The following is a 288,358-nucleotide window of genomic DNA, read 5'->3' as shown; positions in this document are numbered from 1 at the left end:
GTATCGTTGCAAGAAACGCGTTATTTGCGTGGGACGAGTAACGTCGTATATTGCAGCCGAAGCTAACCATTTGACGTTAACAATCGTTCAACTGTGTAACGAGTGGTATTATGTGAACGCCAAGCTTACCAAACCCGGTCAAATGACCGCTTCCAAAATTTAATTTAAGATTGTACATTCGTTGCCATTTCTTTCGTTCGTCTAACTTTACGTAACTTCTTACAGCATCTGATTAATCAATCAATTTCTCAATTTTTGTTAATATAAGGTAATGTGAATATAGCGTCAAAAATAGAAACGGGATAAAACGACGGTAGAATATGTCAAATAATATAAAACGTATATCGAACTTCGGTGATCTAGATCACACGAAGATTCTGGGGGTAAGTGGCGAGCTTCTTTGACTCTGTCCGCAGTCCTCTTGTGAGAAGATTGTTCATCACCCTGTTTGCTATGTGGCTAGATCCTTCTAGAAAACCCTTATTGTCGCTTTCCACGTGCCACGGGACAACGTGAGCTCGAGAATTCACGAGAGTCCTCGAGTCATCGGCCCCGTGCACGCGATCCTCGGCGGCGGAAAATAGAGAGCGTCGGGCTCCTTGTTTCGGGGACCCCGAAACTACAACATCCGCGACTCTTTGTTAAAATCGCGGTAGTCCTTAAGACTGTCACCACTGAAAGCCGCTATCGAGTCAAAATTCTGATAACACGTTTATGATTTAACACCATCGGCGATAGAGTATCCTTGGAAATAGATGGACGGCACACGATGCGTCCACCTTGACACGTGCTACTCCTCTATGGAGAAGTTGAGGTTTTTGACAAACACGATCGTAACTTTAAAAGATCAAAATATTATGTTGTCTGAAAAGTTTTTTTCGTTTTATAAGGAAATAATGGATGCACGATATTTTCTGTTTTATATTATTTTATCGAATTACATATGATCCATTTCGTTCTGTTGAGATAAACACCGCGACATTTCACAGACTTGGTTTCACGTTTGTATAAAGGTGCAGTGTTGTAAAAACACGTTTGCGAAAGAAAGACACTTTTCGGACAACCTAATATTTATTCGATTAAATTACAATATATGAAAGGGAAAGAGACAAAGTATTTGTGTTAACAAATAAAAGAGAAAATGAAAAATGTCTGGTTTGTAAACTCCCGAACTGTAATTGCAAATTTTTACCGATAACGCGCTCAGTAACTGGCAAAGCCTAAATTAAGGATAGAAACGGTTAAAAATCCCATACTTGTACAGGAAACATCTGTGTTACAATTTTAAGAATACGTAGCTTTACCGAAAGATTATTTTATTCGCTGTATATATGTCCGCTGCAATGATCTAGTCTGCTAAAATACAAATTTGTATTAAAATATTATATGTATCAAGTTGTTACTTTCATAGCTTGTTATACCATACTCGTTGGCTAACTCTAACAACTACTTGTCGCTATTTATTCGATAGACGATAAACCAAAGCAGGAGGGAACGGTAGATGAAAGGAAAGACGATTAAAAATGAAATTAACACGTGGTTATTTACGCGAGAAGCATTAGTCATGTCGTCGGTTAAACGCCTAAACACGATATAATCGTGTATCTTACGAATCGTTAAGTAAAACGCACCATCAAACGAGCCTTTATTCCGGCAGATTTAATCGGCAACAACTCTTTTAATTGCAATCACAGCTCTTTTGGAACGATGATGAATCGCGCATATACATACTGCGTGCGTCATTCGTGTAAACACACGCCTCCAAACGAGATCACTCATTTTTCACGAGCGTTGAAAAATTTACGAGGGCACGCGTTCTACCGTGAACCGGAACGAAACACCAGTGTGAAAATACAAGTTGAGTTATAACGCATTCTTCCTTAACAACTTTTAAGTAGAAAATCAGAAGATCGGAACCAAATTTACATAACGAATTTCAAGTTTTGCGCTATACAAATCTTATAACATCGTATCGTAACTTATCGAAAATATCAAAGCTAATATTTAATACGAATCAATAAAATTATCGACAGATACGTGTACGATCTACGTTTATCGAATCAGAGAATATGGAAATCACCGCAGTCGTAGCAAAATTCTACAAACATATGTGTAACACATATATGTACGTCGGGTTATCGTTAGAGTTAGGGGTGTATAACGAATCTTCGCGTGAATTGGTCATCGTGTTGATGTACTAGAGATGATATTTACTGATACAAATGTGATTATTACACAGTGTGACAAGTAACAACGGCGATCGGATGATCGGGATGTCGATGACAATGAATTTAGGTTCGATAACGAATCCACGGTCAACGGAATGACGAATGCCATGTGATACACGATCCTGATGTGACTCAACGTACAAGTAGAACTTATCTGAATGAACTGAATCGCAGTCCAAGTGGAACTGGCCTTATATACTCCTCTCCGTACCTCTCGGGTCAATCTTTGTTTTTAACGAGAGCTATATAATTATTCCATACCTCTGTTAGGTACACGTCCCTGACGTGACCGTGGCTACGTTCAGTGATCCGTTATGTCACTTCCCATCGTCATAAACCTCGGGCACCCATACTCGAGTTAGAACAATACGACTATTTCTCAGTTTTATTATTTAATTGTAGCTATAATAAAAGTCTGGACTAAAGTATCGGGGACCTTCCCAAACGTTCCAAAAGGAAGACTCCGATGTCTTTTCATCTCCGACGTGTATATCGAAGATCTTAAAATATCGAGAAAATTGAATAAATGATATTTACGTTATAAATTTCTAGCGAAAAGAAAACAATTTATCCAGAAATATTTAACGAGAAATAAATTATAAATTTACCGATATATACCGCTTATTGCATACAATTGTTAAATTACCATTATCGACCAACCAAAAACTTTTTCCATTAAACGTTCTATTGTACATAGTGCCAGGTATTTCTTCTCAGTCTCGCCGGTTGTAAATGACTTTTAAGAAGGACAAGACAGGTGCGTGTACCTTCGCACGCCTTAATATATCAACTATACTATAGTATACACTCGGGGTGTCTCACGGATCGGTTATTCCGCATTTGTACACCCACGCGCATCGCGGATGTAACTAATCGCATTCCACGATTAGAAAATCCGGGCGTGTCGTCGACAGCGCGATGCACATGTTCCGATAAACTCTGGTATTTCGCGGGCATGTTCTATGCGTTTCCGCTCTGGCCAGAGGACGGAATACGATCGTAACAAGATGCTACACGTCGAACGCCGGCTCTTTTTCCAAAAATCCGGGTCGTTGTTTTAGTTTCCTGCACGCTATGGCTTGCTGGCGACTGGTGCGCGACGAAATGTAGCGTAACGCGATCGCGAGAGATGTTCTTTAAAGAAACGAATATTCGCTTGTGTCGATAGAAATCCTGCTGACTGCGATGTTAGTTCTTTGCTTCGTCAATTTGTTTGTAGCGTACAAAAATAGATACTATCAAGATATCTGTATGATACGCGGGCAATCGATTAGGAGATGAGAGTTAACATTAATATAATATTAAGACAATTTTCATCTCTTCCTCTTTCCAACGCGTCCAAGCAAAGTTTCATTGTTAAAATGTAAATTTCTTTCCCCTGGCGTTATTATAATAATTTTTGAACGAGGCATTCGAAGGTCTATGCGTATTTCTGTACCATTGCTGCTTCGCTTTTAACGGTAAAATATTTGTACAAAGACCTAGCGCGCGTCATAAATAATTCAAACGCATGGATGAATAATATTCGTAAAGTCGTTCAGAAATACATACGTGAAATCTATCATTTTTCCGATATAAAATGCGGATATAAAGGAAATGCATCGTGTTCGAGAGCGACAAAAATTGTAATATCGTTCTGGAATCTGTACGAGCTACCAGCGTCAACGTTATCGTTTCTCATCGGGAGATAATACGGCAGAGTTGCGTGGAAAATAATAATAACTCGGAATTACGCAGGTATAACGGAACAAGATGAAAACGGTTATACACATATATCGCGTGTTGAATATGCAACATTGTCGCCATGAATTATTCGCCTCTGTTTACTCGTTTATTAATTTATACTCGGTTCAACCACTCACCTCAACGACGAAGTAAAGAGGATCACCAGGAAGGACTTGAACGGCGAGGTAGCGGCTGGCGGACACCAGGGGTTGAAGGCAGGACCGCGCAGCCGTGACACCGCTACCACGCATGCTGCATGCTTCATTTCGTCGCCGCTACGCCCAGCGTCCTCACTGTAATCATATCAGCAAAAAAAGAAAGATAGCTGGTTTCACGTAGTTGCTTGTATTTCAAGCCAGCATCATATAATTTCTAAACGCTTACTTTTAACCCCCGCCGCGGAGCCTGCGACGAGGTATAGCGTACCCTAACGCTTCTGAAATAAAAGTACGTATTATCGCTTTCTTGTTAAATATGTTTACAATTAGCGTTACGATATCTTTCTCCTGCGCTGTGCTTTTGTTTCGGCAAGCGTAAGCTACCGGGGTACTAAATGCAGGATGTATGTCACAATGCTTGTTTTTCGTACGAAGGTCACAGGAGAAAGACACAGGAGATGAACACGTTCTTGTTGATCTTCGAATTTTTATTTATTCTAATTTACTTTCTGATTATCAAACCGAAGGATTTTACATGAGATAGCGTAACTGAAAACGGAAGCAACTTGCTAGATTCGAAGATGCGTCTGTTAAAAATAACTGATAAGTTGAGAACAAGTTTCGTAGAAGTCAAACGTACGATTATTGTTATGAGGAAGTACGCTTTAATATCCTCGATATTTTACTATTACGATGAAAAATATTTTCTATATTTTGAAGTATGAAAGGTATGAAAGAACACGCGTCCAGGCAAGAAATTTGATATTACGCTAACAAATTATACGTACAGTACGTGATATAATTAGCGAGTATCAATGTCGGGATTAAATCGATTAACGAATCCTTCTGAAAGCCCCTGCAAGTTACAAACTTCCGTTTAAATGACATCGTCGTATAAGCAAATGTCACATTTCCGCGCGTCCTTTTTCAAGGTAGCACGAAAACCTCGTATTAACCCTATATTTAGAAAGACATCAAACCGAAATATCATGCAAAAAAACCGATATCAACAAACCGTAAAAAATGAAAAATCGATTAAGTAGCCAGGTAGCGTCACCGATTACCAAACAGATCCTCCGTAACGTTCCTCGAAAATAGAGAAGACGACTACCGGGATTACTTGACGTCAGGCTATTAGAGCAAAGAATCACGTGGCAACGAAGATAACAATGTACGAAAGAGCCGAAGGGATATGCAAATGGAAACGGTAACCGGTCGCACAAATCACAGTGGCATTTCCAGAGATTCCAGCCGGTAGAAACGACAGAAAGAAGAAGAAGAAGAAGAAGAGGAAGAAGAGGAGAAGGAGGAGGAGGAGTAGGATGAAGAAGAAGAAAAAGAAAAGGCAGAGAAAGAAGAGGAAGAGGAAGAAGAAAAAAGAAAAGAGAAAAGACGAAGGAGAAAAAGAAAAAGAGCGAAGCCTCCGCATACGGTGCACAATACGTGTGCTGCATCCCTTTTTGGATGTTGGTCCACGGTAAATCACAAAATCGCTCCCGGCATTACCCTATTTTCATCTCCGTGGAACAAGAGGCAAGTCGCATGGACGGAGAGCCGAGAAACGGATGGTCTCGCTCGCGCCGCTCATAAATCGGCCGGACAATAAGTCGTGCAAAAAAATGCCACGCGGAGTGCATCAGATCTACCGTGGAATTTCAAGCCCTCTGGAACCGATTAATTGTTTCGATTTCCACGGAACCTCTCCTCGAGAGCATTCCATTGCGATTATGTATTTTATATTTTATATATGTATTTTATATTTATATGTGCGAAGCTTAACGAAACGTTATTACATATTTCATTCGTTATTACATTTCCATAACTTTGTATCTTTTTGCTATCGTTGGAATATACGGTTTTGCTTGTTGATAATTCTAGCTGATCGTTACGCGTTTATTTATAAAACAGATGATATGCAAAAAGGCGAGAAATATATGGTATTAATTAAGATTGAAGGACGCATCAATTGCGAGATTGCTAGCAACGCTATGGGAAGTCGGGTGCGGCGTATTATTGTTACACGTTATACTGTTCGACAGAATATACCCTCGTTCGAGTATCAAGTGAAAAAACAAACCGAAGGAATTAATAACAACGAAGTTATCAGACTTCAAAGAAAGAAGGAATAATCTCGCAATAATTTCCTTGCAACGAATATTTAAACATATCCTGCTGGAAGAATCGCAATTCCAATTTCCGCCTTGCAATAGGTTTCTTCGCGAATTCCCCAAAGACTTATCGATCGTCGAACAAGAGGAACAACAGAAAGGAGAATTAGCTTTATAAATAATTTCCGTGTAATCTTCTTACAACGAACGTTCAAAAGCATCCCGACAAAAAGATCGCAATTTAAATTTCCATATTTCAACAGATTCTTCACGATCCCTCTTAAAGACACAATTTGCAACATTGTTCCAGCTACCCTATTATTATATATACTAAGGCCGCGTCTCGGAACGGTTTTTCTTCTCCCCTCCTCGGCTTGGTTATTTCGGAGTCGTCCCATGATTCGACCAAGTCGCCACGGTAATCGACGAAATTGACTAATGGACGATCCGCGAGAGAGCAGAAAGGAGGAGAAACCATCTACCCGCGGAGGGATGATCGATGGGATCCATTACCGAGAGACGCGTGCAATCCGCCCACACCCCGAGGAGCCTCCACGTTCTGTCCCTTTTCCTCGATCCTCTTCCCTTCCCTCCCCCTCCCGCCGTAACCCACCACCCTCTTCTCATGGTCCGTTCTTTTCCTCGTACATACATACATATATGTACTCGTAGCCAGAGTTGTCTATTTCTCTTTCTCAGGTGCCTCTCGGTTTGCAGCACGTTGATGCATTTACTCGCTTACCGGTATAACTGCCGCGCCATTATAAAAGCCGGTCTCTCCTTCTCCCTTTGCCTCTCCCTCTGCCTCTCCCTCTTGCCGCCCTCTCCCTATCCCCGTTCCAAACTCCTTTTTCTCTCTTACCCTTCTCTACCATCCCTCTTTTTCTCTGTCTCGTATCCTTGTTGCTCTCTCGGCCGTTCTTGGACCCCGATAGCCAATGCATTTCGCAGCCGTTCAACCTGCGTCCCTGTTGCATTCTCCTCGCGATCACCGACCCCGTGTACCGACTTCGAAGGAAAATCACGGAGAGTCAATTTTTGCGCGTCAGGCCTACGGATCTCTGGATGCTCGATGCTCGATGCTCGATGCTCGATGCTCGAGAAGAGGCTTCGAGTTGAGGATAGGGGATGAACCGTGTTTGTTGCGAGTCGTGATTCATGGCTGTGGTGAAATGGGTGTGGGGTAATATTCTAACGTCCAAGTGTCGGATCTCGAGAGGAGAAAAGCACGTGTTTTTATAGAATGATTTTTCGCTGTTGCTTGTAGCATGTTTGTACATACATTGATTTTGCTTTAACTTTAAATCGATGTTCAATTTTTATATTTGCAAACTTATAACGTTTTCCATATTTCTACGTGTCGTTTTCTCCACGAGATTATCTACGCGAGAACGTTGGTATGGGGAAACAAGAAGATTCAAACGTGTTTTAGGTAATTTGGACAAGTTGCACTTTTGAAAGGATTAGAGGCAACGAAACAGTTTGTAAGGAAAACCAAGATGGCATGAAATCAAGCATATGATATTAATTCTACGTTTATCTATCTATGCATTTCATATCTCCATACTTTCCGCTGCACTGATCGATATAACGCTTCACTTTCTAAAAATCAACATGATGTTTTTTGTAATACGTTACTAATTACGCAAGCGTCGCGGTGGCCGGACTGAAAAGACTATCCCAACCCCAATACATCGATGATAGTCATTTTTAATCAAGTTATAACAGACATTTCTTACAGTCTACGATGCTTTAAGCTCGTCTAACCCTCGTTTATATGTACTAACACTAACGCGTACGCTGTTACGAAGACAGAATTACAAGCAAAATTCGTCGTAGCGATATCGACAGTTTCTCGCGAATATCTCGGAAAGTATGGTCGATCGACGGTCGCATGTACAGGAAAAAATGATTCAGAATGTCGAGCTGCGCAAATATATTCATATTGGTTTATTATGGTAATTAAAATTCATCCTCCTTTATCCTGAGGACTAACGATAATATACATACACGCGCTAGTAATATGCAAAAAAATGCAAAACAACAACTTAAAGATTGTAAAAATTCTTGCTTCTGAAATAATTATGTTTTTCGTATATGTTTTAAGAACACTTGAACGAATCGATTAATCACGTCACATAAAAGCTAACCTGATATTAAAATTGTTACTATCGGAAATTTGCCGAACTGCCTTCGTATACCGGCAAATGTCGCAAGATACTCGCGTTATAACGAAGCAAACGCGAAGCAAAGAAACAACGGAGGCAAAGGTGGCGACTATCCAAACCATAAGATTCTTCCATACGAAATGACATCCTATAACGAATGCCATACGCGTTACGAGTCTTTTATTACCGCCACGTCAAACGATCTAGGATGTTTTACAAGCGACACCGGCGACCTTTGTGCCGGTACCGATCTCCGGCAATTAACTCGTCGTGAAACATCAGTATGCAGATCTCGATCGCATCGAAGAACGTACTCGAATGGCGGGTGGGTACCTTTTTCCCTGATCGCCAGCGTGACCACTCATGGCGAATTTGAAAACAGGGCTAAGGATCGCACGGATCGGCAGGGATGAAAGTGGAGATCGACGGAGCATGCGCACACGCACAGAGAGACCGATATCCACGACGGGAGCGCCGCGCCGCCGGCGCGGCGACTGGTTTTATCGTTCGGCGAAGTGCGACGTGCATGCACGTAGGAGGCGGTATATAAACAATGTGAACTACATTCCACCGGCATGAGTAACCGTGTTTTGCGCACTCTCGCCACTTCTCGTCCTTTTCAGCGCGTACAAATCTAATTACCTAGCAACCTACCTATTCGAGGGTACAGAGAACAAGCATCGGATATTCTTCTGAATGGTGACGAAGGTAAAGTTGATGGATATTGTTGGAAGATTTCAAAATCTTATCTTCGTTATGATATTAAAAATGATACGACAGTATACAGCGAGGAGATATTACTCTGTTCTAAATGGCGAATTCAGAAATGGCAACGCTGTTAATAGAATTCAGTATTCTCGTTATATCTTATTTAAAGAAGCAGTATCATTTCCTGTTATTATGCGGCGACAGATAAATCCGTTGATAATATTCTTTTAAAGGTGTCACGAGTCGAAGCAGAATACGCGTAAATGTACGCGCTCTCGATGGAATTACATTTAATCTATCGACGTTATTTTTAGAGATCTGAATTGGAAAGTCTGGTAGGAAAAATGACTGGAAATTGGGGTAATTTGGAGCGAACCGTGTTTGCGAATGTATAAATACTGAATTTATATCGCAGCCGGCGCCCGTGAAATGCGCAGAATTTCACGAATTTCCGGTTAGGCGAGTGAGAGTGAATGTGTCAATCCGAACTAAAGTCGTATGCTGATTGCGTCGTAGTCGACTCGAGAGAGTTCTATTCTATAATATAATATAACGACGTATAATTATTTCAAATGGTTTTTGCTGATTCGTGAATGTAATATAAAGCTGAATTTCTTTAAACAAACAAATCTATACACTTTTTACGCCGTTTAGTTACAGACTGATCCTCGATACTTGTCTATTTTGTCTACTTATCTCAAGCCGAACTTTTAAAATATATAAATCTGTGCGCTTCGTGTCTCATTTTGTAACAAACTAATTTTTATGAAAAATATCATTCCACCTACGTATCGTAATTTATATCGACGTTAAAAGTCACGATATTCCTATACTTCTTCTTCTCTGTCTATCTTCTAACGTACGTTTTTAACATATACTCTATTAAATATCGCATTCTTTCAAAATCCGACACGCACACGCAATTTTCAAGCGCGTTCGTAACACATTGAATCTCGATATTTCAGTGATCTCCGAATAACACGTTGCAGGAAATAATCACCAACCAGCAATAACAGTCTCGTATTATCGAGGTGATTAGCCGATCGATCGTTTCCTTCGATTCGTTGCGTTGCTTCTCGGCAGCGTCTTCTAGCGTCTGGCACACTGTTACCCGGCATTTAGCAACGATTCATTACGATCGCATCTCAATACGGCCGTACGTACAATTTTATCCAGACCTAATTGTATACTAATGAAAACATAACATCGTAATTTGCGTTCAAAGCGTCGCTAGTATAAGATTACTTAAGCTACTGTAAACTCTATAACACAGTCTATACCGACGAACGATCGTTCGCAGACAGGTGTTCCTGGTCAATCCGCGTACGTTGTCCGCAAAAAAATGTACGCACGTAGATACATCGTTGTACATTAGCTGACGATATCGTTGCCTGACGTGACCATCGACGAACGACTATCTACGGACAATTATCTGTGTCTCTGTCAGCGTGAACTAGGCTTAATTCATCATCTTCTTTCCATTTCTTTCTTTGTTTTGCGTAGCAATCCTAAATCCATTTCACGCGAGATACATATGTACTTTCTAAACTTTCTTGTACACGGTAGGTTAAGGCTAAGAGTAAGGAACTTTAAATACGCGTAACTTTCGAACCAATGGAACTCTAGATTCAAGACTGTTATATTTCGTCTGTATTCGTCGAGTGATATACGTACGATAGTAATGAGAAAATGGAAAAAAGAAGTTTAAGAAAACAGTGGTGGCCCGAGTCGAAGTTTCACCCAATAATTTACTAATTAATAGTATATTAGAATTGACTAGTTAGGAGGTACAGGTTACAGACTTGTTTGTCACAATCTTACAATCTTACGCCGAATAGGATAATCAGCGTTCAATACGTGCAATTTACATCAACGTTTCATTTGGTTTATTATCAAACTTGTTATTATAATACTTGCGCTAGAATTCATGAATAGATACTAACGACGTGTAATTAGCGACTTGTAAACATGTAAACCTGCCAAATTACAAGTCAACCGATTATCCCATTTCGCGCAAGACTGTAAAATTCTAAAATAGAAATATACGATCCGTGTCAATTTGCAACTTGTCGTTTGCTAACGTTATTTATTAATAGGTAAATCGATAAGTTACGAGTTGTACGTTGTAAATCTCCTTGTAAATCTCAAATAAGGTAATTGGATAATACACAACTTGTAAAATTTTATTTATTTCGTTAGCAAACTCGTTGAAGTTAACGCAACGATGTTTTTCGACGCTGCTTTTTAACTTGTAACTTGCGATTTGCGATTTGTAACGTCTCGCTGATACATAGACAGTGTTAATTTCAACTGTACGAAATGGCTCAATATTTTCTAACGTATCTAGATTCGGATAAATAAAGTTCTACATATCGTACATTGAAATGCACGAGAAACTCGCTCGTCTATATCGAGATGGATCTACTCTAACGAATGATTTAATTTAAAAGCATTTAGCGATATCACTGTTAGCATCTGAAGAACGAGAACCAGTACATCTCTTATGTCATTCGAAACTATATAAGCTAGATAATTACACGTACGTTACGAGAGGAATGTGGCTTTCCCAACTTTTCCTCTTCCTGCTTCTGCACGTTCGTCTTTCGCTGTCTCTGTAAAACGAAGCTATCGAGCAACACAACGAGAGATTAACGCGAAACAGGCAGGAAAACGATCGAAAGTAGTCGTCCACTCGAATATTGATCGTTAATTCAAACTGTGTTGTTTAAGCAGCTTAGAAAGTTGCTCGCGCTCTACTTTAATACTTTGCTACACACGCGCGCGCTTTGCTCATCTTTTCCTAAATTCTTTTTGTCTCATAACGATAACGCATAGGTGGAGGACAAAATAGCGTAAAGGACTTGCCGTGGAGAGCATTAACGAACACATACATGCTGTTAGGATTAGGCCATGGTTACAATGGATTAGCTTAGGTACGGTGTTTTTGATGAACTAACATTCTAATGGATAACGCCAAAACAATGAAGTATACAAGATTCTTATGAGAATAAGTACTTACGTTGCATGCATTTCTTTCTTCACGTGTTTCATTCGTCGAAGCACGCATCCACTGAAACCATAGCCTTACTCATTACCTGTGATGCACCAACAGTATTATTTACAACATTTTCAATATCGTTCATGCTACAATAATGATATATGTAGAGTATGTACCAAATGGATTTATAGGGCATTTAACCGTAAGAGTATCAAAGTGTCGGTATAATCACGTTTAATACGTTTAATACCAGTTCCGTATAAGTCTTTTCCATCTTTTCCTTAAAAAAAGAAGTTGCTATTACTTTAAACGTAAAGAAACATTCGCGTCCGTTCTTGAAGCAACAACGTAGCCAATAATCGTATCCATTGGCAAGAATAATAATTTTCCCACTTTTCGTTAACGAATCGCTTTCACTTAATCGATCTACCTAATGTTACAAATAATTTTATTTTAAAGTAAGATAAATGTTATCTGGCATAGTAGATGAGATACGTAAAATTCAGCCAGCAGTCAATCCGTTAAAAGATGCATCGACTGTATTCGTCCTACGCGCTTCCGTCTTTCTTCCCTCACCATCTCTCTCACTCTCTCTCTCTCTCTCTCACTCTCTCTCTCACTCTCTCTTTATCTCTCTCTTTATCTCTCTCTCGTTCTCCTTCCACCCACGGCTCGATGAATGCATCATGCGTGCATGCAGTTCGCCGCGCATTCCAGTAAAGTCCCTGATCTCCTGCCCTTGCGGTTTAGCATTCTCGTTAAGTCGCGCTGGAATGCTTCTCTTACGTATTTGCGAATAAATCGACGGTTTTATGAATAAATCTCAACGGCAAATTGCAGCGGCTACGGCAACGACGGATGATTAGATCGTAATCGATTCGATCCGTGGAACAACCTGTTCTTAATTGCAAAATAATTTCTACTTAGCGACGGCTTGATACGGAAAATTTATTATTGTCGTGACAGGAATCGCGGCTACGGATTGCCCCGTTCCAACCGCAGGTAGATCCGCGACACTGAAGCCTCTGACGCGACAAAGAATGCACGCGAGAAACGCACACCGTCGACGCGGTCGGCCATGACCAATAAAATACCGTCGTGCGATGAATATCTGCCGAAATAGTCAAGTATTTTGTCACGACTATCGCCAATGATAATGCGATCTATGTGACAGCTGACTCGTACGTTAAAATCAAGCGAGAATTATTCCAGCGGTATCCTAACGATTGGAACGCGAGGAACATTTGATGCATATGCGTATGAGTTACGACTGTACACGTGTGCACAAATGAGTTGTAATGCAGAGTGGTCCGCGTGAACTGTTAGAAACCATTTTCTTCGAAACTATAGCAAACATCGACCAATTCTTTTCTACATTTTAACGGTTTATTTAACAGGGAGATTGATCGCTACGAAGTACGAGGAATTTTTCTGTGACGAGGGATGCAAGAGGGCGGCCCTCGTTCTCTTCAATGCAATGCCGTATTAATTTCCGTTTGTCAGGATAGTCTTTAAAAAACTGAATAACATTTGTTTGAAGCATCTTTCGTTGTTTTGCATAATTGACGAGTGACGACGAATGGAAAATCTAAAGGCAGACTCGAGACAAGGCGCCAGACAGCAATTAAAGCAGACTTAATTTCCAAGACATTCGTAAAAAACATATTACTACAGTGAATTCTGTCTATAATTGTGCGTCCGTGACAGCGTATGCGCTGGTTATAAGATAATACTATTGAGAACGTCTGCCGCTTTTATTCCAAAGAGAATAGGTAAGGAAAATTACGAAGAAATAAAAGAAGAAGAAGAAGAGGAAGAGGAAGACCCATAGGTTACGGCTGAATTTATTTCGACGATAATCGTAAGAGACACCCGCGCTCTCTCGGATAGGATATAGGGAACGCGGAAGTGCGTACGTACGTGCACGTTGAACGCGTAGCTTTGTATAGCTGCGAACGTTCATAAACCGTGGCTCTGCAAGAAGCGCTCGTCGTGCAAACAACGCATCCTATGATAGCACGTAGGAAAGGCTTGTCGCCAGTATTGTAAATACTGTGACAGACCTATATGATATTCGATATCTATGGTCTTTCGCTTAATATTTGCCGTATACTTTATAACTGTAATCTTTATAGCGTAACTATCTATAGCAGCAATTTCTCGCGTGACTTTGCGCAAAGAAAAATTCAATAACGGGATATGTCGGAGAATGTTGAAAAAGAAAAATTCTATCAATTGATTAATAAAGAAATAGAAGTTTAAGGCCGCACACTCTAATAATATAAAGCCACGTCGATAACACAAATTATTAATAATAATACGATAAGATACGATTAGCTTCTGTATAAGTGTGTATACCTATAACTATCTATATTCTTAATTATTTAGCTGTTCTTACATTCAGATTTTTGTTCTCCTATGAATTGTTTATTCCTAACTTCGTTCTACTTACTTTTTATTAAACTGTTAATAACAGATACCGTCGACTAAATTATTTCCTGTTAATAGATTTTCGAGTCGAATTTCACGATGCGCTCGTTTATGTAGCGTAATCCACGTTACACATTGATCACAATACATGATCACCACGTGATCACAATACATGTGGTATCTGCTTGACAATTTTGAAGTTTACGACTGTATCAAACGACAAGGTGAAGTATTTGAAAAATATGCTTTTAATACCTTTCTTAAAGCAGGTATACAGATCATTGGCTGTTTCAACGATAATCACGCAATGCATTTTTATTTATCTTTATTTATGAGGCACTCCTTAAGTAATTACAGTCGAAGAACCGAAACTCTACGATAAAAACCGAATCTTTGCTCTTCGCTTTATCACGCGTATCTCTCTTATCTGCATTTAATCTTGAATACTTCAACCGTTTCTCCCAACAATTTAGTCATCGACGGACTTCGACGATCTTATTAAAAGCCAAGTCTGCACTGATAGGCAATTGTCCGCAAACACGTGTCGCAGCCGATCAGTGGCAGACAAAATTCAAGACCAGAAACAGTTCGCGTATAAAAGCTACGTCCACACTGGCGGATAATTGTCGACAAGCATACGTCATCCGGGGAAAAGCCTCGAATGACACGACGCGGTATTTGCGTATCGAAAGTGAAAATATTTTTTATCAGAGAAAGTGAAAAAAATTTTTTATCGAGAAAGTTTTCTTATTTAGTTATGTGATATTGCGGATATAGTGACACACGTGTACATATACAGTTACCGACGTATGTATATGCTAATTCAAACTTCCATGGATAAATAAGGATACAGTACACAGCGAAACAAGTGAAGGTATGTTTAACGTGTATAGCGAATATTTTCTATAACTGACTGTCTCTATAATGCCATGCGAGTTATAAATTTCGATATTTTTCATCGAACAAGAATAAAAACTTCTGTCAAATGTGTAAATGCATGTACTACGATATACATACATATTATACGAAGCACACATACATAGAATACATGGAACAAGGTACAACCGAGTGATTTTACGATATGTACATGTGATAACAGATAGAAAATGCAGCATGTCTTAATTGTACCACCCTGACACGTCTTGTATAACATATATACATGTATATGTATTTATTATTTCATGAATTATAAAGCGTCACGTTATACCTAAATCTGGTTTCACACAGAGATTCGCGAATCGTGGTAACCGAGGGTGGTGAAGCCACCTCCAGAGAGGGCGAGGAACACGTTTGGGGCTACATCGATGATTGATTGTGATCGCGCAAATACGTAATTTTTCGTAAGTACATGTACATGTTCGTAAGTAAAAGTGAGCAAAAGGATCGGTCAGAGCCACGTCAGCGCTCTAGCAGTTTTGCCAGAAGGTGCTAATGTGGACGCACGTGATGTTTAATGGTCCATCCTATATTCCTATATCCATGATACGTACGTGTAGAGATCGAAAGAAGCCTTGTGGAAGGAATACGAGTCTGATTGGTTGTTTTTGGTAGACTCAGTACAGTCGTGAAGTTAGACGCGAGTAAAACTATATAACATCGGGTGATAATGAGCGACACAGAGCAGCAGTACCTTCTTTGACTGTCGCATCTCATGAGACTTCTTTCCATCTCCGAACTCCGTACATATAATCAGTCTCTATCATACGCGTATCGCGCTGCGCGTATCTTCGTGTGAAACCGACCTATCCGAAAGTAAAACTTGTTTTTATCCGAATATCACAGCGCTATGTGCATATTGTATCAGTGGGTTGTCCGGAAAGTGTCTTTCTTTTACAGACACATCTTTTACAACGATGCATTTTTATATAAACATGAAACCTAATCTGTGGAACGTCGTGATCTTTATTTTGATAGAACAAAGTGGATCATAATGCGATACAATAATATAAAACGGAAAATGTTGTGCATCCTTTATTTCCTTATAAAACGAAAGGAACTTTCCGGACGACCTAATACTTTAGCGTAATAGTGCCACCAAGCAATCCATTTACAACTTATACAGTTTCCATTTCTCAGATTAAGACAAGGAACTGTAAATCTTCTCTCGTAACGACATAAAATTCCTATTACAGAAGGTTAGGAATAAGTTCGTGCAAAGGATACGAACAGCCGATCCTCGCAGACGAAGAAGAATACGAACAAATGATCCCACGGTAATTTCAATGAGCATCAAAATTAAAGTCCAAAGAGGCAGACGGGGATTCAACGAGATTCATCGGTGTCCATCGAGATTCGGTAAGAGTAGAGAAAGAATAATCCTGGTACGACCTGCAGGCAAATCGTCGCTCTAGTTTCAATTTGCTGTATCCCCGCTGCTTTGTAAACTAAGGAAACCGAGTTTCAAATTTACGAGGTCTAACACTGTCGCGTGGAGTTAGAAATTACAAGAACTAAACGTTTGTTGCTCTCTAAGCAGAATTTTCATTACAATGTGTTACAATTAATTACAGTGTTACAATGAATTTCTATTTGTATCGAAAACAGCAGCTAATCTTAGAAACTAAGAGGACGAAATGGCAAGAGGCTGTTGTTGCGATCGTCACGCAAATGACATCGACGTTAAACGTGTCGAAGCCAACGATGATTGAGAAGGCAACGCGTGCCGGCTGAACGATATATCGGATAAACAAACTGCCGACAATTGAGTCGCCTCCAAGCATCACATAGTCTGTTCATCGAATTCAATTTGACGATATCGCAGAACCGAAACATGGCTACCTTGGTAATTGCGGATTACGCGGTGATCGCAATTACGATGATCATTAGTTCAGGAATTGGTGTGTATTACTGGCTCACCGGAGGGAAACAGAAATCGACGGAGGTAAATTTACTTTAGGTATAAATAATTCTTCCGTGTAAAAATTGTTTCAATTCTTGCGTAAATAATATGGGACACGCTTAAGACGAGATACATAGATTTATTTGTATATATGATAGGAGTATTTCATGGCGGACAGATCGATGGGAGTGGCACCAGTCGCAATAGGTTTAATGGTTTCGTATCTATCTGCGGTTAGTTTGTTGGGAGTAAGCTCAGAAAATTACGTGTATGGTACTCAGTACGCTGTGATCAACATTTCTTACGGACTTGCTACTCCCTTCATCGCTTACTTATACATGCCGGTGTTTTTCAAACTTGGCAATGCCAGCGCCTTTGAGGTAAGTTTCCAGAAAAATTCAATTTCAATTTCAATTTAATAACTTTGTAAGACAAGAACCAAGGATCGTTACGTGTGACAATTTTATTTTAATGTTACGTGAATTATTAGTGGTTCGTAGTAGTGAATGGTAGTGAAACTTTTATTGTTTGTAAACAGCACGGATAAGATATAGATAGTTCTAAGTAAAACTAAAAAATAGTACACTAGTGCTACGTTTATTTGAACGCTCAGTTTCTATTATTCCAACTACGATCGAACGTAATTTTGTAAAACGTATAAATAATTATTCTTGCAACGAGTATACCGTTATTCGCGGTCATTCGTTTCTTACGAAAAGTAAATTCTACGCGTCGAAAGAGGAACAGTTGAAAGTATAACACACGAATCCTACGTTGTTCCAAACAATAATCGGAACTGCACAGTTATCCGAACTGTTTTGTCTCCCTGTTCGGATAAACGAGATTGTATTGTATACGATAGAAGCACAGTTATGACAATATTATATATAGAACGACGTATAAGAAATACAGCAGACAGGAATAAAATAAAAAGAAATTTTCCTATGCTTTCAGTATTTGTACAAACGTTTTGGTAAGGCGGCGAGGCTGGCAGGAAGCTTCGCTTTTATGCTTCAGCTGCTTCTGTACAGCGGTGTAGTGCTGTACGCACCCGCACTTGCTCTAGAAGCTACCACAGGTATCTCGACAACTGCGAGCGTAATCGGCATGGGATTAGTCTGCACGTTTTATTCGACGATAGGCGGTATCAAGGCAGTCCTCGTTACTGACATATTTCAAAGTCTCTTGATGCTGATAGCCGTTATCTTGGTGATCGTCACAGCAGCCGTGAATGTCGGAGGTCTCGATCAGATATGGGAGATTGCTCGTCAAGGGTCGCGAATAGAATTCGATAGGTGAATTTTTCAGACGATATTCGTACTAAGAATGCATAGATCGCTAAAAATAACGGCGTGTACAACATCCGATTTTTTTACACTCGTGTGTTACAACATTTGTGTCGTGACGCTTGTATGATATTATATCTATAACTTTATTCTTATTTTGCTGTCTTGCTTCTTTTTATTCTTCGCTCTTTCAAGCATTAGAGTTAAGAAGTAGCGTGTTAAGTTGTACTATTAGAACATAGCGATAGCGTGTTTGTTATAGTTTCTGGCATAGTTCTGATATTTTTTGCGACAGCTAAACAGGCCAATATTCTGCATTCGCGTTTGAAATACAAGCAAATTCCAAATGTGATTGCGTAGACTGGTAAAACTTAAACATTTTCTTCCAAGTTCCGACCCGTGGTTCTTCCGAGACTCTTGTTCCTCGTAACGAATACTATACGTCGCGATAAGCAAACAATTTGGCCTTGAAAATCATGCTCAACGTCAATTTTGCGATTATTTCTTCCAACGGACCTGCACCGATCCAAAGCTATAGAAACACCTCTCAAAGACACGACAAATAATTTTTTCACAAACACCCTGTACATTCTCGTACGTAACTTACAGAACGCTTCCTAATTTTAAGTTCCAATAAGACATAATATAATCTAGTTTTTGTTATAATACGCATGGTTAATAAATAACGACTTAATTTTATAACTAAAACGTCCACTTGCGCTTATCGCGAGTAGGTACTCGTATCGAGTGTCTCGTACGGTGTTACTTATTTGCAGAAGTCGGTACGTATATGGTTCTGGTCGGTTTGCAAAACTCAATTATGATGCAGTCTCATGGAACCTAGAAGTCTGTGCGTGCATCGTTCAACGCGAAAATTACAATTTATCTTCTCATTATTAAATAAATAGGAAGAGCTGCGGCGAATAGCCAACTAAAATCTCAATTTACCAGTGTTCGGTAGATATTACGATATTATTACGCTTTACGTATCGTTTAGAACAGCGAAACAATCAGAGCATGATTCTTTAACCGTGGTTATAATACGAACCGTTATGTTGTATAACACGAGTATAACAGTGCGCTAGCAACTGGTTAAATCGATTTTCTCTTTGGCATTATATATTGTAAATTGCCACGAGCGTGATGCAGTTAACACACTTTCAAATATCATGCCGGGCATGAAACATTTATTTTACGAGGAATCCAGTCGGGTATCGATACTGACAATGGTATGTGCATTCATTCAGCATTTCAATGGACCCAACGGTGCGACACACCTGGTGGAGCTTGACATTTGGAGGTTTCTTCACCTACCTTTCCTTGTACGGCACCAACCAAGTTCAAGTTCAGAGAATGCTAACCATCAAGTGAGTATCTACCCGCTGCTGACTTTCTATACAATGCGTATGTGTCCCACGATACCGCCAATTATACACGTTCATCGGAATTCCATAATTAATTTACCGTAAATCGACGCGACGTCTTCGTTGATACGTTTTTAAACGTTGGAAGACGATAAAGAATTCCATCTCGACGCTTATGGGCTCGTATAACGCTGCGGCTATTTTTCGGCTATTTCAAAATTTGCCGGTATATCGAGAAAAAGAACACGAACAAATTTTTGTCAGCAGCTCTCTAATAAAATAAGTACCGCGTGCGAAAGTTTCCCATTGCAAAGTGAATTATTTTCTCATCTTGTCAATACTTTTTTGTAGTATCATTTTGATAAACAAAATATATTTTCAGCGTGGATAACGGAGGAATAAATTTTCATCATCGATAATGGTTAGCAGTAACAAAAATGTGTTCTCATTGCTTATAGGCGATGATTATTTGTAATCGAAAATAGTTTCCGCTATCGATAACGATTACAGGTAACTAAAATCGCTTATAACGATTGTTCGTAGCTAGGATATTTACAAATTAATATTTTTTAATCGTCTATTTTTCTTGAACAATCCCTTCGAGATTTAGCGAGCATCTACAGTTTTTCGTTTAAACGAAAATTAACCTTCTTGCGCTTGGAATAATACGTAACACGATACGGAGACTACGTGGGAAAAACGTACCAAGTTCAATTTTTACGTTGGTTACTGGTTGAAAAGTAATAGATTTTTATTATTTCAAATAGTTTCATCGTGAGAGTTATTTCAATAAATACATGCAAACGCTAACACAGCTCCTGTGTTAAATTAAAACTCGTTACCTTTTTTCGATATCTATACACATAAATCACAGATTAATTAATTAGATATTACAGATAAATATTTATGATGTAATGAAATATATTATTATAGGCAATATCATTTATAGCATAACTGGAAGAAACTCGAATTAACCTCGTTTAAGATCGATCGGTGAAGTTTGTACGTAATTCAAGAATCTTCAACCTACTGTTCCGCTAATCCATTTCGTAGCAGCAACAAAAACTCGTAAAACGAGCAAATAACGATGCACGATCTTCGAATCGATCGATCTTTCCTCCTTCTTTCGTCCAATCGTAAATTAACGTTCGATAAATCAACGAACCGGTCTACGAACGAAATTTCTATACAACTCGAATATTGCGTATCCCGATCCGAATTCCAATGGCATTGTATTCATCTCGAGGCACATTATCGCGATTCTCTTGTTCGTAGCGTGACGACACGACAGAAAGACGGAGGAATTTTCCTGTAGACTTTATCCGAGCTACGTATCTCGCATGCATACCGTCAGTAGCGATCGTTCGATAAATCGTTCTTCGTCCGGCTACGCTGTTGATTCGGTTTAACGATAATCGTCCATAAAATTATCGCTATGGCCGAATTTTTCGCTTTTAGAAACGTAAAGGACGCGCAAACTGCCATTTGGTGGAGTTGGCCATTGTCTTCGCTGATGTCTTTGGGCCTGTGCTTTGCCGGTTTGGCGATATATACCAAGTATCGTGATTGCGACCCCCTTCAGGCCGGAAGAATCAACTCGTACGATCAATTAATGCCGCTTTACGTGATGGACATGCTCTCCGAGTATCCAGGTGTGCCAGGACTTTTTATAGCCGGCATCTTCAGCGCTGGACTCAGCACCATCTCCGCCACGGTGAATTCCCTAGCCGCCGTTATGCTCGAAGATTTTATCAAACCCGTATATCGTTTTCGGTAAGATTCATAACACCGTGAAACGACCTGAATCTACTATGCCTTCGGTCATAATATACGATAATCTGTATTTAGAGGATGATTCAATGACCCAGAATAAGGTGAAAATCGAGAATGACAAAGTTGCATCGGGGGCTTCGTCTTTTAGAGAACGGAGGTTGTTGCTTCGTCAAGGACAGAAGCAGATAATTGACAGAACTTTATTCTATATTGGGAAATAAGTTAAAAATGTAAAATGACATTTTTTTCGTTCAACAGCACGTCTTCGGGAAAAGCGAATTTGAATATATTTGGTCATGAATAGACCGCATTAATTTATGCGTTTATGCGGAAACTATAAAATCTCCTGTAATCTCTTAACTCATCTCCCCTAATTAACCCATTGCACTCCGAATTTTATTTCAATTTCGTTACCACCATCTCCCAACGCTTTTAAGCGTTTTATCTGAAATTTACTTTAACTAAAAAATAAGAGAATTTAAATAAATAAAGGAAGAAAGAAATTCGCTTAAATACCAGTTTTATTCACACTATTGTTGCATTTTGTAATTTTTAAGTATACGATATGTCTTGAAACAATTTCCAGGTTGCGATCCTGGTTTTCTTTCGCACGTTTCCAGACCAAAGAAAAGACAGGACTGAAAGAATGTCGAGTGAGACTCGACGAAGGAGCTCCTGAGATAAAAACCGATGTCGAGTCACACTCGACATAGGAGTGCAAAGGGTTGATATATCGTTACTTATCTCTTGGTATTCCGATCACTCGTACAAACCCGCGTGTACGTACGTGCGAAATATGTAATCCACTACATCAACATAGAAACAATTAATACTATTTCAGGGGCAAGGAGATTACCGCAACCGGATCGATCATAGTCAGCAAGATTCTGGCTTTTATAGTCGGTATCGCTTGCATAGGATTGGCATTTATGGGTCGATTTCTTGGCGGGCTTCTTCAGGCTGCTTTGACGATTTTCGGCGTGGTCGGTGGTCCCGTGTTCGGCATGTTCACTTTGGGCATGTTCACGCGGTTGGGAAATCAGAAAGGAGCCATCATCGGCCTCCTGACTAGCCTCGTTTTCTCTTTATGGATCGGTTTCGGTCAGCCAAAGCCACCGATTCCAAACAAAGTGAACGTCACCGCCTTAAACTGTAGCTACGCCGATGCATATTACGATCATGAGAAATCGTCGAATTTGCATTTCGAATACCAGTAAGGAATTCGCCTGCTATTCATTGACTACGCATATTTTCAGTCTCCGTTCTACGCACATTTTCTGATACATGCAACTGCCTCTTGGCTTTCATCATTTCAGATATTTTTCAAGGTTTAGCGTAGTGGGAAATAATATTTCGAAAGTCGTATCCCCTAAAAGAAACTTTTTCCCAACTATTTCGTATTTCTATTTATTTATATTTATCTGCATATTAGTATTCGAGATTATAACTGTGTTCGATATTACAAGCTAGTACTTCATTTTGTACTTGCAGTACAGTTTCGTTACAAGTACACATGTTTGTCCTTTGAACTATCTGCTGTCTAGCTATTAACGTTAATTGTATAACGTTAATTGTATTGTTATCGTTACTCACTGATCTCATAAATTTCTTCCTTATTAAATATCTTGGGATGTATATAAAATAATTTTATATAACTTTGTCATTTCAATTTTTCTTATTCAACATTTCATCGATGATACGCTTATAAAAATAATCGGCAGTTGTACAAAAATAGAATTATTTCTCAGAATATTTTGCGAGGGATATTTACCAACGTTACTTGGAGAGAGATAAATTTCCAATATTACGCAAAAGAATAGTATCTATTACAAACACTTTTTCTCAAACAGAAGTCATGCTTCTTACCACAACTTACTTACGCTAAACTACGTCTGCACCTATTACATCAAATCGCCAACGTTTTCCTTAATCGCAAAATTAATACTTATTCCGCGTAGTACAATTTACCATAATTGATTTCTAAGAGGTAATAAATTATACGGCTTTTCTGTTGCAGGCAAGATAACAATGACTCGTATTTCTACCTCTACCGTATTTCCTACATGTGGTACTGTCCACTAGGAAGTTTGATCAGTTTCGTAGTAGGATGGATTTCCAGCTGGATTTTGAATTTAATCCCACGTAAAGAGTCCAAGAATACACAGCCAGAACTTTTCACACCGACCTAGTTATCACGACTATGTAGAGAAGAATCGAGAAATTCGAACGAATTTTATAGCACAGTAGCACCGCGTACGTACGCTGATTCGCGTAACAAGTGACGCAACAGCATCTAAGAACGAACTTGTTTACATACATACATTCATACATACACACACACATAATTTTACGATAACGAATAACCACCATCGTCTTCTAAATATCCTACGATTTCCACTACCGCTCGAGTTACCATTAATCGGTCGCATTATACGATTTTTAAACGGACGATCGCTCCTTACAAGATACTGCCTCGTCATCCTATAATTTCCAACATCGTCATGAACAACGTGTGTCTCTGGTATTTCTGCGACTAAAAATTACACGTCTCCTCGTACAAGAAAACAGAGCTAACTTATCGATCGTTTATTTGCAACGCGCTATGGCTCGCAGAAGCCTCGCGATTGGCCTTCACCTAAAAACAACCGAAACAAAGGCCAAATCCAAAGATACCAAGTGCAACAAGGTATCCGTAACGTCTGTTTTATCTCAACAAAAATCTGATCGATCAAAGGAAAGATCGGTTGAATCGCGGTAGTGGATAACTGAAAGCCTATCGTATCTTGAAAAAAAAATAAAAAAAAATTATAGAACATGTTAGGTAGAATATCTTAACTAACGAAAAGCTAGGTGCCATTCGAAAAAGTATCTAGGAGATCTGTCAGGGAAATAGATCGGACGAGTACTCGGTTTCCTTTCGGAATTCCGATTATCGTCACGAGGCGTCAACCTCTTCTCCTTCTCTGCAATGAGGAGTAGACGTAAACACTACTCGAACCACGGGTGTGCTGAACGTTTACCGAAACGTTCGCAAATCACGATGGAATGCCGTCAGACTAGTGTTCCCGTGCGCGGCACACGGTGACATACAGAACGAAGCAACGACCCGTGCACTGTGCAGCGCTTACGTAAGGAAATAACGCCGTATCGAGAGAGACAGAGGGGAATGGAGGGAAGGGGAGCAAAAGAGAGAAAGAGAGAAGAGAGACCGAATGGACCACCTCGTGCTTCGTTTCGTCTATATACTAAAGTCGCGTATTCAACGTGGTCACGTAGTACGCTTGCAAATGTTTGTGAGCTTTTTGAAATGTTAATGGGCGAGCGTGCGTGACAAACGTTTGTCAACCACTTCTACTAAACAAACGTTAGCAAACAAGGGCTTGTTTACGAGCACCTGTCGCTTACGCATCCGTACCGCCAGTTTTTAACTTCAACCGTACGGAGGTCGCGGTTATCAATGTGCTCTGAAACATAGGATGCACAGAATCGAGAAATCAGAGTGGTGTAAATCAGCTCATTGCCGATTTTCGTAAAATAGCTTTTGGTGCTTGTTGTCATAAAAAATTGATTATACTTCATGTAGTCGAGTATGAAAACGTATCGTGGCAGATAATAAAGCTATAACTTAAAATACATTTACTGTGTAAACGTGGTCTCTTCGTGTCCAGCCCACTTCAAACGTAACACTACAGTTCATGTATTTTATTTTATATTATTTATTACACATATAACACACACATATATATATATGTTCTACTATAATACGAATAATTATATATTAATCATAATGTATTAGGAAATAATGTATTGTACAATATGCAGTGTATAATGTATTTAAACACATTTGAATATTATTGATGAAAAATTGTCGCTGATGATTTTAATTCCAAATTTGAAGGTGTTAATATGAATTTTTGTCAGATTCTTTTAGAGACTGTTATTCGTTGACAAACGTATAAGATATTTACGCTTTCGGATGATCATAGACACAGCACGAGTTAATTATGAAACCAAAGTATGATACTCTGCAAAGTTGAAGCACATGACTAAATTCAAATTGTCAAAATCTTGGCTCACCGCTATAATTTTCAATTCGCCATACGCACGTGCAACGAAAAGATTCGAATTACAGAGAACATGATTCAATACCTCAAACTTTCGAAAGTCTTGTAAAGTAAACATTTTTTCGTTTTTAGTCTTTATCTCGGTAAAGCGTATATAATTTACGAAGTAAAACAGCGTTTTATCCACACATTGCATAAAAAATCAGTGGAATCCTAAAAATATATCGTTGTCAGTCTATAAAAATCTACGTAATCTATATCCTAACCACTTTTGGTAGTTCTAGCGTTATTAAACGCACGCAAACAAAGAACTGGAGTGGGAACATCCATAAATATTAAAACAGACATATGCAAACGATTAAGTCTGTGCGCGGCATACGTCATCGATAAACAACAATCAAAAGATTCGTAAATGTTTGTGAACTGCTTGCGCGATCGCTGGATACGTGGATTAACAATCTTTTTTCGTTTTCAATATACGCGACACTCGACTCGGCTTTCGTTGAATTTTTGAAATGGAGCCTTTATGGCTGCCGCCATCCGCGTTGTGCAACCATCACTGTCTCCTTTCGCCCGAGTAATTGCGTTACGCAATTCGCGCATCTCACAAGCTTCGCTTGTTCGCTAATTTAACGTGGGACAATTCGTGGATTATGTAAGGACAGCGCGAACTGTAAAAACAATTTTTACGTGGAAAAACTTGATAGAGAACTATGGGAAGATCGTTGATTATAAATTAGATCAAACAGCGTTCAAATAAAATATATAATATGTTATCGACAATGAGAATGAGGATGTTTGAATGATATTGATGGAATGGAAAAAGAAAATGTTCAAAATTATTCCATGTGTGATCTCAAGTACGAAAAATCCTTAGGTTTCTCAGATCGAATAAACTAAAAAAAAAAAAAAAAAAAAAAAACAGTTTAAAGCAATCATTCTCAATTTTAATTACGATACATATTTAACGTTTAAATACGCGTTTAGCATATTGATGCCACGAATACGCAACGAATATTAATCGAACCCATGGACGAGGTAACCTGTGTTATTTTATAAGTCTTCGTCTGTGCACTACGACCATCGTCATCCGGTACGCAACAATATTCTCCATGTTCCGCCTATGAATGAACGAACGACTGGTATTTTCTGGTATAAACTTGGAAATTTCCACTAATTGGGCTCGTAGAGAATCCAGTTAGTTTTTCCTCCTTTTGTTCTCTCTAATTCGAACGAACCTCGTGTAATAGACTAGTCCGACAGAGATTAAGGTAGAAACAACGGGAGTTTGAAGACACTACCAAGAAACGAAATTACAGGGGTACGCGTAATGTACCAACACTACCGATATTTATGTCTTAAATTTACTCTGGAAACGGCTAGACGAAGACAATGGCTGGAAAACATGGCGAGTTTCACTAATTTTTATAGATAAGCAATTTTTAGATTCGATACATTTTCGACTAATTCTGAAGTTGAGTATGTGTTTTTGATCTTTTTGAGTATTTAAAAAATATTAATAACGCCAATATTAGTTAATGTTACAGTAACACAATAACTAAGCTATTAGGTCGTCCGAAAAGTTTCTTTCGTTTTATAAGGAAATAATGTACGATATTTTCCGTTTTATATTATTTTATCGAATTAGAGATCACAACGTTCGACAAATTAGGTTTCATGTTTGTATAAATATGCGTCGTTGTGAAAGACGTGTCTGAAAAAGGACACTTTTTGGACAACCTAATGATATTACTTGTTTCTCGAAAAAAAATTGTGTAGATTTATCACCTACGTATATAAAAAAAGGCTTATTTCCTTCTTCGATTACTTCACATCAAAATATATGTTTCCAGCTTTCAAGTATTTTTAAAAAATGCATTATACAGGATGCGATGACAAAGCAGATACGTAGAACAGCACGAGTGCCAAAGTAATTTGAACCTGTTTTTCGCAATTAAATTTATATTACTAGCGAAATTCTACAAATTATGTAAAATCGCAAATTTCTACTATTAATAAATACATTAGTCCGTAATCTACAACCTGTAACTTCCAGTTCATTGATATTAGTAATATTCAGATGCCCACGAAAAATTACAATCGACATATGATAAAAATAGTATCAATTAGAATGTAACAGTCACGCGTGCTAACGATAGCACGAGGCCATTTATTTACCTTTATAACACAATCAGAGTATAATATAAAGTCTCTATTGAATGCAAGTTCGAATAATTATGGGAGATATAAATAATTATGTGGTTATTGCAACGGGCGTACAATAGAATCGGGATACTTTTTTCAGAACTCAGAGGAGCATGTAACGCCACGGATGTGACTTGTCTAATGTTCCCTGTAATTAAACGAAATAATCGAGTCGCGGAGTTGCATCGCCGTCTTGCCGCGTTCTCATTATAATGCCGCGCATTCCTCCGACGAAACGAGTCTTTCCCTCAGCACGTACGCCGTCTACGTGGAATACGGAATGCAAGAATGATGGATTACACGCGAATTCGCGCTCCGTACATATTACGTTCCTCTTCGCGCACTACCGTTTCGTTTTAATTATTATTACTTTTAACCATCGGCGAACTAGTGCGTTTTAATTATTTCAATTTGGTCTTTAACGTGCCGGATACATCGAACAGAAACAAAAGACTGCCGTTATTAAGGAAAAGCAACGACGTGTTACGGGAACAAGAAGAGAATAGATCATCCCTTTGACCAATTTGGAATTAACGATTTCCAGAATAATTAATTTTTATCGTCAAGATATTTCCTTTGGCCTTTCTCATGTCATCTCTGTATCGATAACGCGGCGAGGGTGATTCTACGTGAAAAGACACGTCGAAAATATAAAATACAGTTTTTTCAGTCGAAAGGCGTCTATTTCAGGAAAATCGAGTTTGAAAATTTGTCAGATATACTTGAACTTGACTAATTTCGTTCGTACGCCGTCTTTTTCGCTGTAAAAACAACTAAAACGGTCAGATGTTAATTGCAATGAAGACGCGAGTTACACAGTCGCCTTCTTATTTCCAACCGGCGAGATAAATTTCTTAATTATACCGGCGCTGCGGTATCCTGGTCGTATCGGTGAACACTGGCCGACGCGACGCCAGCAACCACATTGTACAGAAATCCCCCATAGGTATGGGGTAAACGCTGCAGATAGCCACCGGGCATTTTTTCGACCTCGCCGGAGCTGTACATAGTTTCTACGGTACGGCGTACAACCGTTCCGTTTCCTCATACCGTGCATACGTGCCTAACGAGCAACGTGGTATAATGTACATAACACCATTATAATAAACATTATACTCGCTCATTCACACACGCGCGTGCTAAGAAACACACGGGATTTGTGTAAATACGCGCGCGCACGCGCCTTACCAATGTATTCTCTTTTGTGAAAACGTACCGAGTCCAAAGATGCACACCATTCCTTGCGAAATTTACGCTAAACAATATTTTTCGCCCAAGACGAGATAACCTCTAGCGTGCATATATGCGTACACACATACATGCATACATACATATGCATACAGCGTGTTTCGTATAACGTGGTCAACCGACTAGGAGGTGGTCTACGCGTTAAATTTTGCTATTTATATTCAAATAGAGCACCTTGTCAACAGCTTTTATTGTACATTTTCGTATGTAATAATTTCCCCTAACTTTGCCGATTATTTACTCCTATCCAGTCCAGAATTGGCCGAACATACTTGTCAAATTTTCAAGCTCCACTTTGTCGAAAATAAAGCGTCATATGAAAGAGTTTTATTCTATATTTTCGACTTGTTCTTTCACGCAGAAGTACCTTCTAACCGATCGCGCCGCCCGACCGATCGGTATACAGGGCGAGTTAATAAAAATTATCAGTTTTTTATGAATTACATTTTCAGAGATAATGTGATTTTTTTAGATTTATGTTGTAATGTGACTTGTGGAGAGTAACTGCATCTCCCGTTCAGCAAACTCTGTATTTCCACGAAGATCGACTTGTTACCCGCTTTTCGTTTTGTTTAGCATTGCAGATTCTGAGTCGATCTTTATGCCAATACAGAGGTTGATGGGCGTGGTTGAATGCAGTTGCTCTCCACAAACCTTCGTTTCGTTGTAAAATTCAAAGTTAGAAAATCAAAATATGTTCGTCCGATCAGTCTACTCGAATACGACGAATTTAATAATTAACTCGATTTATTACCGATACTTAGAGCCAAATATCGTCAGGAAGATCGATATATACCACTAACGACGATTATTAAACACTTAATCGTGCTTATTACGCGATACGTATTACCTTAACAATGAAGTAACAAAATAAATCAACCCGCTGTAATTGCTACACAGAGCGAGCAGTATTATGGAAAATTCATGAATATGTAGACCAGTGAATAGAATATGGTTCCCATAGTTATCCCTAATGCGAGATTCAATCAATGATAATGATTATAGCAGCGAAACGCTAAAGTTCAACGTGCAACATTGTAGGAAAGAAGAAGATAAACAAGGAAAAAAAAAAGAAGAAATTACTTTCGAACCCGCCTGAGAAACTACACGTCGCGTACGCAATTAACAAACAGGTAAAAAGAGCGCATAACTCATATTTCTGGGTCTTCCTGTGAAAACGATTCTTCATCCTCGAATACCCGAAGAAAACGAAACGAAACGAAACGAAACGACTCGAGGGATTCGTGATTGACTTTCTCAGTTCTTCGTTTTCAGGAGGTATCTGTTAATTGCATAAGTATCAGTTTCTCGACTTTGTACGCACCTGCACTTTGTATACGTGGAATTAACGAGGCATCCAGGATGCATGCACGTCTCGTGCATACAACTATGCGTGCACAGTGCACACAGATTGCGGCTCCTGGCAATTGAAACCTAAACTTTACATCGTACGTACTGGATAAAAACAAAGAAACAAAACGATCGGCCACGCGAAACCAGCCGTTTAACATCGGTAGAACTTGACTGCCATATTCTTGTACCCTTATCTTCTTACAGATACCATCGATCAAGCGGTACGGAACGATCACGCGAAAGCAAGAAATGTCTTCGTCCGTACAATTTTCCCCATCGACGAACCACACCGGTTCGTTGATCTGAATTCGAACGAACGGATATGATTCATACATTTCAATTATTCACCTGGTCGATGCAACATTCACGATAAAGATAAAACCTGTTCGTCTGAAAATAAATGCGCTATCCGTACGTACGGCTATACGTGATGTAACTCTCGTTAAACGCGCGAAGAATCGGATACGTTTTCTCGTCTCTTCATTCGAACGGTATTAACTCGCTCGGTGCTTTGATAAAGATAGACAAGTAAGTATGTATCATTAAAGAATGATTGACGCGTCGTGCCCAACGTCGTCTCGCTTGTCGGATCATTACATAGGCAGCGGACATTTGAAAGAGATGAAGCGATCGTGGATACGACCAGAGAAAAACTAAATACGTGTAACACGCTGATATCCTTTGAAGGTTTACGCCAATCGTTCTACACGCCCGAACATAACTCTTTTATTAACAACGAGATTAAGACGATATCTCTTACTGTATGCCGATGCATTATTTTATTTCCGATATATCGAAGCGGTATATTAGTATCGTTAAGGTCCAATTAAATAAATTCCAATTCGTGTGAAACTCTTTTCCAAAGCGCCACATAAATTAGCTTTTTATAAGAATAAATACGGAACACGATGATGACACACACCACTATGATTCTCAGCTTTCCATATGTTCCTAAATTATTTGATTTTTCCAGATCATCGTGTATAACATTTTATCCAGATAATAATTAATATTTTAATGCCAATGGTAAATAATCTAGCAAAGTGTGTCGCATTTAGTTTTAAGCAAGAAGAGAAGAAGCGAATACTTTTTCTGGAATTTCTATTTAGAAATAGTCAAAAACAGAATATAGACTCTGCTAAATACCGTAATAATTTAAATCAATAAATATATAATATATGATAATTCCCAATTTCTATGTACAGTGCGCCCGAGTGTATTAACACTTTGAGCATCGGTTTCCGCTCAATCTTTGTAAATACATATACCAACCTTTTATATATACAGCTCAAAAAACGATGAGCAAAGATTGCTTTGCTATTATTTTAAACGCAAGAAAATATTCACAATATTCTTCGAAGCAAAACCGTTGCCTACTTATTACCGAGAACCGATTACTTTCACCAATTCGATAACAAATCATCTGAACCGGAGATTCGTGTTTTTCGCATTAAAATAATAATCAATCAATTCGAACGTGGCCGAGAACGTGATTCAGATACGTTTGAAGCCACATTCTTACCCTTGAAATTCTACAAAGCAATCTTACCTAGATTCTCCCGTTCTCCGAATCCTCCGCCTCCGGCTTCACACAGGTGCACCTGCAACAACACAAATAAGCCTTTAAATTATAGTATTCTACCTGAGTGAGAGGCTCGATTCCACGCCAGATACCAAGAATCGAACGTAAAAGCGCGCGAGCGCGTCCATACGCGCGCGCGCGCGTACACGCACACAAAAAGACCAACAAAAATGAAAGAATAAAAAGGATACTCGCATTCAGATAAGATGGACGCAGCAAGATAGTTCGGATCGCTACGAACTGAGACACGTTTACGCGAAGAGGTTGCATGTTGCTTTCCGCAACATTGAATTTCACCGCAATAATATCCCCGACGAAGAAAACGACAATTTTTCGCGCGGTCTGCGGCACACCGGGCCTCCGCGCATGCAAAAAAATATTCCGCAGACTGTCATTAACCGTCGAGAATTATTGAGAATAATGGCAGGCAGTGGCGGTATATACAGGCTACCCTGGGTATATAAAGCAGCCTCCGCAGACACCACACGTGTGTGTAGAAAAATAAATTGCCGTGGTGTATCGACACACCGCGCCGGTGTGCATCAAGACGAACTCCACCATGTGTATGCACAATGCACATGCGCGGTGCACTCGCGCCCGTTTCTCTACTATCCGCAATCCGAAAGGAGCACGAACTCCCAATAAAACCGCTCTACTTCGACAAATCGCCTTAATTTCATCGTCAATAACCCCGAGAAACCCAGCGCCAAGTAAGTGCGCCGATCGCCGTTTCCGTACACCGCGCCGCGCCGCGCCGTGATTCTGTTACGCGGCTGCTGCGCATGCGCCTGTATGCGCGCATACGCGGCTTGCATATACGGGGAAGTACACGCGTGCGGAATGGCATGTCGGTCGTATTGGTGAGAGCCGCGTGAGTGAGTTTAACGAATCTGAGGCAGGCAGGAAGAAAGAGAGAGAAGAGAGCGAGGCGGGCGTCTCGGCCGAGTATTCCAGGTTAATTTTACCAAGCCCTAAGGAGCGCATGCGAAGGACCGGCGAAGGATAACGCTAGCGGGGCTCATCGGTTGGACGCTGCTCGAAGCGAACGAAGGACGCCCGCATTCCACGCCGCAACCTGGTATAATACGAGGAATTGGCCGAACAGAACAGGAGAGGGACAGAGATGCCGAGAACGGGCTTTTTCTGAGTCGAAGAAAGAAGAAGAACGGACTACGAGCGAGATAGAGAGGGAAACGAAAACGAAGAAAGACGAACGAGGGAGACGTAACACAGAAAAAGAGAAGGAAACAGTCAGTGAAGCAACCGAAGGTGGGGTAGTTGCGCGGAGTTGTGTCTGCATCGTTCTTCTCTTTCTCTCCTCTTTTCTCTTTCATCTGCTACTTTCTCTTGGTCATAATCGTCCTTTACCATTCCATTCCTTTATCTCCTCGTCCGTTTCATTCCAGCTTCTCTATCTAATTTTCTACATACTCTGCCTCGCGTTCAGTCGTTAATTTCTTCTTTATCTCTTGTTCTATATTATTCGTCCTTTTCGTTCGTCACCCCACCTCTTCCTTCTGTTCTTCCAATCCTTCTATCTCTTTCTTCGTTTCGTACTCTTCTACTTCTTCTTCTTCTTCTTCTTCTTCTTCCTCTTTTACTGACCACGTTGTATGTTCGTGTACGTAATGTATGTATGTTTGTGGTCGGATGAACCGCGTGCCTCGAGCGGAAGTAAACCACCACGTGCACACGCTGCTATCTGCACAAGAGCATTCTACACAGTCTCAGGCAGCGTTCTTCCTCCGTACGAGAACGCGTAACTGGGATTCCGCGTTTTGCGAGCAGGCAGCTGCAACCTGCAACTGGGCAGCCGCACTGGAGTAGGTTATCACCGTCGTGGCTTTCACCACTTTGCCGGCCACGTCGCGTCGCGTTCTCGCACACCGACAGAGTCACGATGACAAGAGAAACGGAAGGTTAAGCGGGCCCTCCGCTATTTTACTCCTGATTGCCTATGATTTCAGATCAGATAAATGGCGTGGAATTTCGATGCCGGTTGGGGCTTTAACGCGGACACGATCGCCTGCGCCGCAATCCTTATACGACCGCTTTAAACTTTAAACTAGCATATTTTATGAAATATACGCATGTACATACGTGAAAACCTTTCACAAAGTATCGTTATCTGGTACGTAGATTCGCTTCCTGCTACTTGTTTAAGTTAACCCTGCTGTTCTTGCTCCTATAACCCGACATAATTATTTTATTGTAATAGATATTATTAAATTATAAATGGTCCATAAATATTTAATTTTGGATATATGTATATTATTTTTTCTAAATTTTGTGTATTCCACACTTTACGCGAATAAGGTATTCTAAGGTTTGAGAAGAAGCCGTCTGGAAGGATATAAAGAAGAAGCACCGAGGAAAATAGTAAAGGCTAATAAAAGCTTAGATTCTTGTAAAAAAATATTAGATTGTTACGAAAACGGCGATTGAAGTCTGCAAAGGATATACACACCTAACCACCATACCCCTTTTGGTATTAGTATTAGCGAAAAGCTAAAAGATAAGTCGATTTCGATTGCTTCTATTTTCTTTACTCCTTCTTTTTTATATTTCCTTTACCCTGGTGTCTTGCTATACGCGGGAATAAGAAATCCATATCTTCTAATATCAATATCATACATATCGTACGATATGATTATTATGACTATTATTATTAGAAGTATTTTCCTATTGCAATAGTATTTCCATCTATCATAGAATTTTGCTGTCTTTAAAAAATTTTGGAATTCATAACCATATACCAAATATAAATCTACATTTTATTGGAAAAGAAAATTAGTCCTCCATCGAATATGATAAAAACAGAGATTAATTGGAATACATAAATATACGTTATTTATTATAGACAATGGTATCGCGAAATGTTATCGAAACCATTAAGCATCATTTTCGTAAAATTAAATTCATCTCATGTATCACGAAATTTCGTTTAATAACGAGCTTAATAACGAAGATCGAAAAGGATAGATGATCCAGCGTAGAAAGCTGAGGACCTTCGAATAGATATGGAATGGAAAGTAGAGGCGTGTATTTAAGTACGTCGTATTATTCGTAGCTGTCCAGTTAGGCAGAAGAGTCCACTGATGGGATTATAATGCGAATATAATGGCGAGCTTCCGCGCTACGCAACCCTTTCATCTCCCACTCCTGCGGGATACCTTAACCTTCCTTCGAAAACCCTTCTTCGTTGTCTGAAAGCTTAATCGACTATTTCGACGATTTTCTGCAGCTTAAGTCGCTGCTGCCAGACGTACAGAAGGGAGAGGGACATAAAAAAAAAAAAAAAGAAAAAGAAAAAGAGAGAGAAGAGAATGAAAGTGTGATGAGTTCTAGATAGTTGAACTGGTCAAACCTGCTGCCGCTGCTCAAAGGATACTAATGTTGTAATTATAAAATGATTACAAAAATCCCTCGTATACGTCTTTGAACTCTAGAGATTGAGATTTAAAAAATAATTTAAGAGACATGCATATATATCATTAAAAATAAGAAAGTAGTAAAGAGAAATAATATTTGGACTCGTTGTCTGTCGCTTTAAACGTTGTTAAAGATACGAAAAACGTGTTTTTAAAGCATTAATTAAACGCTTCTGGGTTAATTAGAATAAAAAGTTTCGCCACTTTAAACCCGCAAAATGTACGAGGTAAATGGGCGAGAGTGGATTGAGGATAGTCCACTCAAGTAAATCATCAGAATTCGTAATGATATAGTTAAAATTAATAAGAACAGAAAAATTTTAACCAATAAACAACCAAACGATACGGTCGAACTTTTTAATTGGACTCATTCGTATGTCCTTTCTCCGATACCGTCAATCTTTACGAGAAAGAAGAGTACAAACGGAATAGAAAAAGATCAGATCGGTGGGTTAAATGAGCCTCTCAGAAGCTAAATTTAACTGCAATTTCAGTGAATTTCTCAATTTAATTACACAAGTACACGCGTTTAACGTCTCAGACGATAAATAACTTATGTAAATTTCGTAAATTTGTTCACCACAAAGATCAAAAATAACAGCAAATTCGAAGATAAATTAAAGAAGGTAATGTTTGTATCGCCTTGCGATTAATATCACCGCCTTTCTCCACTTTTTAAATTCATGGAATTGATCAGTATGGCTTCCGAGTATAGGAGGTCGCGAGTTTAAATACGACATTCCCGATATAATTTGATCGAATTAAAAGAAACGCGTATCGGTGAATTGCTATTATTGCGTACGCGTTGAAATGTTAAACGCACGAGGATGAAAACTCGTCGATTACGCAATTTCTCTCGTGTTGGAGGCGACGCGACGCGTGACAATCACCTACGGCAACTCTCGACACTTCCTTCTTTTTCCCACTCGACCCTATGACGTAATTCGAAATACGCGTTTATCGATACCTATTTATAATATCTCGAGCCAAAACGTTATGTCGAAGAATTTGAAATCGCAAATTGCAAGTCGAACGAAGAAATACGACCCGATCCACGCGTTTCACCGTCCTGCGAAAGAAAACGAGAACGTTCACGTTTCTCTCCGATTAATTGCCATCCACATCCGCGTATTTAGTAGGCACATGCAGTTTCGCGTCGCTGTATCTGTCATTTAACGTGTACGCCAATTAAATTATTTCGCTACTTATATACCTATTCATCTCGGAAATGTCGGATTCGAATTAAAAATTAATACGAAGCTAGAGACGTCGCGTGCCACGTAGCGTTGCTTCTAATGCGCAGGGAAGACTTATCGCAGGAAGCTGAAGAGTGTCACTCGTCGTATCTTTCGTCTTTATTCTATGGATGAAATATCTTGCGGTGTTATTGAATGAGTGTGAACCGAACGAAGTATTTCGTGTTCGTGCGACGCTTTGGATGAGATATCTCGCCTTTCTTTTCATTAGCAGATGAGATATTTCAGGGTAAAAAAAAGTTGCGGGTAAAAACCAGTTCATAAAGTATCTCATTCGTGAATAAAAAGGGGTTAACGATACTTTTAGGACACGTTATACCTCTAAAAGTATATTTTTTCTGTATTTCTTTCATACGAAAGCATATTCGGTTGTAAATATTGAAGAACAGTAAGGGAGATCTGTTTACACACAGCAGAGAGATAAATACACGAACGTTTGTACCTATCGGTCGTTCAGGAAATTATAACGAACGAGGGGTGCAAGAACTGATCTAATCCTTAAGTTTGATCCTATTCATCGTCGATGTTCGACCGATAATCTATTGGATCATCGTGCCATTTCTTGAGAAATAAGACGATAAGTAAAAACTTGAAATCAATTACATCACTTTAGACAAATAAATTCATTTCTTGGAAGTTGTATTTTAATAAGTTATCGATTAACCGAAGGATAAATATATCTATTTTTGACAAAACTGCTGTCTCATATCTTATTATTAGCGTATTACGTCTTCTTCACAAAACCATAAAAGAATGTATCTCTGGAATATACACATTGACGATACTCTCGATTATTCGTTGACTAATAAATTTATTTTTCAAAAACCACGACTGTAAACCACTAGTCCGATAAGATTCGTCGTTCCCTTCGTACGTGTCAAAGAAAATGCAGCGCCCCGCATTAATAGAGAAAAGCACACAGGATGAACTCATCAAACACACGCGCGCTTGCTTACTCTCTCGCCCGTTTCCCTTTATGTTTCACTCGGTCCATTTACTTTTTCCAGTCGGCCCGTCCGATTTATAATCTTCCTCGTGGTATTTTTTGCGCTTCACCCCGTACGCGATTCAAGGATCAAGGATCAACGCGCACACGCCTTAGACGCGTTCATTCGCTTCGATAGAATAAGTTACGACGTCATGTAACGTTCGACGCGTTCGACGTTTGCACAATGGCACGATAAATCAGCGTCAAACGTACGCTTCATTTTGTCCGTCAATTTGTTGGATACCACAACGACGCACGCTGAACTTTAAGCCGCGTATCCGTTGACAGCGCGAGGAGTTCGCTCGACGTTTTGCGAGGCACGTGACGACTGCTAATGTTTCTGGTCTAATGTACTTCGTGACTTTGTACGTACGTATGTTACATATACGAATATTTTCGCGGCCTGTTTCATCTTTAAATTTGTTAACCACACTTAAAGAACACTGGTATTCTTCTGAGGTAAACAAGAATTGATTATCATATCTTCGTCATACCATATATATATATATATATTACATTTGCTACTTTACTTTACTTTTTTGCATTCTTTTTTTACAGGTAGTAATTATAATCGTAATTGTAAAGAATCGGGATATTTATTCAAGTAAATACGTGACATGACTGTTAACTGTTAATAAAAACGAAAGAACTAGAAAAATAATGTTATAATAAATACCAGATTAATAATCATCTTTTGCATAACGTTAGACAAATAAATTCATTCAAATCAAATTCTCTAGAGATTGATGCAGTTAATTGAGAATTACTCTATATTTTTCGTGATCGTATATATGTATGGACGATAGATAACCCTTAATTACGGACGTTCGTATTTTTATCATCACTGCAGATACGTTGTCTCTTAGGCTATACGTAATTCAATTAACACGTTCAGTGCGAAGTCGATACACGTATCGAGGATAAAAGTCTTCAATGACGACATCGATATACATATGTATCGCCATTATTATTATCTTTTTTAATATTTCTCAATAATCTGACGTGTGTTTTAGGTATTTTTCTTTTTTAAGAAAACCAAGTGAAACGAAGTTGTTTCCATTTTTTTTCAATACGAAACGTAGGAGTCGTAGAAATCCTCCCACGTTGAACGTGTCAAGTCGCGCTTTATTACATAAATTAATTTAATATAACATGTAACTGCGTATCTTACCTAATACCGATCTTCGGTTCAACGGCCACGTGTATTCTCGAAAAATCTAAAAATCGCTCTTTCGGCATTTACTACCCTCCTGTCTTTCACAGTTTAAAAAATACATATTGCGCGCGCTTTTGTCTCTTGTTTAAACCTATTTTCATTCAGACCTATGTGATTAAGTTCAGGTATATACATAACTAAGTCAGCGTCCTCGATACACACGGATTTAGCGGCGGCGTTTCACTCGCGCGAGTCCGCCCCGATCTGCTCGTAACGGCGCGGCGCGACGTTTACTGTCATCGTAGATTGTAGATTCAAGTAGGCCTCCGTGCACAGTGCATACGATTCATCGTGTCACGCGAACCGAATGACCATACTTTCGACGCGTACACAGCCGTTTGTTGCTACCATCCCTCTGGCCGCGATGCACCGTAACGCAGGAAACGCTGATTTATCATCGCGACGTAACAAGCGCGCGTACGTTTCCTTCTTTCTCTATTTGTAAGCAGCAGCAGCGCATCCTACCTGTTCCAGGGCTGTGATAACTCCTCTTTTCATTCAATTCTTTCAGAGACGACTGTCTGAATAAAGGTTTGAAAAATCGTGCTACGCTCGTAACCGATAAAGTGTGCACTGGTTGTGCGACGGGTAGAGACAATTTATCTGATTGTTAGTTATCTTCGAGACGCGTACAGGGTGTCTTGTAAACGGCGATGCAACCGGCGAGGGACAACTCCATGTGAAAAACTAATCAGAGAAACTATAGATAAAGTTACCTAGAACGAGTGATAGGAAGGTAACAGTGAAGAAAACGAGTTTATCTCTATATATTTATAACGTTTACGTTGATTAGAAGATCGACCAAATAGATGATCAAAAGTAAGCTAAAGAATAGAAAAGCAGAGGATAACTAAAAAGAAAATATAAAATCGAAGAATCGAAAGGAACTGGTAACGTACGAGAACGAACTACATCGAGTTTTGTTCAGTGTTCTTGTCGCATGTAAAGATCCAACGAGAGTAAATTTTCTGTTCATTCAGAAATTAACACGGTATTTTGTTTGTTATTCGCAAAGAGGAAATTACACGTTGGCAAGTTCTAATTAACAGAGACGTTCGCATAAATCATTCAAAATTATTATCCGACGTTTAATAACGCGTAAATTGCGAATACAAGAAACTGAACGAGGTCGACATTCCAGCCACTTCAAATAACCAAATTATACTGTTCGCCAAATGACTGTGAGACGAGATTTTTTCTCGTCAAATTTCTTTCTTTCTTTTTTTCTTTTCCTTCTTTAGGAACATTTACGAGTTACGAGTCCTTTCCTAGCGACACGGCTGATCGAGTAGCTTACAGTCGAGAGTGTGTGGCCCCATTCCAACCGATTCCATTCCACTCCATTCCATTCCGTAGTAGACCATTCGATTCGATCGTGCCGCAGGAGTACATAAGACATTATGTAAGAACACTCACACTTACGAGCATAGTGGCAAAGGCGTTTCTTAAAGAATTTCGACGTCCGAAGAATTTCGTGTACCAATCGTACGTCGTTTGCCACGCGATCACCATCGAACCTCATTTATATTCCATCGGCTGTTTCAGTTGTGCATATAACGGTAGGAAAATGCTATTGCAAGGGAATACAAAGCAGACAATTCGCAAAAAACGTGAATCACATTTTGGGAAATTTATATGCCAACTTCGTCTGAAATTAAATAAATTGATACGATTGATTTTATGTATATACATTTCTATGAATTTCAAAATATTTCATATAGAGCGTTTTTGCGAAAGTTAACTATCAGCGCACGATATATATTTATTTACCTATTGTTTCTTTATTTATTTGTTGCTTCTAGCTTTTTACTTCTCGATTGTAGCATGTTATTGAATTCTAGACCATGAGCACCTAGACCATATTTTGTTCACCTTTGACGTAAAAGTTACGTAGGAAACTGAACACATAAATATATTAAATAGACACGATAGAAAAATTGACCATTGTACGTTGGAGAAAAAGCAACTTTCGAATAAAAGGTCCGAAGTCACCGTGTTATCTATCGTGTCGTTCCACTGCAGTAACATTACGTGGAAAAATATTTTGCTTTTCATTTCGAAATGAGTTTGAAAATTTCAATCTCGGCCAACTTTTTACAAAGCAAATACTTCGTTTTGCGATGTCGCGTTACTGGCATGTTTCCATCCTTATATCGTATTATCGTAAAAAATTGTAATAAAGAGTAAGCGAACGAGAAAAGAAGAAAAAGGATGGTATTCAAAAACTGAAGCATGAATTAAAGTGACATAAAACGCGAGATAAAGGTAGATATAATTACTTAAAACAGTTTAAACGCAGCGTTGCGCGAGAGATTTACGCTCGACAAGAAATATATTAACATCTTTCCAAATTTATTGAGCTATACGCTAAAAGAAGGGGCAATGGACGGGTCTCCGTAATGGTACGGATGCACGCGAATGCACAGATTGCTCGTTAAAAACTGTTTAAACGCTGTTTACGGGAAACAGGAATAGGTACTCCATACGAGGACGTTGATATCGGCTTAACGCACGAAAAATTTCAAGTTTCAAAACTTTCTCGTTGACAAATTATCCCCCGATAAAATATATTAGGATGTCCCATAAAATACAAGTAGTACATGTAGTATACATACTTATGCCACGTAGCTTTACATAATCGTCGTAGCCAAGCAAAGGTGAATGGTGCTTGATATGCCGATTAGGACAATATATCTTACAATTGATAGATTGGTTTTGATATATTACATTTTTAAAATGAACGTTTTCTCAACATTTTAACGCGTATCGACAGAAATGATAATAGAATAAACAAACAATATTTGTGACAGTATGTTAATGTTACATGCAATTAGATTCGATCAGATTTCGTGCAGAATTGTTTAACATATAAGAATAGAGCCTAAATATAGTTTAGTAATTATTAAAAAAGATATTACGCTACTTTGTAACTACCACAGTAATTATTCTGTAATCCAATCTTTTCTATACTAAAACAAGCTACTAAAAAGAAACACGGTAGATGCGATAAATCCTAACGTATAATCTAAACCTACATACGTTTTAGTTGATAATTTTTTAACGATCTAATCGTTAATTTGTAAGTAACATCAGAACCAAAATTAAAATCGATCAGATCAAAACGGCCCGTTAATAGACCGAGGCTATTCATTTTATAAATATAAACGTTATATAAATGTTTCACGATATATTCGTAAAAGATATCTGCTAATGTTGGGATATCTTCGTGAACCATTGTATATATAAATATTTATAGCACAGAAAAGGATCAAAAACTGATTCGCTACATTAGAAAGAAAGCATAAATTGATACGTGATTGGTTACGACCAATGTCGTGGACGTTCTTTATATCGTATCCCTTATCGGGCTTGTAATGGAAGACATACAGCTACGTGAATCAAAGATATCGAGGTAAAAAAGAAAGCGTGAAAGCCTGGTTGCTTCATCCATTTTCCACAGAGCATATCTACGCTATGTGTGTACGAGGATCAGACACGTCACCAGGAATTTAGTACAGCGTTGTGTTAACCTCGCGACGCACAAATGGACTCACGTAATCTGCGTCAGCAATGCTGATACTCGGCGAGCCTAATGCACCGCAGGATCGTACGCTTCAAAGCGGATGGGACCATTCATCGTTAAATTCTCCGTATGACATAAAACACGTACAGGGTTCCCGTATCAAACTTACCGGAGAAGAGTATACCTTCTCAGCGTTGAACGTGGTTTTAAGCGTCGCGGAAAAACAAATTTTATCATGGCAATTAACGCAGCCAGATACACTGCAACGCATTCCAAAGATGTAATACTTCAATTACGTGGCTTAATGTACGTCTAATAGCGATATTAACGAACGTGGCGTAAGTGCAACTTAATTACCTGGAATCTACTGACACGTAGACGCGATGATATTTTAAAGCGAGGCTCGAATTGCTTGCTTGAAATTTACGTTTCGTACGGTTAAACGCCTGGAACTTCTTCGTGGACATGACAGAACGATAACCGTATTTCATTGCAGAAGAATCTCGACAAGACAATGACCGAGGGCACAAGCTAACTCAAGCATTCATTGCGTACGTTTCGAATCCGAGTTGGTATTTTCACCATACACATACGTGTGCGCGTGATGCCCAGAAGAAAAAATTTTTTACGATAATTTATATAAGGTACGCGCGTAAATTTCTAAGATATAGAATTTGGTTTCGTATAGAAATTGTTTATTAGCTTCGTATTTATGGCATCGTAGATAATGAAAATCTGATTGTCAGTGAACGTGTTGGTACCATTCCATACTATTTTCGTCGTTCTTTCATAGTGCTCCTGTAATGTCATCTGTTTCATTGGAAAAATAAACTGATGTTGCAAGCTCGGTTTTTAATTCAAAATTAATTATAAATCATTTTTTAATTGAACTTTAGAACAAAAAATGATAATCATAAAAGGAACTCCAGAAAATCTTGACTTGAAAGACTTTCGTTGAATAAAAATTTTGGAACTAGTTCAAATCAAAACGAAATGTTAGGCTAAAGAATATTTTCTTAAATATTACAGAAAAACGGAATATCCGTTAAATTCCAGATATTGAAGTCTTCTCTTCCATTTGTCTTACTTCAACGATACAGCAAACAATGTAACGAACAAACATGTTTTAATCTTATAAACATTTTACTCTTGTCGATTACCATCATCAACGAACATCCCACCTGGCACAAGATATGTTAAATGAGTATTTCCTAGAAAACAATTTGACACGTTCCAAATAAGAACATGCGAAACGATCACTCGAACGTGCAATTAAACGTGACGTCAGTCTACGTTTTAAACGACCACAAAAAAGTCTTGGTGGAATCTGCCCCGCATCCCATTAAGAAAGTTTTTCGTACACGCGTATACCAGGTTTCAGAGAAAAGGCCAAATGCAACTATTTTACGAAGTTCAAATTACGATCTAAGCGAACCCACCGGGGGACTTGGTGTGTTGCACGAATATGTCGATTGGCGTTCCACAGACGTCGACAACAGAAAGAAGAGAGTCGAATTAAATCGCTTGGACCACATCCTGGAATCCGAGATCGTAATTATATGGCGGGACTACCGTCTATTTTTAGGCCAGTCGGCCGCACGTGAGGCGTCGTTAGTTTGATAGTTCCCGGATACAGCAGCCATACGGTTAACGTATAACGACGTTTGTGCCATTCCAGTTTAATAACAGAGATCCTAAAGCACGGGCAGAAAAATGAGCCACACAACAGCGCGATGCGGAGCGGTTGGCAAGAAGCCACAGGCACGCAGGTCAATTCGATCCAAGAGCCGAATTCTTCGAGCCTCGGGGTCGTGTCGCCCTCGTGTTTGCCCTCGGCAAACTACTCGGATATTATGTCCCCTCGGTCAAACGTATTTCTCCGTCCTAGCATCCCTCTTTATCCTACATGTTATTATTCGTCCCTTTTTAGACTTTTAAATTAAGATCAGAACACGCCACCGACAGTTTACACTGCGGTCCGTTGTTACAAGACCGTCTACTATGTTACGACGTTCTATGGATTTCAACTTAATCTTTTCTAATTTATGAAAATTTGTAATAATAAGTAAATTGCAAATGCAATAGTAAGTTATACCTTTATAAGAGAATAGTCTTAAAATTCAACGTGTCAATTAATCCAAATGCTGCAAAAATTCCCCTTTTACTTCATTTTGGGACTAAACAGGTATTTTCTTCTCTCTTGGTAACCTTAAAAATATTATTTGTCGTAATATTGAAATTGAAAGATACTAAAATATTGTTCGTATTAACAATTATGTATACCTTTTATCTCCTACAATTTATACCTAATTATTTATACATCCGTACGTACAAAACTTCTTACAAGGTAAACTTCTCTGTATCTCTGGAAATAGCAGATTCTCTTTACTTCTATGTTATAGTAATTTATATTCAAATATTCCGTTTTGTCATAATATCCTAATATTAGAATTACACCAAAATTAAAGATTTATTTCTCATATTTTGTCCCCTGTGATCTTCGTACACGTATAATAACACTTTTATACGTAAATTAGTCAATGCTAATCAGACTCCAGACTCGAGCTGTTTATAAGGAACACGTTCTTCTAGTCATTTTGTACATTTTCAACTTGTAAGAATTAATAACCTCAAATAAGTTGACAACGAAAATGTCGTTAAGCATGTACACACTATCAATGTATGCTATTATTAACCCCAAAATTTGCCAACGTTAATTAAAAGTAAAAAACGAGGAAAAAGAACGTCGGGTTACAGAAGCTTCGTAAAATGGTTCTGCAAACAAACGGAAGGGTTCCATAAGTGGTAGCGGACGGTAAACGTCCATTACATCTCACGAACAAGTTAATCAACGCCGTCCAACCCGAACTTGTATAAACAAAAAAGTAGATACATTCTTTTAACGCGCAACTTTAAGGAACGCTAATTACAAAGTAATGGCGCCAATAAGCTGAACGCCGCACTGGCACGCTGTTACCACGATAAATGATGAAACAAAAGGCGTAGGAGACGCGGCGCGCTGTGGAAGTTGGGTCCACGCCTAGAAAGCTGGAATGCGTAAAGATAACTAAAGATCGTCACGTCGCGTTGCGTTGATAAAGCACACGCACAGCACAAACTCGTTGCATAAGGCATAAGTCGACGTAATGACCGGGGATGTGGTACACGCTTGTCGCGTAAAGTAAGTAATGTATAAGGGAGTTATGCTCGATTATGCTTCGCTGGGCGTATAAGTGGTGCGCATGCGCGTACATTACCGGAGAAAGGTTGTATGCGTGGGTGTTGTTACTCGTATACACGTGCACGCAGGGCTGCGCAGGCGCAAGCGCGTTAAGTAAACGGCGATAAATTGACAGATATAACCTATCGTGCCGGTGGACGGGGCAAGATAATCACACTTTGAAGCACGTTGCACCGGGCGCCGTATTAATTAGACTATAGACGCTTGCCTCGATGTAAATGCGAACATTAATCGGCCAGGTGATTCAAAAGACATTGGAACGGAGAACGCTCCTTCTCTAGACCCACGTGGACTCTCGGAATCTCGGCGTAACAGTTTCCACACGTTGCCGCACGTCGCGATCCCGATCCCAGTGTAACGTGAAACTCGAACAGGAATGTAATATTCATCGATGCTCGACCATTTTCTGCGTAACGTAATTGATACATTGAAAATGGAACTTCGCATCGGGTGGATTTGAAGAAAGTACATAATAAATAGCAATAGGTCTTCGGTGAGATAAGCTTAGTAACCGAATATCATACATATTATTATTATCTTTATGAAAAGTATAAGGTTCGAAAAATGTAGCGAACTAACGATCGATACCTTAATAAAAGTATAATCGAATAAAATACAGGGGTCGTTATCTTACTTGAATATTAAAGGAAATTAAAGAGAAACATCTGAACTTAGTTAATTATAAAGATACGTTCAATTTCATTTGTTGAATCTAAGCTCTCGATTGATACCGTTGAATCATAAGATGAAATGAGTCATAAAACTTAAGGAAAGATCGCCTTATTTTAATCTGTACTCTATGTCTTATGTAAATCAATAGTATACATTGCGTATTTTAAGTACCTTAAATATCAGAAATAACCAAGTTCAAATTTAACGTGAAGTATCATGATTATCCACACAGTACAAATCATTCTAGGTTTTATAAAATTCTTTCAATTATGAGAAATTCAATGCTTTAAGAACTTGAAGAAATTCGAGTAAAATCTATCTGGAGAAGTTGCTAAAATCTATAAAAAGTTTCTCGAAAAAAAAGCATTGAAAGAAACACGCATACGACGAAGGATTCAAAAGATGGTAATTTTTATATCATCCTTTTAATTAGAAAATTAGCATCTTCAAAAATATTGATTTATTATTATAAATTAATTATTTAAAAAAGATCATTTTTACAGATAGTAAATTATAATAAAGATCGTTAAATATAATCTTTGGAAGATTATATTAGAATTTGAATTTTGTATTTTTAGCACTCTAAAAGTTACGTGTGCCAAAGGTTTAATCATGTTTCTGTGTCCCCTCTTTACCTACTTCCATTTTATCAGGCGATCAATCGGAATTTCAATTAGGAGCTATAAGCACGAATTGAAGAGTGAACACCGTATAATGATATGCCTAGCAAGCATTTTTCCTCCAATTCGTCCAACGGATTGTTTCTTTCTTTGGAACGATAGGTCAGGTCATAGCCATCGCTACGGAAACCACGTTATCTCACAGCCCGTGACGGATGACACAATGGAGTACATTGACACTACGTGCCACGCTATCTGGCAGTATCTCACCTCATGCCTACATTCGTATATATACGAGACAGAGCGATCGTGTGCGCGCAATTCTTGTAAATACGCGCATCGATGTACGATGTACACGCACGCACAACGCTGCGAAGGTGGAGGTACTTTCACCAGGTAGCCAAGTTCCACGATGCACGCCGATAGCCAAGAGCAGCCCACTTTGAGAGCTGCATTCCGAGTGCATACTGCACCCTGTATCCAGGTTCGGATTAATACCGCGAAAGACCCGACGATTCCTGGATCCTGCGAATTTCACTACAGAATCCACCCAAAACATCGAATTTTCTCACGTAGGATTTACAATTACATACATACATATACGTAATATGCGTGTCATATACGTATAGTACCTTACTAAATTGTAACAAGACGATGATGGATTATGAATTATAATTTTAAGCCGTAGTTATTTATTAGAAATTGTTTTGTCATAATTATGTCTGAATCGCGTTGTAATGAAAAACGAGCAGGTATTTATGAATGAGAGAAGATGTGCACGTGTTTACGTTGATTTTCTATGTGGCACGCAATCGAGAAAAGTGTTTCCGCGGTACATTCACATCACATGTCACATTATTATTTTAAAACGTACGTGTCCATGTATAGAACAACACGCTGGTAGGTACCAGAGGTCTGTACTTTCACCGGCTACCCAAGTTTCTCGATACTCACGATACGTTCGAGAGGATGCCACGAATATCACGTATGAATATTTCATGTATTTCACAGCCGGCGTCATCCGAAATCTTTTAATTTCTAGTAACGTCTCTGGCAATCGTTCGATACCCATCCGGTACGATTTAAAAATCGTGTCCGATCTTAATCGCTTATAAAACCCATCAAAATCAAAGAAACCAATATCGCTTTAAAAGACCAATACAGACTCCGAACTAATACATCAACGCTATCAATGTCGATTTTAATTTCTATTTTCGTATATCGTACGCAAGATGAAACAAGAACATTTATCCCAATTTACTTATTCGTGCAAAATGTTCAATAATAATAACGTGTCTTTGATGTACTGCAAGAATAAAAACAGAAAGAAGGATATACTATTATGCTAAAAATACAGTACACTTGCACGCTGCTATTAATCTAATTCCATATAAGAGCTATACGTGTAATAACGTAATAAGATAACAAGAATAAAATATCAGATAAATGAAAGATAAACGATCGGTGAATAGTCCAAGATTATTCCCTTGACATCGTCAAAATTTACGTTGCGAGTGTTGCACCAGCAAAATATTCTAAATACGTATTAACCTTGCACTTAACTATGGACAATCACCCTGAATTCCTCTGGAATGTCGCGAGTTTTTCGCAATAAACGGAGAAAAAACGAAAATGAAAAGGAGTGGACTCTTCGAGAGGCTGACATGGACTTTCGAATGTATATCGTGTGTCACGTCTTCCCGCAAAGTCCAGCAGTTACTGTCACACGCGCCCACGCGATCTCGTGCAAAGGACGATAATAGCGCGTTTAAGTACGTATAAATTCCGTCATATAACTCGCGACTCCGTAGGGCGCTCGAGTGCGCCGTTAATAGTCCCGCCGTGGAAAACGGCGCAAAAAGCAATGAATTTTCAGAAGCAGAAAAGGCACCATACTATTTACAACTTCCACTCCCTCTTCCTTCCTCTCCTTCGTTTCTGTTCTTCGGCCACTACGTGGGTGGACGTCGCGGACGTGGACGGTCTACGTTAGCTGAATTCGAAGACAGGTCCGTGTCGGCCACGAGGGAGCCGATCCGGTATTGCCGGATGGTCGAATTCCATGTAGGGGAACGAAGATATTTTTAAGAAAGCTACAGAGAAAGCAATGCGCGAACGTAAACGGAGCGCCGCACCGCGCCGTGCAAATTTATTCGAACCGTTCTATGCGCGATCGCCTTGTCCTGATAACGCGAGGAATCGCAAAATAGGCAAAAAGTACCACCCTTCTTAGTCGATATTTCCTAACTAGAATTTCTTTCGTTTTTCAAAATATGGGGTGACCCGTAAATATGTATTCAAAAACCACCTGCACGGTCCATGAATATGCAGTTCGAAACACACGATCGTATCTCGTTCGTCAGACGAGGTTGGACGTTAATCGCTTAATTTTAAGATTATTTCAACGCCTTATGAGCCATACCCAGCGAGCAAATATACGGGGCAGATCGTACGAACGAGAGCGCAATTAGATTAGAATGTATCGACTCGTTCTGAAAATCTCGGTGTTTCCAATATTACAGTCAACGCACAAGTACAAAGCATGTACGAGTATGAAGCATCTGGAATTCTAGGACTTTGGTATCCAATATTTGAATAGAACCGAGAATATCGTCTGAAAATGTGCTATTACTCTTTCTTTATGTATGGATTATCAATTGAATTAAGACACCCCTTAATTTAGACATTAATCCTGTTTAACTAGAATTCCATTTGCTTATAAATTAAAATAATTGTGATTGATCAGTTTTTATAGTATTTATTCTATATTTTATATTCGTTACTTTAGCTTTTATATATATTAGCTTTAATGTTTAATTAATTTTTAATTATACGATATTTTAAAACGTTGAACGATTTCTTAAACTTAAGAACGCTACGAGAAATTATTAAAAGGTAAAGCAGGTATTTTAAAGAATTTAAAAATAACGACAGGCTCACCTTACTACAAAATCATGACGGTACAGATATGACTTGATAAAAGTCGATAGTCTCAAAAATCACAAGACTGTCACACCTTTCTTACCACAGTAAATATTATACGTACGTACATCTCGTATAGATATCCCGCAAGGTAAAGAAAATTCTCGATACTCTTTCAATTTTCAAATTCTCAATTCTTGTTCAATCTGATATAATATTCGCGTGAATCACTCTGGGATATGCGCACAATTTTCTTACTCGCCGAAATTTCAAGGTTTCGATATCTCCTCGCATGAGATGTTACTCGTTCTTTTAATTCCTTATCAAACATAATACGGTACGCTACACAGACATTCTATATCTACAAGGTCTAATTAGTTTCAATAGTAGTATAGTTACAGTTCTTGAGAAATTAAGCTTCTTTTCTCCTTCCTTCGTGTTTTTATTCTACAATATTATCATAACCGTAATATAACAAAGGCATAATGGCGTACAAAGTTACATACAGCAAGATAGTAAAGAGATAACATTTTTTACGCAGAAAGAAGAAAAAGAAGGAAGATTTGTTTAAAAAGAAAACACGTTTAACGAAACGTGTTATATTGCACAAATTTGCATATCGCACATACACAAGGTATTTCAGTTTCATACAGAAGATATTTCACTAACCAAACTTTGTTAATGCGTTCATATTTCCAATCTATGTTATAACCAGAAAATATAACTAAGAAAAGCAAAATCTAGATAAAGATCTGCCTTATCTTCTGGCTATTACAACCAATACTTCACTTTAGATGTTTCGTAGACTTACGTACATTGTACGCATTCTGCGGATTTTTATTTTTATGCATTTAAATTTCCCATAAATGCACAAACACTCGTAACGTAGTTGTAACGTTTTTATAAATTTTCAAGCACGTTCTACGTCCTGATAAAATCCTCCTCTTACCGATTCCTATAAAACATTGATATTCGTACTTTATTCTTATATTCGATCCTTCCCATAACTTTTTAATAAACCTTCTTCGTTCCACCTTTATTTACACCCATCAATCGAGCGAATGAAGTTGCAGTACAAAAAACTGGAACACCCTGTATACACGTGAAAGTTCGCCGTAGCTGGTCTACGAGGAGACACACGATACAAGGGGAGCAGTCACGGGGCAACCTGGCTCGTAGACACGGCAATGTTGACCAGCTCGCTCGCAAATCGGGTACAAGGTAAAGGATTCGTACGTGAGTGGCGTTCCAACGGCATCAGGTTTTATCGTGGATCGTACCGCGGCTTCATTATTCGTTTCTGGCACGTACGGGCATTCACACCCGTTCGAGCCACGATCGAGCTTGCCAGCGGGTTTCTTTCCTCCGCGTGGCCGCGGCTCCGTGGAGAGCAGAACGAAGAAACAGAATCCACGACGATTCCGAGGGCCGATCGTACGGTCTTCCCCTATCCACGCTACTCGGATGCATAACGAGTAGTTCTCGCGTTCCTTGCCATTTCTACCGAGAAAGACGCGTATACCTTTAAGAGAGGAGATGCCTTAGGCCTTAGCTTATGTATATGTGTGTTTATGTGTGGAGTGCGCGCGCGTACAACGGACCACTCTGCCTCCAAGCTTCTGCAGGATATTTTTATCGCCATGTCCATTGTTCTGTTTTGTACTGTTTACGGTAAAAGCGATTTATGTCCGCTCATTGATGTACGAATCGATCTGAAATTGTAATCGAAAGGGGCAAGAAGAAGAGAGGGGCTCGCAGTCGTCGATTTTCAAGCGAGGCCTTTCTATTCTCGTTAGGATAGGGTAAACCGCGTTTCCTCGCCAGTACGACATTGTACGATGAAAGTATAGTTATAGGGTTTTGTGACGAGACTTTTCATAGCAAGAATTTTAAGGGCTGAACTTTCAGCACTGTGAGATTTAGTTGAGAATCCAATGCAGCTTGTTTCTAAGAGGATGTCATCGAAATTCAGAAGCGTTCTGTAGTAGATCAAGTTTGCTACAAAAGACTGTAATAAGCATTGCTATACGAGGTAGATAATTGTCTTACCGTTAGAGACAAAAGTGGATGATTTAGATTTCCGAATGATAGTATAAAGGTGTAATGGTGGTGTAATAGTAACGTGAAGGAGTAATTATATTGCATTTTGGTTGTCGGAGCAACGTGTTCTTCGAGAGAATTGTTCTTAAGAAATGTACCCGCATCTTTTCAAGCCGAATTCCTTTCTACGTCAAGTATACTGCTCATGTCCAAACACACGATTTTGCCAAAATCGGACATAAAAGTGACAATAATCTATAGCATATTACAACCGTGTAACTTGAAAGTTATGTACCCATGTATGTAAATAAAGACAATATGGTCTCGTGACATAAAATCGTCTATTAATATTAACTAGACAGCGGATATTTATACAAATTTATATCGTCATTAACATAACTCAATAAATACAACCTAAATATACGTTTTATTGACTGAATACAATATTTATCACCTATTCCTTTCGCATCTATGAACGAATATTCACTGTCGGTTGTAATTATAGAAAAATGAAGACGCGGGATATTTCATTCAAAGTGTCAGATGAACGATATCGTGTCGTAAATTAAGTACGTATCTCGTCTAAAGCGTATAGCGCGAAGTGATTAACAACTTAGGAAACGTAGAATCTATGTAAAGATTTATTTCATCCGCGCTAAATTTTTTCATATTATGCGTATTTTTTTTCCTTTACGTGCTTTTGAAAAAGCACACAGATCCGTAAACAACGTCGATCTAATAATGATTCTGAATCCCTAACTTATAGATCGAGATCGAAGAATTATGATCAATTAAAATCTTCTTCAACTTTGTAAGCAAACGAAATCTTCGTTGTAGAGGATTAAGCTGTTACCAGAAAAAGACGAGTTGCTTGATGAAACTCCGAGATGCGGGAAGACTCTGCCCGACAATTTCTTTATTTAAAAATTCTTCATCTTTTATTTCCTTTCAACATACATTATCTCGTATTTATATTTACAGGGAATAAAGTCAACCTAACTGTAGTTGATCTGTCTTTAGTAATTACAGTTAACGGATTAACAATTTGTTCAACAAAGGTGCGAAGTAGATGCAAACCAAGTTTTCTTCGTCAAAACTAGAAAAAAGGAAGAGAAGGAAATGATGGAAGAAAGTATATTTCTAAAAAGAAGATAGAACAAATTTTTCTTTTATCGGCGATCGACGATAAAAATCACTGTACACGCGCACGTGCTCGCCGTACTCCAACTGCAGTTCACAATAATGTTCGTTCTATTCTATATGGGACCCGGCCCATGCGAATCGGAGACAAGGCGTTCGGAAGGAATTGTTCGGAATAACTTTCGTGCGGTTTGAGGTCCGGCTGCAACGTGACCGTGAAGGTCGGAACACCGCAAGCCCTTCCCATAAATTCCTTTCTATGGCACGTTCTCCCCTAACTTTACCCGGAGAAGAATCGTGCTCCTCGACGGAATATCAATGATGGTTGCACATAAATTGAGAAATGCTTTCGCAATGGGCTCCTGAGAAATAGCCTTATCAAAAAGGGTTGCAAGAAGAAGAGGAGGATGAGATGAAGCAGGGAGAGAAAGGAAACGGTGGAAGAGAAGGTAGTACTTGTAAGTTATTTTACTGGTACGCGCGTGTACGTCCAATTATTTCGCGAGAATTTTCTGCGGAGAGTATTCGCATCGCCACACGAAAGCGCTATTTTTTATTCCGCGCCGTTCGATATTTATGCGAAATGGAAATATGTGCGACGAACGGCGAACGCTATAGCGGATGCCATGCGGGTACTGAAAAATATTGGATTGGGATACTCAAAGGTTCCTCACCGCGTAAAATCATCCTGGCGCGGCGCAGCGCAGCACCAGAACCGTGTAACTTCGAGTGAACTTTATACGATCGAGTACCGCGTATGCGGGATACCGAATTATTATTCGCGATGCAGTTTTGAATTTTAGAAACGTTTTAGAGGTAATACATTTTACTATCCGCTACATATTTGTATACGATATTACATACATTTGCTATTTAAATATCACTGATTGTATTAACATCGGTCGCATTAACTTTCTGTAAGTTTAGAGATTAGAAGATTCTTTTTGATCTGTCTTATGAAATTACCTACCATAAGATCACACATTCAGCCTACGCATTATATCTGGTCTAACGACTAACGACAGTTTCATAACGGGCCCTGTAACAATGTCCAAATCCCCTAACAGTGTCCAATGCCTGTTGGGATTTGGAAAATCGATCGACGAGGCTCTGCTTTTCGGAATGTCACTTGCGTTACGCTGAATTCTACGTCGGTTTAATAAATGTTTCATTTTCATCTGCCAATAGTATACAGGGAACTATATTTGTCTAAATTTCATTTACTCAAATGAAATCATAATTAATGGCCAATTAGTATAATAGGAGTTCACGTTAATTAAGTGGAGTCAATTAAGTCACGTTAATCGATCGGAGTTCAATCGATTGACTCCACTTAATTAACGTGAACTCCTATTATATGAAGGAAAAGTTATAGACAATAGAGAGAATTAACGAACTGTTTGTCTGCGGATGTGGGTTCCGACAAATAGAGTTCTATTGTATCTTCGTAACCACGAAACCACATACCTGTATTTCGAAACGTCGAGAAACCCTTACTCAGAAACCGAATTCACAGAATACATTGTAAATTATTCATACAGATACGAAGATGCAGTGGCTCGCGAGAGTATTTGAACAGTTAGTTATCGTATTAATCAGCTACAATACTTAGTAATAATTCTTTAACATTAATTCTATATATAAAACCTCTGTTCGTGCTGCATACTAATTTTTTACTAGGTATATATTTTAATAATAAATAGCTCGTAACATCTATAGATACGCGTCTCCAAATTAGTCTCAAATACGAATACGATCGATAATCGTAGGTATTTCGTTAATGAAATTTCGAAAAAGTTCCGCCTAACACTCGTAATAAGTTCATAAAAAATTTCTACGATGAGCGTGCAAATCCTTACTTTCATATGTCGCCATATATCTAGTCCCGTATCTGTCTTTAAAGGATGAAAAGAATTATGTTAATTCTGATTTCCACGCGAAACGAGATTCGTGAAGCAATTCCGTGCCCGCGATATTCACACGTAAATAACAAACCGCGAAGAAAAGCCACGGACGTAAATTCGATCGAAGCGTTTACCTTGAACGCCATTTAAATCAACGGAATTTCACAGCATGTTCTACAAGAGAGAAGCTGCTACCAGACTTCGAACAACAATCAACGTGCCCGGGAAGGCAAGAGAGAAAAAGCTGCAGGAGATGCTTCGTAACTTGGCAATAAATTATAAATTGTGATCAGGCAGACGGTACTCATCGATGCATTATGGATCATGAACAGAGATTATACAGGTCGAACACAGCCATCCGTAAATCCTACTCCGTAGATAGAACGTACTACGTGTAACGCTGTTTTACATTTCATCGTGAATCGCGAACGATCGAATTGTTCATCGTTACAAAACCGTACGGGTTGGCAACGTACAAATAAAAATTGTGCACAGACTTACGAAAGTATTTCAACATTTATACGTTGCGTCTCGTAATTACAAGACCATTTAAAAACTTTTAATCTTTACACACTATTTTACACGTTATGTTATACAGGATGAGTCGCCTAATTCCGCCATCTTCAATTTCTTCTGAACAGATTGTTATTTGCTTCGAATGCATATATACATATATACATTTTCATATAGGTCTCAGATTTGAACAATAAAATCAGGATGGTCGTATCTCATTAATAAAATTTCAAGATCTTTTATATAACGCACGTAATATATTCGTAAAAAGTTTTCGTGAACCGTCGTATAATGTTTGTTTTGCTATTTTATTTGAAAGGTTGTTTGTTTGAGTATCTACATACTGGCGAAAGAATGTCATCGCGAACTTAGAGGATCGAAGTATTAATTGTTACAAAAATATCAAGGTACGTAACCCAAAATTATATAATACCCTATCGCGTTATCTGTTCTTTTTCTCGGATATCTACACGTTCGAATTAGAATTTCGGATCGTCGTTACAGATCAAATAACGAGGAATGGATTATGATAGTCTATACATATTTTGTTCTTTTAGCCACATTGCTAACAAAGCTTGTAAATTAACTCTCCATAGCCCGCTGTCAGATAATATTGCGAATGTTTGCCTTGTTTTTCGTCTAATCTAGTGCGAATTCGAAGCAAAAGAGGAATCCATATGCTTATTTACACAAGTCGAGTTTCATCATTCATTTCCAATTCCTCGTCGTTTTATCACATTGTCGAAGAATTAACTAGCATAATCGAAAATCGACTATGCATTATGTAACCGCCTGCATAAGTATTCGTCCGTCTAAATACTGCACATAACCTTCTCAACGCACGATATGTCATTCAATTTTTTGCCGTTGCGTAACATTTGTGGATTTCTAAGAATTTTCCCTTTTTCTATATTGGCAAGGAACAATCACTGTACTTTTGATCACAATTTTACGTACACATGCGTCATGTACGTATGTATATTGATTTAACCGTGTACCTATATGTACGTGAATAAGTATTATTACATCCACTCGTTATATTATGTATATTATTGGGAACATACGAGTCGAATGAAATAACAAATTTACGATAAAATAACTCGGAAATAAAAGCACTGAAAAGTATTCGATTTGTACTAAATATCGGTAAGTACCCTAATATCTACGTATATACTTTGGCCAACAGTGTAACGTATACCGATATCTTGTGTAGGGTTAAGTATGGCGTACGTGATCGCGTTTCCAGCCAGCGAAAGAACGAAAGAACGTATGTATGTATGTATGTATGTATACTATTGTATACGAACGAGCGATCATACAGGTTTTCGTGCGAGCACGATTCGAAACGGTGGAAGCAACGGCGACGGATGCGAAACGATCCGCATTCTCCATTCTTTCTCGTGGTTCGTGTATTACGAGTATACACTAGCACAGCCGTGAGTATGACTCATCGCATCGAGATATAATTACGATAATTGCGGACACCCCGATACGCTCGTGTATATACGTACAGCCATCGCGAATTTCTCGAGAATGGATTTTACACGCGAAGAAGAAGGTTGGCCAGGCCGATTAGCTCGGCCAATATTCTTCTCGGTGATTACGTTTCCACGGAGCTCTCCCTATCCCAAACTACGGCTGTTACGAGAGGACGGAAGCATGTATTATACCAGAATACATCAGCTGTCCCGTGCCGAAAATTCGCAAAAGCCGTTAGCACCGAAATGCTCTTTCGCTCGAATCTAGAGTGTCTCACGCGATCAAACCCGAAAACACCTTCCCGATTCCGATCCCTTCGATACCGGTATTGTTATCAGATATTTGAACGTTTTATCGACCAATAATAGCTCGCGGCCGTGTCTCGTAAATTTTCGATCCAACTTTTTCTGCTTTTCCTTTCTTTTTTCCACTCTTTGCTAAATTACTCCCGTGATCGATACAACGCGTTCACTCATAGGTATATAACATACGATATTACGCAAAAGTGTTATTGTTAGACCAGCCTACTAGTACTATTACTAAAAGGGAATGCTTTCTTTTTAAGGATTAGCGATAGCTTGCGTAAGAAGCATCGATTAATTTGAAATAATCAATATTCTGTATGATTTTCTTTTCCCGACAGCAAGAATTATTTCCAGTCTCCAACATCTTATAAAATAATGTTTCAATAATGTCATTTGGTACTTTAACAAGTATTTTTAGTCTTTCAAATCAGATGAAATTCAGATTTCTTCGATAATCTAAATTTATTACTCCTATAGAGCTATTACAATTAGTACAGACCTCCTCACTAATCTAATCCCTTTGATAATGATAACTCTAAGAAATTCAGGTTTCCTAACTAACCTCTTACATAGTAAAGGAAACCACACCCAGCTAGAACCACGAAAAGATGTCTAAAGTCACTCTACAGTGACTACAGGCAGTATTTACACATACCCTTATTTTTCAACGAAGCGCCTTTCTCCAAGTTTTACAGATCCCTTTCTTAATATCAAATTTTTATAGTCGTATGAAATACTACTAGATGATGCAACATTTAATACATTTGGATCTAATTAACAAATATGTAAAAATGCTGCAATAAATATAATGGTGTGCAAACACATACTTTCCATAGCCATGGCGCCATTTAAAAATGTTTTCTAAAGGCTCGATCAAAGGATAACCTAACATTTTTACACAGCCTTACATATACAGACGCGAAAGCAAAAAGGTCTTCACTACCGGTGTACGATAACATATGGTTGAAACCATAGAAATTCGTTTATTTACGATTTGAATTTATGCTTAATTAGACTTTTGTTTCGTGTCGTGACCCATATGCGAACTAGCATTACCAACCGTTACGTTTAATCGGACAAATCCGAAAAGTACCGAGAGAGAGGCATGTATGGAATAGCTATATAGGCGAAGAAGAGAAAAGGAAGAAAGGAAGGAAGGGAAAAAAGGAGAAATAATAAGTTCTCCGTTTGAAGTTTCAAATTTTATATAGTATATAGAATCCGGACTGTATACTATGTAGTGTGTAATGTGTAGCTACCGACCACCATCTGTCGTCCGACTATAGATACTAATCTTCAGTGGTGAAGAGATAAAGGGCGAAGCTGGAGATGGCGCTTTGTCTTAGCCGCCCCTTGGCATTCCTTCGTTCGAGGCAACTTCAACCCAGGAATTATAATCACCCCACGGTATCCTCCGAATATTTAGACCTTCGTAGACAATTTTTACAGCCGGGAAGAAGATTATACCAGGGAGAAAGAAAGAAAGATATGTACAAAGAGAAAGAGCGAGAGAGAGAGAGGAAGAGAGGGAACAGGAGGAATGAAGCAGAATCGACCTGAACCGTGGAGAAAGAGAGAAGGGAACCAGGAGCACCTGCGCGTTCCGCCTTCGACCACATTCTTTGTGATTTCCTCAAGAAAAATAGCTTGGAATTCTCGGCTACTTTCGGTATGTGTATTTGGCCTGTCCGTAGCCATCCTAAAAACCGTAAAAAAAAGAAAATCTAAATACTAACGGAAGAAAAAAAGAAACATTCGATTTTTCCTTTGAGATTTTCTCGTGTGACGATCACGATTATTCCAGTGGTTTTAAAGAAATTTACGATCTCAATGGACGCACGCTAATTTTTTTTAAGGCAAAGAATTTCTTCTGTGTTTCCCATGGGTAGAATCTAAGAGCGTGGCCATTACTTTCTTTCAGACTCAATAGAATCGGAAGAAGTGAAAATATGTCGGAGGAATCACGGACGCAGTTACTGCACACCGGTTCCAGGAAACATCGTCGGATTGGAACTTTAAGTGGATCTTAGAGAAATGATGGATTCCAGGTTAGTCTGCTCGTAAAATCGAGACGATACTTCCACGAGCCGCCACTTTGGACAGAATCGTTATTGCGGCAGAAAGAACGAGAACAAATAAGAAAGAATGTTGAGGTAGCTTTTTTTTTACCGGATTTCCAAGGATATACAGATTTATCCAACTCGAATATTTACAGTCAATTATTATGTCTGAAGAACTCTGATAATCTTTTTGTTTCTTCAACCGATTGATATACATACATGCGTGTATACATGTGTATGTATATATGAAGAAGTATGCATCATAGGCCATAAACTCGCGGTATAAACGAAGCGAGGGAGATTCTATGACTCAAAATGAAATGGAAATAAAGAACAAAAAAATTGTGTTAAATCTTTAAATTGATCAAATTCATGTATTATCTATTTGATAAATTTTCATCCATTTTGACTTCATTTGTACCACGAATTACAGATTACGACAAATACTACATCATCGACGACTTTCTTTGTTCTTACGATCTGGTCCAGAGGTATCTTTCGACCTCGTCCAAAAAGAGATACTGACAATCACGTACAAAGAGCTATCCTGACATGATCGCAATATTATTCATTACGGTTCTGGGGTATCGTATAGTTCATCTCGCACACAGTGGTATGCCTAAACCGTACGTGACACAGGTAGCGAATTTTTCGTGGACCAAAATTTCTTCTTTTTCAGAAATATTTTGCACAGACTTTGTTGTCTCACTGTGCTTTCATGCCACTTTAATTAGAGAATGAATACTATACATATATCCCACTATATAGTAAATTACACGTGTAAATTATCAATAAAATTTTAAGCACAAACCTAGAAATCTTGGAATGCATACATGCCACTTACAAATAATTTGAATTTCTCTACTATCCCAATTAGAAATTTACGAACATCTTATTCAACTCTCATTATATACGAAATTAAATATGTAAGTTACCAATGAAATTTTAAACACAAGTTTACGAAATTTTGAATTCATATACACCACACAGATTTATTTATAAATAATTTAAATTTCTCGGCTATTATAACGAAATTATAATACTATGTATTAGGTTACAACTTTCAAGGAACAAATGTATATAATAAGATTCCGCTATAGTAGGATAAAACAATAAATAACGATGATAGAAGAAAACACCCCAGTTTCTGCAATTGTTTTATTAATTTGAATCTCTGTTCCCCTTTGCCACAATGCAATCTCTCAATGAAATTTTAAATTAAAATATTCAAACATATGTGAATATGTTAGAAAAGCTTAAATATTCAAGTATAACAACTAAAAGAATGGAATTTATCTCTTCAAGTTATTCGAGGTATTTAAACGGATCGGATTTCCTTCAACATAACAAAAACACCTGAATTCAATAAAATGCGTCTTACCAGGTTAGGATTTCGAGCCCTTGAATACTTGAAATAGTTTGAGCAACTTTGGTATACGAGATGAAAATGAAAAGATGCTTGGACGAACTCTTGAATGTCGGCTAAAGAGATGCCTGGATATTATTTGCTCTGGCACTCTGGCACACAACGGCCTACAGCGTAGCCTCGAAAAGTATTTTGCACAGGCGATATTTACACAGGACAAACACACAACAGGCACAAGGCAACAAAAGACAAGGGGTGCGTAAGATACAAAACTATATAACGTTATATAACAATATATAACGCAGTTTCCACGACACGGATAGTATATATGTCTATATAGTTACATACATACACAGTAAATTATGATATCATGAATACTATACTGCGCATTCCATGACCTGCGGCTTTTACGTTAAACGAAAGAAGAATACATTTCTCTTCTTCCTCACATATCTACCAGTGCGTACGAAATAAACAATGCTGCGACGCAGAATGTAATTCGTTGAAACGTTAATAGCGATTCGATAAACTGATGGCTGTAAAGATTATCGATTGCAAACAGTCTTCTTATCGTAATCTGTGACTGATCAATATATTTGTAAAGTAAGAATCGTGCAATTTATAGAATTTTTAAATTCTACATAGTTTGAAAAAGGTAATAATTGAAATTATATGATTTAATAACATTAAAGGGATATTAAAACTAAATATTGATAGAGTTAATCTGCAACTGATCGATATATTCGTAGATTTAAAAATAATTAAATTACTAAAAAAAAATTAATATAATGCAGATATAGTTTGTAATATGAAGGAATAATCACAGTTTTGTGTCATAAATTAATTCTAAATTCATAAAGACAATCTACGATTAATCAATGTATTTGCAAATTAAGAATCATACAATTTATGGGCTCATTAAATTCTATTTTGCTACGAAATGAGGTCGTATAGTTCAGTAATACGAGTATTAACCTGTCTTTAAGTAATACTTTATATTTCAATACTTTTGCATCTGTACTAATACGTAAAAAAGAAATACTTTGTATAGCCCGATTGAAATAAACAGAATAAAACAAAGAATGTAATTCAATTCAACATAAAACAACAAGGAGTTATACTGTGTATAGATATAATACTGTGTATCTGTACCTATACAATACTATATAGGTTATAAATTATGACAATAAATAAGTAAAGAAGTAAGTATTAATACCAATAGTATTTTTTAAACCGGTACCAGTAATCCTTTACGAGAATGGTTTAGTGACGAATGTTTTATTGCGCTTAAACTACTTTCAAGTATATAAAGCATGGTAATAGTCACGGCACGGCTACCGTTTCCTATGTATTAACATTCAACACGACGAGCCAAAGTTGAAGAGAGCGCCGCGTTGAGGAACCGTTCTGTGCCTGCAATCAGGCTTTTCTCTACTATTACAGTGTGCGCGGCAAGTCCAGAAATCCAACACATTAAGAAGATGAACATTCTCGTCATATATGGTATATACAGTATATATGTGAAACATACAAACTCAAAGTTGCGAAAGCTACCATTCGAATGCGATGTCAATTAAAAGGAAATGAGAAGAGAATAAGAAAAATGATTGATAGTTCTGAAGACATAAAAGAACCGTGATAGATTCTATCAACAAATTTTTATTAGAGTTCAACCATATTCAATGTCAACGTGAATTTTTATTTGTATTTATTGTAAATACAAAAACCACTTTGCACATACTCAGATGAAATAAACATATCCATTCATGAATATACAAGTGCATCGTTAATACAGTAACAAAAAGGCGATCTATTTTTAATTTGCAATGAATGCATACTATGCATAAATTGCGATCTTCATATTTCATGGAAATCATTAAGGAAAGTACGTACGCTGCTTACCTAATTTCCGAAGGTATGCACAAATACGGTTTGCGTTCCGCATTGAGATTGCTTTTTCCAGATATGTATAAATCAGAAGAAGTTAACCTCAACAACACTGGCTACACGCGGTCGAATGCGCGGGTGCCGCAAATCAGAATGTGCGCATGCGCATCCACAGTGGAATGTGCCCTCTCTCCATGGACATCTTCCCATCCTGCAAATAGCGATGGATTCGACACGTTTCCAAGCGCTTCAAATATTATTCAAAATAAAACATTCTCCACAATTTGACAAGTTTAATTCACCACAAGAATTAACAAACATTGTATTTATGACAAATGTTGCAATTAATATATATATATAAATAACTTTCTCATATACAAAAAGAGATAGTCGAGAAATGAGCACTAACAATTTAAGATTTCCCTTTTTTCATCATATAAATATAAATAACGGAAGGAATTATTACAATAAGAATCCAACTCCACTTTCCAATAATTTGGGAAGATCAACGAAAATTAACTCAAAATTAGTCAAAATCAAATCACTTTCCTAAACATGTTATAAATTCATAGTCAACTATAATAATATTCGTAATAATAAACTATTACACTCTTCCTTATTGCTCCAAACCCTTAAATTTTTGAAGATGATTTATTTCAGACGAATATTTCAAATCTTACATTTTTCCAATAAAGGAGTAATCTTACTATCTTTTCCTTTTGTTTGTAACTGCATAAATTAAAATATTCGGTCTGGTATGTTACGGTATAACAAACATAATTTGACAATATTGATTATATGTATGTATTTCACGTTTAATTCACCATCTTAAAAATTGTTATTATTATTATATTATAATCGATTGTGAATTTTTATAACATATGAAATCGCATATTCCAAGGACAAAATGTAATTCCAGTTTTTGACATTCCTGAATTTAAATAATATTGTTAAGCTGATTTACATTTTTGTATCGCTAATTACTCGAAAGTTTGCCTCAGAAACAATTGTGTGGCCATCACTAGTTGCGAGGCACCTTTCCCTTCTCCAGTCTCATCGCATTGTCATCTCATTCCACTCGACGACGTGCCGTCGTACGGTGGTCATCGAAATGTGCACACACGAACTCGCTACATGTATATATTTAAAAGTATATATCCGCTACAGAAAATTCATTACATGTAAATATCACACGTGAGTGAGCTTTTAGTATAAAAAACACTCACCATAAAGTTATTGGTTCAATTGCTACAAACTTGGTCGAATAAATTTGAAAATAATAAAAATTCAGAAAATTCCTAAACTTAACGTCCTATCTAAATTAGATTAATATTTCTGACCGATTATAAAAAATAATAAAAAGGGAAATCAATTTTATTTACATAAATACAAAAGACAACACATAGTATTTGCAAAAGTTGCTACTTGGATATTCTTAATTTCACAGAAAATAATTAATCAATTAGCGAAAAGGTATACATAACAATCACAATCATATACTTTTTATCAAGTAAATATAAAACATACGAAAATTCGTCTCTTACGCATAACTACACATGGAAAGAATTTTTACAGGATGGAAATCTTTCACATCAGGCATTAATAACGAAAACCATACTAAAGTATGATAGATATTGTTAACATAAGATCAATATGTCATTAATGAGTAGACAAGAAACACGCATCGAAACATCGTATATTACCCATGTAAATTCTGTTTTAAATACAACTTTCCCATTCCACTTTCATCGCCCGCGCTTTAAAAAAATGGCGGCCATTATTTAAACATGTTGCCAATTAAAACAAGCGTACAAAAAAACGATTACCGTGATCGAAAACCACAAAACGTTTAATTCCGATCACACGAGCATAAAATTAAAAAATGTGAGAAAGTTACCTCTTCTTTCGTTCCTAATGATTTATGTTAGCAGAAAGAACATCCCGATAGTGCATGTAATCCGGTTAATCCAACGTAACACAAAGAAGCCTGGTTTGGGCGCGCAACAGGTGGACGTAACGAATAAACACTTTTTCCGTAAGGATATTAAAAATGCACAGCACAACACAAATCGCACGTTTGCTGCCGCTTACACGAGATTCAGTGATCTCACGTGAACTGAACTTCGACGCGGATGAAACGAATTCCTCTTTTTCTCTCACACGTTAATCGAACCGCGGAAAAAAACATTCTGACGTTACCACGAACGACATTCTTATTCGTAAAAATTCGTCAATTTTTCTGGTAATTGTAATACGTGTAAGCTTATAGAAATTTAGGACACAGTTCTGTAGAACAAAACTTAAAAAGTTCTATAAAACACCATTACAACATACTGCACCGGCGGCCGGCGACTGACTGACTAGCGGCACACGCCGACTTCCCATAATCGACAAACTAACCTAACACAGATGAATCAACTTGTACCCCACAAAACTCTACGCGAATCGTATGAATTATTTAAAATTTATCAATAATATAGTACACAATGAACTATGTCTTCTCAAGTTATAAAAATTTTATGGAGTTCCATATATAATTCATTACGTAAATTATAATTACGTTGAATTCATTTTACAAATTTTGATAATATTTTGTAATTATAATAAGTATTTTATTATTATAGAATAAATTAAAATATTTAACAGAATTGTGTTTAATAATATTTATATGTGAAAGTATATTTTTCCATTTCGCATATTGCTAGAATGAAGTAAATTTTAAAATGTTGAAATTTGTTTATAACGTCATCTTTTGTGTGGATTATACATATATATTTAATATATTATAATATACTTTTTTATAACAATCAATAATAGATTGTGTGTGTGTTATGTAACCAAGGTTAATTTTGGTGCACAACAATTTACATTACTGAAATAAACTTTCATTTCGATTTGTATTAGAAAATAATAATAGGAATACGTAAAAGAATTATTAAAATGATGCTATATGATTAATTTATTTATCTATTTATATTTAAATAGACAATTAGACCGACATATAAATGTACATTAAATTTCCCGCTAAGCAATATTTTGGTAGATAAGTGCTTCCATCTTACTGTGAGAATTATAAGCAAAAGAGATTTTATAAGCTTAGAAAAGCAACATTTCTGAGCGGACATAGTGGGCGCCATAGTCAGCGGAACTATCTGCAAAGATCACAGTGTGACGTAAACGACGATCTAAACAAGTATCAGCTGTGTAACAGTCATTGTTCGTATCCGTTTTGGCAGGCGTGCAAGAATTCTGTTTTTCTTCGTTTTCTGATCGTCGGTTAGCAGGTCCGACGGGATAAACGGCATACGCATTAATCAAGAAAAGAAGCAGAAAAAAGGGGGGAGGCTACGAGTTTTCCGTGCAACGCAACCGTGGCTGCGTGCGTGCTCCAGCCCCAGCCCCACCAACGATCTTAAGGACAATAATCGTGTGAAAAACGGGGCGGTACGCGCATAAGCCTGGCCTCGAGCAGCGAGTCAGACGACGGTGGACTCGCTCCGCCACCGTGCAAAAGGTCTCGTAGTTCTCTCCCGACTACTCTACGACCAGCGGACGAGCACCACACCGATCCTGAGATGGAAAACTATCGGTAACGCAAACAGGGCCCTAGATCATCGCGAGCGCGTAGTCAACACACGAAGGGGCTTACCCCCTTCGTTATGACGCTCTCACGTGTATCTTCTTCCTTGCAGAATCTCAAGACGTATCGACGTCGGATTCCTTTCATATGTGCTGTCTATCAAGCGGTTTTCTTATTTATTGAAATCCTTTCATCGAATAGTCATAGATTTTTTGTACATAAACATGTACACTTTTGTACACATAGCATTTTAAAGTTCTTATGATAGAAAAAACATTTAAAAACAGTCAAAACAATAAAAGAAGAGACACTTAAGTCAAGATAGAACATTAGTACACATGCTTGTTAATATTGCGGACTACTATTGTCATCACGGGTAACATTTCCGTGTGCATGACAGCATAATGCAACAGCAGACTTCAAACGGTGGCATTTCCTCCGGGCTGCAGCAGAATGGTTCAACAGCTGATTCTGGTGGACCTCATGCAAATGGCAACATGATACCGGAATCGGATAATGACATCAGTGTTAATGGAGAAACAAATCAGAATTTGGGTCCGCCGAAAATAATGGACAAAACCAATCAAGATATTGTCAGACTTATTGGACAACATTTGAAGACAGTCGGACTGAAGTATGTAACTTCTAATTTAGTTTCTGTATATTCCCAAATTGTAGTGATAAAGAATGATTTTGAAAGGTCATTTTATATATATTATGATTAAGTTTCATGAAACTGTTTATGTAATTTATATGCTATTAGTTAAATACGAAGTATTACAATTCAATCTTTATGAATTTGTTCCTTTATTGTAACTGTTCTTGAAAGTTTTCTTTGTTTCTTAAGTTTTCTTTGTATGCATTTATCAGAAGTATTGTATCACAACCTATCTGGACTACGTACTCTGTGGTGGGAGAAAGCTAATTATAGAACCTTGAAATATAGGCAGCAGTATCTGCAAGTTATATTTGCTTTATAATGTGGGCATTAAAAAAGAGACATATACATTATGTATGCATAAGTTGTATTTGTCTATAATAGATTATTACTGCTATTATTATTAGTAGCATCATTACCATTTTACCATGTTATTATGCTTTATTCAGATGGTAGCAATATACTTAAAAAATATAGATGTTTGTAACAAAGAATCATTTAAAACTAAGTAAAAGTAGACTTTTCATAAAGTTAAATAATACTAGCCAATCTTTCACTATATTAAATTGACGATATGAAATATCTTTTTTTAGTCGTACAGCAGATCTTCTCATGCAAGAATCAGGTTGTCGTCTAGATCATCCAGCTGCTGCAAAATTTAGACAACATGTTATGGATGGAGATTGGACAAAGGCAGAGCACGACCTTAGTGAACTTAAAATATTTTTAAATGGAGCAAATCAAAGTCTAGTAGTAAATATCTCCACATTTAGAATATTTTAAATATGATTAAACATATACACACATATTTCATTAATATTATCCATTCATAGGAGATGAAATTCTTGTTACTAGAACAAAAATACTTAGAATACTTAGAAGAAGGATTAGTACTGGAAGCATTGCATGTCTTGCGCAATGAACTTACACCTTTAGGGCATAATACAGGTCGTGTACACCAGTTATCTGCATTTATGATGTGCAGTGGACGTGATGAATTACAGGTATTATACATTTTACTAGTAATATTCTATTCCAGAAATATATATAATAAAATGTGTGTTAAATATTTTATTGCTAATCAATTATGTACTAATGAACTTTCAAAGATTGAATTTTGTATGGATATAGAAATATTCTGAAACTAACCTGTTACTGAAAATTTGATCACTAGCAAATAGACACTTGTTAACAGACACGTGCAGGCTGGGATGGCAAAGGCGCAGTCTCGAGGGCTGCTTTAATGGATAGACTACAGAAATATCTGCCACCCTCCATTATGTTACCACCACGTCGCCTTCATTCTCTTTTGTGTCAAGCTGTGGAAATGCAAAATCAACAATGTACATACCACGTAACACATACTCAGGTAATATTTACTACCTCCTTTTAAATATTTAAAATTTTTTAAATAAAGAGAAAATCTTCCTTTATAGTTTTATGAAGGATATCATTTTATTCGCTTAGGATATATATTTAAATAACATATTGCTGTTTTTGAAAATTAAAAAAGAAGCAAAATATTTTTAAACGTTGTACGCCTTTAAATTTATATAATATTCAACTTTTTTACTGTTAATACAATTATGATTTTATGTCTGTTGTAAATTAGGCAAGTTTAGAAAATGTGTCACTGCTTGTGGATCACAGCTGTAGCAAAGAACAGTTCCCGTGCCATACTCTACAGGTGCTCAATAATCATTGTGATGAAGTGTGGTATTGTAAATTTTCTCCTGATGGTCGTAAACTAGCTACAGGTTCTAAGGATATGACTGTAATTATTTGGGATGTTGATCCAGTAAGTAAATTAGTAAATATAACAAAATAATAAATTTTGATTGAGTGAGTAACGATGTTATATTAAAAATAGGAAACATTGAGAGTAACTCACAGAAAAACATTAGAGGGTCATACTTATGGAGTAGCACTAATTGCTTGGAGTCCTGATAGCAGTCTTTTAATTGCGTGTGGACCTGAAGATTGTCCAGAGCTTTGGCTTTGGAGTATTGACCCACCTGATTATGAACTACGTGCAACAGTAACCCAAAGTACTGATGATTCACTTACAGCTTGTGCTTGGTATCCTGATTCACGTAAATTTGTAGCTGGAGGACTTCGTGGACAGTTCTATCAATTTGTAACATATCAATCAATTTCTAACATATTACATTTCATTAAGCTAGTGAAATAATGCATTAAATATTTGAACACAAAATTGTAGGATATTGAAGGTAATGTCTCAGAATCATGGGAAGGAGTTAGAGTAAAATGTCTGTGGTGTAAAAATGATGGAAAAACGGTTCTTGCTGCTGATTCGCATCATAGGATTCGGGGATATAATTTTGACGAATTATGTGACTTTACAATGTAAAATCATAGTTGCTTTATCATGGATAATGTAATGTAGAAAATAATATAAGGATATTGTATTAACTAAAATATTTAATATTATAGATTACAAGAAGATCATCCTTTGATGTCCTTTAGTGTAGATAAAGCAGATCGACTTGCGCTTCTTAATGTGGCTAATCAGGGTGTACACCTTTGGGATTTACAAGATAGATGTTTAGTAAGACGTTTTCAAGGTGTCACTCAAGGACATTTCACAATCCATAGTTGTTTTGGTGGTGTAAATCAAGATTTTGTTGCATCTGGTAGTGAAGGTAAATTATTTAACAAAAATATTTTATTTATATCATTTCCGAAGTAAAAATTATATAAACATTTCTATAATGATATTAATTTCTATTATTTGTCCTATTATTCTATAACTATTCCTATTATAGATACTAAAGTCTATGTGTGGCATATCAAAAGGGAATTACCTATAGCAATTCTAACAGGACATAGTAGAACAGTAAATTGTGTTTCATGGAATCCAGTATATCACCAAATGATGGCTTCTGTATCAGATGATTGCACAGTGAGAATATGGGGACCTAGGTCATCTTCTCCAGAAAAAGTTGATAGTGACAAGACTGGTAAGTTTATTAAACTTTGTTTTATCAAAGCTATCAATAAAAATATTAATAATCTTTTAAATGAAAATAATTGACTTTGTACTTAAATTTTAGTTCCATTAGAAAGTAACTCCTCAAATGGTAGTGGATGGCATGAAATGGTATCGTAGCGTACTACAGTATATCAGTGTTCCCATGACCTCATGGTGTTCAAAAGACTGTCATATTGATTGTCATACTGACTCTTTCCTGCCCCAGCAGCTATCTCTTTATGCCTCATTACTGTAAGTCTGCGTAAATGACTACTATTGAGAGTAAAAGAGAGATGTGTTAGCATTATGCTAATTCATTAAACAACTAATAATCAGGAGTTATTTGAGAATCAATCTTTTCTTTATTACCAGATTTTATATACAATCTTATGGTTTATCTGTTTGTCAAAATTAAATTTAAATGATTTATCAATATGAATTAATGATGTAAACTTTTGCAAACAAAAACAGCATAATATATGTTGGCTAATATAAGTTATGACAAAATAGAAATTCAACAAATTCCGTCGTAGCATTGATGTAAAGAGAAAAATTAATGTGCATTAATAAGCATAAAGTAAAAAACATTGCAGCAAGATATAAAATTTATAATTTCGTGAGACTATTATCAAAAAAAGAAACCTTGTTTTGACAGAAACTGTGTCAGATTTAATCTTTCTAAAAATAAAAAGCTGTAAATAACAATTTCGTGCTTAATGAATTTCTAATTAATTTTATTAATCATTGATGAGGGTGATGTCATTCTCATTTTTCACTATATATGTAACTGCCATCTTACATTGATATTGTATGTTTCAAATTGTATACAGATATCGTAAATCATCATTAAAAGTGTAGAAGTAATACGAATATTATATGGAGAGAAATTTAATTTCAGTAAATAATTTGATGACTAAGTGAGATAAATTATGAAGTTTATAAACAGTTTGAGCTCTGTTATGAGACGTACAGATTGACGCGAAATGAGTCAGAAATTTAAAAATTCAACGATTTTAGTATAAAAAGAAACAAACTCGATTTATATGTGAAAGTTGAGCATGAATCCTGATATTAGTACCTTTATTCAGTACTGTGATTTTATATTATTAAAATGTACGCACTGAATGTCAAAAATTTATAAATATTATATTTGCCTTAATATTTTCACGCTCATAAAAATTTTAATATAACATTGGTAGAATAACATAGATTTTGAACATTTATTTTAAAACATTAGTTCCTTGATATAAATCAAATATCTGTATATGTCGCATTTCATTTATTACTAGTATTTTGACTTTTATTATTACAAAATAACAATAACTATCTTTTATAACTATAATAATATCTAGAAATTTTAAATCAAAACTAAAGACATATGCTATGAATAATTGTTATTTTGAATATATGTAACATTACAGCATCTTTTAACACTATACTTATTACATTTTTACTTCATACATCAATTTTCGTTTTATTCATAGCAAACTATACAATTTGTCATTCTCCACCTTTTTAGAATGATTTCTTTACTAATAAACAAAAAAGAACATACATAATGTAAATTAAATTCTTTCTTTTTTTTCTAATATGGTAACATTAAATAATATACTATAAAATATAATCACAAATAAAAATCTAAGAATACTAAAAACTTACTTTTCCTCTGTTGGATTTGTTATCAAACAATGAAAACCAAACTGGAGGTCTCACAGTATCAGAAGTTGTAGAGTATGTGTGTACAAATACATTCAGAACAAATAATGTTACAAACACGTTTACATAACAGGAGAAGTTTACATGCAAAGGAAATGTGTCTGTAGTTTATGCCCCTGAAATTGTAGTGAGATAATATGATACCAATCACTATTATCATTTGCATTTACCTGTGGTGCCTTAGCACTTTATAATCTAATTAAAAGTTTCCAGGACTTTTTCATAATTTGCAATCAATAGTTTGCAATATAACAAACAATAAGTGATTAATTTTGCTTATAAGTAAGTCATGAATTCAAATCTAACATACATCTTCATCATAATTCTATCAAAAATATCTTTGTCTTTAATCTTTTCAGTTATTTGTAATACTAATAAAGTGATAATAATTATCTCGTATAATTAAGTATTTTTATATTTATTGACAAATATTTCAATATTACTATTCTAAACAATAAGGAAAGTTATTAGAATTCTTATTTTCTATAAAATTAGTGTACAACAACTTGATATATAAAATATGTCATGTTTGACAAATTAAATATAGCAATTTGCATAAAAACTAAATTATTTAAATTATTTGACTTAAACAAGGGGCAAAAAATTTTCATAGAATCTTGAAAGTTGAAAAAAATATCCTTCTTAGAAGTTTGATTTATTATAGAAAGAATAAAGTGAATAATTCAAGTAAATAGCTACTTTTTGAGCAGTATTATTTTATGTTGGATCATAATATATAATTTTTAAATAGTTTTGGACCAGTTATGTACTGAAATTTTGACAAAATTAAAAAGAACTACAAAAAAATAATACATATTTAAGCATAAACTAATTATATCTTACATAACGATTTGCGTTTTCACAGTGCAATTGGAGTTTATTAGGAAAGCTAATATAATTAAATTATAATATGATTCATCTTATCAAGGAAGTAAAACTTGTTAAAGAATCTTGTTTATGTACATTATTATTATTATTGATTCTATATTTCTTAAACATTTAGATTTTAATTTCTTATCTCATATGTACATAAAATGATAAATATATGGTTTTATGGGGAAAAACTGCCGTTTGTTATCGTAGCAGTGTGTGTTTGTTCTTAAAATGTCTAGTATAAATATGTTATATTAAAAGTGCGTAATATTAGGTACTAATTGTATGATTTGAGGCCAATAATGCGTGAGTTAACTGCTTGTTTTACTTATAATTTATCCGAAAATATTTTAAATAAACTATGAAGAGTCAAATAGATGTGTGAATAAGAATTTGTTTATGCATAGTATGTATAATAACGAATATTTCCTATTTTTCGAATAATGGACATTTCTAATTTTTAAAAACGAATATGTACTTCTTAATCTTTTAAAATATAATCTACATTGTGTAACAAATTGTTTTAGTGAGATATTACTCTATTATTACAGGTTAAAACGAATCGTAATAAATTTAATAATAGGTTAATATCATAATTTCGCATTAATAATACTAAAATTAAACAAAATTTTGATACAGAATTTGTGCTTAACTTTAAATACTTGATATATAGAAAGAATTAAATAAAAAGAAATTACATCATTTCCTGTACAAATTATGAGAAAAGTTATCTTAATAATTATTTTTTTATTGCTATATATATAACAAACACTACTTGCAGATGCACTCTTAAATGATTTTTTAAAATACACATTTCCCATTTACATATATATTTTATCTATGCTTATGTATGAAAAGCTGTATAATAAATATTCTTCTACAATCTTTATATTAGGCTGTTTCCATAGGTACAATGTTCTGCACTTTCTAACTTAACGTGTATACTATTAAATTATATCGCTATTTTATACATGAAATGTTATGTTATGGAAAAAGTTTATTATAATATATTATTCTGCATTAATATTTTCAAATTTATTTGTATATTCATAGTGAAATGTGAAAAACATACTACTATATATATATGTATATATATAGTATTATGCAATATTTAATTTTTAAATACCATATATAGGATGCGACCGAATAACATATATAAGCGAGCATAAGGTGATGCCCAATGGAAAAAGAAGGAGAAAATATAGGATAAGAATTTTTCATACGGTGCTTCATTTTCAAGAACATCAAGTTTGAAAATTTACCAAGTATACTTGAACATGGCTAGTTTTGGATTCGACAGGAGTAAGTAATTGATAGAAGAATAGTATACGTGAAAATAATTTGAAAATGTAGAATGAAACTTTTTCACAAGACACTTTGTTTCTGAGAAAAATAAATTTGAAAATTTATGATATTGGACCGATCCTTTTCTCAACATATTCAATCTCTACCTTCTTGAAAATAAAGTCTTACACGGAAAAATTTTATTGCACTTTTTTACTTACTTTGATATGTAAATTTACCTTCAGCTGATTATTTTAAGTATATTTCAAATATACATACTTGGCATATTTTTAAACTCTGTTTTCACGAAAACTAAGAGTCGAACGAAAAAATTGTGTTCTATATTTTCAACTTATTTTTCACAAGAAATTATCTCATGCCCATTTGTACGTGTTATTTGGCTGCATCCTATATAGTAACAATCTATCAAAAACAAAACATTTTTTAAAGGAGGCCTAAGTAAGGCAGAACAAAATTTTACATACTACCACAACTTCCCTATTACGATTATTTAATTCAAGATATAAGAATTGACAAAATGCTTTTATATTGTACATCATCTTCTGTTAATAGATTTATAATCGATTTTATATCATAACCGATAGATGAACAGATACAAAAAAATAAGTAGAATGTTATAATATTATTATTAGTTATGCAATAAATAAGATGGGTCACTTAAAATAGGAACACTATTTTTGGTAATGCACAAAAATTTTTAAGGGAGGACTTAAAGATATTTTATTTAATATTCGATCTGAAGGGGCAAGTAAATATGAAAATTGTATCTTTGAAGATATCTGTATATTTTAAAACAAGTTCAACTATTCTATAAAAATTACATAACTGCTTAAAATTGTATCTATAAGATAAAAATTTCAATTGTATAGTTTAAAATCGCTGTCCTAAATATATTGTATTAGAAATTTTCCGTTCAAGGGTAGTATAATTGGATTTATATATCATATAATTCCGAAAAGTGATTATTGTATTATTTGTCCCTTCAAATTAAACATTTCCTCCTTTAAATATTTTTCATACCACTAAAAACAATGGAGATATTTTAGATTGCAATCTTACATGTCTCTTGCTGTATATTTGATTATAATAAAATTCTTTAATATGTTAGATAAAATTTATATATAGTTTTACACCTATCACATTATAGAGAACGTAATTTTTATCGTAGATAATATTACTAATATGTTTTTTATTTCATCATTATTAATAATTTAGTACATTATTAAAATAACAGATATTTCGCGTAACTTTAAATTTTCCGCTCTTTATATCGAAAGAATATATCGAACAGTATAACTTCTTTCGAGAGTTGCATAACGAGAGTAAAGAATAAGATTGCTTTACTTACTATCCCTATCGAAATCCTTCGATATCTCGAAAAATATATCTATCGTCCTTTGCCGTATTGATAATTTCCATTTTAGGAAATCGTATTGTTAGCTAGTATGCTTCACAAGCCGCCACGAAGGACTTTTTCTCCATTAAAAATATTTATTGTGTCTGAAAGTATATGTTTCTTTGGAGCGGTAGTATTGTGGCATTCTTTAAGTACATTCCAAGGTATATATGAACTATACGTTACTCTGTATGATTCTTTTATATTTTAGGTTATTTTCATTCAGTTATAGTTTAACATAATTACGTGTAACAATCAAAATGTTAAGAAACATAAGAAAATCATATAAGAAAAACATAAGAAAAACATTACAATCATAATTTAGATTTAATACATTTTATCGAAGTTCCGTTCGTGCTATTGAAAAAAGACAATGTATTATATTAGACAGTTGATCAAATTTTTGTAAGTGCATCTAAACAATTATTGAAATGAATGTTATAAATATTAGGTTGCAGACATTTTGCATTTAAGTATTGTCCAGTGCTGCTAGACGGTTATTACATGCTTGAAAGCAAAGTACGTAACACAAGTACCAAATTGTCGGATCTTGCATTGTGGCAACAGCAACAAAATGAAAGTTAAATTTTACGGAGTTTGTAAAACTTCCACCATTCTTAATAGGTAGTGATGTTTTAAGATATTCTTCACAAATTGATACTCCTAAAAACAAGGTATTTGTATGCTCTGATATAAGCATCATACGTAGAGTATATTTGACAGGTTTGTTTATGATTGGTTATTATTTTATCAACTCTTAAAAAGATATAATCTATGTTATTTTAAAAAAGATAAAATATATTGAGAGAAATTATATAGATAAGTTCTATCATTTAATCTAATATATATTCTTTCAAGATTTGGTAAATAATTTTTATATATTTTTTTATATATTTTATTAACTTAATATTTAATAAACGTCTTCATATGATAATTGCTTCTTTATTAATGTAAGTTAATTACTTATATTTTTTTTGTAATTTTCAGTTTTGATCTACAAGCCTCTAAATATAAAATTCATAGCCCTACTAAAATATACTATTGGTAAAGACAAATTTATTATTGAAAACAGCAAGTATATAATATACAAAGTTGATATAATAATCTAGAAATAAAGACATAATTTAAAAAGGAATAACATTAAAAGTGCAATATGGATTCTCCTACGCTAATAGAAGGTAGTTTACCAGATCGTATCAGTAAAAGAGATCGTGAAAGGAAAAACATTATTGAAAGACGGAGAGAAGAAAGGCAATCATTGGCTGTTGAATCTGAACAAAGTAGTTATTTTAAGGACACATTTTATTCATCATGTAAGAAAATTAAAGAAATGTTAGATGATGCACCCAGTGCTCCCACACCAGCTCTTCCTGGGATATTTGATAAAATAAATAAAGAAATTCAGACACTTAAGAATTACTTATCACAATCAAAGATGTTTTTAAAAGTTTATGATATTAGAAGAGCACAAGAAAATTTACAATTATTAGAAAATGAAGCTTCTGAATTAGAAGTGACATTATTACCTAAAAAGAAATTTGGTTTTAAGAACCGAAGAGTTGTAAAGAAAACATCTGACAAGACACACGATATGACAGATGGTTTAAAGGATTTGAAGATATCAGAAGGAATTGTAAATGGTTCTGCAAAACAGAATCATAAATTATCAAGTAAATATGGAGACAGTGCAGTAATGTTGTTAGGAAAAGTTAATGAACAATTAATTTTGGATGCTGAAAATGTGAATAAAAATGATATTCTACTGTCCGATTTAATTCACTGTACAGTACGAATTTATGGCACACCTAGTACCTTACACATGGTAAATTTAAAAGAGTGTACTGTACTAGTTGGACCAGTAACATCATCTGTATTTGCACACGATTGTAGTGAATGTGTGTTTGCTTTTGCGTGTCAGCAACTTCGACTACATTCTTCAACAGATTGTACTATTTATTTACATGTTACGAGTAGATCAATTATAGAAGATTGTACAAAAATACGTGTAGCACCTTATAACTGGTCTTACGAAGATCAAGCAAATCACTTTAATCTAGCTGGACTTGATCCAAAAATAAATAACTGGAATTGCGTTGATGACTTTAATTGGTTATCAAACGAAAAACATTCACCAAATTGGAGCATTCTAGAGCCTGAATTGCGTGTAAAATGTTGGGATTAATAAATATAAATAAAATAAGTCATAATGTCTAAAACTCAGTTCTCAAAATACCATTTTTTTAATATTATATATAGATACTTATTTTGTTATATAAATTCTTTATGTGCATACTCCGCTTTTTCACAGAAATTATACTGTATGTAAGTGTTTTGTATACTTACAAAATGTTTAATAAACTTGCTGTTTGTGAATTACATATCACGTAACTACTTTTAGTATATCCTAAATTAAAGATGATCTAATGATCTATAAGTCATATATGATTCCTAACATTCCTATGTAATGTACTTTTAAATGTTAGCGTTTAATATTTTGAACATGAAAATATTAATAAAAATTTTATGTCAATAATAAAAATATTTTAATAAAAGTAGAAAAAATTAGCATAGTACTTTTTGCTCAATATCATTGTTTTAATCATTTTTTCACCCGCATAACGATAAAAGATACGTAAAGATAAAATTCTATGTTTCGTTTGTAATTTTATAATTGTATTCGGCCACAGTTCATGGTATAGTATTTAATATGTGTATGTATCTATTATCTGCTATTATATATGTATATAATTTTAAGTTATAATTCCAAAAATTACCGCTAGATGACAGAATTATCAGTTGCAAAGGGGGTTGTTACAGAATTATAGGGTGTGAGACGGCTGTGGTCTTGTGGTTTCTCACGAAAGAAAGTTGCTTAAATAAAGGTGATTAAAAATGTCGAAACTTATTGGAGAGGTTATAGCAATATCTAAAGGTACGTATTTAATGCTTAATTATTATAATTATTTTATTTCGTAAAGTTAATTATAACTTGCTGATAAAAATTGATTGTTATATAACTCAAATATTCTCGTTGTAAAATAAAAGAGAATTAATTGTTTTGCTATTTTAAATTACGATCATACTTCAGTCATTGAAATTCCAGAATAATTTTAAATAAGTCATTAATGGGCACATAATTTGTCAGAAATATTTTTCTTAATGTTTTCAAGGTTATGTAAGATATATATATATTTCCAGTTAGTTTTACTGTCAATCGTTAATAATCTTTTATTAATATAAATAAAATGTATTATAATTATTACTTATAATCATGTATTCATTGCAGTTTTAACAACAAAAACCAAGCCTGCTATTAGGAATCTTGTATATTATGGAAAAGTAGAATTAGTTCCGCCAAAGATATCTGACATTCCTGCCATAAAGAATGGTATCTCCAATATGATCAGTGCTGCTAAAAATAAACGATATCTTGATCTCACAGTGCGTGAAGCTTGGCTAAATACATTAGTTGGAATTGAAATTTTATGTTGGTTCTTCGTAGGAGAATGTATTGGAAAACGACATCTTATAGGATATAACGTATAAAAATGTATTAACATTCATTTGGGGATATAATCTCTGTATAATAGTTATTCAAATAAATATATATATATACACATATAAATTCAATTTTAATTTTATAAATAAACATTAATATTATTTAATTAAAATATTTTCTTATTTCATTGCGTTTCATAAAAGATGTGTCATTTAAAAAAAAAGCAATATTAAACATTATATTATATAATTATTTATTATACTCAAAAATAGGATCATGTTAATATATGTTGTTTTGCATACTGCCATATACATATTGCTCCACTAACGTGAACATTTAATGATCGTATTACACCAACTTGTGGTATTTCTATGCAGGTATCAAACAAAGGTATCAAATTGGCAGGAATCCCATCTTTTTCATTTCTGTAAATGACATTTATTGTTATTCATGTGAATTTATTTACTTTATGATTACTTACCCTAAAACAAGAATTGTCTTTTTCTCAAATTTCATATTTAACAAATTTGTACTATTAGCTGTTTGTTCTACTCCTACCAAAGACCATCCCATATCTTTTTTATTCAATAAATATTTGCATAGATCATATGGTTTTACCTACAATGGCCATGAATTGGTTACAATAAACCTCTTTTGTATGTATTAAAATGTTATACATATAAAATATACCTCTGTAATAGTTATCCAATATTCAGCTGATACACTAAGATTCTGAAATTCCTTATCTTTAATTTGATTCATATTAGCAATAACCAATTCTTTTACATTAAAAATTTCACAAGTACGAGCAAGTCCCCCTAAGTTTGGAGTACGACTAACAAGACATGCTACAACTATAAGACCATCTTCATCTGATATTCTCTTATGAGAAATGGATTCTCTGATTGTTGGAAAAATATCACTATGTGACAAATTGGTAGACATCAGAGGATTAATTTTTTTTTGAATATCATTCAATTCTTCAAATTCCATATTACTGTTTTTTCCAAAAGATTCTATACTGCTTGTTTTTTCTTTAAATTTTAGGAATTTAGTATTCTTTACATGTATGAAGCATATTATTAGAAATTAGTATAATCATAATAGTTTATAAAATACCTGAAGATTTTATTAAAAATGATGATGTTTTAGTATCTGATAATGATGTATCTATGTTATATAGCTGAAGAGAATGACCACTAAATTCTTCAAAATTCAAATTTTTGAACAAATGTGGATTTATCCATTCACTTGCATCCATATCAGTCAATCGAGGTAATTCATAATAAATTGTCTATAAATAGAAAGAAAACATTATTTAAGTATTATATATAAGTATTATATTTAAGTATATATTTTTATTTTTATTTATCTATTTAATAATTTTAAATAGTAATTTTAATATTACTTGTAAGGTATAGTTCAGTATAGGATGAAAAATAGAAAAATAAAAGTCATCCTGTATTTTGTTTGAATTTCTTGCTAATCCATCTTTCAAAGTTGCAATTGCGGCATTATATAATCCTCTATATTGTAATGTTGCATGATCAAAATTCATTTCTTCCAACATTTTGTATAATTTTACAAAGATAATCTATTGTGAACAAAATATTAATATGGTTGTAATTTATTATTAGTTTATAACTTAACATAATACAATTTACCTGACCGTAAAGACGCATACTATATTGTTGTCCTAAACAGCAACGGGTAATATAATTGAGTGCCGTTAAAATAAAATTGCTTTGGGAATCTTTGGGTAGAAGTTTAGAAACATGATAAATGATACACATTATGGAACTAACACATCCTGGACGTGTTTTAATACCCTACACATATTATATTAGTTAGAGAATTCTTATATTAATAAAAAACAATTTCATAAGAGAAACACAAAACTTATTTAAATACCTTTTCAAAAAATTCCCAGATTTTATCATGAAATTCTATATTTTCCACGAAAATTTTTATTAATATCCATTCTTGCATTATTCGAACACTATGTTGATTACTTTCCAGAAGTATTAAATTACAAAGAAATTCTTGCAGTATTACAGTATTATCCTGTAGATGAATCAAATGTTTTTCCTACTATATTTATTACTACAATTTAAAATAAGATGATATGTAATTTACATACAATATTTTGTTACCTTAGTTAAAATTGGCTGTATTATTAATAAAGTTTGCATAATTCGATGCTTTATTTTATGTATGTAAGAATGATTGAAATATCGTTTATTTTTGTACTTTTCCAATTTCTGTAAAATAGTTGGGAGAAATGTTGATCCAAATTCTCTATCTTCATTAATTATCTGATGTAGCAGAATGACAGAAGCTGCTCTAACATTAGCATCATTATTATGATCTCTATTAATGAAGTTAAAATATTAATAAAAAATGAATATATAAAATAATGTTAAAGATCATAAAAGTACCTACATTATTTGTATATGTTGTGGGTAACAGCTATGATAATTTTTTGTAATATATAAATAGACTTGATTTTCTATTTGTTTATCTTTTCGAAGTACATGTCCATGGAGGAGACATGTTAATAGTGCATCTTGTAGATTTTTTAAACAGCACGTGTTTAAAAATTTCATTTCATCTAATAAAAATTTTTTCAGTTTTGGCACATTATTACTTTCTTCCAGTAGTTGATTAAGAAACTAAAAATTAAAGATAATTTTAATATACAAGAAGAGATTCATTTCCTGAAAAATATATTACTATCTTACATTGTCTACAAAATCCTTAATATTGGGTAATACCAAAAAATTATTGTTTATAACAACTCCTATAAGATTTTTTATTGCTAGAAAATAAATCTTGTTCTTTGTACTCAACAAAGTGGTTTTCCAACATGTAGTGAAAATAGATATCAAGTTTAATTTATTTTCTAGATCTCCTATTGCTCCCTTATTAACCATTGTTTTTAATATCAGTGCTACTTCTGGAATAATTTCATTTCCTCCCATTTCATATAAATAGGAAATATTTTTAATCCAGTCAATGTTTTGAGGCCATAATTTTATTTCTACTTTCGTTAAAAATTGATTTACAAGTCTAGCAAGTAATACATAACAATCTGATGCTATCTTCCCTTTCAGTTCTATTTCAGATTCATCATTACTAGGTATGTGAATATCATGGATATTTAATAATGGTTGTAAATAAAATGAAGTGTGGTTTGTACATAAAATATTTTGAGTATAATGTAAGATATATAAAGCATATATGTAATGCATGTTCGTATATTGTTTTATATTTTGAATAATAGTTATACTATCATTTTTAAACTTCTCAACATAATGTAAAATTTCCTGTTTTGTTAAAAGCAAGTTTCCATTGTTAAGAGTTGAAGTAATTGCATTGAGATATCTGTTTAATTCTTCATAATTAAACTTGTATGGTATGCTTTTGCTGCTTTTAAGTAAAAATTTTAATGCATCATTAATATATAAAGTGAACAGTTGTATAATGCTCTTCTGTGTGTCTATGTCACTTAAATTAAGTAAATATGACATAAATTCTATCATATAAAAAATATGTGCAGTATCTGCATAAGGTCTTGTAGCTATCCCTTTCAGTGATGATAGCCAATTATTGAGTACTGCTTCTACAGAACATGATTTCTGTTGTAATATTAAACCTGCATCATGAAACATTGTAACAATAAGAGCAAATTTTGCAGGATTGAATTTTACATGCAAATTTTGACATGGATGTTCTTTACAAATAAATTTAATAAAATTTATTGCATCTACTTTTACTAATACTTCTTTCAACCATGCTATTATAATATTCCATAAAAATGAATTTCTTATGAAAATTTCTTCTAAAGGAAATTCTAACAACATATCCATTACAATTTTCAAATCATTAATTTTTTTTATAGAGAGGGGAATTGTTTTTAGAAGTTCAATTTGAAATGCAATTCTTAATATATAAGACTGCATTTGGTTTTTCTGAATTAAAGATTTAATTATATTTAATTGATCATCTTTCCAATAATTTAATACTTGACTTGAAACTGTCCTTAAAACTTTCATCATATAAAATATTGGTATAGGAGCCCATGTTTCTTCGTTCATTATTTGAAGAACTTTATTTAAAAATTCAACTTGTTCCTTTTTTACATGTATAAATAATGTTACAATATCGTTTAATATTTCTGGTTCTTGTTGATAAGTTTGACATTCATATAAAAATGTATTATTTAGAACATGTATAAATAATTTTACAAACTGATCATCATGTAAAAGAGCAGGTAATTTACAAACATACAATATTCCCTGTTTTACTATAGTATTATTTTCATGCAATAATATTCTTTCAAAACTTAGTTGTAACCAAATGTTGCTAAAGCAGTTATTACATGCAGCATGCTCCTGACTTCCTTTTACCAAAATTGGTAAATGAGTTAATGCAGGTAATATTAGATGATGTTGTTTTTCTTCCAATGCTTCTAATATCAAGAAATAATTTTGTCTAATGTCATTTATTGATATTTCTGTTTTAATAGATTGATTGCATAGGAAAGGAGTAATTGTATACTCTATCGATTTTAAATCACTTTCAGCTATAGTGCTCATAAAACAAGTTATTCGTTTCATTATAAATAATGCTTGTTTACGATACTGCTGTATAGGAGACTTTAAGCTCTTCATTATTAATAACCATAGTTGTTTTGTACAATATAGATCATGATGTATAAGACTATTATCTTTTAAATTTAATGAGAAATATATATCTATTAAAATGCTGAGTGCACTTAATAAATCTTTCAAATCATCTAATTCATTTAAGATACAATTCCATACAGCTGGGAAAATACTTTCAGAATCAAAGGTATTTATTAATTTTGGGAAAATTGAAGCAAATAATTGCCATTCCTTATTTTCTTTCATTTGTAACCATAATATTATATCTTTCAGGTACAAAGAATTAAAACGTTTCAGTAGATTTGATTCCAAGTCATTATATAGAAATTTCTTTAATTGTAACGATTCTAAAAAGCATTCTAGTATTTTCATATACAAAATTTTACTTTCATTACTATTCAAGGTATCAGCATTCGATTTCTGAAAATTTATCAAGTGTTGTTCAATACACTGTACATCACAGTGAAGCGTTAATCGTAAAATTATAATATCGTATAAAATTGGATATTCGATAAAATTCTGTAATTTTTTTTTCTCCAATAAAGTATTTTCTATAATTTTAAAACATAAATCATTTGACACTGCTTTAGAATGTTTCTTTTTTGTATCAAATATAAGTTGATATTCATAACATAATATCATTCGAAATGTATGTAATTGCTTTGCATATAAATTGTCTTTTAGTATTTCGGTATTGTAATATTTGTTTAAACGATGTAGCAATAAGAATGGGTCATCTTTGAATGCAATGTCTAATAATTCCAAGATTGAGAAATCTATTGTTGAAGTACGCATATAGCGTTCATGCAGATCCATTTTGTTGTAATTTTTTATTTTTATATATTTAGACTTATTTACATATTACGTAAATATATATCTCCATAAAAATTTTAATGTATTTTATTTAAATATCTTTAATTCACAAGAATTTGTTACAATACAGTATTTTATTTAACTTGTGCATATCTTTGTATATACCCACTATACAGCTGCTAGCCTACTAGTTAACCAATTATACCTAACCAATAAACGCGCACGTGGTTATTTAGAAATATACATATGTATCAAACGGTAATTTATTTCGTCATAAAAAGTCAATAACAGATTTTTAATAAGTTCTTTATGAATTTATGAGACAAATTGTGTACATCTCAAACTGAAGCAAACACGACAGTGGAGACTTCAACACTTAGCAGTTTCAGGAAATGTTGTATTTTCTGACAACAGGAAGCAACTTCCTGAAAATCATTAGCTTGGTCAAACAAGTGGTCAATAGCCGGCACATAAGTTTGACGAGAATGGCTAAAAGTAAATTTGAATATGTGAAAGAATTTGAGCGTGATGACAGTTGTTTGCCAAATTGTTGGATTGTGGTTAGAATTGATGGAAGAAATTTTTCAAAATTCTGTGAAGCGCATCAATTTACTAAACCGAATGATGTAGCTGCTTTGCAATTAATGAATCGCGCGGCTATTACGGTTATGGAAGATTTTAAAGAAATCATTCTAGGTTTTGGTCAAAGTGATGAATATTCTTTTGTCTTTCGAAAAGACACTGAACTTTACAAACGAAGAGGTACGTACATCTTAAAAAGTAATTTATAACATGATAAATTTAAGATGATAAATAATTAATATGGAAACACAAAAAATATATATGTACATGTATATGTATTGATTTCTATACAATTATTATTATTTACATGTTACATAATATTTGTATTCCATAATGTTTAATAATACAAATATATTGTTTAAAACATTTTTATAATATTTTAGCTTCAAAATTGATGACAAATGTGAATTCTCTTTTTGCATCATCGTATGTTTATCATTGGCCTCGTTTCTTCCAAGGCAAGGAATTATATTATCCACCATCTTTCGATGCCCGTGTTGTATTGTATCCTACAGATAAAAACTTAAGGGATTATTTAGCATGGCGACAGGCTGATGCTCATGTAAACAATTTATATAACACCTGCTTTTGGAATCTTGTATTAAAAGGAAAGCTAACTCCAACTCAGGTAAACTCTTTTATAATACATATATATATATTTATGTACATGTATATAAAAAGAATGATAATTATATATATGTGTAAATAATTATATATACCTTAGTAATTTTGAATCATATTTCTAAAAATTATTGTTTTTATTTATTTATTTTAATTTTTAGGCAGAAGGAAAACTTAGAGGTACATTGGCATCACATAAGAACGAATTACTTTTTCAAGAATTTGGTATAAATTATAATAATGAGCCACCACTTTTTCGAAAGGGTACTACACTTATAAGGAAATTAATACCTGATGGGACAGGTAGATTAAAACCTGCAGTGGTTCCATTGGTAGATGATATTATTGGAGACCGTTTCTGGAAAGAAAACCCGGAAGTACTCGGGTTAAAAAGTTTAGCAACTTATCAACCTCCAAATTTAGTAAATAATGTTAGTTCAAATCCAATCAGAACAACAAAACCACCATCTCCAACCACGAACATGAAACATATTAATAACACTCCACCACCTCCAGTTGCTAACGTGAATTCTATGAAAGAAGAAGTGCACCCAGCAAGAAACCGAGAATCAGATGGAGAAAGAATGCAGTGTGAAAGTGAACGAATTTGTAGAAGATAAGAAGTGTTTTATATTTTTTTTATAATAAATTTGAAAAACATCCTAACGGAAAATAATGGAAGTTTATTTCCAGTAATATTAAGAATATTTTAATCGCGTTTTATCTGAAGTGGTAGTATTATAAAATATTAATTATTAGTGAAAGAATTACAAAGTACAGAATTGATAATTCTGACTACATTTATGATTCCTTTGTAAATTCTTCACTTGAAAATTAAGTTTTATCTTACTACTTTTTTAGAGAAATTATATTTTTATATGATAAATTGCATATTTATGTATATACGTGTACTTTCATATACATATATACACATGTATGTATATATGTATATGTTATAAAAGTGTTTTAGAGAAATGGATACGTATACATATATATTTGACATATATTTTTCGTTAGGATTTCATATTTTAAAACTTATTCACTTTCAGTATCGCATTTTCTAATAGCAAAATATTGTATCAATTAATCTTAAATTATTTATGAAATGAAAGGCTGCTCTAGAGTAAATGTACTAAGATTTTTATAAAAAATCTTGTTCATAAACACAAAAGTAGTTTACTAAACCATTTTGAATTAATTTCAGGTATAAAATTTTATAATTCTGCATGTGTATGTTTGTAAGTTCTATAATAATCAGTTTGAATATTATCGTATGATGGATTAATTTGAATATTATTACATGATCTATTACATTAAATATTGCTTCGTTATTAGGAGAACATGCAAAATATAAGTATTTTAGAAATAAAAGTATTGTAAGTATGTCGTTAGATATTTATGTTGTTCGTCTTTTTCATTGTATGGATATACTGATTTACTTACCTGATTAATTAAATTTTTTAAACATATAATTGATCATACATATAACATGTATATGTATATTGCAAAATTTCTAACTCTTTTGGGTAAAAATGAAGAAAAATGAAAAGCTTCAGTTTATAAGATATTATTATTTGAGTTGAATGTTTTAAACTTATGTGGAATGCATTATATATTATTTTATATTACAATAGAATCAATAATTACAACATCAGAAAATATCAAACATAATATATACTGCTACAATAAAATACACTATGTACACCTATATAATATAAACTCTTACTAAATAATAATTTTATGTATAATAATTTTCAATATCATCTGTTCAATTTGGCTAGAGACATAGTTATATTTGTTTATCTCAGTTATTAATGAAATAATTATATTTTTTCTCAATTTACATTTGCTTTTTTTCCATAATATGAAATACTGTAGAATTATTAGTTATTCGTGGTTAAGAAATAAAAATAAGAAGGAAAATTTATTTTTGTCGTATGATATTGTTGCATAGTTAAATATAAATGATCAACAAAACATCAAGAAACTTATTAAAAAATTGGAATGTAATTATCTATTTTAGCACGATGCTTTTGTGCAACACATTCCGCTATCCATACAATATTACGGCATTCTTGTTCCTTTAATTTAAGATAACTGTAGAATACTCCGAAGTGAAATTGTTGAAGGAAAGCATGAACGTTTAAGCGAACCTGTGGTAATAATATTAAAATTAGAAAAATTTAAAGATATTTTGCTACATTAACTTTTGTGACAATATTAAATTTACCTCATGCTCAAAGAATTTATCTTCTAAAGTTTTATCACCAGGATTGTTACCTGCACCTTCAAACAAAGCACTGTATTCCTGAAAAAAGAATTCAAATGTAAAATTAATACATTTAATTGTATATGAATTCAGAGATATAAATTTCTTAAAAAGTATAAGATCTTATTTTTAAAACATATACATACAACAAAGTATTCTGCTACAGCTTTGACCTGTTCATAATCATCAGCCCTTGCTAGTGCGGCTAATCCATCTGGATTTAATTTTCCACAACGTGGATACAATTTTGCTCTATCATCTTTACCCAATTCAGTTCCAAATGAATTTATGGTTATAATAATTGCTCGCCTATCAGCTTCAAACTGTACAAATAATTCGTATTTAATAAATTATTTCATTGGATTACGTTAATTTACATTCATTATACTGGTCGTAATTTTAAATTTGTAAGTTAGAAATGAGATTTATATCCACAAACACATACAGTGTATGGATTGAAGAAAATAAAAAAGAAAGGAATAGATAAATTGTCATTGATTATATAAAATATTAATTTGAGAAAATTTAATACCGCAAGTATTTCACACATAGTATCTGCAGTTGTCCCACCAATTTCTTTACAAAATTTATAAAATGCTTCCAAATAAGCTTTGTATAATGTATTTCTGATTATTTCTATGTTCATTTCATCCAAATCTTGTTCAGAAATGCAATCCACAAAAAAGGGTGCTAGAATTTCATTGAATATTTAATACAGTAAAAAATAATAAATCAAGATATGATTAAGGAATATAAACTATTTTATGCTTTCAATATATTACATAAAAATTTTAAGACATATTTAAATATATTTCATACCTAAAGGGGTGTCTACCAAAACTGCGTTATAAAGTTCAGCAGGTGTAGCTGCTACATGAATAGCTTCCATTTGTTCGAAACTGCCTAGAGGATGGCATTTAGGGATCAACTCTGAAATTGGTCTTTGATGCAAAGTTCCAGTAATTAGTAAAATAATATTATCGATCATATAACTATAAGTAATGAAATCTAAAAATTGTGACAAAGGTTCTACAGAATGGTTGCGCATATGTTGAAATTCCACAACAAGCTTTTCTCTTAATTTATCATCGATCACACTAACAGAAAGTGGTGATGGCTCATTAGCTAAAAAACTGCCATAATCTGTACCAGCCAAATGTAGTTTTAAATCTGTGGAAGTAAAAATTAATTAATATCGATAGGTATTAGTAATAAATTGAATATCATGTACTTTTTAAGTTTCAGATAATTTTTATTGTTTCTGGAACTGAAATGTAAGTGTTGGGTAAAACTTACCTTCAAGAGTTTCACATTGTACAAGATTAAGATAGTCACTTTGTTGAAGAATTCCACATTTGAAGCCTCGGCAAAGGCCCTCCAAATACCCTCCGTCGATGTTAAACATACAACCCTTCATTTTGGAGGATCGTTTATTACAATTACTCCAATTGAAATACCGATACGTCAAAGTTGAAATCGGACTCGCCCTTTTTCGTGTCGATCATATGACCATCTAGCGAGAAGTTTGTTGCAAGCCATGAAAAAATGGCTAAATTTCTGAATGATATCGACTTCGAGTAGCTATCGAATATTTGATCAAACTGATCCATTTAAATTTGATTTTTTCAAATTTTAGTAACTATTTTCTAATAATGCAAAATAATATACAATAGTTTACAACAGGTCAAAGATTATATTAAAATAATCATTAATCTAATTAAATACAAAAACCTTTCACATTTTTCCTTCGTGTTATTATGTATTATATCCAATTTAAAAAAATACTTTGATTTAATACTATATACTAAGTTATTTTGTAGTGATCCCACAACAATATACAAAAAATGAAAGTGTACACGGGAAAACATATTATAAAACAGTAAATATATTATGGTTTTGAAAGTATGCAAAACTTAATGTACTTAATATATTCAAAAAATTAATTTAAGAAGTAATAAATTGAGTTTAAACTTTTCGATATGAATGTTTAGAGATAGATGTTTAAAATAATTCTTTAAATAAGTTAAATTTTTAAGGGCAATAGTATAAAATTCTATCATTTGAAATATATGTACTTAATAAACTTAGTAAACTCATCTATTCATATATTTATATTTGAGTTATCGAAATCATTTATACATACTACCGAGAAATATATTTACATCATACGTTGAAACCGAGGTGGTATTACTACTTCTTTGCATTGTATAGTGAATGACGCATATTAGTATAGAAGACTGTTTTGATGTAATACGCTTTTTACCTGTGACGTGTTTTATCAATTTAAGTGTTCTTGATATTTTAATAATTATCAATTGATTTGTGGTAGAATATATTACACGAAGTAGTATGTTTGGAAAGAAAGAGAATTCAAAACGGCAAACAAAACCCACTGGCAGTCTTGCACAAGTATATTATCTTGTAATGTTTTTAACCTTACTTTTCGATTGGTTACATTTTTCTAAACATAATATCTTTTAACAGTATGGAATTTTCGATGTGCCAGCAACGTTAGATGATATAGGTAATGACTTTATGAATGACGATGACGATTTAGAAGCTGAATTAATAGCTTTAACATCTGGTGATGACAATGTTGGAAAATCTAAACGTACTGGTAAGTAAATATTGTTTGTACGCTTATTATTAATTATCTGTACGATCGATAACATTTTAAATACAATATTGATATATTTTATCATTCGCATAGCATCTCGTAAACCAGTTCTTAAAGAAAATTTAGATGTAATGGTAACTGAAAGTATGAAAGATATAAATTTTGAAGAAGAGGTATCTGATGGAGAGGATGATCCAGAATTATTGGTATAAATTCTATCATTCGTGTTTTTATTTCTAATAACTGTTTAGTTATATTAAACTCATTTTTAATATTTTATATTATGTCAGAGTGAACTTAAAATGATTACGAATGAGGGAATTTCTGAGTCTATGACTCCAGAGAAAGAAGAAAGTTTAGTAGCTGAAAACACAGAACAGTCTGAAACACAAAATGATAATGAAAGTATGATTAAACTGTTAAAAGAAAGATTACAACTTTATGAGATTGCTGAAAAAAAAGCAAAACGAGAAAATGAATTAAGTCGAGCAAGAAGGTTTAGCAGAGGTATTAAGACACTTACAGAATTATTGAAAAATGCTGAGGCAGGAAAATCTATTAGCGAAAACGATATACCACCGGAATTACCACCACATGCTACAGCTGAAACAACTGAGAAAGTACTAGTAACTAATAAAACAGAATTTACAGGTATTATTTAATGGAAAGCCATATTTATTTTTTTGTTATGATTTACTTTTTATAATCTTGTAATACTATATTTTTTAGAAGAAACTACCACTACAGCTGAGGCTGATACTTATCCTGCAGAAAATAATAATGTTGAAGAGTCTGCTCCAATAAAAAGTATAGATGAAGAAGCATTAAAATTATTGAAAGATAGACAACAACAATATAAAATGGCAGCAATAGCATGGAAAAGAGCTAGTAACATGAAAGAGGCTCTCCAATGTTTAAATATAGCCAAACATTTTGATATAGTTATTGCAGCAGTAAATGCAGGAGAAACAGTTGATTTATCAGATATGCCAGCTTCTCCAAATCTGCCTGGATTAGATACTACTACAGTATCAACTGAAAAGTCAGAAAAAACAGAAAGTGAGACACAGGGGAAACCTTCTGAAAACATTGCCTCAACAGGTAAATTTTGATGTTAATTTAATAATTTACTTTGTGCATATAATATTACGAAAATGATATTAAACACATGAAGTGAATTAAATTTGTTAAAAATAATTATACTTCTAATGTTTTGTTTTATTGGAAAAATAGAAGTGAAACCACCAAGTTCAGAAAATTTAGAGGTTGCTTTAAAAGAACGTCTTGAAGCATGTAAAAAGATGAAAGCAACTGCAGAAGGTGAAGGAAACTCGTCTAAAGCTCGCAGATATGGCCGCATTTGCAAACAATTTGAAGATGCTATTAAATTGCATGCTCGTGGAAAACTCGTTCCCTTTGATGAATTACCTACTATACCTGGTTTTGATCCCCTTACAGTTCCTTCGCAATCTGCACCTGATCCAGCAACAGATAAAAATAGAAAACCTTCAGATTTAATAATGCCAACTAGTACAGAATCTAAACTACCCGAAAATAAAGTTTCTTCAGATCCAAAAGTTCCTGTTCCTCCTGCGAAAGCAGAAATAGGTAGTTGAGAAAATGTTATGATTTATAGAATGATCTACCATTGTTATAATATCTAATTAATATATATTTTAAATGATAGGGAAGAAGCAAAATCAAAAGACATCACGTGCTGAGAAACAGTTAGCTTTATTACAACAACGCCAACATGAATTAAAGCAAGCTGCTCTTAACGCAAAAAAAGAAGGAGATATAGAATTAGCCCGTACTTATCTAAGACAAGCAAAAGCAATGGATCCATTGATCGAAGCTAGTAGAGGAGGCTTACCAGTTGATATGAATTCTATACCATTGTCTCCAGCAGCAAAAACTGAGCTTAATACAGATAGTATAATAGGTTTATTGGATGATAGTTTTACGGTAGTCGATACTGAAGATTGTTCAGAGAAAGTAATTGGAACGGATGAAGAAATTTATGAGAATCTTGAGTCACAATTAATGAAACAAATTAAGGTAAACTGATGATACATGTAAAGTAAATTTATAAATCTAATCGTAAATTATGCAATTTTATTATAGTGGTGTTTATGCACCAGAGATCATTGTAAAGCATTAGGAGATGTATCTGGATATAATAAATGGGAACGTCTAGCACTGAATTATAAACGAGATTTAGATATGCTAACAGTTCGAAAACGTGATGCACTACCATCACCACAACATCATTACGAGATAAAAACTCATACTATAGTTCAGTTAGTATAGTAAAGTTTTCCACTACGTTAGTTAATAGAATTATTACATTGTAATTGTAAATATATTGTTTTACAGGAGTTGCACGGATTTAAGCGATAGTGACATAGAAATTTCAATAATTAGGGGAATAAATTATTCGAAAGATGCAGATACTTATGTCATATTTGAATTCCCTTATCCTTCAGATAGTCCTCCATCAGATAGAACGGCTACTGTTAAAGGAACGTGTAACCCAGAATATGAAGCAGTATTTCCATTAACTGGAATAGATCGTTTATCAAGACCATGTCAACGAACATTCAAAAGACATGCATTAAAATGTCAAGTTTGGGCTAAAGGGTAATGAAAAAAGCGACGAAATCAAATTATTGATTTATTCGTATTTTGACAATATTATAGTTTTATAACGTGTATATATTTTTAAATAATTTATAATAAGTTTCTTTCCGATAACTTATACTATTTTTCCAATTAGAAACATTGGTAAAATAATATAATGTCATCTATTGTTTGTAAATAATATTTTTAAGGATAAAATATAATTATATATTAGATATAATAATATTGAAGATAGTAAATAGATTAGTACGTTGCTTGCAGATGCTCGCTGAATTCCATCCTGTGTTGCATTAACTCAAGGTATGAAAATTTCGTACTTTTGTAAAGCATTCAGCTTCTAAATTATGAACCAGAGATAATGTGCTATTGCTTTATTTGTTTTCTTTTTTCCTCTTATTCTTCTCTTTTTTCAAAAAGCGCATTTATTATAAGATTGAGGCATTATTAAGTAAATATTTCGAAATAAGAGGAATAAAAGTCGATTATAGAAAAAAATGTTTAGTTGTAAATAATTATTGTTGTAAATTGATACACTTGATTTCTATGATGCTTATATTGCACGAGCAGGCTGTAACAACGTAAACTTGTATTTACAGATTTTAGATCCAAATTGTATGAGTCCCAAATATTCAAACGTCCTTTTGCTACTATATGTAATTTGTATTTTTTATTTTGCAGAGGATTTTTTAGAAGCGATAGTCTCTTAGGTACAGTAACAGTGAAATTACAACCCTTGGAAACTCAATGTGTACTTCATGACTCGTTTCCGGTAAATAATAAAGACTATTTGTTAAATACTATTTTCTAATTAAATACATAATTCTTATATTGAAGAAATGCTATATTATCGTAGTTAATGGATGGAAGGAAGCCAACAGGTGGGAAACTTGAATTAAAAATACGTTTGAGAAATCCGATTGTTACAAAACAGATAGAAAAGATTACAGACAAGTGGCTAGTTATTGATCATTGATTAATATCCTGGAATTGCGATTGTAAATTTATTTTGTCAGCGATCGCACCATCGAGGCTTTGGAAATGCAATATGCTGATCAAGATATGATAAAAATATGTATTTTGCTTTATTAATAGCTTTAATCAAATTGATATGAATATGTATATCAACAACAAAAGAAATAATTTGTATAATATAACATAAGTATTCAGCCGTCATAGAAATATAATAAATAATAAATATGTACAGAAGCATAATTTAATATGTAAATATTGAAGCACAGTATGCAAAAATTTGTAAACATCATGTATGTATGTGTGGCTGATAATTATTTTTTTAATCTTAATATATAGAAACAAATGATATATTCCTCTGCTTTGTTTTTTTATGTTAAATTATGATTAGTTACAGATCCTAGCGAATAACTTGAATTATCATTATGAGCAATTTTATAAATATAACTTTGTAATCATTTATTGTTTGAATAAAGAAATTGAAAATTATATCCTAAACATATAAATTACCTCTTAAGATAAGTATAAGATTATTAATAAATATAAAGGCTTACTAACTATATCGTTGAGTTACTAATTTGAAATTAATTTTGAATTGGGATTCAAATATCATAGATTAATTAAAAAGGGACGTGTTTAAATAATTGAGTCCTAAATATAACTGAACTTAATTAGCATGCACGTAAGGGACTATCGGTTGTACATATCGAACAATTTAAACGCGGAGAAGGAACGATTGCGAACTGAAGCTGAATCCACATTTCCAGAGAACAATACAGCAGGTGAACCCCACTAACAAACTATTGTCTGATAATCGTTCAACTCTGTCTCCTCCCAGTTCGTCATTCTACTGTTTCATTCTCATCTACGTGATTCTAATCACCACAAATCCTTGTAATTTATATAATACTTACGAGATATTTATTTGCCATAATATACAAACAAATAATCGATTTAATAAAGTAAACATAAGGCATAAGCTTTAACATAAAAATCATCGTATTTCATAAATAAAGTTATCTTAACATATTTTTGAATGTTATATATATGTATATAAAGTAATTTGAATATTTTTATCGTGATTTGATCTTAAATTAATAGTAAATATATCGATTTTAACGCAGTTATTGACAAATGACGTATATTCGATTGTAAAATATAATTAAGACAAAACATATGACGAATTCGTAAACCTGCAACGAAATAGAAATTACGATATACAATCAAAAAGCACAAAAAAATAGAAAGAAAATTTATCATTTCCCTATGATAATTATAGGAGATTTACGATCAGTTTAGAGATTCTTTTTATACGAGCTTCTATTCATTAAGTATTGTATTTCTTTCCACAATACGATTTAAATCAAATACATATTTCACACTCGACTAGAATTTCTCGGAAAACTGAATAGAAAAAGCCAGTTCTTCGAAACGATCTTTATAACTCATCGGCCTTTTGTGATCCACATACGAAAGGGTCAGAGTGCGGTACAAAAGGATGCGGTCGAAAAGATTGGTACACAAAAGCGATTGACACCCACCGTGTCGAACACTAGTGTGTCTAGTGGTTCCCGAAACAATGTTCGGCCATGTCGTCGCTCAATTTCCATCGGTTAGGCACAAAAGTCTTTCCCGCGGTGCGCGTATCGATCTCTCACTATTGGAAAACAATGGGATTTATTTGCCAATTAGACAATTAGGTCGGCTGAAAGGGCGCAGGGCAACCGAAACTTCGGCGTACCGCGAATCTGGATTACACGGTTCAGTGCAGAGTGTTTGGCGAGTATATACATACCGCGGTTAATGTTGACCTTTCGGCCTCAGCCAGCAGGATTCTGCGTGCAAATTAACGATGTTTGTTCTCAACCCTTTGGCCTGCCTTGATTCACCAATCTCGTTGGCTAGCCCTATCTGATCGTTAGCTACGTTAGTTCTTTGTGCGCGATTTAATTCTAACCTTTGAACGTTCGCAAAATGTTGGAAAATCGATAGATTATAATAAATTTTATTACCGAATTCTGGCTCCTTTTGTGTATACAGAAGTTTGAAGTATTTGTGCTGGAGGTTAGGTTAGTGATCCATATACATTATACATATATTGACCATTGAGAAATATATATCGTTTTATATAATATAAGATAGAAAATATATATATATGTATATGTAACCGGTAAAATAATAAAATGTTATCTTCATATATCATTTCTAATATCAATAGAGAAAATAGTTCATAAATATAGAAATACGAATGCGTAACAATATTAAAATCCTTTGAATGCCACAAAATATAACAGGTTGAGAATTATATTGATTTAAATGGAACATTTAAAAATATTAAATTGGTAAATTTTATAATCTGTAAATGAATTATTCGTAATCTGATACTTAATCGAATTACAATTTTATTCTCAGTCGCAATATATTTTCTTAATTCTAAGAAATATGTGTTTTTTTACAATAATAAAAATAACATATTTCATTTTATGAATAAGAGAGATGGACTGACTTACACCATTATGACTTATAGTTTACCATACGAAGAATTATTACTTATCATTACCACATATTATTTTTATATATTATTACTATTGTTATTATCGTTACTATATTATAAATTTTATTAATTTTAATTTATGTTAATTCTTTGATCATTTTATCATTACCAATAATTATTATTATCGTTATTTCTAAACGCACTTGCGTCCGTATACAAATGAATAACTGTTAGAGAAGACAGTGGTTTTAGTTAGATCACGAAGTCCAGCCACGCCTCCGTGTTCGCTTCGCGCTACACGTGCTCGTCGTCGACGACTCCTTCTTTTTCGAAATCGTTTCTCGTAGATAGAGTCCGGTTACACGGTTTCTGCTTATTCGGCAGATGACCGGACGTGACGTCACTGGAACCATGCGAGTGTTGATTGCAGATGCTAGATGCGACTTGACACCCGGTTTCTTTTGCCTTCCTTCTCCTCGCGAATCCACCTCGCGGGGTACACCGCGGCTTCGCGTTACGTGATGCCTCGGTTTGGTCGTCTTTCGTGTCAAAATCTACGACGCATAACTTTCTATCTATAGGTATACTACTGGCACTAGACTAGCCGGAATATCCTTGTTGCCAACTGAATTTCGAAGAAAATTATTTTATTGGTCTTAGCGCTTTCGCGACTGAAAATATTACATGTTACCATATAAGTCGAAAATTTTTATTTGTCTCTTATTTTCCTTGTGTTAATATAATGTCAACAAATGAAATTCGAAGATCTATTATTCGATAAATCTATTCACGGAATGTTTCGTGTATGTATTAAGTCCAAGTCGAAAATTTAAGGTTAAGGTTCTTTCTATTAATCTGAAAGTTTTTTAATTAAATTGAAGAAATTTGAATATTTGCTATTGCATGTTTTGTCTAAGTTCTTTCTTTAAGTATATACGATCTATTTCCTCTTTTAATAATCACTTACATATATCAATATCGTTATTAAAATATATTTAGTATCTGTTGATACACGGCACAATAGTGACTGGTATATTAACTTATAAAGAATAGTGAAATTTAAGGCTGAAGCATCGATGCTCTTATCTGGTATGAAAAAGTATAGGGAATAATCAAGAAAATATCGGTAGGTATATATTTTCTACAAACGATAAGCGTAAGTTAAGATACAAAAATACATTTTCCAGTAGAAAATGCCTAAATTTTTATTTCAGAGTTATGTTTTTGTAATTTCGTAATTTGCTTTCGTTTTAATGTGACAAACAATAGAAGAAGGGTAATCTTCGGTCGATCCTTTATTCTCGAACGATCGAAATATTGCAAATTTCTGATACGAACTTTGTTCATTTCTATTATATAATATTTTCTTTTACTCGTGGTGCGTCAGAGATTATGGTATGTAATTCATAGTTTTATCACACATGTATGTACTTATTTTATTGTATTATCACGTGTTATCATATATTTTAGAAAAATTATTCATGATTATTAATTTCGCTATAAATTTCATCAACATCCATCTGTTTTAATACATCTATTTTGCATATACCTATACTTACATTTTACATATATTATATAGGTGTATTACTAGACTGCGCATGTGTATGCAAATACACATTTTCACGGACAGAATTAAACAAATGAGATTTAAACGGATTTACTTGCATAACATTCTACGTAGTTGTGCATCTTTAAATTCCTGGTTATCGCTAATATAATTCACCTCTATCGAAAGATTGAACAAAGCAAAGAGCAACTTACTGTGTCGTTGACGCATGTTGCTAACGATTACATACCTTCGACCTTACATACAACCTTCGATTTTAATAAAAACTAAAAAGAGATGTTCTCCTCCGAAAATTTATATGAAAATTCTGAAATCGTTCCATACCAGACCAAACAAAGTTGCATTTAATATTTTTGATTGTAAAAATACCACATGTGGAGATTGATTAGCCACATTTTCGCAATCTTTCCACGCGATGAAGTTCTTTGGCTATCAAGTTCAAAAAAAACGAGGGCTGTTATCGCGATGTACATGTATGTGTACCACGCGGGGCGTAGACGATCACGGGTGGCGAAGAACGAAGGTCGCCGATTTGAAGTCAAGGCGACGAAGATCTCGCCGCATGACACGAACCGAACGATGCAACGCGATCATTGTAATCACATTATTGGCCTCATTTATTTCCCTATACCGATGATAAATGCAATATATTTGCAATTATAGCATATCGCGAGTATATATGTCTATGAGATGCAATCATTCATCGCCGGAGCAGTCGCGGTCGTCGAGTGATTACGCCGACGAGTGGACGAGAGCCGCGCCGCAGAGGTTGAAGATTATTGACGTTCTAACATTCTTTTAATTATTTTGAACCATTTTGAACCAAATGAACGATTGAGTCGCGACTGATTTTTCATCCTCGCGATGACTACGATACGATGCGATAGAAACAACGTTTGATCTTGAATTTTCAATCCGATGCTGTGGTAAATATTTTACAATTAATCTTTCTGTCCTTCTTTGTCCTCCTCTTTCTTGCTCTTTCCCTCTCTTTCTTTTCCTCTTGTAGGTATAATTCGTACGTATAGCGATGTAAAATATAAATACTTTCTTAACTCGATAGCATTAGAATAAAATTATGGGATCGTTCAACGAAAATGAGCAATGAGTTCTATTAACGACGAAGCTGAAGGGAATACGGCAAGAGTCAACAAATTAGGAAGAGTCGATGAAGTGAATCATTGGAGAGAATCGGACGAATCAATGTTTACTTATCTCGAAAGAATCGCGAGCAGATAAAGGGCGTATAAAAAGTGCCAGCAATAGGGGAGATATTGGCTATTAAATTTAATAGCCAGGGAAGAGAAACGATGGTTTTTCTGTTCTCCTCTTCGTCCACTTCCATCCTTAGCTTTGCTAAAACAATAAAAACTTGCCATTAATAACGGCGTGGTGACAAATATGACGGAACTTCCGACGTGGTCCGGAAGTCGCTAAATGTGCCAGCGGTTAGTCTCATTCCCCTCCGCGAACTTTGTTCCCCGCTTCTTCGTTTCAACCGGCTGGACTTCGATAAACGTATTTTATATCAATCCTTGTAAACTATTTAACGAAAGCTCGAAGTCTAAACTCACCTATCCGACGAGTCTTCTCTTCATTCGAAGACAAACTTGGAATTATTCTGAAAGATTATACCTAATCCCTAATCCCAACCATAAATTACTACTGGTATCAATATTAGTTAATATATTCAGACAGTAAATATATTTGCTAACTTACTGTAATAAATCATCTTTTCTAAAATATGTAATTATAGTCTGCATTCTTATTAATAGCCGCGTAAGTGCGTAAGTAAATAAAATTTTAAATAGTAATCTATTTCGCTTGTGTCTAATGTACTGGGTTAGCAATTAAGTGATGTGGATTCTGTAAATACCACATAATGGGAAAATCCACAATCACTTAGTTGCCAACCCAATATTAATCTACTCAGTATAGTAGCAACCCTGTTAATTGTTTTGTATTAAAATTATGGTTATTATATGTAAATATCATGAAAGCTTAACTTATGGAGGTGATGTAAACATCTGGTTCGACCATAGGACGATATACTAATTCCTACGACTGCAAAAAGGTTTTACAAAATTAAAATGTTTGTTTTTGTCAAATTTTACAGAGATAGAGAGATACATTTAGGATCATCGCTATAGTAAATCGCCCCTTAGGTATCGAGCATTTGAGAGATAGTTTGTCAAACAGGTACTCGATCCATGCTAAAATATCCTACGATCAAGAACAATACAATCTTTTGTACAAACATTTAATATATTTTTTTCATCTTCGAACATTCAACCGAATAATAAATTTCTAAATAAATAGCCACTTCTCGTCCATTTACTAAACAATTAGATATGTTTAAAGACAGTTACACGTGTCTAGAGATCCATATGCAAATAAAGCTTCTCTATAAATAGTTGCATGGTAAAAATATTCTATAGATTCGTCGCGATACCCCTCTCTCTTGTCGAAGAGCGACTTATCGTTCGCGGAACGGAACATTATGTTTTTAATCACGGCGACACAAATACCGCGATTCGATTGTTCCCCAGGCCGATACACAGCGATGATCCGAGAATAATTGAGGCACGAACGGCAAACAGATCTGTATCCTAACTACTGGAGGCGGGGGGTATCGCTGCCTTTTCCCCCTTTTCTCCACCTTTTACCAACCCTACACTCTATGACCGTGGCACGATCTTTACTTTATTGTCATCTGTCATCGCGCCGCGAACAAATGAGCGTCTCAACAGTCGGCAGACAAATGACTCCAAGGATTATCCGGCGAACGTTCCTCGTCCTTTTCTCTCTTCGTTTCTCTTTCCATCTTCCTTCCTCCTTCGCCCTTCCCAATTCCAATTCCTTCTCTCTTTTTCATTGTGATTCTCTCTTTTCTATTGTCGCTACTATTCCTTTCTTTTTCTCCGTGCCAGTGTTTCCCAACCAAATTTTTGAGTCACGACCCTCTTTTCTAATAGCCAGATACCTATGTAACCCAGTGATTGTCCTTCCTTTCTAGGTTTTGTGGATAGTGGGTTTTGCGGGGTTACAGCGACTACGTATTCTCTTGGACCATCCTACAAAATCGAACTACAGTAACATTAGCGAAATTTTTCAAGCCACGAGTTGCCAGTCACCGGTACGAATAAATTCTCTTCTCTGACGGTAACAAATTTGAAGACAAAAGAAACGAAATCTTACGAACTACCGGTCGTTCGATCGTTCTACGCGACGTAACATCGAGAAGTTGTAAAAGAGAAGTTTTACAATTTTCCATTCGTCGTTTTAACGATACATACGTATGGACGAATGAAACATTTTTCACCGGGTAAAGAAAACGTCCCGATTAAGAACTGGTCATGGCAAAATCACACACGACTACATATACATCCCCAGCAAAATATTGGCTTGACAACTAAGTGATTGCGGATTTTGTCATTAGGTGGTATTGACAAAATCTGCAATCACTTTGTTGCCAACACAATAGATTCTCCTCGCTGTACTCTCTGCGAGAACCACGTAATTACGCGTATGAATGAACGTAGAAAAGTCGAACAGCGGAGACGAAGACGCTAATATCCAACGACGTAAAGAATACAGTGAAACTCGTCAACGACACCGACGTATATTACAAAATTTAACTGTAACAATGCCATTTTTGTCGTTAATAACCGAGTGTATAAATGTAAGTGGAAAAAATAAATAAGTAAATAATAAATAAATTAACAAGTCGACTGTCGTAATAATCGCGAATATCTGGTTGCTTCCAGCTCCAACTGTTTTATCCTCGAATAACATAGCAACAAGGTTGTTTAACCATCGTTGAAATGGACTTTTCAGTGTCTTTTGTCGAGCTGGGCCACTTGATTCGCGCGACCCACGAAGCTGAAGTTTCTCACAGCGGTCAACGTGTAAAAATAAGTATTTCGGAGGATAACTTTAATTTAACGTTTAAACTACGTTCAAAATCTTTAACTGAAAGTAACCGAAAATAACTTTTTGAGTGTCACTGGTTGGGAATCCGAATTTTATACGTACCTTTCCCGATTCCTTCCTTCCACCCTTCATTTCGTTTCTTTCTCTCATCCTTTTATGCCATACTCTCTTCGTTCTTGTCATTGATCGTCCGTTTTTCTCGCTTCTTTCCTTACGAATGAATCCGAGAATATCCTCGAATATCAACCGATTAGTTTGTTTCGCGATGGCCGAAATATCGTACGAGTCAGTGAGTGATTCTTGGATTCTTGAGGCGGTCGTATCAGCGTGGACCGCAGACTGTAGGTCCTAGACGATCGTAGATGAACGTAGATTTCGTCATTGCGGGTTCTCTGCTACGATTGTCTGTTGGAATTTCACTGGTTGATCGTGGTGATCGAAGTCGACGGCGGATAATTAAGAGTTCGATTAACTCGATTAACGCGGCGATCGGTTTAGTAATTGAATCGTGATCGAACGTTGAGAAATTCTTCGCGTTATTCTTATTCGTTGCTTCTTCGTCTTATTGGTTGTTGTACAATCGTCGTCGAATAAAATTGTAAGAATATAAATGTTGGCTGTGTTCTTAGCTTGTTCGTTAGCGATATTCTTTGGCAGAAAGAAATGTTTATAGAAATAGCTTTCGAATCTAACTGGTTACAGATTCAGTTTCAGTTTTACTTTGGTTAAAATGTATTTTATATTTAAGATGAAATTACATTGATATCGAAAATTCAATTGGGTTTACATTTTATTAACGAGATATAGAAAAGTGTATTTAAATCCGATTGCTACATCAAATCGAGTGTTTATGTTTTATTGGTAAATAAGATCGACCTGAAGTCGATGATGTATATTCAAATTTGTTTTCTGAATGCGACTTGGTAGATTATATACATCGTATAGCTATATTTTGTCATGTAACAGAACGCGGAAAAATATATTCAAACCTGGTGTCCGATCAAAATGTGCCGTTTTCACTGTAAGATTAGTTGTACGGAATACCACTGTTCCATTTGTGGCATAATATTCTTTCAGCCCGTATCGTAGTATTCCAAATAAATTTCTGAAAATTTCGTAGCTTCCTTTGAAAAACAGTTGGTTAACAAAATTTAATAACCAATTTGCTTCTTACTTTCGACCTTTATTTGTATTACACAGTGCAAATACAAACAACAAAGAGAAATAAAAATGAAAATGTCACGATATACGTACACGTGTCGGATACAATTCAATTCTTTCTTTTCCTTGGATAATTGTTTGCCGAAAGGTACCGGTATTCTTTTCAATGGACAATGGAATAGAACCGTAGTTGAGAAAATAATACAATCAGCTTTCACTTTCGCTAATTGTAAGATAAATTACATGTCAAATGTCAGGTCACTTTTATTTCCCCGTGTTATTATCATATCTAATGAAAGTGACTTACCAAGCACTGATCTTGCAAGGCCATTATTTAATATTAGATTCGATAACAGCGTACTACTGTATCTTCGTTATTATAGTCTACACGTATCGTGTGCACATTGTTCGCTTGAACATTTTAAATATTTGAAATTCGTGAACAATTTCGAAAAGCAAATACAACTATCCTATTCGTTTCTTACTCGTTACAAAAAAAGCCTCTTCTCAAATTCAATTCTCACTTTTCTCTCTTGCATTCAACAATTTTCTCGCGAATCCGACACGTTTTCGACACGTTTAGACGTTTTCAAATCAACACTCTGTATATCATTTTTACTACGTGCTAATGTTGCCCTATCCAATTTTGAGTTACTATATACGTACTTATAACCGATAAATTATTCTTCTTAGCATTCTTGTTATCGTCATTAGCGTTAATTCGATTTTAAGGGAAATTTTCGATACAATTAGCTCGGTATAGAGAGTACTGCATCGATCGACGGTCGCGATATCGGGACGATTTCCATCGAAAATTTTCAATTCCCCTCGAATTATCGCATATGTAACGTTTTCTCGCAAGAAAAACCTTTCTATCGACTGTAGGTGGGTTCATTGGTAGGTTGGCTTGCTGGCTGACTGGTTGGTATCGATGTGCAGGCTGGCAAGCCGGCTATGCTGGCTCAGCACTATCCCTCGTTCCTCCTCTTCCCTCCAGTACCAGCCACCTTTACTCTTGCTCCTCTCATGTAGTCTTAGCCACGGCCTCATACTGAAACGCGTTCATAAACTTAAACTCCTTAGAGCCACTCCGCAGCCACGGTTAATTACGTGTAATTTGCATCCGGAAGAATTAGCGTTTTCTCGCTGTTAACTTCTCTTCGATATCGTACAATTACATATACGTCGAACGCGTTAGATTCGACGATCGATTGATTGGTATTTCTGACCGTCGATGTGGATTGGAGATAGGAGAATGCAACTGGAGAGAAGAATTTTGGATAACGTAGGAGAATTATAGAAATGAAAATTTAGGAGAAGGTCGATAAAGTTCTTTGAAATATAGCTAAAATATGTTGGGCCGGGAAAACGATATTTCGTAGAGGGAAGGAAAGAGAAACTCTCGTTCGAATTTAAGTATTTCAATTAGTTGTCGTTCATTTATACGTCTACAATGTAAACGCTTAAATGTTAAACACTTGGGCGAGAAAGGCCGTGGAACTTTATAATTCCTGTTGGCTAATTTCACTTTGCTTTTCCTTCAGTTCTACTTAAATTTCATTCGTGTGTCCATCCAAAGAGTTATTAGATGTGCATATAAAAAATATCGTATCATTGTTGTTGCTTATTACTGTATTATACAGTGTCTTCGTTGTCTTCTATTATTCTACTATTAATTTATCCTCAAATAACACCATCCATCTGTAACATCTATCGGTCCTCAGTTCTTTAATTAAAACGAGAAACTATAGCGAATAATATCGAGATGATTTAGGAAAGAGAAATAGTAAAGAAACATTTAGTTGTTATCGCCAGCTGAAATGTATAAATTATACATTCTTAATTATAAATTGTACATTTTTCATCCATATACAATATATATATATTCAAATTTCTATTACTATTCACCGAAACTTATAGGAAATGTGCACACGGAATATTTTGTATTCAGGGGCGGCGCAAGGCAGGTTCAGCGTGTTCACCGGAATCCGGCCCCGCGGTCTATTTAATTTAATTTAATTGGGCAAAATTACCCAATTAAAAAACACCGATTTTGATTAACTTTTTACAGATACCATTAACAGACGCAAGACATTATTTTAGTAGCGATAATTCAGTTTAAAGGAGAGAGAATAATCATGAAAGTTCAGTGTAACTCCATAAAGTCCTCGTATCCTGGAAGCTACTTTGGATAAAAGAAATCCAGGCGCTTTCAGAGAAATGTACTTCTTAGAGAAATTAAACTACATCAATAGCTTTTTGCAAAAGTCAGGCATGATTACAGATTTTCTACTTTCATTGAATTTTTTGCCCCTTCAAAGCGAATTACGCATACGAAAAAGTATTACTCGGATTTGTTTAAAAAGACTGCTCACAGAAGATATACCGAGCGAAAATTCAAAGTCGATTTTCTCGAAAACAAAGCCTCGAACGAAAAATTTTTATTCTATATTTCGGACTTCTTTTTTCGCGTAGAATCACCCCCTTTCCGCTTACCAGTTACCAACCACCCTGTATAATATGTAAATAAATAATTGCTCGTTGCAAAATTTAAGTGTAGGATTTGAATGTGTATTCAGACGCCGCAGATCACGCCGGCCCTGTTTGTATTAATCGAATAGACCAAAAAATCAAATGATCGGTGCCAATATACCGTGTCTGCCTATTAAAAGTTGGAAGTATCGAAACGCAGTAGTATCGTGTACCTTTTTGGCAAGAGCAGTTCTGGCCTCGTGAATCTTTCGGTCAGGTACTTTTACTATCCGTTTCATCGAGCAAAGAAATTGAATCGAACCTCGAGAGCCAGATATTCCTATCGTTGTTGCCGATTTTTCATCGATCCGCACTTCCGGTTACTTCATTAACCATCGGTTCACCATAGTGGTAAACAAGATCAGAAGACGCGACTTCAAAAGGATGAAGTATAGAACGATAACATAGAAGTCACGATGGATGAAAAAAGGAAAAGAGAAAAATCAGAAAAAAGGGAGATACGAGGAAGTGTGCCGGCACTCTTGCCTCATCGTTCCATTGGGTTATCAATTTAACATCGATCGACGTAGCCTTTCGTTGGAAAAAGACCAATCGGCGATATTATCCTTTCCTTTCTTTAATTCGACGATCTAATTGCCACGTGCCGTTTTTTTGCTTCACAAGCGTCATGAAAAGCCGATACGAGAGCATTTTTCCCAAAATGGATAAATTGGTAGAAAAGTACGGAAGACGACACATCGGATGTTTATATAGAGGGATTTTTTAGGTATTTGTGCGAGGGACTTTGATAACAGAATTTGAATTTTTTCAATAAATTTTTCATAGTTCCCTGTTTCTTCAATCCTGATCGATAAACAGTAAATGTTTAAGCAAATTCATATTTCATGAAACGGAAGAGAGATCGTTCGATCTTCTAAATATTAAAAGACGAACAATTTCGCTTTAAACGATTTCTATACATTGATACCTATTTATAACAATTTATGTATGTTGTGTGCGTTCCGTAAATTTCCCATAAACGCGTACACATCTGCAGTTTACTAATTCTCAGTCTTTAGATCGCAACTGTTCTACCTTGATGGATTAGATTGTCTCAAAAGTTTCTTTCGTCTTATCAGGAAATAATAGATGCACAACATTTTATGTTTTGTATTATTTTATTGAATTATGTATGATCTTTTTTTTCTATCTCTGATTTTTTTTTATGTATGATTTTGTTCTATCGGAAGAAAATGTTGGAAAATGTCGTGCATCTGTTATTTCCTTGCGAAACGAAAGAAACTTTTGCATATCCTGATATATCGTATACAAAATACAAAGAATGCCTACCTATGTCTTTCGTTATAAGAATATAAGGACATAAGAATGGTAATTGTTCTTGGATCGAAGACAATTTGAAATTCGGCGAGCGATATCAGATGCATTGGCGAGTTTGTAGAAACGTTCCACCGTCTCCGATTTCGATGACTTTTCAATATATCTAACGCTTAAGATTTTAAATAACTTTTTCCTGTACACGTGATCATCGGTCTCGCCTAGTTTCCGAGATATCGCTACATTCTATTTCCGCCTATAGTTGTGGAAGCGTACGCGTCACTTTGCGTTAACATTCCATAACCGGAGTTTTGTTTGCTCGTAAGAATCAAAATTATAATTAACCGCAATTTCTCTTTTTCCAGTGGAAAACTTTCTCCTAACGTTTAATTCCGATAAATAGACTGCTTGACATTACCGCGACGATATACGTAACGAATTACAATAACGCACTGGCAAGCGGATGGAGCACCGTTTGAAAAATAGACGTGCAAACGTACGTAGCTTCTAATTCAACACGCTGACACGGAGCACTAGTTTTACATAGCACGATGTTTCCTCGAATTAAAGATTTCGTCTCGTTCAACATCGAAGTCTCGTTTATTGCGCGAGAAGATACGTAGATCGTGAAGAACAGATCGGTTACGTCTGGAGGGAAAAGACAACGAAAGGAAGTTTTGGATATATATCGGTAATTTCGAGTCGTTCCTCCAACCACCGGGAATCCCATGGAAGATGGATAAATGGCCGAGATTGGCATTGAAGTTAAGATCAAAAGACCTATCGTACATCCCACGGTTTCGTTCGAATGGGGTGAAAGAAAAAGAGAGGATGCCAAAGAGAGAAACAGAGAGGGAGAGAGAGAGAGAGAACTTTCATGTTTGGCTTTCGAATGCAATTGCTTGTCGTAAATCTCGGGGTAAAGTTTGTTGCTCGCCAACCGACCAGGACGTTCTACCAGATGCGATAGATCAGTCTCTTGACCTGTCGGTGTAACGCCACGATAACAGGCAAAACGAGCAACTGTCTTGTAGAAACACTAGAAACGTGACTCTGATTTCATATGGTCTTTTTTTTGTTTTGTATCTTTAGATAGAACAAACGACGATTTATTCTTGTAAGAATATTCTTAAACGATCGGCAGACACGCAGCTAATGCTGTTACATAGTCGCAATGTTGGCTGCATAGTTTATAGTTTACGACATGGAATGGGTAAAGGTCAATGATATAACTTGTTGCGCTTTTAGAATGACGTACAAGTTTTGATCGATGACGAGAGAAGCGACAGCTAGCTCTTCCCAAACGATTATCTTGTATCGCGTTATAAAATAATTGTCTTACGTTACATTGTAATTCGTAGAGTAGTCGATTCGCGTTTATTGCACCTGAGTATAATACGTACGATACGCGTAATTAAATATACCTAGCTAGGTAACTAAATATTTACGCTTTATCTAGATTTTAATAAATACGTCTGGATAGGCACACCACGAAGCACGTCGATAGAGAACATCATTTACAGATATCACGGTAGTTCTTCGTTTATTTGGTCCAAACGTGGCCTTAAATAGCGGTCGATACGCGCGTATTTTCAGAGACATTCTAACGCGTTGTTCCATGTTTTGGATAACAAAAATTTTAATACGAAACATTGCGACAGTATAAAAATTGGAAAATTAACAAAAATCGGCTTATCGTGCTCTTCTCGCGTAAACTTCGTATCGATTCGCAACCGCGTCCTAACAATTGGAACAAAACGTAGATCTCTTTCTGTCGCGTCTTCTAAGCGACACAGACTTACGGAATTACCAGAGTCTCTGTTTTCTATTTGTTCGCCACGTGTCGCGTCGGGTTGCGTCGACCGGGCACAGCACCGTATGCCCACTATCGATGGAAAGTTTCGTCCGATTCATTACAGGTACGTGTCGTACGTACATGGCAAGAAATTACGAGCCGCGAGGGTATCGAGTATAGGGCGAACAACGAGGATGAAAAGAAAAAGAAAACGACAGGCAGAGGATATCGAAGTGCAGCGTCGACAAATTCCTGCGCTCAACAAAATGGCCAATCCCATCGTCGTCGTCGTCGTCGTCGTCCTCGCCGTTCTATTCCGGGTCTTTGCGACACTTACCGTCTAGAGTCTAGAGTCTAGACCAACAAAATTCTGTCTGTCTTGTCACCTTGGCCCGCTAGGTTAAAGCACGGATAGACCTTAAAGTTTCCTTCGTTTCCCTCGATGCCTCTTCTTACGTTCCATTTGATTAAAATATTATCGTCATCGACGTATTCCGGGGTTCGTTCGTATTCGTCTTGTTGATCGATGGGCTACTCGCATTCGTTCAAAGAGAAACAAACGTATCTACGACCATTGGTTTAGAAATGGTTGGCGAAACGACCGATGCCACGCGTTAAATGTCGCAAAAATCGTAAACATCTGTCATGTAATTTTTAATGCTCGTACGCGCATTTACATACGTTCAATGCGCTACGAGTATCTAAAATAACACGTGAAAAAATAATAATAAATTCCACAACAAAACAGCGTGATATACACCTACCTTTGTACGGACCAAGTAGAATTTCAAGAAAGTTTCGATTGCAAATTGGCAATCGATGATCGACGACTAACAACCGCTTTCAACGGTAATTGACGTTTCCTTCGCGATCGTTCGTTGGTTACCCACTTGTCAAACGCGACTTTCGACGATCTGTTTCTTTTAGCAGTAATTGGTGAGCAATTGATAAAATTGAAGATCTTCATCGCACATAAAAGATCAAAGGAAAGGGACGAATAACGCAAAAATCAACTAACCATTGATTCGTCAGTTGGGGATGAGTCAGTGCACGGTAGGTTGGTACAGTTACACCTGGTCAAGAGCAGGATTGCAATTCGAAATAAAGTACTCTTGAATTTTCTCGCCCACCGAATATCGATCTTTATTATGTTTAGGTTTTTATCTTTTGGTTTCTTCTCCTTTTTTGCAGTGTCTTCTACCGTCGATTTATTGAATTTGAATTTTACGATTGAAAACCTTGCACGATATCTACGTTGGAATGTCAGGGAAAATATCGTCTGCCATTTTTAACACTTTATACGAGTGAAATATGTCGAGCTTATTCGATGTATGAACGAAGGAACGCGTGGATAAATTGTAAAGTAGAAAATATCTTTTAACACAGAGAAGTGTAAGTACAAGTAGCAATATAATTTGAGCTGGTCCCGAGCAGTGTTACCCTATAACTTTCAGCTGGTTGCTGGAACGAATAAAACAATAGTAGAAAGAAGACTGAAGAAGAAGCATTCTGCAGACCTCATAATAGGACAATAAACGATCTGGAAGATGGAGTCCCGCTGAGAGTAACAATCCACGTGCTATATTTTATCAGATATTTAAGCTATAATATTTTACCAAATGTCCTACTGGACAAATTGTAAAATTTAAACAAATGATAAATAAAAAGAAAACCCTATAACTGAAAACCACGAAGCCATCGTCGCCTGTCTACTGTTTATGGTCTGCCTTTGTCCCAGTCTATTGTCTATACACTGTCGATGGCTTCGGTGCTTGAGAAAATTAAAAAGACCAAATGTAGAGTTTTCTTAAAAGTGGTGATCACTTCAACAATATACATAGTCGAGATATAAACGAAAGAAATATTATTGCAAATATCGCGAAGAGGTCTCTCAAACTTGCCTCTTTATTTCGATAGAAATAAAAGTTCAAACGATTAACCAGCGATCGGACGACGTTATTATCTTCTGGAATATTAATAAAACGTGGATCACGTTGTTAGTATTTCATCCTGTAAAGAATATTCCAGGTATATTGGCTACACAAAATTTGAATATCTACAGGTTTCTAGATATGCGTCAACTTTAACAATTTCTTCAAATCTATCTGCTAAATGCGAAGAAAAAAGTTTGACGCGTAGAACGCGGTATTTATCAATATTTCATCGATCGTTCTAATCCCTTTTGAAAGAAAGTTACACGTAGCAACGAAATTAGGTAGGTATATGAAGATATGCAACGCGTTTATTACACTTTATCGCACGAAACCACTCGTGGTGATACTTATAATTTAACCTTAATTAATTAACTAGTTAATTTCAGAATATTTATATTTACACTGAAATACTATGACATACTATGTATAGACCTATCTATATCGCTTCAATTATACGATTTTTCTAATTACACATACAAAACGATGTACCGTAACACGATAAAAGTGGAGGCCCTGTTATTAAAACTTTGAAAAGTGCATCGTTGCATGCACGACAAATTTGTTTCCAAGTGCTGCGAACGGGTAGAAATGAGAAATAAAGGGGAGAGAGAGAAAAAAAAGAAGAAAGCTGGTAGGGGAGACAGACAGGGAAAAGAGAGGGTGCGGCGAAGGCGCGCGAGAGAACGAAAATTTGATATTCATGAAGCATTTTAAAGTCGTGCCATCCGAGAAATGGGTATAGAATATAGACTGCTAAGCAGGGGTAGACTCGTAGATATTTGTGGAAACCTATTTAGATGCGAATTCGTGATTCGCGGCCGCCGTTCGCATTTTCTCTGCAAACGCTTGGACGTCGAACTTTTCTTTGACGAAAGGAAAAAACGAACGACGCGACGCTAGATGCTGATAAGAATCGCCTATGCGTTTAATTATCTTTTTATTTCATAAACACCCCCGCTTTTTAGTTTCGCGAGATGGTAAAAAATTATAATTATTAGATTGTCCGCAAAGTATCTTTCGTTTCGTAAGGAAATAATACACGCACAGTGTGTTTTCTTTTGTATTAGTTTATCGAATTATGCACGAACATAATAATAGAAATAGAACGAAATGGAGCGTACGTAATTCAATAGAATAATATAAAACAGAAATTGTTGCTCATCTATTATCGGCTTATGAAACGAAAGAAGCTTTTCCGACACCCTTATACTTATTCTAAGAATTAAAAGCCCTAATTCTAATTCTAAATTACGAGTGATAGAGAAGAAATCGATATTGGATCTTAGAGCCTCGTGAAAGAAGATATTAACCCTTAGAGTGCTGAATACTCGGGGCCTACGCGGTCCATACGAACGGCGCGCGGCCAGCGCTGACGATCGCTGTGGACTGAATACTTTTTCGCTAGACTGAACTCTGTTGATTGACTATTCGAAGCGCAAATCGTAATAAGTTATAGTAATTCTTTTGCACGAGATTCAATGATTCAAGAGCGTTATTCTTTAGTATTGATTATTTATTATAAACATTGAAATTTACAATAAACTAGAAAACAATAAACTAGAAAACTAAATTTAGTAAATATAACACAAGTTAATAATTCAGTTGTGCGATTACTAGTCGTATTTTTGCTGAAGGATCGTCACTTACTGTATTATTATCGTTAAAGTGCAACATTTGTAATAATACCATGTATCGATCCCGTGCTATTATTTTGCGGAAAATATTGCTTTTCAACAGTTCGTCCGTAGACCAATATTCTCTCAAAGACAGTTTCAATTCTATCAAATGTCCAAATTGGACAAATTGTGAATGCAAAGTATTAAATAAAAAAAAAGGACAGTTTCTTCGAACGCGGCATTAACATTGAAACGCATTTATATTTATCTCACACGAACGTAATAGTATTACTTCTTCGTAGGTGCTCGGAAAAATTGACAAACGCATATATGCGTCCTTAGTCGACAACGATGGCTTTCGCCAGACGCATATATGCGTCCTTAGTCCACACCGATGGCTTTCGCCAGACGCATATATGCGTCCATAGCACGCTAAGGGTTAATAAGAATGACGACGTATTAGGATAAAAGAAATTTTTGTTATTAACCGTTTTATTAATCGAACAGTAAATTTGTGCAAACAGGTACCTAAACAGTAGGTATATTCGCCAAAGTTGGATGAATGAGAGAAAACGAAGAATCGTGAAAAGTTAGTCCGAATAACAGGTAACTGTATATCTACATAGATAATTAGAATTTTATGATTAATAAAGAGAAAATTGACACTTGATCTTGCGTCAAATGGTAGGTATTTGTATCGTACCGAAACTGTGAAACTCGCTTCGATGTATTACGATATACTATAATAAGCAAGACCATTATCGTAATGATAATAATTACCAATTTATAACGTAATATCTGCGTAAGATAACTTTCGAATACATTTGGTTTATTTAAAAACATTTGCGAGAATATACAATATTGCGAAACGCGTGCAATGTAACGACAAAATGTTTCGAAAATCAATGCGATAAGAAATGTAGTTCATGGAAGCGTAGGTATATGTGTATGTCGATATTGTGGATACAGTGCACCGAAGTGCGTGTTCCGTGACGTTATTTTAGTTTTAAGTACCAAAGTTCAGAAACTTTTCGAAATAAAAATTGAATATTTAAAATGACGTTAATCGTTAAATGAACGAGCATCATACGATGGATGTGATATCACCCACCAATTGTCGTTCGAACGAATAAAATCTAAAATAGGTAGATAGGTGGCACATATGCGGCACAAAATCCAGTAAAATATGACGATCGATACAGAATCACCTCTTCGATCAATATCAAAATTTTCAACAGCAAAAATTTGAATAGACAGGAATTACAACGAGAGAATCTCATAGATATCTATGAATGGTATCTGATCGTTTTTCTATGAATTAATCAGAAAACGTATTTCGCACTGGGTCATTTGAGATAATCGAATACGTGTACGTACCTTTCGATTATCTCAAATGACCCGGTCAACATTCGACGCTTCGATCGTTGAAAAAACGAAGAACGAACATCGTTATCCGATGATAATTATCCTCGCGGAGGTTCGAGTCGGTTGAATAAGGTCACGCATTTAATCTCGCGCCGTTTCCCTGTCGGAAAACCGACACGGATCGAACTGAAACTCGAACGGCGAGATTTTTCCATTCACATCCACATCCACGATCCCTGGCGGAAACCAGTGACTTCCGCGTTCCCTAATTCCAGTCGCGCGACCGTCAGCATATCGCTAAGTAGGTACACCTATATGTATGCAACTCGGAAGAATAATGACACAACTGTGAAAAAGTAATTTTCCAACGGATCGTAAGATCGATTTTAGCTCGTAGTCGAAATTAAATAAGAAGAAGAATATTTGTCGATATCGGAAACGAAGCGATCGTCGGATCTTATGTTTTAGTTACATTTAAATCTTGTTTATCCGCTTGCTACGAGACGTTGCCGAATGTTATCATAATTACGTTTGCGAAATTATAATTAACGAATCATTTTATTTATCACAGGTAACGTTACACCTATCCGACTAGTTTTGAGACGATATTATATTTTTGCAAACGAAACAAGCCACGTTCTGCGCAAATATTTATCCTCCAGGTACCTGTCTATTCATTGTAAAAGGATATTTTCTTCCGAAGGTAACGATAACTGTAAATATTTCCTTATTTACCTAGATTGGATCGTAAATGAATAAACGATCACGAGTATACTTACTTTATATATTTTACTTTTCAATTTTACTATTGTTTCCCTATTAAATCCCTAAAAACCTATTTAAACAGCATTAGCCAATTGGTTAAGCAAAACCTACACAGGCGTCCTTTAAAAGCTAAGAACCTACGAATAATTTCCATCGATAGAATAAAACAATCCGCCTATTTACCAACCTTGTGCTTGACTCGATCGCCATATAGTTGCGATTCTTCAGCCAACGATGTTTCATCGGCGTGCACGATACGTACACACTTGCGTGTTTCAGTTACACGGTTCTCCCGCGGAAAATCGTACTCCGATTTGGAGGATCGTGGCCGCGCGATAACGGGTCACCTCTTATATACCGAGCGGCGCTAAATTGAAATCCCGAGAAAAGAGAGCGGTACGCGGCAAAGCCGTTAGGAGACGGCGTATGTGTGTGTGTGTGTGTGCGCGCGCGCGCGCGCGCCTAAGTACAGGCGAAGGGGTGGGGTTAAGCGGAGCAACGCGTCCGCTGAAAAATTATAATAATCACTTTAGAAATTAATGGTACGTCCGCCGAGGCACGGGAGAGATCCGTGCCGGGAGTGACAAGGTGGTTGGCCGGTGGTGGGGGGTAAGAGAGCGGCGTGCAAATGGCGACTCCAGTTCCGTCGAGCCAATCGTTGCACGCGCATCCCGGAATCGAGTGAACGCTGGCTACGCCCAGCCACGACGTCACCATGTCCTGCGCATAGAGTCACTTCTCTACCACACTCGTCGGAAGAGTATCACTCGCCGCACTCGTATCCAGCGTCGCTTATCACACGCGCCTTCTTTTTCTCTCTTCTACTGGATGCCGGCTCGTGACCTACGCGCACGCGACAAAAATCACGATACAGCGGTGAACGATAAGTCAGCCGTCGAGTTCTTCGTACGGATCCGTGGGCCTTCTACGGATACGTTGCAAACTTGACGAGAATCGAAAAATCGAAGTATCGAAGCTCGAATGGTTGGAGAGATTGACGAGTCGATTCTGCGAGCAGAACTGTTTTTTGGCGGGAACAGTCTGGGAAAAGTGTGCCGTGGGTGATAGTGTTGCCAGTGGATCGACGTTACGCGAGAGACGCGAAGCACCGTAAAAGTCAGGTTCGAGTGAATTTTTCGCAAAACAAAACAATGATCGTGCAACAATGGTGCGACAAAATGGTTCCATGGTTTGCGAACAGTGATTAACCTCTCATTCGTTCAACATCGTATATTCTTATTGACTGGAGATACTTATCTTCCCGCCGGTATTATAAATCTACCGTTCGTCGAGTATTCTATCACATAGATATATAGAAATATAGCGCTGCTGTACGTACATTTTCCATCGGTCTATCTATTTTAAATCGTACGAAACGACGCTAACGTTCGACGAGACTGTCAAGAGTTGTTGAATTTGCTTACTGGTGATTGCCGTCGGATCGAAAGAACGGAATAAATAAGAATAATAAAGTGAATGTTAGGGTGAAATATCGAGGATTTTGTTGAACGTGGTGGGGGGTGTTGTAATTTGCGAGAAGATCGGCAATAGCGTCTTCCGAACCGTTAGGTGGAGTCGTTTGGAAAAGTGGTCACGACGCAACAAACGGTGACGAGTTGTCCAGGGGGTAGTGAAGGCGGCGTCGGTGCAGGTGGCGGTGGCGGTGGCAGCGAGAATACGGTCCCGTATGCGGCTACAACGGGTCCGGTAGAGGAGGTGGAGGCGCAGGAGGTGGAGGTAGAGGTCGACGAGGTTAAGATGGAAGCCGAAGAGCATCTTGCGAGAGAATACGTACAGGAGTTTGTTCTTGATCATCTCGATCCCGCCGACGTCAAACGAGAGGTTAGTTGTTGATTCCTCCCGTTGGAGGTTTACATTCTTTTATATTCGTATTAGCCGTGTTTTATCCTACATCCGTACTTATATACCTATATGTTGCGGCGAAAGCGTCAAATTTAGTAAATAGTGTACACGACTGTGTGGGTTCGTCGGTGTATACGAATTTACACGAAGTTCCAAAGTACGAAGGTATAGACAGGTAGATACAAAGAAATTCGTATCTAGTATTTTTAGTAAGTTTGCTCGTTTACATATATCATGCGAATAATGTAGTAGTGCGTTTCTGTTACTAGTGACAAAACTTAAATTTTGTTGTTTCAAGATAGATATTTACATATTTGTGAAAAGTGACGTGTATGTTTACCTACGCGTAGGGTATATATTTATCAAACTGATACGTATATTCGCTGTAACGTATAGGTATGTATAATGTACACTTAATACGCAGTATCGAATATTTACTATATAGAAAATATTATATGTATACTATGTAAGTATTAGATTTACTGTATGAATATACTTACCTAACTAAATAACGTTTGTATGTTCATACGATAGCTAAATATGCCTAACCTGCCTATGGAATGCACATAATATATAAAATAGCCAAAGTAAAGCGGAACAATTTCCATTTTGGTTACATTCCTTTAATAGGTTTTCGTAAGAATACGAAATTCCCTAAATATCCACAGTCGATATTAAATTACGATTTACATACATACATACATACATACATATATATATATATATATATATATATATATATATATAAAGAGAGAGAGAGTTAGATATTTTAATTTATTTTTCAATATCGTGAATGTTTTCATTTTTATTTGCACCTAATAAGAATTAAATTTAGTAATTAATGAAGTTTGACTCGATAAATGACAGCGTTGTATAGGGATTTTTATAGTTTACGATGTCGCTTGATTCTTTGAATTGAAACACTCGAGAGTATAGTACGAATATATAATATAATATGATATATAATAAAAATATGATCACTGTCTTGATGTTTTGCATTGGAAATATGCTACTTTAAATGGAAAGAGCATAAGTAGGCACTTAGGTACTCGTACATTTTAATAGAGTTTCGCTCAAACGCGAAAGGTGTTCTTGCAACGATATTAAAAATAGCTTCCTGTTACAAAACGAGGTAAAATTCAACAAGTAGGTATTATTATCTATAGTTCATCGACTACATGGTAAAACGAGATTGATCAGTACCTAAACGACGAAAAACTATGATAACTTCTTAATCACGATGCATCGTGTATTAAATATAAGTTACTTCTCGAAACATCGATTTTTTACTCTAAATTAAGCGTACTTGTTACGCGATTTTTTCACGACAGAATTAATTTATCGAATTATACTAACGATCGGAAAATAATTTTCGTTACGGCCGTCTGTCGATGGGCGTTCATTGAAAAAGATTATTCGCAGGTTATATTTTTTTGTTTTTTTTTCTCCCTTCTTTTTTTCTTTTTTAGCGAACACAGAGACGAATTAATTCATACGCGTTGTGATTTAACACACGCTGAAAGTTTCCACTGACGTTGAAATCGTGTGTGTAAATGGAGTCACGTGCGTTGTTCTACGTTACATAAGCTTGAAATTATTACGTTATATATTTATATGAAAAGCGGAAAACGGAACATGTTTCCATATAAACATCGGACGATAAATATTAAACTCTTCGAGCGATTTCTCGAGGTTTTCGGATTTCAATGAAAAATAGATACCCACCGTTATCATGGAAATTATACGTATCGATCGAACGATATATTTTTCTGCGCGAAATAGACGTTAGTCCAAACTTTTCTGTTTTAATTTCTCTGCCCCAAGAATTTCTTGTTTACAAAAATTATGATAATGTATTATTATAGGTAGGTACACGCGTTAAGAGATAGGTATCTATCTACCTGCTTGGAAAAAATATTTCAGGTTTGTATTTTAATTCTAATAATTCGATAAAAGGAATCCGATGGTAGATTATCGAGGAATATTTATTGCTCGAAATTTCGGTTTACGTTCAAGGATCACATGATTTCTAGATACGTTACTCGTTGTTATTTAAACACTTAGGTCAACAAATTAGTGCTTAAACCAATCGCGTCTCTATAAACAACGCTCAAAGTATTACTTATATAATACTCCATATACTTTCGAAACACGTCGATACATTATCAAATAGGCAACTTGCCACCATTTCCAATCTGATTAATTACATCGTGTATCATCTCCATTTCTATTTTCTTCCATACTTGATGCCTGGAATACAGAGTAAAAAAAAAAAAAAAAGAAATAGCCGGAATAACATGGATTATGACGAGAATTAGATATTAAAATTATAAACTAAGCTTATAAACCGATTAAACTTTATTTGTAGAAACTAATTTGTCTTCGTCGAAGTAGCATAATATCAATCAATATTATCAAATGTATTTCAAATGTATACATGTTGATACTCGTGAATATTTTTTCTTGTCTTTGTCGATAAAAAAATTATATCAGGATAAGTAACGTCTATACGAGATAATTAAGTAATATCTTTTATTACACAGTGATGTTTATTTTCCTGTACCAACTAACTTTCCCCTGGAACGATTTGTTTGTATCGACAAGAGTAACCAAGATATTAACGAATGCTAGATAAACGAAATATATAATGTACCTATCTCGTAGATGTAATATAACGTGTGACAGGGTAAGCTAGGAATCAGAAGGATATTTGAGTTGAGCTAAGTAATTCGTCTTGTAATTTGTTAAATTCGATTATCAACATAACGGGAACACCGGAATCTAAGTTTGAAAATAGATTACATAACACTTCATTAGTGGCGTAACGAAGTATACGTTGTGTACTTACATAGTCAGCTCGCTGGTCATAATTTTCATTGAGGATAAAACTCCTACTCATAGGAATGAGAGGTTCGTTCAGCTAACGTTAATAGTTAACGATAATAGTCACTAACAAATGTTGATTCTCAGTTGTAATTATTGTAATTCGGTAGTGTATATATGTGTATATATGTATCACGTACTTTATTTCTAGAAATTATTTGATCGTTTAATCTTATTACGTTTCCTGTAGTATCTCATCGCTGACTCAGATATAATTCCGCAATAGGATCGTTCGAGTCATTTTCTCGTTCCTGATACTTTGTCCTGCAGGACCTCAGGTGTACGATCGTTTGCTCGTTCTTTCGTTACAACACGAAAGACTACGTTAAAGTCTCACATTAGGCTATCCGGAAAGTGTCTTTCTTTTACAGACACGTCTTTTACAACGATGCATCTTTGTACAAACATGAAACCTAATCTAAATTGTTGTGATCTTTATCTTGATAGAACAAAATGGATTATATGTAATTCGATAAAATAATATAAAACGGAAAATGTTGTGCATCCATTATTTCTTTATAAAACGAAAGAAGCTTCTCGGGCGACTTAGTAGCATTGGGTTGGTAACTAAGTTATTGCGAATATTGTCAATACTACCTAATGACAAAATCCCCAATTACTTAGTTGCCAACCCAACAGACCTCACAACGAGTTCGATTGTTCTTCGGAAATTCGAAGGCCGATCGTTTAGAAGGTCGAAGCTTAGACGATAAAGTCATAATACTGTTAGACGAAGTGAAAGAGGGGAAGAAATTAACCAATCGCTATTTGGTTATCCAGGTAAGAATCAGCTCACCAATGATGGTGAACGGTAGTGTGGTGCAATTACCTGGCCAGGCTCTACAAGCGCAAGGTCTAGCTCTGGCACCTCTGACGCCGCCGGCGCACGAGCTTGAACAACCCCATCCACTTTACGGACAGCCGCACATTCAGGTGCAGCACGGCGTCCTGGTGAAGGCACCACCGGGTGCAGCTTCTCATCTGACGACCCTTTCGCATCCTGGAACACCGCCTGATACGCCTCCGGTCTCAGCGTCGCCCCCACCGTTGCAATTGCATCGGGGCGATCGCGATTCCCGCGATAGAAGTCTGTTTCTTCATTTGCAACAACCTAACTCCATCGTACAAGACGATATGCAGGCTGGTGAGGGCTTTTGCAGACAGCCCGGAGTCATGGGTTGGTTGACGCAGTCCCTCAGGCAGGAACCGCTCGACCTCAGGCCTCACTGCCCTCAGGAGCAAACACCGGAACCTCATCACGAGGCTTGGCCCTCTGCACCTATGCACCATCATTTCCAAGACCCGCAACATCTGCAGCGACACACCAAGCATACAGGTGAGTGTAGGAATTTGTTTAGATACTTCTCTCAGGTAGATCTCTGAGACAGATGGATTTCGTTTTTAACGCTTTCGTGTCTTTCTTGAACCATTGTTTATTTATTAGATCGTATTTCTCTACTGTTAGAACGTTTATTAAGATCGAGGGAAGTAAGGAGGAATCGTCGTTGATGCGCGCGTATTCTAGTTTCAGTTTTACGCTAAAGATTTTCTTGAAACATCAAAAGTCCTGTCTTTGGTTGAAACAACAGCGGCATTGATATATTTTAAATTTAAAAAATTAATATCTTATTAATTTTCTCTCATGGTTATTAATAATCAATTTTGGACAGCGTTTCTTTGCTATTAGAAGTAAGATGGATCGTTCAAACGAAAGTTATATCGTTTTATCAAATATGATTATAGTCGTTGTAGCATACAATAGTCGTAAATTAGAATCGCAACTACATGTTACGTTAAAGTATATTTTATGACAATACAAATGTCTGGAACAACAGAGTGATGTTACTTGCTCTGAGCACTCGAAGAATTAGTATTTCTAGAGAAATTAAAAAGCTGATAGTCGCGTCGAAAATTTACTTAAAATTCGTAGATCTATCTTATTGCAACGACTGTAAAATATAGCAATGATGCATTATGTTTATCTCTGTTAGAGCTTCATCTCTACACGAATTATCCTATTCGCTGGCTACGCAAACCTTCTGCTCATATCATAATCCTAACATGCCCTCTTGAAAGTGATTTTTGTATTTTTATTTTCTGACACAAAGCATATGCTAAATACACTTTAGCTTGAAATTTTTGGCTACTGTGAGCTATTGGCGCTACGAATTGGCATTAGATTGAAATCGTTGGTACATCAACGCACCTACTTTTCATTTGTCGTAACATTAAAACAATCAAGTGGCTGTTAAAGGATTAGAAGATCACAAATTGAGCGAGAATTCTCAGTTACATGTAGCTTATATAAGGGTAGGTAATTAACTGCTTTGAATCATGTTTATTGAATTACAAAATAGCGAAAGGTTTATTAGAGGAAGGTGTAAGGATATTCTGAATGTCGCAACTAAATTTAGAATGAAAGATCTGATCAATCCAATCAATAGCCACAATTAGCGTGTAATTTTAGACTAAACATAAAGTCATCGTTCTTGATAGCAATAACAATGATATGATTCTGAGTTTGTTTAAACTTCTTACGAACGCGTTAAAAAATACAACAAATTCTGGCAAAATGGAAAACGTGTACACGAGATCAACTGCAAAGTACAATAATTACGTAAGATCGTGCTTGAAACGCTGGCCATTACGAATTTTAATCATGATCATGCCGTCCTATATCAAATAAAATATATATTGACTTCACAACTAAGTGATTGCCGATTTTGTCATTAGATGGTAATGACAAAATGACCAATTCGTGGTGGAATTGTAGAGGATTGATAAAACGGTAACGAGAACTTGCTGTTGCAAATATATTTGAAATAAATTAAATAAATATAGACAATGTCCAAAGTCGCTCGTACAAACGTATTCGCAAAGACAGTGTATGATCGCTCGCAGATAACTCGTGTAACTCGTATGACTCGTGAAACATTAGGCGGTAATGACAAAATCCGCAATCACTTAATTGTCAGCCCAATATAACGTGTGTACAGGTATCTTTTTGTGTCATAGTTTAATTAAATAGAGATAAATACGTCAAGTTGGATTCGTTATTGGGTAAAATATAAAAAGAAATACGGACGAATTATGTCATATTTAACGATAACTTATAAGGTACGAACCAATTGAAATAAAATGTCAAACGCGACTTGTTCTTTGCGACATGCAGCCAAGAGTTTTAAATCTTTCGCGACGGCAACTTTAACACTAGAACTACCGATAGTTGAGACGAAGCTAGTTCTACCAAAACCAGTGAAAATGACTGGTTTTTAAAAAATACGTAATAATAGAATATTTTTATATTTATTGATTTATTACTTTCTTACACAAGGAATTCCATGTTATGTGGTACATTTTTGGTATTATTAATCCATCTGGGTTCCCTAAACGAGGGTGAACACAATTATAAAATTGTAGAAGCAGTCATTTTGACTGCTGTGATATTTCTAGCGTTAGCATCTAGCGATCTAGCGATCGATCCGGAATTTTCCTGATATCTGGTATCATCATATGGAATGATACGCGGTAAAAATTTGAAAAACGTGTGGCAAGTTGTAGAAAACGAGGAAACTGGTTGATCGAGGTTCGATAAACAGATTGCAGGACCCTTTTACACTTTGACAAGTACCAGTCATCTTGACTGCTATTGGTATAGGTAGCCTTGATACAAAATTATTTTCACTTTGAATACATTGAAAAGAAAATAAAATTCATTATATTATTGTTTTAGTTATCGTTGCGAAAGTTATTACATCATCGTGGAAAAATATATAACGTAAAGTAGGAATTTTAAAATAAAATTGTAAAACCAGTCAATTTGACTGGTATGGTAGTTCTAACGTTAACCATCATTATCGTGATTGCTTTTATTATACAGAACAGAGATGTCAATGTTTGTTTTAAAGTATACGGCAGACAGAGACGATGTTCATTTTACGATCACCTATCTTGAAAGTTTTTCGATTTGACGAAGCTGCGATATAATTTAAAAAATGTCCCGAATGTAACGAAATTCGAATTTTCATCGTGAAAGCGAAACGAGAAAGTAATTCCGTAAAATAGCCGGAAAATTAAGAAATTTCGTTTGTACGTTATTACCTACCGATAGGTTTATACTATCAGCTGTGGAGAAAGGTTTCCTGCTTTTAGTTTTACGTTCGACGTACATTCGATTTTTCTGAACGAAACATATTTCATTTCTGAAAATCGAAGCATCTCCGATTACTAAAATATCCTCCGTTCATACGAATGGCTTCGTTTCCATTTCTCAACCCTTTTAATTCGGGATTTCTCGCTATTTTTGCATCTCGAACTTCGCACGATTGATTCGCGATTAGAATCAACATCTTTTTGGGAAGATTTCTAACACTTTTTACGTACCACATGCACCTTGGCATTGTCATCAGGAATAAGACACGTTGTTTCAGTGGATTTAGCGTTGTTTTTGTTTTCACTGAAACGCAAACAGATCGCAGCGTTAAATAGCATTTATTAAAAAGTACACTATTTAAATAATTAAATGTCAGTACAGTAGACACGTTAAAGAACGATGACATATTTGGATTGAAAGCGACCAAGCTAAAGTTTTGAAACAGTGGAAGTGTTCAAATATGGGAACGATTGAACACAGAGAGTGGCGTTGCAATTTGTTGCAGGTTGTTGCAATTGGATATTTTTGCAGCTTTTTACTTTCCTACTAATTTCACTGGTGCGATCGTATGCGAACAGTCAGCAAGCAATAATTGATTCGAAACGTCGAACCGATATAAATTTAAAATTATAGCGATAAGCGTCACGCGTACATCGTTCCATCGATGTTCTAGCGTGTCACGTTAAATCAGAATATATCTTTAGATGTTCCTTCATTGTGCTGCTTATACGACTATAATCAAAAAGGATCCACTTTCGAACATTTCGTCGAATACGTTGGTCGTTCTTAATCGTCTCGCGCAGATATCTCGCGGTGTAACGTTGCTCAACGTGAAGTCTCCAACTATTGGGTTGGCAATTAAGTGATTGCGGATTTTGTCAATAACATCTAATGACAAAACCCGCAATCATTTAGTTGCCAACCCAATAGATCTCACAACGAGCGTGTCTTTTCACGAGATGTTTCCACGTTTTCGCGAATTCAAGTGTAACGTTTCGGTTCACGACGCGTCTAATTCACGAGCAGCCACCAACGAATCAGCCACGTCACACGCAAAGTATGTTACACGTTTAAAAGCAAATTTTCCGCACGCGAGACGACATTCGGTTCCGAATACTGTAAAATCCACGTGCCACACGTCTCTCGTGCGTTTCGTCCGCGATAAAAAGGGGTTAATAAGGAGGCACGAAATGGTTTGTCCTTTAGAAAGAGGAAAACTGGAAGTCGGCAAATATTGTTGTCGCAGGTGGATACATCACGATGTCGGGCCACATAGAATACTATGGGAGTGCGGGAACAGGCGGCGGGATGCTTCCCGCGGGCGGAAGCGGTATGTCAGGGATGGAAGATAGTATGCAGGGCATACAAATGCAACCGGGAAGACCGATGAGCGTTTGTTCAGTGAGTTCTTGCGCTGCTGGTGGCTCGACTCCACCGCACAGAGGCAATGTCCTTTACCAGAATTGCGGGAGTAACAATCCCCAGGAAGAACTCATGAACGACGAGCTGCTCATGTCGCTTTCCGTACGCGAATTGAACAAACGCCTTCACGGTTGCCCGCGGGAAGAGGTGAGTCAGGTCTTTTACATTTTTAATGACACTTTCGCATAGGTAATGCCTCGCTTTCGTTTCATTCACAATTTTCAGTTCGCCATTCGTTTGCTCCGCGTGTTTGTACCTTTTGCGATTCTTCTTCGTACGGTAGAACTTTGATTATTGTGGGAATACGAATCCAGGATGATTATTTCGTCAGAGAACTCGGTAAATAAGAATAAGAAGCGAAAGAAATTGTCATGTTTTTATTCAAAGATATTCTTTAACAGGTTTTTTCGCGTTAACTGTCTTTCCCTCAAACTTAGCTATTAATAATCATCAGGAAAAAGTTTTCCAGTTATCCAGAGATCGTTTAATCTTGAAAAAGCGCGTCAAACCGTCTGGCAGTCGATCACGCGTGTTGATATTAAATTCTGTAAGACAGTTCGAAATAAATGATCCCCTCTCGTACGGAGACAAAGTTATTCGAGTATCTGAGGAGAACGTGAAATGATCAATTAGAATAATCAGGTTCTACCAGGTACGTATACAGATTTCTTTATCGCGGTGTTAGTACGATTTCTTGTAAACTGTTTGCGCTTGATGGATTATTTAACCGTAACGATTAAGATGAATGGATTTGAAGAGAATTTTTTGGCGAAATCGCGCAATACATAGGATTTTCCTAGTTAGATAATTACGTGTGAAGCGAGCGTGAATTGGTATATTGGTATCTATGTATTATCCATGACTGCAGTAGAACGAACCGTTTGTTGATTAGACGCGCGATTCTGTTCGCTGTTCGCGATGTTAGCGTCCTTTCATTTTTTAACTTCTTTTTATACACGATTGTAAAAATTAGTATTCAGCTGGAGAAGTTTTCTCAAATCATTTCTACAGTAATTTTGATCCACCTTGTACGAGCTGATTTACGTATTATTAGCGATATTTGAATTTTAAAACAGCTTTTATATAGTTATACGATACACTAAATATATTCTCTTTTAGTTATTCGTAGCATACGAAGAATTGAAAATTTCCTTCCGTTCCTTCGATATAGAAACGAAGGTTTCGTTTGGAAAACAAACATTTATACGCAAGTAACACATTGATGATCTAATTAGAATCTATCCTGACGCGCAATAACGATACATTATTTTAATCAACGTATTTCGCGAATTTGTCGTCCGAGGAAAAGACGAGCTAACTCGTCGTTCGTATATTTCAGGCATAGTAAATTATACGACGAAGTAACATTAAATCGTTATATTTCTATTAAAAGCATATTGTCACGTTTACCTTCGCGACGAACGAAACAAAGCAATTCGACTTTATTAATTTTAAATTTCCAATACGTAAAAGCGGTTTCCAAATAAGAAAACTACGTACTCGGATTACGGATGAACTCTAACGTGGGCAATTATGTTTCTTGCAAAAATTTGTTACCTTCTATCGAAAATATCACGAGATCGCTGTGGATCCCTGTTCTTTGGATATTTTTACGTTGAAGGTAAACAAGACGTAAAAGCAAAGCTTCAAGCTTCTTTTTACGCTGTTTGCATGACCAGCGTATTAATTGCTCCCACGTACGGGTTAACTAACGAAATAATACAGAACCATACCAATTCACCTCTTACGACACTCTTTTCCTCGTGATTTTCCATCGAATTAGTTGGTAAAACGGATCTCCCTGTTCTACAAAGGTGGTGCGTTTGAAGCAAAAGCGGCGAACCTTGAAGAATCGTGGTTACGCTCAGAATTGCCGTAGCAAACGTTTGCAACAACGACACGACCTCGAGACGACAAATCGCAATCTGCAGAATGAACTTCAGCGAATGAAGATCGAGTTGGCTCGAATCCAACAAGAACGTGATCTTTTCAAGCAAAGATGGGATATTCTTAGAACGCGACAGGGCCATAATCACAATCATCATCAGCAACAGGCGTCGCAGCAGCAGCAGCAACAACAACAGCAAGCGCAGTCGCAACAGCCACAGCCGCAGCAGCATCAATCAAGTCAACAACAACAGCAACCGCCTCCACAACAGCAACATCAACCAGCGCCTGCGAGTCCAGAAGTTTATCTGTGACATCGACAGCGCCGAGGAGGCGCTTGCTGGACCTGAACAGACATCCGTCGTGCGCTCGTACGAGGTTCTCGATCGGTGAGTAGCGACTATTATTTTTCTTTCTACTCCGAGCAAAGTAAGAGAGCTGTGCGGTTTGTTTGAGTATTCGAGACGGATATTCGAAGGATTAGGATACGAAGCGTAATGCCTCTTCTGTTTTTAAGGTCCTACGAGGACGAGTGACTTTTTCACGCTGCGTTTTTCCTGCCAGCTCTGCGTCTTCGTTGTTTTTAACCGAGAAAACGAAGGAAAACACGCAGCGAGGACGCAGCGTGAAAAAGTCGCTCGTCGGCGCCGCATCTAAAGGGGATTCTCGCTTTAGCGTAGCGTATTATGTTAGGATATTACTTGCGGATATTTATGCAAATTTATATCTTCGTAGAGACGACTAATCCTTAAAGGCAATCGTCGAAGGAAATTCTCTCGCGGATTTTTTATCTTCCAGTTGTAGCGTGCACTTTTCGTTAGTTTAGAGACCAACGAAATCAAACGGATCAAATGTTTTACTCTGATTCAATGTCAAGCAAGGAATAGAAAAATTATCGTTTGCAATAATTACGAGAATATAATCTTACAACAGACCGAAATTTCAGAGAGTTTGAAAAACGAAACGTAGGCAGAATTTTGTTTTACGTAATAAATATCATCGCGATTATTGTACTCTGGTTATATCATAGATTTTTGTATAAATATCGTGTTTATTCTGGGTAGTCTTATACCTTCAATTAAATATCCAATAATTGTATAAAAATCCGCAATTTAGTTTATTATTATTTGTACATTTGAACGACGTACGTATTTTAAAGTAACCCTTTTCAGTATTGTTGTTATATTTTTGTTTCGATAACAATCGTTGTCTTAGAATTATGGTGTTCCAAGGTCTTTTTATTTGAGTTCCCGAAGGATACTTGGACTACAATATTTTTGTTACTCTAACAATAATGATATTTATATTATTACTGTGAATGTTTCAAGTTTTCAATTCAATTTTGTAATTTAAGTCCTCGGAATAACTCATTGAGAATTGTAAATGTAATTCCATAGCATCTACTCGATCGAATGAACTTTTTCTAGTTTTCTGTATGATGTTAGGTATACGCACATGTATATAGTTTACGCCTTAGATAAAGATTTGTTTCTAATTTGATATCTTATACTTTGTTTTTTATTTGTTACCCGTCACAGTTAGTTTTACATCTTCTTTATTTTTAATAGTAATATTGTTCCTTTAGATTCTTAGACGTTCCATCTACGTATTTGTATATTTTATAACAAAACAAAGACAGTCGTTCTCGTATTTTTGTCAAGAACAATGCAAAGCGATCGTTCGAATGGGATTAAAACTGTCCTTTAGATTTTCCATCGGATCAACTTGTAATCTCTGCGTAAATCCTCATATTATAACGAAAATCCTTTCGGCTTTACGTCTCTCCAGAAATATATTCAGAATCTCCATCTTCGTAAACTACACTGCAATGTTTATTTCCTTTCTTTATTCAAATTATTTTCCGCCGCGCAGTATCCACGGAAGAAACGTTCCATTATCCAAGAACGTAAGTTAAAAGCGAGAAGTCTTATGGAATTCGTGATTTCAAAGAGTTTCTTTCTTTTTTCTGCTTCCAATATCCTTCGTTCGATTCGTTTCAAAAAGTGACATTATTTCTGCCTGAAAGAAGGCAATCGAATACCAAAGACAACCGAAGAATAGTTGATGGTTATTTGCAAAGTGATCGACCTTATCGATTTCAATGATCTTGAAATATGCTATCAACCTCTTTTCCCGTACATGTCAACGTTGCTCGATTTTAATTTAATATTTGCGAAAAACCAGTTCAATATACCTTACGATTATTTTGATCAATTTGCTCCCATTTGGCACAGAAGGACCTGCTAACTTATTTTCTATAATCATTCTCGACTCACGTAAGAAAGAAAACTCAGTGAGTTGAATTTGGGTTAGATGATTATCGTTTGCCGGTGTCGATGATGTAGCAACTTAATATCTTAAGTAATAAGAGCGATACATGCCATAGTAAGCCTCGTATTATATTATTCTTATTCAAAACTGGCAACGCTTTAGCCATGATATTGAAAAAAACGGGATTATTCGATCATTAAAATCATCGTACGTCGTGGAAACAGAAACTTTCGCGAATATCTCGGAGAGTAAAGCCGAGCGACGGTAACACGTGCAGGGAGAAGTTGTTGCGAATGTCGAACCTGACAATATATTTCAAGATCATTGGAATCGGCAAGTTGATCCGCTCCGTGACCAAACGATTGCTTTAGAACGAAATAATTGTTTTTAGCTCGGGAAGCGAAATCATAACGATGATCTTTTCCCAAAACTTTGTTCACAGTGACATACCTGTGCGCGTGGGACTGAAAGACAAAGAACCAGACGAACAGCCGGGTATATCCTTCGAGAAACAACGTTTGTTTCCTTCCTCTTTTCAATCGAGTCTTAAGTCTTAGGCACGTTTTTAAGCTCGTCTACGTGTATATAGCATTCAGTTCTCCTTCCTTTTCTTTATATGTATAGCTTTGTTAAGTGACGTGAAAAAATAAAAAAAGAGCCTTGACTGTTAAAACCAACTTTGTAAATCGTGTATGGAGTTAGCAGCGCAACTAAGCTGTCGTTAGACTAAAGGTAATTAGATCTATTCTCATAGGTATATAAATATATTGCTCGCGGTAGGCTGGACGTCTTTACCAAATATTGTACCGAAAAGAAGAAGAAAAAAAAAAAGAAACGGGATAAAGAAAAAAGAAGGAAATATAAGCGAACTTCGTCGAAGCGCGAAAAAGGAGAGAGGCAAGGATGTAGCTTAAGGTCAGAGGTCTAGCGTTCACGAGGCTCATCCTTTTCTTTGTTATTTAATTTCTAGCCAAATCATAATACCATTGATACGTTTGTCACGAATGATCGGTTTGGATAACCTTCGTTACCGCTTATTATCGCATATTATACGTATTTCGTGTTTGTAATATTAATTCTCCATTGGTATCTTTGGATCATAGTTTTTCGCGTTTTCCATATTTTGTTATCGTTGTTCGCATTGGGTTACTTAATTTTAAGTTACTTAGCGAGTATCCACGAGTAGGATATTCTTTATTTTACAAATTCAGTCACCCTATCGTAAAGAAATTTATTACGTTGGAGGAGAGCATGACAGAATCGTTGCCGATATGCGCGATTTCTAGTCTCAATTTTGTTTCATTTTAGAGATTTTCAGGCATAGCTTCCCTTACGAAATAAAATTAAACGTTCGAGAAGCTATTAATCTTCGTCCATCAACTTGTGAAACAGAGAATACAGAATAAGATTAAAGATCGAGAAATTAAGTAACCTGACTAAAAGCGTTCCGGTTATCTATGGTTCAACGGTATCATTTAGGAATTGATACAACATGTAGAGCGTGATACATTCAACATAATTCGTTGCGTTAACTGTTCAAGCTCGATTTTTAAACGTGGCATAGTTTCTTACGAATATCATAGAAAGAATCATAGAGCAACGTTGTTTACGAGTGGAGCCCCTTGCAAGCTCCGATCCTCTTCGTACGTCGTTATAAGAAAAAGGCAGTTGACATTTTTAACACGACCTCCCTATTTTTCTACCTCGGTTTTAAACAGAAGGCGACACGCCACAGCGGTGAGAATCCGTTTCATACGAGAAGCGAGACGGCTCGACCGGTACCAGCTTTTACAATTTGGTGTTGGCGAATCGCTATCCGTTTCCATCGTTCCTTATCGCTCTCTTCGTTTACATTAATTTTTATATCTAAATAGTTACTTGCGTGGAGTATAATAGCGTAATCGAATTTTCGAGATCGAGTTGTGCGTTGCCACGATATCGAGGATCGTGCAGTTTATCAGCAGGACCACGGTCCTGGGAATTTATAATAATAAATAATATAATAAATAATAGTTAATATTTTCGTGCCAATATCCACGAACCTATTTAGAAAATGGCCAAATTTTTTTGGCCCATCTTTGGCCGAGATTGCTTAACCCTCTGACAATCGAAGACTGGGTCAATCTTGTCCCGTGTAGATATTTCACGTTCGTTACCTTCTAATCGTAAGATACATTTAGAAATTATCGTTCTACCGAATTGCGGTAGAACTTCGTTTATAGAAGTAACGTTCAACTTTCGATATCCCAACTTGACAGCTTAGTCTCTGTTATGCGAACTGTGGTCCAGCCACGGTCTTCCGTTACGTTCGAACGTGTATTCTTGTAACGGAGTTTACATGGAGAATAAGTTGTACGTTGCAATGATGGGACATTGGGACGCGTTACAGATACTACTGGTCAGCTGTTTGTTTCTACGTATCAGAATCCTTTCGTACAGTTCAGCCAGGTAACGTTGCAGGCGAAATTCTAGAAGCTACAGAAGAGTTACAGATTTTTCTCGATTAACGGCAGCGAGTTTGATAATAAATGAAATTGTACGCGTAAATGTTATGAATCGCAAGCCAGCTGAACGTTCGCGATAAGAAAGAAGTTTATAAACCCAGGATTGATAGTTTGTCAGCTGGTTAATATCATTTGTTAGCAAATTATCGTGCACGAAAGCCTTTTTTCTCTTCATTATCTAAACTGATAAGAAAGACCGCTAGACGATAGCTAGAGAATTCGTTGTCAGTCCTCTAAACTGTCTTGTTTCCCAACCTGCTCGGATAAACGAAGTTCTAACGATCACCAGTACGAACGATTTTATTTTTCAAGCAAATTTCCTTATTACTATGCTATGGGCTTTTACGAACTTACGTGATACGTAAAGTTGTAAATATACATATAAAAGGTTCAAAGTAAAGCAATTACTTACCATTTTTAGTACGTAGACGAGACGAACATCCATTCAACTTCTGTTTCTCTTTGATCGATTTTTGCTTCAACGGTATAAAATAAAATATCCTGCGCTAATAGCAACAATGATCCAGTCTTTGTTAGACAAGGGTTGATCGACGAGTAAACGGTACTGGAGGAATCATCGTGCATCGTTAAGAACGATTATCTTTTATCTTCATTTACCTTTATCGCGAAAGGAGAACCTTACGCGTTCTCTTTCATCTCGTTTCGACGTTCCGCGGTGCGAAATCCGATTGAAATCGTGTTGCACAGGTCGCTTCGTCTAATTAATAGAATTCGCTTCGATTATATTAGCGTCTACGAGCATGTTCGATCGTGCAGCGCGAATGGGACGAACGTGCGTTTTCAATGGGGTTCGACGCTAAGGAGAACCCAAGGATCTCAAGAAAATGCGTAAGAACGCGTGCCGATACATTTTCGTACCGACACCTACGGGAACAGTGATATAAATTTTAGTAATTATGGCACAAAATGATCTGTATACGGTAGATCTATAAATTATTAGTCGATTTTTAGGTTTGATTTTAGGGGGATCGTTAGACGAGAAGAAGAGGGGCTACGATGTAATGGTTTGCGTTGCACAGCGGCGTAAATTTTGTTGCCACGAATTCCTGGCCGATTACGAACGTACAATTCCTAGTAATCACGCATGATAGCGAATAATTGTCATACGATATATCTGAGAATTGGAATTCTCGAAGAAGCAGCAGCTTTCCTTTCTTTTTCTTTTGACGTGGTCATGCGGTTGCGAAGATGCGAAATTATCAGATTTGATACAAAAATTACGCCACTGTCATATCGAATGACATATGAATATACTATAATATATATTATTGTTTTGTCGTGATTGGATTACGTTAGGTCGTTTCTGTCGACCGAGAATGTTTCCGATTCGACTTAAAAATGTTTTAATTCCCGTTACATCGTCTCATGTGTACATAAAATAATTATTATACTTCTTATTATAAATAAACGTCGATATCGACAGTTTCAGATACGTTTGGCTGTGTTTTTCCTCCTTCGACTTTTTAATTATCATTCTATCCTTTTCCCCAGACACGTTATCCTCTTCGTTTCAATAAAGAAAAAACGAGACAACAGATTTTCATAGTTCGTGCAACTAATGGAGAGGAAATTTTTCCATAGTTTTCTTAACTCTCAAATGCTGTCGTATCACAAGGATTATTTCATTTAATTAGTTTATGCCGTTAAAACAGCTTGATGGTCTTTATCGCGTAAAATACAAAATATAAATTGTGATTGATTATCCTGAACTTAAGTAATTCTTTTTTTTTATTTGTCAATCGAAACTGATCGTTTACGATTCGATCGATTAAACTACCACTCGCCGCTAATTGTTTATCTTGACGTTATTTTAAAAAATAACTTTAACTTTTGTATGTTTGTAACTTTTGAATTTCGACCTGAGAACTACGAATATAAATATTTCTCGCATTAATTTCGCAGAAATACGCATTACGCAAATCATTCCCTGAAATTTCCGAATTTTTATAACTCGCGAAGCTTCCGAACGTTTCCAATTGCCTCACACGAAAGTAGACCGTCTTGCGAATTATTTCGAAATTACGAATTTCGTTATACGAAATAGGACGGTACGTACATGTTAATTCGTAACGATCGAATGTTTTCAGAGACATTAATGATACTAAAAAGTGTGATCAAAGACGCACTGGAAAAGATATATCTGCCCTAAAAAAAAAAAAAAAAAATAACGGTGAGAACAGAAATCTTGTTGAAATGTCCACGTACAGAGGTATAAATTAACGAGAATCAACCGTACGTCGGTTGTTCGAAAAGCGTCAACTTTATTCCACCAAAGTTCCAGTTCTTCCTGCGTTACCAATAACTAGAAAATATCCAATTGTCACGCTTTGTGTCTTTCACCATAGTATAGAACGTACAGTAATTCTGCCGAGGATAATATTTTACGTCGTTTTAGTCGAACATAGTTGCTCGTACTTATATCGATCGACGCAACAGCGAAGAAATAAACGAATGAAATCGCTTAATTAAACTGGACGAGGAAGCAAGCAGAAGGAGAAAGAGGAAAGGCCGACGAAGAAAGACTATGGAACGAAAAGTTCTGGTTAGCGGAGGTCCGCATTTCGCGTGATTCTAGGTGTAACATGCAATGTGCAGGCTCAGCGTTTCATTTGAGAGGCAGGCACGAGCATTGGGTATGGAATCCCCTTCATTCTTTTATGCACCAACAAACCTTCTGCCATCTATCTCTTTCTTTGCCATTCTCATTAACCATACTAGCTTCTTCGAGCAACAAATATTTGCAACACGTGCAACTACCAGTTTCGAATTACGATGAAATCGATGCGACGACAAAGCTGAGAAATATTTTGCTCGAAATAAAACTGTTTCTTTCTCGCTTCTTTTCTTTGTTGTGGTAACTACCTTCCTCTTAAATAAAATCATCGCACGACGCGTATAATCGCTGATGTTTCTGTTGAGAAATTTGTCGATGATCGTTGTCGACGAATCGTTGGACAGTTTCAAGCGCGATAGATAAAGTAACTTGGGTAGATTTATCGTGAAACGGTTGTGAAAATTTTACGGTGAAAAATTATGTTCGTAATGTGGATAATTTTCGTATAATAAATTTGGAATAGAATTGAATAGAGATTTTTTTACTACTAATGTATACACGTAGGTAAAATTAAAAACTTTCAAATGTTTTAGATTTTCTGTGTCATTTCATTTGAGCTATAGAATATCTACATTGCGATAGATAAATCGGCATAGAAAAATCTGATAAAATATTTATTTCAATCTATATATGTAGACTACCATATGCAGATGATTATGCAATTGTGGCAAGTATAGATATGCAAAAATGTACAAACGTAGACAGAAAAATGCGAAAAATATCAAAGGTAAATACAGTTATCTACTTATATGTTACAATGTTTAGGATACAAGTCATACTTTTATTTAATTTTCACTTTCTTATCAATGTTTTTAAACATACGAATTTGCGTAAACATCCACAGCGCTCGTATCGGTCATTTCTTACACATTCACCAGACAAATCCTCTAAATAAAACTGCATTCTATTTTTCCCCAATAGAATGGTAAATTTGTCGTAACGCGTGAAACATTCGCACGATTTTCAAACATCTGTATTCGATCCAGTTGATTGGGAATTACGATCGTGGAGATTTTTCAAATAGATCTACGATGGATATCGGTATCGAGTGTATTTCCTAGTCAAATTATCGTAAAACTTTATTTTCCAACTATAAAGAGGCAAAGTTTCGTTTAACAGTCGTTGTAATTACCAATTTTAACGTCAAACTCACCCCTCAATTTTCTAGCAAAATCAAATATTTCGTTACAACGTTTAGTATTTCGCGTATCTGTTCTTCTGCTGTATTAGCGTATCGTCAAGATATTCGTCGAAAATTTTATGTAAAACGATCGAAATCGAAATGATCGATAATTTAAAGCGGAAAATTCGTTGAAAACGAGGTTTTCTTGCCGGGTTCTGGTCTCGAAAAACGCGAAACATTGGCACGCGTTTTCATGAACGGACGCGGCCCCGTCGTTCTCGCTTCCCTCACTTTATTTGCAACGCCGTTTCTGCTGACACCGCCGCTCGACGATGAATCCATCGAGATGGAACGTCGGTAAACAAAACGTTCACCTCTTTCGGTGAAACCCGCAGCTCCGTGTGGAGCGGAACGATTCATAAGACCGTGCACCGTGTACAGTGTACACACACACACACACACACACACACACACATATTCGAGAAATCACGAGTACAAATGATTCGGTTCTATAAATGTACAAATATAACTTCGGCGTTGAGAAATATGGAAAAGTGTAGAGAAGAATTGGTAATGTATAATTACGTGGTGGATCGTGAGTAGTACGATGGTAAAATTTTTCTACTCGCATCATTTTTTAAATACCTCTGCCTTTTTTCTGTGTTATTAGCTAAGATTTTTTTGAAAACAGAGCTGTTTGCTTTAGATGGAATATTTCGATCGAAATTCGAAGCTGTCTGTTACGATAACGTGCAGAATATTACAGCATAATCAACTAAATATCAACTAAACGAGTTTGATTGGATCGGTAGATCGCTTTAGGAATGAATTAATTAAGGAAGAGATGTTTATACTCGGTAATCGTCGGTAGCGTGTACTTACGATATATTTACAAATATTGAGCGAGGAGAGAGTTAACAAAAAAATTGACATCCACGTACATACACGGTGTGTCTAAAAAATCGCAACAAAATTCCATCGTCGAAAAATTTCTTTCGAATGTAGCTACATTTTTATGACGTCGTATTCGTGGTAGTTTTCAAAGCCAAGTATTTTGTTAAATACGTCTGCTTGTCATCTAATCGTGATTTGTACGATTTTTCCATATCGCGTGCACCAATATGCGGTACGATTTTTAAGCAGATGAATTTTTTATTGTTGTTATATAGTTGGGTTATTCTCCGTAGTAGAAAATATTAAATTACAGGCAATGACGATCGTCGCTCGACAGCACAACTATTTCCCAGCTTCTACAAAACGTACCTTGTCAACTGGAACATACTCTGCTTTCTTACCCGGACTCTAAACTACGCAACAGAGGAAATCTTGTCAAAATCTGTTCAGTAGTTTCTGCATGAGGCGACTACGAACGGACAAACAAACGAACAGACAAAAATTCTAAAAATTAGTTTTTTGCACTCTATAGCTCGTGACTCGCTCCTGGACGACTGTTTTGTTTTCTTTCTTTTTCTCATTCAATGTACAGACACGATCTCTCTACTGTTTTGTTATACGTATAGATATAAATCGTAATAGTATAATACAACCGGTATCGACGTACAAGATTACTAATATGAGAGCCATACGTTCAAAGATGTGAAAAATCAGTCGTGTTTCCAGTGGCTGTCAACCAGGAAGGTGGATAAAGTTCTAACGAGGATTTAACTAACTTGTCCGCAGGGGTCGCTTGACAATGGGCTTGTCTTCGACCCTCGGCGACAGCGACGACCCTCTGAACAGACGTCGCTCGTCACACTGACAGATTGACTGATCGCTACTTTCAGCAACCTTCGTCGTCCTGATATCCCGTCCTAGTTGTTAGCGTTGAAACACTCGTAATAACGCTATAACGCGTTTAACTCACGATCGAGGATAGGATCGCTAGTAAAACTGACGCGATCACGTTTACACGCGTTCAACATCTATAATATCGTATCGTAACGATCTCGTAGAAAATAGAACGGTAATTTCGACCCGAAGAAGTGTTCGAAATTTTGAGTGAGAATTTTGGTGGGCAGAATCAGCAACGTAGGAGGACAGTTTATCAACAGACTTCATACCGTGCGGATGAAATACTTCACTCCCAACAAGATCCTACCACCGCCGTGTTCGTAACATAACTTTACTTTTATACAACAAGTGCAAATACAGTGCTGGATTACTCTAACGCTCGATCTATTAAACCTCCTCCACCTTGAGCATTGTCATTCGAGGTACGCGATATCGACCGATCGGTTTGGTCTGACCGGTTGCTCTTTAGCCGATAATTCGCAACAAGAAGATTCTTCTAATTTTTGTAAGTTTCGTTCAATCGTAGTTCAGCTCGAACATAGTTTAGGTAGCGATACATCTAACGTAGCGTAACCTGTTTAGATTTTACATAGAATTTGCACCGACGCAACACGCGTTGAGGTTCCAAACTTGCGACAACGAGAACGAGCGACCGTGTAATTTCTGCGCTGCCTCTTCCGAACGTCAAATACAACCTTCACTCGCGAACAAAACATCGTTAACGTCCCATAAACCCAGGAAATTTATCCAATGCGGTGTCCAGCGATGGCCGCATTCCCATTCCTATACGACGAACGCGATTCCTGCTGTGGCATTGTTAAAGTAAAGAAAGCTCGCGAAGGAACAACTTGATCGAACGTGTCAGCATCCACGTATACACGTGCATCTAGCATCGTTTTCGAGCAGAGATAAGGAGCCGGAGCGGCTGCGAGGCTCGTTTCACGGCTCGAGTTTCACGAGTTTTATAACTCTTTCGAACGCGTTATAAAGGTTTCGAGCACCCAGCCAGTTGGCAAGCGATAGCTTAAAAAAGTAGTGAACGTCGAACGAGGCGCATAGGTGGGTCCTACGATTGGTTGGGTATCGGATGAAGCGGATGGACAGGCGACGAGAGGGTGAATCGTTGGTACGAAGGACGAGCCGCGGAGAGGGACGAAAAAGGAGGCTGTGGAACGAGTTAGAGGTGAGACGAGCTTTATTGTCGAGTCACGCCGGCATCGTGGCCTATCTCTATCTCCCGTCGTCACCCTTTGCACCGGCCTTCCTCTGTGACACCCCTTACCGCGTGACGTAGACGCGCCACACTCTTCGATGTACGTACGGTTCTTCGTGTACGTAACGTAATGGACGTTTTCCGTACGTGCACCATCTCGTTCACCTACCTTTCGCATCTAGTATGTCAGTAAATTGTAGATAAACAGTGGCAAGCGTGCAGCCTGCTGCCGAAGAGTGACAGGGCCGAGAATGGAGAAGCTTTTAGGAAATCTTCGAACCACTACTGTGGTCTTGGTTGCACGTTTCGTCGTACTTTTTTATTTTCGCCGTATGATCGTGTCACGAGATTCGAACAACGCGTGGCGAAAGATAGCGAGGAATATTTTCGGTTTACGAATATGACAAGTGGAGCGAGTCCTGGCACGAACTATTCTCTTGCTTACGGCCATCGATCGCATTCCTTCGTGCGGTTGATAACGCGGTTACTAGTTATCGCACACGGTACGCGTACTCGTATAACAGTGGCGAGATTTTTGCGCTTTTGTTTCTATATCGCCACGTGGCTTGATGTCGTTCGATTGGTCGTAGAGATACAGTAATGTGGCAAACTATGGAGCAAGTGAGTGAACTAAGGAGTACAAGCAAAAGATTTTTAGTTACGTTCCGTGCTATTGTTTCTTTGATGATCGATACGAAGATAGGATTTTTAGAGACACTCGGATGAGCTCGATCGTGAGAAGAGAAATTGCATGCAGACGCTTTTTTCCAAGAGAAAATCCAGAAATTGTTAGGAAACCAACCAAGTACGTATATCGGTGAGTGAAGCTTTGTCTATGTTCAAGACGATATCCAAGTAAACTTTAGTGGTCGTGTTTAGTATATAAAAGTAACGGTATATGATGACGGTACCTACGTAAAAACAAAAACGTATAAGATAAAGTACTACAAGCATGATAATATTAATCACTGAGGACTACCAAACGGAATCTGTGATACTTGCATCGTCAATTCCTCGAACGTTCTTTTCCCTCTGATAACCTGGCATGCGAGAAAAGTGCTCGAAGAGAAATATATTTGTCTCGTTTTAACGAAAACAAACCAATTTTAGTTCTAGCACTTGCACGCTTAAATACGATATGACCAAAACAGAAACAAAGCAAAGATATTATTAGATCCGAAGGTGAAAACGAGTTGACTCGCGTCCCGGTTAGCAGATTAAAATACGTTTGTAACGCCAGAAATCTTCGCATCCGTCACGTATGGAGCGACGCCGCGCACGGACGTTCAAGATGTCCGAAAGAGGAAGACCAAACCGGATGTTAAAATCTTGGCCGTCAAGCAGGATCAGCAGGGGCAAGGTGAACGAAATGAAAAGGATAAATCAATCGGTTCTTCTCATTTCGTCTAGCAGCTTTAAGCTGGTGACGTCACGTTTACTCTCACCGCGTACAGAAGGTGGAGAAAGGGAAGATTTGGCGACGCCAGCATCTTTCGCTTCTGATGACGGTGTAGGTTCGCGGTGGTTGATGACGCGGCACATAGGTTATATCCGTACCTACATATAGCCGTGTGTATATACGTACACACGAAGGAATAAGCGTTTATAGATGTCGGTGCATGGACACACGACGACCGTCACCACGCGACGGTCACACACGATCCATATTCACCGAATAAACGAATGAACGAAACCTACACTAGAACGCGGAACTAAGGAGATCACGAAAACGGTCACCTTGACCTACTCTCACAGACGGCGAACGGCTGATCGACGATCCATGTGCCAATGCTTATATCGAATTTTTCATCGCTGCTAACCGCTACGCGATTTTAAACAGTCGGTCCACCTGGTTAACAGCTAAATACTTGGAAACGTGTAAATATTGCTGACGATAGTTGGCAAATACCTGATCGACACTCGTTGCTCGATGCTTTCATACGATCTCAGACGATCGCTTTTGTACGATCTTTGGTCATCGACGTTCCGACGTTCTTCGGTTCTCTTCATTCTGAGATCCTGGCTCGTCGACCGGCCTCGTGTATCGTATCTAGCGGAGAGAAGCATAACGATGAAACGAACTAGAAGAACTTCGGTAAGTAACGATCGAGGATCACAGGGGCAAATACGATAAATCACATCCTTTGGTTCTTATAAGGAAACGATTGAGAATTTAATACTCCAAGATAGCGTTTTTCTTTTCGTTAATTCTGGGACTACATATAAATACATACTTTGGTATCCCTTTGAACATTCAAGAAAGAACGACGATCGTCGTATAAGATCAGATATAGCGTTGTTTCTTTACCATTTAAGTTTAGAGATGTAGATACGAACAATTCCTTTGTAATCTCGACTCGTGGATAACTTTCTCTTAAATGAAAAATGGCGAAAGGAAACCACGCACTTGTTGAGATAATCGTATTTTTAAAGTGCAAAGTAAAATTATTCGAATTGTCTGGTTTGCGATAGAAAACGCGTAAAACCTAGCTAACCGGATACTTTTGTGCTGCGTATCTGCGTTCTCTGGAAATGTTCGAAGGGCGAATCAGAGTATAGTAACTTTTTACTGTATTTCCTATCGTATCTCGATGAAATCGCAACGTTTTGTTAATGGAGGTAGTGTAATGACCCTGAAGAATGTCACCCTGACCCAGTCGGACAGTTGGGTCGTCAAACAGAATCGATACTCGCTAATCAGATCAAACCACCCTTCTTCTACCTCCTGGATGACCACATACACAACCGTGAGTCTTACTTGCGAATAGTTTAAACTCCTTTTGTGTTTGGACACGTTGATTCTTTTTAAAAAAAAACGAACCTTCGTTAATCGTATCGTATCACTGCTGTTACTTTCAAGATATTTTTAATATCCGAAATACGAGTATGTACAGGTACTGTAAATTGTGAAACGCGAATAATACATTTATGCAAATACGTACTTCATTGGCATAAAATATACCCCCGGTTTTTTATAGAATTTAAGGGATCTTCGATCAACTTTATCGTACTAAATTGTTCTTGTATTACTCTTAACTCGACGAATCTATTATTTATTAAATTTAGTAAAAATTTATTCACCACGCATAAAGTACACTGCCAGTTCGAGTTTTAACCTTGATGTTTCATAAAATTTGAAAAATCTTTAATTATATATTCATCGTTTAGAAATTAATGAAATTATTTGTCTCTTTACTCTCAGTTTTACAAACTCTAATTTTAACTCCAAGTTTTCATTACAGGCCTGCTTAAAAAAGTCAGAAAAAGTGATCTTTTACCTTTTTTCTTCGCGATTACTAGCCACAGTTTCTTCAAAATTTGTCCTTGTAATTTAATAAACTAATTTTTCCAACTTCCGAAAAAAATTCCAGTCGTTCGTTTCAATGTAACAAAAGTTATCCTCTCTCAAAGAGTGTACGAATATTAATGGGAGCCACTGTATATTAATTCTTTTACCAACCAATGACCGATCGAAAATGAACCGGAAGTAAATCGCAAGACAATCAACGTAATAGACTATTTGTCAATGCGAACCTCCATCGTACATATCGTACGGTTCCGAAAGAATAGAACAAACGACAGATATCGTTCGCTTCTGTCCTTGTCCGATCGATATTCTTTATTCCTCGTGCTTGGTCGTTGCGTGAAACATACGCTGGACCTTACGGCCGTCTTCCGCCCGTAAAGGGGACGAGGGAATGACTAGTTCCTTCCTAGGCGTACACCAACGGTGATTTAGTGAGATCCGATCTGCAAGTGGAGACCAGAGACCGATCAGTTGGACCATAAATATTAGGCGTTTTTTTCCACGCATACAGAGACGCGTGTGCCACGTTTGTTCCTCTTTTTCCTGCCGCAGGAGTAAAAGTAACCATCTGACCACGGGAGTCGAAAGCTTAGCGATCACCGGCTCTACCGTCAGGTCTTTTTTACCTCAGATCTCTTTCAATTCCACAGGACACTGAGAATTTATCCTTTGCACTGCTGATAACCCTTTCGGTGTTTCCTGCCGTCCTTGGTCGACGGTGGTAAAAAATATGACTTGGAAGGTTTCGATGTTATCGGATCGACTCTCGGACGTGCGATCTGTTTGATAGAATTACTCGATACCACGATATCAAACACGATACGTGGAAACATTATACGCTATTTATATTCTTATCTTTGCGCATTACCTATGTGGGAATTTTTCATAAACGAATATCCACAGTCTGGACGTAGTTATAGAACTGCATATATAGATGTGCAGATAAATAGAATATGATAAGAAATATAATCGTATCTCCGCCTTTTGACGCTTTTTCATATTACACCGATATATTTGGAATCATTTTATCGATACATTTCGCGTGCTCCACGTTGCGTTTGTCTATTATATAATTTTTTTTCTTTTTTACATATCACTCTGTACTCTTATACGAAGAATCATATAAAATTTAACATACCAAAGGACATTATTACCATTTGATATCTCTCTTTCGCAGAATTTATTATTTTTACAACTCAACGTTCGTTCAGAGGTAGATATTCGCACCTAAATCGCAAGACTACGTTGTACGATTCGATATCTCGACTTTGGCGTTTCAAGAAAAATCCCGACAGCTTCGTTGAGAAGTACGTATGTATAATAGAGACAGAAAGGAAGCAGCGACTAAACGAAACAGAGTCTAGAAGAGGGCTGTTTAATTTCTCGAAGCTCCAAGCAACCCCCTTTAGCTACTTATCAATTATAGTTATTATAGGACGTTTGGCAAATGAGGAGCAAGGGTGGTGGTAATAGGTGGCCCGTTTCCGAGGCGCTAGCTTAACTACACTTTTATAGCGCTTCTCGACTTTAAACGGATAATTTTTATCCGCTAAGCCTCCGCCGTGGATTCCAACCCCCGACCAACTGCCGTCACGGGGAACGGAGGGGATAACTATACCGCCCTCGATGTCCCGAGCGACCCCTCGTAAAATTAAGTCAAACAGCTACGGGGTGCCGGCACTCGTTTTTCCCCGTTCCTGTTAAGAGGAACACACCGAGGCGGTGCTGGTTGCGGCAACCAGAAAGAAGGGTGAGGCTTCAATTGCTCGGGGTGACGTTGATGACGCCCCGCCAAAAGTCACCCGCTGGAATTCTCAAGAAATTATATATTTTTTGCGATCATAATTTCTAGAAAAAGATAGGAGAAAGGAGAAATTTTTAGGGGCAAATTTTAATAGATCTTTGGTGGAATTTTTTTAGTGGGAGATTCATTTTATTATATTGTCTATTGGCGTTCGTTGTTATTTAATAATAATAGTTATTATTCGCGAAATTGCTCATAGCGGAGTAAATCGTAGGATCTCGTTTTTCAGTTTATGTTGTTCTATTTCATCGAGTAATTATTTCGTTTAACCGATATTATCTTCTTCGTAAGGGGTAGAAAATTATAGATACGTTTGATAGATAGAAAGGCCGAAAAACGTAGAGAACTCCTTTCCTTTAAGAACCCTTTTTTCAAAGACTCGAGTTTATTGAATTCCTACAACCGTAGGATAAATTTTGAATGTAAGTTAGGTAAAAATACTCTGAATTTTCTCTGCTTGAGAGATCCTTTCTTAGGACGATTTCTTAGGACAATTTTACGGATGATCTTTTTTTAAGGAAATTTCATTGCATCGGTTTAAGAGGATATATTCACTTTCGCAAAATTATTATACAATTTCGATGCTATTTATGAAAACATTCTCGCCATAACGTGTAATAAGAATACCGTCTTTCCTTAGAGAAAGCATAAATGCGATATAACGACGTATTATACATTCTATACGTATCATCTCTGTCGCATCATCAAAAAGTAAAAAATTGCTACGAGCAATCTTCTTCGAATAAAGAAATTTCATACACGTATAACTGTTGTTCCTTTGTATATCTACACGCATAATTAAAATTTCCTAGCTCGCTTGATTTTATACGTACGATAGATAGATGACGTACGAAAGAGACAAAGAAAATCCCTTGTTTATCTCGGTTAAAATACGCCTAATAAATAACTGGCGGAGAATAATAGAATTCTAAAAAAGAGTTGGCGAGCATCGATTTTCAACCCTTGAGCCTCGATGAACTTGGAGTCAGAGGAACATCGCTACGATGCAATGCGAACGTTCTTCCCCGTCCGGTCAAATGGAATTACTTTTATCGTCGTGGCAGACGACGATTCGATTCACGGTCGTTCATGCGAGTCACAGAGCTCAGGGAGGATCGGCGCGAGGCCGTTGCGCGCCGCGTTTCGCTAAAGGCAGATTTGATCGTGTTTTCCGGCATTACGCCGTGCAAAACTCCTTCCTTCCTTCTTTGCCTCCGCGCGCATCAATCACCAGTCATCAGCGTGATTGACGAGTGATATCGTTAACGGTTTTAAGACCCCCCTGCGAGATCGTGCGATCCACCAGATGATCTCGTTAAACGTCACCCTTGCACATGCTTCCATCTTCTATTTTTATTTTTCGATCTTACGTCACGTATCTTATTTAGCAATATGATATAACATATTTAGTAATATAAAACGTAACTGTGCTTGGAATAGGCAGTTTAGTAGACGTTAAAAGATACAGGGTGTCTGGTTTTAAGTGAAACGTTTAAATTACTTTTGCCATCGTCGAAGATTGAAGGAACGACTAATGCGAAGAGTTTCGATTTCAACGAGTGTATCTGATAGACTATGTCGTATAGACGAGAAATGTTTATTATGCGAGCGTATCTCTGTGGTAATTATCATACAAGGCGATACATCTGTGCGATGAAGATATACAAATTCATACTCTTTCGCATATCATTTATCTTTTAATTGTTTATCGTAGTATCGGTCTTCGATGATGTTCTGTAATATTCTTCGATGGCCATTTTTCTCCGATTCTATCCACCCTCTCCAACGAGTAATTAATTTCGTTAATCCAACTGTACGAAAGTCATCGATGTTAAAGTTAGAAAAATTCTTCGAACGTAGTTGTCATAGTTTCTTCCTTTCGAAACAATTTACACGCTAGAAAATTCTCTAAGCGTAAAAAGATACGACGAGAGCAAGGTAGCGGTCGTCAGGCAAGAAATAGCAACGATCCTCGAACATACAAGACGCGATATTCGACACGATCGTACACAGACAATCCAAATATCGATGCTGCTCGAAGAAAGAATCGTTTTTATCGAAACGATAAGATTTCGTCCAGAATGCAGACGATGTTCGACGTAACACGTAAACACCACGCCACAGGTGCTAACCTAATTCCTCCATTCTTAAATTTACGATTACGCCGCATCGATCACATCGAGTACATCGTATCGGAACAACCGTCCAAGTAATTCTACGTGGAATGGCTGAATTTCCAAGCGTGGAAGGAGCATATTTTCGCGAAGAGGCGCTCGAACACGTTGCTCGAGGAAACGGGAAGGGTGTTCGTGGGGGTGGTGTCCAGGGGGTAGCGGTTCGCGCGCCGCGCCGTCGCTCTCCATGAGGTTCCCATGGCACGGGGAATACCTATCCAGTTGTAGGGTCGGCCTCGTATTCCTCGTTGCAATCGAGGCGCCTGCCATCGGTGGCTCCGCCTACTCACGATACAACCTTCAACCCTCACACACCCCCAATGGCCAGTTATTATTATCATTGTGCCAGAGCGGCGTGCCCGTTCTACCTTTGCCCTCCTCCACCTCTCCAGAATGTTCGATCTCCTCCACCGTCGAGTCACGTCGAAGTCACTGTATGCGTCCTTTTGTGGAATCGCATCGGCCCCGTAGCAAAACCGTACGTAGTGTAAACACACGAGGGTGCTTCGAGACCGGAGCAGGCTACGTTTTCCGGTTTATCTGGGCAGCATGTGTCGTAGACCACCGTACGAGGGGAACGGCAGGTACTACACGCGTGCTTATGCGCAGGCAAGTTTTATTTTATATATTATATATATCGGAGATGAAAGGACATCGGGGCCTTTCTTTTGGAATGTTTGGGAAAACCCTCAATACCCTAGGCCAGACTTTTAGCTACCCTTAAGTAATAAAACTAAGAAATAGTTGTAATGTTCTAATTCGATTATGGATGCTCAAGGTTTATGACGATGGGGTTAGGCCAACCACGAAGTGACACACGAGTCACCGAACGTAGCCACGGTCACGGCAGGGACGTGTAATAATAGAGGTATGGAATAATTATGCAGCTTCTCACTGAGCCTTATCACACTGTCGCCCCGAGAGCATTGTGAACTCACTCCGCCAGGTGTTAGTGCTATTGACCTTCCGAGATCAGGGTACTCATATCGTCGTGGTCACTGTTATTGCCTACATTACAGACATCCAACTCAACCGGAATACAACTATCTGGCATTTTCCTCAATCTATCATGACTGTATTTGTATGATCGTTTGCCGTCTAATGTTTTTAAAATATACCTATCTCCTTCCAGAATCTCTGCTATTACAAACGGACCCTTAAATTTTGGATCTAACTTAGTTTGGTTTCTTTCCTCGTTTTTGCGTAATACAAAATCACCAAGATTACCTAACTACTGTAGCTTTAATTTTGTCAAATCTATCTTTATCATATTTAGCGCTATTCTCTATATTCTCTATTGCCTGCTATCTTACATCGGAGATATCTAGTCCCCTTTCCTCAATATCGTCGGGTAGCAAAAGACCGGGTGGTCTTACTGTTTTGCCGATTAGTAATTCTAACAGACTCGATTTAGTCACGCGGTTTGTGGTGCAATTCAAGGATAATTGTATTTCCCTAATCGCGTCTTGCCATGACCGCCGGGTCGTTTCTATTTTCGTAAACATGTTCTTCAGCCTGCCCATTATACGCTCTACCTGTCTATTGGCCCTACAAGCACCGGTTGCTATTGAGTGGAGTTTAACAATGTTTACTTTGACAAAAATCTTGAAATTCTTTATCCGTATAACATCTCCCTTAATCCGCTATTATCCGTCAAGGACTGCCGAATGAAAGTACTGCCGACTTTAGCGATTTAATGGTATTACGAGAATCTATCTAACGAGCATGGTGTAGGTATACGTATTTAGTGAAAGCACCGACCAAAACAATAACATATCCTTTCAAATCACTTTTACCGCTTAACTGGTCTGTTACCTCTATGTGAACTGTATGCCAAGGTATGCTGGTCTTAGGTATAGGATGTAGTTCGGTTTGTACCTTACCTTGCCTTAGAAACTGGACAAGCACGACAGTTCTCTGCGAATTTACGAACACATTTCGCCATTCCTTCGTATCATTAATACTCGTACAGCTTTTCGAGTGTTTTATCCCAACCTAAGTGCATAATTGACTGATGCACATGATTAATAACGGACCACCTAAAACCTCTCGGGACACTGGGCAAGCAGAGAGTTCTGCCTTTTCTTCGTCTTCCGATAAAAGGTACCGGATTGTAATTCATACGCATTTCCGATGTCTTCCGCAAGCTCATCGTTTTGCAATTTATCGGCGATTTATGAAATTTGGAGATCGCGACGTCGTTCCGCTAATAGCTAATCTCCTGAGATTTCGGCCGAATTAATTTCATTATCTGCGACTTCGTTAATTATACTGTGACCTATGTCACATGGGATTCCGCTAGAAGAAATCTACGTGGACCATTCGTTTGTCTTCTCGATGCGTAATATCAAAATCGAAAGTTCGTAAGTAAGCCCGCTAACTGTAAAATTCAATTTAAAAAATTTTTTTAAATTCACTTTATTGCTAGATGCCTACGAAGAATTCCAGTCGATAACAACAAGAAATTCTCGTCCATGTAAATAGTATCGGAAATGTTTGTTGTTACGACTGCTATTGTCTCTAGTTCATATGGATGGTACCTAGATTCTGTAGGACAAGTTCTTTTACCATAACATTCTACTACTCTGTCTTTACCTTCAACCTTATGCATTAAAATATCCTCATGTCTATCCGAGCTAGCGTCAGTAGGTAATTCTATAGAATCATTGGAGTCAAATATCGTTAACACTGGCGCGTCAGTCAGGACGGAAATTACCTTTTGCCTTACCTTTTTGTGTTTCTCTATTCAAATCATGTTTTTATTATTTGGCGTTAGTGTATACAAAGGTTTCATTATTTGTGGAGATTTAGAAACAAATTTTCGGAAGTAAGAAGCTAATCCTATAAACTGTCTAAGCTGTGCGAAGGTCGTTGTCTCAGGTAAAGAACTCAAGGCTCGTATCTTACCAGGGTTTGAGCGAACTTCTCCGTTTTAAATTACATATCCAAAATAGAGTACCAATGTCTTTAGAGTGAGCAATAATTAGGATGTCATTCAGTAAACAACAATGTACGAATAGGCGAGGTCGTCTAAGGCATTGAGAATGGCCCTACGAAAACAGACGGTGCCTTTTCCAATACAAATGACGTTTTATATACTCGTATTGTTCGTGGGGGGTAACAAATGTTGTGTATTCCGTAGAATTAAGATGAATAGGGATTTGGTCCCGCTGATCATGTCCAGATTAATAAAGTGTCTCGCTTTTGCATTCTTGCGATCTGATCCGCAATAAGAGGTAGAGGATACCGATCCGCGATTAATTTTTATTTAGCTCTCGAAAATCTACACATAATCTATCTGAGCCGTCTTTCTTCTTCGAGAATAACATAGAGCTCGCAAACGGTGAATTACTAAACCTTATGATTTTTGCTTTAATTAATTCGCTTATTCTCTCACGTACTATTCTGCGCTCTTCCTCGCTAAGTCTATAAGGACTTCTTTGTACTGTGATGTTAGGATCAATTAATCGTATTTCTAACTGATCTGTATTTACGCGAGTACATAGGAAACCCGTAACGAATGAATCTTTGAATTTTCAAGAAGAGAAATTAATCGACTTTTACCATCGCCATGTACCTCAGTGTCAACTTAATTAATATCGATCTCGTTTTCAGCGGTTTTATTACAGACGTTAATTATTTTTACATATATATGTGTCGGAGATGAAAGGACATCGGGGCCTTTGTTTTGGAGTGATTAGGAAAACCTCCAATACCCTAGCCCGGACTTTGATTGTAGCTACCCTTAAGCAATAAAAATAGGAAATAGTTGTAATAGTTGTAAATTTAGGTACATACGTAGGACTGAACAAGTTGTACAGTAAGGACAGAAGATCTTTGGAAAGATAAGAAAAGACTACGTACGTATGTGATACCTATATTGATTGAAACAGAAGGGAAAATCGTGATGAATTCATTTTTTTGTTTTTCGCCTTTTGTTTTTTCTTCGTTGAGTTATGAAAGTTGGAAATAATACGGAGAATGTAATTGGTTTGCGGGCACCCCTTGCATGTTCCCGACTAGCGAGCTTCACCCACCGTTCCGAATCGTCCGAGGGTTAAATGTCCCGGCAATGATTTACAGGAACGAGAAGAGAAAGATAGGAATCTATCCGTAGTGCATTCATCAACGTGATAGACACCAAGTGGTCGTCTCGTGTCCACGCTTGCATAACAGAAGAGCCACACGGGCAGAAACCTGAATTAGCATCCAATAACGCGATAATTAAATGAATTTCAAATTGGTCGAAAGATTCGACGATTGATTCGAATTAAATTAGAAATCAGTATCAAAGATCTCTTGAATTAATTTTGAATAATTCAGTTCGATTTAAATTTCATTATCTTGTTACTAATTTTATTAATCTACTTAGGCTAATTAACAAATATTGAATATCAGACGTCTCAGGAATAACACTGTGTTGAGTTACCTGAGAATTCAGAATAGTACACTAAAACGTTCGAATAATTTGAAGCGAACATTATTAATTCCTAGATCAAGTATTGGGTTGGCAACTAAGTGATTACGGATATTGTCATTAAATGGTATTGACAAAATCCGCAATCATTTAGTTGCCAAACCAATATTACCTAAATGTTACAAATACAGCAAAAATCGGCAAAATCGAATAATATAGTGACAAAATGTTCGCTATTAACACTGTACAAAATTGCAAAGCTTATATAACGTGCAAAGCCTAATACGAAACATATAAATATAAAGTTTAGGTTTGAAACAACACGAGATCGGTTAATCGCGTTGGTTCGTTGAACGAAAATTATTTACTCGTAATGGAAGTGGCAAAACAATTTTTTAAGCAGTCGAGTCAAACAGCACAAGCTGCGGAACATCTGCACGACACACGCAGGGACAATATGGACCGCGGAGCTCTTTAGCATTTTTATGCGAGCTGCTGCTGACAGTTTATTTTATTATATAGCTAGGCGGCTGCCCATCGTCCATCCTCCAGAAGAATTCATAAGTCAAGTCCTACACAACTTCGGCGCGGGTGAACCCATTTGTTCGCGGTACCTTACGACTCACCACTGTCGATACGGATGATCGATTAATCAGCTTTCCGTAGGTGATCGAAAAAGTGTTAATTTTCAGAGGTGAATTTTTAAGCTTCTTCTCTCCTTTTCTTTCAAGCGAAATAAAAACTTGAAATTTAAAATTTGCCATTTGGTCGTAAGTGGTAATGTTAAATTATGGAAAATAGTAAATAGATACGAGATTCGTTTATTAATAGTATAGTAATTAAATGGTTCTATATTAATAAATTAAAATAATTTGCAATAATAGAATAATATTACCATAACTTTATGGTTATGTCACTTTAAAAATATTCTACTCTTCGTGTTACTTTATCGTCCCTTCGTTATTGCCATGCCAGTAGATCATCGTATACCGACAACACAAACTGATTTAAGTAGAAATGGACCATCGAACCGAATACCTGGTTTCTCAAACTATCTGTTTACGTAACATAATATAGTATCGTTTCGTTGGAAGCGTTTTCCAAAAGAAAATCTTAAAAAACTGAATCTAGAACTCAAGCAAGAATCAACGAAAACTCAGGAACGTTAGACGCGTGCCGACAACGATACAGACCCCCATCTTCCGTTGATCGGCAACGGAATTTACGAGTAGGAGATGCCGTCGCGCTCCTTTCTCCGATTCTGCGTAAACTACCCTGCAGAAGCCAGTCGATGCCTCGTGGACTTGCACTCGATTAGCATGACAACGCGTAGTTGGAGAAGCAGTTTGTTGCTTGTCTCCTTCTCCCTCGTGTGCGTCGCGTGATCCGGAGGGATGAATCGAGGGTCAACCACGAGTGAGAAAAAGAAAGGAACAGAGGGGTGGTCGGCTGTCAGGCACTATTTTTTATCTAGTCACGGTCAACTGGCTGATCGGTTCACCCGCCCATTATTAGCGCAACGCACAAACCTCGCTTCGGGGTGGTGGCTGGCCATTGCGAACGCTTGTGTGTTCATATACGACGCTCGTCTACGCGCGTGTACAGGGCGTTGAAGGAAAAGTGGACGATATTTATTAGGTATGATTCTAAACATCGCGACAATTTCTTTGTCACGAAGATGTCGTTCGAGGCTTGTTCTTCAAGCTATAAAGAAGCTGATTTCACGAAAAAAGATAGACCAGAGGTAGCGGCGTGTCGAAGAATCAGCCGAAGAACCTTTCTGTCTAATTCGCCCTGAGAAAACAAATGCCATCGAAACGTCCGTTATATTTAATTTCGTACATTTCTCTCGGAATGAACACACGAAGCACGAACGAGACAGAGAGACAGTTCTGTCAACCGATCTATCGATTTGATGATTTATGTATTAATATATTTGCAAATATATTCGTTCTTGAATGTAAGCTTGAAAAATAAGTCTGTAAAGACATTTCTAGACGCGAACTTTCTCCGCTGCCTCGATGTCTAGAATCGTCCACTCTTTTTTTGTCACCCAGTATGTGTATCTGACCAGCAGAAGGATGGAAAATCAGGATAGAAAACGAGATAGAAAGTACGAGTAAATGGAGAAAGAGGGAAACAGAGAGAGACGGATAGAGAGCGTGTGTATAGAGAAAGCTGGAACCCCATGTCCATCTATGTAAGGTCGGTAGCTTATGGGCCACCTAGCCTCGAAGCAATAGCCGACCGTGTTCCTCGAAGGGTGGACAACCCCTTTGCCCCTTCTCATCCCGGAGGTTTTATCTTTTTAGTATTATTGCGCGATCGCCGCACCGACCACCCCTTCGAAGGACACAGGGAAAAGGAAAGTGGCAGTGGGAAGAAGGTTTCGAGGAGGAAAGAAAAGAAGCGATCGGTGCCGGCTGCGATCTACGAACTGCCGATTCGGACGATGGTTTGAGAATATTCTCTCATTAGCATAGGAACGGCATGTCACTGCGATTCTGTGTCGTTGTACCGTTCGAATCCAGGGGATTCGGTGCGTTCAGAGATTATCGCGCGATTTGCGTTTAACGGAATTATATACTTGCGTTTTGATCGATTAAACGTGGCAGGAAGTCGGTTAGTTCTCGTTGAGTCGCATTGCGAAAGGACAGGAGAATCGTAAAAGCGATTGTAAGAGGTTACTTTTCGTACGACGCAAAATGCAAACGATCTAACACTCGAACGCGTGGAAAATTTAAAATTTCTTTTATCTTCGTTGGATTAAGTTTTTACCACTGTAGCGCCAAGACGCGAGTGACCAGACACGGAGCACGTGATGAACCAAATCTCCTGTCTTTCGTGGAAGAGCGATCTTCAAGTTCAATACATCGTTAACTAATTCTACTTGTCTTTTCGTTCAATTCTTGGATCAAGTACTTGCTTTTGGCATCCTCTCGGAAGCTTAAAAATATTAATAACGCTATACGGACTGAAATCGATTAAGTTAAACTAACATAGCAAACAGATCAATATTATTTGTCCTTTATCAAAGATTATGAATTATCACATAAGTATTTTCCAAAGGCTTGTGTACTTATTTCGTATTAAAGTATCTTTTTTCGTTATCGAGCGATATTAAAGTCAGGGAATTAATAAATATGAATCTATTATACGTATCTCTCGTCTAGTCTTGCAAGTAAATTAGAGAAGCAGAGAACGACGAAAAGCGAATTAGAAAAATGATTACAACGGGCAAAGGATTCATTTTGGGTCGTAGTCGTGTGCATCCTCTTGTATTAAAAGCGAATTAAGAAAAAATAAAACAGTCACTGGCACGCCATTGGATGTGTGCCAGTTTGAGACAAAGAAAAGGACCACCGTCTCCATTTCCCTTTCGGTACGCTACGCTGTCTGATATGCGCTATCTTTATGGCCGTTACATATATGTAACTTATGTACGCGAAGATCCCCCGCACATGAAACCCTGATGCGTGCACGCATGCTTACACACAGCCATCGGATCATTTCGATATTGAATCCCATTGATATATCCTCAACTACGAGCCCGCCCGTTATTATTCCACCTCGTCTAACCACGGTTCCTCGTACATCCACTTTTTCCTATTTCCTTCGTCTCCGATCCTCTCAGGACACATATATAAATGTATATATACACATGTATATATGTAGAGAGGATCGAGGTAGATAATGTCTCTGATTTCGTCCTTTACTGCAAAATACTCGTATCCTTTAACGATCCAACAGACTCGATAGACCAAAATAGTAGTGTCACATGAATGATAATCTTACAGCGCAAAGACCTGGATTCGTAGAATCCTAATATTTCTATAAATTGAAGAACCCCATTCCTCTGTAGAGAGATCAATAACAACGGAAATAGTTGAAGTATATGTCGTACGAAATGGAAGACGTCTAACCGAAGAAAGAACAACACGAGATTCGGTTCGCAAAACAAGATTCTTCTTCAAAACTTATGATATTTCGAGTGAATACTGGCTGGCGGAAGCATGACATTTTCGAAGTTTGGCCAGTCGAATTCCGGAACACGGCGGAGATCATCGAGCGATCGTTTCCTGTCGCAAATGAGTTGGAATTCTTAAAAACTCGAACGTTCCGCAGTCGCCGCGTCCCATGATACGCGCGATATACTGTCCCGATATTTAAATCTATGTTACTTGGGTTCACGCGCCATCGTATCTACGCGCCAATAAATATTCCGCCAATAAATAAATTGAACTGCGCGAGACGTGTCAACGGAACGCGCGCCTTCCTTCTTTCCGTGTCTCTCCTCTAACCACGTTCCATGGAAACGTCACGAGCGTTTCCCTGTCGCGCTTTAATCTCCTTTGCCTTTGCACGTCTCGAAAAGTCATACGGTAGTTGATACGACTACAAGCGGAAGAGGTAGCGGTAGGATAGACCGAAGGAAGGAAAGAGGAAAAAAAGAAAATAGGCTTCGATAGAACGAAAGAAGGAAGAAGATGGAAAGAAAAATAGGCTTCGATAGCTTGAAACGTATCAAGAAGGAAGTTGTTCGGGACAAGAAGGACGCCCGAGGCGTTTTATGGGTGTCGATGATGTCACAGATTCGAGCCATAAAAAGAAATTTAGTGGTCCAGAGCGACCAGTGTATGCTCCGAAGCGATACATTTCAAGCTCTTGCCTTCTTCTCTTCCTTTTCTTCCCTTTTTTTCTTTTTCAACACCCTGCGAATCTCGCGCAAACCGTTAAAGTCTGAAAGTCGGCCCTCGTTCGTCCCTGCTCATTCGGGATAAATTCAGGAATTTACAGCTGGGTAAATAAGGTTAAGTAGGTGCAGATTGAGTCGAGCGTGGAAGCCACACAACGCAGAACGCGGGGCGAAGGGGAGATGGACCGTACGTACCACCTTCGCCTCGTACCACAGAATCGAAGCCCCATCGTGTGGTCGCAACCGCGGCTAGCATTGGATAGTATTGGATAGTATTGGATAGTATTGGATAGTAGCCGCGGGCTACTTCTATTATACCGATAGCGACACTAGGTAGGCTAGGGTCATCTTCAATTGGATCATACTTGACCATACTCGGTACGGCAGGCCAGCTGATCGTTACGTTTCTCGACGTTTTAGCTTGGAATCGTTTCGACCAGCAACGTAACCTTTTGATTCATCCGTGTTTGCTTCGATGTTTAGAAATATATCGGCTTATATAGACGCGTTTTGCGTCGGTGGTGATGTTTGTTAAGCTTGGATCATCTTACAATTGGATCGCGCTTGACACTTCGCCATTCGCGAACATGATCGTTGCATTTTCGCAATCGGAGATATCTTTCGCGAGAAAATACATTTTGAATTATCGTGTAACCACTTGTTTCCAACAGCTTGTATTTGTTTATACGATTTCTATACGATTTCTAATTAGAACTGAGATTATCTTGCACCATCTGAATTGTGTTCGATGTTTAACCAAATCGATCGGTTTTAAACGCAAAGTAATTTTTATTGAAAATATCAATTTACCTTGCTATCGTAATAAGATGTTTACGTTTCCCTTTTACCACTTGTCGCCGTTATGAAACGATAGAACGGATTAGGCTATTGATTAAATTCCGAATTCAATTAAATCTATCGTTACGAACGAAAGCAACAAAGAGAGAGAGAGAGAGAGAGAGGAGAAGCTAACTTAACAGAACTAGGTTAAAAATATCTTACAGGGAACAGTCGATTTTCTGTGATTTATCATTGACGAAGGGAAGGGGTGCTTGCAAGGGTAGCGAATTGTTTAAAATAGACGGTAAAGGGGATTTAAATGGTCCCCAAGCGTGTATCGTGACGCGCTGTCACAGATGGGGGACCTGGCTCTAAAGTGAATCGAATTTTCAACCGTGTAAACTCGCTCGAGTGTTCGAGGGGTAGAAGCCTGCTATGACCACAATCTTGTAACCGTAACTATATTCATATATTAATGAACAGTGACACGAACTACCGACCGAAACATGAATACGTAACATCGATAATATTCATTTTCACTACAACTGAATATATATCCGAGCCGGAAAATTTCTTACGTACGAACTTTCTAAAAATGCTTAACCCTGTCGAGATTGCTAAGAAAGTAAGATGCATAGAAGAAAGATCAATTATTGTACAAATTTACTACTGTACGTTACTTTTACATTATTCTTTTAAATTTTCTATGTTCCAACGATAAATGAATTTATAAATGTAAAATTTCCATTTTCAGATATTCAATATCTGTTGAAAATTGTGGATCTTAATCGCAATAAATTAATCGAAATAAATGTATAGGAATACTTAGATTACACTTAGAATTGATATCAAAATAGTTTCAGATTTATTTAATATGCGATTTACAAGATCTTCGTCGATACACATTTGCACGCGTCTCAGCACTCTCTTTGTCTCGTCATCTTCTATACTACACTACCCACGGAACAGTTCTTAATCGCCGAAATAAATATATAGCAACGCTTTGATTATACTTAGAATTGATATCAAAATAGTTTCAGATTTATTTAATATGAGATTAACAGGATCTTCGTCGATACACATTTGCTCACATCTCAGCACTCTCTTTGTCTCGTCATCTTCTATACTACACTACCCACGGAACAGTTGCATTCATCTGTTTTAAGAGACGCTGTGCACGCACATACTTCTACACACTCATACTCGTATATGTGTGTCACTACTACGCGGATAATCTAGTGTAGCACACAAAATTACACATATCTCGATAATACCAATTTCGCACCTGGATAATACGAAATTTACACGACTCTATGAAAATTGTGCCTGATTAATGTGGCTTCGATTATCACGTTTTACGTGAGATCGGTAGGTACCCTGACACTTACGAACGGGTGTCCACGTTCCTGTAAATTCTACAGACTTGTATCGATCAAAACGACGAACCACCTGTGAGATATTATATTGTAGGATACCGTTACGTACATTACACCGAGAAATTCAATTGCACGCGTGCACGTAGACGAACGTTGTACGCGGTACACGCATGCGAATATGTCAGGCTGCGTAACCAGAGGATGGAAAGCAGCGTAGTCGCGGGGGTTGCGCAGCGTGGAAAAGGAAGAATCAGAGAAACAGCGTGGCCACCCTTAACGAGGCTAATACACTCGTCACTAAGCTACCAGCCTCTACTACCCAGCGTCACGTCCCGTGCGACGTGTTATTAACGTCGCGCTTCCCGAAGCACGATAGCCACGATACAACTGTTGAACGTCACGTTGACGGTCCGCGTTGCGTTTCGCGGCACGGGACCCGTCCTGTCAAACCGTTGCGTTCGTTATAATTTCCTACGTAACCCACCGTGTGTCCTGTAAATTTATCGTCCTTCTGTGAACGCTGGTTACACGCGAAAGAACGAAAAACTTGCAAAGGTGAAAAAAGATACGAACGATAAACTGGTTCTTGAAGTTAAACGTTTAGTCTTGGATAGTCTGTCACTGATAGTCTGTTATACGCACCGCAAAACAGTCTGAGATATCATCGGTGAACGTAATCAGGCGACGATTGTAAGAATTACGAGTAGAAGTAGATCGCGATAAGTACGAAGACGCTTTTTTAAATTTCGCATACGCTGAATGCTTCTCCTTGCTTTCATTTTTTACTTATTTTATAAATTTGTAAATTTGTTTCTTCTTTTATTTGCGTCGTACGCGTGTCTCTTATAACGCGAGATACTAAATAGTTAGATTCGTCCGGCAAATGTAACAAGTAGGTATCTTGTAATACCTACAGCAATATCGATACGTACACTGATTGGCCAAAAAGCGAAAACTTCTATTAACGCATCGCGTGTAAAAATGCAAGCGCTGTATGAATCGAAGCAGATGTTAACGGAACTGCTTGCAAATACGCGGCGCACAACTGATACACACGCGATATCGTTATCCTAGGGCCGAAAGAAGATGTACACGAAGTCGAAAGCGGCATGTAAGAGTTCGCCAATATCCACAGGACATAAATGTTTTACATGCAATAAGGCGTTCGCCACGGCTGGACGAAACTGCCCGCAGTCCAATTTTATTACTTGACCGCAAAGGGGCTTCGCTCGGGGAAAGCAGGCTGGAACGTTGAACGGGAATTCGAGGTGTAAAAAAAGCTTGCTGTATAAGTGCGCGACACGACCAGCTGCAACACGCAAACATCCAGCGAAACTCGTATCACACGTGCGTTTTTCAACAATTGCGCTAAAACGTCGAACCGATGACGACAAATATTAGATAGGTATCGCGTCGACCAAACGTTTTTAAGCAGCAAATTATGCTAACTATGATAAAATTGATCAACGCTTTCGTCATTGATCGAAGACAAGAATCTCCTAGCGCGAACTTCTTACAACGAACCAACGATTCTCATTCTGCTTCGTATTAGCTTCTCTTGATCTTGAAATATTTCAAGATACGTAATTTCCAAGACACGAACGTTCTCAGTCATCGCTCTCATGCTCTTCGAACTGAAAATCACATATACCTATAAATTACGTACGTACATTCGTCAACTATCATTTTTCTTCCTAACTGTTCGACTCTCATCCTGACTTAAGACGGAGAAACGCTTGGTACAAAGTTTTCAACGCTAGGAATATGATTCTGGTGAAGAGTGAATATACATAGAAACGATATAAGTTGGCGACACATGCAAATACGCGTGTGCACGCGCCGGTATGTAGCGCATACGATTTATGACGGTCAATTTATTGAAATGGCCGGCCTGCTCTCATCCCCCGTGTTCTCCCAAAACGTTTCTTGGCCTTCCGCGTCGTATAAGTGGCGGCATTTATTCACGCGTGCGTGTGTATTACGTATACACACACATACACACGCACGTGGAATGTGACTTTCTGCATTCGGTGGCACGAAGCAACGTTTCGCTACGGAACAGAAAAGGGATGGAAGTTACTCGCTGTTGTCTCCCGGTAAATCTTTAATATTCTATTTAATATCGACGGCCCCTGTACGGTTGCCGGCCCACGGACACCACGATCGTATAAATCAAACGACGGATATTGGTCGTTTTTGCTGGCAACGGGGTGAGACTCTACGGCCACGGCCTCTATAATTGTTTTTACGGATTATAAATTTCGCTTTTTACCGGGGACACCTCGCGCGCCGTTCGATTCCATTTCCCTACCTGAGATTCTCTCTGCAATCCTGGGGAAAGCTGGTGCCATCTCGACGATCCCATTCGTCTTTCCGCAGAAAATTTCTCGATTTACTTATTTTCTCCGAGAAGAAACTTTCCACCGGAATAAAGTTTCCACGCGTAAAAGAGGATTCCGTAATAGAATATTTCTCGAGCATTATAGATCGTGCGAATCAACCAGATAAATCTATTTCTGCGGCTAGTTAATATGGATTGTGAAATTGAACGATCCTTTTCATTTACAAATCTGACGTGCCGTAATTGATGGAAGGAATACGAAAAAGTTGTAAAATCAACGAGGGTATTTTAATAATACGAGTACCGTAGCATAACAAACAAATAACTTTGTTACAAGCAGGCTGCCGATGTTTCTACATTTATTAAACATGCGACGATATAGCTATAAAGTACAAGTCTTTATTCGAGTCGCATTTCCCTAGTTATATCCATAGAGATCTGATCTTGCATAAAATACATTTTAGAAAAATCAAATCGAAGAAGAAATTTGTCACGAGTATTTTTCAAACACGTATAAAGATAAATTTCATATAAATGGACAAGACAGGACTCGTGATATATCCTGCTTTATCGTTAGATGTCGTTCGGTATATTAATCAACTTAATTCTATTAATTTACCTACGACTTTGCTACGTCTCACTCGATGGTAACGAGACCGCGTTTATAAAGATATAATTTGCAAAATAATTAAAGAAACGAAGAAAGCGAAATTCGATGAACGTTGCATATGACGAAAGCGGTGCTTTATACGCGTATACGAAGCTTATAGAATTTAATAGAACTTTTTAATCGGCTATCGTTGAATACCAGACGCCCGTATTTATATCAGAGGAAGAGCAGATAATATTTATGAAGTGTTCGTTCGAGAATCACCAACGAACCCCTCGTTCCCTTTCTACCAAGGCATCAACATGATACAGTGCCGTTTAGACGGGAGTTCAGGGGTTAAGAAGAGATTTTGGGGTCGCGTTAATTAATACCGCGCTACCGACACACACCCCCTGTACGCGCAACACTTGGGCACTAACTATGACTTAAGCTGCCATTAATTCACATCAACGTCTTCCTACGGCATGGGGTAGGTGACTTGCATCCTTGTTGCCGAACTGAGATAAGTGGCTAGGCACTTAAAGAATCGATGGTTGGCTGGTTATATTTTTCTTAAAAATTTCAAAGTACTTCAAAGAAAATTCTTCCTCCCAGTGGTTTCCGTTACGACGTACGATACTTTTACAATCGTCGGTATCCTAATCATATTAAGAACAAGTTTCATCCTTTGGAATTTTATGTCGAAATTTTACATTCGCGTTGGATCTTTTATTATTATTAGCTTGCAAGCACAGGAATAGCATGGAATATCTTCTTCTAAGATAGAGGAATAATATCTTCTTCTAAAGGAAGAAAGGTAGGTGATTAATTCGAAATGAATAGTTTCCGAAAGGGAAATTATCAAAGGAAAAATGAAATGGGGAAAATGGAGGTTAAAAATCGAAGAAATCGACGAAAACTTTTTGCAAGCCATTGAAAAATTCTGGCAGTCTACGTATAACGGAAATATGCGACAGGTATAACGAATAAGCAAATAGACTAAGTTTAGATGTGATCGGGTTACGTCGCGTCTTTCTCAACTTCGAGTCTTCGAAAGTTACGTAATTCAAGGGAATTTCGTCCATGAAGAATCTTACGCGCATCGAGTTGTTTTAATTCTAATAAAGTTATCGCGTTGTGAGCTGCGCGCAGAAATTCGAAACTAGGAAATACATATTTAGCAGTGCACGTAACGTGTATCTGCGCGATTCTCAGAAGGAGAGCGACAGAGAGAGCAACAGCGATTTCACAGTAGTCGATGTCTCTGAACGATAACCAACCTACGTTTTCGTCACGCACACGTCTCATGTGACCCGTGGACTTAGAACATAATCCCTGTCAACTCTAAGAAAATAATGATCGCACGATGCGTCTGTGATTTTATAGTACGTATGCGTCTACTCTTACATTGTTCCTATCGCTTCTTGTATCGGGCGAATAAATTACCGGTGTAAAAATAATTTTGTAATTAGATCTGTCGCGATCAACGATAAGGTGTCTTAATTTTCTTACACTCGATTATGCTACCGAAGGGGATAGGTGCGTACATGCGATATATTGGCTTCGTGCTCGCGCTATTTCAATTTTTATAACTACATGCACGTATAGCATCGACAAACACTTGTTGTGTTATTATTAAATATAATAATTATTAATTATTAAAAATAATTACTTAAAATTTCAAATATTATTATATATAAATTATCGTGGCCGATGAGAAGATTCCAGAGAAGATACTTTCGCCCTTAAATCTACTACCGATGTAATCTAATGAAAGAATTTCAAAGACACGAAGCTTGCAAAGCAGGCTGCGCACCTACTATGTGCCATCTAATTTAGAAATCTCAATGCAACGAGCCCGATACAGGCACAAAAATTGCAGTTAAATGTATCACCGCTTGATCGAAGAATCTTAGCAAATGCAACGACCCCAAAAATTGCAATTGATCAACTGCGAACCTACTACGGTCTCGTCTAAAAATCTTCAAAACTGCGATCATCGGAATAAAAAGTTGTAAGCGTAGAAAAATGGAAAAGAGAGGAAAGAATGTGTGGACGATGAACGTTGCCGTGGAAGTAGACCACGCGAGGGACGGTGAGCGATTAGCCGCGTTACCTATCGGCGTATTTCTCTCGATTACACCGAGTCCCTCGAGCCAACGTGAAAGAAGAAAGTCATCGAACAACGTGTTCTTTTACGACCAAATTAACCCCGAAAACAGCCGCCAGATACCGATGAACTCAGATTTTCCCTACAAAAGTGACGATTAATATTCCCACCGTTCGATATTTCCACCTTGCCACGTGTTCTCTTCGAAAACCAGCTTTCAATATTTACGATTGCTCGATCCGATTCAGCGTAATCCAGCCAATAAATCGTGTCCTCGGGGCCCTCGTGCTCTCCTAAATTCATCGAGATGACGATTCGAATAAGAAGGGAAACGATTTTGACACGCTATCCGGTGGTCTTTCCGTTCCGAAAATCCAGTACGTCTGGGTGGATCTTTCCCGTTGGTTAAGCCGATCATTGTCGCGGTAACAAGCCGGCTATTGACAGGTCTCATTCTCGTACAACGGCTACATACTCACGTCACGTACGCGTGTGTACGTCTATACGTATACCCGTGTGTGCCTACACGTATGCACGTGTATGCGAAAATCGAGGACCACGTTTGTATCCCGGCTACACACACGTGGCTCTCGAGCAAGGGGACACACGACGATGAGACAAACCACGGTTTGACCACTGTGCGGTGGTGTTACGGCGCTACTACGGGGGCCACATACTAATGGGGCATTACCTTAACACCCTCTATCCTGACTCTCGTTCAGTTAGTTACTCCTCGGGGATGTGGAAGCAAGGAAGAAAAGAAGGTGCCGCCGAACCTTTCTCTCTCCCCTGCAGCCTGCCCCTTTCTTTTCCTTTTTCCACCGCGTCGTCTTCCTCCTCGACACTTCTCGTTACTACTTCCTTCTTCTCCGTTTCGAACGACGCGGCGCGACCACCCCCAGTCTCTTTCTTTCCTCCTCGTTACTCTTCGGTTTTCACCGCGTATTTTCTCTGTTTTTGATCGATCGTTGGCGAGAACGCGAGTCTCCACGTGAATCGTTATCGGGCCACTTCCACGTCCGTTGGATAACTCGGTCCCCGAAATCGGATCGTTTAACGAAATGTCAATGGGGCCGAACGATCGTCGAAAGAATTTCTTTGGTCGCAAATTTGATACTCCGAATTGAAACTAATTTCCACGGCAGCGTAACCCGCGCTTAGTGGAAGTACAACGGTGAAGGGAGAGTTTTCATAGGGGCTTCGTATCGATTATTTTGCCGAAAGAATAAAATAACGGGAATAGTCTTAATTCCATACGCGCTGCGAAGTAGAATCACACGCGATTCTATTATGCCGTTCTTGATATTGTTAATTGGAATGTCAGCGAGCAACTTACACTTGTCGTACAATTCCTGTGCGCAATTCGGAGGAATCTTAGGAAGAATCTATCAGATATGTTTCGTACTGTACTTTCTTCCGTGTGATACGTTCGTTTTAACGATATAGTGCACGAATGAAAATAATCAGCATCGCAAATAATTATTACACGTTTGAAAGAAACAAGAATATAATATGTCTTCGTAAACGCAAATTATTGGTAAACTACCCCTGGCGTAACCTGGCGTAATTACGTTTTCCTCGGGTAGATAAAGGCGTAGAGATCATAGGAGTTCTCTTTCAATGCGCTAATCGATTCATCTTGATATTCTCCAAAAAGTTATTATTCATGCGGGAAAATCGTTAGTTTAGCAGATATGTTAACTGCTTTCTAAAACCTACCCTATAAAAGACAACAAAAACGAATACAAAAGTCGCACCACATGTTTCTTTTCAGATTTATAATTTTATATAGAGACTCTATCAGGACTCGATTAAATGCATTAAAAGTTATACAATTTCACCTAAGAAAACGTATCTACAAGAAGACCAATTACATCGAACTACGGGTCTATCGAAACCATTCGCTTCTCGCGATCTGAATCATTTTTCCTATAACCGCATAGTTTACCGATAAATTGTCATTCGTACGTTAAAGTCAAACACCCTGTACGTATAATGATACGATAGCTGCGATAAATCTAATAAAAGAAGAAAGAAATTAGAAGAGCGCGAAATCGCGTGTTCTCCTTCGCGCGAAACTCCGTATCGAGAAAGATGGAAAGCTTCTCTTCGAATGTTCCGGGCCAGGTGAATGATACGCCGCGGCCAAAGAATTGCAAATCGTTTCGATCGCGACTCGCCTCGAGTTGTGTCGACACTCCGAGGCCCGATCCGAGATTCGGTCGGAAACAATACGACGCGACGAGCGATTTGTGCTAGCGATAGGTGAGCCCTGGTGGGGAGAGGACTGCATGAATTTCAATCGACATCTTATCTGGTACACGAGCGAGCCTCGAGTACCGGTGGATCGTGATCAAGTGGACCTCCATGGCGAGGACAATACACGCTGCGCCCGACAAGTGACAATACGCTATCAGGGTCGTTCGAAGCGTATTGCTCTTTTGTCCGAGCCACTACACCTGCCATACGTACTTGAACAAGTTCATGGAAAGTGTGAGGACTGACCCGGCCGTGGATTACCAGCGAAGATCGCACAAGGGTTGTTCAAAGCTGTCGTAAGAAGAACGTGGCGTAGGTATTAACGGCGATAAGATATTTCAGACTGTGGAACAAAGTTCCTTGCACGATCTGAAAAATTCTGACGCGATAGATTGCACGGTATGTAGCTGTTTTCCTTATAATTCGTCCCTTGTCGCATTAACCACATCTGCAAGCATTGAAAATTGCAAGATGGTTTTAACACTAGAACTACCACACCAGCCAAATTGACTAGTTTTACGATTTTATTTTAAAACTCCTACTTCGCGTTATATATTTTTTCCGCGATGATGTAATGACTCTCGCAACGATAACTAAAAGAATAATATGATGAATTTCATTTTGTTCTTTATGTATTCAAAGCGAAAATAATTTTGTATCGAGGCTACTTATACCAATAGCAGTTAAAATGACTGGTATTTATCAAAGTGTAAAAAGGTCGTGCAATCTGTTTATCGAACCCCGATTAACCAGTTTCCTCGTTTTGTACAATTTCTCACTGATGATATCAGTTATCAGGAAAGTTCCGGATCGATCGCTAGATCGCTAGATGCTAACACTAGAAATACCACACCAGTCAAAATGACTGATTCTATAATTTTATAAATATGTCAACCCTCGTTTAGGTGTCATGATCCCAGATGGATTAATAATACCAGAAATGTGCTATATAACATGGAATTCCTTCTGTAATCAATAAATATAAAAATATTCTATTATTTCGCATTTTTTAAAGACCAGTCATCTTCACTGGTTTTGGTAGAAATAGCTTCGTGTTAACTATCGGTAGTTCTAGTGTTAATCTTTGACGATGAAGCTAATGGTAATGATGTTTTCGATGGTAACATACGATGGCTACGTACGTACGTACGCATGCACGCGTATGCGTGCAATGTATTTATAGTAATCTCGAATGTTTCATATTTTACGTGCACGGAGAATACGGAATATAAGACACATAGGTCGTAAGGTTGAGTTCGAGTTGCAGGTTTTAGGTGTAAACGTTAAAGGACGAAAGACGTTAAGCTTGGTTTCGACCAAACCGACATCAAACGTAATTCGATGGTTGGGAAAGACCATGAGCGTAAACCAGAGACAAATGTACGTTCCCGGAAGTCCGTTCTAATTCGGAAGGGAGAACTGTGAAGAAATAAGTAAGAAATAACGTGAAACTTATTTCTGTGTTTGTCGAGAGGCAAGTTCATAGCGCATTTACGATACATATGCAACTGTAAGAAATTAACGCTAATAAAAATATTGCAACGATTGTCTCAGACGACATTAACGATAAGAATTCTGTTAGAACGCGAAATACATAGGAAGCGAAGAACTCGTCTTAACCAGAAGTCTGCGTCGTCTCATCAAATTCGAAAACTTGCCGTTCAAAAATATCTTGCCGAACAAATAGTCTAAAAGTAACGCCCGACATTCCCTCGATATTTCCATTAAAACTTTCCACATATATTAAAGCCGTGCGATATAAAGCAAAAAACTGTGACGGAAACTGCGACAAGAAGGAACGAGGAAAACACAGCCTCTTTATCCGGTTTTCTGGGACCGTCAGCTACTCTGTCGAACAGCTTGGCCCTTATGAATTACTCGACTTTCGACCTGATGCGACTGCCAGCATATTAAACCCGACATCTCAAGACCGACGTACAACTTTTAAGGCCTTCTACACGCTCAGACCCGACCCTTTCTCGCGACCACCCTCCTTCCTACAGTTATACGATTTCAGCGAGCCGTAGAGGCAGCAGGGGGTAAATTCGGATAGGACGCGATAGGATTTACTGCTCCAGACATATTTCAGTTTCCGATCCGAGGAATTCGATGAAGATCGCGCGTTTCATGCTACTATGTCCTATTTTTCCGCGTTATCGACGACCCTTTATAGCGGCGCATAACGAGCTTCAGGAAACGCTGGAACGATACCAGTTTGATCGCGATATATCGAATTGGTAACCGAAGGGTTCGACTTCGTGGCTCGTGCATGCCACGAGAGAGGCTACGAGAAGGATGGAAGGATGAAAATTCTGGGGATACGAGGATCTCGATGGTGATCAATTTTCTAATTTAGAGACTTCTGCGTTGAGATACGTATCGTCGAACATCGATAACTGGGAACCGATTGCAGGTACATGAAACGTCCGGAAATTTGTCTTAAGCAATTTGCGCTATACGTTGCGTGTAATGTCTGTATCGTATTTTGAGACGTTATTAGTCGATCGAATATCGAATAAACGCGTTTATTTCGCTGTATCGGCAAAGATGATTTTATCGATCGACGAACGTGTTGACGACGAATAAATTTTACAATGAAAAGTTAAAAGTAAACGCGCCTTAGGTACAGTCGTGTACGTGTATTTATCAAATATCGAGGAATGTAGTCTCTTTCGAGGGAAGAATAACGATCCTTCGAATACTCGCTCTTCTAGAAGATCATCAATGAAAGCAATTATGTAATGTACCTTGGGGAACCGGGTCCCTGCAGAATCGAAGCAAAACGAAAACATGGGAAGATAAACGGCGATCAACAAAAAATCGCCTAACACCATCCGATTAATTGCACCACATGCACGGTATATTCCTGGTAAACCATCGTCTCCATTCGACGATGAAATTTATTTCTCGATGTTTAACGTCGCAAGAAAATATTTAATATTCTATTCATAGAACGTTCTAGGATCGCTTTCTTATCGATTCCTGTCAATTCTTACGCGTTAAACGAAAACCTCTGATACTTGGTCGTAGAATTATAGTTCGCGATTAAAGTTAGGTTCGATACTAGCGGTCTTTTGACGTTGCTTAATTTCTTAATACTCGCGTCTTTCTCTCCCCTTGGTTAGCCGATAAATTTGTCAAGACGAAATTTCCAACGTGAAATGCTCGCCCGTTCAAGCCCATTAAGATGGTCGCAGAATTGCGAACGACGATCTACGTGCCACGAGAAAAAAACAAAAATACAGAGAGAAAGAGGTGAAGAGGAACCGAAAGAAACGAATGGGAGTCGCGGTGGAAGAAGACTAAGTGGCCGAACGAGATCGAATCGGCTGGTAAATTAGACGACGATTGTTCGCTCGTAAGGACCAGCGAAGGCTACTAATCAGGAGCTTGCACTCGCCCCTCTTCAACGAAACGAGGCTGGTCTACTTCGAGGCAACTCCGTTCAAGCGAAGATCTCTTCTTTCCTTTTCTCTCCTTTGCTTTCTTCCCTCGACTCAAGAAGACTCGTGAAAGTCAGAACTGGCGCTAACTCGACTCCACTAACGGGCAATCAGATCGCCTCTGTTGGGACAACAAACTCTGCCACCCCCGCGTCTCCATGTGTCTCCACCCCCTTTTGCTTCGCTTGTATAGCTTATTTATCGAAGAAGTTAGCCAGGGGTTAAACAGCAGTAAATCCCAGTCTACGAGGAATTGGCATCGCGACTTAATTGCCTCGATCCGATCCCACGCTTTGGATGATTGGACAAGGATGATTTGTAACGTCCGTAAATGCTAGTCGCATCTTTCAACTAGGAATCAGATATTAATACTTGGTACGCATTACTATCCGCGAAACCAAGTCAATTTCAATATAAAGATTCAATTGTTCTTCATGTATATTCGTTGTTATATAATCGATTCGATTCGATGATTATTATGATTATATGTACTTGATTTTTTAAGTTGATCTACATATCTATAAGACGTCTAGTTAGATCGTGTAAACTGGTTTCAATTGGTAAAACACATACATATATGTCGGATTCGCATTATGATTAGGGTTGGGATTAAGGGCGTGAAACGAATCTTCGTTATGGTTAGACTTTGTCGTTTTGCAATAGAGAAGATATTGACTAATGCAAACACGATTGTTACAGATATCGACAAGTAACCGTGGTAATTAGATACTCGAGTCGCTAGTGACAATGATTCTAGGTTCGATAACGAATCCACGGTCAACAGGATAACTCTTTATTAAACGTAAAATACTTTAACACACAAACACGTTTGCTGGGACGCTCTGTATATACTGCTCGATGTGTAACTCTCCAAGGCGATCGCACGAATAACAGACTGATGGAAATTTTTTCCTCCTTTACGATTGCGTTCGTTCGTTATATACTGGTCCGAAGCTTCGAGAAGGTTCCAATCGCCGTTGCTAGGCAATTTCTGCTTGGAGTTTGATTATTAATACAACGTGTGTCCCATTATATTGACACCTCCGAGGAAAAATGTCCATCCCGTGATCGCGGCTACGTTCGGCGACCAGTTGTGTCACCTCAAACCCAAACCCACTATCACAAATCTCGAACAAATACAATCGGATTGAATGACAATTGTTTAATTACGGCTATAGTAGAATCTAGATTACAATATTACGGGATTTTCCCACAGTACCAAAGGGGAGGCTCCAGTGTCCTTCCATCCCCGACATATATATACGTAGGAATGTTATTAAATTAGTTTGTAGGTTACAGTATGATAAATACAATATCGTTTGCACTCACACGAAAACGAATACAATATCCCGTTTCGCGTATTTATTTCTCACTACTTTTACGACACGACAACACGACGATCTTCACACGACCACGATAAATTCAACTCTGACAGCATTTTCCACGCTCATTTTTCCCTTAACATACTTTGGTAACGCTCACAACACTCCTTTATAACATTAACATATCTTAACAACGATAATGAATAGTTAACCCTCACGCCACGTCCTTCCCTGATGTCACACTATCCCACAACTTCGGCCATTCTGACAAACACATCTGCCCTCAGATGTGCCCATCATTACTAACTTCGTTTGTACTCCTAATTTCTTGGTATTCCGCACCGACCAACGACCTCAATGGATGACGATTATCCTTCGCTATCTTCAAAATCGTCATCTTTTTCATTATCCTCTTCAAATTCCAATGGTTTAACCCATGGCTTAATATGATCAGCTGCAGAGCTTGTTTTCTGCGGTCCCTCTTGCTCACCCACTTTGATGACTTCGTAACGGTCTTTGCCCTTTACCGATGTTACTTTGCATGGACCCAAAAACTTTGGTAGCAACTTTGCACTTGTTCCGAACTGAGTACGTTTTATTGCTACTAAATCACCAATTTTAAATTTCGTGGCAGCCTTACGACGTTTATTATATGTTCTTTTGTTTTCTTCTTGGATTTTAGCGATATTTTCCTTAGCCTCTAACCTCACCTTCGTGCGATCTTCTTCAAAAATATTCACCAGTTCTTCGTCTATCAGTTTCTTTAATTCTTGATCTCCTTCGAGTCTTATTTGTTCTCCAATTAGTAATTCAAATGGTGTTTTCTTAACACTTCGGTTCGGATATATTATACACTATAATATAATGTAGCATAACGACATATTTCTTTTGATGTATAAAGCAACAATAGAACAGTTTTCAGTCGTCTTGGCAGTAAGTTTGTAGTAAAAATTTGCAGCACTCTGTTTCAATAAAAATATAGCCTCTTTACAGGGTGACTTTCGTGGATAACTGTATGTATGTTTGATGAATTCCACGAAGAATTCGCTAAAACTAGAAAGGTATAACTGTTCTTCCAACTGTATTTCTTTAAATATAACCATATCTACATTAAGGAGATAACGACAGGTAATATCAGAGAATATTTTGAAAAGGTAAGTATCTTCGTATTTTTGCTAAGTTATGCTTAAGTTAAAGAAAAATCGAACGTAACACGCGTGTAAGCGTCACCATATACTCGCTAGTACCCCTAAAAATTTCTAGAGATGTTGCTTTAAGGGAAGAACGATTCCTCATATGCGTATGAATGATCCAACGCAAAATCCAGACGATATTACGTAATTATCTATGTAACAAGAATTAAAGCGAAAGACGATTGACTGAAAAGCAAACGCATGTATACAGTAGCTAGGGCTTAACTGTGTAAGTACCGCAACCAGTTAACAACTAGGTTAATACTTGCTTTATTATGATGCGCGCAAGTCACGTGCTCGGGGGAATCCTCTCGAGACCTGGATAATATCTATTCGTCGGACGTGTACGGGGAATGTCAGCAGCTGTATCCGTGAACAATCAGATCGAGGATATCCTGCATCCCGATTTCCCGTAACCCTATGCAATAGACTCGTCGAGGGAAGAACTAAAGAGACGAGGGTGAATTACGTCGAGGCCTCGACGGTCTCGGTCTTACTGTCCCATTTACACCAGCTTCTTATATCTAGAATTCTTTCCTCATATCCAGAATCAAGGGAAAATAGATTAAAACGAGGTGATTCGATTTCTTCATTATTCGAATCGTTTTAACATAGATGTATGAAGAATTTTGAATAAAAATTGTCCAAAGTTTATGGTATCGTTTATATCATAAGTCGTCTCAGGATAAGTCGTGTACAGTTTTTACTTTAACGCGGCTACGATCTTAAAGAATATAACGAACATTATTGCGAATAAATATTCTGACAAGGAATATTTTTATACGTGGAATGATTGAACGTTTTCAAATGTAGTTTGACTGGAAAATCAAATAGAAGAATATTTATATATCGATTCTCTTCTAGTCTTTCTTCCGACGTAGCTACTATTTAATATCCTAATATACTAGATACCGGTATACTAGACTAGAATTAGTCCGGATAATAATTGTAGATAATATTGTAGCGGCATATGCGTCTTAGAACGTTTCGATACGAAGATTGTTTACAGACTATGGTATACATATATCGTTTATATCATAAGTCGTCTGTACAGTTCTTACTTTAACTATGATCTTAAAGAATATAACGAATATTATTGCCAATAAATACTTTGACAAGGAATATTTTTATACGTGGAATGATTGAACGTTTTCAAATGTAGTTTGACTGGAAAATCAAATAGAAGAATGTTTATATATCGATTCTCTTCTAGTCTTTCTTCCAACGTAGCTACTATTTAATATCCTAATATACTAGATACCGATATATTAGACTAGAATTAGTTCGGATAATAATTGTAGATAATATTGTAGCGGCATATGCGTCTTAAGGACGTTTCGATACGAAGATGCCTCACATAGTTGTTTTGCCACAGAGAATCAACACTGTACGACGCACATAAGGTAATAAACAAACTCTGGACAAAGCAATCGCGCTGCTACGTGCAACCTACAACCGGCGACAAGTTCAAACCTTCCGGTAACCCCCTCGACTAGTATAAATAGACGACCATGTTCTCAGAAGTCAGTCAGTCAGTCGCGCGAATTAATATCAGTATCGAGTCAGTCGGTTGGGCGAATAAATATAGCGAATCAGTCTAGCGAATCAGCATAGCAATTAGTATCAGTACCGCAGTATCGCGTGATCTTATAACGAATATCATCAAGTAACGCTTGCGATTAACTTTGTATTCTACGTTTTAAAATATCTGTAAATATCGTTAATTAAATTAACTCGTCTCGTTATTAATTTCGTCTCACCGTGTCGTTAAGGGGGTGTCCTGAATTAGAATGTTCTAAAATAGCGTCGTTTTGTGATTTTTTTTAGGAGGGAAAGGAAGAAATGAAGTTATTGAATTTTGAGGTATGGTTTTATATATATTTAACGAATACAAAACAATTTTTTTGTAATTAAAAAAAAATTATAACAGATTTCTAAGCCTATTTCATGGGCTGCAGTTTTCGATCGGTGGGAAAGATCCATCTCGTAATTCTTGACTGAAACAAAAAACCAAAAGAAGATTAAATTATTATATATTTTTCTTCTCGATGAACTAAAAAAAAGGCAGAAAATATTTCGCCGGGTTTAAAGAAAAAATGTGTTTTATAAAAAGAAAAAATAAACTTTAAGGTGATATAACAATTATTTAAATAAACTTTCTAAACATTCTAATTCAGGACATCCCCTTAATACGTCAACCAACTTAGATAAAAATAATTATCTTTCGATCTATATTCGCTTACTTTCGAAAAAAGCTATATCTGTAAACTACTCCGATAGCTACTATCTTACATTAACGTTGTCTTTTTCTGGCGAACATTCGAAAAGAATGTCAAATTAGTACGATATTTTATAGAGCAACGTGATATAACGGAACGTGCGGAGAAAAAGTCGAAGGGTCGATCGACTACAACCAAAACCAAAGAGGATCAATGAGCTATACGCGATTCTTTACGGGTCTAATTGAGCGCAGAGATAACGCGACCGATTCCTGCTGGGTAATAACGTTTCCTCCGCTTTCTTTAATGGTCGAACTAATCGCTGCTGGTACCTTAACTATACCTAAAGATATCTCATTCGTAAATCTACGTAGCACTTTAAGTAAATTTCCTAACACACGTACCTACAAAGCAACATTTAACTAATCATCTTGATAGATAAAGAGATTAGAACGTTGAATCAAAAATTTATATGTACGAACGACGTATGAACAAAATATCGCAACATTGAACAGGTATATGATTGATTGATTGATTGATTGCTAAGTTACAATTAGGTTGATTCTAAATGCAAGCAAATCCAAAATCTTTACAGCTCGAGTACTAAGAGTGCAATGTATTCATCCCAACAGAGATTTAGAACACCTCGACATTAAATCCCTTATTTTTATCAAACAATCGATAAGAAATCACGATCGAACGAATACCGAACAAACGCAAATCTGAGATCCTCGTATGAACAAAATATTTAGACGAAAAGTAGAACGAATCGTTCGAAGATTACAAAGATATACGTTACAATTGATCGATCTATACCAAACCACGATTAAATTAGTAAATACAGCATAGATTCAAAGTTGAAACCTTTACAACTTTAAAACGCAACATATTTATCCAAAGAAGAATCGCATTGCTTGGATATCGAAACCATTTTTACGATTATACCGCGGACATTTATACGCTTACGGGAATTCTAAAGATAGAAAAATACACAGAATGCGATGTAAAAATACGTAAAAGTATATAAAATACCCAAACTCTACTACTTTCTTACCGAAATATTTACCGTAACCGTGTTCGATCGCGTTTACAACAATACGAATTTTCATAAACATCCGCAATCTCCTTACGATCGAACCATCGGTAATCAAATCGTATGATTCGCGTGAAAAGCGCAGTTAAAGGAAGTCCATGAAGATGCCAGAACAGCAACGGCAAAAGTACGATCTCAGTGACTCATACGCACTCGATTTTATGTGACATATCCGATCGGTATTGCTAACCATCATTGGGTTTTTTCCACGAAGCACCACGGGGATAGTATGTAAAAAGACCATCAACGATTCGGCAGTGGTAGCATCCTGACGTTCTCCTGAGAGAGTCGTTACCGTCATCGTTCTCTTCGTCGTTCCCCTTTTACATACATATACGTACGCGTATACGTAGAAAGATTGGTACGGTGCAGTTGTCCTTCATCGATGCACCGACCTGTACCGATCGTACCGATTCGAATTTCCGAAGACGTACACGCCGGCAGTAACGGTAACTACCAGCGCGCGATTTACGATGCTCCAGGACTATAAACAACGGGTAAACGCCAGGTTATTACGTCACGATGCGTGGTACGAGGAGAGGAACGCTCGGGTTAGGTGGAATTGCCGTATCCGAGAGGTGTGTCCGTTCACCTTCTCAGGGTGGACACGTCCCCCTTGATATTTCTCCGTATAGCGTACGAGGTCGACGATGACAGACTTTCTTGCGAATTTCTCTCTTACGGATAAGTAATCCTATATTCTAACCAGTCGTTTCTACACGGATACGCGAATCACTAGCGGAGTAATCGGAAATGGTGAATTATTGGGTCGTCCGAAAAGTCTCTTTCGTTTCGTAAGGTGATAATAGACGAGCAATAATATTTCTGTTTTATATCGTTTTATTGAATCAGGTATGATCCATTTCGTTATATTTCTACTATTACGTTCGTGCATAATTCAATAAACTAATATAAAACAAAAAACATTGTGGGTGTATCGTTTCCTTATAAAAGGAAAGAAACTTTTCAGACAAGCTGATAAAAGCGAGGCTAATTCCTTGTTGCGCAGCAGCTCGTTAAATTTGCCTTCGGGATGAAAATATACTTGTCATAAATGAGAAAGACGAGAAATAAAGATCAGTGAATCTCGCGGAACTTCTTTACTTTCAAGTAGTATAAACAGAAATGTTGCGACCTAATTTTCGCTACTACGTCGAGTCTTTGGTAATATCCGACGCGAAACCTTCGATCCCGTTACGTTACGTTGCAAACAAATTTCGTATCGGATCGATACAAATTGTTCGCGGTTTCGGATACCAAAACTACCATTCGTAGCAATATAAGTCTGATACCGATTCTTCTTTAACTTTCGAAGGAAGCGCACCAAACAAGACACCGTTCATTGCCATCATTTGTAGGCACCGTACAAATGTATGGAAGGGTGTGCACAGGAGCAAGGCAACAGGACCTGAGAGGACACGTAAAGCTCGATCGCTCCAGATATATAAGTATTCCCGAAGGCGAGTGGCAATTTGTCCCGGTCATTTGGCGAGTCCACGGGGACTCCCTGACTGTAATCCAATCACTAGCCACACTCTACCTCTCTCTTCCCCTCCTTCCCTTTATCTTTCTTTATTTTTCTCCCTTTCTCTCTTTCACTCCGCATGTTCCTTCGTCCCCTGCAGTAGAAATCCTCTTTCTATCCAGCCTATATCCATCTTTGTTTCCGCTCTCCTACCATAGAACGACTCGTCAATCGTCATTGAGTCTCTGGCAATCCTGACTGCGTGACGACTGCATCGACTCCTCTGTACACGGATTCGGTCCCCAGAACAGCGATGCTTACGAGTCCACGCAACTTTACCTCGATAGAGGAGATGAGATTACTGCAAAGTTGGTAATTAGACGTGAAATCAAGTTGACGACAATTCGATGGACTTTCGGTTTACCGTTGGGCTTAACAGGGTCTTGCGAGAGGTAAGAAAGGACGTTACGTATCGTAAAATAGCCTGTTTAAATTTAATCACATTGAATAAGATATTCAAGAAAATATTATTAATTATCGAATGAAGTGGATCGAGTATCGTAAACAAAATTTGTTTAGTACGAAGGGGAACGTTTTATTTTATAAGATAGAACGATTATATTTATCGTAAGTAGGATAAGTAAAAAGAGGAATGATCTCTGAGAGGAAATTTAAAGTTGATCGATTTTCATATGGTTATTAATTATATTCTGAACTCGTGAGCGAGTAGAATATCTTGCAATTTATAAGTCACTCGATATTTGAACTACACAGAGATCCAACTCATCACCTCCACCGAAGTTACACTTTTAGTTTTTACAAGTTCGAACATCAAGTAGTATAAATCTCGATGAAAGGATGCTACTTATTTCTATAAAAAAGAAATATTGGAGTTAGAAAATTTTCTAAACACGGAATTGATCCATTTGCATTCTGACAATGTAAATGGCCTTTCCGATATATTTAAATTGTAAATAAATTCACAAAATGTGTTGTATATTACAATTAATATATGAAAACGTATACGACACGATATAAACTGTATTTGAATAGCAATCTGAATAACATTTATGTAACTTTCGCTGCTCGAACGTTACGCAATACTTTTATTATTCAAAGACATGCTATTGTTTTTATAAAAAAGAAAACACCACTTGCTATATCATTTGCATCATGAGCTATATCAAATCTGATTTGCGAATAGTCGTTACAAATGGCAAAAAAAGGTAAAAAGATAATTTCGATAAATATTTCGGTTAATATGTAACAACAAATAAGAAAGGTTTGCTTAAAGATTGCACATGGTCCTTCGGCTTTATCTTCCTTCCACCAATGGAAAAAATACGGTTGAATGTAGAAATACGACGCATGAATTTTCACCAGAATCGTGCCTACAGGCGAATAGCATACGTGATCTTGATACAGAGGGGTTGTACGAAAAATTAGCCTTGTTGAAAGGCGGCCCTTTATACTTTCGTCTTTCCCGGCCTTTTCCTCCTTTTTCCTTTAAACTGACCTAGCTTCCAGTCCAATATACCATGCATTCGGTTGACGTGCTTCTACACGAAATCTCACCTTCCTTCTTGTTAACGTACTAGAACCTGCGTCGTTTATTCTATAAAGAAGTAGAACGCACGGCGGGTAGTTTACGCGTCGCGTCTAAAAGAATTGAACGGCGTGTGGTTTCTTTGCTAGCCAGTTTCCGAATGTGCAATCTATAAATTTCATTTTTACCATAAACGATTGAAATAAAATTAAAAAATAAAAATGGGCCACAGATGTAATTTGCAAATCAGCCGACGTTATACGAAAAGCGAGTGAATATTAATTATTCGAAATGTACGTAGGAATAAATATCCTGAACTAACGCGTAAATCTATACCTAATAAATCTACATAGATTTGTTAAAACATTGAATATAAATATTGGAACGAATACACGCGAATTTAATAATTTACGGAAACTCGAGGAATGAGAAGCCATAGAGTGGAACGTAGAATATAAAATATGTAAAACAGATAGAAAATGTGAATGCAAGAATAATTGCCACGTCTATGCACCTCGAAAGGGATTAGTAATTTTAAAACCAACTTAAGTGCACAACGTTCGATTATTCTATTATCTACAAAAGCAAACGTTAACTTTTAACATTTATCTTATTTTGCTTGAAATTCTTTGTTTTGTAGTTCATCATTTCTACTGGGCGGAGAACTATATATTGGCATCAGAAAAAGCAGAAAGTTCGGGGCGTTTAATCTCTTTTCAAAGGAACAGAATGTTCCATTCAATGGCCTCATCTGTTAGGTAGTTCCGGTACGTATACCGCGCGCAGATCCGGCCGAGCGGTACTGCAATTACCGTGCTGTGATTTAGGGCTCACCCGTTATAGTTATAGACCGGTGAGCTTTGATTTACGGTCCCGTTTACGAAATTAATTTGAATTCGGTAATGTACGAATAATACGCGGTCATCGCAGTTGTCAAAAATTATGCAAGCAAATCTCTCAAAAGTTCTTCCTTTCCTCTTTAATGCACGTTTATCACGTTAACGCGAATCGATCTTGCCCTTTACGCTATTCGATTTACAACACCCGATATCGTTATAAGTTACGATTGTAAAATTAATCCTATAATGGTATTAGGTTGGGAAGTTTCTTTCGTTTCGTAAGGTGATAATAGATGAACAACAATTTCTGTTTTATATTGTTTTATTGAATTAGGTATGATCTATTTCGTTCTATTTCTATTATTATGTTCGTGCATAATTCAATAAACTAATATAAAACAAAAAGTATTATTTCTTTATAAAACGAAAGAAACTTTTCGGACGATCTAATATAACTCGTGACAAAACTACCTATTGTTTGAAACGTTTCTCATTCCAGATATTACAGTTACTGTTATATTTTCTAGCTCTTTAATACGTAAATCATCTTAATTTCGATCTTTGCATTTTCTTCAACGCAGGTGTCTTCGTGATCTTAACGCGAATCGATCCTGCTGCTGTTTTATATTTATAACTCGCGATGAAGTTAACTTATTATTTGAAACGTTACACTTATTGTCGTAAAATTTTCTTTGTAAACCGCGAGTGTACATGTAGGAATACAGCAAATAGTGGAACAATTTCAAATGGGGCGAAGCGCTCGTACAGGAGTTGATCGAACGTGTAAAATAAATTTCACTTTGAAAATCTTGTTTTATTTCCGAACTAATCGATTCTGAGAATTTACTGCTACGCTTATACTTATACTTTTAGTTACGACACGGCTCGTCGAATAACGCTTTAGATAGTACTTATTGCTAGTACGTAGTTGAAATACTCTCTAATATCCATTACCGTAGAAAATTTTCACGTACATGCAGATGGTCGTGTTCGTTCATCAAGACTATGTGTGTTCAACGTTCACTCCTCGTTCATTCAGGACTGTAGAACGATAAACGCGATCTAATTCAAGCAACGCGAGCGTACTCAGCGAAATTAGTTCTCTTGAAAACGAGGCCTTGGACGAGTCAACAAAAGAGGAACACGTGTATATCCTGTATTTTTTCCCCTCGTTCAATTTTACATAAAAAATCATCTTCTCCTGCCGTTGTTTTTTTATATCTGACATTTACGAGTACAAAAGCATGGACATTTACTCACTTTCATTCGTAAAAAATTCATTAAAAGATTCATAAAAAATTCATAAAGATCTCCTCGTTAAAATTAACATATATATATTCAAAAACATTTTGTATCTGCTCAAATTCTTTTCAGCAAAATGTAATTCAACTTCCATCGTAACTTCCGCTAATTTCATCATTTCTTGATCCCCTTCGAACGCAAATTATTCTTCTCTTTCACTTATTAGCCGATAGTGTCGACAAATTACGACACCATATGCGAACAAACGATTTAAAATGAATTTCCGCCACCATACACTTGCAAAACTCTGCAAGGAAATTCTTAATTCCCTGGAAAAATCCTTTCGATCGTTGAGAGTACGGGTGCGGTAATTCTCTGCGGCAACTGGTTTGCCCAAAGGCAGAGATATCCCGGTGCGGCGGTATCGGTCATCCGTGGCGCATCGAGTTTTCAATCGCGGCTCAATACCGAAATTAATTTCAATCTACTTGGAGGACACGGTAAGACGCTGGCCGGATCACGCTCCAATGATCACGAATGCCAGTAAGATTGAGCCGATCGAAAACGACCGAGAGAGAAGCTTCTTAGATCTCAGCGGTAGCTTTCGTTATAGATACATAAACCATCCCTCGTCGAGTTGGGGGTAGTGGGTGGGTGGTGGTCGGGTTCGTAACGAGATTTGCCCGATGTCCACGAACGATTTAAGCCCGGATCACGTTCAAGCGTTTAACCTTCTTTCTTCGCTTCGTCTTCAACGTAAACTCTTTCTCTCTTTATACGTCTAACTATCTCCTTTTTTCTGTCTACAGAGATTACAAAAAGTCTATGCACATGCACATTGTATTTATCGTAGCATTTACATACTAATTAACTAGATTTAAGTACAATGGCTCGTTAATGTATATATTTGGACACTTTCCGTAGGAAAATTTCATGCATGTAAAATATTTTGAAATTTTATTAACGCTGTGTCGAGACACGAATTATATTCCTCGATTATATCGATGAAATTTGTAACCAGTTTGAAAATGTATAGAAAAGTTGCAAGATATTTACTGCGAACGTATATATTTGGGAAGAAATTATTTGATGTACAGTGGTCCTATTCCGATTTCTGTAAAATATATAATTGCGCTAAATATCTTGTATATCCCTACGTACATGCACACTGACCTACAAAATTACTACGAAATTTTCGATGAAAAATTGTCGACATTTAGACAGCAGTAACTTGGCGAGGAAAAGAATCGTACAACGATCCAGGTGAGCGCATTTTGAAGCGTGAAGTCTCAACTTTCGCGATACTGAGCTCATTTTTTTCAATGATGTTTCTACATCATATAGCATGATATAAAGCGAAGCTGCTTTTCCTTCTTTAAAATTTTACAAATTCAAACGTTTCTACGGACATTACGAAATTTTATTTAAAACTAAAACCATCACGGATTTTAAAGATCGAAGCCTACTCCTTTACTATGACTGCTACAAACTTGAAGTACGATTTCTTGTCATTGTTTTATTAACGTTTCAACAACAAGTATCCCCCCGGCATTTAGAATAATCCAAGGTATACTGCTGGGAGGTAGCAGGTAGTTAGTATGCGTGTAATGTATATATTTGGTGTGTGTGTGTGTGTGTGTGTGTTTAGCGCGCATATTTAGAGCGCGTTATACCGCAACGAAGAATCCGACAGAATCGAACGAGGATTTGTTTCACGATTTATCGATATGTCGATGAAATCTCCACGTGTCTCACAGCACACACGTAACGTACTCGTCGAAAGTTCGAAAAGTTCGTGGCGTTTCTGCTAGTGAATCGCAAATTTTTGGCAAATATTAAGGTACTAAGTTAGTACGATCCACTGCTTCTGGAAAGAGAAACTATGACCAATTAATTAAGAACGCTTCGTTCTTCCATAAGGCAGTACGATATAATGAAATAATGATGAAACGAACCTGAATAACTTGGAGAGGAGGATGAGGTGTAAGGGCAGGGAAGTTATAGCCAGATTCAGGTGTGGAAACGAGACCAAAGCGAAGGAATACTGGAAAGAGGAGAGAGAAAAAAGGTGCAGATTATGTGGAAGGGAAGAAGAGGACCTGAGACATGTAATAGAAGAATGTGAAATAACAGGAGGATCAAAGGACATGGAAAAAACACTGAATGAGACTGCAGAAGGACTAATGGTTTAAGAGCAATAATAGAGAAAGAAGGGCAAAGGCGATACAAGACGGGATGGAATGACAGGAAGGTAGCACAGCAAGGAGGCAAAACCAAAGTGGCAATAACGTGTAGTCATAAGTTGCAATAGTTTGTAGTCATAAGTTGCAATAGATCGTAGTCATTAATTTTAGATGCTAGAGGTAAGAATATGCTGAGTGCAATACAAGAAATGTAAGGATTGTAAATCGAAAGTTCGTCCAAAGCCGAGAGGCACGGACTAGAATAAATAATAATAATAACGAACCTGAATGGAACTCGATAAGAAAAAGAAAACACTTCATTGGAAAATGAGGACACGTTCAAACACTTTTTCTAGCCACTGTATCTATGCCGATTCTTTTTCCTGTCTCTTCGTCTAACCACGGTGGTGATTCCACGGCCAGGCTCATTCCCTTCTTTCGGACAGAGGAGATAAAACGGATAGATCGCGCATGCACCGAGGAAGAAGCTCGGCGTACCGGCAAAACGCTTCCGTTGGGCCACGCGTATGATTTATTCCGGCGCGAAGCACCCACCAGAAATATCAGATACCCCTAATGAATTTCTAGACTGGTGTGCGTGCGTGTAGGCAGGAGGTATACGGTAGGGGTAGGCCAGCTTCGAAAGAAATATGGGGTGAACCGACGACACCGAGTACAACGCACGTCCTGACCGAAATATCTCCGCGCCGAGTGCCTTTCGTTGCTCATGTTAATGACCGTACAAACGATAGCCATCGGATCAGACATTCTTTTATGTTTATGTACAGATCCGAATATTCGTGGTACGTGATATTTGTTTGCTCTACGCTCTTACTGGATGATAGCTTTTCGTTTGAAATAGCAAATCGTTCGATAATGTAATCGTCGTGTATATCGTCGAACGACACGGATATAGTAATTTGTAAGCAGCTTCAACGTACAGGATAGTTGGTTTTAGCTGATTTTAATTTTCGCCAACCGTATCGAGCGTACACAAGGGGAAATGTATTTGTTTCAGGCAGAACTAGTGCAAATCGTAAGGTAAATTTTCACAAAATTATCCGAAGAAATGTGTTTCTATCGTTCGTAGTTAATAAAAGATCATTTTTCTCACGATGTGAAAAGAAATCCTGGTCCTGAGAAAGATTGATCAACGCGCGATATGAGAATATCGTCAGAACTATGGCTGATTTTAAAAGATGTGTTCGACGAACAGGTCGTTCTTTTTGGAGGAAGATATTTTACGATCAGCATAGGATTCTTTATCTACCTCCAGCTACGAACGTTCTTTGGAACTTGAAGATGATTTTTATTTTTTCTTGCTCGGAATCGTACAGTGGTATAACCACTGCAATACGAGTTCGATGATCTCTGACACGTGGATTTTTCAAAGTCACCGTAGACTCTACATCGTTTAAGATAGATTCGACGAGCGTTTCATCTGTAAAAGTGCTGTTTATCAGCGATAAAGTTGATCTATCCTTGTCATTGTGATTAAATTTCAGAAATTAGTTGTTCGTGCGACATTCTATAATTATCGACAATATTACATTGTGTTCTATATTATAATCGCTAAAATAAGTTACAATTAGTATTACTTTATAGTAACAAATAGTATTACTTTAAAAAAGAAAAAAGTACCGTGTTGGATAAAACGTTTAAGAAAGCGTTAAGAAGTTTGAAAGGAATTAATACTCAAGAGTTTCTAATACATCGCTTTAAGAGGAAAGATTATTTTCTAGAAAGAAAGGAAAACCATCGATGAAAAAGGAGGAAATAAGATATTTAAGGAACTCAAAACGCGGTTCGATGCTGAGAATTCAAGCGGCTAGGGCTGCTAAAAGATGAATGGCACGTGGCCCGCATGAGATTGAGAACGAAGAATATTCAGCACGGAATTTGCGAGAAATTAGGCGTGAAATACGCCGTGCGCTTCGAATATTTCTGCCACCGACAGATTTCGACTTTCCTGTCAGACACGGTCTTAGACAACCTATCGATCTGCCTTTGTATTCGCCGTGAACTCTGAATTCGTCGCGGTTCTTTTCTGCATCGTAACTCTCACACCCTTCTTGCAACCTTGGACAGCCAGAGAAAGTGTCGAAATGATTTTAATCTTCTTTAGAACAGAAGCTGATAAGAGACGCAAAAAGTTGAGCCTTTTGTATATCCGATATCACAGACACGATGAATCTTGCGAATAAAGAGACAATTATTTTCTAGTTCATTGTTGTCGTGGTTCACTGTTAAAGGGTTCAATTTATATCGCAACGAATTAATATGAAATTTATACTTACGTGTTCGTGGAGATTAACAAATAAATATGAAAATAAATAGATAGGTGTAATTGCGTATTTACGTAGATACATATAAAACTGTATATTTTTGGCATACAATTTTCGTCATGTTCTATTTTTAAATACCGAAAGAATTCAATAATATTAGCGGTTTCTCGCAAGGTTCCATCTTATTCGAGACACCGTACGGGTCGAATGCAAATAATATTCGGCGATACTTCGATTTTAAGATCCTCCAACACGTCGAAGTTAAAGGCAAGTGTCAATCTCAATAAACTCGTGACGGATCTATTCGAAATATACGCGGTTTAAGATCATGTCCGTACTTTTGCCATTACAGCCTGCACAAGACGCACGCTTTGTATTCCGTCAGCAAAACCAATCTCCATAACGGAAACGTGTTGCCGGACTTCCCAGCCAGGCTGTTTCTGCTTTTCAAACTGCGAATTTACGCGTCAAAATATATTTCGTCGTTCTACGCAACTCGTAACATAAAAATTAGAAATTAAATCGTTCGAGTCCAGTTCAACTATCGAAACATTTTTTCAATTTAGTCAGGAAAGATTAAGGATAACAGCAGTCTATATCTCGCGTAATTAAAATTAATGATTTTCAATTATCGGAAATATCTATAATACCCATCATATCGAAGTCTCATAGATTCGCGTAAATAATACGATAACCTACCTCTGTTTACATGGCAAAACACTTATTTTCGATGCTTTAACAAAGAAAGATATCAATTGGCCTCTTAAATGAAATAAAATAATTACCTCGTAACGCGCAACAAATAAAATGCAAATACTTCAAATAATATGTAATCCGAATAATATTAACTAAACAATATAGAAATTTTCACATTTCATATTTCAATGTCTCGATTGTTTTGAAAGATACATCGACTTAGAGAAAATAATCAATCTTTGATTTATTTATTGAAAATATATTCAAACATTACAGTTTCTTTTACTATTCATCTTCCTGATAAATTATCTATCGTTGAAAGATGGAAGTTGGATACGATTCAAGAATATTTTCTAAAAACGATTTAAACTGAAAAATTCGCAGCACACGACGCACGAAAATGTTGAATGACTGCGACAACTGGGAAAGATTTAAATAATCATATATATCGAATGTGGCAATAAATCGCCTCGTGTCCATTCGGGCCCAGCTCGCCACCCTAACTACTGGCATCTATAGCAATGGGGTGGACCAGTGATATATGTCTTCTCTATAACAGCCAGAATCAAAACATCGTGCTCCCCAGCTACGGCGATGTTTGTCCTTCGGCCAGCGACTTCTGCGGCGGACAGTTGGTATCGGTAAAATCACTGTATTAATTAACAGTAAATTGCTGGTTACGGTAAAAACCGAATTTAGGAATTCCGATTACGGCTAATGTTATTCATTGATGACCTATATCCAGTAAAAGCTTCCAAGCTTCAACTGTTTTTAATCTCTTTTTATAGGATAAGAAATATTACGGTACATTAATAGCAATTATAAATCGAAGAGTTCTTAGGACGTTTCTCGAAAAATGTCCTATTTCCTCTCGTTTCATTTTTAGAATCTATAAACTTCACCGTATATCAATACAATTAGCAACTACATATCGCGATAATTGGATAGAAGAAACAAAAAATTTGGCAACGAAAGGCGTCCAGAATCGTCTTTTTTTTTTTTAATATTACGCCGTTTTCTATTCAGACTAAAATTAGTGTATATTTTGTCGTCATTTCATTTTTCGCTAACAATAAACTTTACTCAACTTTGGTTGGAAAATATTCCATCGGTATTACGGTTTTATTAATGAAATGAAACTTTGAACCCGAATATCTCAAAAAACAATTTTACCAGAAACGCCCTTATTTTTTAGAATCCTGCAATTCAGTATAGTACTATGTTTTATGCTATACTACCTGTACATATTGCTGTCTAGAAGATGAATTTCCAAGTTTGGACGACTAATACCAGAAAACATTTACGATTAATTTGAGCGTATATAGTTTAAAAGATTAAGAGAAAAGAGGCAGCATATTATAACTGAAAGGAAACGAACTTGACGAATTTATCATCTGCTTCAATCTATCCCAACATGTATCCATATCGCTATTCGAGTCATCATCGTCGTCTCTTAAACAATTTCGCCAAAGCCGTTTATTAATAATTCATGCACGAATGTCATCGTCAAACATATCACATCGTGACTAACGCTACATATTTTATTCCCAACTTTTGATAACGATCAAAATATAACATCCGAGCGCAGCGTAACGCTGCATAGGCAACAAGGATACGTGCATACTGCAGCAGATACTTGAGAAACGTGTTAAACCAGCATGCTATCCTTAATGCACTTACGAGACCACCGTCATTACCAGGGCTGGAGCAGCCCGACGTGCTGTATCTGGTCAGGAACAAAGTCCTGGCACAGAAGAGATTACGGAACACCACTGGACGCTGGCCACTTGACCGGTATTACAGATGTAATATCGTAAACAATGTCCCTCTCAACCGGAGCCACGTTTATATCTGCACAAGTCACGGCAGATCTCCCCCGGTACTGTCCAAACCACCGTGAACCACCTTGTTCTCCCTTCTCTATCTCCGCGTACAACCCTCTCGCGAACCCTTTGCAAACCGCTGCCGGTGTTTACTGTTGAATATTCATTCTTCGGCCTGATACAGCCGTGAACAGAAAATGTCTACACATTAACCAGTGGCCAGACTGACCGCATAGCCAACACCCTCTCGCCGTTTTTATTGGAAAAGATCAGAGTTCGCGCGTACTCTGCTGCCAGTTTCGCCTCTGGTCTACATGCAAAGTGGTATTAGAGGAATTAACCTTAGTCGGCTACTTAAAATGTTCTCAGAATCAGGATATATACAGGGTGTCACAGAATAAGTGGTAAATATTGTAGCAGCGACTTGGACGCATCAAAAGAATTACTATTTATTAAAAGTTGTGAATATAAACGAACGTCCAATTGGACTTTGTTTTCGTGTTGCAACGAATTTTGTATCGCGATACATAATTCGTTCGTTATTCGTCGCCCACTAACGATGTTGCGAATTGAACAAGGAAGGAACAAGCGTTCTGGGCATATGAAGAGAATAGCACAGTCGTTCTAACGCTGATCTTGCCAGGCCCAGCCAGAAATTTAATTGAAAATTGTACATTCGTCGTTATTCCTTTCGTTCGTCTAACTTTATGTAAATTCCTATATTGAGAAAAATTGAGAAATCGATCAATCAGATAATACAAGAATTTACGCAAAGCTAGAGGAACGAAAGAAGTAACAATGAATGGACAATTTTGAATGAAATTTTGAAACCATCTCTGCAGGCTTGCATTCGAGATCAAATAGTACACACGTTCGTACGAACATCTTTTTATTTCTTAGATGTGCCGAAGACGTCTTCAAAATATTCTCCATTTATTTTTGGGCATTCTGTATAGCAGAATCTTGATTATCTAATCGTGAACTAACGACGATGCTATTTGGATACTCGGATGACTTTGTCTTCGTATGAGAGAAGGGCGTTTATTTCGAATTATTTCATAATTATTAGATGTAATAACCAGAGAAATGAATTTTCGCCCTGTCTTATGACACCTTCCTTAAATATTCCTACAAACACAGTAAAAATATATTTTTTATTAATTCTTGATGTGAAAGTTGTGGCCGAAACTAGCCCGGTCGTTACAGTGGCAACTTTTGGTATACATACGTACAATTACGACGCAGACTATGATTTTATATATGTATGTGTACAAAATTAGTGTAACATCGTCTTCTCCCATTATGCAACAACTTTGATCTACCATTGTCGATCTTTAGCCTGGTCTCTTGCGTTATTCCACGCACATTCGCAAAACACCGTATGCGCAGTACTCGGTATCTTCTGAAGGCACATGCAACCAGAGAGAATCACGGAGATCGCGGACGTATTCATCGGTTCTCGTCGAGGCATCCCCAGTTCGTATTTACAATTTCGTCGCATTATATCGGCGTTTTTCTGCGCTGCCGTCACACGAATTCCCATCCATTGAACCGGGTTGCCACGAGATTTGTCTGCGGCGATGTTTACGATAAGCATAAACCCGCGTGGGGTAAAGGCTAGTCCTCCAGAGAGCTTGGCCTTTTGGCCCCTCTGGCACTCCTATCGAATCCCCTGCAAGTCTTCCTAGAAACTGAGAATTCGAGACATGGCCTGGGCGGGTCTGCGACTCGGTCTTTTAATCGTAACTTGCGGCCTGATAGTAAGCGGGCTAACCTATACGGGAGGTCTATTTTTATTGTGCCCGCGATAGTATAGTTGCGGCGGAACGGGTAGGGAGAAGACTTGGAAATGGTCCTGCATAAACACTCTACGGGATTTCAGACTTCTCTCGTTATTGTCCATTTCGATGGTAACCATCGAAACTTCGATCAGAGGGAAAGTTCGTCAGAGTTCGAACTGAGCGTCTCTCAATCTGCCGCTAATACGAACTTTGTTGGAAGTGATACTTTCTTGAGGCGTATACGTGGCATTATTGGACGATAATTAAAATATTTTATGATCGAGTTTGATTGAAAGAAAAATAACAATCTGTATTTGTTGCTAGATGCATAGCTACGATTTATGTATGGCTAGGTATATAAGTATATTTTTCTATGTGATATAAATATCAAAAAATGTTCGATGCACGTAATTAAATAATTTTTTCATGGAACTTCTTGATTCTGACATTACTTATCCACGCGACATTCGCGTGGAGACGAGACCCCCTTCGATTACGTATACCTCGACGATAAAACCTCCTTTGCGTGGATTAGTCCGCTCAATCAGGAAATATACTCGAGGCCCCCATAAAGTTCTCCCCGCGTGCAAACCCCTATGTATGTGTCCTATGTATTACCCTCTATGTGCTTCCCTTCTGTTACGCATCCTTGTGCGCTGAGCGCACAAGGCACATAGCGACAGATAAGACTTCCTATCTTAATTGACATATCAAATCAAAAATGTTCCGAAGTATTTTTATACCTCTTTAAGTTTCGTTAACGTTATCAGTGCGTTCGGATTCGACCAGCCTTACTTTATCGATATTCCTTCTGAAATAATTCAGCGGCGAAGCTTTCTTGGTATTTGCAATTTTAGAATGATTAATTATTCGGATATAAATTATTTTCCAAAATATACTGGCAGTATCGTTGCTTGCCCTTTTTCTTCTTTTAGAAGTATGTTTTCCTAACGTAGTTTGTAAGGCACGTTTAAAAGGGTATTATGCGGTTCTTAAGGTGGTGATACGTTACAAATATTCTTTAATATTTTCCTTCGAATTTGCTATAAATGAACTTACAGAAATAAGTCATCCGTTTCTTCAAAACTGAGCACTAACCGTGTACCTGCATAACAAAATTAGGAAATTTATAAAAAATTGAATCAGTTTAGCTTCTGAGAGATTCGCAACCAAAATTTTACTCCCTAAAGCTTATCCAAATGTACGTAACATTTTTGTCGATTAAACATTTATGTCGATCGTAGTATAAAATTTTGTCGATCATGTTCCACTGTTCATCAAAAATTTTCCTACAATAACGTGATTATCTTGCTTTAATTATTTATACATTATCTCAGTTCCCTGTAAAATATTCTATCTTTTTAATTTACGATATATATTAATTTATTTTCCATAGATAGAAGATGTTATAGAAATTGCGACGCAAGGGTAACATTATACGATCAGAAAACAGGTAGCGCAGTGAGTGTATAGATCGAGGGGGGAGAAATTTTCAGAATACACAGATAGAAAGAGAGACAGATTCGGTTTCGGATGTATTTTAAAGTCCATGGGGCTCAATGTTCCGCGAAATACGTTGCTCCCTTCCCATCGGTTGTATAATACAGATGCCGTATAGAAGATGGCTACAAATCCCCCAGAACTCTTCATATCTATAACCGCTTTTCATTTCATTCTCGACAACGAGAGCTCACACGCGACAGGGTAGTTTTAAACAATTCATCCTTCAAACCCTCCCACGCGGGTAAGTTTATTGCTACTTTTGAACATATACCACGATAGGAACCACTTCGATTTCGCTTAACTTGGTGGAAGTTTCACGATACCTGACTGATATAATATCTCTCAAATAATTTTAAGCTAGAGAATATAAACTCGTTCGATTACTGTAAATATAAGTTTGCTCCACTGCTGTGAAAGTAATATTTATAGATTATAATGCGCGCTTCTTAAGTGTAACTGTACCAATTCAACTTAATACATAAGAGATTTTATACATAAGAGATTATAATACTTTAGGGATAGGATACTTTATAGTATCTTATTTATTGATTAAATTAGTTGATTTAAAAATATGTAGAGTGATGCATTCCTATTTCATGAATTACGCTTCTTATATATCTTCAATTCAGATGACAAAACTATGATTAGCTTGTGAGCTTAAATAAAAGATACATAGCCAATGTTCGTTTTAATACCATTTTCTTACATTATTACAGTAATCTTTAGTCTAATTTGATTCAATTTTATCTTACTTCCGTGTATTTATTACGTCGAAATTTAATTCATAATTTATCTAATAAAATCTTAAAGTTCTCAATCGTTTGAAAAATTTTGCGATCTTCAATTATTTTGACTTTTCATTTGAAAATGTTTCGTAGAAGAGCTTCGTTTAACTATTTCCTGCTCTCTGAAAAATGATAAAATCTGTTTTTAATTTAAACCAAAAATTGTTATATTATCCTGTTATTTATCATGTAGATTTTTTTTTTTACCAATCAGAGGAACGAAATACGATTGCTCGCGTCTGGTCGAGGCGATTGTAAACTTTTGTTAAAGGTAACGGGGTTGCACTTTCAACTTACGGGCGGTTAAAGTCAATTCGATAGCAGTTAACGAATTGTTGGGGGTGAATAGAAGGGGTTTGTGGTTAACGTGAGGGGTTGACAGGGGAACACATAATACATTGTTACCCCATCCACCGGATTCACCCCTTCCACGTGCAGTAATTTTCTCTGCGCGGAACCGACATCGCAGTGAACTATCTCATAATTAAAATTACCATACTACACGTACACATCGAGAAATCTTGGCACCCTAACGCATCGAACACGCGTTAAACTTATGTTTCATTTGCTGTTATTTGTTGCTTAATTATCGCTAATAATAGTAATATCAATATCACGTTAATTAACCCGCCACTTAAACGTCAATATATATATATATATATTAATCTTTCCATATTAAAAGGAAAATTTCAATTTCTTCGTTCGATTTCTCTATATTTTGAAAACGCATTAATCGTTCATCTAAAACATTGACAAATACAAATACTATAAATACCATGAGAAAATCCTCCAAAATATGCTTCAATTGTCTCTTATATCTATTCTCATTGTGATTGAGTTACGAGGCTTCTAACTAATTAAATTCATATAATTAAGTTCAATTTTATTATGCCAGGTATCCTACAAATCGATCACCGTTCCATTCTTTCTCCTGCTGATAATTAATAAAGAAGATACGTATTTCAAACGAAATTCAGTTAATATCTAACGGACCAAAGTTTTGAAAATATCTCTTTTCTTTTTAATAAAATGTATCTCTTCTTCGCTATTTTACAGTACGTGGAAAGGAAAATATTTGATCATAAACACGTACCTAATATTTCCAGTGATCAAAACTTAACTTCAATAATATCGTAATTAGATCTAATAGCGTTATGGATAGATACATGCAACATATTAAATGCTCGACGCGTTGATGTTCAACTTTTATTATACCTTTGAAGTATCATTTCGAATTAACACCTTCGTTTATTTAATCGCAGGAGTTGATACAGAAGCAACGCGTTGCTTCTAAAATTGCTCTTTGCTAAGTTTTCCCATTTCGACCGTCAAAGCGTTTAAGCGGCGAGAAATGACCCGGAGGATGGTGCCAAATACCAGCTTCCTTCCCTCCTGTCTTTGCCCATCGATTTAAAACATTTGCCCTCCGCGAGACGAAAGTTCTTCGCCATTCGAGCTGGGGTGCCGCGAAATCACCCTAATATTGGATTATATCGATATACTGAGCATACATATATCATAGCACGGGACTGGAACGTACAGGTTACTAAATTTCCGATTTCTTTACAGAGATAAAGATATTATGCAGATCAGCAGGTTGCAAATTGTACTGCTTCGGTGAAGCGTGGAGTTTTTATCCTTGGAAGCAATCGTATCTTAATGTCTTAACTCTCGGCAAAAGGATATTAATTTGTTTCGTTGAAATTATTGGTAATTACGAACAATGGAGAGATAAATTTAATTAGAAATTGAATCGAAATTATAATACGTATATGACGCGTACAACGCGCAATATCTCACACAACTGTGTCTAAACAATCTTCGAATTTCGTTCTACCTTCACAAAGAAATATTTCAAGCAAAAATTTCACGTTCTAACGTGTACAATTTAAATAAATCAAATTTTTTATGTTTTCTGTGTCTATTACAAGAACGATATTAATACAATCTGTTATTCTACCTGAAAAAAGAAGAGTCTGACTTATAAGAGAAATTTTAACAAAAAAAGAATTAAAAGTCTGAGTGAATAGAAGAAAATGAGAACGAATAATCCGTAGCTATGAAATATATACGTGATGTAAAATTACACGATTACTATATTTAATCGAAAAAAATCGTCGCTCCTTTATCGAGGATATTCGATCAGCGGGAGAAGACTCTACGGAAAGCTGAAAAAGTTGCCTTTGAAAAGCTGGCGGTGAGTAGCGACCTCGACAAGGTCGGTGCATTTAGGAACCCTTTAATCGAGTTGTTCGGTAGTCAGGGTAATGACGTGTGCTCGAGCACACAGCTCACGGTGTTTAGCACTTTATCTATCTTCTCCAAGTTATTAATGACACTCGCTGAGTCAGATGCCGCGGCGAAGTGCGGCATCTTCAGAGTTTAATATCCGAAGAATCGAGTCACTCGGCCGACTACTCGGCCGCGGACTTCTCCATCCGCTGCTGGCCTCGAGTAGTACACTCGTGCCGATGCGACGAGGCGCGCGACGAACAAGCTGGGGCATTTCGCTTCCAATATCCTTCACCCTGGCCGAAGAATCGAGTGTCGCCACTATTCGCGGCAAATAATACGCTTTCATTTTGCAGGAGCACATCGGACAAGTGGTTGGAATATAAAAAAGAACGGGAATTCTCACCGCTCGGACCACCAGTTCGGGCTTACGAGAGAAATTTCGCGGAGGAGATCCATGAGAGACAGAAGAGATAAAATCAGCTGGAAATCACCCTCGCCAGAGAACATCCGTCAAATTCTAACAGTCGCGGCATCGATGTCGTTTCGTCTGAAAAATATAAATAAGATATAAATAAATAATTTACATTTTACACCAATAGAAGTTAAATATAAATTGCAACGATGTACGAAAAACTAAGCTGTAATGGCTTGGTACATGGTAGAGTTAGGGACAATAGTATGAATAACAATAGGACGCTAGGTGTTTAGAAGTAAGTTGATAGTTTAATAAGAAAGGTAATATTGAGAAAGATTGTTAGTTATAATTATAGTGTAAATATGGTTAAGTATATATTGTAAAGTAGAGTATAAATCGGGAGCCATCCTAAGGCACAAAGAAGAGATTAAGGATAAATAAATAAATAAAGAATACTTTAATAACATTCGTGTGTTGTTACTCGATTTAGTAATTAATATCCAAGAACTTAATTTAATAACATCTATGCACGTATAAAGAGAATCACTTAAAATGTAAAATAACAAACTAATTATTCTGAAACTGTTGCAAAAATATCGATCTACTTTTCTTCGTTTTAAACTAAAAAAAAAAAAACAAAAAACTAATAGCGAATCTTTTTTCTTATTTCGTGTCATTTCTTCTTTTATACCTGCGATTATTTCTATGAACTCTCCTGCGTAAATGTCGCACGTGTTCGAGTCAAGTTAAGTTAAGTTGGTGTTGCATGTGATTAATAATTTACTGTTGCACGCAGTTAAAAATCGTTTGTAACCAGAGGCCAGGAAATCCGTATCTCGCATCTGGATTTATCAGAGAATGATCAGTGAAAAAATGAAATGAATTTTTTATACGACATCGCATGCAGCGCGTCGTGTATTCGTAAATAAAGTATCGGAACTGGCATACAGCTACCTTTCATTCGATAGTCGTGGCTTCAACGCTACGTAGGTGAAATCATTGATGGTCATTGAAGCCGAAGAAGACGTCTGAAACTCAAGAAATTTATTACACGTGCGAATAATTATTAGTGGCTGAATTTATGTAATTAATTCATGTGATTGATCCTTTAACCAGAGTATTTTTCAACAGTTTTCGCAATTTACGAATTATTTAATCGCAACTTTTAATCGAACTTCTCAACAACTACCAGTGGGAAACACTAATAATTTAAAACAAATAAATTAGATTGAAAAAACAAATTCGTGCAATGTTAGCGATCTTAAAATTGATGGAAACGTTAGCCCGTTATTAATTTAAAAATATGAAACGCGTACGAAAGCAAAGTTGCGGCAATATCTTGAAAAAGATCGTACGAAAATTTTGTTACACCATAAAAACACATGTCTCGGAGTTTTGTCACGAAACGGGACTTCATGGTTGCAAATATATTTGCGAACCTCAACGTTCTACGATAGAAAGGTGAGTAAAACTATTATTTTATCGATTCGTTAAATGTCACATATTCTAAAACAAAATAATGACAGTAAAATATAGAAAGGACAAAGATAGCATAATAGAAGGAAAAAATATTTTACATGCAACTATGTAATTTAATTAATACTAAGTGTCAAATAAAATTCAACCTACGTAGGTTCAGTGAATTAACTAATTAAAATCAGTGTTAAGAGAACAAATAGAAACAGAGTGTAGTTAACACTGGAACAAGCAAACTTTTGATTTCTACGATCATCCGAAGTTAATTTCTAAAATAGTCGAAAAATAGTTATATACATTTTATACGTATTTTACAATTCATTTACTTTTATGCCACTTCGATTGTAGTCATCTGTATATACATGTACCTGCCACACCTACTACAGATAAGCTGTCCGAGTGTCAAAAAGCAATAAAGAGCGATCAATATATGATTCAAAAACCATTAACATACGAATTCCAAAATTCATTTAGCCTACTGATTAAGCCGTGTATAGGTACATTATAAGTAGGTGTCATTAATGGAACTTAATTTCACCTTTGTTTCAATTAAATCGAAGCGCGATGTAATCACGATACTATTCGTTCCGCGTTCATTTCGATAGAATCGCATGGGCAATAATGGTGGTCTCATCCCTGTGCATTGCAATCGGAATGCTGAAAGTTACTCTGAATTATTACGAGCAGCATTTAGTTCTCTCGGTCATCGAAACGACCCATCATGGAATATGGAATTATCCGTTTCCAGCGGTTACGGTATGCGATATGAATCCCGTATCTCTTCAATTAACAAAAAAATTCACCGACAACTTGTGAGTATTTTATTTTTCTTTTCTCTTTCGTTCCTAATCGTCGATTAAACTTCCTGTTACTCGTTATATATAATCTCTTACCGTGATTTAACGATAATCTTTCTTTCTTGATGATCGATTGATGATATATCATACAATTATATGTATGGCAGAGATTTAGTCAGTAACTTGTAGATCTTTCATTTACATTCTCACCTGTCGATATTTGATTAAAATCGTTATCGTGTGAACTTCCGTTATACTTATTACTGCTACTCTTTTATCATCTTCTATTTTGCGTTAACTTATACTGTATAGATATAGCAAACCACTTAAATTGCACAATGGCTTTTCTTATTGTTTTTGCAGGACATTTCCATCGAGTCTGTCGAAGGAATTTATAGCTCGAGAAATGAGATTACTGAACGAATTATTATATCCTGGTATATACGGATCACACGTTCGAAATAATCTTTCACGATTGCAGAACATTTTTGACATGAATATGCTTTCAATACCAACGATCATGAACTCGGTAGGTAACAGAATTATAGGAAACATCGTACAGCGTCATAATACAGAGAAAACAAACTTGCTAGCAAATATCTTTCATAGATTCGTATCTATCGAATCAAAGCTATTCGAGATTGTTAAATGAAGTGCCACCAAAGAAAGCACGTTGGATGAAAATGAGATTGAATTTCAGGTTACGCGAAATTGTCAAAGTTTGTTGGAATCGTGTAAGTGGAAATCGAAGATTGAAAACTGCAGTACCATATTTCGATCAAGTATCAGCCGTGATGGATTATGTTGCAGCTTTAATTATATTACTTATGATTCGATTATGGAAAATCCAAAGTATATATATCTAGATTTAAGTATTTATATTAGTACATTGTTTCGTATATTATTGTTTAAATTATGAATTTTATTCTCTTTCTCTTTTAAATTAACTTCGAAGTATAAAACCACATAAAATGACATCGTGTGGATATCAGAGTGGACTCAATTTATTGCTTAATCTGGATGTCGAAAATAATGATGCTGATATTATGGAATCTACGGAAATAAAGGTAATATTTTGCATTAATTTCTGATTGTGAAAGAAGACTGTTAAAAATTATACTCTTTTGTTACAATCTTTGAGTTCTCTTTTGCCCGATCTAATCTTCGATTCTTTAAAAATTTCTAATTTTTGTAAAATATTCTCTACTTTCTAATTTCAATAAATATTCAGCGTGATATTATCACGGAATGTTGTAAAATCTTTATTTCTAAAAATTAAATCTTGAAGAAAGTACACGATTGGACGAAGAGAAATTCAGAAAATATAATGAAATCAATGTAAAATCGTTCTCTTTGTTTTTCAATAATTTCAATATTATTAATAATTTTAATATTTTGCATGTGAAGCGATATTTTATAAACTAATTACATAACTATTTTCCTCCGTTATATTAATCTTGTAACGTCTACTATATTTTTACAGATCATGCTACACGACCCTTACGATTATCCTGATCATAACGCACCGAGTAAATTGATAAGCGCGCATGAATATTCGTTTTTAACTGTCCAACCTGTAGAAACTTATTCGACCCTTGATATCAGAAAGCTAAAATCCACTATGAGGGAATGCATATTTTATGATGAAGCAAATAAAATGATTGGTAACGATTGGAACAGCAATTTCGTCCCCGCAAGATATTCATTCATAAATTGTCTAACGAACTGTCGAACAGCTGTAATTAAGAAAAAATGTGGATGCATTCCATATTATTATCCGCAAAATGGTTAGCTTGCTGTAAATACAACTTGTTTTATCTCGTAGACTTGCAAAATATTCTATAGTACAGCGTTTCTTTTGATAATTACTAGATCTGAAATAAAACAAAAATTATCTATAAAAAAAAATAATCAAAATTTAGGAATATTCTTTCACGTTTTTCTACCTGTTAGCTTTAAGATAAATAATATTCTGTTGCAGATACCAGAGTATGCAATTTAAGAGATGTTGAATGCCTAGAAACGTTTAAATGTAAGTTTAAGATATTCACAAATATTATTAATTTCCCAGACTTTCTTTTTTATTGGCGATGAAACTAAGAATATGGAAAAATTATGGCATAATAATACTCTATGTAACATATTCTTATAACAATTGAATATATACAAATGAATTTTTAGTTTGGTATGATACTTCTTGGCCAGGAACAGATATGTCGCCCAAAACTTTACAGCTTGTAGAATTGGATACTAAAGAAAGACCTTGTAATTGTAAACCTGATTGTAATTTTTATCGTTATATAATGGAGAATTCAGCAGGAAATCTTGATAAACGCGTTTATTATGATGGTCTGACTTACACTACTTATTCCAGGTAATTTTAAGAATTTCTTAGCAAAAAATATTCGTATATTTATTACAAAATACTTGAAACATACACATTACATAAGATATTGATTAAAAGCTTTTAATACTAGTACATATAAATTGAGAGCAATATTGGATAATAAAGAGTTTTCTACAAAAATATATAAAAGTTAGCATTATGTATATATTTTTCTAATTTTAGTAAAAAGTAACAGACTCCACAGTTTACCAAGCTATCTTTTATTATTAATATTATATATTATAATATTATCTTTTATTATTAAATATTAAGAAATAATCAAAAATATTTATATGTTTATAATTACGAATGAGATAAATTACAAGCACATATTTTTCGTTGTAGCGAAGGTAAAACCTGGAAAAATCAAAGTATAATTCATGTATTTTTTGGAGATCTAGTGTCTATTCAATTCCGACGGGATATGCATTATAGTTGGCGTCATTTATTCGGTAATATCAATTGTTTATTAAAATAATAAGTGAATTTAAATAAAAATATAATAATAATAATACTAATGATAATATAAATTTAATGTTTGTTTTAGCAACATTTGGTGGTCTCTTAGGAGTTTTTGCTGGTTTTAGTTTCATGTCTATTTTTGAAATTATTTATTTTTTTATTATTCGGGTTTTAACCGATGCATGTGTAAAAAGAAACAAGTCAAACTAAATATCGACAATTTTTTAGGTTATGTAAGATATTAGGTTATTAAGTAAACGTTATTTTTTCTTTTTTTATAAAATATATTATTTTATTATTCTATTTTATTGGTTTTGTACATTGAGGGCAATAATATTGTCTTTCCTTTTTTATATATCTGCTCGGTAATTTGGTAACTGAAAATCCATAAGTAATCTGCATGTTTTCAATTCAGGTAATTGACCAATGGAATTTGTTCCATTTAATTTTCCTTTCTTCTTCATTACCGACTGAATCGTTTTTCTAATAGCCTTCAGGAATGTAATTTTATTTCCCCCATTTTGTAAAATATTACAAAATTCTTGTATGAACCAAGATCCTGTAAAATATGAATTTCTGATGTGTGAATAATACACCTAATAAATATATCAAGTTCTAACCTGTAACATAGAGATAATTATGTATTACCTTCTTCTTTATGACGAACAGATATGAAACCTTGCATAGTTGACATAAATATACAGAAATTTTTGTATGGTAAAATACTTGAAACTTCACAATTTAAAGGACCATCTGTAACTAAATGAGTTACTTCATCGTCATTTATTTGTCCTGCAATTAAAAATTATTGTGATTGTACAATCTCAAGTTTTAACCTGACAGCATAAAATTACAATTTTTGTTACCTGTCACCTTTCCCTGACAAGCTTGTATAATAACTACTTTAATAACATCCTTTAATTTTATACAACAAAATTTATGTTCAATTGCTTCAATGCTAACTTCTTTTTCATCTGCACTAATAATACCACCTAGAATTAATGATCATTAACGATTAATAACTTATACAACATAATGCTTATGATGCAAAATTTACTAAATTTTACCTTTACAACCATGACTTAAAATGCATACAAAAATGCAGTCATAATCAGTACCAAAGTCTTTTGGAATATTCTCTAATGTTGTAAGTATTTCATCTTTGGTTAAATCATTAAACACCTCAATGGTAAAACCAAATCTTTGGAATGTTTCTGATAGTTTCATACGATCAGCTACAGTTCCAAATCTGGTTTCAAACTGAAATGAAAGTGTTATACATATGTACAGGCTATATCAAAAGTAAATGTCACCACAACGTGACTCTACCTCTGGATCAGTGAAGATTTGTTACAAAAAGTTCCTACAAAATTGACCTTTTAACAAATCTCTACCAATTCGGAGCTATAGAATAATGCTATGGTAGTTGTAAGACACTTACTCTCGTTACACTCTATATAATTTTATCTATATTGGGATAAAAATGATTATGTTGATTAATACAATACCTGTTGACCTGAAAAACGCATTTGGCTTATAATAATACAAAGGCCATTGTTTAATTTTCTTATATCTTCTCCTTCGACATCTGAAAACACAGATTCTTCTTCTCTCATGGAAAATGTTTGTATCTGAGATATATTAGTAGAATTTGTACGCTGTGTATCTAACACATTTTGATGATTTTCATACTTTTCCAGATCTTCATAAATATGCTCTAAATCTTTGAAAATCTTTAAATGTTTAAGCAAATTCTTAAGTTTGGCCTTACCATCTAAAATAATTAAACATTATGTGAACAAGGAGTTATATGAAATTACAAAGAATAGTGTGTTTTTATGGATAAAAACAAACCTGGATATATTGAAATATAATTTTCTTGCATCCAATATAACATATGTAATTCAAGAAAATCTATATCTTTTAAATATTCTTCATATGCATTTAAATCAGTTCTAACATATTGCAGTAATAATTTGATTTTATCTTCGGAAAGAGCTTCACATAATAAATATAGACTTTTTGCAATTAAATTTAAGTATCTGGAACATGATCCATTTTTTGACAGATACAATAAATCCAAATCATCAAATGATATTCCCAACTTTCGTATAATTTGCCTATTTTGTACGATACATATAGATTCCAATAATTTATTTTTCCAATTTTCAGGATGTTTATTTATAAATTCTGTAAGTATATAAACTTTGTGATCTTTATAGTTTTGTAATAAATCACAAATTTCTCTGAAGCTATGTTGATAATCAGTTATCATCAAAAATAAAATAGATATTTTCTCATCAATGCTGAGGTCATTTTCTATTTTCCATAAAATATCTTTGTTTAATACATCTTCACTTACATTACTGCTTAAAGCAGATGGTTTTGCATCAATTAATAAAGACATTGCTTTCCGCAAATTTGCTTTAATAATACGCCTTGAAAAGAAATAATATTGTAAAATATACATGTTTTCACTCTACATGTGAATAATATAGAAATGTTGAAAGTTGATAACTTTTAAACATGTACTGAAATAGTATTAGAGTGTAAAATATTCTACATATTATAAATTTTACAAGATACAATAAATTTATGAAAAGTATAAAAAGGATAAAAGTCATAATTTGGAAATGATATTTATAGAAGTAAACATAACATAAATGTATATACACATATTTACTAACCTTTATTGACAAAACAATTGAAAAGATTAATATGAATAAATAAAACAACGCATTATTAATAAAAAATGAATAAACAAATAAAATTGAAATAATCAATTGGTAACGAGTAAATTGATATAGATACTGTTAGAAAGTAATATATGAAGACGGATTAACAGTCATTAATTACAGTCATTTATACTTACTTTGCAATATTATTTTGTAATACTTCTACAATGCAATTTCATTGTAATATTTACTTATTCATTGCAATATTTACGCAACTTTATCACAATATTCAGTTTTGGTTTCTGTATTTTATCCAAAATATTATCACTTCTTTAAACATCTTCAAATATTGTTATATATCAATTGACAGATATCTATAAAAATCCCTTTCTTTGAATATGAGGAAACACATACTATGGCGTATTAATCTACAGTTTATACATATGTTTTAATAATATATTAAATACATATTTAAACAATGTGATTTTCGCCATTCGTAAATAGAAAACATAAGTAATAAAGTATCAATATTTAAAACAATCTTATTATTTAAAGCATATAAGATTTTTTAATTCGGTGGATTTACGAATTGAGTATTAAATTGCAGTGATCTAGTAACAGTCATATGTATGTACATAGTACATATCATGATTCTGATATATATGTAGTATATTCAGCATACAGGCGGCTCGTATTCAGGTACAATTCGTGGTAAATACGTAAAGTTAAACAACATGGCAACGCCGTACTTGGAAACATCAGGGATCCGATTCTGGATATCTCGGTTTTGTAGTGAAATTTGTTGTACCGTAATTAACTTATTATAAAAAATTATTTAAGTATGTACAATCATTTTAATAATTATATATAAATATATTTATAGTGAAGTAGAAGTAATATATAAAAATCATATTTTTTGTGGATATCTGTTTTGGTTTTTGGAAAAGTTTGATATGCGATGCTTGTATTTGAAATATTTACGTCTACATTGTGTAAAGCAAGTTTAAATTGCTTCTGTACAAAATGTTTAAAAATAAGTAAGGAAACATATAAATTCGTAAAATTACATATAAAAGAAATAAGATTAGTTACATATATAGTAATATTAACAAGGAGGAATTTCAAATCCGTAACCCCGATTTTAATATTTGTATAGAAGATAGTTCCGAAAAAATATTGAAGAGATTGGAAAATTGAGGGTAGAAACTATACTTTTTTTTTAAATATCTTGGGGGATAGAGGATATACATAGAAAGAATTTTTTCTTTAAATCAATTATATAAAGAGCTAGAAAAGAGAGTTATTTGTTTAAACGTTGGCAATTTCTTTTTGCCGAATATTAATTTATCTTTATATAAAATCATGTGCATAGTGAACAGATAAATTAAAATAGAGGACATTTCAGGAACTTTTTGCTTTTTCATTAAACTTACTATCTCGATTTATTTTCTGAAATGTGATTACGTTTAATAAAAATGGTTACGTGGTCAATAAGACGTTAATATGCTGGTAAGATTTTCTTTTTATCTTTGAATCTCGTTTGAGAAGTTTTCCCAACATGTATTTTTTTCATATTAAATAACTTTTCTTTGAAAGTACATAACTGAATTTTAAATATGTTTTGTCAACATTGTATTCACTGTATTATTATTTTAACAGTATTATCACTATTTTCATTGTTGCTATCTGTCTGCTGACGAATAGTACTGTTTCATTCATTTCATTAATATTATCACTTACTATAATACAAATAAACGTTTCATAAAATCGCGGGAAACCATACTGATTAGGTTATGTTTACATTAGGACAGAACTCATTCACTGTTGCCAGATTTATGATTAGCACGGATTGTACCTGGAGTCGGTTGTAGCCAAGTTGCGTTCTACCAGGTTCTACCAAACAGGTGCTTTTGACGTCACGTCATCGCATTCGTGAGTTGTGGATTTGCTTCGAACATTCTAATTTATTTGAAATTAATTATCATGTCAAAAAGCAAACTTCATCATCAAGTTGACAGCAGTGTCGTCGCAGTGAAAAGTAAAGTAAGTAACCTCTTAATTTAGAGTCCCATCCTTTAAACTATACTATTATTAAACAGAAAAAAAGTATCATGTAGTAACATTCAAGTGTCCTTTCTTTTTTGTTATGCTATTGAATACTTTTCTACAGAGAAAATCAAAATTTTTTTTAGTTTGATGCAGATATCATAAGATTTTCAGTCAACCGTAATGAAGCAATTAATTATGAGGATTTTAAAAAGTTATTGGCTGAGCGACATGATATTGGTCCTGACTTAACTTTCCTCATATGGTACACAGATCCTACCGATGGTGATCTATTACCCATTAACAATGACAACAATTTGGCAAGGGCATTACTGGCTGCAAAACCTCTACTTAGAATTTTTATTCAAAGAAAGGGTTAAGTAATTTTTATGACAAATAATTATCAAAGATAAATTCAATATAAGATTCAAGTGCAATAATATTTATTCCAAAGTATATAGTAAATAGATTGATAGAACAAAAAACTATTTTATATAATAGGGGATGGATTGGAAGACATAAATGGATATGGGACAATAAAACCAAAAAATTTAATATCGAGTATTCTTGGTGGCACACCTGGAAAACCAAAGTCATTAGCTATATCTAATCCTCACGATTTTAGACAAGTATGTCTTAGTTATATGAATACAAATTATTTCGTGTATCATTCAAGATATATGTTAAGTACAAATTTTATGAACAATAACAGGTATCAGCAATAATTGATGTAGACATATTACCAGAAACTTGTCGTCGTGTACGATTATTGAAACACGGTTCTGACAAACCATTAGGATTTTATATTAAAGATGGAGAAAGTTTCCGAATATTGCCACCATCTGCAGGAGGTGGAATTGAAAAAGTACCAGGTGTATTTATTAGTAGATTAGTACCAGGTGGCTTGGCTGAAAGTACAGGTCTTTTAGCAGTAAATGATGAAGTGCTTGAAGTGAATGGTATAGAAGTTGCTGGAAAAACTTTAGATCAAGTATGTAAAATTGTTATATGTTATTTATATATTTTTATTTCCATGTAATTCTTATACCTTCTTTCCTACTTCTATTTTCTCATATTTTTTCATATTTTAAACAGGTCACAGATATGATGATTGCCAATTCTTCGAATCTCATAATCACAGTAAAGCCAGCAAATCAACGAGCAGCATTAGCTGCACCAAGACGTGGATCATTTTCACGTAATAGTCAATTGTCTTCTGGAAGTCATCAGTCTACACAAAGTGCTGCAACTGGTAGTGACGAAGATGCAGATGAAATTGTAGACTTAACTGGTGTAACATTACAGGATGATGCAACAACTTCAACTTCACAACATCATCATTATCACCATCATCACCATCATCATCAAAATCACTATAGTCACGATCAAGGTGTCTTACATTTATAAATAAATGCACTACATAATTCTATTTATATTATGCCATGCTCAATTGAATATTGGTTCAAATATTCGTTCATCCAAAAAAGTATTTAGAAATAAGCATAAAATATAACATGACAATAAGAAAATGATGTGCTAAAGTAAATGAAGCATTATGAAATCATGGTAGCTACTCTTTATATAATTTAATGATAATTTAGTTGAATTAGGCACCAAAATGAATATTAGATTCACATGAAATGAACATTTTCATAGAAGATTGTGCCTTTTAATATGATACATACATTTTCCATTAAAATCATTCTGTAATATTATCACTTATTCTTATTAGATCAATATTGTTTCGAAAATTCAGTTCTATAGCTAAAATTATTAAAATTAAAAATATTTTTCATATATAAAAGAAAGTATTAATATAAAAGTGAAACATAAGCAAAGAACATATCTCTCCTTTTATGGATCAAAATTAAATTGTTTAATTTTGTACTTATTTAATAATATGCATTTCTTACTTTAATACTTTTTGTAGCTATATATAAATATTATATGCAGAAGGTATTAAAGTGACAAATTGATCCATGTAAAACGAAAAATTATAATTACTGAAAAAGCATAATATATAATTATAATCGGAATATAATAACAACAAATTTTTCGCATGATACTTTTAGTTGCAATAGAAACAAAAAATATTATATAAGAAAATTTTCTTTTAGTATTTACATTACTTGAATACAATGTGTATACATATATTTTTATCAATCTGTTGAAAAGACATGTATGGAGTATATTAGTATTGATATATAAGAGCATTATTGGAAAACAGCAATATTTTTGAAGTATTAAAATAATATTTATAGTTCTTAATATAGGAAATACATGAAGTGTACTTAAATTTTACTTTTAATTTACTTAAATTTCTACTTAATGGCATAAACCGTGAATAGAGATTTAAAATTGTAATGTATAAAACTATCTTTTCAGAATTATATTTTATCATTCAATTGGATAATTAGCAAAGAAATCTGTTGTTAATTAACACTTTGTTCGTCATTTCATAAAATATCAATTTTTCAATCGATTTTAATCATTTTAATATGTATATAATGCAAATAATTAGATTTAATAACTTAATTTATCATTCTAAGTAGAAGCCTTTATTCAATGATAAAAGAAAGTGTATATATGAATAACATAAGAGGACGAAATGTTAATATAAGCGCTTTATTTTAAATTGAATGTACGGACTCAAAAAAAGCTGAGTGGCCTTATACTTAGATCATTCCAATGTTTTTTATAAAAATGCAAAACTGGGATTATTCCTACTCTGATGCATTCGGAAACATATTTACTCGTATATGTATTCTGTTCATTTTACTGTATGTTTAGAGTGTTGAAGTTTTTGAATTTTAATTCCAGTTTTATAAATGTTATTTGTTATCTAATTGAACACTAGATATTAAAATATACCTTACAAATTTTAGATGTAAGAACATATAAGATTATGAAACATATTTATATACATGTAAAATATTTTCTTTATATATTTGTGCCTTCATTGTTTTATCCATGAATATAAAAATTGGATTGTGATGAATTGTATCACATTCCATTTACATAGAACTTTTGTAGTGCAAGAAATATATACAGTGTTTCACTAATTATGTTGTATGGTTCTAAATTGAATATTGTAGCATTAATCTACATACTAGTTTACTTATATTTTGTCAATTAGATTAGCAAAAATACATGCATGCATGGATAAAAGCAGAAAAATTTTATCGTAATACAATTATAAATTAATTCGTAGAAATAAATTAATCATTAAAATATTTTCATTCCCAAATTAGAGAAACTATTTTTATAATAATATCATCATTTTTAATTTTGCTAATTCGATTTCATATTAATTGCTAACAATGCAAATGGAAAAAGAAATTATATATACAGTATATTTTGTAGTAAATTTTGTTCATAAAACCAAATACTTTTTGTAGAAGAAAACAGATATGTACTCGAAGGATAACTTAGATAATTGTGTAACAAACAGTATAGGGAATGTATATATAAACATTCACGTATACGCTATATACACGTTATGTACATATAGGGTGAATTAGTAAGAATGACTATCTGGAATATCTCGTTACCTACTGACTTCATCAAAAAACGTTCGAAATAAAATTTATTCGAGGGGTTTGATCAGATGAATATAAGTAGTTTGATTTTTTAATACTTTGTATTTTTTTAAATATTAAGATGATATTGAGAATATTTTTTATAACATTAGCTGACCCAGCATAATGCTCTCTACAAAAAGGTATTAATCTATTTATATCAAAAACCAATACTTTAGCAGATACTTTAACTGTAATTTGTCAAATTTAATATATAAAAGACAAGGAAAGACGTATTTTAAAGTCAAATATAACACAAAATAATGACATTTACTCATAAACGTATAATATCAATCACTTTAATTTTCAAACTGGTTTTATTTACATGTTAATGTCAGATATATATTAAACTGTGCCTGTCCAAGCGGTCCTGATTAAATTTCTATATCATAATGTGAATATACGCGAAAATTGCAGTATTTTGATGATTCCGAATATTGGTCAGTAGCAATAATAACAGCAGTTCTGTCAGTGAAGGACTGCTATTATTCGTGAACAAGATATCTTCAAGGCAGCGTTGATTACATTCTAATTTTATTAGCATTCAGTGACAAAATTTTCGTCAAGCGGCATAATCCATCCTACGAGGTCCTTACACACGGTGAACGTTGTAAGGACGTAATCCTTTTCCATGTATTATTCTTCCTATTGCTTCGTGTGAAATCCCTACTCGACGAAGTATTCTTCGTAAATACATCAATGAATACATACGGACACAAACGATATCTTGTTCTTTCTTACGCTAATAGACACAGCATAGGATCGTCGAATGAGGAATTAGTTAATTAGTGTAACAGCTGTGGATCGTTAATCTCTTTAGAAATCACGACGAACCGGAATTTCTCTTCAGCGCTACGATTTTCCATTAGTTCTTGCTGATTGTTCATATATATCACGGATCAAAGAATAATTCTTACTGACTTCATCAATACCACGCTTTCTAAACCTTATTGCTTATTATTATATCCATTATATTCTATTCTATCATATTATATTGTTATTAGGAAATAGGACGAATATTAAGTTCATTATCTCTTCTGACATGTCAGTATTTACATATTTATCACATTACTATTTTCTATTATAGTGTGTATTATTACATTTATACATTTCTTGTTTTAAATATTTAAACTTATCTAATATTCTATGATATACGACGAATGGTGTCGACGTAGAACACGGTCGTGATCCTGATGTAAGTAAAATCAGGTAGACCAATGCTTAATATATGAATATATGAATAATAGACACCAGATGTATTTAATTGACACACACCTTGAAATTATCCAATATTATACATATACGTATATTGACATCTACAAGAAACTAATGTTAGCTTATGTATTATAATAAGCACGATATCTGTATGACAATTATTAACTTAAAAAATCTTACACTAATATAAGTTTCGCGTCATATACAATTTTTAATATACACTACTATTTTTCTATACTCGATATTTCTTCATATATAAAATATTATAATATTGTTCAGCTATATTGTGTATAGTAGCAAAAACATATTCTAATTTGCAATGTATATATTATAACTAATATATTATACTGAATAAGCTCAGTATTAACTTAATTTACGTTAAATATCATAAATAACCTCACATGTAAAACAGAATATTTTAATTGTATCACTTTTTTAAGAACAAATTAATCTCTCTTATGATTTATATGCTTTGCTATATATAAGATCTTTAATTTTTTTTTTAATCTAAAAACTGAAATTATATGTTTTCAAAAATATTTCTAGTAGTAAAATAAATTAATGTAAACATTCTAATACAAACTTTATTGTATCATAATTTGTATCATACACAACAATATTTTAGAAGTACAAGTTTACATAACTTTGTATTTATGTACTATAAATTAGAATTTATTTAAATATTTCACTATTTATTCGTTGTTGAATAAACGTTTCTTACAAAATTTTTTTGAGATAGTATTAAGATAGTATACTCTAGTCCATGATCAGAAACAATATACATGAAATAATAAAATACCTATTTTTGGATATTACTATACAAATATGTATGTGTTTAAACTTTCTTATATTTTACATGCACATAAAATAATGCAATGTAAAAATATAAATTACATTGTAAAGTCATAAACAATGTAATTTATAATTTTGTAGAGATTGAAATTTTTGTATTAAATAACATTCATTATTTTATTAATCCATATTGGTATAGAAATGTTAAATAACATATATTTTGTTTTAATAAACTTATATTTCTTAACATTTGTGCATTATCTAATTTTAATTCAACTATAATATTTATATTTGCATAAAAATTGATTATTTTAAAAGTATAGTACGGTACAAGAGAGTGCTTTGTTATCTTGTGCATACTGTAGAATACAAACATCGTTATAGTATATTACATGGAAATGAAGACTTACACGTAACAAATGTACATTAAAATATGTCCGAAGAGTTCCTTTTATAATACTGAGTTTTAGACTAGAATTTGTAATGACAATCATTAGTTTATTAGGAAAATATAACATTTTGCAACAAAACAGTATTAATAATACAGTACGATCTCAATGTGAAACATAGCAATATAGTTATAATAGAGGATATTCTTTTAAATTTGAAGCAATTTAATTTTGTAAAATTTAAAAAATTTATATACATATTATATATAAATCTTACTTTATTTTTATAAATTCATTCATGCAAGCCAAAATTACTTCTACTTATAAACAATCTCTTTCTATTAAAATTAATATTACGAAAACAAAAAATGCAATAAGAAGAAATCATATTTCTCTCATTTATAATTCATAATTTACATCACCAAAATACCTAAGGATTTTTTAACATTAGATGTTTCTGGTAATGAAAGCGCCCATTTTCTTAGTCCTGTTAATAAAACTGAACTTGTAACTACAATTGCTCCTCCTACTGAATAAGGATTTGGTATTTCATTGAAAAATAAAACTTGCCAGAAAAAGGCAAAAACTATGTCTGCTGATCTTGCTATTGCAACTGGTCCTGCTTGTTCCATTTGTAAAGCTAATGTTAACAGTATTTGACCCCCAAAACTGAAGAGAGCAAGTGCAACAACTAAAAGTCTGTCAGTCCCACACCGAGGTAAGCACAATGCACCTATAGCCCAAGATATAACTATTGTCTGAATCAAGGCAAATGATCCAAAATTTGTCATAATTACTGAGAAATGGAGGCCTTTTAAAGCTCGTAGCAAAACATATGCATTTGCACCAAAGAGAGTTGCTGAAAAAGCTGCTACAGCTCCCCATAAATCTGCATGTTGTGTTTTTATGTGGCCATCTGAAAGTGACTCGATAGTATGTCCAAAAATTAGTGGTGGACGTGTTATTAAGATTACACCAATCAATGTTAAACAAACTGTTATAACATTAAATAATCCACAAGGCTCTTTTAGAAATATTCTGGCAAATATGGCTACAAATACAGGAACAGAAAATACTACAACAGATGCATCAGCTAATGGCATATGCCGAAATGCATAGAAACTTAACATGAGGCCAGTGGTCCCCACAAAACTTCTTAGTATTAGCATTAATCTACGTCCCTTTGGAAATGGATGTTCACCCTTATATATTACAATTGGTATTGCTGGTAATAATACACCCACGAACCGAAATGCTGCCAATTCCATTGGATTTACTTCCACTAAGCCCTTCACAATGACACTGCATAATGAAAAAAATAATGATGATAATGTCGCCAATATTAAACCAAGATAAGGGCATGATTTACACATTAGAATTGAAAATCGTTTTTGTTGTGTTGTTGTGTTATTTTCAATATCACCATCAAGTAAATGATGCAGTTCAACATGTTCTGACATGTCTGAAAGAAAAAATAAAACTCAAGTACTTTCCACAGACATAAATACTAGACAAAGATTTCATAATTTAAATAAAATAGGTGCATGACTATATAGATGGAACAATTACAAAAGCATTATATTACTAAGGTGCAGTTTGTCATTAAACACTGAAATGTATAATATCTAATAAACATTTTAATTAATAACTAAATAAAAATTAAAACGAATGGTAGATGTCCTTTGATAACAAATTTAAAAGCGTGAGTTTGAACATTAAGGAATAATTCATTTTTTAAATATTATTTGTTATGTCATTTTAATAACCTATTATAAATTGATGTTATGTTATCGAATGTTATAACTCACCTGCAATAGATACAATAAATGATTAATCACAGCATGTAGTTATATTAGTAAAATTATGTAATAAATAATTAGAGTAATACATTTATAAATTATTTGGAAGACTAAATTATTTTAAAAACTTTAATAATACATCTTTCCTCATTGCCACTGACAATGTCCCTTACATTTTTCTTTTATTTCTATTTTAATTAAAATATCACGTTGTTACTCGCATGAAGTAAGCAACTCATCACAATATTCAGAACGCAAGAAAGGCGTTTAATTTAGATCACGATCATGACCGTGAGTTAGAATTCAAATTATACATTGCATTTGAAATATCGGTTTTTAAATGTTTTAGTTTTAAAAAACATATTTTTATATAAATACTATTAATTTTCAACGCATACACTAATAAAATTAGTGTAAAATTAACAACACAGTTCACTAATAAAATTACTAGATTATGAATAAACAGCGGACAATAATTAAGAAATATTAGTATTTTTATAAATTTTATTTTTATTCCCACTTTCATTTTTACTATATTCAAATGTTATGATTTGTCAATATATTCAAATTACAAATTTAAATGTGTCAATATTAAAGGGTTTATCAAAGTAAAAGTACAATAGTGATAATAATAAAGTGAACACTTTTATATTAAATATCGTTTTAGATATTATAATACATGAAATTATATAAACATAAAAATATTAATTCAATTTTATCATACCTTAAGAATATAATAATGTAAAAAATCTGTTCATAATAACGGGTGGATATTGTTCAACTTGTGAAGTTTTTTAAGCTAAGTAAAAGAAAGAAGTTATACCGAGTTAAGAAGAGAAACGTCGAATAATATCAATAAATTTAATGAAAATGATTCAATAAAGGTAAAGATATCTAAATTAAAATAAAAATGACTTTCGTTCAAATGTCGCGGCGAACTAAAGATGGGTGGAGTCGGTCTCATACAGGATTCGCGTTTAATTAATTCTTTACCTGCATTTACTCCCATTAGATATCTTGTAGGGATGCAGCAGGATACAGCTTCTACGTTATTGTCTTTTGATAAATGATATCATTCTCATTTTTTATATCACTCCGTTTTCATTTTTTATATTAAAATTATTTTTATTTTAAATTGATATATTTATATTTTTTTCATACGTTTTCTTATACTAAATACTTGTTTTATTATTAATCTTTATTATTAAATAATTTTCGTTCTAAATAAAAATGTAATAATTTAATATCATATTATAAATATAAAAAATATATCTACAAAATATTGTTATATACAATATATAATATAATGCTTAAATTACTTAGTTTTCGAGGTTTCAATGCCAGGTATATAGTACTTTTTAATTCAATTATAACTAAAATATTTAATTTTGTGAAAATAGATAATATCTGTTGGGAATATATTTATTTTAATTAAACTACTGAACATACAATACATACAATACATATATATACACAGACGTATGCTGGATCATATTTTGGACTAGTTTTAATATGTTCTTTTTCATAATATATATATAAAATTCATACAGATTGCAAAATATGTAAATAAATTAGTTTATTAAAGGATTTCTAATTCTATGGTTACTAACTACGTATTATCTTCCTTGATATTATATCCTTCCTTATAATTTAAAATGCTGGAATAATCTAGCATTTTCAAATACAATTTAGAAATGTCTCAAATTTTTTTAAATTTTAGAATCTAGTAATTTCCACCTATAAATATATTTTCAAAATTTGAAACAAGTAAAAAACCAAAAGTCGTTTTAGTATTAGTTACTGTTATCAATTCTACAGATTTTTAAATATTTCCTGTATGTAAATTAATATGTTATACGGCTAATTGACATAAAATAACATTTGTTCTTTTCTTTCTGTGAAACATTATTTGTTCTTTTCTTCGCGTACCAATGTTTGAAATTGTTTAAATAACATATACAATTATACTGTACAATTGTACGGTAAATAATTTTTAACCATATTTCCGGAAATATATTTTCAGATGTGTAGGTGATAATGCCATCTGCAGGAACAAATTGCTCGAGTTGTCTTTATTATTCTATGTTCGCACAATGGTGTACGAAGTTCCTTCTAAAATACTGTTGTTCATTGGTCGTATGTATGAATTTCATAGTGTTCGCAGGTTACAATAAATCAGACAATTTTTCAATTAAAGTTGAATTAAGATTGGAATTGTAGTGTAGTGTGCAAGGACCATTAATCGTAAGATACAGAATCGAGAACTATTTAATGGATCCGACTATCGGTTGGTATCAACCGGAGCAGTTCGGCCCTGCTAAGGATTTGTGGTTACACATTTGGGAAGCTGAGAAAGGCCTGGATATTTTAACGTTGAAAAACGACTCGTCTTCGAATGTAATGGGAATGAAACTTCAACAAGACTTCATGTCCTTGGATTCTCTTAATTCTCGTACAGGGGACCGCATGCAACATAATACTTGCAGCAACTATTATAATCCATCTCGTAGGAAAGGTGATAATCGTGCTAGTACCTACGGCATGAACTACAATTACGATGCCTTAGTTGGCGAATACGGCGGTTGTCCATGGCGGGTACCTAATAAACATTATTCGAAGGGTGTTATTGGGTAAGTTTTGTTATCGAGTTTTCATCTATATATATGCTGTTTATCTTATGAAAGTTAAACTATTTGCCTTTTTGTAATTTATCCATATGGGTATGATTAAGGTTATGTGCATTCATGCTCGTTTACAAATAGGGTATAGCAAGGTCCCTTTATAATTAGATATGCTACAAATGCAAATCTACTTTTTTTTTAATAATGAATACAACTTATTTAATTAAATAACATTTTTCAATTATTTCATGTTTTTAAAAATGCAAAATTTTGCCAATGCATTTTTAGTTTTTACTAAATCTATAATGATTTTGTAAACACACGTGGATGTTTATATAATACGATTATTTATGTTTGTAGTCACAACAATCAAATTTTTTCCAAATTAGAAAATATTAGAGATAAATTTAAATAAGTAATAAACTAATATTAAAAATTTTGTCACGTGTAAAACACGTTTGTCTATAAAAAGGTATATTATATTTTTTGTAATAATATTTTTTTATAAATACACAACGCCTATTATTTATTCAAAAAATAACATATAAACTATTATTTTATATATTTAAGTATTAAATGTAATTTTTTAAATATTTATCTTTTATTTTTTTGTATTATCATATCTTACTTTATTTTATATTCTGTTATTTATACATTTCTGTACAAAATTTAAAATTTTATTAAGAATATTTTTAAAATATAGGAAGATATGTAGAAAAACTTATTTATTTTAATACTTTGTATTAGATACTATACTGTATGAAATACTAAGTATTAAAAATTTTCCATTTAAATTCAAAATATATTTGTATAATTATTAAATACAAGAATATATAAATGTACTATTTATATGTTCTAAGATATGAAAAAATAAGTTTATTATTTGTTACATATTTTGGTGATTCTCGAATTAAAACATTTGTATTATATATTAAACATATTTTTTCATATTCTACGCTATATAAAATATGCACTTGTAAATGAATATTTATATAATTAACAGAAAAGCTGTAATAAAAGTACGTATATTTCTTTATATTTCTTAATTTTTAATACTAAATAAAAAATAAATAATTACTATAATATTTCTTTTTATCTCTTAAAATTAATGTCTTTCAATAAAAAATTTATCAAAATACATGTTGCAACATTTTTGAATGCTAATATAAATAAAAAGTTATCATTAACAGATTATATTTTTATATTTAGATTACATGAAGAAATTGAAGATTTTTTTGCTTATATGTGTCCCTCTAATGAAGAACATAGTTTACGAATGCGTGTTGTCAAAAGGATAGAACAAGTAATATATGATCTCTGGCAAGATTCTAAGGTTGAAGTATTTGGCAGCTTTCGCACTGGTTTATATTTACCTACAAGGTACGTATCATTGTACATATTTAAAATGGAATGTATTTAGTAATGTATTCACATTTAAAATATATAGATATCTTTTAAATAAATTAGTATTTTATATATATATATATACATTAGTGTTTTATATACATATATATATAAATGTATATATATTCATCCATAATTATGTCAAATAATATTGAATAACATAAACTTATCTTTAATAAGTCTTGTACATTGATTAATTTGTATATATTATTGATGACATTATGTGTAATACAAACATATACATTATTAATTATCATATTAAAATTCTTTAAATGGATAAGATTTATACTTATTTTTAGTGATATAGATTTAGTAGTAATAGGAATGTGGACAAATCTTCCATTACGTACTTTGGAACGTGCTTTATTGGATCAAAATATAGCTGAACCATCTTCTATTAAAGTTTTGGATAAAGCTAGTGTCCCAATTGTGAAGTTGACTGATAAAGAAACTGAGATTAAAGTAGATATCAGTTTTAATATGAATAATGGCGTTAAATCTGCAGAATTGATAAATTCTTTTAAAAAGAGGTTTCCAGTACTGGAAAAATTAGTAATGGTATTAAAACAATTCTTGTTACAAAGAGACCTGAATGAAGTGTTTACTGGTGGAATTTCCTCGTATAGTTTAATACTTATGACTATCAGTTTTTTACAGGTAAAATGTTAATATTTTTGTTTCAAATAATGTAGAAATAAGAATTAATCATATGCAAAATAAATAATGTAATAATACTAAAAAGTTATGCTCTATAAGACTCATATATTAGTATTTTGGATTATAAAAACGAATTTATGTTTTTTGAAATAGACAATTAATTTTTTCCTACCATGTGGATGAAATTTTATTTCAGTTACATCCCAGACAAAATGCTTATTGCTCAAGTGCTAATCTTGGGGTGCTGTTAATAGAATTTTTGGAATTATATGGTAGGAAATTTAATTATGTTAAAACAGGAATTCGTGTAAAAGATGGTGGTACTTACATATCGAAAGAAGAGGTAAAATATATCTATATGATAGTTCCTTATATAAAAATTCATCTGATAAAATGGTATATAAAACAAGTATTATATTTATTTTTAAAGAATGATATCTTTTATATGAAGTATTGAATGTTTTTATTTATTATATACATGTATGTATTTGTTCAGTACATTACAAGTGAATCTCATATCTCATATTAATTTTAGGTTCAAAGAGATATGATAGATGGCCATCGACCTTCTTTATTATGCATAGAAGATCCACTTACACCAGGGAATGATATTGGTCGTAGTAGTTATGGTGCTCTGTATGTAAAAGACGCATTTGATTGGGCTTATTATGTCCTCTCACAAGCAGTTAGTCCTTTAAATATTTTAGTTAATGATGCAAATAAAATAAGGTAAGATTATTTACAATATTTATGTCTTTTTTTTATATTTTATGATTCAATCAATTATTTTCTAAATATATATTTTTTGCAGTATACTAGGAAGAATAATTCGCGTGACAGATGAAGTAATAGAATATCGCAAATGGATTAAAGAAACATTCCCACTACCTTTGAGTGAGGTAGATTCATTATCAAGTTCTACTGCATCTGATGCTTCAACACTATCTGCACCAGCTAGTGATACGGTACAAAATTCTAACTTAAGATAGAACAAAGTAATTGTTACAAATTAATCATACTTTCAATTTCCTTTAATACATCTTCAATTTCATCAGGATTCTGAGTGTAGTCGTGGAAATTCTCCTAATGCTAGTGGAAAAGGAGAAGATAGAAATAAAGGAAGACATGTATATAATAATCAACATACTCATCATTCACAATGGAAAAAGCCATTTAAAGGAACTGCTCATGGTATGTAATCATATTAAATTCTTAAATATTTATATATTTCATAATCTACAGTTATCATAACATTTTTGGATGTTTTTGATTATTTATTTGAATGAACTTTATATGTTTCAAACTTATATACTTCAAAAATATGTATTTGCTACAGGTAATCACCATCATAGTTCCAGAGGAAACTATCATCATCGTGGAATAAATAATAATATAAGCGGACAAAGTAAAGCAAAACACTCTCTTCACAGTAATGGAAATAATAATAATAGTCATAGTCCAAGTTCAAGATCACAAACCGTTAAACGAAAAAAACAGTGCATTACACCTCGTGGTACTGGAGATTGTGTACGGTGATGAAACGTGTAAAATAATGTTGAACTTTGTTTCACACTTAAGTAGAGAGCTCAATATCATAATTGTGTGGTGAAAAGACATTGATTAACTTTCATCACGCAACTAAATTATCCTTTCCACTTTAGAGGGGCTCTGTGTCTAGAATTATAGAGTTGATATACTCTATATTACATTTTTCTTATATGGACAAGCAAGTGGCCCTGGTATAGTTAAGTTCTTCATTTCACCAGAACAATTTTTTATTCTGTACGAAAATTTACATACCAAAGACGTACAGAATTGTAATATAGATTGGTCTAGTTTTACTTTTATTTTGCATTACTGCACATATTACAAACAACATCAAAAAAGACGTGTAATATTTTATTAATTATTGTTTACATAGTTACAATCTTATTGCAATCTTTGAATAGCAATTGTGTCCATAATCACGGTAAACTGATTGTAATACATTTATATAATACGAACGATATATACAAAGATTATTTACAGTGCAGTTTTCTTAAAGATTTCATGAAGTTGTAAAACAAACTCTAATAATGATGATAAAGACTTAGTTTTCTATACGGAACTATATTCTTATAACAAAGGGATAACAGAAAAATTGGTGATATTGGAACTTACCTATTGTAAATATTGTAATATATATTATCGAACATAGAAAAATAAGTCTAAGAGTTACCTACTACATTTTTTTTATTTTGTACGTATCTAAAATAGTGTTTGTTATAATAATTTTATCATTTAAGATCATGGATTAGTCCATGTACATGTGAGAATTACGTATTTTTTTGCTATGATATGTAAGTCCAGTAATTGTGAAAATGTTTTGGTATATCTTTCGGATTTTAATAAAGTTATAAGTTCGTGTGCCGATGATCAACAAATTTTGAATAAAAAATATTTTTGAAAATATTAACTTATTAAAGAAAAAAAATGATACACTTTAGATTTTTACACTGTGTTCTTTAAAGTCGTAATTGTGCATAATGCTTTACTTTTTATACAGAATTACTGATTTCATAACACTAGTTTGTAATTTTTAGTCTCTCCTGAACAATAATACATTATTTTTATATTATGAGAATAATAGTAAGCATATACATTATGGTCGAATATTACAAATTCAATGCACGAATCAGACATTGCATTTAAACATATTTTGTGTTACTCTTTAAAATCTGAGCAACGTTTCAAAAATTTTGTATGTGACAATATATGCAGAAGGCCTTTGTATTGTTGAAAACTATTATTGAAATGTACTTGTGAAAATCATCTTATATCTAATTTATTATTGAAAATTACATTCCGTTCTTCAATAGAAATCTTTGTTCCTTAAATTGAAAAAAGATAACTGCGTAAAAATAGCAATTTACTAATTAAGAATCTTTATCCAGATTGCATTTTGTGTTAATGCAAGTTGTAATGTGATTCAAACAGTGTCTCCCATTAAATTCGAGTGCAGAGATCAATAACTTTATTATTCACTTTCCTCCAAACTTCTACTTCTTGCGCAGTATTCTATAATATTATTTATCAAAACATTGTTCATGGATAACATTGTAAGCTGTGATTCAATTTTATAATTAGAATGTCAATTAACCGTAACAACATACATATATGTGTGTATACATGTATGTATGGTGTATGTAAACCACAATGTGACCAGCAAAAAATGTGGATTTTACATTCTTAAAACTATGTAATTATTATTACTATTGTTATTGTTATTACCGATGATTAGTCTGCAAGGATGATTACAAATTTTTCAATTAGAATCAAATTTTCGTAAGAATTTATTATTAATAATTTGTGATTTATGTTTATCTATTTTAAAAAATTATTTAAAAATGTAAAACACGACAAATTTAATAAACAGTAATAACAGGTTTTCTTGTATTATTATTATTATCTTTATAATTTTAAATAATGTAGTCATAGATCTATTTCTAAAATTGCATAGTACAAAATAATAACAAGCAAATTATAAGCAAACTAACTCATGTTTAGAATTGAGTTTGAGAGCTAAAATGATTCCTACTTTTAACACATAAAAATAAGATAGTGACATGTAATGATAATAAGATAAAATAAAGCCTTCAAACACAAAGAAATAAATTAATTCTTAATTTATTTCTTTTTTGAACTATGCAACTCGTACTATAATTACATTATTCTTTATTATGTTTCTTATTTTTATACAAGAATGTATAGAATGTTTTATTTGAAAAGTTTAAAGGTACGCATCTACTTCAGAATAAAACTATCATGAGTTGTTCTCAAGAGTATTTCTCATTAACAAATCAGGTAATCCACTTTAGAGAAATATTCTCGAGAACAATTCGCGATAGTTTTACTCTCAAGTGGACACATACCTTTAAATTTATATACATAAAATGTCATTAAAAAGATTTATATCTAATTATAGTATTTTTTATTACATTATTTATTTTTCTAAACTAAAATACATATTTTACAGTAGATATTTTTTTCATGTAATTCAATGTTAACCACTTATCTCAAGTAATTCTAACAAATTTTAACTAAAAAGATCGAAAGTAATAGGAATAAAAAAATTACCCATATTATCATATTTGTATTATTAAATAAATGATAACAATGTTAAACCGTAATGTGTTTATGCAATATAAAATATGTACAACTGCTGCTCGCTTAAGCATCCGTAATCCGAGATGTTAGAATGTTCATTTGGGTGGCTAGGAAGAATTCGAGTGAAAATGAGGAAAAGAAACAGGGAATATGAATGAGATATTGATACCCAATGACAATTTTACATTGATGACTATTTTGTAAACCTAATTAAATTAATTCAAGGAATTAGTAGAAATAGTGATGATGCTAAAGTAGACCAAAATCCTGATGCGTATAAGAACAGTATTTACAATTTATGCAGGATACAACCAAAAATTGCATAAAAAGATTTTCTTATTTTGAGAGAAATATTTAATTTATTAATGTTTCTTCTTACTAACCTTATACAGAATATTTATATTAAACAATTGTTAGTGTATAATACACTATATTTTTTACTATGTTTTTAAACATAAGCAAATTAAATTTATTTTTTCGCGCTAATTCCACTAATAGGATTGACTTCAAGTATTTTCATACGTTCCAGTTGTGCAAGTCTGTTTTCCAAATTAAATGATTCTGGTAATGGTGGGTATGCTGTAAGATTATATATTATATAGTATTAAACAAGTGCTATATTTAAATTTTTAGTATATTTAAAATAGAATATTTTTTACTATAATTGATCTACCTGCTGTATTAAGGTTTAAATAAAGAGAAATATATATATACTAAGAAATGTATATACTATTTTATTTTACTAATATATCTTATAAATAAATAAAGATAAATGTAATATATTTTATAAATATTACACATTTTTAAACTTACCAAAAGTTTTAAGAAACATTACTACCCAAAGACTAAAAGCCACACCAATGAGGGCAATTCCAAAATGTCCTTTCCATTCTCCTGTTGAGGCTTGAAATTCACTAAATGTTTGTCGGAAACTGGCTCGATATAATGCTTTTTTTTCTTCTATTGATAATTTCTTCCAATCACCTTTTTCTTTTTCTCGCAATGCCTGTATAAAGATTCACATTTTAATTAGGTTAACTCATATTTTTTGTGTTTGATATCCATACTTGATATGCATTTTAAACTAATAGATACTGTAATATAAAAACTATAATAATATAGTTAAAACAATATAATTGAGATATTAATGTATAAGAAATTAATTGATTATAGAATGATATTTAAAGGTAAAATATTATAAATTATGTTTAAAAGGCTATAAGTATAATAATTACTTTACCATTATGTCTGGAGTATTTGGTTTGAAACGAATTGCAGGCAAAGGAAAATCGCATCGATCTAAGTAAGCTGCTTCTCCATTCCATCCATGACCTACTATATCCCTATTACCAATTTTGTCAGGAACTCCAGATACTCCTGATAATCCACGAATGGAATTTGTACACTTTGGAGTATTTTGTCGCAAGCATGATAGCAATACCTTATTTGCCATTGTATGCTAAATAGCACAAAAATATTAAATATAAAATGACATATACAAAATGAAATATTTCTTACTGTAGAATGTTTTCATAAATTTAACAAAAATAATTGGTCAATGTTAATGTAATTGATAAATATTATTTGCTATTTATTAAAAATTATAATGTTCTTAAAACACAGCATAACACCTATATAGCTTATGAAACTATATATAGGAATTTCATTTGGCAATTAAACATAAATTTCATTACGTATGTGTGTAATACAACTTTTCAATTACAACCATGATCTTACACATATACACAAGAAATGTTTTAGCAAAACATTAAAATAATATTTAAATATCAATATCAAAGTTACCAGTCAATAAATTTGATCAAATATAAAATTATGAAAACAAATATCAGTAATTAAAAGTTATATAACTTCTAATATTAAATTTATGTGAAAGTACTTAATTTTAAGATAATGTTATATATTGATCGCCATTTTCATTTGTTATCTAACACATTAAATTTTATAAGAAATTTTAATAGACGATATACGTTTAGATCTAGTACAGTTAGTAGTTTATTACATTAAGAATATACCTTTGATTATCACTAATATCAACAATTAACAATGTATTTATTACGTAAAATTTTACCTTTTTTGCCGACCCTAACTCCAGGAGAATCGAAATGGCAAGCAGTGTGGTTAAGTCACAGTTCGATGCATTCACACATACAAGAACGGTCAATATCTTCATGCTACACACTTACACGCTGCATTACTATGTAGATATATCGAATTTTAAAGTATCGATACACAGTAATCGAATTTTAAATACCAATTATTACAAATTAAGAAGTATTTAGTTCTCAATAAAATCGTTTTATGGCAGTAATTTTAGAAAAGTTGAAAAACAAATTTAATTCTAATACACACTTTATCCCTTTGTATAATTCATATATTTTATATTATTTACATATGTATATTGTATATACATATAACTGTAATAGTTTATATTACAATCGTAATTGTAAACAAATGTTAATCTGTTTATGAATTGAATTGTTTTTTATTAATATTGTTCGCAGAGAAACAAAATAGAAGTCAAGTATACAATATTTTATTATATTATATACATCGAAATATATATATATATAAAGTTATTAGTTTCTGAAATAAATGATTATAAAACTCGCAAATAGGAAAATATTAATAAAATTGATAAAATGAAAAATGTTTCCCGAAAGTAAAGAAAATACTTGTGAAGTTGACAAAATATTCAGGACCTTGTTGAGCATTACTCATAGCATAACATACTGAAAATTTAACATTGTTATAAATTCTGAACAATTACGAAATGTAAGCGTGATTTTTTATTATAAAAACATTTTCTTCTGTATGAAAAATATTTTACTAAAATGTCCATTACAGTAATCATTGCAATACTTTTATTAGATATAAATTTCAGTAAATTATATTATATGCACATACATTGAGAGATACAATTTTTTAAAATAAATCTACCTTATCGACTAAGTAGATTTATGTATGAAAGGACATATGAAGTAGTCTCTATTTCTGGCTATAGGATCGTACAATTCGTGTGATTATAAACCCGCGGTTGCTTACGGCATGGCGTTAGCCAAGTCGTGTGTCATCGTGTGTTGCAGATGAAAAGTGGAGTACATTTGTAACGCTTTTATTTTACATGTTGTATACTAATGAAAAACTTTTTATACAAATTTTAACGACAGGTGAGGATTTCAGAAAATGATAACACCAGTGCCTCGAAAAGTAAAATGATATTCGTGGACGAACAATGTTAAAGATACAGTGAGGTTTTGATATGGCGGCAAATTTTACTTTGATGATTTGTTGTAAACTTCTGTGGTACTCTTTAGTTAATTCATCAGTTATTCAAGTGCGAACATTTTATAATTTTTATACTAAATTCCAACCAAGATGGGTTTATTTACAGCATTACATCAAAAAATTGAAATGCTGTAGATTTGTGCATTTTGAAGCACAGTGGCGACATATCATGGCGGCGAAATTTTCTTAGCTGCAGTTGTGTATCTCGACTATTTTCATACTTAATACGTACGCTAAGGAATTTCTTTGTAAAGTAACACATTTAGTAAATGAATATATTGTATATGGAATTCTTTTTATAAAATCTCTGTTCACACTTTTATTTTGTGGATTCAAGTGATGTAATTACATTGTATTAGCCAGGCATAACATGTAGTTAATCTTTCCTGTGGATATCCTTTATATTGACATCATGACATAGATGTGAAATTGTAATACAATAGATCCATATTGATATAAAGTATTAATGTATATTTGTTTGTGCACATGTTTATTTTGCATGATTTCTAAGATTGTTCAAGATGAACAAGCGCCGTAGAACATCTTCAGTTGCAAGTCGAGGCACAGAAGATGATGGTGACGATATACCACCTGAACCGACAAAGAGACGAAAAAAAATAGATCCTGTAAGTTGTTATATATTCTTTGAAATCATTATTAGTAAAAATTTCAATGTCTCACTAAAAATTAATATTTATTTTATTAAATATTTAGAGTGACCTGTGCCAACAGTTATATGATGTTCTACGTAATCAAAAGAAAGAAGATGGAACATTATTATGTGATGCATTTATACGTGTGCCTAAACGTAGACAAGAACCAGGTTATTATGAAGTTGTAACAAATCCTATAGACCTACTAAAGGTTCAGCAGAAACTAAAAACAGATGAATACAGGGACATGGATGATTTAGCAGCTGATATTCAACTCATGGTTAATAATGCAAAAGCTTTTTATATGGTAATATATATTGACTCACAGAAGTATATATTATAAAACAATATGTTATATGGTCTTCAGTTAATATTTATGTTATTAATATTATTTCATTAAAATAGCGTACATCTCCTGAATATAAAGATGCCACTGAACTCTGGGAATTATGTATAAATACAAAAAATCGCATTATGGAAGAATATGAAGATCCAGAACCTAAAGGAAAACTTATCCTAAAAGTAGGACGTCTGGTAAGCAAAAATGTAATTACATACAGGTAATTAATCTATTTAATGTAATGTTAATTATACAGGCTCGGAAAGCTACAACGAAACAAGAAGATGCAGAAGATACATCTGAAAGTTCTACAAATCCTGATGAAGAGACAATGCAACAGTTCGAAGATTTATTTGCAGCAGTTATGACAGCAACAGATCCAGCTGATAATAACAGACCATTGCATACAATGTTTCAACTAAAACCATCTAAAAAAGTTTGATAAATTCTTATTGATAAAATATTATAAATATATCGCTGATTTATAAACACATTTATTATACGACAAATTTTGTTTTCAGTTATATCCAGAATATTATGATGTAATTGAAACACCAGTAGATTTAAAAACAGTTGCAAGAAAAATTCAAGAAGGAGCCTATAGTAGCATTACAGACATGGAAAAAGATTTAATGTTAATGTGTCGTAATGCTTGCCAATTTAATGAGCCTGGTTCTCAAATTTACAAAGATGCAAAGCTTTTGAAAAAAATTATTACTGCAGCTGCAAGAAAGCAAGATATTGGCTTAAGCAGTACTGTTCCAAAAATTGCAACAACAGCACCATCAACAAGAAGTAAAAGAGGAAGTCGTACTATGGCACAGTCTTTAATAGCTCAAACTGCAACATTACCAGATGAAGATGAAGAAAGTGATGATGAAGAAGATGAACCTGCAGAAACTGAAGAAGCTGATAATCCACAGTGGCAATTATTTCAAACTATCAGAACAGCACCTAACAATCAAGGTATTTTATGAAATTTCTTTAAAATATTATGATATTGGAGATAAAAAATATTTTATGGAAATAGTATTGAATAATCCTTTTTTTCTGTATAAGGAGTTAGAATGAGCGAATATTTTTGGAAACTGCCATCAAAGAGGTTATACCCCGATTATTACAAAACGATAAAAAATCCTATTTCTTTATTACAAATTCGTACTAAAATAAAGGTAATTAATGAAACTACAAATCGTTTTATATTTTATAAGTTATTCTTGTTTAATTCATCATTTTTGTAGAAAGGTGAATATGGTACTGTGAGTGAAGTAGCTGGTGACATGAATATTATGTTTGAAAATGCAAAAAAATATAATATTCATACGTCTAGATTATATAAGGTATTAAACAGTAATTTAAAAATTTCACATTTTTAATACATACTATTTATTTATACCTATATGTTTCACATGCAGTGTGCTGTAAAACTACAGAAAATTATGCAAGAAAAAGTACATGAGCTGTTAGAATTTGATCAGGTAAGTGAAATTTATCTTATTCAAGTAAAGATGTGTTTTGTTTAAATTTTATGTTTTAGTCATATGTATGATAATGGGATTTACTTTTTTTTATTCAATATAATAACATATTAACAATATAGTAAATGAATAATTTGTAAAAAAATATTTTTATATGTATGAGTTACTAGTATAAATTTTGAGTTAAAAGATTTTTTGTATTAAGTATGTAATCTAAACTTCTTATGTATTTCTTTTTGTTCTTGTTAACACTATTTATAGGATTCAGACTCAGATAGTGAATTTGAAAATAGCTCTCATCAACCTAAACTTATTAAACGTGCTTCAAATTTGTTAACACGTGGAAAATATAAAGACAATATACCACTGAAGAAAAGATTGTATGCACTAGTTAAATGTGTTATAGAATACGTTGTAAGTAATTCCAATTTTGATTGCTGAAACTGAAGCTTAACAATACAGAATTTATTGTATTATAGTGTGAAGATGGTCGGCAACCAATGTTAATGTTTATGGAAAAACCCTCTAAAAAATTATATCCAGATTATTATCAAGTGATAGCAGAACCAATTGATATGTTAGCCATTGAAGCTAATATTAAGGCAGAAAAATATCAAAGTGAAAACGAATTAATACAAGATTTTAAGGTATATTTTTTACATTATTACATTTGACGAATATATTTCATATTAATTTTTATTGTTTCGTTTTAGTTAATGTTTAACAATTGTCGCCAATATAATGAAGAAGGTTCTTTAATATATGAAGATGCAAATACCCTTGAGAGAGTTCTAATGGATAAAGTAAAAGAATTAGGTCCTTTGCCAGAGACGCCCAAACCTACAAAATCAAGTGCATCTACTCCTACTAGAAATGTTGGGTATGTAGTATTATAAGTGTATAACATAATTACTAAAGTATTTAGGTTTGTTTTTAAGAATATTATAATTAATACAGTTTGTAAGTGTATTATATGTTTTTTATATAATATATTAAATATATCTTTTTATAACACATAGGAGACCTAAAAAGGTTGTACCACTACACTTACAAAAATTGAAAACTATGTATGACACCATAAAAGATTATCACGACGCAAAAGGGAGACAGTTATCTTTAATTTTTATGAAATTACCAAATAAAAATGAATACCCTGATTATTATGAAGTTATTAAACAACCAATGAACATGGAAAAAATAGCGTCTGCTCTAAAGAATAATGGATACGAGAATTTGGATGAACTCGTATCAGATTTCATATTAATGTTTGATAATGCTTGCAAGTATAATGAACCTGATTCGCAAATATACAAGGTTTGTATATTGATATACATGTACATTTTTAAAGTACTTGCTTAAAATAAAGTTTTTATTAACTCATTAATTTAATTTTTGAAGCAAAAAGCGCTCTGTCTATTAAAGAACTAGATATTCTGTATAATCGTTACTAAAATGTTCCTGATGTTTTAATTTCTATCTAAGAAAAAAGTTTTTTAAAGAGGTAATTAATATTCAGTAATTGTCAATAACTTTTATGACTTTTTTATAAGAAAATATAAACATAGAAAAATATTCTATTTTTAACTTTTTTCTAATTTCACTTAAAATAATTCATATGATCATAATGGGTGTATAGGAAATACGAATAATGTAAATGCCAAAAGTCCAATTGAAATTTCGCGCTAAAACATGGAAAGCTCGATCTGTTTACGGTTATAGTTTTTGAGGTTACGTGAAGTTAGTTTCTTTCGTAGCTTTGCCATTTCATACGGTTCCTTATAAGGATTTTACAGAATAATAAATGACTTTTATCTATGAATAGATGCAATAATAAAACTGGTGCAAATATGCAATTTTATCAAAATAATCATAAATTAAACACATGGAAAAGTGAATATCTGTGAAAGTTATAAGTTTGCAACCTTTTTATATATATACTATATTGTTGCTCAGAATGTTTGAACAAGGAAATATTAATAATGAAAATAATGTTTTTGTACAAAAGGCATTAAAAGTTCGACCTTGTTTTATTCGTTTAATGAGAGATAAGGAAGTAGATCAACGTTTATCAAAAAAATGCAAGAAGAGTGAAACAGAAGTAAACAACATTCTTTTTAGAATATTATTCATTTAATCTTCTTTTTACAAATTTTGTTTATCAACATATTAGTTCCAGCATTTATTGCTATTAGTATGTTTTAAATATAATTACAATCTACTTAAAAATCATGTTATAGGATGCTTTAATTTTACAAAGATTAGTTCTTCAAACAAAATTGCAATTAAGTGAAGATGAAGAAAGTGTGCCAGATGTATCAGCTGCAGTTCAAGAAATATTAGCAACAATCTTCACTGCTCTTTATAATCATCAAGATGAAGAAGGAAGGTGTTATTCTGACTCAATGGCAGAACTTCCAGAACATGACATAGTTGATGGGAAAAAGTATGCTATTTTTAATTTAAATAAATGTTACCTTTATAATTTTATTTTATGCTATTAATGTAATATGAATAATTCAATTTGTTAAATATTAGGATACGAGGATTATCATTAGATTTGATTAAAAGAAGATTAGATCGTGGAGTATATAAACGATTAGATCGTTTTCAAGAAGATGTATTTACATGTTTAGAAAGAGCTAGAAGATTATCACGTACAGATTCGCAACCTTTTGAGGATAGTGTAGAACTGCAAGCATTTTTTTTACGTACTCGTGATGAAGTAACTCGTGGAGGGGATTTATTACATTCACCAGCACTTAACTATACACTTCTTGATCTTTCTGCACAAGTTGCAGAATTAAAACGTGTTAAACAACAACAAGAACTGTCATTACCTAATGAGGATGAAAGCTGTGATGGCAATGAGACAAAAGTATGTGATATTGTATAAAATTTAATTCCATAATGAAAAGAAATATTTAATGTATTTATTTTGTTTACTTAGGATTCTGAAACAAATACTAATACAGAGGGAAGTAATAGTGATAATGGTGGGTCTATGAGTTTTAATCAAGAAGTATATAGAGCTGGGGACTTTGCATATATAGAACCTACAGAACGAGGCATGGAATATAGTGTGGTTCTCATAGAACGTCTATGGACAAATACAGAAGGTCAACAAATGTTGTATGGCAATTTATTTTATAGACCAAGTGAAACTTATCATGTGGCATCTAGAAAATTCCTTGACAAGGAGTTATTTAAAAGTGACGCTCATGTAGCTGTACCTTTGGCAAAAGTAGCTGGAAGGTGTTGTGTACTAAGTGTTAAGGATTACTTTAGAATGCAACCTGATGGTTTCTTAGAAAAAGATGTTTATGTATGTGAATCGCGATATTCTACAAAAGCAAGAGCTTTTAAAAAAATTAAAGTCTGGAATTTTGATCCAGATCATTTAAAGTTAATTCCAAGAGAGAAATCATTAGAACCAAAGCGAGTAATATCAGTATATAAGGAAAGATTAGAGAAACACAAAGAAGAAATTGCTGAGTTAGAGGAAGGAGAAAAATTAACAGAGAAAGAAAGACCTGTAAGTGACATTAATATATTACAACTAGAAAATATATTACGTATTATATTATGTATCATATTTTATATATTATATATCTATATTTTTAGAATGTGATATTATATAATCCAGATGACGCAGAAAATACATATTATGAACAATATAATACATGTGCAGGGTCTGTAAAAACTGGAGATTTTGTTTATGTAGCAACAGATGGAGGTAGACAACAAATTGCACAAATTGATGCTATATGGTCGACAAAAGAGTATGTAACATATCTTATAAGTTGCTGATGATTTGGATGTTTATTCCAAGTAATTAATTTTTTCAGTGGAAAGTGTTATTTTAAAGGCCCATGGTTGTTAATGCCTGCAGAAGTACCACATGCTCCTACTAAGTTATTTTACAAACAAGAACTATTCCTATCTACAGTTGATGGTACTCACCCTATCGTGGCCATTGTTGGAAAATGTGCCGTCCTTGACTATGGAGAATACATTTGTAGTGAGTATATAAGAATGTAATTAATAAAATAATTAAACACACATTAATTATGAAATAAAAAGAATACATTTCAGAAAATTATTTTTATACAAATTTACATATTTATATAGGTCGACCGACAGAAATTCCAGAAGATGATGTATATATTTGTGAATCGTTATACGATGAAAGTAAAAGCCTCATGAAAAAATTAGGACAAGAGGGTTTAAAAAAATTTAATCATAATTCAGCAGTAACTGAAGACGAAATTTACTTCTTCCGAAGACCTATTAATCCAGCTAAGGTTCGTATGAAATTTAAGCATTTAGATAACATTCTATGCAAAACTTTGATAACGATATGTTATTTGATATGCTTGTTATTTGATATGCAACTAACTGAATATCATTGCTTTGCATGTGATGTGTGTGTTATAGATTCCGGGCGATGTGGCTCAGACGCAAAATCAAGTCAAGTCTGTTACTCCTAGTTCAGCTCAATTTGAAATGGTAATTTCTATTTATAAGTTTTTACCTTTTGGTTAATAATACAAAGAGATGCATGTTTTTTTAATAATCACACGCAAGCTCATAACTATTCATATTAAAAATTGTGCAACTTCAACATTTACAACATAAAATTTGTTATATATGCAAATATCACTTGCGTGTGATACAGGTTTTGCATCAATTTGTATTTAAGCATGTTCCTCATTTTATGCCGGCATATTCATTTTTCTTTCTTTCATATTTGTTATGTATATATTTTGTGTTTTGTTTACATAAAATATTTTTTGAGATATCAGTATTATGTAGGACTAGATATTATTTTTAATAGATTTCAATTCAGAGCACCTGTTGGGTTTATCTCTAATACATGTATGTATATACATATATGATATACGTAGAATACCACCAAAAAGTCTCGCTTCCATGTCACTCTAACCCAAGTAATATAAAAACAAAGCATTATGCTTTAAATGGAATGCATAAATACTAATATTTAAATAGCTACAAGATTTAGAACATTTATTCAGCAGTTCAATTGAAATATTAAAAGCATACAGTAATATAGTATTAAATTTTAGTATTTAATCAGATGAAATCTATTACCTTCGATAAGAAATAGGAAGTCATGTTTATATAAATGTCGTGATATCTATGGTCAAGGAAAATTTTAATTAATATACGAAATTGTTACATCACTCCAAAATATTAAAAAAAATATTCATATTACATTCGGTAACGGATAATGAACGTAACATAACATAAATGGTATAGGAAGCATCACCATTGTTACCGAAGCTGGAACCCGATGTACTAGGCATGGGAGTAGGATTAGGAGTGGGAGTAGGAGTAGGAGTTGGGGAGGACAGCATGGATGCTGGTGGTCCACCGTCCGTTGGATCTGCAGAAGCTCAACCGGTGCTCTCCAATACTCAGACACCTGTGTCGACTAAAAAGGTAGGCCTTATCGTGACATTATTTGCTTATAACTTGTTCATAAATTGCATTTTATTTATTTCATTTTATTTTTGTTTAGAAAAATATGCCAGCATATACATTTTTTGTTTTTGCACCGTTTAAACTTTGTCATCTAACATTAGAACGACAATTAGATATTTTACCTCTAAAGGTATAATATCAATATCCGTTTTCATAAGGAAGTGGTATTATAATTTGTGTTTTCTTCTGTTTAGAAAACGGCGGGTAAGAAATTAGTTACGGGCTATATTTTATATTCGAGTAAAATGCGAACGCAGATTACACAAAACAATCCTGAATCATCCTTTGGGGAGATTAGCAGAATTGTTGGCAACGAGGTATTTATTTATTTTTTACTGTTGATTTTCCTTTTACTATAAGAATTTATTGAAGGAAAGGAAAGTATGTAGATTCAATTTTTTGAACACAATATTAAAAAAAGATTTACCGAACTTCTTTTGTAAAATATTGTAAAAAGGTATGTTACTCTGCATACTTCGTCTTTCTTTCAAATATGACACAAGTGCGGTATATCTAGTTAAATTATTATTGTTGTGATAAGTATTACCTTTCAAATAAAAATTATATACAATTTATAAATTAATCTGAATATTAAAATATATATTTCATAATTTTTACTTATAATTTATTTATTATACATTTTTTAGCATAGCATTTGTTATTATACTAATATGTTCTATAAATTGTATCGTATGAATTATATAAATTATTTATATGCATATGGAAAGTAGCTCTGTGATTGAAATTAATTTCTTACCATTTCATGACTATTTTATATTTGTTCATGAAAAAGGTCTGTGAAAAGTTAATTTTTAAAGAAATGTCAGATTATTTAAAACAAAAGTGTACTACATAAATATTTTTTTATATTTCAGTGGAGGAAATTGCCAGCAGGAGAAAAACAAGCTTGGGAGGAAAGAGCAATTAAAATGAATGAAGATGGTGGGCAACTTAAAGGAAATAATGTTTCAGTAGGCACTAATGCTTTACAAGATGTAGTTTATGAATGTTGCTGGGATAATTGTGACTGGCAATTTGAAGATATGACCGATTGTATCGACCATTGTATTGCGGAACAAAATGGACATGTTCAATCGTCTTTTATTAATGCTGCAAGCGGTAAGTGCTATCTGTATTATTTTATATACAGAGTGCACAAAAATGTTGGAGAAAAACTTTAAGGGCATATAACATTTATCAAATCATCTTAATAAATATGAGTCTAAACACCGTTTTGAAGTTATGGGATGTTTAGTGTACAAAAGTACAGTGTATAGTAAACGAATTACTTCATTAAATAAGTTGATACAATAAATCGCAAAATGTTGCCAAGAGATACGGGAAACGCCGGAGATCAACGTGTGCGTGTTCCTACATATAAGAAAGCGTGCTGAAGTGTATATTGAAATGAACGATTATATTAAACATATGCTGTAGAGGTAATGTTTTACTGACAAAAACATCTCATAACTCGGAAATTAATGATTTTTGGACTCACATTTATTAAGACTTTTTTGATTGTTTTGATGAATATTATATACGTACAATTTTTTTGTGCACTCTATATATATATATATATATATATTATATATAATATATAATATGTACCATCACGGACAAATAAAATCTTCAATTTTTTAAATATATATTCTAATAGATGTCGAATTTCAATGTCAATGGCGTGGTTGTGGACGTACGAAAAAATCTGTACCTCCATTTCCAAGTGTACAAAGACTTGCAAGGCATGTTAAGGAAGTACATATCCTTAAGTCAAATGGACGTATAATACCTCCTTCGGAAAGAAGCAAGTATGATGTCAAAATGCTACATAATGAAACAATATTTTCATATTTATAATACAATCCGTTTACTTTCATTTCCATTTTTTTAATTATAGAAACTATATGGCATCAAAAGGTCCGACGATATTACCACCAATGGAAACAGGTATATTATTTATTTCTAACAAATTCAAGGTAATATTTATTACAAATACTTTGTAATTTTTCTACATATCTTTTTTATTATAGAAACATCAGCAGCTGCTACGCAAACAAGCAACATTTCTGGTGCTAAACAACCAGAACCCATGTTTGTTGCTGTTCCTCCAAGACCAAGTCGCGTATTACATTCAGATGCGTACTTACGGTAAGTAAATTGAGTATTTTTACTGCAATTTAATTTATACTTGATTATTTTACTGCAAATATATTGCAATTACAGATATATTGAAGCACTGAATGTAGAAAATCGGTACATATCAAATTGGGACAAACAAATGAATGCTAATCCTGATAATACACAAATCCCTGATGTAACGAAATTGCCTGCGGAATGGTTAGGCAATGGTGTAGGCAACCATGGAAATGTGGTAAATGCCTTATGGACACTCAGGAACATGATGATGCGAGATGTGTTAGCCATCAATAAAACTTTATAGTTTATAACATGTTAAGATTTATAATCTTTAATATTCGATGCTACCTTAAAACTACAATTTTCAGGTCCGTCGATGCTAGATGAAAGACTGAAGATTTATTATTTGGACAAATATATTTATATTTTTAGATTCTTTTCTTCTCATTTTACGACACTCACTAATTAGTACTTCAAATTTAACTTAATTATAAATTAAATTTTTTCAGTGATCTTCAATTTGTAATTAGGACTGACTAAGAAATTGTCTTTCTTATTATAAGGTCTTCAATGACAAATAATAGATCTGCAATGTATTTATCGCAAATAATTCAGCTTAGTAAACAACTAATCTTTCCATTAAATGAAAACCATGCTATATGAGCATTATTTTCGATACTTCATCTATGGATCTGTTAGGAGTAGAACGAAAATATTACGCTGTAAGAGCCACCACTTTGTAAATATCTCGCTATTTTTAATTTTAACGTTTCATAAAAAAATTTTGTATTTTGTGTATCGCGTATCATGAAAGTGTGATTTGACAATTAACTGTATTCATACTGTAAAATGAAACTATGCTGTAAATATAAAATAATGCATTTTAGAAAACAATCTGACACAGAGAATGCTATAATTGTATCTATGAATATTAATTTTATGTCAACAATCATACATTTTTAATGTAATATTTTCACTTACTTTTTTAAAAGAACTTTGATATAAAAAATATTTAATAATCGTTATTTCTGAATTTTTTATAATATTGATTTAATAATTTCAATAAGTACCTTGTATATAATTAAAGATAAAAGTAATTTTTTATGCCAAAAAAATTACATAAAAACTCCCTTATTGTACAATCAAAGTATATTACATGCATGGAAGTAATGCAAATTGTTTATTTGAAATTCGGTTTATGATGTAAAAAATAAAAACGTACAACTGTGGTCTACAATTGCATTAAAAAAATTATCAACTTATATAAAAAAGATATCATCATTACATCATGTTAACTTATTGAATTTAAAAAAATACAATTTTTGTTACTGTATCATTTATGAATAAAACTGGTTGTTCTTATTAAAAAATGAAATTAGTTATTTTTAGATGTATGTTATATATTAAACGAAAATAGTATTTTATTTTTACTATAATATAAAAAATATATGTGAACAATATTTTAATTAAAATGATAGAATGTTTCAAATAAAATAGCGACCTAAAATATTTGTCCTTATAACATTATATTTTACTTATATAATATTTCTCTTACATTATATTGCTTATTTTTCAACTATTATTTTTTATCATTAAACATATTTAACATAAACATATTTTGGATGATCATATTAACTAGGATGTTATTTAAAAGAAATATATTTTAATTATCTCTTTATACAGTTTCAGTAATTACATTTGAAACAAATGTTTTAAATTTTATATCTATTTTTGTTTATTTATGTCGTTCAATTAAGATGTACTGTCTGCAAACATATTGGTGTAGTTTTTCTAGAAATATGTACATAAAAGAGTAGAAGAAACTTGCAATGTTATTTAATAAACAAACAAGATTTACAAGTAGTACAATAAATTTTATAAATTTAAACGAATCAAGTGTTACTTCATCATATTTTATATACTTATAACTTTAAATGAGAATTTTGAATTAAAAGTCGCTCACCCGCCCACCATTTTGCCAATCCCCCCACTTTGTTGGATCTTTTTCGCTATTTGTTATTAGTTCTCCATTATTTGGATCAGTTTCCACTAATACTAAGTCCACGAAACGTTCTTTTGGAGGTACCCCTATTATTATATTTTTTTATAATAATTGTATTTCATAAATTTATGGCAATCAAATCTTATATTAATTTTATCTGTTATTTCATGTAACATATTACGAATTATACTTACTAGGTATAGGTTGCAATTTTAATTTTTTATGAAATTGTTTCATTCTTATTGATTCTTTTTTCTCACCTTTTGCCTCTGGTTCTTTAACTCGCAATAAACTACCTATGTATACATATAGCAAAGAAGTATCCAGTATTAAATTATCAAAATTATTGCTTTACAAATGAAGGCTTGTATGTATGTTGGATACCTGTTGAAAATTTTTTCGATTTAGTATATATTAATGATTTCGTAGAAATTTTATTTATGGAATCGACTATACTGGTATTAATATGTTTCAAAACAAGCTTTAACTTCAAAATATCCATATTTGTAATATCTTGTAATATCCTTATTCTTTTGTTATACTTCTGACAACACATTTTTTACAAATATGTATATATAATCTATGTACATATATACAATTTTATATAAGTTGTCAGATGTTTTATATTTACCTTTTATCATTGTAATTTGATACTTAATTGTTTATCCATTAGTTAAAAATGTTTGTAAAAGTATGGTATGACAGAATAAAGCATGATTGTCTAAAAGTGAAGGCTACATTTTTTAAATGTAAATATAATATTTATTATTTTATACTTTATACACATAAACAGTAAGTTTTTTATTCTAATTTAAATTGCTAAATTATACGTGTTTTTAATTGTACATCTTGTATAAACTATTTTTTATGTACATACAATGCACTAAAAAATATTTAGAAGTCTGTTACTCGACCTTTCCTTTCCCAATCACCATATCGTGTTGGTTCTGGTCCACGTGGACCTCCTACTTCACCTGTTTCTGGATTAGTATCATTTGGAAATGGTTTCAATGGTTCTTTTTCTTGATAAGGATGTTTGCCTTCTTCCAGTTCTTCCAATTTTTCTGTTGCATGTTAAACAATTTTATTTTACTAACACTATTTTTGTGAACTTATAATAAATTTCTTAAGATAAATAAATACCTATAGGTGTACGTTCTCTTAATTTTTTTCTAAATTCACGCATTCTTGGACTCTCAGACATTTCATTGTCCTTTGAAAAGAGGATTTGATATCCTAGAAGCAAAATTGTCACATTATTCTTTATATTCTTCTATTTTTTATATTGTATTTAATACTGCAGATATTATATTTAATTTTTAAAATACTTACGTATATGTAGAAATTTAGTTGCAAATTTTGTAATTTCGTGATTTACTTTTAGTAATTTACTAAAAGCTATGACATTTGTAAACATAACCTTATTCATTATAGTCTTTATATCTCTCTATGATTAAAACGAGATTATGTATATCATACCATACTGAAATTACATAAGAATATATAAGAAATTACTGTTAATGATTTTATTATGGCACAATTGTTATCATATATAATACTTTACATTATATATATATTTACAGCATTAAAAAAGTATGCAGAAGATATCACTTATAGTAGATGATGAAACAATAAACTGATACATTTAATTTTATATAAACATAGAAGTGAGCATAATAAAAATGACCATTTAATATCTCAGTGAAACATCAAAGCTTGTATGACAGCCGAATTTAATTTTTAAGGAATTAACTGTTAAAATCTCATATAATCTCATTTTATATCTATTCCATTAATTAGAACTGTAGTCACCAGATTTCATGATTTAAATTTTATTGTAACAATTAAATCTATTAAATAATGTATTAATAAATATAAAAATAAAAATTAGATATTACATTTCTTTACTATATGCTTTAAAAAAAAAAATTTATTTCCTCATTTGACTTCTTAAAGTAGTGTTTTTGTTGTCAATGGATAGTGATATCGTCATTTGCTATTAATGTAAAATAAAATAGAGTTTAATAAGTCTAGTTGTTGTATATGTTTATACTAAAGGTAATCTAATCAATTACTATTATAACAATACTGATAAAAACGCGTAATATTTCAAACTTAATATATGTATATTAGAATTAAGATAAATTAAATATTCCTTTTTTTCTTCTGAATAGGTTAGAAAAGGTTTACAAATTCATTTATCAAATTTTGTATAATTTAATAAAATGTATTTATAACAGTATTTCTCATCGTACATTTTAAATGATATGGTATTCTCTTTTAAAAAAAATTAGAACAGAAGAAGATTAATGAAGGAGATTAGTGAAAAAAAAAAGAAAAATTAGAATATGCAATTTTGATGTTAAGTTGAATACAAACATACAGTTTTAGCTGTATTTAAAATTGTATTTAAAACCATTTTCGAATTGTTGTGTATGTTACTGTTACACTTAAAAAGTCGATTTATGTTACATTATTTTTCATAATTGCATTATTTTTATCATGTCAGCCACAAAATGTATTAATTTTGTTGCGATTCTTTTAATATTTGTCTTTAAGATTAAGATTGTTTTTATTAGAAGTTGATATAGAATATAGAATATATATACTCATATATGCAAAAAACATTAATTCTTTTAAGTAGGCCATGGAAAAGTGGTTTTGATTTTACAATATGAAGTTTAAAATACATCGAAATTATTAAGTCTTATATAATCTTTATATATGATTGTCATACAAAAAAGTCTTTAAATAATAAAATAATTATTAATAACTAATAGTATAGTCTGATGTATCACTATTTACCCATCTTTTATTATATACTGCCAAAAGTAAAAAAATTAATGCCTAATGTATGTAATTTGTTATACAAATACATCGTCTAACCTGAAATATATAAAGAAGGAAAATAGATGTATTATTGTTTTGTCTTAAATTTTATAGTTTTAAAATACACAACTTATAATATACTATAATTATATTTTTATGATGTAAAATGCATTTCATATGCTTCTTAAGAAATACTATGTTGTCAAACATACGTATTCTACAAAAACAAAGCTATAAATATGTTACACAAATGACTGTAAGAGATGCATTAAATGCAGCTCTTGACGAAGAATTAGCACGAGACGAAAATGTATTTATTTTGGGAGAAGAAGTTGCACAATATGATGGTGCTTATAAAGTAACAAGAGGTCTTTGGAAAAAATATGGTGACAAAAGATTAATTGATACACCTATAACAGAAGCTGGATTTTGTGGTTTAGCCATCGGAGCAGCACTTGCTGGTCTAAGACCAATATGTGAACTTATGACATTTAATTTTTCAATGCAAGCTATTGATCGAATAGTAAATGCTGCTGCTAAAAATCTTTACATGTCTGCAGGAAGGTATCCTGTACCTATTGTATTTCGTGGTCCAAATGGTAATGCTAAAGGTTTAGCAGCACAACATTCTCAGTGTTTTGGAGGATGGTACATGAGCATACCTGGTTTAAAAGTTATGTCACCAACAACTTGTGAAGATTATAGGGGTAGTTTAAAAGCTGCTGTTCGAGATCCTGATCCTGTTGTAATTTTAGAAAGTGAAGTTTTATATAATGTTCAATTTCCTGTATCAGATGAAGCTATGGATAAAGATTTTGTTATACCCATTGGTAAAGCTAAAATTGAAAAACCTGGTAAAGATATTACTTTAACTGCACATGGTCAAGCTACCTTGTATACAATGCAAGCAGCAGAAATTCTGGCAGGAGAAGGAATAGAAGCAGAAGTGATTAATTTACGTTCTCTTAGACCAATAGATTGGGATACAATTTTTAAATCTATTACAAAAACCCACAGACTTATGAGTGTTGAATTAGGTTGGCCTATATGTGGAGTAGGCTCTGAGATTGTAGCAACAATAATGGAAAACCCAATATTTTTCCAACTTGATGCACCAGCAGTCCGTTGCACTGGTATTGATGTACCTATGCCATATGCAGAAAATATTGAATATGAATGTACACCAAAAGATCATCATATTGTAGATTATGCTAAAAAAGTTTGTGGTGTAAAAATATAACTTTGTTACATGTCTGAGAAAAATTGTATAATTTTTTATATGATAAAATTTTTTTGTACAATAAAATATATTTATAGTGATAAGCCAAAGCTGAAAAAGTATATATAAATGCAATAGTATCGCAATTATATAGAATTGAATATGCAGAATAAAATCACGCTTTTGTAATCTGAAAAATGATTTTAAAATAGACACATGTATATTATATCTTTAAAAATTATATTCTTATTTAATGACTCTTAGTTATTAGGGTACTGATAGCAAGTGAATAATTGCATTACTAAGTTGAATTTTAAAAAATTCTTGCATCGTGTAGCTTACTAAAAAAAAAAATTCATTTGAAAATTTCAATATGTATGTGTCTAATGCTGATTTCAGAATATTTAAGTTCGATGCTGTACTGATGACCTTCAGGATATTGAATGTTGAAATATGTTGGTGATCATACTGATTGCTGTACAAATTAAGTTCATTTATAACTTGGCTTCTTAGGTAGGTCATATTTATAACAATATTACTATATTATAATTAAACAGAAAATAATTTTAATTAAAAATGTAATTTTTATATTTGGTAGTTTATAAATTAGTATATTGAAAACTAATGTAATAAAAATAAAGGAAAATAAGGAAAAATATTTGATAAATAGAAAATATATAATAAATTATGAGAATTAGAAAAAGGTCATTAACATAATGTAATTTAAATATTTGTTTTTAGCCACACACTCTTATAATATAACAATTATGAGTTTGAGAGAAAGGAATACGTTACATAATACGTTTGAAATCTTTCTGTCTACATATAGTGAGAGAATGCCTATCAGAGAAATTAATTTATATTGACAACTGGAAAAGGATTTAAATTGAACTTTAATAGAAGAGGTATAATTAATGCAATATTAAATCAAAATATTGCTATGTGCTGTAATAGAATGTATGAAGCACGAAGGAAAGTTTTTTGGTTTGCAATAATTAGTAGGATAATAGTTTTAATCTTACAATTCTTTTTTAATTTTATATGCCCTGATCACAATGCAGATGCATTTAAAGCTCCTACTGATAATTCTGAACAAATTTCATTATATGACAGTATAGTAACATTTCTATTTAGTGGTCTTGCACGATGGGATGGTGAATACTTTTTGCATATTGCAAAATATGGTTATACATATGAGAACACATTGGCCTTCTATCCATTGTATCCTATGTTACTTCGGATTATTTCTGTTCCTATAAGAAAAATATTCTTTGTATTAAATGTTCATAGTTCTATACTTATTACAGCTATGTTAGTTAATATTATATGTTTTGTAAAATCTGCTGTTATATTTTATGATCTTAGTAAGGCAGTGTTAAAATCAACAAGTGTAGCTTATAAAGCAGCAATATTGTACTGCATAAACCCAGCTACCATATTCTTTTCAGCTGTTTATTCAGAATCTTTATTTGCGTACTTATCATATTACAGTATGTTAAGATCCATTAAATTAGATCCATATGTATCTTTTCCAATAGGTTTATCCATTCTTACAAGATCTAATGGAATGGTTAATATTGGTTTCCCTATATATTATCAATTGCAAAATTTGTTACATACTTATACAGAAAAAAATGTAAACTTTTCATTACGAACACTCTGTCAATTTATTTCTAAAATAGGTACATTAAAAATATTTTGTCTAATGTTTAATACAATAATTATATCAATAATTCCATTTATTTTGTTACAAACATATAATTATCTTATGTTTTGTACTCCTAATTTAAATCTAACATTTATTCCTGAACATATTACTAATTTTAGTATAGTTAACAATTTAGTGCTGCCTGGTAATAGTAATGTAGAATGGTGCCATTCAAAAATTCCAATGGCATATTCTTACATACAAAAAAGATATTGGAATGTAGGATTTCTGAATTACTATGAAATAAAACAAATACCAAACTTTATTTTAGCATTTCCAATATTGTATATTATGATTAGATGTATAAAGGAATATTTTTTTGAACATAAGAAGTATTTTTATACATTGGGATTTATTAAAGTTATTGGAAATAATGTAGAAACTGAAAGAAAAAAGTATCCAACTGAAATGTTAGTATTTGTTATTCATGGTTTATTTTTAACTATCTTCTGTATTCTATTTGTACACATTCAAGTAAGCACCCGTTTAATAAGTTCAGCAAGTCCATTGATATATTGGCATTGTGCTTTGTCAATGTGTTATTTATGTCCTAATAATGATAATAATTTATACGATGATAAGGAAAATGTATTTTCTAAGTGGAAAGTATTTTTTTTAACAAAGAAGAAATATACTTTAAAGGATAAACTTATATTTTCCTATTTTCTAGGATATGGAGTTGTAGGTTGTTTTATGTTCTCAAACTTTTTACCATGGACATAATTTTATATATGCACATATTGTAAGAAGATTATATAGTTAATTTATAAATTTACAATGAATGTATATACAAAAAATGTAAAATGTCACTATATGAAAGATGTTGCTTCATTCTATAATGAAATATAAGATTTAATGTACATTATTATATTATCAAATACATACTTTATTTAACATGAGATTTTTTATGTTTAAGAATTTCAATTGGTGTCAAGTATAATATTTGTGCACAATCAGGACATTCATATGCTTGTGCATTAGGTTTACGTTTAATATTGTCATGTTTTTCAACATCTTTTATATCTTCTTTAACACAGGATTGTTGGTGTTGTAATTTTTCTATGCTTGTTAGAATTCCTTGCATGTCACAATTTGAACAATGCCATTGTGTTACTAAAATTTCTGTAGAAAGTTGATCACTCCATTCTGTTTCTTTCACACTAAAAAGAAATTATACTTTTTGGTTACTTTATATTATTCTGTTTTGTTATAAAAATATATTATTAATTTACCAATTATATGTAATAGTGTTTGTTACGCGAACTCCTCCTTTAATTGAGTTGGGTATTACTACAAAATCTGATTGAAAAGGGTTTGGATCTATCAATGTACTGTTTTCACCACATCCCACATATATTGTTTTAAGATCAGCCGGTAAAAGCCGTTTTAGTGTATATGGAACAGTAGTATGCATATATTCAATTAAATCCTGAGTAAGTGTGTACTCAAATTCACTGAAATCCTGATTTTCATCATTGCTGGTACTTGAATCTGTAAAATATTAATGTATTACTTTTTAGAATATAATATGGAAATTACAACATAAATACATTTATAATATTACATATTAACTTAATATTTCTTACATGTTTCATTTAATACCTTGTAATTGTTGATTTAATAAGAAATCCCATTTATGTCGTAATTTGGTAGCTTTCATCAATAAAATCTGACCACTATCAGGTATAGGAAATTTTAATTCTAACCAGGAATCACATATTATTCTATAAAAAATAAACAGATATTGATTCAATAAAGATTTTTTTTTCAATTTCATTATATATAATATGTACATACATTGAAAATGTACTATTTGTGTCGATTTCACGTGTAAATAAAAGTAATGTTTGTGCAGCAGGCATTCTAAGTGTATTTACTAGATAAGGCTTTGTTGTCTCCAAAAGAGATCTGTTAAATTAATATATGATCAAAGTATAAGTTTTCTTATGCTATCTTAAAATATTATTAAAAGAACTTACAAATATGTTAATATTGTATGTTTTGGACTAACGGCAGTTTTACTTTTAAAACCTGGTATTGATACAATATCAGCTTCCTCCAATTGCAATACTTGAGGATGATTTCCAAAGAAACTCATTGGGTGTAAAGCAATATATGGTTTTGCTTTTGTATGAAACAGTTGCTCGTTTGTTGTCTGCAAAAGTTCATATTATGTAACGACGAATAATTAATTTATTTTAAATATATACGATAATATTATTACCTTACAATAATTAAATTCATCAGCACATGCAAATTGTGGATATAAACCACTGCAGAGTATTAATTTTAACATTGTTAAATCTTTATAGCTACATGCAGTGGCTGCTGTTAATAGATTTTGAACTTGATTTGGATCATTTTTCATTCGAAATTCGATATCTTTTATGTCAATTTCACCATCATCATGATCATTATCTTCTAATTGAATATCAAATGATTCTAGTTTTAATTGTTTTCGCTTTCTAGGTTCACTTTGTTTGTAGGTTCTTTTTAATGATTTTAAAAGTTTAAGCTCTCCATGTCTTATAGCGCGTTCTGCACTGGACATAGAAGAATTTGGTTCTGGGAGACTTCTCAGTAATTTGCAATCCTGTTAGTTAGAAGCAATTAATTTTTAAATAAAGTTTGATAAGCTAATATTAGAAAATTAATAATTTACCTGAAGTAATTCCTTAAACTGCGCTCTCAATTTTGTCATTTCATAAAATCTCTGTTCCTCTAAACCTCTTCTTTTGCACCATTTTCTACTACTGTTACCACTACCTCTGGATTCTTGAGAACTTTGTTGTTTTACTTCTAACCATTCTCTAAATGCATTTAGTAATGTTATTGGATCGCCATGATCAGATTCCAATTTTTTCCTAGATGTCTTCAGAATTATTTTTCAAGATTATTGTTTTTTACATATAAAAAATGTATAAATTACATTTTATTACCTCGCATTCTGAATCCCTATATGCTCTATTTGTAAATGGTGTTTGTATGCTTAAGGCAGCAGCTAATGACAAGACCGGTTCTACTTGGTGAAAAATAGAACCCATTATTAACATTTTCCCTATTGTTATATCAACAGGTAAGCGTGCAAGTGTTTTTCCAATACATGTTATTTTTTCATTATCCGTTAGCGCACCCTGTAGATTGGAAATATTATTTTATTTATATTAATCATACTCGCATGTATAGATTATTATGTGACTTATATAAGTATATTAACATGTTCTTTCAAAGATAATATAGAATTTTCAATGTTTTCTGGTGAAGGTGGTTCTATGAATGGGAATTTTCGCGCATCTGGAAGTCCCATTGCAATCATTTGTAGAAGTAAGGAATCTAAAGGTACACGTTGTAATTCAGGAGTTGAGTATTTTTCCAAAGACATATATTCTTCTTCAGAGTATAATCTATAAAAAAAATTGTTTATAATTTAAGATCCTAGTACATTAAATCATGAGAATATTACGAAATATATATTCTAGTTTAATAATTGATTGTGATACCTATAACATACTCCAGGTCCAGTTCTACCAGCTCTTCCTTTCCGTTGTTCTGCGCTAGCTTTACTAATCCAAAATTCTTTGAGTCGTTGCATTTTGCATGATGGGTCATAACTCATTTCTTTTACTTTTCCACTGTCAGCAACAAATCTTATTCCATCTATAGTAATAGAAGTTTCAGCAATGTTAGTAGATACAATACACTTTCTCACTCCTTCAGGAGCAAAATCAAATACCTTTAAAAAAGAAAATATGACATCAGTTATATCAGGATTATAAACATGAATTTTTTAAAGCAAACATGTAAAAAATTTTACTTTATCTTGCTCACTAATAGCTAGAGTGCTGTGAAGTGCTAAGATAATCCAATTATTTTTTTTTTGACTATATTCTTTTGCTGCATCTACAACTGCAGTAATTTCACTCATTCCACTTAAAAATATTAATAAATCGCCTTTTTCTTCAGCTGAAAATATCAATTATTACTATGATACAAATGACTATTCTTTTTTTTTATAAGAAAGTAAAATCTTCTACCTGGATATTTTTGATCAATCATTTGCATTATTTGTATATAAGGACTTGGATTGAATCTATCATTTTTATATCGAATATCTTCTATAGTAACAGGCCTGTACAGTAACTGAATAGGATACAACCTTCCAGGAACCTATAAATTAGTTAATTACATACTATCATAATATCATTCTTAATGGGTTTGTCAGTTAAATGATTATAAATATACCTGTATTACTTTAACATTTTCTTTTGAAAAATAATTATTAAAAAGTTCAATATTAATTGTAGCAGACATGAGTACTAATTTTAGATCTTGCCTTTGATTAATAATACATTTCATAATACCAAGAAGAAAATCTCCATGTAGGTGACGTTCATGCACCTCATCCAAAACAATTACATCATAAGGTAATAATTCAAATTCTCCAGATAACTATGGAAAACATACAATATATCAGATATATATTACAATTATAACATTTAACATGTAAACTATATTACTAGACATTTATTATAGTCTTATTGTTACCTGTCTTAACAAAAGACCTTCTGTTATAAATGTAATTTTGGTATTTTGATTTCTTTGCTTTTCAAAACGAATTTGGTAACCAACATCATTGCAGTTTTCTGTTAATGTTTCAAAAGCAACACGTTTTGCTAAAGATATACAAGCTATTCTTCTTGGTTGTGTACAAGCTATAAAAAGTATTTTTTTAGTATAACATAATATTTCTTGAAAAGTTATAGTTTGTTCAATATAATATTTGTAATCTTAAATATAAGACTTATATTGTACGTACCAATTTTTTGAAAACCTGCTGCATATAAGTATTGAGGCACTTGAGTGGATTTTCCACAACCAGTATCACCAGCTATTATAACTACCTGTTCCTGTTTTATTGTTTCAATAATTTCATGTTTATATTGATAAACTGGTAGATTTACTTGTGATTTCCTGAGCTTTTTTAGCTTGGCAAATTTTTCTTTTTGCTTAAAGTCTAAATATAAAATAATTATGTTCTGAAACTTCAATAAGCGTTCTTTTGTTAATGCTTTAACTGGCACTACACGTGCAAATAATTCATTAAAATTATAACTTAATTTGAAATTTATGCAATGTAATTTGTGGTATGTTTCTGGCACACCGATAGTATTTAGTGAAAAATTAGGTAAAATATCTGGAGTTCTTAGTTTTTTCTGTACAGTTTCATATTTATTAACAAATTTCCAAAAATCATCAGTATCCTGGATTACATTTAAATTTCCTGAGAATATTTTATTCAATTCATGCTTATATTTACTAAAATAAAAGTCTTCGGTATTCTTATTAGTGATTTCTTGAGAAAAATCACTTTTTTGGTCTAAAATCCCTTTTTTGTCATAATCTGTACTGTATGGTAATTTTGAATCGTATTTACTTTTCTTTTGTTCATCATCATATTGATATTTACGCCTAAATTTATTATTAGATTTGTATCGTGAACTCATATTTTAATTAAGAAAAGCAGCGTTTTAAATTGTCTCGTGTAACATAACCTTAGCAGTACGTTTATAATATTTCATTATATTTGTGATACCAGTTAATATTAATTCTACTTATTATTTATTACAGCTTTACTAGTGGAAACTTTTTATACAAATGTAGGTTATATCGATTTTTATTTGATTTTTTATACTACAAGATATTTACATAGTCGACTCTCTTAGAACATAGAACTTAGGTTTTAAAACACAATCTACATTTTTCTATGAAACACTTCCTCTTTACAGCTTATATTTTTTGTTTTATTATATGAGCGAAGTTTGTTTAAATTAATATATTTACATCTTTTATGATTTAGCAATTTTTTATCTACTTGTCTCAGAGAAAGCCACTGGTTCATTGCATTCATTATATTGATATTTAACACTTGTCGGTAATAATACGAAATCAATACTAATAAATTTAATTCTTTAATTATCTTAATTTTTTTCCTTAAAATTAAGTTATATAAATATAAGAAATCAAAAGCATATACATAAATACGTATAATTTAAATAGTATTTTCAGTACCTCTCTTGTATTAAAAACTTTTGAAAAATTAAACTTTTTCTGTTTCAATTTCTAAAATACCTATGATTCTATCTATATAATTATGGTATCTAAAATACCATAATTCTGATTGCAAATGTGATTGTTATGTAATACTATCAATCACGTTTTTAATATTTATATAATCAAATAAATGTTCATAATCCTTTCTAACGGGTCGTCGAAAATTGATTAAATAATAAATTGTACTTATTTTAAAATATTAACGTGTAAAGGAAAATATCTTTGCAAATATATTTAGTATTATAAGGATACAGAAAAATATGTAATGTAATAGTATAAAAATCGAAAGTATTTATCTTAATTAGTCTTAATTTAGTATTAAAAAAATATAAATATAAGTATATATATATACATTATACAAGGTAGTTATATCATAATCTTATATAGAAATAGTATTTATGTCGTACGTTTACAAGTTTACAAAATAACGTTTAAAAATACTTGTCATTTTATAAATATACATTTGTGCTAAAATAACATAATTATATACTTATTGAAGAGCGTATTTTTATACTTTCGCTATTTAAAGAAACTATTCTGAGTAGTTAAATAAAGAATGTAAGAATATATCGCAGAAGGTTATCAATATCAAATAAAACTGCGATCGCTGCCGTCTCCACCTATGGATCGCTTCCGGCCAATGCTACTTTACGCGTTCTCTATGCTGTGTCATTTATCATTGACGGCCGTTGCTGAATCTCGATACCACGGTATACCACGGTAGTTAGTGACAGATAATAACGAAGTCACGGGTCTCGATACGATGCCCATTTTCAGACGCGAGAACCATCGAATTTTCCCGATAATCAATTTTCGAGTGAGAGGAACTCGTGATCGCGTTCGTATCTCTCGAGTCGGTTGACCTTATCACGCTTGCCAGATTAGCGTCAATCGTTTTGATGAGTGTTGCTGCCAGTGTCAGTCAGCAGTGAACATATTCCGTGCATCGTGTAGAAAATGATGGTCACCGTGGTCCAGGCGAAGCTCGCGTCGATGATCATCATCGGCGTTGGCAGCTTTGTCGTTGGTGTTGCACCGGTGTGTTTTGTTTCACGCGTGAGATATCTTCAACAGAAGCTCCTTCTCTCTTGCACACTTTGTTTTGGTGGTGGCGTTCTGTTCGCAACTTCTATTCTGCATATGTTACCGGAAACACGGGAATCTATGTCTCAACACGCAGAACTACTTTTTTCATGCGGATTTCTTCTCTTGTATCTTATAGACGAATGTGTCCATTATTTTTGGGGCAGTGAAGACCAGCATGTTCCGCAGGAACATCGTTACGAAAACTCGAACTGGAATAATGGAAACCAGCCGTACGTATATAAGTACATGCACGATTCTGTTTAATATATCGTGATAATCAAAGATTACTTGTTTAAGAAAAGGATTATGGAGTATTCTATAGCGATACGATGATTAATGGCACTTTGATATCGGAATGGAATTTTTTATATTTAGTTGTAGTGTTGCAACGACGAATTATGTTTACAAGCACTATTTCAAGTTGCTGACATGTCATCTAGAATGTAAAAATTAATGGACAATAGACCGATACACAGAGTAATAGATCACAAATTGAAGATTTTACATGTCATTTCTTTTTATATGTCTGTTTCTTGTTATTCAGAAAATTAATTTTGATTTTACTTTTCTAGATTACATATACATATACCTATAGCAGTATATTGATATAGTATGTATATATTTAATTATATATTGATAAATATTAATATATTAGTACATATATAACATCGTATATAATTCTACGTTAAATAATGTGAAGAGTTTCTTGATCAAGTTTACGAAAGTTTATCAATTAAATAGATAAAATTTGTTATCTGCTACCTTACAAACTATCTTCTGTCTCATCTACTTAACTTTGATTCTTTTCCAAAAATGAAGGTTTCAATATACTTGTCAACAGTGACGTTTAATATTTGAGCAATTTTATCTGTTGCAGAATAATAGCAGTTTATTTTAACCGGTTTATAAGATTTCTATTTCTAAAATGGCAACTTACATTTAACTCTTGTACTTAACTAGTTGATTATTTCGTCTGCAGCTTGAATGAATCAGCCGATAGTAAGTAATCCTATGTTTAATCCTAGATCGTCTAATAATACACTCCGTGTCTTTGTAAATAACTGATAATGGAAGAGGAGCAGGAACGTGGTGAGAAGTAGAAACGATACGTTCTTGCGCTTGTCTTCTGATAACTGTGTAATTCTTTTGTTATTTTAATATTATTGGTCGCTTTGGTGTGAAAAATCGGCATAATCTTTGTATGCGGAAAATCGAACGTTAATACGAAGATTGAACACTAAATCAGAAAGATTGATTTATCATTTGATTATCATTGCGATAGGTTGGGTATATATATGTGGATAAATCGAAATGGGTTTAAAATTGGTATGGATCATTTTTTTTACATTTTTATAATATATATATCATAAACAGCAATTTTGCCTTTTTTCATAATTAAATGAATTACAATAAAATAAATAGGAATTTTCTATCAAAATGCGTATGTATACTTTCTTTTTGTATTTGATGAGATCAATTGAATTACTTCGATATGATACTAATCAAATGCAATACAATTAAAAGATATTAACACGAGATTATCTTTCATTACTGATACCGTCTGTTTTTTTCCAAGCTTGATATAAGAACCGTTCGCGCGAAGACTAAACTGATTTACGTCGACAGATTGGCTGGCACTTTAGAATTCATCGTGGGAGATATTAATGTTCCAAATATTACTCAACTACGAATTTAATTAAAGAATGTCCATGATGTTACAAGATATAATTACGGTAAAATGAATATAATAAACGTGGTTCAGAATAATACCGTGGCCATAGTCTGCTGGTATAAAACGAAATTCGCACAGCGTATAAAACGTCTCGAGCTGTTACATCTTTTCTAGCGATGATAGATTGAATTACCAGCTGGGATCAATTGAAATTTCATTTGTGCTAGTTGCATCAAAGTCGACTGATGAACCGGCCATTCGTACGTAAAGTGAAAGTCAATTGTGAAAATGGATTTGTGGATTTACAGGGAGCGATGCCGGAGTCACTCGCATCAAGTGAGCTATACCACGGGCACGCGGACTGTCAGAGGCGTCCCCAATGCCGACTTTAATACGTCTTATCAGACGAGTCTAGATGGAAACGGAATGATCAGCAACTGGGAACGCGAAGGTTACGGAGCGGTGCAATTTACACCGACCGCGCCATGTCATTATAACAACGAAGAGACGTTTTTATGCCATGGCAATCATTCAGAGCCGTGTTCAGATTCCAATACCAACATCATGGGACTTTTATTGGCGCTCACGGTCCATGCTGTCCTCGAAGGACTGGCGGTTGGCCTGCAAAAGGCTACGTCCGAAGTGTGTAATGCTTCCAAATAGCGTAAACGTGATATGGACGATACGATATGGCGATAAACTCAATATATCTGGATATCTGTGCATTTATGGGGAATATAATTTTTGCATAATCTTTGATTACAGGTATTTTTGTTAGTTGGAGCAGTAGCTTCCCATAAGTTCGTCGTTGGATTCTGTTTAGGATTAGAATTAGCCGGAGCTAATAATACTCTTTTTAGGCTCGTACTAGCAATCTTTGTATTCTCCGCTGGATCTGCAGTTGGTATAGGCATCGGAATGTTAACATTCAAAGTGAGTAAGAGATTTACGTCTATTTAACTTGGTTCTAATATAAAATCAATATGGTTCTTCGACCTATGCTTAATCCAATTTCATACAAATTATATTTGTCGTATATCTAAATATTTAATAAAAATCGAAAAAATGATTTGAGAGCTAAGAGTTTGATCAATTTTAATTTTGGAATAATATTAATAATTTAAGTTTAATCGTTCTAATTTCTGAAAAAGATTAATTCTAATTAAACTGATTTAGTTGATTGAAAAATGAATGCAAGAGGGTTAAATCGTAGGAATAGAAAACAGTAATTTGCGTAATGATTTGTGTAGATGCAGAATAAGTGGACAGACGTAGCTGTACCGATTCTTCAAGGTTTAGCAGGTGGAACGTTATTGTACGTAACGGTTAGCGAAATCTTGCCAAGAGAGAGGGCGAGATGGCACAGAAATCTGCGACGATCCGCCGGCGTTTTGCAGCTCTTGTCCGTGATTCTTGGCTTCGTCGTTATTTACCTTTTGAATAACTACGTGGCAACGTGAATTTACAATTCTACTTTTAGCTATTTGATAGAATAAATTGTTTAACAAACGAAATTCAACAGTAGCGTATTAAGAACTACAAGGGAAGAAAAATATTACGCGAGCTTCTCTGAAATAAATTTACCCGAGAAGCTATCTTTATTCAGGTTTAAATACAAGTTTCACGTACACGGAATATCGTGACGAGAAAGAGATACAGAGAGCTGGAGCAATTGAATGAGGAGAGACAAAAGAGGAAAGATAACGCCCTTTAAAATATTGTATAAAAATAGAATGTTGCAACGAAATCGATAAAATGTTTTAATTCTCGTTTGTTCTATTTTTTTACACGTTCACAGTTTGTTGTTTAAAGAGTATAGGATACAAGTTACAGTACCTGCAGCTTGGATGTTTGCGATGAGTTTATGAAAGGATTTCCAGAATTATATAGGACAGAATTTTTATTTTTTATAAAGTAAAATTACGTGTAGTTTTATCAAGTTGGTGTTTACCAAATATTATAGGCGCGAAATTGAAGTTCATTCGTCAAGTTACCATACAAAATACAATTATTTTTGTATCGCGTTTTTTCATTAATTTTCATAAAAATGAATCATCGAAATCAACAACAATAAGAATAATACGAATTACTAATTACATCGTGTAAACAGGTAATGAATACAATTAGTGAAATAGATTATTAGCATATTCGCTCGTCAATAATCACCTAGCAATTCGTTAATGTTAACGATTACAATCGTTATTATAGCGTGAATAAAATCTACCATTACTTTTATTTTTATACGTATACTTCCGCTTTATATAGCGAGAATGTTTGAGTAAGCGGAGGATCGAGGGGAAAAGTAATAAAATCTATGTCATGAGATCTGCAGCTTCAGCCCATAATTACATGTACACTACCGTTTATAAATATCAGGACACTTACAGAAACTAAGATAAACATAAAAAGAGATATTTATTTAGAGATAGCTTATGTAAAAATCTAGGCTACGAATTGCCAATATTTTTTAATCATATTCACAAAACTATGATTTTGCGCTGAATTTACAAATTATTAATCTTCGTTTGCATATCAACGGAATCTCACGTAATTCAATATTTAGCCGAGTGGCGTAGGAATTAACTTACCGCAAGTTACGCCACCGATCAACTCGGCTATCCTCCTCTAACTATGTAACGCGCACCCTAATCTACGTTACAGTAAGCATTTACCATCGCGTTCATTAGCATCAAGTTGTTGCTGATTCCTTGGCAAGATTAGCACAATCGATTCGATTAACGTGTCTACGACACGACGAACAACGTACAAGATTTTACGCGATAACAAACGTGACAACGAGAGCTCTGTACATCCAACGAAGCTTTGAACGAATCGAAAGACGTATCTCTGTCATCATCAAACGCAACGACGCGACGCATTGAACGCGAATTGTGAATTATTCGGTCTGTCACCACAGAGATTGGGAAAGTGACGTATCTTTATTAGCATCGTTGTCATTTCCCCTTTCGTCAGAAGCTACCCCATTGACAGAATTTGACTAATCGTTCGTTTTCATCTTTTCCTTTATCCACTTGATCTGTCCCATTTCGTATCTTTTTTTATTTATTCTTTTACGCTTGTTTGAAAAGTGGCGTGAAAATATCGTATTATATTCGTTTTTATATAATTGATTTTATTTTGAAACATGCAGGTTGCTTTTTTAATACCTTTCTCTTTTACGCTTGTTCGTTTTGATCAATTACTTGCAGCTGTATCATAAGTATCATCGAAGTTACAAGTTGGTTTTATAAATTTTCGAAAACATTAATCTGCTTTAAAAATTGTCTTTCAATTGTAATATAACGGATAATCGACCGTTTAACTATTTCTATGATCTCTGCGAATAAGTGCATAAAACACGCTGCTTGCAGCTTATACGTATGTATATACATTTCCAGATTGGTTTCAAACTTTACCAATATAATCATTAATAATCATTATGGTGCCAATGAAATTTTAAAACGTGATATATTCGTAAAACGCGTTTATAAATGTTCGAATATTTCCCACGAATCGTCGCAAGTAAACCGTTCGATATCTTCGATAACAACTTCTCTGAACAAACGAAAGTTTATCCAAAATTCCCCTTATCGAAAGTATAATCCGCAGGAGAGTAAAACTGTTGGAGGAATTTTCTTGAAACTTCTCGAAATCTTTTATGCGGCTCACGCGGAGGGAGCACGAACGTTCTATCGACTTTAAATTCCCTAATAAAGGATCGAAACGCGAGTTCTGGCGATAGCGTGGTAAGCAAGACGATGACAGTGAACTTGATCCGATCTGATATCATCGAGTATCAAGAAACCGTGCTTATCTTTCGCTATAGTGTCCCAACTTTCTGCTTCTGCCCGTGAGAGAAATCAATGCATTTTGTCGGCGAAGAAATAAACGGAGCTCGTGCATTGAATATATTTGCGATCGGCCGACTACAAAAACATCGAAGGACCAGCAATTACATGGAAATGAAATTTCGATGTTATCGTCGTTGGTTTTGCTGGGATTTAGTTTGGAGTTTGAAGTGGTCGTTTCGAAGCTTTCACCGATCCTCGTTCGATTCGTCTTGAACGCATTACGGTTCGCTGTTTATTCCCTTCGAGTTCAGCGTTCATGAATTTTGCAATGAGATGGTGTGATAGAAGATCGAACTTCTTTTAATATAAAAACGCTTTTGTGAAATTGCATCGTTTCATTGAAGAAAATAGGCATTACAAAATTACGCTCTTACTCGTTGATCATCGTTATCTGTTTCTTCTTTTCTTTACTTTTTTATTCCTACGTATCTTTGAAATTTGCTAGGAGAAAGTAGTGTAATGTCGACCAATGTTAATTCTATTCCGTACAGTACAGTACAATACGGTTGCGTATTATTTACTTTATCAATTTGAATAATTTTTGTACATGATCTGAGACATTAAACGGAATAATATCTGGTTTTTCGGATAATTAATTATTCTAGGCCACGTCGTCGGCATTAAAGCTAGACATTCGCAACAGGAAATATAAAAGGAATTGCAGGAATGGCAGGAAAAAGTTCGTGATATTTTCGATTTATTTATCAGAGGCTTTGATTATGAGATACATTTTTAATAAACATTTACCAACATTCCTTTCATCAGTTCGTGTACATCGCAAAAAAAAGCAGATATTTATCGATGCTAATATGGATGAGATTAATGTGTACCCTGGTAAATATTGACCAGCATGAAATACACCGTCCAATGTGCAAATTCTAAATCGGTTTACCCAGTTTCAACTGCGACGTATAATTTTCAACGAATCATTAATAAATACCCATACACGTTAAAAACACATTCCGTAAATACGTTTATCAAAGAGTAGAGATTATTAAAGAGTGGTTAATTCAAATTGAAATAGCGAATATTTTGAATAAAAAAAATCGAACTGCAGCGGACAAAAATTGGAGATGGTAGAAAGTGTATTCGTTCGCTTCGTTGAAGGAAATTCGTTCCTGTTATTAGCTCCTCGATCGAGAACATATTTTACGACAAATAGAAAACGTAGTACTCTCGTTCTACTCTCTTTCCACTTTTCTTTCCTTCCTTCCTTTTTTCTTCGCCGATCGAGGCAATTTCTTGGCCACCGAACGCGTAAAAGAATTCCACAGACTTCTTCCGGTAATAAACCAACTAATAGAAAACTTCATTCCACCAAGGCAGAACGATCGGTGCGATTTAAAATTAGCCGGTCGCTTTTAACTGGAACAAGATAAATCCCTTCCCCGGGCGGAAGTAACGAACGCGATTACGAGAGGGAAGATAAAACGAACCACTTAGGGCACGAATGTATTCCAAGAAAGTGCTGGATTCAAGTAACTCGCTAATGGATTAAATTCTCCGACGTAATTTCACGTTCTAAACAATCGATGCGCGGGGAAAGATCCCGTCATGGGAAACAGGCCAGCGAGACAGGGAAAGAAAACGTTCAAACCGACTCTATAATCGCGCTGCAATTACCGTCAGGCAGTGGACTCACGAATTTTTCGTGAAAGAACGCCCGTGAAAGGACAGCCCGCCTCCATTTCGTAAATTGCACGACGAATGGAGAACTTCGTGCTTGAAACGCCGACGGATAATTAAGACTTGTTTGTAACTGTTAACAGTCCAGAATAAAAAGTTCTAAAAAAAAAAAAAAAAGAAAAGAAAAGAAGGAAATAAAAAAAGAAAAATTGTCGAGAGAAATGATACGACGTTATTTATGCACGTTGCCATTGTTCTTCCCTCGCGGAAATTAATATGGAAGAAACACAGCCGGAAATTCGAAGTCTTTGCGACAAAATGTAAAAGTGCTTTCGCTGCAATTGTAGTTGTTAAGACGTAGAGAAGGTTTACGCTTGGCCAAGTTCCGTGATAGTTCCGACGATATATGTATTTTAAATTCTTAATGTCTTACGAACGCTGTGAGAGTAGTTATGCGTCATCTTCCTGCTCGGTAAGAAGTAAAAATGCGCTTTAATGGACCAGCTAGTTGCGTAGACGTGTTAACGATTCAAGGGTGATTACGATATGATAAGTAGCGATCTAAAATCTTTAAAGGATCTTAGTAGTTTTATAGAAGAATTAAGTAAATGTAAAGTTAATTAAAAACTCGAGTCGATATAATGTTTAAAAGAGCAGTTCATATAGAAGGATTTTCTACGCGTAATGAAAAGAAAAGTTATATTCTTAATCCCTTGTAATTCCCATTTTGATATTGAAATTATTTTAACTTCTTCGATTACATTCAAGTGAAACACCAAGAATGATATAGCTTGTAATACTTTTCTAAAAGATAAAAAAAAAAAAAAAAAAGAAAAAGAAAGTACAGCAACTGCCTGTAACAAATAAAACAAATTAATATTTCTGTAAAGTATGCAGCAAACAGGCTACATATTAGTATTTAAAAGCTTGAATCGTATGATTATTCGATAAATCTGAAACCTTAATCTGTTATTTCCTATTACTGTAGATTGTATTGCCCAATAAAACAATGACGTGCAACCAGATTTGTATTTATAGAAAAACAAAATGAAGAGAAAATGGAAAGCTGCAATTTTTCAAGGTTTTAATAGGAGTTGGGAAAGGTTATGTATATGGCTTTCGAGCTTATCCGTTCCATTAACGGCGTTGAAAAGCAGCAATAAAATAAATGGAGCATTGCCCTGCGAGAAACAAATCGGGATTTAGACCTTTTCATGCTTTTCAATTCACACGGGAAAGCTCATTAATTTTATCCGTTTCTCCGGTGACTTTCTATCGTGAACAATTTGAGCTTGGAAAATATTATTCAAATTCGTACAAATGTTTAAAAACTAATTAAATATCTTAAGATACTATGTAAAATTGTTGTTTTTCTTTTTGGTGCTCTTTTACACGAGTTTCTTGCTAAATATTTGGTGCAAATAAACGAATATTTACTTCATGGCTATTTATTCTCCAAACAGAATAATTTCGGCAGTTTGTATAATGAAAATAAGCAACGAGTATTATTACATTCCGCAAATTATTAATTTACAGTACGATTGTTCCATTAAAAAGAAAAATAAATGATTATCTGAACTTAAGAAATATCGTTTATCAATAAAACAATGCAGAATGCACAATGAAAACTTCGATTAAAGTTGCTTCGATGAACTATAAATATCCTGTGGTTCTATTAAAAAGATACAATATCGAAATTTATTGTTTGTAAAGCAACAACCATAAATGAAATATCGTCCTTCGAAATTGAGCACAACCAGCAGGCTATCGAACACACACTTGGCGTAATTCATCGTATCACGTGTTGCATTACAATAGCAACATGTATTCACTTTGTAAAAATTGTTAGTAATCAACTTAATAAAATCTCGTCAGCTTAACACGTTCATTAAGGTTTCAATTTTCATCGAATGCTGCATTGTAAAAGATAATATATTTGAATATAATAGCTATCTATATATCGTAAAATTTTACGTATGCCTGTTATGAATCATTATACAAATTTTTTCCACATTTTCATGGATAGTGGTTCATGTCCGAATTGTATTAATTTTCCAGAATAAATCATTCTACATCGAAGGATTATAATTGAACTGTGAATTTTTATACGTTTATATGAAACGTAAAGGAGTAAAAGTTCATAAAATGCGAACAATGTGTTCATAAAAATATTAATTCGCATAAAAACCTACAGCCTAATTATGACGAATGTAAATGACTTAGAATATTATTATGTTCGTGGTAAAATGGAATTTCGGCAAATAGAAATCCTCCTATAGCTACAGCAATATTTTAATTAAATAACTATATTTTGATATCTACCATCTTAATAATAAAGTTCTTACGTAAATTTACGTAATTCTAGAAGGCAATCACTTGAAAAAAAATAACGAAAAGAAATTGAGAAATTTCTATCACGCTTCGACTACCTATAACAACAGCCGTCAAAGGAGTGATAGATCTTTAGCTATCGGGATTCATTTTTCATCAGACTTCATTCGAATAATGCGTCACTGCCCTGGGATATTAATCATTGCTTCTGCAAAATTTTGTAAAGATTTCATGCCTCTTACTATGTTAACATAATAACTGATTTAATGTGCTCGATAAAAGACTAAAGGAACTACCGCGTTGTATTTCTTTTTTTTAAACTATGTCTATAAAGATATTAAGTAGTCTAGTTGTGATTATAACCGAAATAAGATTCTCATCTTATTTTCCGCGCGAGACTTTCGATTTTCCAACGGTATCTTTTTTTTTATTCGAATCATTAACTCGTTCTCGTGTACGTAATTCGATGTCCCAGTAAATATAGCAGATACTGAAGCGTGCACTTCACGAGCCCTTAACTCTTACTTTCTTTCAGCAAAGTTATTGATCAACCTGGCATCGTTTCATTAACTTTAAAAATAACCCTGTGAAAATAAATATTAAGAGTAACGAAGAGGATCAGAGCACGCACTCTTCTTCCGCTGATCGATTTGTTATATTGTTCCTGAAAAATTAATCTCACGAATCAGGCTATAGGATGTAACTTCTCTCAAGTATAGGTCGAGTTCCGTGAAACTTGCTACCATTATCTTTCTAATCACCGTGTAATCATTCAGAGTTATTGCGTCTTATAAAATATTATGTTATACAATATTTTGTAAACAAATGTATTTAACATCAGTAGTATAATTATATATATTTGACAACAGTTATTGTAAGTAAGACAATTGACAAAAGTTATTCGCCAGCAAGTATAATTATTCACAAATCTTCGATCTCGCAACTTTTTTTTCACGAGTTGACATTCTTTCGTGTTTTGTTCAATATAATCGCAAATTGTCTCTCAGCGATTGTTTCCAAGGTATAAAAAGAATGCACGAATAAAAAATAAAATAAAATAACGAAAAAGAAGACACTCCGATAATGTCTAATTTCAACTGAGCTAAACAAAATCATTTTATCATAATTACCGCGCTACAATTTGACTTGTTTGTACTTGATTTGCTATCTTCTTCTCAGTTTTGATTCATAGAAATTAAAAAGTACCTGGATGAGTAACAAGAAATTCGGTTTATTCTTAGATTTTTAAGGGTCAATGATTAAAATATTCTTTCATTAATCGCGTAGTTGTATAACCATGGTGGTGTGGCCTTTCATTATTCCCAATATCGGGAAATATTTATGGGCATTCATCGGAGTACGAAAGTGATAACCCTCCCTTGAATTTTCTCACGTCTCTCACTTTCGAGAGATATATGCTCTGCCCTCGCTTTAACTCGCCTCTATTTCTATCTATCTCACTTTGTCCTTTTCACATTTCCTCTGATTACCACCTGAATTTCATTCCGTATCCCCTCCCTTCTGCCCACGTGTCCAGTGATCTATTTTATTTACCCATAAGTGAGAATAATTTCTCCGATGCACGAACAGTTTGTACGGACGTCTTGAAATTTATAAAAGCCTATTATATCTGTCAAAATCGCAATCAGGGGGTAAGTGGGTGCATATAATGAGATCTTTATGAGAAAACATAGTTTTCTTCAGAAAGTTATCGAATAGTTGTTGATTAAATTGAATAGGAAAATTTGTATATTTCCATTGGGGAATAACGTGAGTCATGGTTTTTTATTTTATTATTGCGATTAAAATTCGTCATACAGTCAACCGTACTACAGAAATTGTATTTTTATCTACTTCGGGACTAAATATCCGTTTTCGTCGTCTTCTTAAATGTTCCAGAAATATTCATTGCCATCACGTTAATATTATTATATTTTTACAGAGTATTATTTTTATTTCTTTTATCAGTATTTGCCGTATATTTTGAAAAGATTTATATTCTTCGACTTTAGTTGTCGTATTGCTTTAAAAGAGGGAAAAGTTAAATAAAATATTTTGAAGAATAGGCACCGTTCGTCTTGATACTTTATATGACATGTAACCAGCTAATATATCAGTAATTTTACTAAAATAAAATAAAAAAAAAAAGAAAGAAAGAGACGCATGTAATTTAAAATCCACAATTCACACGAAGCATTGAAATTCTATTAAGAATAAAAGGTATTCTACAACTGTTTTCATTAAGAATATATTTTCTAAAATAAAATAATGCTCGTGCATCTTATTATCGTTTATCCTAGAATTCATTTCATGCAAACAAATAATCCTTTAATAACCGTAACTAACCGCTTCTTATTACTTCGTCAATCTTAATTTTCACTCGACGATTTCTTTTTCCCAAGCGCCGCACAATCTTTTTTCTCGCAATTCGTTTTATTCCCAAGCGTTTCTTTCTCTCTCGCCTATATTATCGACCCGGGGTTATTTAATAGGACCCAGTTTCTCGAGCTATTTAGTCCAGGGACGCGACACGTTCGACGAACGGGAAATTGGTCAGCTCGGACCGAAATAATGTTCCTTTCGGTCAGCGAAAGGGCCGTGTGTTGCAGAATTCTATCAATCGAAGTAGAACGACGCGATTAAGGAATATCGTTGTTGCACACATCTGTACACGAGCACTGTTTCCGCTGGAGCTCGAATATTTGAGAAGATCATCGTCCACGAGCGTTTTTACCTTTCCGCGCGATATTATCTACTAAAGCTGCACTTTTTCACAGAAATAAAAAGAAAAAAAGAACAGAGAAAAATGAAAGAACTCACAGTTGCGCTTGTGTGGTTTACTATCGGTTACGTTTTCGATTCCTGTTTGAGTTTAATCGTTGTATCTTTACACTGTTCATAAAAAAAAAAGGAAGTACAGGAAAGATATATAAATTATGAATATATGCCTCGGAATTGTATTTTCTTTCGATATTTGAAAATAATGCGACAGAAGAAGGGATAGAATTTTTAAACAAGAATATGTATTTTACGCGTATGTTACGTTCTAGTAGTTAATATTATTTAAGTTGTAATTTAAGGGTAGATTTAAGAGAGAGTAATTTAAAAGTAATTTTTATTATGAAATTTTTATTGAGTTCTAGCGGTGCAAAGATTTTTACGAATATCTTTAGACGCGAATGTGAAAAATACGATCTTGAGTTATATCGTCATTTATAAATAACATGATAATATCGTATTATATCGTCTTATATTAAATAACATAATAACATAAATTCAAAACTCAAAAGTTCTAGCAATGTAAAATAAAGCCGAGAAGATTGTACCTCTTCACTTGTTTATTTTAATATTTCTAATCATTTTTAATTGATATAAGTGAACATTCTTAATTAAAATAAATTCTTATCAAAACTTCGAAGATCCAGCTTGTCTTTGGTCTTAAAAAGTCACAATTAAAAAACCTGGGCTCATGAAAGCTCAAGGCCTATAAAGCTCTAATCCCGCTAAGAGACGGATCGCCAAGATTTAACCTCAGAAGCTTAAGGTTTTATGGCTAAAAAAAAAAAAGAGTTTCTTGATTACGTTTGCTGATGAAGACCCCGAATCATCGAGACTCAATGCGAGGCATATAATTTACACAGGATAAAACCTTCATATTCTATAAATTGCGAAGAGATAAGATTCAGATAATAAGTCTCAGATAATAAGATAAAACGAATAAAAGCAAATTCCTTGAAATGAAATGGGCACCTTAGAAAAAAATTGAAATTTATTAAAGGAACATAACGCGAATAGTGGCCGACAGAAAAGAGTTTAAAAGATAAAAAAATACAAGAGAACACCGTTATTCCAAAAAATTAATTACATTTAACAAAGACAGGACATGATACTTTACAGACCTATGTATGTGTAAATTACGGACGATTATTTCCAATGTGGTAAAAAGTGTGAGAGAAATATCAGATTCGTACAAAATTGTCAGTAGTTTGAATTTACATAACTAATCCGAAGGAAGCTTCAGACGGATCTCTAGGGTCTCTTATTTACGGTATCGAATTTTCCTTGTGATCGACGTCATCGAGTTTCGTACAAGGGATGAAACGTTCTCATAGACGATCGGGGGCTTCTGTGACCCTCGATCAAGCATCCTCGGGGGCATTTTACTCCGGATAACCGGACAGTTAGTTAGCATGACGGGTCTCGCTTCGACCACTCTTGTACACGGTCTCGAAAATGAAGAGCCGATGAGATTTACCGGGAACGACTGGTATTTTAATGGAGCGGGCCTATGCCTTTAAACGACATTATCTCGGGTGTCCTTCCTCCACCCTTAGGAATACCAACGGTGCCGTTCGATCGCCCTTTCTCTCCGGCTTCTCCTAGCTTCCAATAATATCGCGACACGGGAAGAGCGGAGGCGAACGAAAGAGGACGAAAACGAGGCGGCTGGAATGGCGAAGGAAAGAAGGATGAGGGACACGAAAGAGTGGAAGGTGATAAGACCAGAGAAGAAACGAGAGAGAGATCGTTGGAGACGCGGCAAGGCATTTAGTAATCGGACTCGAGGAATCTTCAATATGACGACGAGTGAGAGAGTAATGACATAATAATTGATCGTGGACATTATCATCCGCTGTTCTTGTTTATCGTTGCTTAACGATTTAACCAGCAGTTATGACAATTTTTTCTTTACGGAGTGTTGCGAGTTTTTTTTTCTTTTAGATCAATGTTACGAGTATTTTGGAAAAGGAGTAGTTTAATACGACATAGTTGAAACATGAAACGGTGGAAAGAATAACAAAGTTTTTTATCTTAACGGACAATATTTGAATATTATGATAAGGAGTATCTTGAATATTTCAAAGGGGTAGAAAAACACGCATATAGTCTGAAAACCAAATAGCAAGGAAATTTTGATGATACGACATTAATCGACAACTTAGTGAATTTTAAAACTACTGTGAAAATAGAAATAGCGTTCTTCTTTTGTATTCCTCATTCGCAACGATTGAAACCGATCTGGCAGAGATCGATTCGTTTTTATTAACTTTTAATCGGATAGTTAGGGAACTTTTTGATCAAGAGACGCCTTGGTAAACCGATTAAACATTCTCCACTCTGACAAAGTGTTTGTAATTTAATTCCTCGAATTTCGCTTCAGGTATAACAAGCGTGTTCTCGATAGAGAAGACTGTAAGTACGAGCGAGTATATTTAGAATAGCATCTGCAATTTATTCGAGATTTTTTGGAAGTGCCAAACTTCTAGAAATCTAGTGTGAATTTTACATGATAATGCGTAAGCCGCGCGATTCATTCTGCATTTTGGATATCGAGATTGAATTTTGGATGATATTTTTAAGCAATCTGCGATCCATCAATTTCATACAGGATTTCTTGTACAAAGGTTTGACTCGTATTAAAGTGGCTAAGAATAAGGCGAGGCTGATACAAAAACAATCCCGACGTAGGTTGATAAAAGGTTGTATCGGGATAAAAAGTTGGCTGTCAAGCATTGTGTGACAAGAGATATAGAGGTTGATTTCATTAAATTTCGTTTTTTTGTGGATCCTATTTCGATAGAATAACGTTACTTTTTTTCTTTCGTTTCATCCGTTTCAGGCTGTTTGGTTAGAAGAAAACGAAGTAGTATGCATCAACGATGTACGATATTTTTCCTCGTTAATAATCAACGTTAGCGCGGTTATTAAAATTGGTTCAAGTTTCGAAAGTTAAGAAAGCAAGTGTACTTTACTATTTGGTCGATCAGTTTACCAGTACAATTTAATATTTTTATAAAAATGAAAATATCATTCTCTCGTAGATTAATACGTTATTGTAGTTTTCAACGTTTATATTCTAACGAATGATCGATCGAATCTTTGTAAAAACAAAACAACTATTAGCATAAGAGAAAAAGCAAGCCCGCGGTTTGTTTTCTATCGTACAATAATATTTTGTGCAGTTTTCTACGCGTTCCCTTTTGTATCGCGGTTTCAATGAGTTTCTGACCCATTTCTCGTTTTGTAAATATTGTCTGTTGTATTCCATGGATGAATTTCAACGACGGATAAATGCTTTCCAATCCCATAAAAGGGAAGAAGCGAACGAATAGGCAGCCGAACGCATTTTTCCTTCTCTCTCTTGCAGATATATTGTTTAATAAACTGAACATTCCAATATAACAAGTAGAACAACACGTAGACGTAGTTTCTAGGAACGAATCAGATAGTTTATATACATATATATTTTAATCAAAGCGTTTGCTGTAATTTAAAAATCATTTTATTTCGTAAATTAATCAGAATTTTGCAAGGATACCGTAGATAAATCTGTACGATTAAGGCGCGATTTACGATTAATTTATTAGGATTTATCAATTTATTAGATCGAGATTTATTAAAAATTTGAACGGAGCTAAATTCTCAGCGAAACCTATTGTATATTCGAAACAATATGCATATATGCAGAAATAAGGAACGTCCCGAAGGGATTTAGTTGCGCGTCGCTTTTCGAGGGAATCTCGTTCAAGGAATTCTTATTAACCTCCTTGCGATCCAATTGCAAGCTTTTAATTACTTTTGCTGGGCTAATATTCAGTTGGCAGCTCACTCAATTTACGGATGCAAATTATTAAACGTTATACGTTTAAGAAGTCGGGCATTAAAATAACGACAAGCAAGATGCCGAGCAATTAATTAAACTCGACTGCGCCTCGTGGTGAGCCGAATTTGCATTCCGTATAAATTTCTTCTGTTTGTAATTGCGGCATTTACGTTAAATTGGGGCATTTAAGTCGTTTTTAAGTGACTGAAATTCTAAGTTCGTCCCTCGGCGAATTTTCTTTGATGATAAATTGTAGTCTGTGGTTCATTGTTTTAGAAGTTTTAGCAATTCAGTCTTATTTTGTACGTTAGCTTTTCTTACATACGCGCGTGCAGTAGCGTAGTATCCTACAATTAGTTTATTTACAATAAATGGATTAAATAGATGTTGGTTAAACAGGAAACGGTGGTTGTTTAACGTGAATTAATTACAATAACGTATTATAATTAAGACAACTAGATTGATCAGTTAATTTGCAACTATCGTCACCACAGATTCAACGCTCTCTCTCACGCGGACCACATTCTCTCGACAACGCTAGCAACGCTATCTCCCTGACTTCTCAACTCACAATCCGACTTCTCGACTAACACTCTGACTGTTAAGTCGTCTTTCCCCCTTAGCATCCCTTTGTCTTTTGTCTTAGCCCCACCACACATTGTTTATAGTTCGCCCGATATCTTTCAGGCTTTTCGTCCACGATACTACAGTGGATGTATATAGTTTATGAAAAATTATTTCTTTATCGCGTTTAAAATTTACTTATAATAATTTGCGAAAAATACACAGGTATTAATTGCTAACGAACTTAGTAAGTGCTTATGAATGTTACTTTACGAGTCTATCTGATCGTGATAGGGTCAACGTTACCCCGTATAATTCTGCGTATTCTATATATAATTACAATCAAATACATCAACATTTTTTCATATTTTTCTCTCATATTTTTCATGCAATTTCCAAAAATTTCTTCTTTAAGTTTCTAAATAGAATTCTTATTACAAGCACGTAATATTCCCATGCGTTGTTTGTATTTAATCTTTTCTATATATAAATTTAATCTTCCGAGTTGAATAGCACGCATTTGCAACATTTTACCATGTGGCCTTATAGAGGATAAAGAGACAGCTTGATATCGTGCAAGATAGTTCAGACCGTAATTCGCATTCATGTCGAAAGGACGTGCACAAGTGAGCAATTTTCACTTTCGACGCTTCTTTCTTTCTCTGTGATCCTCTCTCGTCGAGTCCTTTGGTGTGGTGCAATTAATAACACAGGGTCAAGCGGTGCGCTTTAACGAGATCTACCGTGCACGCGTTTTCGCGAATCTTCGCCAAGCGGTCGCAATTTTTTCGGTTGCATAGTATAACACTTTTTCTATCAATTTCACATACTTTCTCTCCTTTCGTGCGAAAGCACTCAACGTAAAACTTTGAATATGGAAAACAGGACGCAATGAAATTATTCGAACTTTGATCGCCACAAAACCAAGTAATTATGGAAATTATCGGTAATATAATATACGTATAAAGATATTTGTTTTTCAAACACGAGATACTTTAAATATCATACACTGTTTTATTGTATCGTTTCGTTTCTCACGATTCATATTTCTTTCATTCGTTGTAAAAGAATGTACGTGCACATACGCGCGATATTATGAGCAGCATGAAGCACGTTTCAGCGAACGCGAGCGTTGAAGTTGTTTGTAAAATACAAATTATCTGAGGGAGCAAGAGGAAATAGCGGCAATAAATAGGACGACTTTTTGATCGAACAAGCGACGAATGAATTGTGTGGAGTGGTTCATATTCCATGATGGAATCTGGAACGCTGGAATTAACTCGAGGAGCGCTGATCATCGCTTAATGGGATTTTTAAATTAATTCATGTATTAAGAGCAATTATAAAAAGCACAAGATATTATAATATAAAGAATATATACGAATATTGTTTAATATTGTTCTCCTTTTTATATATTTATTTATGTATTTCATTATCAGCGTGAGTTCAATATTTACAATTACAGTGCAATTTATGCAATTCCATATTTTCATATTAAATTCTATTGTATTTCTTTCGCAAAATGTGATATGGACATGTTCGTATACAGGGTGTGAAATTTTTCTATTCTTGCTATTAGACAGACAACTTTTACTGTACCATTTTATTACTATTAGGTTGTCCGGAAAGTTTCTTTCGTTTCATAAGGTGATAATAAATGAGTAACAATTTCTGTTTCATATTATTTTATTGAATTAGGTATGATCCATTTCGTTCTATTTCTATTATTATGTTCGTGCATAATTCAATAAACTAATATAAAACGAAAAACATTGTGCGTGTATTATTTCCTTATAAAACGAAAGAAACTTCTCGGACGACCGAATATATAGAATATTTCAGCGAGTCTTTCTTCGTTTACTCCGTGTCATTTAGTAAGAGTAAATAAATCTGAAAGATTGCAAAAATTGGTAAACGATACATCGAAATTAGGCTGTCACTCGGTCATTGATTTATTTTAGAATGACAGGATAAGCGTGAAGAGTTGCCGAGGACGGTAATAGGGTATGCAATTCATACGATCACCTTTTACCATAATTTCACACAAGGGATGTTCTATCAAGGATGAAGAATGATCTCGATATATCGCGGTAGCTGAATTATTGAACGCTGAATACGCGATGCTATTGCATTGGAACGCTACTCGATTGATTGATTGTCGAGCATGTATAGGTCCACAGCTGAACAGCTATAAGAATTTTGAAAATTTATCACCTAATATTCGTCCAACTCGGGTTCACAATTAGACTTGCAATTAAAGAACGGCGATCAAGCCAAACTATTATTGGAAATCAAGAAATATGAACTATGATCTACATATCTACTATTCATTGTACTATACTTAATACCATCTAATAAATTCTTTAATCTTAAATTACTTAATTTTTGCTGCTTCTTTGACATTCAGTCTAACGATACTGTCTAACTTTTTTTCGGTTCTAGTTCGTAATTACGGTAATTAAAAAAGTAACAAAACAAATAAAAGAAGAAGTATTATATCTTATCATTGTTAATAAAAATCATATTAATATAGTATCTCTACGCTGGTAATATTAGACTTGGCAATCTAAGTTTTAAAGAAACGATATTTCACACGCATCGATCTAATAATTCATCTTGATAGTAATACTAGAGCAAGGAAACGCAATAACATCCGAATCTCCAAATTTCCTACCAATTCATAAAATATTATTATATTTCCCCAAAGCTCCTAACGAGCAATATCGCGTCTCTCATTCTTTCAGCTCAATTGTCCCAGTTCAGTTACCTCTCGCCTCATGGAACAGAACCTCGCACAGATCTCTTTATTACGTACCCTTCATATTTCATCCTATCAAGGAAAAACGAAGAGAAAGCACGTACGCTGGTCCGATTAAATCGCAAAAACAGTGAGTATGTGCGGCTATCCGGGTAGGCGGTCGTCGCACGAAAACGAGATACGCGGTAAGCAATCCAATTCGCAAAAAGCTTCATTTATCAGCCATAGGGAAGCCGGTAAGGGAAGAAGGACAATCGCACGGGGAATGAATTAAGGACCATTCGAGTATTTCTTTTTTTTGTTCTGGTTTCAGTCGCCCACCTGTCTCATCGATTTCATTTCACGAGTCATTTAGAAGCTGACGTTGTTTCGCTCGATCACGAAAAACGGGACGAGTCAACGCAATTTCTTCTATTAACGACGAAATCACCATCGATAGATAAGAAATGTAATCGCATCTTATCTATAAGCATTTCGAAATGTAATCTATCTTATCCCCGGTCGATTGTGTGGTTTTCGTATACTGTATCGAGTTAATAGGATGAAATTAATGGATACTATTTAATAACGAACAGTCTTTTCTATGAGAATATTCAATACGTGTATGAAATATTATTTAGTAGGAACATTTGGAATTACTAATTAAATTTGATTCTTACAAGAAGACTAATTGACTTTATCGTAGCAACTAGAAAGTGAATCTTTCAAATCAAAACGACATATGAAAAATGTATAATGACGTGCATAACATCGATATATATATACATATATACTGTATAGCAGAAACGCAGAAATCATCTAATTCTGATTGAAGATATGAAAATAATGTTACATTAACTATAGTGTCTACTTTTGATAAAACATTCTTTACTTTTAATGAATTTCATCGTACAACGAAAGAATATTAACTGCAAAAGTTTCAAGCTTTAATTTGCATCGCGTGATGATGCAATCTGATCTCGAAAATAAACCTCATTTTACACATATTATTTTACTTATTATTATTATTTCAATATAATAAGAAACAACGTTATACAAAAGGAATACCAAAAAGCACGAATAAAAAAGAACATGAACGAGTTCACGAATTCGCTACAAAAGTCTAGGAGGCACAAGCTCTTCATTCGCAGACAGGAAACGTGGTTTGGAAAGCTCTGTCCTGAAAATCGATTGACCGCCAAAACATGCACGAAAAGGAATTCTTGGAACGTTCTCTGATTGCTGTTCGTTGCTTCGACGAGAGTTGCTTTTAATTGAGTGTTGACTTCAAACCGAACTCTTTTGTCGTCGTTTCGAATCTGTTTTCATCCGTTTGCGAATCCAATTTAGGACGGAAAGGGATATTAACGAATGGGTAGGTTCGAAATGTTGCATCGCGTCGCGTCGTCGTTCTTCTCATTGCGTAACACCTGTCTACGTTATAGAATAGTTGGCTGTAGATTCGAATTTTCTGGCTTTCGATTAGTTTTACGTATAGCCATTATTACAATAATTCTTATAAATAGAATAATTTTTTCGAGATTACTCTTTCAAAATACATGTTTAAATAACATTCAGGAGGTATCGTTATCTGCTTGAAAATAAATAGAAATATTCGATATACATAAGAGAGGTAGTATATATTTTATTACGAAAAACTATATTTTTCCTATCAGTAGTAGTATTATGCTGTGTATAAATGTTACACAAGAAATCCCAGAATATATAAGTTAATCAAGTGAGATCTATTCGTAAAAGTACAATTCTGTGCAAGAGTAGTTGCTTTCCCTCGTGCGAGCAGTTATTTAAATTCATATTTTGCAGCGACATGCAAATAGGCTCACTTTTCCATCCGTGCGTATTCACGTTTCCACCACTGCTGCAAATCTTGTAATTACTCTTCCATGTAGTCGTACACTTTAATCGAACAAAATGCACACTGTGCCATTGCTTCACGAGAATTTTTAAATTTCATTCATAAACGTAGCGTTTAATTTCGTTCCAGCATCGTTGTCCGAAAATATTCATTTGCTACAATTAGAACGGATTGATACAAAAATTTCGTCAAACATTTCTTATTTTTATATATCTTGTTTATTATTTTCATCATATTTCTGCTGTACGAAGCATAGGAAACGAAGAAAAAGGCGTAATAAAAATCCCTTCTTAAGTACTTAAAATACCTTCTTGTTTTTAATTTTGATCAATCTTTGCAAAGATTAATTTATTCAATTTGTCTGAATAAGATTTTGTTCGTTTATTTTAACGAATTGTTTTAACCGTATGCCTCTGAGTTACTCAAATCCCTTTCGCTAGATCGTTCTATGTCTGTATCTTTTATTTCGGTATCCAATTATGCACTTTGATAAGGTGTCTTTCGCCTGTCTGCATTTTATCAATTTCACGTTTTTTCGACATATTGAAATATGCTATTCGGGCTTCAAATATTTTCCCCGACTCTTACAATATCGTGTATCAAAATACATTTTCGAGCACATATTTTATACAAATTGTTTTTACATAAGGGCGAGGGAATAGCTTTATCTGGCTGCTCCATTTCCATTACTTGAAGCGGTATGAAGAATGTTCCCTTGAAAAGTCGTTTAGTACTGAGGAGAGTGTTACGCGATGGGAGCAGCTTGTGTATGGGGACGTGAAAGAAATTCCAAGGTCGGCACCATATTTTTTTAAAACAAGCTGATGTATTTTTATCAATGACACGCGATACCTGTTAGCCGCATATTTTAAGCCCTAACGAATAAACTGAAGTTAATAAATTGGATCCTCCAATGGTAGACGTTTATTGAAACGCACGTTGCGCGTTAACTTTTACGTCGAAACTCATTAATTCGACGTAACTCTTCTCTACTCTTCGATTGTTTCAATTAAAAGTTATCGTCAGCAGCAATAATCTAAAACTCATCGCATTCGTGATATCGCAGCTACTATTTTACAACGCGAGTATCAGCTTTTGGAAAGCAAAACGATCTCGTCCTGTTCTCTGCCTCCTCTAAACGGAACTAGATCATCCGTTTGGTTAGTTAACTTCCCTGTGAATTTGCCAAAACATAGCGGAACGCGATACAAAGCCATCGTCTGGCAAACGCGTCCTTCCGGATCAAAGTAATCCGCCGCTTGGATCTCGCTGGATTTCCAAACGTTTCCTTTCACTCTGTCGCGATGTCGGCGAGAGGGGAAATGCGATATGACTTCAAAACCGTCGTATTCGCAGTCCATTTTTAGCGTTAATAGCACGACTGGAGGTCAGCTGAAATGCATGAAAGAGAGCACTTTCATACGCGAGTCCTGAATACAGGTTCGAACGTTTTGTGAGCCCTCCTTCCATTTCGCGCCTCGTTTTCTCTCTCCCCTTCCTCTCCTTTCATTCTTTTTGTTTTTTTCCCTTCTCTCCTTCTTTTTTTATCTTTTTGTTTTACGTCCCACGCTGTCGCAACGAGATCGCGATCGCGCGTACGACCAATTCCGCGCGTATCCGCTTGGGATGTCATTTAAAAAAAATAAAAAAACCCTCCGTGTCGATTCTCTTCCTCCGCGGAACAAACGAACTCGCGTCGTTATAGATCGACATCATGCAAATCTGATCGAGGAACGGTTCGAATTTACATTCAGGAAATCGTGTTTGTAATTTGCACGAGCCGAACTGCCAGTTACTTCGATTTTATGTTTGCAAATTCGTTCTTTGTTTGCGCGACGCGAACACGTTGTTGATCTTGAACGAGTTGCCGACCATGGGCTTCTCTATTGTGCGCGTAGAGGGTGTTTCGCTCTGCTAAGAATATAAAAGCCACTTGAAGGGGATGGCTTCGGACGGAATCGTCGCTGGAATGCTTTTAGGGAACGTTTTAAGTCTACTGGTATCCAAGTGGATCACGTTCACGTGTTCTAGTTATTCTTAGGTTACTCCTTATCGAAGCAAATATACATCTATTCCAATAAGTGCAATAAATTCTTGCAAGGGCGACAATTTGAAGAGTTTATTTTGAAATATTACGCTCTGTTTCACCTGTTAGTATTGTCAATGGAAATAAATATAGAGAATTCGTCCTTTCTTAGAGCCGTTGGTTACAGCGACGAAAAGACGCGATACAATGTCAGTGAATGTACGTACGAAAGTTTCGTTTGAATATCTTAGGCTGAATTAGAACTGACGTATGTGCCTATGCATGTTATACGTTTAATTAAAACATGTTGCTCAAGACGATAGTATATAAATATAAATATAAAAGAATATACAAGTTAACAATGTAAGTATGAATATAAATATCCATCACATTGTTAAAAAGAACAGACGAAGTCACGATGAAATGCTTTATCATCTAGCGCTTCCCTCTCGATAAAGAAATGTTCTATTTTTAATTAACTTATTAAAGATAAGTAGCCTATAATTAAAGTTATGTGATTATGCACTATTGTATAACTGCTCGTATGACGTACTTGATAAAAAAAAAGTATCTGATAATTTTACCATTATTCATATTATTTTATATAATTTCACGTTATTATTTCATATACAGGTCTATAAATATGTAGGACATTTTTGGAGAATCGATTCTACGCGTCAGGGTGGTGAAAAAATATGTGCAGGATATTGAAAAAGTTATGGTGTCAAATGTCGTTACCAAATACATACGCGGATTATCATAAGCAATTTCATCGCTAAAAATATTTCTCATGCTTCTAACATTTCGCAGAATTTTTTTCTATCTACGAATCTTTCCCTCTATACGGGGAGATATCAAAATACGAGATACGAGGGTCACCTACACTTTTACCTAAACATAACTTTACGTAAGCATAATTTTTCGTATAAAAATTCGGTATACCATTAAATACACTCTATAAACATTTATAAACATCCATAAACGTGTACAACCTTGTTTCATCAAATTAATTTTAACGTAGTATACCTCATAAAACCGCTCCTTCATCTACCCTCTTAACCTACTCTCCCTTTCAAGAGAACTATAAAAGAAAATCCTAAAGTCTGGTGGATCGCCGTGGAATCACGCCGGATACGTGTTTCAGTGCCGCAGTTTCGATGATCCGGCTCATTTTAACCGTCCGGTTTTTCGATAGATCGGGAGAGCGCGGGCTCTTTCACGGGCGCGCCTAATCGCGCCGCCCCTTTTGGAAACTCATTGAGCCGGATTTTATGCAGCCGTCCGCCAATGGTCGTTTCATGGTGAGCTGCGTGGAATAAAATCGTGGTCCGCCGGAAAAAGAACGAGGAATGAAACGAGAACCAGAAACGTAAAAAGAGAAAAAAAAGGAAAGGAAAGAGAGTAAAACGAAAAGATAAAACTCGATGAAATTAGAGAGGAAGAAAGAACGGAACAGTGGTTTAGGCTATGGTTATTATGGGTGCGTATTCGGAGGATTTAACATCCTGACGTTCGTGTAATTAAATATGTACACAGTACTCCATCCTTCAAAAGTCCCAGGGTAGTTACTGTATGAACTTCAAAATTAGAACGAATAAAGTACGTGGTAAAGAGAAACGAAGAAATAACGTTTGTAATAATTAATAAAGAAATTATACGCTATTAACGTACTAACTATTTTATCGAGACACGGGTCTTACTTAAAATTTGCATTTTACGATACATATGAAAATTTCATTGAAGATAAAAAATGTCCTAAGACTTTTCAAGAAAAATGTATGTACATAGATTTCAATGAGTGCGTACGTTACAGTCTTCAGACGTTTCATTCGTCGAAATTGAATTCGTCCGAATACGCATCCCCTGTAACCATAACTCTGTTGGGTAGCAGTTCGTCAATTCGATCAGGTGTTCGCTTTATTTTCTGTCCCCGAAGACACAGAAGATGCGCTTTCACCGGCATCGGTCTAGGAATAGCCAACGGCACCGCGTCATATTATTATCGTTGCCATTAAAACATCCCCTTTAGTTAGCATTTCACCTTGCAACAGGGACAAAGTGTCGTCGGTGTGTGTTGGAGGGTACCCGCGGCAGAGAGCCGATCTTACACGCCACTGCTCGACAAAGTGAACCGGCGTCGTGCACGTATTAATATCTAGGGCCCACGGCTGGCACCCTCTCTCTGTTCCTTTGCCACGGGGTCGCTTCTGACGTTCAGCAATCTTCGTCGTTCGAGATATACGTTTCTCGGGGTGATCGGTAGACGTCGGGGGCGGCGGGCGGGCGAAAGGGCGGCCAACGTGGCCTCGGAATATTATTTCGATTAGAAAATTCGCGTTACACCCGCTCGATCTCTCTCCGCCGTGTCGTTGGGCGTATTTGCGGCGAACCACGATAACCAGGATGCTTCATGTTCTTTTTCTCCCCTCGATTGGTCGGTTGCTAGATCGGAACGGAATATCAGTCCTCCTGGAGGAAATTGAAAGTGAGAGATGGTCGACCTCTTGGATGATTTAGGATATCGTTTTTCATATGTCGTTCGTACAGGAAATTTCGAATATAACGACTCACGAAAATAGTTGGACACTTGTCATAGGAATTTTTGGCGAATACAGTATGCGCGTTGTAGCGACAATTTTTGAAATTTCGTCCACTATGAGATTATCGCTTTTATAGTAGCATTGTTTGATACCAATTTTTAAATGCACAGTCGACCCTTCTATGAATTCTACGGTTAATTCGTTCCGCGTTGTATCGAAACCGTGTTTCCGAAATACGGTGTTATGAGAGGGTTGGGCATATGTAAGACTTTCAAGACGTTTATTACAAGCATACACTTAGTAAAAAATTAATATTACGAAGTAGTCGTTATAAATAAAGTTACCCTAAAAAGTTGTTCTAAAAGTAGTCCCACTAAATATCAAGGCCCGTTAATATAATGGATAATTGATCGTTTAAATTTAAATAATTCTCTGATCCTCGTGAAGTTTATGTTTTCTAGCTTCTGCGTACATTTTCGGATTTGTTTCAAATTTTGATAGTTTGACGATGATAAATCGTGCAGCGTTGCATGTGATACAAAATCCAGTATGCCATCCAATAAGTCACTGTATACTCGTTTATTTCTTCTTTTATTTCGTGAAGATGATTTTTGACAGTTTAGAAGACAATGTAACATTTAAAGCCACATCCATTTTCCAAATTAAATATTATACAGAAATTTATACGCATAGCTAGTTACTGTTGAAAATATGTAAACTCGTCGATCAAAATTTCATGGATATCGATTTCTAATCCATCTCTCTCGATGTTTGCGTTTGCCCATTCTCCTCGCTTCATTATACATTCTCTTAATCTGTATCTTTGCATCACGATATACATGTCATTCTACGTAATTGGCTTGTGTTATATCGCTGGGAATATTGAAATTATATATTTCGTATATATTTGCGTATAAAGTTATATAAATATAATAAAATAATACATATAACAGTATACTAGAGTTATGCAACGTTATAATCGCAGAAGTAGTTCAATTTTTCGTTGCAATAGCTGTTTTATTAAAAAATTCTTTTAAAGATTCAACCTGGCTCAGTTACGTGGGATGGCCTGTATAGGAGCGCCTTGCAACTTTTTCCAGCATCTTTCACAATCTACGACAGAAAGTCCTTGATACATTTTTTCAAAGAAGTGTGGCGCGCCAGGTATTGGAAAGGTTCGACACTGGTTCAAGTTTGTTCTTTGAAAGTTTCGTCGGTGTTATAAAAGTTGATACAATGATGTGATAGATATATCGAAATACAAGCGCACCATGTTTCCCGCAACATCGAGTAATTGCGATTCACGAGAAGTGGGTATAAATAGTATGTGTTTTTCGAGGTCATGGACAATTTGTCTATCATCGAAAGAACTTTGCATTAACGTCGGAACATTCTTCAATTATTAGACAATTTTTGTTATTTTTACAAAATATAATAAACGCGCGAATAAATAGCTTTCATCTTTTCGTTCTATTAGCACTTAAAGGCCGTAATGCATTATTTCAGTACGTGTGTGTTTTTTTTTAAATTAATGCAGACGAACAAGTGAAAAAGATTGAATGTTTTATTATTGTTTAATGCTAGATGAATTACAAATAATGTTACGATATTATTACAGAACGATTACGGGGCGATAATGTGAAAACAAAATTCATCTACGACAATCCTTAAGAGTTAATGCAGTTAGAGAGAAATTAGAGAAATTAAGAATTAACGAAATTAATGTGCTTTTAATATAAATATGCTTCGACTTCTTTCATCAGACTTCTTTAATTTTGTAGACGGTGCATAAATTTAAATCACGTTTTGTATTTTACGATTATAAATTATTTGTAATTTAAGGTCAGCTTTGGTAATGTATTCAATTAGTTGATGTTAGTTCCTAGATATGCGTTGCTATAGTATATTTCAGTTTACATTGCCTCTATTATACTCTACGTATTGCATAGCTAACGGTATGTTAAATTTCCCATTATGCCATTCACCGGTTAGTTAGTGCATATATTAACATTGTCATGGAATGTTACTATTGATATCAAACATTTAATATATTCCAAGCTTAACTGACAGCCTTCCAGATACACAAATGTTTCAAAATTTATATAAATCTTATAAAGAATTCAATATCATATATAATATTGTAATGTATGCATTTGTCATGTCATATCGTGTAATAAAGGTTGTTCGAATAATGGTTGTTTATGTGTTAAATTTCTTAGCTCGTACGAACGCGTACAACCTTCTAACAAGTACGTAACAACTTTCCAATTGGAACCACGTATGACGGCAATTTATTTTTATCGGTGCAATAAATCAAAGAGAAGACCGCTAATAGCGATCAATGATACAGAAATGGCAACGACATGATGTTCCATATTTTGTCAAGTATCAATGATATTCACTGTTAAAGTCGTGATAATTATTTTTAATGTTCTTTTCCGAAACGTTCGGATATACCAAAAGAAAAAGGTTTCGTCTTCAAAAACCATCATATTTCTGTGACAGAGAAAATCCCTTTTTATGGATATGTGTATCGATAATAAGAAATCCCCTGTCATTGCGTGAACTTCAAAGGGACGATGAAAGGAAACGACTGGAAAAACGTGAATTGATATTTCGTTTTTCGTATACATTTCATTTGCCGATGTTTAAAAAATGCATTTCAAAATTTTCAAGATTTTTATGTCGTATGTCCCAGTTCTGCCAGTTTCGCATTAATAATTATTAAATTATCAAATATCGATATACGAAGATAGGCAATGAAATTACGTAAGTTACGAAAACTTTCTCCAACCATTCGTGAATAAGTTCGACAGTAACTTACAATTTTCTTGATTTACATATTTCAGTTACCTTTCATACGAGACATTCATTCACAGAGTACAATGCGTATTTGTTCCATACTATTTTTGGCCACAAAGCCCATTGTACGAAGCACAATACCTAATCATAGAATTTTGTTCGCGACTGAACGATTCACCAAACTTTCGTATTTCACTGCGTGGTAATTTCTACCTGGGAGCAGATTAGAGAATTGTTTCCAGTTTTCCCGGTTATAGACTGACTAAAACAGGGTTTGGTACACGACAGGTGGTCGGTTTTCCATCTGAATCGGAAAACGACTTTACAATGTGTTACACGGACGACAGCATTTCCGACAGTTGACTTCCATTTGATTTGATTCGCATGTCGTGACAGATTTTTTCGATGAATTTTCAACTACTTGCGCGTTGTTCGAATTGATTAAAGGAGCCACGATTCTTCAGTATTCAAGGGCGCGAATTGAATGTCAAGGACGAGGAAGATATCGGGGATTCGAGAGAGCGATATTTTTAGCGAATATTTTTATTGACCTATATGGAACGATCTATTTCCATCTTTATGTGGACTTACTTGGAAATGTTTGTGAAATTGATGAAAGAAAGACGCGGATTTAGACGGACTTTGCAAGAACACATTGGGATTCTACGCGAATAGTTTGGAGAATTACTTGCAAATGATGTTTGGAATGGACTTTACATATCTACTTCTGTGTGATAATTTCTGTATAATAATGGAACCTTACTTTTAAATTGTTCAATAAGATTAAATAATATATAACTTAATCATATTTTCGTATCAGTTTCATCTGTGTTTAAAATATAAATTTGAGTAATAAAAAAGCAAGAATTAAAATATTAAATTCAATACTAAGTTTTATTCGACGGATTTTCGGCTTGTAATAAATAGAAAATTCTATTTAATGAATCAAAAATTAATCTAATTTTTACGATTTAAAGAAGAAAAATCACAATTTCAGGAAACTATAAGTTGGACCGAACGTACGCTTTATTTGCAATTTACTCAAACACGAGAATGATCTAGCAGCTTTAAACGTATCCTAGTGCCAAATAGGCTTGGAAATGCTTATGCAGTTGTTTCGCCGATCGAACGTCCCAGTGTCTCGGGCAAGTAGTTTGACGGAAGCTTATATTCAAAGTATTAAGGAAACTTAAGGAACCACGTGGATTAAACGATTGAATTTTGTTTGACTAGCTTAGAATTTTAGTCCGCTTGTTTCTGTCAAAAGTTCTTGCATTAAGTTCTTATCTGAAATGTTTGGAAGTACTCATTGCCAAATATATGTATTTTCTAGCGAAAGTTTCATCCGTTCAATATGTTCGCTATTATGTATTTTGTCTACAAATTATGATAGTATAAATAATGTAATTAGCGTGTGTATCAAAGTATCGATCTTCTTAACGTTCTACAATAATATTCTAAAATTTAATTACATTGAATTCTATTATTAACTTAAATATCGCCTAACAAAGTGTAATGTTTAATAATAATTTTCTTATTCAAATTCAACATTAAAGTGGAAAAACGCGGATCCTTTGGAATTGCAATTTTGTGTTGTACAGTAGTTTCTATAATACAATGTTTTTACATTTAGTTATTTCCAACTTATTCGGGAAGAAAATCTTCGAGATTCGAAAGAAACAAAAACTTTTCAGGATCTCGTAACTAAGATCGGCTATCCAAAATTCTGTATCGGTGTTACATAGGTACAGGCGGATTAACACAAGTAAATCATGTATGTATAAGCTCATCATAGATCGGGCTAGATTCACTGTGGAACACCTGCAACCTAATTATAATCCAAGTTTCGCTTCGTTATAAATGTATAACACTGATGTAGACTTCGTGTAATCGTGACGTGAACATGTTAAACAGGTCCATTATCTCGATCAAGTTTATGGTAATTCACGATTGAATTTGCTACAGATCTCCTGAAGAAAGTATTCAGATCTGCACACCAATATCCGTATATGCGGTCCTATTAAAATCTAATTTTGCTCTCGTATAGAAAAAAAAGAAGAAAAAGAAGCAGGAAATACAACTTATCACCTTTTCCCCCTACGTTTCTGCGCGAAGAGCTACTCGAGGATCGCGGTAAGCTCAGGGAACACGGTGTGAACGAAGCTTTAGACTGATGCGCGTCGTGGCGGCTCAGGTGGAGGCGCGCGTTGCGCACGCACGTCAGATTTTCGCGGGGTTCCCCGCGTCAGCCGTGTTCCGCGCGTCGCGTCGCGTCGCGTTGGCCCCTCAGTAGGCCACTGTCATTCCGTCGAGTTGCATCTTGCCAGCGGAGTACACTTTCTCCCGCCCACGCGAGATCAAACCGCGCGAATCCAAAATCACCGCGAACCAACGGCGACCAAGTCGAAATATTTCCCGCGCAACTACGCGATCTCCAGAGTCTGACCAACCCTCGGTTCTTCGACTCTGTTGCCATCATCGCCTCCTTTCACCACTGTCTATAATATATATATCGCTTTTTTCGTCCTCGATCGTCGCATCGTTTACGATACGATACGCGTACATACATGTGGATCCAACAACGGTACCCTTGAATCACTTCCACCGTTGTACGCTCGAGATGTTGCGGTTTACCCTGACCATCCATCGCTATCTCGTGAACTGCTACAACTCTTTGATCGTGTGCCGTACATTGCTTTTCGAAATTCATGCCGTGAACTGAGCCACGCGTTCCACGTTCGCTGCTTTTCTTCCGCGTTGGTGGCTATCACCGGAAATTAAAAAAGGATGAAGAAGAACGTTTTTCATTTCGTTTCATCTTGGTCGTCTCTTTCATCTGATCTTCGTTCGAAGAAATTGCTCTCTTTTTAGTTTTGTTGTTGTTGTTCTTTTTCTTATTATTATTTAAGTTGTTATTTAAAATCGTGCGTCTTTTTGAGGATTGTCGTGTCGAGGGACGATTTTTAAAACGGTATGAAAGTGTTGTATACGTAGACTTTGATGATTCCTTATAGTCGTATGAATCGCTTAAAAACTATATTGACTCGATAATTTCATAAACGGAGAAAAAGGTGGCGAGCATTATCTTCGAAATTCGCTGTAATCACAATTTACTTGGTAGATATCTTCGATAATCTTCCATATATGAACTGCTTTAATACAATACTAATCTCAACTTCATACGTAAAAAAAAAAAAATAAAAAAATTTATCTTGCGATAAGTAGTTTTATGGATGTAAGATATCCAGTCTTCGTGATGTGAAAATTGACTGAACGTGAAGTTGATCAATTCGGCTCCTAAGAGTCTTGTACATATATACATGTACATACAATGTATATACTATCTCCAAAATGCCATTTTCCACCTCTTTTATTTAGAAAGACTTACCCTCTATTCGGTTCTCCTTTGTGGCAGCAAGAACAGAGGCTTTTAACGTTCTCTCGGGACAATAAATTCCTGTGATCCACGTTTACTACGCTTCGGCATTCGTGTAATTAAAGATTCAGAAATTAGACTGCTGCGAGCCATTTCCTAATCCCTGAACGAGCCCGCCGGTTCTTCAGTGAAACGCGAAACCTTGTAATTATCCTGTTCCTTAAAAGTGACAGTTCGTATTCGCGCACCGTGATGTTTCAAAGAAAGACTGAAAAGGCTCGAAATATGTAACACAGCTTTAATTAGACAGTGGTTTCTTTGTCTTTGGTTACAAGGCGGAAGCTTTTAATCCGTTTATATTTGTCTTGGGTCGGATCGAGTTCTCTCTTTGTTCGCTTTCGCGGAGAAAACTTGCCTAAAAGGGGGAAGATGGACACGAAGAACACCGAAAAATCCGGAGGAACTTTCTTGTCCATTAAACGTGACGCACAGGTTACCCGGCTTCTCGAGTTACCGCGCTAAGAACATTCTTTTTAAAAATTTAAAAATTTTCCTTTCTTTCCTGGCTTCTTCATATTCCACAGAGGAATAGAAACGTTTCAACGTACTTCTTTCTATCTTCTTCGTTTCTTTATTCGAGTTCGATTGGTTTAATGCAGAACTTTCGTTTAACGATACCTCTCGGTATTAATTTTTATTTGATCCGTAGAACCTCGATTACTAGTTTCGACATCCAGTCTCGTTTTCTTCGTGGTCTTCGATGGCTGATAAAAAATTTTCCTCTTTGGTAATCATTAGGTTTCCGATTATTAAATGTCCAATCGTCTAATAGTACTTTTACGTAATTACGTAAATTTAGTGGCGTGAATACTCGGAAGACTCTAGGAATATTCTGCTCTGTGGAAATTAGTCATACGACTTTGTCAATTAATATTTGACTTTCAGTTTAGTTAAATTTCAATCGTACAATAGCGCTTTTACACGATCACAATGGTTTCGTGGCATGACAATTCTGTAATAATCTCACACGACATTCTGAATTAATATTCGATGTATTTATTTATCATTACTACTTATACATATTAGTCACAATTCTTTCTGAATAAAACTTCAACGTGTTGTTATATCCTTGTTATAATATAAAGTTTGTAACTCAGTTACGTATAACAAATCGTTTAGTAACTCGTTAACGTGTATAGCATCGAACGAGAAAAGCGAAAATTCTCCTAAATCCTGAAATTCGCTGAAGTCTTTTTTGAAGAGACAAGCGATTCGAACCGATTTAAATAAACTGAGAAAAATGAAAAAATTGCTATTTGAAATACGCGAACGAGGATTCTGACAGAGAAACGCGGCTTTCGAAAGTGGCGGACGGGTGGAATGCGATTCAAGGGTGTCCATTGTTAACGATGTCAACAACTGCTCGAGCAAATCACGAAGACTCGTGTCGCGACGCGCCTCTTTGGCTCTTCCATCGTGCAACGAATCTTACACGAAACGGGACCGTGTATTCCTCCAATTACTACGATTCTCTCTATTCAACCACTCAGAGAAGTACAAAGGAAAATAAAACAAGCCAGAAACATGAAAAATTCGTCTTAACTGCCGCTTTTTCCCCGTGAAAGTGATCCTTCGGTGCACGAGGCTAGCGTAAAGAGGCGTGTAATTTCACTGACTTCTCATTCCTCGTTTGTCGAACAGATATTCGTCGTAGCTAACCTGGATGATTTCGCAGTGAACGCCCAAGTGGAAATTATTGCTATTCGTTGTTTAAAATAAAATATGCGAATTTTCCACAGATACGCACGAATTTAGTCGATGTTGCTGTCGATCGCGGGCCAGTTTCAACAAAATGGGTTCATCGTCGTCGTCGTCGTCGTATAATGATTAACTCCGTCAATTTTTGTTGATCAGACGAAGCTGTTCCTCGTGGATCCTTGCCGCGGCTTGAGCAGCGGATTTCGATAAAAAGAGAAAAGTAAAGAAGTGGCGCCCATTGGGCGTGCTGCAACATTGGCTCGGTCGATTAATTTGATTAGATATAAATATCGCAGGATGTGCGCCGGCTGATCTGCATGATTTTCTGCGCTGCTTGTCAAAGGTGTCGGCTGCCTCCTTTTTCACTGTCTCTCTTTCTCTCCGTCTCTGTCTCACGCTCTCTGTCTTATGTCAGTATCTCTCTGTGTTCCCTTCCCTCCTGGTAAACACGTAAAATTCGTCCTACCTTCGCCACCTGTACAGCCCCGTCCTCTCGATTCCTCGAATACGACAGATGCGCACAACGTTTGGAAATAATTCGTGCGAGCCAGAACGTGCGAGATCCGAGATCGATCGAAGTTGGAAAGTTTCGTGATGCAGTGATCCGAGGGGATCGCGATACCACCACTCTCAGCCGAATCCGAGAGAAATGGACAAGGACAGGCATGGGCAAGGTAAGTGACGTCTCTATCGTATGCGTTTTCCTATCGAACTTCCCACTGTTCTTCGAAACTCTTGATTTACTTGCTTAACCCTTGACTACGTTGCAGTTTCATCGTCGAGTATGAAGCTAATTTAGGTTAATTTAGGGATTCCAGCTGCATACATTATGCGTAAAGACGAACTTTGAATGTCAGGTTTCGGTTGATCCAATATTAATTGTTAGATGAATTATTAGTTCCTGGTGTACTAGGGTTTTGCATTTTAGAGTTAAGTTTATAGTTACTTCAGCAGCTCTAGAGAGAGAGAGAGAAAAGAAAAGGAAGCAACATCTTTCGTTTTATGTTATATTTGCAATATAAGTGATCGTGTATTTCTTGTGTTACGGAGAGAAAAGAAGAAAATAGATTACTTTCTAGTTATCAAAGTGTTTCTTTTCGTTTACTTATTATTATACTATATCGTGGTGATTAAATAAAAATTAACACTTCCCTCAAAGTCCGTAGTTAAGGGTTAAAATGCTTTTGTAATACACAAGCATCGTCACAGGTATTGTCATCCAAAAGTTTGCAGTTGTAAATTATTACGTATTGGTATAATTATGGTTAAAACTTCATTAGGAAAATTAAATAATTTTCAACTTCTACGTCATATAAACTACACGAGACTCAGGAAGAAGATCTCGTTAATATTATACTGCGACTGCTATGAATTTAGAACAAGAGTAAGTAACTCTAACTTTCTGAATGACGTTATATGTCAGAGAATCGGTAGTTTATTGTTGCAATATAATGTTGCAAATGAAACGCTTGAAAACATATTGCACGTAACTCGTGCATGACGATCTTAAATTACACGAAAGATGTTTCAGCTAAATTACAAGAATCGTTGAATTCATAATGTTTCAAGACGCCACCATTGTTTCTGCTATATTGAATTAAATTACACGTCTTTGCCATGTCGAATTAAATTACGTGTTTTTATCACGTCACATGACTGGAACCATAAAATGTAATCTACATAAGAATATACGTACGATCGGCACAGGCTATTGTGCATCTTTTTGCCAAACGACAGCGTAATACATATTGATGATGCGAAAGGCGCTTACGCTTGTTACATGCAGCTCGTAGAAGTAGCACGGTGACGCTGGAAATTTTGGTGAAATACAGAAAGATACAACTGCGACGGATGCGCTAAATCTAGAGCTCGTTGCGCCGACTGGGAAGCTCTCTTTGCGTTTTAATTGAAAATACGTGTTAAACAAGGGAAAATAATTTCTGCCTCTAGAGACTATTCGGAGCTAGAGGGAGAAATTATTACCATCTTGAATCACGTTCCCTTTGTTTGAGAAGCCGACCTTTCGGTTATCGCAACGTTAAAAGTGCATCGTGAAAATATACTGTTATTATCTTGGAGAATGAATTTTTGAAATAAAAATCAATTTTAAACTGCGACTCTGATACACAACAATGTGATTATTGAAAATTATTCGTGTAGTATATTAAAAATTTTACATCTCCAATTGTTTTCGCGATATTCTATCATTATAGTTGGACACGTTTGAAAGAAAAACGACGTGTTTATCATTTTTATTACTCGCAAAGACTTTTAACCGATATGAGCAACTAAACGTACAAAATGTAAATCACCGCCATTTCTCCGATAGAAACTTTTGTTGAAATAATATGGTTTTGAGGGAATTCCAAAGTATTGGGAAATCTCGTTTACCGTTTGAAGAAGTTTGAAACAGCGAGTCGAAGCTCTTTGCTCTAGTAAACAAAATAATTTAACGCAATAATGCCGTCGGAGTAACACGACTAACAGGACAATGTTTGCGTGAAAAAATTCCAATGAAATAAATAACTTCAATTTATATTCCTAACTCCCTTTGACATGGTTATTTGAGAAGAAGAAGTTTTGCTACGGTTCGTTTTTAATTAAATTGAAATACATAACGGTATATGTTGGTATAATTAGAAAAAAGTAGAAATATTCAACTATTTCTTGTAGGGTCTGGTATTCCACAATTTCTCTTGCGTTTGACACTTTCATAAATATTCGCCTCGTGGAAGTTTCAAATAAAAAACTGACTTTGATCGCTCTCGAACTATAACGTGACAGGTTCAACGTGAGTTTATTGAATTCGCAGAATCTCCGATTCCGTTACAAATATTTCAATCACGCTTGTGTGTAGCGTACATTACGCGTAAAAAGCGAACTTTAACCTGGTGTAATTGAAGTTTTATTCGTTTTCGGTCAAACGTTTCTCTTAAAAACACGTATGATGGCCAGAGATCAACGAAGTTGTACTTGTACATACTTGGTGACAGTATGATACTACTAAACGAAATAACATTTAACACGAAGATCTAGATATGCAGATATAGACGCATGTATTTTTGAAGCATCACCAACGAACGATGTTCTCTTGCACGTCGTATTTATAAAAATCGCATTTACTAAATAACTTAATGGACCTTGAAATTCAAAATAACAAACTGTAAAAAGAATGCTAATAACAATAATGGCAATATAGAAAATACACGTAAACGTTAGCGTAGTAGTACATCTTCGAACATCGTACAAATTTCCAAGTCACATGGTATTACTGAGGGGTTAAGTTGACTAGGTAACACAATCCTTTTAACTCTAACCCTGTCCCCAATAAGTGCACATAGGTATTCTTTACGTTAAAACATATAGCACGGTTAACAAATTCTGGACAAATACTTAGAAAATTTTAAATTTTAGAAATTTTCGACAATGCCAGATTCGTTTAGAAGCAATCATTCGTGTTAAAACGCGTACGTAGAGTATCAACGAATCAATTAGAAATTTCAAAGTCTTCTTAAATCTGTCTCTCAAGTTGTCAACCACGTTACATTCGATTAAGAGCAAAAATTATTTTCTCCTCGATATACAGAATTTTATAAAGCGAAGTGAATCGACCACGGATGTTTAATTTTTAATTTCGTAATAACTTGACAACTCGAGTCTGGCTGGAGCTGAAATTCTATTCTATGGACGGTACTTCGCGAGAAATCCTTTCCGCGGTGCGAACTTTCTTCGCTTCTTCCTTTACACGTTGTATAGACCTCTGTTATTTACTTCGAAGTTCTAATTCACTTAAACAACAGCTCCAGGTTAAATTATTGACCCCGAAGCCTTCGACGCGAGATTTCCTATAAATAACCGGCACTTTTTTTTTTTTTAATCCGATGAAATGCATTTCTTTTGCATTTTTCCCCCTTCCATTCGCGAATCGTGGCTGCTTCGTTTTTATTTAACGATGTTTGAAGTTTTGGTCGAGTAGAAGATGTTATATGTATATATTGTTTTTATTCCAAATATTATACCAAAATGTACCTACTATTAATTACGTTAATGCAATTAGTATATATATATTGTTATGCTATCGTTGTTAGATTAGATACCGATGCCAGCAATATTACCACATAATTGTTTGTGCAACTGATCCTGTCAATTCTTTATTTAAAAATAAATTTAACAAAATATCTATTAGCTCAAATCCGATATAAATTAAACGATAATATTAAATTATTGTTATCGTACAGTAATTAATATTACTACGTAAACGATCGTAATATTAATTATGACAGGCTACCCTTAAATCTACAAGATACGTACGTAATTATATACGTGGCATTAATACGAGTTTATTATTGCTGGATACTATCGATATTGCTATGTAATTGCCTGTAAAATTTATTATGCGAATTTACGCTGTATATATCTTACTATGCCTCGTTATATTTTATTAAAGCGAAACTGAAATGCAAGAAAGAAAGTAACTACAACAACAGGATTAAAGAAAACGCAATACTTTGTAACTTACAACGTTCCTTGAACTTCGTAAAACTTGAAAGATCTGATATATTTGTATTAGGTTGTCCAAAAAGTCTTTCTTTTACAGACACGTCTTTTACAACGACGCATCTTTATACAAACATGAAACTCAATCTGTCGAACGTTGTTTATTTTGACAGAACAAAATGGATTATACGTAATTCGATAAAATAACATAAAACGGGAAATCTTGTGCATCCAGTATTTCCTTATAAAACGAAAGGAACTTTTTGGACGACTTAATATTTACCCGGAATATTTTAAACGAAATGATTAATTTTAATATTCTTTTTACAACAAGGCCACGTTATTTCCCACACGTCGACTTAATTTATTTCATCTGGAGATAAAACACGGATTTAATCCGAGCATGTAAACGTAAATTAAGATGTAAACCAGTTAACGTCTAGATGCGACGGCTGATAAAAGGAACAATGGAACGAGTCAAGCGTAACGCTTTCGAACATATGTACTTGCCATCCGAACTTCGATTCCGACATTAACTTCTCTCGAATCGACGCAATAACGAGTTTGTCCCGTCAAACCAAGATTTAATAGACTAAGGTCAATTCATTAGTCGAACGGTTTAACTCATTCTGGGCAGATGTTGAATGCCGCGCAATGTTAGAAAATCAATTTTCCAATTCTATCGAGAACAGCATAACTCGGCTGTTGGAACTGCAAACTTCCGGGCACAGGCGTACTAACTGGATCGCGTTGAAGAGCTTTCATTTACGATCTTGCGTATAACGTTAGATGCGTTGTGTAATTGCGATTAATGTTTATAAACTAGAAATAAAAAGAAAGAAACGCTATTACGAACGATCCTATCTATAATTAATATATAATTAATCAAGCGGATAGAAGCAAGCGAAACAATATTTGTTTGTGCTTTGGACAAAAATTTAGAAAATATATTATCGCGATATTTTGTACAAAATTGTATTAACTCGCGGTTCAAATCTCTCGTCTTAATCCGCAAGTTGATTCGATTTCGGTTGATTCTATCGTTTCACGGTAGCTTAATTGTAATCCAACGAGCTTGGTTAAAAAATTGTTTCAAATTAAACGCAAATATCACGCGTTGTTTAAGTCTAAACGAGGTTTCAAATGTTCTCTCTTCCTTTCACTGCGTACTTTATTTCTGCGATAAACGTAACAAACGTAAAACTACCATGAAACAAATAGCATCTATTTATTCTACGTATAAACACTATCGTACAAATATTACGTACAAATAGTATCTATCTATTCTATACGAAATCCTAACAAGAAACCTTTAAGTATTCGTTAAATAGCTCAAACAGTCAACCTTTAGAAAATATATTAACTTGCTTATGCGAGTTATTAGACGCATGTAACTCGAATAACACAGGATGCGTCGTGAAATACGAGCTCGATCACAATGGGGTTGCATCGGAACCGAATGAAAAAGAAAGTTCAGAAAATGTTTATTGTGCAAACATTTCTGTTATGTGACCTTGTTTCCAAGTTACAACTGTATTGTGGTAATAAATTTCATTTCGGGCTGCGATAGAGTTTCGTATTTCGTGTCGACTATTTGCGAACGTTCTCATAACGTTCTATGAGGCGTTCCATTCTGTTCTTTTGATGAGGGAGTGCTACGTGTCGAAAATTTCTAATAGCATCCTCTGGAACTGGTTGAAACAACTCTACCGGCATAAGAAAAGTCGTAACACGGAAATAAGGTCAAACAGAACAGACGTTTACGCAGACTTTCGTTTCTTTATTGTTTTTCTAGCGAGGTGAAATTGCTGGACAACTGAAGTTCGCGAAGCACACTGTACGACCGATTAACGCGAATCCTTCATAGTCGAATCGCGTAGAATTGTCTTTAATCCTTGACAATTTGTTAACGCGAGACTCAAACAGGAAGCGAATCGGTAGAATTACGACTGTAGAATTTTAATTCCACTGTTACTTGAATTCTTTTGCAATTCATTCTGCTGGAATCTCTCTTTTCCGAATATTTTCTACCACGTGTGTTGGTTCTTTGATCTACAACAGCGATAAAAAATAGCGATATTTATCGAACAAATGACAAAATTATTCCATTAGAAGACATTTAGAAGCATTAGAAAGCATAGACAACAGCATTTGGCAGTTACTTGTTCAGAAAGCTGCTATTTGTGTGTATGAATATGAGTGTATGCATCATTTGGACACTTTTTACCACGTTGGAAATCGTCTCTTCTAGGATATCTTTCATAGTTTTGTAAAATTGTACAACAGAACTTCATTTATCTAAACTTGTTGAGGAGACAACCAGTTTGGTATATATAATTCGAGTTTATATAATAAAAGCTCACTAATTTTCCTCTCCAACTATAGTATTTCGTTCGTATAATAGGAGCTCACGTTCGGACAAGCGAGTTCAAGCAGCGAAAGTCCAGCTAATCGGGCATTAACTAAAGTCTAGTTCCAACGAGTCGAGCTCTAGTCTGTAGCTTTAGGACTTTTCTTCGCTTTACTACTTTCCTCGGAGAACTCGTTCGTTAATTATCGCGACGAGTGGAACGATAAACTGCAACAACTTGCCATCGTCGTCGAGAAAACTACTGGTAAAAGCAACGCGTACTAAAAAATCGCCCGGTTGATGGAAAAACTTTGAAGCAAATGTCGTTGCTCACGCGGCACCCGATTTATTTCCGGTCAACGGTCGAACATGCAGAATGGTGAAATCGGTAGTGACAGCCGCTTTCTAAATTCGCTGCAATTCCATTTCGAGTTGGAGACGAAGTTAAGGCGCTTTTGTCCGACGGTGGTTGAATCATGGCCCATGTTCCACGATAGCTTAGAGTGGATCCGCGAATAAGGACAGGCGCGATCAACGTTCATAAACTTACAGTACTTTCGGCCATCTGGAAAATTTCCTACCGATGGTTTCTCCCTTCTTCGGAGAAGTCATTTACCGGCCAAAAGCGTGCAAGGGCGCATACATTCGCAGCAGTTACTACGTGCCTGGCATTGAAATTTTTATCTTAACTTTTGAGATTTATGACATCTTTTCTTCCGCGAATTGGCAAACGTCCTCTGTCTCGGCGGTGAACGCGGAGAATTTTTGGCTGCGCTCGCTCTGGCGGATATATTGGTCGAAATAAAATACAGAGTAAATGTGAAATGACCTAGTA

The 288,358-nt window shown here is 34.8% G+C and overlaps 22 protein-coding genes and 3 long non-coding RNA genes across 64 annotated transcripts in view; 16 read left to right on the top strand and 9 right to left on the bottom strand.

The window, feature by feature from the left end:
- LOC122568703 (protein expanded-like) overlaps nt 1-65,146 on the bottom strand; it is a 118,958-nt gene extending 53,812 nt beyond the window's left edge. The window contains exons 1-4 of one of the 9 annotated variants that reach the window (XM_043728757.1): nt 64,698-65,146; nt 32,205-32,256; nt 12,115-12,190; nt 4,091-4,246 (exon numbers count right to left, since the gene is read on the bottom strand). In XM_043728757.1, the coding sequence (XP_043584692.1) occupies nt 4,091-4,204 (114 nt within the window). In that variant the 5' untranslated portion in view covers nt 4,205-4,246; nt 12,115-12,190; nt 32,205-32,256; nt 64,698-65,146. The other 8 variants (XM_043728756.1, XM_043728763.1, XM_043728764.1 and 5 more) reach the window with 8 other exon arrangements.
- Nucleotides 14,926-27,888, top strand: LOC122568706 (putative sodium-dependent multivitamin transporter). Of its 4 annotated transcripts, none has more exons than XM_043728773.1 (10): nt 14,926-15,397; nt 15,751-15,863; nt 16,656-16,818; nt 17,068-17,404; nt 17,521-17,742; nt 18,317-18,657; nt 19,896-20,015; nt 21,471-21,785; nt 22,627-22,998; nt 23,803-27,888. In XM_043728773.1, exons 4-10 carry the CDS (start codon nt 17,294-17,296, stop codon nt 23,972-23,974), a joined length of 1,653 nt encoding a protein of 550 aa, XP_043584708.1. In that variant the 5' UTR covers nt 14,926-15,397; nt 15,751-15,863; nt 16,656-16,818; nt 17,068-17,293; the 3' UTR covers nt 23,975-27,888. The 4 variants fall into 4 exon arrangements, with proteins under 4 accessions (XP_043584708.1, XP_043584711.1, XP_043584709.1 ...); XM_043728776.1 differs by having other exon boundaries at nt 15,002-15,397; nt 17,071-17,404; XM_043728774.1 differs by lacking the exons at nt 14,926-15,397; nt 15,751-15,863 and adding an exon at nt 15,924-16,275.
- Nucleotides 20,022-20,822, top strand: LOC122568708. The gene is made up of 2 exons (XR_006317181.1): nt 20,022-20,522; nt 20,623-20,822. It is a non-coding gene; the product is annotated as an uncharacterized LOC122568708 (long non-coding RNA).
- LOC122568709 lies at nt 58,385-60,556 on the top strand. The gene is made up of 3 exons (XR_006317182.1): nt 58,385-59,156; nt 59,409-59,535; nt 59,981-60,556. It is a non-coding gene; the product is annotated as an uncharacterized LOC122568709 (long non-coding RNA).
- Nucleotides 65,147-65,944: 798 nt separating the features above from the next.
- LOC122568808 (WD repeat-containing protein 26) lies at nt 65,945-73,893 on the top strand. Of its 2 annotated transcripts, XR_006317206.1 has the most exons (12): nt 65,945-66,389; nt 66,781-67,014; nt 67,632-67,791; nt 67,872-68,042; nt 68,234-68,407; nt 68,651-68,836; nt 68,909-69,175; nt 69,260-69,405; nt 69,493-69,701; nt 69,825-70,019; nt 70,113-70,282; nt 73,755-73,893. XR_006317206.1 is itself a non-coding variant. In XM_043728993.1 (11 exons), exons 1-11 carry the CDS (start codon nt 66,376-66,378, stop codon nt 70,166-70,168), a joined length of 1,812 nt encoding a protein of 603 aa, XP_043584928.1. In that variant the 5' UTR covers nt 65,945-66,375; the 3' UTR covers nt 70,169-70,735. The 2 variants fall into 2 exon arrangements, 1 of the variants encoding a protein (XP_043584928.1); XM_043728993.1 differs by lacking the exon at nt 73,755-73,893 and having other exon boundaries at nt 70,113-70,735.
- LOC122568811 (tubulin-specific chaperone C) lies at nt 73,788-77,698 on the top strand. Its single transcript, XM_043728996.1, has 4 exons — nt 73,788-73,921; nt 75,349-75,484; nt 75,772-76,043; nt 76,308-77,698. Exon 4 carries the CDS (start codon nt 76,474-76,476, stop codon nt 77,500-77,502), a length of 1,029 nt encoding a protein of 342 aa, XP_043584931.1. The 5' UTR covers nt 73,788-73,921; nt 75,349-75,484; nt 75,772-76,043; nt 76,308-76,473; the 3' UTR covers nt 77,503-77,698.
- A 393-nt stretch (nt 77,699-78,091) lies between these two features.
- LOC122568812 (ATP synthase subunit g, mitochondrial-like) lies at nt 78,092-78,945 on the top strand. Its single transcript, XM_043728997.1, has 2 exons — nt 78,092-78,252; nt 78,607-78,945. Exons 1-2 carry the CDS (start codon nt 78,213-78,215, stop codon nt 78,864-78,866), a joined length of 300 nt encoding a protein of 99 aa, XP_043584932.1. The 5' UTR covers nt 78,092-78,212; the 3' UTR covers nt 78,867-78,945.
- A 110-nt stretch (nt 78,946-79,055) lies between these two features.
- On the bottom strand, nt 79,056-84,320 carry LOC122568806. 3 transcript variants are annotated; one of them, XM_043728988.1, is made up of 10 exons: nt 81,561-84,320; nt 81,262-81,491; nt 80,973-81,189; nt 80,731-80,883; nt 80,484-80,648; nt 80,228-80,413; nt 79,939-80,113; nt 79,510-79,853; nt 79,301-79,437; nt 79,056-79,244 (listed from the first exon to the last, which is right to left on the bottom strand). In XM_043728988.1, exons 1-10 carry the CDS (start codon nt 84,300-84,302, stop codon nt 79,094-79,096), a joined length of 4,500 nt encoding a protein of 1,499 aa, XP_043584923.1. In that variant the 5' UTR covers nt 84,303-84,320; the 3' UTR covers nt 79,056-79,093. The 3 variants fall into 3 exon arrangements, 2 of the variants coding, with proteins under 2 accessions (XP_043584923.1, XP_043584924.1); XR_006317205.1 differs by lacking the exon at nt 79,510-79,853; XM_043728989.1 differs by lacking the exons at nt 79,301-79,437; nt 79,510-79,853.
- A 371-nt stretch (nt 84,321-84,691) lies between these two features.
- On the top strand, nt 84,692-86,175 carry LOC122568809 (probable tRNA(His) guanylyltransferase). Its single transcript, XM_043728994.1, has 3 exons — nt 84,692-85,061; nt 85,265-85,509; nt 85,664-86,175. Exons 1-3 carry the CDS (start codon nt 84,692-84,694, stop codon nt 86,120-86,122), a joined length of 1,074 nt encoding a protein of 357 aa, XP_043584929.1. The 3' UTR covers nt 86,123-86,175.
- Nucleotides 86,176-87,053: 878 nt separating this feature from the next.
- LOC122568810 (V-type proton ATPase subunit d) lies at nt 87,054-89,295 on the bottom strand. The gene is made up of 6 exons (XM_043728995.1): nt 89,068-89,295; nt 88,591-88,941; nt 88,304-88,461; nt 87,918-88,094; nt 87,733-87,810; nt 87,054-87,655 (listed from the first exon to the last, which is right to left on the bottom strand). Exons 1-6 carry the CDS (start codon nt 89,186-89,188, stop codon nt 87,494-87,496), a joined length of 1,047 nt encoding a protein of 348 aa, XP_043584930.1. The 5' UTR covers nt 89,189-89,295; the 3' UTR covers nt 87,054-87,493.
- Nucleotides 89,296-89,975: 680 nt separating this feature from the next.
- On the top strand, nt 89,976-94,486 carry LOC122568807 (coiled-coil and C2 domain-containing protein 1-like). 2 transcript variants are annotated; one of them, XM_043728991.1, is made up of 12 exons: nt 89,976-90,180; nt 90,256-90,388; nt 90,482-90,594; nt 90,679-91,039; nt 91,118-91,489; nt 91,622-91,996; nt 92,076-92,446; nt 92,513-92,688; nt 92,765-93,028; nt 93,290-93,328; nt 93,707-93,797; nt 93,882-94,486. In XM_043728991.1, exons 1-12 carry the CDS (start codon nt 90,121-90,123, stop codon nt 93,999-94,001), a joined length of 2,475 nt encoding a protein of 824 aa, XP_043584926.1. In that variant the 5' UTR covers nt 89,976-90,120; the 3' UTR covers nt 94,002-94,486. The 2 variants fall into 2 exon arrangements, with proteins under 2 accessions (XP_043584926.1, XP_043584927.1); XM_043728992.1 differs by lacking the exon at nt 93,290-93,328 and having other exon boundaries at nt 89,977-90,180.
- Nucleotides 94,487-109,509: 15,023 nt separating this feature from the next.
- Nucleotides 109,510-110,391, top strand: LOC122568176. The gene is made up of 4 exons (XR_006317003.1): nt 109,510-109,603; nt 109,685-109,807; nt 109,946-110,146; nt 110,237-110,391. It is a non-coding gene; the product is annotated as an uncharacterized LOC122568176 (long non-coding RNA).
- A 4,800-nt stretch (nt 110,392-115,191) lies between these two features.
- LOC122568175 (chromatin modification-related protein eaf-1) lies at nt 115,192-192,166 on the top strand. 4 transcript variants are annotated; one of them, XM_043727591.1, is made up of 5 exons: nt 115,192-116,276; nt 119,961-120,516; nt 124,580-124,911; nt 126,570-127,031; nt 192,039-192,166. In XM_043727591.1, the coding sequence occupies exons 1-4, from the start codon at nt 116,193-116,195 to the stop codon at nt 126,954-126,956; spliced, it is 1,359 nt and encodes a 452-aa protein (XP_043583526.1). In that variant the 5' UTR covers nt 115,192-116,192; the 3' UTR covers nt 126,957-127,031; nt 192,039-192,166. The 4 variants fall into 4 exon arrangements, with proteins under 4 accessions (XP_043583526.1, XP_043583524.1, XP_043583525.1 ...); XM_043727589.1 differs by lacking the exon at nt 192,039-192,166 and adding an exon at nt 129,356-132,870; XM_043727592.1 differs by lacking the exon at nt 192,039-192,166 and adding an exon at nt 129,356-132,870 and having other exon boundaries at nt 115,194-116,276; nt 124,580-124,902.
- Nucleotides 192,167-193,394: 1,228 nt separating this feature from the next.
- LOC122568424 (sodium channel protein Nach-like) lies at nt 193,395-197,431 on the top strand (the record flags this gene model as incomplete). Its single annotated transcript, XM_043728124.1, has 10 exons — nt 193,395-193,561; nt 194,182-194,388; nt 194,737-194,902; nt 195,074-195,225; nt 195,329-195,440; nt 195,857-196,160; nt 196,355-196,405; nt 196,555-196,747; nt 197,105-197,211; nt 197,307-197,431. Coding segments are annotated over 10 exons (1,584 nt in total), but the record flags the coding sequence as incomplete, so codon positions are not given.
- Nucleotides 197,432-197,477: 46 nt separating this feature from the next.
- Nucleotides 197,478-200,481, bottom strand: LOC122568216 (caspase-8-like). The gene is made up of 7 exons (XM_043727687.1): nt 200,094-200,481; nt 199,076-199,659; nt 198,730-198,995; nt 198,289-198,481; nt 198,088-198,213; nt 197,870-198,013; nt 197,478-197,780 (listed from the first exon to the last, which is right to left on the bottom strand). Exons 2-7 carry the CDS (start codon nt 199,626-199,628, stop codon nt 197,572-197,574), a joined length of 1,491 nt encoding a protein of 496 aa, XP_043583622.1. The 5' UTR covers nt 199,629-199,659; nt 200,094-200,481; the 3' UTR covers nt 197,478-197,571.
- Nucleotides 200,482-200,608: 127 nt separating this feature from the next.
- LOC122568217 (partitioning defective protein 6) lies at nt 200,609-205,004 on the top strand. 4 transcript variants are annotated; one of them, XM_043727690.1, is made up of 6 exons: nt 200,609-200,735; nt 201,703-201,939; nt 202,089-202,317; nt 202,444-202,571; nt 202,655-202,933; nt 203,038-205,004. In XM_043727690.1, exons 2-6 carry the CDS (start codon nt 201,880-201,882, stop codon nt 203,347-203,349), a joined length of 1,008 nt encoding a protein of 335 aa, XP_043583625.1. In that variant the 5' UTR covers nt 200,609-200,735; nt 201,703-201,879; the 3' UTR covers nt 203,350-205,004. The 4 variants fall into 4 exon arrangements, with proteins under 4 accessions (XP_043583625.1, XP_043583628.1, XP_043583624.1 ...); XM_043727693.1 differs by having other exon boundaries at nt 200,620-200,735; nt 201,728-201,939; XM_043727689.1 differs by having other exon boundaries at nt 200,700-201,405.
- Nucleotides 205,005-207,722: 2,718 nt separating this feature from the next.
- Nucleotides 207,723-209,961, bottom strand: LOC122568754 (solute carrier family 35 member G1). 3 transcript variants are annotated; one of them, XM_043728873.1, is made up of 3 exons: nt 209,725-209,961; nt 209,286-209,378; nt 207,723-209,218 (listed from the first exon to the last, which is right to left on the bottom strand). In XM_043728873.1, exon 3 carries the CDS (start codon nt 209,182-209,184, stop codon nt 208,330-208,332), a length of 855 nt encoding a protein of 284 aa, XP_043584808.1. In that variant the 5' UTR covers nt 209,185-209,218; nt 209,286-209,378; nt 209,725-209,961; the 3' UTR covers nt 207,723-208,329. The 3 variants fall into 3 exon arrangements, with proteins under 3 accessions (XP_043584808.1, XP_043584806.1, XP_043584807.1); XM_043728871.1 differs by having other exon boundaries at nt 207,723-209,378; XM_043728872.1 differs by having other exon boundaries at nt 207,723-209,378; nt 209,805-209,949.
- Nucleotides 209,962-211,800: 1,839 nt separating this feature from the next.
- LOC122568234 (terminal nucleotidyltransferase 4B-like) lies at nt 211,801-218,955 on the top strand. 2 transcript variants are annotated; one of them, XM_043727753.1, is made up of 8 exons: nt 211,801-212,345; nt 213,546-213,716; nt 214,040-214,397; nt 214,594-214,740; nt 214,933-215,126; nt 215,209-215,362; nt 215,453-215,588; nt 215,734-218,955. In XM_043727753.1, exons 1-8 carry the CDS (start codon nt 211,987-211,989, stop codon nt 215,931-215,933), a joined length of 1,719 nt encoding a protein of 572 aa, XP_043583688.1. In that variant the 5' UTR covers nt 211,801-211,986; the 3' UTR covers nt 215,934-218,955. The 2 variants fall into 2 exon arrangements, with proteins under 2 accessions (XP_043583688.1, XP_043583689.1); XM_043727754.1 differs by lacking the exon at nt 214,594-214,740.
- Nucleotide 218,956: 1 nt separating this feature from the next.
- Nucleotides 218,957-220,767, bottom strand: LOC122568235. Its single transcript, XM_043727755.1, has 4 exons — nt 220,633-220,767; nt 219,784-220,002; nt 219,357-219,549; nt 218,957-219,122 (listed from the first exon to the last, which is right to left on the bottom strand). The coding sequence occupies exons 1-4, from the start codon at nt 220,732-220,734 to the stop codon at nt 219,013-219,015; spliced, it is 624 nt and encodes a 207-aa protein (XP_043583690.1). The 5' UTR covers nt 220,735-220,767; the 3' UTR covers nt 218,957-219,012.
- A 789-nt stretch (nt 220,768-221,556) lies between these two features.
- LOC122568222 (protein polybromo-1) lies at nt 221,557-232,879 on the top strand. Of its 9 annotated transcripts, none has more exons than XM_043727704.1 (27): nt 221,557-221,654; nt 221,732-222,475; nt 222,564-222,809; nt 222,908-223,036; nt 223,099-223,278; nt 223,364-223,808; nt 223,902-224,014; nt 224,084-224,182; nt 224,258-224,320; nt 224,582-224,734; nt 224,800-224,967; nt 225,034-225,200; nt 225,340-225,634; nt 226,558-226,763; nt 226,856-227,195; nt 227,268-227,852; nt 227,942-228,099; nt 228,166-228,338; nt 228,449-228,621; nt 228,755-228,826; nt 229,598-229,780; nt 230,017-230,139; nt 230,698-230,941; nt 231,480-231,630; nt 231,720-231,769; nt 231,853-231,970; nt 232,046-232,879. In XM_043727704.1, the coding sequence occupies exons 2-27, from the start codon at nt 222,371-222,373 to the stop codon at nt 232,260-232,262; spliced, it is 4,956 nt and encodes a 1,651-aa protein (XP_043583639.1). In that variant the 5' UTR covers nt 221,557-221,654; nt 221,732-222,370; the 3' UTR covers nt 232,263-232,879. The 9 variants fall into 9 exon arrangements, with proteins under 9 accessions (XP_043583639.1, XP_043583641.1, XP_043583640.1 ...); XM_043727706.1 differs by having other exon boundaries at nt 221,593-221,731; nt 222,361-222,475; XM_043727705.1 differs by having other exon boundaries at nt 221,594-222,077; nt 222,361-222,475.
- Nucleotides 232,880-233,628: 749 nt separating this feature from the next.
- On the bottom strand, nt 233,629-234,598 carry LOC122568098 (succinate dehydrogenase assembly factor 4, mitochondrial-like). Of its 2 annotated transcripts, XM_043727459.1 has the most exons (4): nt 234,345-234,598; nt 234,155-234,256; nt 233,922-234,046; nt 233,699-233,749 (listed from the first exon to the last, which is right to left on the bottom strand). In XM_043727459.1, the coding sequence occupies exons 1-4, from the start codon at nt 234,514-234,516 to the stop codon at nt 233,711-233,713; spliced, it is 438 nt and encodes a 145-aa protein (XP_043583394.1). In that variant the 5' UTR covers nt 234,517-234,598; the 3' UTR covers nt 233,699-233,710. The 2 variants fall into 2 exon arrangements, with proteins under 2 accessions (XP_043583395.1, XP_043583394.1); XM_043727460.1 differs by having other exon boundaries at nt 233,629-234,046.
- On the bottom strand, nt 233,922-235,681 carry LOC122568099 (succinate dehydrogenase assembly factor 4, mitochondrial-like). Of its 3 annotated transcripts, none has more exons than XM_043727463.1 (5): nt 235,542-235,681; nt 235,293-235,443; nt 235,104-235,196; nt 234,592-235,024; nt 233,922-234,344 (listed from the first exon to the last, which is right to left on the bottom strand). In XM_043727463.1, the coding sequence occupies exons 2-4, from the start codon at nt 235,387-235,389 to the stop codon at nt 234,855-234,857; spliced, it is 360 nt and encodes a 119-aa protein (XP_043583398.1). In that variant the 5' UTR covers nt 235,390-235,443; nt 235,542-235,681; the 3' UTR covers nt 233,922-234,344; nt 234,592-234,854. The 3 variants fall into 3 exon arrangements, with proteins under 3 accessions (XP_043583398.1, XP_043583396.1, XP_043583397.1); XM_043727461.1 differs by having other exon boundaries at nt 235,525-235,665; XM_043727462.1 differs by lacking the exon at nt 235,542-235,681 and having other exon boundaries at nt 235,293-235,508.
- Nucleotides 235,682-235,865: 184 nt separating this feature from the next.
- On the top strand, nt 235,866-240,590 carry LOC122568096 (pyruvate dehydrogenase E1 component subunit beta, mitochondrial-like). Of its 4 annotated transcripts, none has more exons than XM_043727454.1 (3): nt 235,866-236,018; nt 238,408-238,521; nt 238,750-240,590. In XM_043727454.1, the coding sequence occupies exon 3, from the start codon at nt 238,949-238,951 to the stop codon at nt 240,437-240,439; it is 1,491 nt and encodes a 496-aa protein (XP_043583389.1). In that variant the 5' UTR covers nt 235,866-236,018; nt 238,408-238,521; nt 238,750-238,948; the 3' UTR covers nt 240,440-240,590. The 4 variants fall into 4 exon arrangements, with proteins under 4 accessions (XP_043583389.1, XP_043583391.1, XP_043583392.1 ...); XM_043727456.1 differs by having other exon boundaries at nt 236,135-238,521; nt 238,750-239,098; XM_043727457.1 differs by having other exon boundaries at nt 235,866-237,922; nt 238,750-239,098.
- LOC122568095 (probable ATP-dependent RNA helicase DHX34) lies at nt 240,587-245,850 on the bottom strand. 2 transcript variants are annotated; one of them, XM_043727451.1, is made up of 15 exons: nt 244,533-245,846; nt 244,262-244,428; nt 243,959-244,165; nt 243,751-243,883; nt 243,531-243,679; nt 243,217-243,449; nt 242,934-243,120; nt 242,656-242,850; nt 242,379-242,588; nt 241,941-242,309; nt 241,696-241,871; nt 241,514-241,624; nt 241,319-241,440; nt 240,949-241,207; nt 240,587-240,876 (listed from the first exon to the last, which is right to left on the bottom strand). In XM_043727451.1, the coding sequence occupies exons 1-15, from the start codon at nt 245,218-245,220 to the stop codon at nt 240,603-240,605; spliced, it is 3,480 nt and encodes a 1,159-aa protein (XP_043583386.1). In that variant the 5' UTR covers nt 245,221-245,846; the 3' UTR covers nt 240,587-240,602. The 2 variants fall into 2 exon arrangements, with proteins under 2 accessions (XP_043583386.1, XP_043583388.1); XM_043727453.1 differs by lacking the exon at nt 240,587-240,876 and having other exon boundaries at nt 241,069-241,207; nt 241,303-241,440; nt 244,533-245,850.
- Nucleotides 245,851-246,293: 443 nt separating this feature from the next.
- LOC122568097 (zinc transporter ZIP3-like) lies at nt 246,294-250,354 on the top strand. Its single transcript, XM_043727458.1, has 4 exons — nt 246,294-247,143; nt 248,894-249,227; nt 249,351-249,518; nt 249,836-250,354. Exons 1-4 carry the CDS (start codon nt 246,785-246,787, stop codon nt 250,043-250,045), a joined length of 1,071 nt encoding a protein of 356 aa, XP_043583393.1. The 5' UTR covers nt 246,294-246,784; the 3' UTR covers nt 250,046-250,354.
- The last annotated feature ends 38,004 nt before the right edge of the window (nt 250,355-288,358 follow it).

The sequence above is a fragment of the Bombus pyrosoma genome, linkage group LG6 (assembly GCF_014825855.1).
Source record: "Bombus pyrosoma isolate SC7728 linkage group LG6, ASM1482585v1, whole genome shotgun sequence".
NCBI classification, from domain to species: domain Eukaryota; kingdom Metazoa; phylum Arthropoda; class Insecta; order Hymenoptera; family Apidae; genus Bombus; species Bombus pyrosoma.
This window is presented reverse-complemented; position numbering and strand designations above follow the sequence as displayed.

Excerpts from the sequence above, each read along its gene's own strand:
- LOC122568706 (XM_043728773.1), top strand. The coding sequence starts at position 17,294 with ATGGCTACCTTGGTAATTGCGGATTACGCGGTGATCGCAATTACGATG. Across the intron at positions 18,658-19,895 it reads TCGCGAATAGAATTCGATAG|CATTTCAATGGACCCAACGG; the intron begins GTGAATTTTTCA and ends GCATTCATTCAG. Across the intron at positions 21,786-22,626 it reads AAACCCGTATATCGTTTTCG|GGGCAAGGAGATTACCGCAA; the intron begins GTAAGATTCATA and ends ATACTATTTCAG.
- LOC122568808 (XM_043728993.1), top strand. Across the intron at positions 67,792-67,871 it reads GAGCAAATCAAAGTCTAGTA|GAGATGAAATTCTTGTTACT; the intron begins GTAAATATCTCC and ends ATCCATTCATAG. Across the intron at positions 68,043-68,233 it reads GTGGACGTGATGAATTACAG|ACACGTGCAGGCTGGGATGG; the intron begins GTATTATACATT and ends ACTTGTTAACAG.
- LOC122568811 (XM_043728996.1), top strand. The coding sequence starts at position 76,474 with ATGGATTCTCCTACGCTAATAGAAGGTAGTTTACCAGATCGTATCAGT.
- LOC122568812 (XM_043728997.1), top strand. The coding sequence starts at position 78,213 with ATGTCGAAACTTATTGGAGAGGTTATAGCAATATCTAAAG. Across the intron at positions 78,253-78,606 it reads GGTTATAGCAATATCTAAAG|TTTTAACAACAAAAACCAAG; the intron begins GTACGTATTTAA and ends TATTCATTGCAG.
- LOC122568806 (XM_043728988.1), bottom strand. The coding sequence starts at position 84,302 with ATGGATCTGCATGAACGCTATATGCGTACTTCAACAATAGATTTCTCA. Across the intron at positions 81,190-81,261 it reads CCACAACATATACAAATAAT|AGATCATAATAATGATGCTA; the intron begins GTAGGTACTTTT and ends CTTCATTAATAG. Across the intron at positions 80,114-80,227 it reads TACTGAACTATACCTTACAA|ACAATTTATTATGAATTACC; the intron begins GTAATATTAAAA and ends TTCTATTTATAG.
- LOC122568809 (XM_043728994.1), top strand. The coding sequence starts at position 84,692 with ATGTTGTATTTTCTGACAACAGGAAGCAACTTCCTGAAAATCATTAGC. Across the intron at positions 85,062-85,264 it reads TGAACTTTACAAACGAAGAG|CTTCAAAATTGATGACAAAT; the intron begins GTACGTACATCT and ends ATAATATTTTAG. Across the intron at positions 85,510-85,663 it reads GAAAGCTAACTCCAACTCAG|GCAGAAGGAAAACTTAGAGG; the intron begins GTAAACTCTTTT and ends TTTAATTTTTAG.
- LOC122568810 (XM_043728995.1), bottom strand. The coding sequence starts at position 89,188 with ATGAAGGGTTGTATGTTTAACATCGACGGAGGGTATTTGGAGGGCCTT. Across the intron at positions 88,095-88,303 it reads CTATGTGTGAAATACTTGCG|TTTGAAGCTGATAGGCGAGC; the intron begins GTATTAAATTTT and ends TTATTTGTACAG. Across the intron at positions 87,656-87,732 it reads ATAAATTCTTTGAGCATGAG|GTTCGCTTAAACGTTCATGC; the intron begins GTAAATTTAATA and ends TTATTACCACAG.
- LOC122568807 (XM_043728991.1), top strand. The coding sequence starts at position 90,121 with ATGTTTGGAAAGAAAGAGAATTCAAAACGGCAAACAAAACCCACTGGC. Across the intron at positions 90,595-90,678 it reads AGGATGATCCAGAATTATTG|AGTGAACTTAAAATGATTAC; the intron begins GTATAAATTCTA and ends ATATTATGTCAG. Across the intron at positions 91,040-91,117 it reads TAATAAAACAGAATTTACAG|AAGAAACTACCACTACAGCT; the intron begins GTATTATTTAAT and ends TATATTTTTTAG.
- LOC122568175 (XM_043727591.1), top strand. The coding sequence starts at position 116,193 with ATGGAAGCCGAAGAGCATCTTGCGAGAGAATACGTACAGGAGTTTGTT. Across the intron at positions 116,277-119,960 it reads CCGCCGACGTCAAACGAGAG|GTAAGAATCAGCTCACCAAT; the intron begins GTTAGTTGTTGA and ends TTGGTTATCCAG. Across the intron at positions 124,912-126,569 it reads CGCGGGAAGAGGTGAGTCAG|GTGGTGCGTTTGAAGCAAAA; the intron begins GTCTTTTACATT and ends TGTTCTACAAAG.
- LOC122568216 (XM_043727687.1), bottom strand. The coding sequence starts at position 199,628 with ATGTCTTTATTAATTGATGCAAAACCATCTGCTTTAAGCAGTAATGTA. Across the intron at positions 198,214-198,288 it reads TTTAAGTCATGGTTGTAAAG|GTGGTATTATTAGTGCAGAT; the intron begins GTAAAATTTAGT and ends CATTAATTCTAG. Across the intron at positions 197,781-197,869 it reads TGTTCGTCATAAAGAAGAAG|GATCTTGGTTCATACAAGAA; the intron begins GTAATACATAAT and ends CATATTTTACAG.
- LOC122568217 (XM_043727690.1), top strand. The coding sequence starts at position 201,880 with ATGTCAAAAAGCAAACTTCATCATCAAGTTGACAGCAGTGTCGTCGCA. Across the intron at positions 201,940-202,088 it reads TCGTCGCAGTGAAAAGTAAA|TTTGATGCAGATATCATAAG; the intron begins GTAAGTAACCTC and ends AATTTTTTTTAG. Across the intron at positions 202,572-202,654 it reads ATCCTCACGATTTTAGACAA|GTATCAGCAATAATTGATGT; the intron begins GTATGTCTTAGT and ends GAACAATAACAG.
- LOC122568754 (XM_043728871.1), bottom strand. The coding sequence starts at position 209,376 with ATGTCAGAACATGTTGAACTGCATCATTTACTTGATGGTGATATTGAA.
- LOC122568234 (XM_043727753.1), top strand. The coding sequence starts at position 211,987 with ATGGATCCGACTATCGGTTGGTATCAACCGGAGCAGTTCGGCCCTGCT. Across the intron at positions 214,398-214,593 it reads TGACTATCAGTTTTTTACAG|TTACATCCCAGACAAAATGC; the intron begins GTAAAATGTTAA and ends ATTTTATTTCAG. Across the intron at positions 215,589-215,733 it reads ATTTAAAGGAACTGCTCATG|GTAATCACCATCATAGTTCC; the intron begins GTATGTAATCAT and ends TATTTGCTACAG.
- LOC122568235 (XM_043727755.1), bottom strand. The coding sequence starts at position 220,734 with ATGAAGATATTGACCGTTCTTGTATGTGTGAATGCATCGAACTGTGAC. Across the intron at positions 220,003-220,632 it reads AGTTAGGGTCGGCAAAAAAG|CATACAATGGCAAATAAGGT; the intron begins GTAAAATTTTAC and ends TGTGCTATTTAG. Across the intron at positions 219,550-219,783 it reads CAAATACTCCAGACATAATG|GCATTGCGAGAAAAAGAAAA; the intron begins GTAAAGTAATTA and ends ATCTTTATACAG.
- LOC122568222 (XM_043727704.1), top strand. The coding sequence starts at position 222,371 with ATGAACAAGCGCCGTAGAACATCTTCAGTTGCAAGTCGAGGCACAGAA. Across the intron at positions 223,279-223,363 it reads AACTAAAACCATCTAAAAAA|TTATATCCAGAATATTATGA; the intron begins GTTTGATAAATT and ends TTTTGTTTTCAG. Across the intron at positions 224,735-224,799 it reads AATGTGTTATAGAATACGTT|TGTGAAGATGGTCGGCAACC; the intron begins GTAAGTAATTCC and ends ATTGTATTATAG.
- LOC122568098 (XM_043727459.1), bottom strand. The coding sequence starts at position 234,516 with ATGTGTTGTCAGAAGTATAACAAAAGAATAAGGATATTACAAGATATT. Across the intron at positions 234,257-234,344 it reads ATCGAAAAAATTTTCAACAG|GTAGTTTATTGCGAGTTAAA; the intron begins GTATCCAACATA and ends ATGTATACATAG. Across the intron at positions 233,750-233,921 it reads ATTGGCAAAATGGTGGGCGG|AAAAACTACACCAATATGTT; the intron begins GTGAGCGACTTT and ends ACATATTTCTAG.
- LOC122568099 (XM_043727463.1), bottom strand. The coding sequence starts at position 235,389 with ATGAATAAGGTTATGTTTACAAATGTCATAGCTTTTAGTAAATTACTA. Across the intron at positions 235,197-235,292 it reads AACTAAATTTCTACATATAC|GATATCAAATCCTCTTTTCA; the intron begins GTAAGTATTTTA and ends TTTTGCTTCTAG. Across the intron at positions 235,025-235,103 it reads AAGAGAACGTACACCTATAG|AAAAATTGGAAGAACTGGAA; the intron begins GTATTTATTTAT and ends AACATGCAACAG.
- LOC122568096 (XM_043727454.1), top strand. The coding sequence starts at position 238,949 with ATGTGCTGTAATAGAATGTATGAAGCACGAAGGAAAGTTTTTTGGTTT.
- LOC122568095 (XM_043727451.1), bottom strand. The coding sequence starts at position 245,220 with ATGAGTTCACGATACAAATCTAATAATAAATTTAGGCGTAAATATCAA. Across the intron at positions 241,441-241,513 it reads ACAAATAGTACATTTTCAAT|AATAATATGTGATTCCTGGT; the intron begins GTATGTACATAT and ends TATTTTTTATAG. Across the intron at positions 240,877-240,948 it reads AACACTATTACATATAATTG|TGTGAAAGAAACAGAATGGA; the intron begins GTAAATTAATAA and ends ATTTCTTTTTAG.
- LOC122568097 (XM_043727458.1), top strand. The coding sequence starts at position 246,785 with ATGATGGTCACCGTGGTCCAGGCGAAGCTCGCGTCGATGATCATCATC. Across the intron at positions 247,144-248,893 it reads TGGAATAATGGAAACCAGCC|GGAGCGATGCCGGAGTCACT; the intron begins GTACGTATATAA and ends GTGGATTTACAG. Across the intron at positions 249,228-249,350 it reads TGCAAAAGGCTACGTCCGAA|GTATTTTTGTTAGTTGGAGC; the intron begins GTGTGTAATGCT and ends CTTTGATTACAG.